Source organism: Ceratotherium simum, chromosome 35 (assembly GCF_057802395.1).
Source record: "Ceratotherium simum simum isolate JZ-2026a chromosome 35, ASM5780239v1, whole genome shotgun sequence".
NCBI lineage: Eukaryota > Metazoa > Chordata > Mammalia > Perissodactyla > Rhinocerotidae > Ceratotherium > Ceratotherium simum.
The window spans coordinates 21,837,291-22,096,805 of NC_141934.1; the positions used below are offsets into that span (position 1 = coordinate 21,837,291).

The 259,515-nt window shown below is 42.2% G+C and overlaps 3 protein-coding genes across 9 annotated transcripts in view; 2 read left to right on the forward strand and 1 right to left on the reverse strand.

Annotated features, from left to right (window-relative positions):
- The window catches only part of RPL6 (ribosomal protein L6), a 6,371-nt gene extending 2,020 nt beyond the window's left edge, over positions 1-4,351 (forward strand). The window contains exons 4-7 of the mRNA XM_087424191.1: positions 499-642; positions 1,406-1,454; positions 2,307-2,491; positions 2,970-4,351. Of these exons, the coding sequence (XP_087280317.1) occupies positions 499-642; positions 1,406-1,454; positions 2,307-2,491; positions 2,970-3,122 (531 nt within the window). The 3' untranslated portion in view covers positions 3,123-4,351. The remainder of the gene's footprint in view (positions 1-498; positions 643-1,405; positions 1,455-2,306; positions 2,492-2,969) is intronic.
- A 15,783-nt stretch (positions 4,352-20,134) lies between these two features.
- Positions 20,135-198,548, forward strand: HECTD4 (HECT domain E3 ubiquitin protein ligase 4). 7 transcript variants are annotated; one of them, XM_087424193.1, is made up of 76 exons: positions 20,135-20,434; positions 67,724-68,241; positions 71,710-71,799; positions 72,888-73,018; positions 75,345-75,453; positions 76,199-76,337; positions 79,064-79,234; positions 92,582-92,774; positions 95,937-96,095; positions 101,881-101,994; positions 102,718-102,858; positions 106,934-107,166; positions 107,541-107,686; positions 109,039-109,109; positions 110,051-110,156; positions 110,759-110,879; positions 111,562-111,690; positions 113,964-114,088; positions 115,644-115,797; positions 116,316-116,416; positions 118,272-118,470; positions 120,591-120,737; positions 122,105-122,209; positions 123,340-123,503; positions 124,085-124,318; positions 125,337-125,529; positions 125,727-125,831; positions 126,356-126,444; positions 126,838-127,013; positions 128,730-128,865; positions 128,964-129,105; positions 129,209-129,375; positions 131,503-131,649; positions 132,557-132,741; positions 133,097-133,250; positions 134,423-134,703; positions 134,933-135,122; positions 136,362-136,443; positions 137,401-137,603; positions 138,279-138,414; positions 139,236-139,418; positions 140,178-140,342; positions 140,735-140,904; positions 141,865-141,980; positions 148,863-148,966; positions 151,022-151,183; positions 151,299-151,447; positions 151,711-151,790; positions 153,803-153,966; positions 154,628-154,865; positions 155,675-155,811; positions 156,283-156,409; positions 160,239-160,376; positions 161,941-162,077; positions 164,081-164,241; positions 168,492-168,673; positions 169,837-170,042; positions 170,339-170,469; positions 170,777-170,982; positions 172,557-172,736; positions 174,967-176,270; positions 177,288-177,495; positions 180,087-180,310; positions 180,403-180,554; positions 181,930-182,036; positions 182,749-182,872; positions 185,770-185,960; positions 187,119-187,265; positions 187,915-188,034; positions 188,776-188,931; positions 190,633-190,736; positions 191,007-191,228; positions 193,550-193,716; positions 194,072-194,267; positions 194,854-195,076; positions 196,160-198,548. In XM_087424193.1, exons 1-76 carry the CDS (start codon positions 20,258-20,260, stop codon positions 196,294-196,296), a joined length of 13,281 nt encoding a protein of 4,426 aa, XP_087280319.1. In that variant the 5' UTR covers positions 20,135-20,257; the 3' UTR covers positions 196,297-198,548. The 7 variants fall into 7 exon arrangements, with proteins under 7 accessions (XP_087280319.1, XP_087280325.1, XP_087280326.1 ...); XM_087424194.1 differs by having other exon boundaries at positions 20,136-20,434; positions 181,933-182,036; XM_087424196.1 differs by having other exon boundaries at positions 20,136-20,434; positions 120,618-120,737.
- A 16,414-nt stretch (positions 198,549-214,962) lies between these two features.
- Positions 214,963-240,523, reverse strand: TRAFD1 (TRAF-type zinc finger domain containing 1). Its single transcript, XM_087424201.1, has 12 exons — positions 240,435-240,523; positions 237,843-237,908; positions 232,711-232,846; positions 232,547-232,600; positions 228,638-229,043; positions 227,778-227,984; positions 220,259-220,335; positions 218,572-218,802; positions 217,429-217,549; positions 216,407-216,737; positions 216,090-216,162; positions 214,963-215,860 (listed from the first exon to the last, which is right to left on the reverse strand). The coding sequence occupies exons 2-12, from the start codon at positions 237,887-237,889 to the stop codon at positions 215,801-215,803; spliced, it is 1,743 nt and encodes a 580-aa protein (XP_087280327.1). The 5' UTR covers positions 237,890-237,908; positions 240,435-240,523; the 3' UTR covers positions 214,963-215,800.
- Positions 240,524-259,515: the final 18,992 nt, after the last annotated feature.

A 259,515-nucleotide genomic window follows, 5' to 3' on the forward strand; every position in this document is an offset into this window, starting at 1 on the left:
ACAAGTTAATATGGAGGATGTGAACACGCTTAATTTGAAATGGAGAACAAGCCAGGCCTCCTCCATAACATGTGAGATGTATGTCAGACGTGTGTTTTTCTGGAGAAGTACAGTTCACAGTAGAGGTCAGGGACCCCAGAAAAGCTTGAGAATCGCTGCTGCATGGCAGTGTATAATGAAAGCTTGCCATGTAATCTCTAAAATTTGGTTTAATCCCAAGTTTGCAAAGGAGCCTTGCTTGACGCTTTCTGTCTTGGCTTGAACACACAGCTCCTTCAGTTAAGTGGATTCCATCCTAATGTTTTTGCATGTGAAGGATAAGCAGCGACATTGATCTTTTCCAAATTTAAAATCTACTTAGGAGAAATGAAAGTGCAATAGTGTAAATAAAGCGTTTCAAATAAGTAAAAAGGCTGTAGCAAGGGTTTCACTGACACAACAGGCTCTGCTAATCTGGTTAGCTTATTTAAATAAATTGGACCTATGGACTCTCTCCAGCCTAGGTATTATCCTACTGAAGACGTGCCTCGAAAGCTTTTGAGCCACGGCAAAAAACCCTTCAGCCAGCATGTGAGAAAACTGCGAGCTAGCATCACTCCTGGGACCATTCTGATCATCCTCACTGGGCGCCACAGAGGCAAGGTGAGCAGAGCGCCTCGGCTGGTGGAGCCTGACTTCAGGTGCCTGAAGTGTTTGGTCATACTCTGTTTGCAGTCTGGGTGGGATTTCTTTATTTACTGTTAACTGCCATTGTGGGGGAGAGGGGCAAGATGACCCATAACAGTACCAACACCTCAGTCACTAGCATAACATGTTTAGTCCATAATATATAATAATCTACCATTTTCTGCTGTTGGTAATATTACTTGTTAAAGATGGTTCAGATATCCCTGTATCCAGAAATACTGATATATTTGAGTTGCTTCCTTGGGATGGAATTGTTGAGTTAAAGGATATTAAGTTTTTTCTTTATTGTTGGAAGTAATGGCTGCTCATTTAAAAAAAAAACAAGCACACAGAAGTAGTCAAGTGTCACTTAAGCACCGGGGTATGTTCTAAGAAATGCGTTGTTAGACAGTTTTGTTGTTGTGCAAACATCATGGAGTGTGTTTACACAAACCTAGATGGTGTAGCCTACTACACACCTAGGCTCTGTGGTACTGATCTTATGGGACCACTGTCATATATGCAGATCCTGGTTGACCAAAACATTATGCAGTGCACGACTGTGTTGCTCATATTCTAGGGTCACCCCCGTGAGTAGTTTGGTATAGTTGCTTCCGGAACTGCTGTACATATACATACATAGAAATTTCCTTTACCTAATTTAGAAGCCTGTGATTTGGTTAATTTAGAAGTCGGTCTCTAATTGCACAAACATCTAGCATTTCTCTTTAATTCACAGAGGGTGGTTTTCCTGAAGCAGCTGAGCAGTGGCTTGCTACTTGTGACTGGTAAGAAAATCCTTGGCTTTTCTATTCTCTGAAACGGAAATGTTTTTAAATGCTTACAGTGTACACTTCTGCTCCCACGTACGTGGAAGTTTCAGTGTCATGAGATTCTGCACCCCATTTCATTGCCTTATGTATACGTGAGCTCTAAGGAAGCAGGTGTTGAAATTTTGTGTAACTGCCACTTAAAATGCAGAGTGTTTGGGGGCCGGCCCTGTGGTATAGGGGTTAAGTGCGCGCGCTCCGCTGCTGGCGGCCCGGGTTCGGATCCCGGGTGCGCACCGACACACCGCTTGTCAGGCCATGCTGTCGCGGGGTCCCACATAAAGTGGAGGAAGATGGGCACAGATGTTAGCCCAGGGCCAGTCTTTCTCAGCAAAAAAGAGGAGGATTGGCATGAATGTTAGCTCAGAGCTGATCTTACACACACATACACACACACACACACACACAAAAGCAGTGTTTGGCTACTAGCCCTAAGGAAGGTATGCTGCATAAGACATGTAATTGGTCTGCCATTCAGTACCAGGACGGAGTTCCTCAATGGTGAAAAGTGAACTCTTTGCTCCAGAAAGCAGTCCTCGGTTTAATTTTGTCATCAGGGACTTGTGGTTTTGAGCAACCTGTATCCATGACTAGGCTGTCTCCCAACCTGAGTGACTTGAGATTGAGGGGGAAAAAACCTTGGGCAAACTGAGATCTTGAAAAAGTCTTGATGCTGGCAGTAGGAAGCATGTTGGAATTTCTTGAGATCCAGAAATTAGAAATTCAGATCACTGGGTTTCTCCAAATCCAAACTCAGTTCTTAAATATTTGCTTCCCTGTTTCCTCACTAGATTGATTTTTTTTCCTTAGGACCTCTGGTCCTCAATAGAGTTCCTCTGCGTAGAACACACCAGAAATTTGTCATCGCCACCTCCACCAAAATTGATATCAGTGGTGTGAAAATCCCAAAACACCTGACTGATGCTTACTTCAAGAAGAAGAAGCTGCGTAAGCCCAGGCACCAGGAGGGTGAGATCTTCGACACGGAGAAGGAGGTAAGCTGCTATTTCTGTCTGCCTCTGATAGCTCTGGCCCCCCCCGACTTGGGAGTGAAGATAAATAAGGTTAAGAATTATTAAACAAAAAGAAGAAAAATAAATGTTGTAAATAATGAGGACTGTCTGGGGAAGAAGATTGTTCCAGATTCTGCTAAATGCAATAGTCTAATGGCAGCCGGCAGCTCAACTCAGAATCCTGAGGTTTCGGTGGAAGTCTATGAATTATTGCCACTGTTCCGTTGGGATCCTCCCGTATTTATCCTTGATGTGTATTAAAGTCAACAAAAGGGGGAGAGAGAGCTGCTATTTTTATTATATTAAAAACAGATCATATTTCACAGCCCTCCAAGGAAAGGATTGCCATAATTACCTTCTAAATATTCCTGGGATTGAGTCCTTGTGACATAGGATTCCTTAGTTGATGGTGGAGTTTGGTACTTGTGCCCTACTTGTAAATGATTTTCTCTTTCTTTAGAAATACGAGATTACAGAGCAGCGCAAAGTTGATCAGAAAGCTGTGGACTCACAAATTCTGCCAAAAATCAAAGCCGTTCCTCAGCTCCAGGGCTACCTCCGCTCTGTGTTCGCTCTCACAAATGGAGTTTATCCTCACAAACTGGTGTTCTGAATGTCTCACAAAGAACCTAATTAAATACTGATCCATCTCCTTTGTGTCTTTTTTATTCTTACCTGCCTGGAGGTGTGTGCCAGCTTAGTGATACCCTAGCTCTACTAGGAGGAGTGGGATTGGAGGGGAGTGGTGTCAGCTGTGGTGGAAGCTCCTCTTTGGCTTTGGATCAGCATTCTTAGCTTCCTTAGTGTCTGGTTTCTCAGCTTTTTCACCCAGCACCTACCAACAGAACATAGCGGCATTTCCCCAGTCATCATTGAACAAGTCAGTATGAAACTGGACAGGGATAAGAAAGCACTGTGGGCTCTTTAGGCCATAAACTTGCCTCCCTTGTGATGACTTAACGTCCATTCTCCCCTATCTGTGTAATTCTGAGTCCCTCCCCCACAATCATTGCTTTAGTCCCTTACATATCTAGTTTCTTAAAGCATACACAGCAAATCTGACTATAGTTGTTTACTCTCTCATTTAACCAAAATCTTCATGTACTGTACATATTTTTACACAGATGACAGTGTATTTTGATCATTCCATAGAAAATGTCTATCTTACTTGAGACATGGTATAGTATTCCGTTCTATGGATATTTGAGTTTCTGTCATTTGTAGTCATATACAGTAGTGTAGTAAGTAACTTCAAATGTGCATACAGATGAGCAAGTACCAGGTAAGAATTACACTTTGCTGAGTCGAAGGATTTACACATTTTCATTTTGGTAGGTGGTGCCAAGCTGCCCTCTATGGGAGTTGTACCAGTTTTATACTGAGGCACAAGAGTGCCCCTTCCTCACAGGTGCCCTAAACAACGGGTTATCAAACTTGGGTTTTTGGCAATAGATCCATGGAAAATGACTCTGATGTGGGTTTTTTAAGTTTGTACTGATAATTTACATTTGGTGAAATTCATGATTTTTCATGTGCAGTTCTGTGTCTACAGTTAGGTTAGCATCACCACCAAATTCCTCTGTGCTCTTAAAGTCAGCTCCCACTCCAGGCAATCTCTGATCAAATTTCTGTTCCTATTGTTTTGCCTTTTCCAGAACTTCATACAATATGCTTTCCTTAGCATAATATTTTGGAGATTTGTTCACGATTACCAGTAGTTTGTCAATTAGTATTCCATTGTATCAGTGTATCACTATCCTAAAATTCACACATTGAATGACATTTGGGTTATTTATAATTATTGGAGACCATGAATAAAGCCACTGTAAATATTCACATACAGGTTTTTGTGTGGGTGTATTTTGATTTCTCTTGGCTGAGAACACCTGTGGTAGGATTGCTGGGTTCTATGCTCAGTGCATGTTTAACTGTGAAAGCGATTGCCAGACTTTCCCATCTTGCAGCAACGTGGTGATTCCAGTTATTCCGCCTCCTCAGCACTTGACGTTTTCAGTTTTGACATCCATGCCAATCCTCCTCTTTTTTTGCTGAGGAAGACTGGCCCTGAGCCGACATCCGTGCCCATCCTCCTCTACTTTACGTGGGAGGCCGCCACAGCATGGCCTGACGAGCAGTGCCTCGGAGCGTGCCCGGGGTCCAAACCTGGGCCACCTGCAGCAGAGCTCGTGCGCTTAACTGCCACACCACAGGGCTGGCCCCTGATGTATTCTTGAGACAAATCCGAACGTCACTTCTGGCTGTGGCCCTTTAGTGGCTTCTTAGGTTCAATTCCAAAATGGTCATGGCCACGAGGCCCTCTGGCCCATTTCTGCAGCCTACTCCTTTCCACGCTGCCGTTGACCTTACTAAATTGCTTTTAGTTCCTGAGATTGGGCTGTTTTCCCTGCTTCGGAGCTTTTGCACATGCTGTGTGCTCCTTTGGACTGCCCTTCCCACCTATCCATTCATCTCCCCACCACGTGACTGGCCCCTACTGTGCTGACTAGATACAGTAGCAGTTTAACTCCCCAGGCATCTCACCCAAGGAGTGAGGCAACATTGCTCAGGCCATTGCAAGCTTCTGGTGCACCTGGCAGGTATTATTCATCATGATGATTGAAAGGTGAAGGGGGCTGGCCCTGTGGCATAGCAGTTAAGCGCGCGCGCTCCGCTGCTGGCGGCCTGGGTTCGGATCCCAGGCACGGGCCGACGCAGCGCCTGTCAGGCCGTGCTGTGGCGGCGTCCCACATAAAGTGGAGGAAGATGGGCACAGATGTTCACCCAGGGCCAGTCTTCCTCAGCAAAAAGAGGAGGATTGGCATGGATGTTAGCTCAGGGCTGATCTTCCTCACAAAAAAAAGGTGAGGTGGTGTGGTTTATCAGTGTCTGTAGGCTTAGAGATGGAGCTACCTTTGGAGTGTTGAAAAACAAAGTTTTTGTTTTTCCTGCAGATTCATTTTAGTTCTCAGGTATACGTGCAGGGACGTTCATTGCAGCACTGAAGGTTCTGTCAGTAGGGGTCAGTTAGTTTACATCCATACATTGGAGCAGAATGCAATAAAGAGTGAAGAAGCTGTGTGTGAGAACTGTCAGGAAGAGGGCTGGCCCCGTGGCTCAGCAGTTGAGTGCGCGCGCTCCGCTGCTGGTGGCCCGGGTTCGGATCCCGGGCGCGCACCGAGGCAACACTTCTCTGGCCATGCTGAGGCCGCGTCCCACATGCAGCAACTAGAAGGATGTGCAGCTATGACATACAACTATCTACTGGGGCTTTGGGGAGAAAACGGGAAAAAAAAGGAGGAGGATTGGCAATAGATGTTAGGTCAGAGCCAGTCTTCCTCAGCAAAGAGAGGAGGATTAGCACGGATGTTAGCTCAGGGCTGGTCTCCCTCAAAAAAAAAAAAAGAACTGTTAGGAAGAGACTTGCATGACAAGTTCCGGGGGAAAAAGCAAGTTGGAGACATAACCAGATGCGATACAAAGTCCTGGATTAGATCCCCATATGGACAAACCAACTATAAGGGATATTTTGGGATAATTAGGGAAATTTGAATGTGGACTGGCCACTAAGATGAAAACTTAAGTGAAAAAAGGTTACAAGATAAAATAATAGTACCTCATTTTGATTAAAACATGTAAGTGATAGATTGCAAAAATGGCCACAAGAAATCTTCCTATCCCTGTACATTGTGGTGGTTCTCAGAGTTTCTGGTCTCGGGCCATTTATGGTCTTAAATTACTAAAGTTATGAAAGAGCTTTCTGTTAATGTGGGTTATGTCCATTGATACTTACCATATATATTTTTTTCTATTTACGCATTGATTACATCATTTTCACCACCAAAATACTAATTATAATCCATCACCACACATGTGCGTAATCATCCCTTTCACCTTCCCCTCTGATAACCACCAATCCAATCTCTGTCTCCATGTGTGTGTTTGTTGTTGTTTTTATCTTCTACTTACGAATGAGATCATACAGTATTTGACCTTCTCCCTCTGACTTATTTCGCTTAGCATAATGCCCTCAATGTCCATCCATATTGTCACAAATGGGTGGATTTCATCATTTCTTATGGCTGAGTAGTATTCCATTGTGTGTATATACCACATCTTCTTCATCCATTCGTCCCTTCATGGGCACTTACTTTGCTTCCAAGTCTTGGCTATTGTGAATAACACTGCAATGAACACAGGGGTGCATGTATCTTTACACATTGGTGTTTTCATGTTCTTTGGATAAGTGATACTTACCATATTAAGACTAAGAAATTATTAAAGTGTTTATTTGAAAATGACAAACCATTCTGTGTTAATACATTTTTATGAAAAATATTTTCCAAAACAAAAATTTATGAGAAGAATGGCATTGTTTTGTTTTTGCAAATCTCTTAACATCTGGCTTAATAGAAGACAGCCGGCTTCTCATATTTGCTTCTACATTTGATCTGTTGCAGTATCACACGTTATGTACTACAGCCTCTGGAAGCTGCATTCTACACTCATGAGAGAAAGAGTGAAAAGACAGTGTTTTAGTGGTAGCATGACAAATCACTTTCACTTTACGGATTCACTTTAAGTGTCTCAGGGACACCAAGGATCCCTGGATCATACTTAGAACCACTGTGCTAGCTCCTTTGCAGTGCTCCAGAAGTGGAATCCATACCCCTACCTCGGAGATGTCTTCCTCTCCAGTCCACCTGGTTCCTACAGCTCTGGTGCATGTGTGTAGTGCTCAGGGCAGGCCTGCTCATCACTGACAATGCTGGAAACTCCATGCCTGAGGTCCTACTTCCTGACACTACCTGGAGTTAGTGCGGACCCCACAGGTTAAGGGCTCAGTCCCATAAGACTGCCCCCTGGGCTGGCCCTGTGGCTTGGTGGTTAAGTGCGCGCGCTGCAATGCTGGTGGCCCGGGTTCGGATCCCGGGTGCGCATCGAGGCACCACTTCTCCGTCCATCCTGAGGCCAAGTCCCACATACAGCAACTAGAAGGATGTGGAGCTATGACATACAACTATCTACTGGGGCTTTGGGGGGAAAAAATAAAATAAATAAAATCTTTAAAAAAAAAAAAAAAAAAGACTGCCCCCTAATTCAGACACCAATCACAAGTAGTGGATCCCCAGGTGACCCACACTTCTGTCTGATTTGGCTACAAATTGGAGGTTCCCACGATTCCCTCCTCAGGTTCTGTAATTTGCTATGACAACTCACAGAACTCAGGGAAACACTTTACTTATATTCGCAAGATTATTATAAAGGATTACAACTCAAGAAGAGCCAAATGGAAGAGATACATAGGGCAATGTAAAGGGGTTGGGGAGCACGAAGATTCCATGCCCTCTCCAGGCACACAACCTTCCCAGCACCTCGATGTGTCTACCAACCCAGAAGCCCATCAAATCTTGTTGTTCAAGAGTTTTTCAGGGGCTGGCCTGGTAGCACAGTGGTTAAGTGCGTGTGCTCCTCTGCGGCGGCCCAGGGTTCGCTGGTTCGGATGCCGGGCGCGCACCGACGCACCACTTGTCAAGCCATGCTGTGGCCGTGTCCCGTATAAAGTGGAGGAAGATGGGCACAGATGTTAGCCCAGGGCCAGCCTTCCTCAAAAAAAAAAAAAAAGTTGTTATGTTCTTGTGACACAGCCCCATCATTTAAAAAAAAAAAACCAGTTTTTATAGAGCTTAATCTCCAGCCTCCTCCTTCACCCGGACTTAAGTCTGTGGGTGGGGCTGAAAGTTCCAACCTTCTAATCACTTGATCTTTCTGGTGACTAACAGCATCCTGAGTCTATCGAGGGGTCCCACCTTAAGTCTCCCCATCAGCATAAACTCAGGTGTGATCAAAAGGAGCTCCTTATGAATAATAAAAGACACTCCTATCACTTGGGAGATTCCATGGGTTTTAGGAGCTCTGTGCCGGGAACTGGGGACAAAAACCAAATATATGTTTGTGTTATGCCTCATTTCCCATCTCAAGATCTTTGACTCCGTCACACCTGCCAAGTCCTTTTTGCAGTATAAAGTCACGTTCACTGGGGCCGGGGACTGGGACGTGGACATAGCCTGGGGCTATTACTCAGCCTACATCGCCTCCCGAGCTCTGGTTCCCAGGGTTTGCAGCGGGTCCTGCTCCTGTCCAGGGGACGCCCGCCCTTAGAGGCTCTAAGTGTTGGACAGATTTGGGGGCTGCTCTTCCACATGCTCAACATAAAGACAGTGGCGAAGTGCAACATACAAGTGCGGAGAGGTCCCGATGTCCTGCAAGCACAACACTGGAATTTCCTTGAGAGAAAGGGGCTGTGGAATGAATCATTCCAAAAATATTCCTTGAGTGCAGGTCCATTAGGAATGGTGTAGAGGTTAAGGTTACAGCTTTAGGGATTGGACGGACTCGGATTTGAATCCTGGCCTTACTGCTTATTCGTTCACCTTTCAGATAATCAATATAATAATTTTATTTATTTATTTATTTCCCCCCAAAGCCCCAGTAGATAGTTGTGTGTCATAGCTGCACATCCTTCTAGCTGCTGTATGTGGGACGCGGCCTCAGCATGGCTGGAGAAGCGGTGCATCGGGGCGCGCCCAGGATCCGAACCGGGCCGCCAGCAGTGGAGCGTGTGCACTTAACCGCTAAGCCATGGGCCGGCCCATAATCAATGTAATATTGATGGCGAATGCTATGGTCCTGTCTATGTGCCAAGCGGTTGAAGTATATATATATTTTTTAGACTTGTTTTATTGTGGTAAAATATTTATAACAAAATGTACCATTTAAAAAAACGTTAAGGGGCTGGTCCCATGGCGTAGCGGTTAAGTGTGCATGCTCCGCTGCTGGCAGCCCAGGTTCGGATCCCAGGCGCGCACTGATGCACCACTTGTCAAGCCATGCTGTGGTGGCGTCCCATATAAAGTGGAGGAAGATGGGCACGGATGTTAGCTCAGGGCCAGTCCTCCTCAGCAAAAAGAGGGAGGGAGATTGGCATGGATGTTAGCTCAGGGCTGCTCTTCCTCACAAAATAAAAATAATAAAAAATAAAAAATATTTAAAAATGTTAAGTGTACAGTTCAATGACGTTAAGTATATTCACATTGTGCAACCATCACCATCATCCCTCTCCAGAACTTTTTCATCATCCCAAACTGAAAGTCTGTCCCCACTAAACAATAACTCCTCTTCCCCTCTCCCCCCAGCCTCTGGTAACCTCTCTTCTACTTTGTCTCCGTGCATTTGACTATTCTGTGTACCTCCTGTAATAGAATCAAACAATATTTGTCCTTTTGTGTGTGGTTTATTTCACGTAGCATAATATCCTAAGGCTCATCCACGTTGTAGCATGTGTCAGAACTTCATTCCTTTTTGTGGCTGAATCATAGTCCACTGGATGGATATACCAATGGATTTGTTAATCCATTCAGCCTTGGTGCACATTTGGGTTGTCTCCACCTTTTGGCAACTGTGAATAAAGCTGCTATGAACACTGATATACAAATATCTGTTCAAATCTCTACTTTCAATTCTTTTGTGTATATACTAGAAATGGAATTGTTGGATCATATGGTAATTATATGTTTAATTTTTTGAGGAAGCACCATACTGTTTTCCACATTAAGGTGTATACTTTTAACTCCCTCAATACTTACTACCACCCTAGGAGGCATGTTCTATTACTTTCATCATCATTCCCATTTTACAGACGGGAAAAACTAAAGCACGAAGAGGTTAAGTGACTCCTCCAAATGGGATCTGACCCTGGATTATCTGGCCCCTGGGTCCATGCTCTTAACCATGCCCTCTATCACCTCTCAAATCGTTAAAACAGAACCTTGGTTCAATTAATCTCCCTACCTATGGACTTCCCTACAAAAAGATGACCTGGTGTTAATTAATTCATTCAATGATTCTTCAACTCCAGATTAAGCACTGACTATGTGCCAAGCATTGTGCTAGGCGCTGTGTATCTTACAGTCTAGCAAGGTAGACAGGCACCTAAATATTTATTAATTATTTAATTGCAATTAAGATAAATATACTAAGAAATGGTTACTGTGCAAACAGACTGAGAAACAGGAGGACTTGCGATGTTTGGTAGAGTCAGGGAAGTCCTCTGTGAAGGAGCTGAGACCTAGAGGATGAATAGGAGTTTGTCAAGCTGAACAGGTAGGGAAGTGCATCCCGGTCAGGGGGAACAGCAAGTGCAAAGGCCTAGAGGTAGGAACAATTGCATAATTGGTAAAGAAATTGAAAGAAGCTAGAGTGACTTTCTTAGATCAAGATGGGCACTGGCCTGGGGCCGGCCCAATGGTGCAAGCGGTTAAGTGCACGCGCTCCACTGCAGCGGCCCGGGGTTCGCCGGTTCGGATCCCGGGTGCGCACTGGTGCACCGCTTGTCAGGCCATGCTGTGGCGACGTCCCATATAAAGTGGAGGAAGATGGGCATGGATGTTAGCCCAGGGCCAGTCTTCCTCAGCAAAAACAGGAGGATTGGCAGATGTTAGCTCAGGGCTGATCTTCCTCACAAAAAAAAAAGATGGGCACTGGCCTGAGATGAGGTGAAGAAGATGAGGGATGGGAGCACAAGGAGCAGGCAGTGCATGCAAATGGTGGAACAGCGTGGTGAATTAATGTGGGAACTTTTTTTTTGCAAGGCATCTTCAAATTCACCCAGCACTAGGAGCCCGTATGAAGCAGCTACCTTGTTCTAAGCACCAGGCCAGGCACTAGGGACTTATGATTAACCATAAAAATCTCAGAGGCTGAAAATAACAAATATGTATGTCACCCCTCCAGGGTCTGTGGGTTGGCTCTGCTGCAAGGCTGAGATCTAGGGGTTCAGCTCCAAGCTGTGGGCTGGTGGCTCAGGCCTGCCACCTGTCTCATTTTGGGACCAGCAGCTCCCGGAGTCTGTGCTTTTCTTGACAGATTCGAAACTGCACAAGCACATTTATCCTCTGCTCACCTCACATCTGCTAGAATTCAATTGGCCAAAGCATGTCACATGGCCAAACCCAACCTCCATGGGGCAGGGACATATGTTCCACCTGCTCCAGTGGGAAGTTTGGGAAAGTCCCTGTGTTAGTCTCCTGAGGCTGCAGTAACAAAGTACCACAAACTGAGTGGCTTAAAAGAACAAATCCATTCTTTCATAGTTCAAGAGGCTGGAAGTCCAAAGTTAGGGTGTTGGCAGAGTCAATTCCTTCTGGAGGAGCTGAGGAAGAATCTATTCCATGCCTGTCTCTGAGCTTCTGGTGGTTGCTGGCATCCTTGGTGTTCCTTGGCTTGTAGATGTGTCACTCTAATCTCTGCCTCTGTCGTCACAAGGTCTTCTTCCCTCTGTGTCTCTGTGTCCAAATTTCTCTTTTCTCATGAGGACACCAGCGTTTGAACTAGGGCCCTCCCCATCCCGTATAACATCATTTTCACTTGATTACATCTGCAAAGGCTCTATTTTCAAATAAGGTCACATTCACAAGTTCTGGATGAACATGGATTTTGAGGGGATACTGTTCAACCCAGTCTAGTCATATAACAAAGGGCATGAATGTATAATATGAATAAAGGGAGAAAGTGGAGAAATTGAGAACACTCTTTCCAATCTACCACAGAACTACAGCAAAAGCTCAGAAAAGAGAATGGTGATAATACATATGCTGTGAACAATAAGTACTCTAGTGTGTTCAGTGGGTAGGGAGGGGTGAGGACTGTGAGAAGTGACACTCTAGCCCAAAAGAGCTTGATCCTGAGGATTTTATGGGGCCCCAGAGGAAATCAAGAGAGATCATTACAGCATATTAAAGCCAGGGAGTAACTTGATAATCATATTTGCATTTTAGAAAGATTAGTCTATATGGAGACTAATTTAGAGAGGAGGCCATAAAATATGCTAGTAAAGGGACAGTTGCAGGAATCTGATCAACGTATCGATTTTTTTTACTAATTAGAATCTTCAATATGGATTTTTATGAAAAAGAAACAAGCTGACATAAAAATAAGTAACTTCCAGGGTACAGCCTTAAATAATACTAAAATTGTGGGGGGGGAAACCCACTAATGTGACCCTGGAGTCCTAATGTTGCTTCAGATTTAATTCCTTCATGACAAGGATATTAAAAAGAAAATATCACAGGGCTGGCCCAGTGGCACAGTGGTTAAGTGCACGCACTCTGCTTCAGCGGCCCAGGGTTCACATGTTCAGATCCCAGGTGCGCACCGACGTACCACTTGTCAAGTCATGCTGTGGCGGCATCCCATATAAAGTAGAGGAAGATGGGCACAGATGTTAGCCCAGGGCCAATCCTCCTCAGCAAAAAGAGGAGGATTGGCATTGGATGTTAGCTCAGAGCTGATCTTCCTCACACACACAAAAATAAAATAAAATAATCCACCCGTATGCTCACCTCTTCACACAACTGTTTTCAAGTTATTAGGTGCACACGTATATATTTCCTATGAGTGTATGTAAACGTCTGTGTTCTGATTTTCTTCATAGACTATTATTTCATAAATTTTCTATATCATTGTCAAAGCTTCATAATTATCCCTTTTAATGGCTGCATATTGTTTTATTTTAAATGTACATCATTATAAATGAATAGCCTTATGAATACAACTGTTTTCTTTTTTTTTTTTTTCCTTGAGGAAGATTCACCCTGAGCTAACATCTGTTGCCAATCTTCCTCTATTTTGTACGTGGGTCATTACCATAGCATGGCCGCCGCTGAGTGGTGTAGGTCTGCACCCAGGAACCGAACTCGGGCCACGAAAGCGGACTGCACTGAACTCAACCACTAGGCCACGGGGCCGGCCCAGGATGAGATTTTATTTGAAGATAAGGTCTCTACAGAGCTGATAAGTTCAAATGAGGTCATTACAGTGGGCTCAAATCCAATATGACTGGTGTCCTTATAAGAAGAGGAAATTTGGACACAGACATGCATCCATGCATCGAGGGAAGACAATGTGACAACACATGGAGAGGACGGCCATCTAGAAGCCAAGGAGAGAGGCCAGGAATAGATCTTTCTTTCCCAGCCCTCAGAAGGAACCAACCCTGCTGACCTTGGCCTTCTGGCCTCCAGAGCTGTGAGACAATAACTTTCTGTTGTTTGGCCACTATTTGTGATACTTTGTTACGGCAGTCCTAGCTGACTAATACAATCTCCAGGCAGGTGCCCAGCCCTTAATCCTCATGGGCCCCCTCAGCCGAATGAATCCCCAAACCTTCTCAATTACCAAAACTATTCAGTCTATTCTGCTTCTTTTGTTGCTTTTAAATTTATCCATGTCACTCCATGCCACTAGCCCCTTACCTAAGCCCATGTTCAAGTTCACATCCGGATTCCTACAGCAGCTCCTTAAGTCTACAGTCTAAGCCATTCTCCACAAGGCAGCCAGAGCGATCTTTCTAAAATGCAGATCCAATCCTCTCGTTCCCATTCTCAAATTTCTCCACTGATTTCTCGCCACCCTTTGGGGAAAATTCTATTATCATAACTCACAAACCCCTTTCTGATCAGACCCCTGCTTTCCTCTGAAGCCTTATTTCTATCCAATCTACATCCCGACACCAGTCTCTGCCCTCCAACTCTTCAGCTAAAAAGTGCGATTTCTGGTACAGCTTTGGGGTTCCAAGGACTGGCTCCAGAACTAGCTTCCCTGGGTTCAGATCCCAGCTCTGCCTCTTCTTACCTGTGAGACCTTCACCCTCCGGTGCCTTTATGTCCCCATCTGTAAAATGGGATAACATAGTGCCCACCCCGTTGGGTTGTGGTTAAGTATGTGAAGAGCTGAGAGCATTCCTGGTATACAGTAAGTAACAAATATGAGCTATTATCATTCTGGTCTCTAATCTTTTTCTCTCTCTCACCTCTTGGATTTTGCACATGCTGTTCTGAAGGCCTGGAACATTCGTCTCTACTACTACCCTTCCCCCACCTGACTAACTTCAGTCATCCCTTTGGATCAGTTTCTCAGTCTCAGCACCATTGACATTTGGGGCTGGATAATTCTTTGTTGTGGCAGGGCTGTCCTGTGCATTGTAGAATGTTTAGCAGCATCCCTGGCCACTAGATAGATTCCAGTAGCACCTGACCCCCAAGTCATGATGATAAAAATCATTCCCAGACATGGCCAAATGTCCTCTGGTCGACAAAATCACCCCCAGTTGAGAACCACTGTTCTAGATCTCCTGGCCCCCCAAGCCTGACCCCAAATATGGATCAGTGCTTCTGCTCTGTACTCTCAGCCTCCCCCACAACAGACAGGACTTCTTGCACTGCAGCATAATGTCCTGATCACTTGTCTTCTCCCCCATTAGATTTTAAGCTTCTTGAGGATAGGAGCTATGGCTTAGTTATAAGAGCCTGGCAGAGATTAGGAACTTAATAACTCTTTGTTGGATGAAAATTTTCCATGGGTAAATTTCTAGGAGTGGAATGAGGGATCAAAAGGTATGGCCCCTGTATGACTTTTGGATATGTGTGGCCAAAGTGCTTGTCCAAAAGACCATGCTGAGTTTAAGTGCCACCAGCAGTTAATGAGGTGTTCGCACCAGAGCTTCACCATCCCTGGGTTGAAATGAAAAACTTGTTCAAATTAATAGGTGAAAAATGATGCCACATTTAATAACAGCTAACACTGTTGAGAGCTTCTTACATTCCAGGCATGGTGCTAATGGTCCTGCCCATATTAACTCATTTAATCCTCCCAAAAACCCTATGAGGTAGGTACCATTATGATCACCCCATTTTAAGATGGGAAAACTGCGGCACAGGTGTGTGGAATCACTTGTGTGAGGTAACGTCCAAAGGAGCTGGGAGCCAAACCCAGACAGTCCGAGATTCAAACACCACACACTGCATTTCATGTAAATGCTTTTCCTCGGTTACTAAGTTTCCTCGACCACCTTCACGTTCTTTTAGCTGTCTCTACACATCAGTTACCAGCATCAAACGCAACATTCTCAGGGAAGCGGTTGCTTTTCTCAGACCCAGTCCTTGGACTTCTCATCCTCTTTGGAATTACTTGGTCTAAGTCGCTTCCCTATCCTAAGCTCCACAAGGGAAGCTGCTTGTCTCCTAGAGAGTTGGACCCCCAAAGCTAACGCTTTGCCTGCGCAAAGTAGGTTCTTAGTGAATATTGAAGGAATGAAAACGTAGAGTGTCTGCTTTTCCTCTTGTGCAAACTCTACGATCGTATCTTCAGCCCACTTTTCCTTTGTGGGGGCTACCGTTTCTTATTCTAAGTTTTTGCCACAGGAAAGGGTTTGCAAATTTGCAAGTCAGAACTGGAAATCCTGGTGCAGCAAGGACTCTTGTGCCCACAAGGGGACGCTGCAGGACGTGGCATCTCTCGGAGTTCCGTGGTGCTGATTTCTCCAATGAGAACTGCATTTAATGCTGCTTCATCTTTGGGCTTTTCATCAATGCGGAGGCTTAACCCCTAGTTATGGTAATTCCAGAGAGCTCCAAGGAGAATTCTCTCTCTTCATTTTCAAATATCTCTTTCATCCGATTTCCTTTCCCTGCTACCTCATAGACCCACCCATCAGCTGAAATAATCTTCCTTGAAATTAAAGAAAAAAACAATAGGGCCTACCAGATGACTTGGAAAAAAGATTTTGAGTAGGTATGTGTGTTTCCTCTTTGAGCCCGTGATTAGTGAGATGGAAATAATCAATCTCCCCCACAGGTTCTGTCAGTGTCTGTGTGTGTCAATTTAGCAGATGTGTGCATGTTTTTTTTCCTTGGTGTTTTGAAAGGGCTTAAAAATTAACATGGCTGCTTTGTTTAAAGCTATTTCAAGCTCTATTAAGGCTTATCAAGGACCTCTTATCTTCACGCCACACTCACATTTTTGTGGACCTGGTAAGGATTACAGACTCATTTTAGACAGTCAGCTGGTGCACAAAAGCCTGCAGAAAAGAGAGATATTGCAAAATCCCAGAGGGGCCCCAGCTTGAGCCAAGGCCAGTGAACATCACATCAGCAGCTGGGGCAACAGGGAGATGGTCTCCATCAACAAGCTTGCTTTCTCTTGGGGAGATGCCTCCCAGGGGTAACTGACGTCCAACCTACCAAGAGCTATTCTTCCTGCTTTCTCATGCTTCTTCTTTGCATCTGACTTAGGGTTGCTCATCCAACACCTTCTCTTGCTCCTTTTCCCATCCCGATCCCCCATTCTTGAATAGAAGAGTGGAAAGAGCAATTCTGTAGCAAAGTCATAAACCACAAGCTTTTCTTTTCTATGATTCTATGAAGGGATGTTTCCTGCGTGCATGGTGTGTGCGTGTATGTGTGTTGTCTTGACTAAATGTGGATTCTCTGCCTCCAGGCTTCCAGCATAGAGTTCTTCTGACCAGGGACTTTCTTTGTCTTGCAGATCTGTTCTAGAAATTCCCTGTAAATGGTCTTTCTCCAGAGGGGGTTCTATAAATATTAATTCATCAGCTGCCTCGTCATGGTACAGTGGCAGCTGTGCAGTCCTATGACTAATTAATTACTGTTGCTAAAATATTAAATAACTATTCATTATGCAGTCTAAAGAGTTTAAGCCCTGGATATGTGCTGTTCTCATTAACTTGGGGGAAGGACAATAGTTCCTGGGCATCTTGATTCTTGATCTCTAAATATTAATAAGAGCAGGAGAATTTTTCTCTGAGCTACACAAGATGGTTTTTTAGATTTCAAAACCTGAGCATTCAAAAATTGTGATGTTGTCATTAGGTTTGGAAGTTGTGAGCAAAAGGAATGAAGGGATTTCTTTACAGCCAAAGTAAACAAGCTGGGATGGTAGAATCAGACAGACATGAGTTCAGATCTGAGCTTTGATGTTTACTGGCTGTAAGACACTGAGCAAAGCATCCCACTGAGCCTCGGTTTCCCAGCTGAAAGTGGGGGTAATGCTACATCTCTCAGAGGGTTGTCGTGAGGATTTATGAAATGGCCATTCTATCACATGTCTGTCATGTGGCAGGAATCGAGAAATATTGGTTGAATGAATAAGAGAATAGCCATCTCCCTGTGGACTACTTTCTATATATGTTAGAATAGCTGTCCAGCTCTTTGAGAGCAGGGAGTCAATTTTTCATGTATTGTTTCAGGGATTCAGATATATTGTATCTCCATTCTATATACCTCCCAGGATTTGACACCTACTAGGGGTTTAACAAATGCTTGTGGAATAAATATCATGAAAATGAAATTCACAGTCATTGTAAGGAGCATGAGATTGTTGTAACAGTGCAATGTATATGAATTATTTATTTGGGAGGGAGGCAGTGCAGGATGGAGCCAGCTATAGGTTCAAATCTCGATTCTGCCAATTCCTAGGCAGGTGCAAGTCACTTAATTCTGAGTCTCACTTCCTTGTAAAATGGGGCTATTAATGAATACTCTGAAGGGTGTCATGATGGATAAATGAATGGATGTATCTGACTCCTAAGTGCTCAATAGTTTTTTTTTTTTAATTTTTTGCTTTTTTCAAAAGTAACGTATCCTCTAGGAAGAAAACTTGGAAAACATTCCAAAGCACAAACCACAAATCCCCCAGTCACCTGTAAATGCACTGCTGAGATTCACCCAAATGTTAGCAGGAGTGACACCTTCCCTGTCTTTTATTTAATGCCTATAGTCATACACACATGTAATTTAAAAAGTGCAGTCATACTGTAAACACAATTTGAAAATTTCTTACTATTTTAGCCTGGTTTTATCCATGTAGTAATATATCATGACCATTCACTTGTATTAATATTCTTCATAAACATTATTCAGAATGGCTTCATAATATTCTATCTTATGGATATACCATGTTATAGTTAACCAATCTCATATTGTTGAACATTTAGACTGATTATAATTTTTCCTCTTGTAAACAATACTGAGTTGCACATCCCAAGTATACACGTCTTGACTATGGGTCTGATTATTTCCTTTGGACAATTTCCTCCAAGTTGAATTGCTAGATCAAAGGGTGTATGCACCTTAATGTTCTGCTTTCTTTCTTTCCTCCCTCCCTTCCTTCTTCCTTCCCTCCCTCCCTCCCTTCCTTCTTTTGTAAACTTGATTTTTTAGAGCAGTTTTAGGTTCACAGCAAAATTGAAGGGAAGGTACAGAGATTTCCCGGGTACTTCTTGCTCCCACACATGCATAGCCTCTCACGTTTGCAACATCCAACACCAGACAGATACATCTGTTACAACTGATGGACCTACACTGACACATCATTATAACCCAAAGTCCATAGTTTGCATTACCTTCACTCTTGTGTACGTTCTATGGGTTTGGACAGATGTGTAATGAATGACTTGTATCCATGATTATTGTATCATACAGAGCATTTTCATTGCCCTAAAATCCTCTGTGCTCTGCCTATTCATTGCCCTCTCCACCCAACCCCTGGCAACCACTGATCTTTTCATTGTCTCCACAGTTTTGCCTTTCCAGAATGTCATATAATTGGAATCATACAGTATGTAGCCTTTTCAGATAGGCCTCTTTCACTTAGTAATATGCCTTTTAGGTTCCTCCACGCCTTTTCATGGCTTGTTAGCTCATCTCCTTTTAGTGCCGAATAATATTCCATTGTCTGGACGTACCACAGTTTATTTATCCATTCACCTACTTTTAAGTTTTGGCAATTATGAATAAAGCTGCTATGAACAGCTGTGTGCAGGTTTTGTGTGGACATATATTTTCAACTCCTTTGGGTAAATGCCAAAGTGTGCTTTATTTTTAAGTATAAAAGCAATACAAAGATAATCTCACCTCAATCATTCCAGACCAGTCCCACTCTGTGCAGCAACTAACATTAACAATTTGATATGTATTCTTCCACACATTTTTCTCTACACATATAGTTCTTTCCTTTCTCGTTTTGATAAAAATGGGATGGCGTACATATTTTTAAGGTGTATGTCAATCATTGTTGAATATTGATGGAATATAACAATAGCTTTAACTGCCACTCAGGGAGCGCTTATTAAGTGCCAGACACTGGGCACCAAGCATTGTGACAGGTGCTTTATTTGCACCGGGTTTTGAGTGCTTATTGGGTACTAGTGTTTTTAGCAAATATGAAGCAGCTACTGTGCAGTTCTACCAAGTGCTTACGAACAGGTGTGCAGCCCCTACTCTGCCAGATTTTTGCATATATCTCATTTAAAGGTGAAATCAGGGAATGAACCTCCATACACCGCCCAGGGTGGGGGCTCTGGCCCAAGCGAGAAGTGCATACTTCAGTAGGGGGAGGAGGGGAGGCGGTGGCTTCTTCTTCAGGTGCACCGCAGACCCAGGGCGCCCCAGAAGGCCTAGGGGAAGAAGGGGCGGGGGAAGTCACTCGGAGGGCAAGACGGAGGGAAAGGCGGCGCCGACGTCCTGCAGACCTGGGTACCCCGACCCGCAGGGGGCGGGGCCAGGCGGGTGGGCGGGGCCTGTATTGTCCGCTCCGCGGGGCATGCCGGGAGCCCCGCCCCCAACATGGCGTCTCACTGACAGTTGGCTGCAGAGGGGCAGAGGCGGATCCTGGTCTTCAGGGCGGCGGCGGCGGCGGCGACGGCAGTGGCGGCGGGGCCGGGGTCTCCGGGGCCGGGGGTGGAGGGATGACGGCTCGGACCGCCTAGGGCGGAGCTGCACGGGCGCGGCGGCGAGCGGGGCGCGGCGGCCGCTGCCATGGACTGGTGATCGCGGCCGCTCCTCGCGCTCTCCCCGGCCGGGCGGCGCTCCTCACCGCAACCCCTCAGCCGGGGCCATGGGCTCGTCGGCGGCCGCGGCGGCGGCGGCGGCGGCGGCCGCGGACTCGGCGCAGTGGCTCTCGGTGAAGGAGGAGACCATCTTCCTGCACGACGGGCTGATCCGGGTCACCGACCTGGCCGAGCTGCCCAGCGAGATCCTCGGGGCCCCGGAGGCCGCCGACACCGACTTGGAGGTGAGCGAGGCTGCCCCCGGCCTCCGCCGTCGGGGTAGCCCGGCCGCCCCGCGTCCCCGGGGGCGAGCCCTGCCATCTCCGCCGCACCCCAGCCCGAGGCCCCCCGGCTGCCGGGCAGGTGTGTGTGGGCGCGGGCGGCAGGTGCGGAGCCGCGGCCGCAGGTCTGCAGCCCGCCCGCCTGCCTGCCTCCCTGCGGGGGCCTCTCGCCGCCGGGGATTTCATCTGTGGTTTCGTTTTGAACGTTCCGACACCGGCATTTTATTAGACTCTCCCCCGGCACGGCCTGCACGCCCCGGGAGCCGCCGCCGCCTCCCCGGACCCCCCTCCCCTCCCCCCCGGGCCCCGGACTCACCTCCCGGTCACACCCAGGTTGCTGAGCTTTGGGGACATTTTAATTTCAACGCTGTAATCCCCCCCTTTCGTTTCTCAGTTCTGTGTGGGTTTTTTCCTTAGTTGTTTGTTTTTTTCGGAGGAGGGTAGTGGCAGCTGCCGGTCCGTGATAGGCAATCCAGCAACTTCTCTGTGTCGTGCCTCGGATGGACACGGGGCCTTTGTCAGGGAAGCGGGGGTGTGGACACCGAGGGGGATGCTACAGCGGCCCTCCGGGCGCTCTCCGCCAAGGGTCATGGGCGCTTTAGGCCGCGAGGCCTGTTTGTGAGCTCAAGGGTCGCGGAGAAGCCCAGGTTTAGGAGCCGTGGCAGGTGCAAGAGCAAATCCTAGCAATGGTGCCGCTGGGTTTGGGGGCAGGAGGAAACCAAATAAGCTTGGTTGATGGGAACTTTCCACCGACTTCACTTGGTTTCGTGTTTGCCCAGAGGTGGGAATCCTGGCTGTATCGGTTCATCGAGGCCAGCCGATACTGGCACTGCTCCCCCTCCACCTGGTGGGATGACATTTTGATGTGTAGGTAGCATGGGGTGTCATGAAATTCTTATTGTCGCAGGGAGGACTCTCTGGGGTAGGGCGCAGAGAGGATGGCCTGTCTTCTGGCTATAAACGGAATGCGAGGAATCTTTTGTGTTTTGCGGTTTTGCATGCACTTTGGCTTTTCAGCACAAGAACATTTATAGAAATGGATTAAAACCCATTACTGTGTGTTTCTGGAAACGGCAAATCGGATCGCTTTGGCCGAGACCTTTGGACGTGCTTGAGATGCGAATACGTTCCGCTGTGTTTTTGTGTCTGGGTTTGAGGTTGAGGTTGCAGCAATCCCATTGTGAACTCTTAATTGACTTATTTTACAGTCTGGTCACCAGAAAAAGGAGGATACAAGTTGGTAGGGAATTCCTAACATGGAATCATAGTTTTATTATGTCTCATTTGGGCTTATTCTATAAAAAGCAAGGTGTGTCTGAGTGTCTTATCTGCTTGAAAACTCAAGGGGTGTTATGCTGTGATGGTGGAATCTTTTGATTTAATTGGCTCTGTTGTATGTGAAATGTGGGAAACGGATGCTCTTTGTTCCTCAGTGGCTAAGTTCACAGATCCAAAAATTTTATATATGTAATTTGTTTATCTTTAGGATTAAAAAATCGTAGCAGTAGTTAAAAATCCCTGAGCTATTAAGTTGGCTTTCCTAAGATGTTTATTGTATAAATGTATTGAATATTTGTCAGCTATTTCCACAGAAGAATGATTGTAAAAGAAAGAACCTCTGGCCTGGTAGATTTAAAAAAACTCTTTAAAAAGAAATTTATGATCTGACCTCTCAGAAACCAATATGTGTAGGAGTGATAAACATTTGTGACTGGCAGTAGTGAAGAACTTTTTTCATTTCGTTCCATATGGTAGTTATACAGGCTACATAGTATCAGGATAAATGGATAGCTAAGAATGTTTTTGTGGCTATTAGATTTGTGTTTGTGTAGGTGTATTCACATTTAATTATTTAATAATAATAGTATTGATCAAGTGTATCCTATGTGTCAGACATCATCTTATTAAATTCTCAAAAGGATCCTAGTAGCTAAATATTGTTACTCATTATAACAATTATAAATATTGCACCTGTGGTACAGATGAGACAAGTTGAGTGCAGAGCAGGTATGCTACTTGCTCAGGATCACACATAGTTAGAAAACAGAGACTGGACGTTAACCCAGGTCTGCTGATCTCAAACACTTCTGCTCCTAATCTTGATATTCTACTGCCTGCATGCATGTATGATACTCAGATTTGTAATTATTTTAAATTTAATAACTGGCCAAAGATAGGGTAATAAACAGATATCTTTATTTCCTTTCTAGTAACTTACTCTTTTTCATATTTGAGGAAGATTAGAGGTTCATCAACTTTTTTTTTTTTTGGTGAGGAAGATTGGCCCTGAGCTAACATCTGTTGCCAATCTTCCTCTTTTTGCTGAGGAAGATCAGCCCTGAGCTAACATCTGTGCCCGTCTTCCTCTGTTTTGTATGTGGTGTGCCACCACAGCATGGCTTGATGAGTGGTGCTTAGGTCTGCACCGGGGATCGAACCTGCGAACCCTGAGCCGCCAAAGCAGAGCCTGCGAACTTAACTACTATGCCACCAGGCCAGACCCTCATCAACTTTTTAAAAACTAACTTTTGAAATGCCACCACCCCTATGAAGTACACTCTTCCAAGCCTCTCCTTCCATTGAACATCTGGGTGAACAATGGCCATTTTTCGCATGATTTTATAGTTATATAGAATCTTTCAATTAACACTTTTGGATTATGAGAGATGAGACTCAAATTAAGCTGACTAATTTATGATTGGCAATCTTAATGCGTAAGACTGCACTAGCTGCGATAGAGTCACAGAATTTTAGAGCAGGAAGGGCCCTGAGAGATAATTGTTGCCATTGTTTTAGAGAGAAGTTGTCTGAGATCAGGAGAGGTTATGACGTGGTATCATAGCTAATCGTGGCAGGGCAGATCACTAGACCCTGGCTTTCCTGGCTTTGGAGTGTTCTTTTCCCTCTGTAAGTGCTGGTCACAGTTAAATGTCAATCTGAAAAAAGAACCCATCCTAAGAGGTACATCAGCATTGACTTAGCATTTTAATTTAAGCAAGAGCAGAGTATTTGAATTAAAAATTTTCTTCCCAGTGAATTCTAAACAGAAGGTTTTTGTTTTTAAATCAATAACTAGTGTTTAACCAACAAATTCATTTAACAAGTATTTGTGGAATTCAGAGATGAGCTGGGCCCACTGTCCTGGGTTTTGGGGTCATAGCAGGGGATGAAATAAAATCCTTGTCCTTAAAGACTTTTATTTTAGTGGGAGGATATAGACAATAACAAATAATCAAATATATGCTATATAGATAGTCAAATGATAGGTGCTGTGGAGAAGAGTATAGCTGGGTAGGGGGATGGAGAGTAATGGTGGGGAAGGACTCTGTTTTACATAGGGCAGCAGGAAAGGAAAGCCCAGGATGACATTTGAGCAGAGACCTGAGGAAGTGAGAGAGTGTACCATATGGCTACTGGGGAAAGCACATCCCAGACAGAGGACACCAAGAGCCAAGTCCCTGAGAGGGAAGCATCTTTAATTTGGAGCTCTGAGCCCAGTAAGCAAAGGGAGAGAGGAGAATGATAGGAGATGGGGGCGAGGGCTGCAGTTAAGTGGGGCCTTGTAGATAAGGACTTTGAATCTACTTTTTGTGAACTAAAAATGCAGAGGGAGCCTTTTTCTTGGCCTTTAAAATAGCTATCTGTATTTATTTTAATTTTATATTGTGACAGAAAGCAAAAATGTAGGAAATTACTATTACTATTATTATTATTATTATTTTGCTGAGGAAGATTGGCCCTGAGGTAACATCTGTGCCCATCTTCCTCTATTTTACATGTGGGACGCCTGCCACAGCATGGCTTGATAAGTGGTGGGTAGGTCGGCACCTGGGATCTGAACCTGTGAACCCCAGGGCGCCGAAGGGGAGCACGTGCACTTAACCATTCACACCACTGGGCTGGCCCCAAGAAATTATTATTATTTTTTTTATTTTTTTATTTTTTTGATTTATTTATTTTTTCCTCCAAAGCCCCAGTAGATAGTTGTATGTCATAGCTGCATAGCCTTCTAGTTGCTGTATGTGGGACGCGGCTTCAGCGTGGCCAGAGAAGCAGTACGTCAGTGCGCGCCCGGGATCCGAACCCTGGGCCGCCAGCAGCGGAGCGCGCACACTTAACCACTAAGCCACAGGGCGGCCCGCCAAGATATTTTTTACCCCATAGTTTAGATTAATTTTGAATCCAAGCATTTTGGTTTGTGTTTATCATTTTTCATTGTGTTTGTTTATAAGAACCCCCCCACCCCCATGCCATTCAGAGACTTGAACAGGAGCGTTTATGGCAGCTTTATTTGTGATTGCAAAAAACAATCAAAATGGCCATTGACAGGTGAATGGATAAACAAGTGTGGTATGTCCACCCAATGGAATACTACTCAACAATAAAAAGAAATGAGCTGTTGATACCGACAACATGGATTTATGCTGAGTGGAAGAACCCAGTCAAACAGGAGTACATACTGTAAGATTCCATTTATATGAAATTCTAGGAAATGCAAACTAATCTGTAATGACAGAAAGCAGATCAGTGGTTGCTTGGGATTGGAGGCAGGCAGGAAGGGATGGGAGAAGGGATTACGAAGGAGCATGAGGAAACTGTTGAGGTGATGGCTATGTTCCCCATTTTGATTGTGGTAATGGTTTCATGGTTGTATGTATACATATGTCAAAACACATAAATTTGTACACTTTAAATATGTGCAGTTTATTGTATGCCAATTATATCTCAATAAAACAAACAAAACCCACACAGGCTCAGAATGCTTTACTGATATCATTTAGGAAGTGAAAAAAGTCTCAGTAGGTTTTTTTGTTTGTTTTTTGCCTTGTAAGGGAAGGAGCATTTGGGTTTGGAGCTGATCAGCTGAAATAGTCAAGGCTTTCAATACATATGATACACTCAAGGGAAATCTTTGAGATGATATTTAGGTGTATAAGTGTTGACCTATTCTCCTAGGAGGATACTACCAGCTTGTTTATCCTTTGGTCAAAATTCTTTGGAAAATAGTTATGTACTTTTATAGAATTCTAAATTCTAGATTTAGAAGAGTTAATGAATAAATGAATAAACCACCTGTGTTCACCAGTAGAATTAATTACCGTGTAATTATTGAGCACTGGAATAAGAGTCACTGAATCTTGGCGCAGTGCTCTTTGAGCTTGGGCAAAACTCTCAGGCTCGGCAGGTTAATTGTGAAGTTAGAATGAAGTACGGGAGGACTGTGGAAAGCAGTATTGCCTAGAGGTTCAAGTCGTGTGAGGAGTCAGACTGGGATTGAATCTAGCTGTGCCTCTTGCTAGCCGTGTGACTTTGGGCAAGTTCCATACCTTTAGTAATCCCTGTTTTTTGCTACTGCGAGTTTGTCATCATTGTCACTACCTCTGCCTACCACCATGACAACAACAGCATCAGCATATTGCATGCCAGGCTCTGTGCTAAGCTCTTCCCACCCATTATCTCATTTAATCCTCACAAAAACCTTATGAGGTTGGTACTGTTGTTACTTTTATTGTACAAATGAGGAAACTGTGGCACAGAAGTGAAGTAACTTGACAAAGGTCATACGGTTAGTAGCAAAGCTGAGGCTACAATAGATCTGTCTGACTCCAGCCCAGGGTTCAGGCTCTAGAACCATTGTTAGACTGCCTCATGATCTGTAAGAGGGGGATGATAATAGGGTTAATGTAAGCATTAGATAAGGATGGATGTGATTATGTACTTACAGTGTATGAACTCTCTTCAGAAGGTGCTGTGTTGCTGGAAAGTTATTTTATGCATATTCAGTCAGCTACCCATTGTATTTGAAAGCGAAACTATCCCATCAACAGAAATTTTTTTTTTCTAGTAGTGGGTAGTGGAGATAGGTTTTTTTCTGTGTGTATGATCTCTCTGGAATTTTCTTCCTTCCCAGTTTGTTTGCATTATGGCTAGGCAGATGAGATTATAGATAATCTTCATTTCAGTTTTTCTCCAATTGTATGCCTAAGGTCTTGCTAAATAAATCAGTTAGGATTATTATGTGTGTTTCTGGCTTTCATATTGACTGTCACAAAATGCCATCTGTTGGCCAGGGCTGCTAGGTGGATTGCTAGGCACCTGTTCTTTCCTAAGTCCTGAGGTACCTGTGGTGATAACAATGAAAGGGCTGTCAATTCTTGCAAGTGCCCCCATGCTTTCTCCTCCCTTCCTCTCTTTCCGTCTCATTTTACAATGGTGGTTGTAGGTGAACACAAGGAATGTAGTCTGCTTTGTAAGATGTTCAGTCAATAGTTGTAGACAAATGTGAATAACAGCAGGTGATCAACCATGGGACAAAGGCATAGTTGCTTCAAAAGGAGAGAAGACTGCAGAAATTGTGTAACTATTACCTTGATCCTGCATTTTTAACACAGCTTATGTATCAAATTTTTTTAAACTACTATGTGAATACATTCTTATACCATCCCTAATCCTGGTCTCTGTCTAATCCCCACCTTGATTAAATTAGTGATATATTTTTTTTTGTTTTGGTATGTTCTTCAAGACCATTTTTGTTTATTTATTTATTTATTTATTTATTTTTTGAGGAAGATTGGCCCTGTGCTAACATCTGTTGCCAATATTCCTCTTTTTTTTTTCTTTCTCTTTTCTCCCCAAAGCCCCAGTTCATGGTTGTGTATCATAGTTGTAGAGTTATAGCTCTTCTATATGGGACGCCCCCTCAGCGTGGTTTGACGAGCGGTGAGTTGGTCTGCGCCCAGGATCCGAACTGGTGAACCCTGGGCTGCTGAAGCAGAACGTGCAAACTTAACTGCTATGCCACCAGGCTGGCCCCTTCAAGACCATTTTTGATTGCACATGTTTATGTGTGGGTGTATACATAACAGTTTTTATTATTTTTTCTTTTTTACATAAAAGATGTGATGCTAGACATATCTTTCTGTAACTTGCTTTTTAAAAAAACCTCAATGATATGTTTTGATCTATGTCTCCATTTATAGATCTACTGCGTTTTTTTTTAAGTGCTGCACAAGACTCCAGAAATGCCATAGTTTATTTAGTCATTCCCTAGTGATGGGTGTCTTAGTTTCCTGTTGCTATGCTAAGATTATCACAAATTTAGTAGTTTAAAACAACACAGATTTACTCGTACATTTCTGGAGATCGGAAGTCTGAAATGAGTCACATTGGGTTAAAGTCAGGTGTTGGCAGATCTGGTTCCTCCTGGAGGCTCTAGGGGAGAATCCTTTCCCTTGCCTGTTCCACAGCTTCTAGAGACCACCTGTATTTCTTGGCTTGTGGCTCCTTCCTCCACCGTCAAAGTGCACCACCTTAGTCTCTGATCTGTCATCACATTGTCTTCTCCTCTGACTCCTCCCGCATCCTTTTACAAGGACACTTGAGATTTCACTTAGGGCCCACCCAGATAATCCAGGGTAATCTCTCCATCTCAAGATCCTTAGTTGAATCACACCTGCAAAGTCCCTTTTGCCATCTAAGGTCAGATTCACAGGTTCCGGGCATTACGACATGGACATGTTGAGGGGGCCATTATTCAGCCTACCACGATGGGTATTTTGGTTGTTTTCAGCTTTTCACTATTAGAAACAATCCTTCATGCCTGTTTGTGCACATGTGGGAGTATTTCTCTAGAGCATTTGTCAAGGAGTAGAAATTGCTGGGTCATAGGTGACCATTTTAAACTTTAATAGATACTGCCAAATTGCTCCGCAAAGTGACTAGACCAATTCATACTCCCAAGTAACTGCTTGATATGACCTTTTTTCCTCATACCCTCATAGAGACCATTTTAGAACTCATGGATTTGCCTAAATTTATCATTTGCTTAAGCTAATGGCTTTTGCTCCAAAAGATGAGTCCAATAGATGTAACTGGGTATGTGGATGTGCATGCCAAACCATAGTCAGCCAAAAGAAGCTAGAGCTTTCTGTTAGTGCTGCCTAGCTGTTATCACTTCACTTCAGAGGACCTGTCTTGTGGCTTGATCTCCTTTGCCTGTACTCACTTTGGTCAGTAATCCAGTTAATGCAGACCATGGCCATATATAGGCAGGAGAGAGCAACAGCTTCTTATTCTGATGGTCTGGGGATGCTGCCAGAGGCTGGCAGAGCCAGGGAGCTGCCCAGTCTGGGAAGAGACATGCTGACCCCTGAAGCGTATTGAGAGAGCAGAGCAGTTGTTAGGCAGATGATTTGGACTCAGATTGTCTTAAATTTTCTCTCTTACGTGCCATTATGGGGAGTAATTCTACATTTTTTTGACCTATATGAAAAATAACTGATATTAAGTTGATTGTATTTTTATACTATGCAAAAGTTTCTTGATTATAAAAAAGTATTACATGGATGTTGTAGAAAGTAGAGAAAAGACCTGAAAGTGTAAGAGAGAAAAGAAATATCCTTTGATTGCCCCATCCAGAAATAGCCATATTAATTAATTATTTACTATTTTCTTCTTTAATTCATATTTTTATATATTATTATTATAAAATATAATAATACTATTATAATACTATATTATAATAATAATATAATATTATTAGGAAGCCAAAAGATTTTTAGTGTTTGGAGTGTTATTTTTTTTATATAGTTGGGTAAATTATAAATTTGTATAATTATTAAAGTGTGTTTCTGCAACCCATCACTATTGACAGTTTATAATTGAAAGAATTCTTGTAGTGCGATATGATTCCTCTCCCGATAATGTTGAATATTTGTGTGGAGCTTTGAGTTTATAGAGTGCTATTAAGCACAGTTGTAGAATAATTCAAGTTCCATGATGGGACACTTTGGAGTGGACACACTTGAATCCCTAGTGTTTCTACTGAAAGGTGCAGTTGGCTGAATTACTAGGTCATAGCACAGTGTGTAGCAACTTTAGATTAACAATAAGGAGATGCATAATTTGCAAACTGTTTTATGCAAATTGTAGGTTTGGTAATGCTAATAACTACAGATGCGTCATTCAAGTAGTGGTTTTATACCAACAAAATATTAACATTCAGCTTGCATTTGGAATGGATCTTTTCTTTGTTTACTGTATTTGCTTTGTGCTCTATAGTTCGCATTACTGATTTCAAATGAACAAAGTCTAATATGATAGATGTAGCTATTTATAGGACAGAACAGAAAATCTGGACCTCTTACCTCTATTGATATGTTTGCTTTTCTTACTCTTGAAATAAAATAATTAAGAAGGTTAAAGGAGAATCTTTGTCAACATATTTTCATCAAAACAGTGGTACATACTAGAAGAATTACCTTCTTTATTTCTTGATACTGATTTCTTCCTGATCATCCAGTTGTGGTGTAGCTGAAAGAAACTAACTACTGGTTTATTTAATCTAGAAAGGAACAAAATGGGTGGAAAGGTAAAAAAAAGAGGTAAAAAAAGGAACTTTGGAGGAAACATTTTTTGGATGAGCTTATAATAAAGAAAAGTTTCCTTTCCCTCGGGGGTTCTGAACTTGAATAGAATTCAGGGATCCATGGGATCCATGAATAGAATTCAGGGAGTCTGTGAACTGGGATGTGAAAAATTATATCTTTATAGACTCATATGTTTAGCTGAAATTCAGCATTTCCTTGGATTATGAATGTAGTCAACAAACCCTAGTACCTGTGCTTTTGTAACCAGTAGAGGTTATAGATGTTTTTATATCATATTATAGTTGTGGAACATATCTTGAAGTATTGTTTATGCACACCATCACTTAGATATTTTGGTAAATGTTAGATCTTGTTATTCAATGTGCTAATAAGAAGCTCCTCTACTCGTATCACAAGTTGTTTTTTTTTTTTTTTTGTGAGGAAGACTTGCCCTGAGCTAACATTCGATGCCTGTCCTCCTTTTGCTGAGGAAGACTGGCCCTGGGCTGACATCCATGCCCATCTTCCTCTACTTTATATGGGATGCCGCCACAGCATGGCTTGACAAGCGGTGCGTCGGTGCGCGCCCGGGATCCGAACCCGCGAACCCTGGGCTGCTGAAGCAGAGCGTGCGAACTTAACCGCTATGCCACTGGACTGGCCCCACAAGTTTCTTTCTAAAGTATTTTGGTAACTGTATTTTAGTATACCGTAGTTGGCTTCTTATAACCCCATGTATTTTATTTTATGCATTTAAAAATGTTATCTGAGAGGGTTGACAGGCTTCACCAAACTGTAGAGGGTTAGGGACCCCTGAGATAGACTCTCTTTCTGCCAGCATCTCTCCCTTTTCAGTCAAAGTTTGCTGAAGACCAGCATAGTTTGCAATTGTCTGAAATAAAAGTGACCACATTTTGGAAAGTTCTTAATATTTTCTGTGGTAGAAAATATTATCCTCCTACAAATTTTTCCATTACCTACTGACTGCAAGCTATTAGTTAGTAATAGTCTTCTTGGGTGATCTGTTTTTTGCCCATTTGCCAAACATGGTATCATTAACAAGGAAGCTGTTTTTTTAAAAAAAGAAAAGAAAGTGTCTGCTAAAAAGTGACAAGCAGTTCTTTCGAAATAGAACAGTTCTTTGTTCACCAAATATTTTAGGTTTTTCCCCATTGTCTGGGGAGAATGTTGGTCAACTGAAGCTATGTGAATAAAAATTCATTAACATACTTTATATTGATATCTTATACGGTAGTAATGAACCATTTTAAACAGGTGGCCTGAAGCAGTAACAGTTGCTGTCCCAGGAGAAACATTATTTTTAAAGTCTGAAATTCACTTTGCTTTCGTCTTCTCTATAGAGTACAATTATATGCTTGTGGTTTCTTTTATTGTTCAAATTGTCATTTTACATTTGTATTGTCATAGTTTAGCAGTTTTTCTTAAATAGCCTCTAGAACTGTGCTGTCCAGTCGATACCTGCCACCCACATGTGGCTAGTCAGAATTGAAATGTGCTAAAAGTGTAAAATAGACATCAGATTTTGAAGACTTCATGCAACAACAAAAAAAAGATGTAAAATATCTCACTAATAATATCTAAATTGATTAAATGTTGATATGATAATATTTTGCATATAATGGGTTAAGTAAAATATTAAATTAAAAAATACTAAAATTAATTTCATCTATTTCTTTTTACCTTTTTAATGTGGCTACTGGAAAGTGTTAAATTCCACATGTTTTTCACATATTTCTATTGGGCAGCATTTCTCTATGCAGAGGTCAGCAAATTGTAGCCCCCAGGGTCTTATGGGACATAGCCAGCCCATTCATCTACATATTGTCTGCCTTCATGCTACCACACAGAGTTGAATAGTTGTGACAGAGACCTATGGCCAGCAAGCCTTCCAGGGGCTTTCATATATACAGTTCTCTTTTTCTTCTTTTTCTTTTTTTGCTGAGGCAGATTCACCCTGAGCTAAGATCTGTGCCCGTCTTCCTCCGTTTTGCATGTGGGTCGCTGCCACAGCATGGCCGATGAGTGGTGTAGGTCCGCACCTGGGATCCAAACCCATGACCCCGGGCTGCTGAAGTGGAGTGCACGAACCCAACCATCAGGCCATGGGGCCGGCCCCTATGCTGTTTTCATTTTCTCCTTTCAGTGGCTCTATGAGGCAGTAGCGGAGATATTATTTTAGGAAAAAAGACTTAGAGAAGCAAAGTGATTTGTCCAAGGTTGTGTGATTAGTTAGCGCTGGGATTAGGACTCTAGTTCACTTCTTCTGAGTGATTTTCCCTGGTACCTCTGCTTTAGGTAGCACTTGATCTTGATAACCTGTTATCTCTGAGACAGTCGTGAATGGCAGCTATTTTAAATAAGAGCTACGGAGCCCAGCCTACACAAGGTTGTCAGAGTAATCTTCCTGAAACACAGTTATGTTACCTCCTTGCCCAGACTTCAGTGGCTTCCCATTTCCTGCAAAATAAAATCATAATTCAAGGTAGCTATGATTTGGCTCCAGTCTACCTTTCCAGTCATATCTCATTCTGCCCTAACACTGCCCCGCCCCATCCTGGTCTCTATATTTTACAAACTCATTTTCTACATTCTTTCCCACAATCTTGGCTCATGGGGTTCCGTTGCCCTGGGGAACCTCACCTCCACTTTTGGAACCCTGCTCTGTATCCCCCAAGATGCGGATCACATGCCACTCCTACATGAAATTTTCATGATGCCTACAGTTAGAAACAGTCACTCTCTTTTCTGTATTTCTATAGCACTGCCTTATATATATTAAAGTTATTTGTTTGCCTGCTTGATATCCCTTACTATATTATAAGCTCTTTGACAGCAACCACTTCATATTATACATCATTGAGTACCTACTAATATAGTAGGAGCTTGAACATTGGATGCTGATTGAACTGAATGTTAAAAGGGGCATTTAAAATGTGTGAAAGAGTGTGATTTAATGAATAATATCATGGGTTGAGGAAACAGGTGAGGAAAAATTCGTTAGTAGAGAATAAGAATAGGCAGTTGTTTTTGATGAATTAAAATAGTTCAGGTGAGACTAGGAATTTTAGTTGCAATTATACTTTGCGTTTTAGATAAGAGAGAACATATCCCAACAGCTGTAATAAATGTTGCTAATGTTGGAATGTGGATAAGCAGTATGGGATCAAGACCTTTGATTTTGTATAGAGCATAATGAATTTTGCCTAGAGAATAATGACTCCCTGAGAGATTTCTGAAAACAGCTAGATTAGAGGGAGTTAATTGAGAATACCTTGCTTTGAACATCATTCTAAAAATTGTAATGAATTTGAATGAATTTTTGTTTAACTTAGTTGTTCTGTGATTAGGTAGTAAACTTGAGTACAATTCTATTTTTTTTTTTTTTTGAGGAATATTGGCCCTGAGCTAACATCCATGCCCATCCTCCTCTATTTTTGGTATGTGGGATGTCACCACAGCATGGCTTGATGAGTGGTGTGTAGGTCCACACCCGGGATCTGAGCCTGCGAACCCCAGGCTGCCAAAGCGGAGCATGTGAACTTAACCACTGTGCCACCCGGCCGGCCCCCAATTCTCTTCATTTTGAACATTTCCATGTAAAAGATTTTTTTTTCAGGGTTTTCAGTGAAGTATGTCCATTTACCAGCTTTTATTTTATTTTATTTTTTTGTGTGAGGAAGATTAGCCCTCAGCTAACATCTGATGCCAATCTTCCTCTTTTTGCTGAGGAAGATTGGCCCTGGGCTAACATCTGTGCCCATCTTCCTCTACTTTATATGGGACGCCGCCACAGCATGGCCTGACAAGCGGTGCGTTGGTCCACGCCGGGGATCCAAATGTGCGAACCCCGGACCGCCAAAGCAGAGCACGTGAACTTAACCACTACACTACTGGGCCAGCCCCTACTAGTTTTTATTGAGTCGCAGTACGTTGAGGATTGGAACTGTCACAAAAGTCATATTATTGTATTGAGCATAATCTAGTTACTGATTAGCATAATAAGGCTATTAATCATAATTTACTTAAAACATTACAAAATGCTTAAAATTTAAAAAATTAAAATGTTAGAATTTTAGAAAATTTGTAAGGTGTAAAAAAAGTATAAAGAAGAAAATCATTCATAAATAAATACACATAATATTTTCATGTGTTTCCCTCCAGACATTTTTCTACGCCTGTACACTTAAACATAGACATATTTTAAGAAATCAAGAACATTATATGTATATTTTGTGTCTTGCCTTTTTCACTTAACATTGACGTTCTTTGGGTGGCATTTCTCCAAAACATTCAGTCATGTTGAGAATATAGTTTGTTATACCTGCATAGATATTAAGGCCTGCGTGGTATTTCCTCATATGGAAGTTCCATGATTTATTTACCCGGTCCTCTATTGTTGGATATTTAGTCAATCCCGTTGAAAAGTTTTAAAAATTAGAGAAATAGGGGGCCGGCCTGGTGGCATAGTGGTTAAGTTCGAGTGCTCAGCTTCGGCGGCGGCAGCCCAGGGTTCTCAGGTTGGGATCCTGGTGTGGACCGATGCACTGCTTGTCAAGCCATCCTGTGGTGGCGTCCCATTTAAAGTAGAGAAAGATAGGCACGGATGTTAGCCCAGGGCCAATCTTCCTCAGCAAAAAGAGGAGGATTGGTAATGGATGTTAGGTCAGGGCTAATCTTCCTCACACACACACACACACACACACACACACACACACAAATTAGAGAAATAGTTTTTATAAATAGTGAGATTTTTCTCTTTAAGTATGCTAAAACACACACATATGACCGTCTAGGTTTATTTACTGTAAGTCAGATGAGAGGCTTCAGAACTATGCTTTAATTGTATGATTGATAAGATTGTTTCATTGTTGTTTTTTTTCTTTTTTTGCTGAGGAACATTTGCCCTGAGCTAACATCCGCTGGCAATCTTCCTCTTTTTGTATGTGAGCTGCCACCACAGCATGGCCACTGACAGACGAGTGGTGTAGGTCCGTGCCTGGGAACCGAACCTGGGCCGCCGGAGCGGAGCATGCCGAACTTAACCACTAGGCCACTGGGGCTAGCCCTCATTGTTCATTTTTATATGCGTAATTAAGTTCATATTTCTGATCATGTACATAAATTATATGTGTAGTCTGTTGCTTCATGAGGTGCTTTATTTAATCAAAAATTTTAAGAAAGCAACACATGGTTCAAGATTCCAGCGGTTCAAAAGGGAATTCAAGGAAAAGTCTCCTTCCTAGCCTCCCCTCCCGTGCAGCAGCCAGTGTGACTAGCTGGTCAGTGACACCCCCCACCCCACTGGAAGTATTCAATGCACATACAAGCCGATGCATAGCAGATTCCTCTCTGACCCTAGCTCCTACTACGCCTCTCCTTCCCTTCTCTCCACTGCAGCCACCTTGGCCTCCTGGTGTTCATCATAACTCAGGCTGGCTGTTCCCAAAGGCCCCCCTCCTCAGAGCCTTTGCTCTTCCCTCGGGGTGAAATGAGCTTCCATAAGGCAACAGTCCACGCAGGTAGTAGAGGTGATATTTTTGAGAATATTAAAGTATCAAATACTTAGAAAGTTAGCATATTAGAAAACAAAAATAGCCATATTACCAAGGGCAGTTTTAGCTCTGTTAGCAGACCAGTGGGAAAGCTTTGAAATAACTAAAACAATGAATCTTTTCAAACAGATACGTCTAGTTATAGCACAGTTCCAGAGAATACAGACAGATAAGTACCATGGCAAAGGAGACAGAGGACTTTTTAGTTCAGAGATTCTCTGGTTGCAAGACTGTGTGGTAATTCCACAAAATTGGGGACATACAGTGTTGACTAGAACTAGAACAGTTCTCCCAAATTTTGATCCTACATATTCATCTTTCTCTAAATAGTTCTATTTGGTGCTGAAACGTCACCCTTCCTGCTTCTGGAGTTAAACAGGCACTTATGTGATAAACAAATATATATGTTGCACAGGACTGGTTTTTAAATGTGCATAAAATTATATTGTATGGCTCTTTCTTTGCCTGTTGTTTTAAAAATGAATGTTAATATATGGGGCTGTACAGAATATCGTGCCCTCTGGGATTTAAAGAAAGATGGTATACTGAGTCAGTGACAGATAAATAACCTGGAACTTCAAAATGCAGGAGTCTTTAGGGGATGTGTAGATACAGAGAGCAAGCCTAGTGGTTAAGCCTGTAGGCTTTGGCATTGACACATCTAGCCAACTTTTAGCCCAGCTCTGCCACTTGTCAGAACTTCTATTCCTTGGTTATGAAATGCCCTATTTCGAGGGTAAATGAGAAGACTAAGTGAGATAAATTGGATTAAGCCCCCAGAACAGCAACTGGCATATGGCATTTAATGAAAATATGTGTGGGAAAAACTTTGATATTGAAACATTATTCATTTCAAGTATTGGATCCCTGAAGTTTTTGTTGGCATGTTGCATTCTAAAATCATGTATTGTCATGAATGAATAGATATTATCCCTCAAGTTCTTTAAAACCTAGCAAACCAAGATCTTTGTCTTTATTCATATAGTTGAATAATGGTAGTGTCTCGATCTTGTCTTCAACAAGAGTGATATTGTTGGTTATTTTTGCTAGAGACATATAGGACCAAGTACCATTTATTTCTGCAGACTGAATTTAAAATATTTTTTACAGGGCCGGCCCAGTGGCGCAAGTGGTTAAGTGCGCGCTGCAGCAGCCTGCGGTTCGCAGGTTCGGATCCCGGGCGCGAACCGACGCACCGCTTGGCAAGCCATGCTGTGGCGGTGTCTCATATAAAGTAGAGGAAGATGGGCACGGATGTTAGCCTAGGGCCAGTCTTCCTCAGCAAAAAGAGGAAGATTGGCAGATGTTAGCTCAGGGCTGATCTTCCTCACACACAAAAAAATTTTTACAAAAGGGGTATTTTAATTATATATTTTATATGTTTTCTCTTATGTATTCTAATCTTTTCCCTTCTCCATAGGCTTAACCTCTCATTTTTTTTTCTGTGTTGGAGGTATAAGGTATTTAGTTCTTGAGAGTTGCCCCTCAGGAGAACTTTATTCATGGGATGATGGATGCTTTAAACAGAAAGTCTTTTGGAAAGTTTTTGAAGATGAAAAATTTGTGGATGGTAAAAATAGTATTTTGCTATTTTTGTATTTAAAACCTATACTGGGGCCGGCCCCGTGGCTTAGCGGTTAAGTGCGTGCGCTCTGCTGCTGGCAGCCCCGAGTTCGGATCCCGGGCGTGCACCGACGCACCGCTTCTCTGGCCACGCTGAGGCCGCGTCCCACATACAGCAACTAGAAGGATGTGCAGCTATGACATACAACTATCTACTGGAGTTTTGGGGGAAAAAATAAATAAATAAATAAAATTATAAAATAAATAAATAAAACCTATACTGGATACTTCCTAGAGTATGGAGGAAAAGAATCATTGCAACTTCTTGTCCATGTGATTTCATCCAAAGCAAAAGCCATCCCTATACTATCAATCAAGAAAAATCCATTGTTGTACCTATGTACATTCCTTACTCTTAATTCTCTTTGGGTTTTACAGTAGCACTTCTCAAAACTTTATATGCATACCAACCATCTGGGGATCTTGTTAAAATGTAGAGTCTGATTCAGTAGCTCTGGGGTGGGACCTGAGATTCTGAGTTTCTAACCAGCTCCCAGGTAATGCCAATGCTGCTGGTCCAGGGACCACACTTTGAGTACCAGTTCTTACACTACAGAATCTATAGCAGGCATTTGATGAGTAAGCTTCTTTCTTACCACATGGGCAGTGACACAATTTATTTCTTTTTTTTTTGGTGAGGAAGATTGGCCTTGAGCTAATATCTTTTTGCCAATCTTCCTCTTTTTGCTTGAGGAAGATTTTCACTGAGCTAACATCTGTGCCAGTCTTCCTCTATTTTGTATGTGGGACACCGCCATAGCATAGCCTGATGAGCAGTGTGGAGGTTCACCCCTGAGATCTGAACCCGTGAACCCTGGGCAGCCGAAGCGGAGCACGCAAACTTAATCACTATGCCACCCGGCTGGCCCCACAAATGATTTCTTTTTAGCAAATGTAGTTTTGGATCTGTGTCTCTTTTCTTATAGCTTTATAAGTTTTTCTGGCATTATTTATGACTGAGAAATTGATACCTCTAAATTTTTTTTACAGGTTTTGAATGAATCTTTTTGGTATCATCAGTAATAATTCAAAGTGTTAGTTTGAGTTTCTTTTCTCTGGTCACGAGTTGGTCATTTTTCCTATGGTCACAGACAGACATGCACATATATTTCCACCCCCTCATTAATATTCTGTCATTGGGATCATGTTATATGTGCTATTTGTACCTTACACTAAACAATTTGTTATAAAGATATTTTTCATATCAATATGTAAAATTTACATTATGCTTTTTAATAGGTTATATATAATATTTTATGATGAATCATGTTTTGTCTAACCAATCATATTATTTTATTCCTCTAAAAATAACCTTGTGAGATAGATGGTATAGGAATTATGTTTTAGAGATGAGAACACTGAGGCTTTTGCAGTTAGTAAAATGCACTTTAGTAGGTATTTATTGAGCTCTTGCTGGAAGCCTAGAATTGTATTAATGCCGTCAATACCATACATGAGCATTTTATAAGTAACGTAAAAGTAATATAATAAGGATTCTGAAATAGTGGATCTAGGAATCTTTTTTGAATGCTATTTAATGTTTTAATCTTTTTGATAGAAGACTTTTTTTTTTTTTTTACATATGACTCTTCTTTGCTAAACAGTGTTCTTAAGGATATTGTAAGCTTTTTCCGTGTCTTAGATTTAATTATTACTATGTCTGATTTTCCGAGACACATCTGTGAGAAGGCTGCCTTCCTGCCCTGAAAGCTCCCTGATAAATGCTGTTGTGCCTGCTGTTTCGTCCCTCTCACTTGGCTACATCTCCTCATTGTCAGTGTCTGCCTCCCGGTTAAATTCTTATTCCTTTTTCTCTGAGCTTCTTTTCCCCCCTTTTCATCACCTTTCCTCTTTTAGTCACTCCGCTGGTGTGTCGTTAGGCAATGAGGATTTTACTTACCAGTCAATCACATCTTCATCATTCAGAATCATAGAATTTGTGGGGCTGAAAAGGATCTTGAGATCATTTAATCCACCTTTTTTTCAGAAGACACGTTAGCCTTTTGTGGTCATTACTAAGAACTTGGAGGCTTTTAAAATTACTTTGGAAAATTAAATAGGTTGCATATAGAGCAGTGCTGCTCAAAGTGTGGTCCACGTACCATGAACTGCCTGTTACCCGTAATGACGAGAAATGTAGAAATTTAGAGTGAGCATTTAGAAACTTCGTAACAGTTGCTAGACTAATTTTATACCTATTGAACATAATAGTAAAACTTGAGACTTGTATTCTGTGTCTTTTCTTTATTTTTGTAGTAATTGATTTTTATTGTATTTTACAAAAGTTTTGTTCCTCAATGGATTGGAAAAAAACTGGTCCTTCTCTACAGATAGTTTGAGAAGCACTGATATATAATATCTAACACAGTGTTTGGCACATAATAGCTCTCAAAAACTGACAGCTTGCTTGTGTCTTAAAAGTTTGCATTTATTTTAGGTGTTGATGCTGGATATGTGATAGCAGATAAATGAAACATTATTTTATAGAAATGAGGTGATTAGAACTGGCACTGCTGGTTTTCAAATACAAGTAACTCACTTTTTTCCTTTTTACTCTTAGCCTATGCTTTGAAGAGAGGTTTACACATATTTGAATTACATATTTGCACTGATTCTTGGAGATACTTTATAACATTTAATGTGCTGCTATACCCTCAGCTCAGCAAGGTTCAAGGAACTTAAACTTTTTGGTAGCTATCCATATCCATAAACATTTGAATAGATCACGGCAGTATTTACATGTTATCTTCTTGGATAAGAGAAGGAACAGATCTAATGAGAAGCACTGGGGCATATGTCAGTTTTCTCATGTCAGTCAACTTTTGGAAAGTGCATAGTTGTAATATTATTTGGAATTCCCATTTTGATGCAATTTAGTGCCTCATGCAATGGCCCTTATAGTTTTAGCAATCCTTGGCTAGTCTTTAGAATTAAAGTAGTCTTGTCTTGATTTTTTAATTGAGCTTAGTTGACCCTTATATATGACATAGTAAATATAGACTATCAAAGGCTGTTAGCTTACCATGGTTAGCTTACCATGGTTTACAAGTTTGCGGGACATATTTTTCATACTACTCAAGATCATGAAATTGCCACTCCCTATTTAAGGATAAAGCAAGGTCAATGACTAAGCCAAGTGACTCTCCTTAAATGTAACCCCTTTAAAAATTCTGCTTATAGTCCAAGAATCCTTAGAAACAAGATCCCTTTGATTTATCAGATTTCATTTTGGCAAATTAAAAAAATTATTTGGATTTTAAGAAACCCGAAAAGATTTGTTTTTGCTTGGTAATACCATCCACCTCTATATGATACCATATACGTAATGTAATAGGATAAATCTTTATCCGTATAATGAAGTGAAATGACACATTCTCTTATTTTTTTAATCCCACTGGAACATCTTTAATCTTATGCTTATTTAAATATAGAATAAATATTTGGTCTGTAGGGCAGCATTCCTCTTTGTTTTGAGCCTCATTTTTATTTGTACAAGGCTCAAATTCTTAATGTCCATGGTGTTTGAAACTGAACTAGGATTTGAAATAACCAATATATACCATGGTTGAGAGTAGTTTTGAAGTGATGCCTCAAAATAATTTGTGATTTGAAGTGTTGCTTCCCGCTTTTAATAGGAGCATTTGAATAACACACCCAGGTTTTCCCCTTTTTCTGTCTCTTTTTGGAGCCAAGCTGAAGAACTTCAGAAAAAAGAACCACTATTATTAATCCTGTCGAGCGCATATTACATTTTGGCAAGTGGTGGCTGATGAGATTAAAATTACCCTTCACATTTTAAAAGTTATATTTCTGTCATATCATTAGCAAGCAGGTGGATCCTAGGGGGACAGGAAATGAACATTCTTTTAGCCTAAGTTTTCAAAGTCAAAGTTTGGGATTTATTTTGGGATTATGCTTTGACACATGAAAGGATCTGGTTGTCGTTTCTTAAAATAACTCAATTTATCTCTGGTTAGCAGTCATCGTCGAAACCCAAGGAAGAGCCACATTTTGGAAAATATGAAAGACATAAGAAACTGGAACTCTTTTAATGGTATAATATGTTTTCCTATGAGAGAGATCATAAGCACTATATAGTCTGTAGTTGGATTAATAATTTCAGAGCCTTTTTTCTCAGGTAGCATGTTTAGAATTTAGGGAAACAGTACAAGTTTGATGAAATATCCATTAGCCTAGAAAGGTACCTAGTAAGAATCTCTCACCTGTTCTTAAGTCGCCCCTTGACTGTAATGAAGCCATGTACTTGTCCTTGGAGCTGCAGAGTTGTCAAGATAACATTGCTGGAGAGGTCAGCATAGTTTTAACCTGGTAGTGGTGGCTACAAAGTCAGGAGGCTGTCCAGTCAGGTTCTTAGTCTTATGAAATCCTTCTGCTTGTTACCATAGAATTGTCATTCTGTTTTGATCTGGGCTAAGGCAAGGACTTCATCCTTGTCATGGATGTTTGCTAACAAGAAAAGAATGATGCTTCCAGCCTTTTGGCAACTATCTTGTAGGAATTCTGAAGTTTTCTTCATTGCAGACAAGGTCTCAACAGCAGCTGTTGAGTTTTTGAGGATCAATTAAAGTTATGCTCTATGTGTTTAAAACTCAGATTGATAGTTGAAAAAGTTTTTTTCCTTTGCCTCCTGTATTTTCAAGTGCCTAAATAGAGTAGAGAAAATTTTTGTTACATGGCTCTGTTATTTTATGGCCAAATCTCTGTGGGGCTTTGTGTATTTTAGTATAGATGACCTGAATGAAGTTCAGCTCTGCCTGGGTGCCTCTCCCTGCTTGTTGTCCCCCTCCATCCCTACCTTTTTATTTTCTCCCTTAGAAATGTTTTTAATAGCCATGAGGGAGGCTAGGTGATGCTAATGTTTTAATGACTTTTAAAGCCAGCTTCTCCAACTTACACTTATATCTTAGTGATTATGGCTAGTTTTTGTCTGTCTAGGATTTGAAATATTGGTAAGTAACCATGAAACCTTTTCTGAGAAATCTCTAGCTTCCTGTCCTGATAGGATTATATTGATGGTCATTTCCCTCTTGCTTTCTAAACTAAATTCATACACAATCCAGTTTATCTAAAAATAAACCTCCAGGGCCGGCCCTGTGGCTTGGTGGTTAAGTGCGCGCGCTGCGATGCTGGTGGCCCGGGTTCGGATCCCGGGTGCGCATCGAGGCACCACTTCTCCGTCCATCCTGAGGCCGAGTCCCACATGCAGCAACTAGAAGGATGTGCAGCTATGACATGCAGCTATCTACTGGGGCTTTGGGGGGAAAAAATAAAATAAATAAAATCTTTAAAAAAAAAAAAAATAAATAAAAAAAAAATAAACCTCCACACTGAACGTTAATATTAGTTACATTTTTAGGTATATAAAAGATGTGGTTCTAGTCAGAAAGCGCTTTTGTGCTTTTTCATATTATAGCCCAGTTTCTTTACCTCCAAAAGAGAAATGAAGTTTCAGTCTTCTGAGAAGGCAAGGAAAAATCCACAGTCTTATGATCAAACCAATTTGGTATTATAAACTAGAGAAATAGAGCTTTTTCCCTTCAAAAAAATCTCTGCTTTTGAAGTATTCGCTATAAGATTGAATAAAGCTTTTAGACCATAATAAGGAAAAGCAGAGCTCTTATGTAAAGAAACCTCATTTCACGAAGAAATAAAAGCAAAGCAAAGCAAAAGATTGTCTGGAGCAAATGGAAGAAGACAGGAGGCCTCAAAGCACGGGCAGAAGGGACAGCGCAGGCTCCCTGGCTTCTTTCGTACTATCATTGATTACTTTACATTCTTATTTGTCAAATTGTGCTCTTGGATATTAAGGAAAGACTTTGGCTGGTAGGTTAAGTTGCTCTAGCAAGGGACTATGAAAAAATTTTTGGTTCTTAGTATTTGATTTCAAGATGTTAAATGTTCTCAAAGTGTGTTTGTTTTTCTCCCCTCTCTTTGCTGATAACTCATCCTGTTCAGATTTCACACCACAATCCAAAAAGTGGAACTTTGAATGTATTTTTTATAATTAAAGTGCGTCTAAGTGAATTGTGTTTTGAGAATTTTTTAAACTTACCTCGGAGGAATGGAGGAGAGATGGATGTTCTTGCTCCAAATCATAATTTGGCAGCTCAGAGATTTCTGATGGTTTTTAAGCGTTTCCTCTCGTACTTTCTTCAGAGTCTCTCGTTGTTATTCTGTCTTACATATTTGAATGGCTGCAGGTAAATAGTAGAGAGAAACAAGAAGTAAAAGTCCAGCTTGAATATAACCTTACCGTATGGTGTAGTTTCTGTGCCTATAGAAACTGTATATCTCTTTACCGTGTAAAAACAAAAATAACATCCTCAGCAACTTCACTGAGGTAAAGTGAAGTTTTGGGGCAAAGTCTACCTCAAAAAGACTGTTTACAAGCTTTTCCTTTTCTACGTAATCTAATATTCAGTGGCAGTAATTCACTCATCTAACATAGTAAATTTTTTCTTTGGTTGTTTCTGTTCCAGACCTCCTATTCTCAGGCTTTTCCATTACTTAGGAGGGTGATGGTGAATAATATGTTTAAATAGTTGATTTAAACTCTTAGGCTAGCAAGGGTTGCACCTAGTGATCTTATTTTGGGTTATTCTTTTTCCTTTTTCTATGTCTTTTTTTCTTGTGTGTGAGTAAGATCAGCCCTGAGCTAACATCCATGCCAATCCTCATCTTTTTGCTGGCGAAGAGTGGCCCTGGGCTAACATCCATGCCCATCTTCCTCCACTTTATGTGGGACGCTGCCCCAGCATGGCCTGACAAGTGGTGCGTCGGTGCGCGCCCGGGATCTGAACCTGGGCCGCCAGCAGCGCAGCGCGCGCACTTAACTGCTACGCCGTGGGGCCGGCCCCTATGTCTTTACTTTTAAAGGACCTAATATGACCAAAACTAAACAGATGTTTTATGTTTATTGATGATTTTCCTGTCTCCAAGTCATATTGAAACTATGACACATACCCTGATATATTTTAAGAGATAGGCGTTCTGTAAAATAAAAACCAAAAAGCTTCTTAATGGAAAGTTCTCAATTGCCCCATAACTGCATGGGCATTTGTGAATGAGAGCTTCTCAGCCTTCTTACTACCCACAGTGTGGTATGTTTGCTGAATATTTGTTAAATTGAACTAAAGCACCAATATGTGAGAGAGAATGGGCATGCTAGGCACGTACCTCATTTATTCACATTTCTGAGAGGTAGCTAGGTGTGGGTCATTCTGTCTTTGTTTTAAAGACTAGGAAACTGGGGAACAGAAAGATTAGTGACTGACATACCTTGGGTTGGAATTTTTGCCTCTTAAACACACCGGGCAGTATTTTCTCTGTTAAGCTACGTTACTAAGTAGGTACATATGATGTCCTTGGTAATGAAATCTTTCTTACGCATTGGCACAATTTAAATCAGGCAACGTAGCATAAAAAGTATGTCAAGATATGCTGTTATGAGCTTCCATGATTTATGTGTAGCTTTATAGGGGGAAAAAACCAACTAAACACACTAAATTAAAACCTTTCACTTTTACCCCCTTGCCTAGAGATTTCTGTTTATTGAAGTATGAGAGTCATTTGTATCTATCCAGCCACTACAAATAGTTTATAGACAGAGGTTGAAATCTCCAGAGTTGTCTTTGTTGGGGTACTTGCTTAAATAGGCCTCTTTCCCAAACCATTCATGTAGTTTTTTATTAGAAGATGATTTAAATTGGTTACCTAGAGAAGATATCCATGGTGTTGTGAGCCGTATTCTGAGATAGCAGGAGGGCCAGCTGTGCTTCCTTATCTGTGTCCTGGCAGACACTAAACAAACCCCACCCTGGCGTATTTGGTGAGAGGCGATAGTGTCAGAGCTGATGAGCCCTGTCCCCTTCGTGCCCTGGGGACCTCTGTTCTTATAGTAAACTTGTGTTACTTTGGAAGCAAGAGATTTGAATTCCTTGTAAACACTAATAAAGTGAGTCAGGAGGGGTGTGCAAGGGCTGGTTACTCGATGCATCTACACAGAAAGCTGGGTTCCGATTGTTCAGATCTGCAAGATATAGAAAATAAACCGATTACCCAACTGAACTGATGGCTAGAATAATGAAACAGGGGTGGCCGGTGAATGAAGGTGGTGATTTATGCTGCCATTCACAGTCAGTTGGGTTTCTGACACAGAATTGTGCTTGCTAAGTCTTATGGAGACTAAAAGGCCCTTCCTTAATGTAGGTAGATTGAACCACAACTTAGTATTTGATTCTGATTGACTGAGCTAGCCACATTAGCCAAAAGAGTTGACCCAGCCCTCTCACCAAAGGATCTTTTTTTTTTTCCTCCCCAAAGGCCCAGTGCATGGTTGTATATCCTAGTTGTAAGTCCTTCTAGTTCTGTGTGAACCACCACCACAGCATGGCAACTGACAGACAAGTGGTGTGGTTCCGTGACCAGGAAACGAACCCAGGCTGCCAAAGCAGTGAGAGCACTGAACTTTAACCACTAGGCTATCAGGGCTGGCTTCATCAAAAGATCTAATAACCAGGAGGTATGATGTGTGTATGATGCCAAAAGTATTGGCATCATAAATCAGAGCAGACTGTATGTGGAGAGTGAAAATTGAGGGTGTGTCCTCATGACAGCCTTAAGCTTTTTAAATTGGATTATTTTTTCTTGTGAAATAGTCTTATTCACTTGAGGGACTGTAAAGATGTTTGTTTCTTTTCTTTTTTCTTTTTAAAGCATTTGTTATTCAAACTTCTTTTCTGAAATTATTTTATTGAGGTCATATTGGTTTATAACATTGTGTAAATTTCAGGTGTACATTGTTATATATCAGTTTCTGTATAGACTGCATCTTGTTCACCACCAATAGTCTACTGTTTATCCATCACCATACATATGTGCCCCTCTACCCCTTTCGCCCTCTCCCCACTCCATTCCCCTCTGGTAACCACTAATCTGTTCTCCTTATCCATGTGTAAGGTGTTTGATTCTTTTGAAGCCTAGAAAAATGAATTCATCCAAGAACACTAGAGCATAAAGTTTATTAGATAAAAATATACTGAGAGATTGGAGAGGGTCTCTTTTATTTCATTGGCTCTCTATCCTTAATAAAGTAAAACAGAATAGGCACTTTAAACCTCTAAGAAGCAAATTCTGGAATTTGCATTAGACTGCTTAGAAGCATAAGAGAATATGACAGTTCTCTCCAAATCAGTGAAACCAAAGCAAGAAAAGTTACACAAAATAATATTCTTTCTAATAACATATGCTGTTTCCTCAGAAACGATTATTACCTTCCTCCTTTTAGCGTGTTGTGAGAATGGCATGTTTATTTTGGGTTTTGAGTCTAAGAAGACATTTCATACCAAAATAAAAAGTGCTGTATTTTTATTACCAATAGCTTTTCCAAAAATATATATAATAATTTTCAGAAATAGAAAATTATTCAAGGTATTCCCAATATACTCTGTTGCTTTTCTAGAATTAAGTAGGATTCTTTAATCAAATTCGTTTTTCTCCTTTGCCCTCAGCCCTTGCCAAAAATAAAATCCTCCTACACTTGCTTGCCCATTTTTACTCCATAACACTACAGGCACTGTTTCTAGGAAAAGGTTAAAATTAAGAATAATGTATTTCCTGCTGACCACCGTGTTTGTACTGCCACAGCTGAATTCTGGGCCAATTTTTTTTGCCATCTGTTCTCAGCATGGATAAGTCGAGATGCATATAATGAGAGAGAAGCGAAACTCGATGTTTCATCTGACTTCTTCCCCCAGAAGCATGGCTCATCCTTGCCAATTAGACTCTTCACTGGAGAATAACTTGACATGGAAATATCATGCACAGATTTTTAAAATATTGATTTTGGGGTATTTCCTTCTAAGCTTCTCTATGTATAATTTTTTAAAAACTAGTAAAAATGTTTTATTTTTTTGTAGCCTGCTTTATTTACATAATGTTATATTTTAAGTATTTTTCCCGGATGTTATATCTGCCCCCACCCCCAAATTTGTGCTTATTGTACAAAGGCAATTTGTGCTTATTGTTCACAACTTGGAAAATAAAGGTAAGATAAAAATAAGAAAAAAAGAGGGAAAAATCAACCATAATTCCTCTACTGTTAAGATTTTTAACCTGTTCTTTTCTCCCTCCCCCCCATATAAATACACAGTATGTATATACACACATACATTTATTTATTTATTTATTTTTTTGTGAGGAAGATCAGCCCTGAGCTAACATCCATGCTAATCCTCCTTGTTTTTTGCTGAGGAAGACCGGCTCTGCGCTAACATCTATTGCCAATCCTCCTCCTTTTTTCCCCCCAAAGCCCCAGTAGATAGTTGTATGTCATAGTTGCACATCCTTCTAGTTGCTGTATGTGGGACGCGGCCTCAGCATGGCCGGAGAAGTGGTGCGTCGGTGCGCGCCCGGGATCCGAACCCGGGCCGCCAACAGCGGAGTGCGCGCACTTAACCGCTAAGCCACGGGGCCGGCCCACACATACATTTATATATAAAACATATACATGCACATTTGAAAAAGAAGATTATGCTCTACGTAACTTTTTAGTTAATACAAGTTTTAAGTTTTTATCCATAGTTCTGTTTGATACAACATTCAGGAGCATCATAAAACCTATTTCAAGGACACTACTAGACTCTGCTTGATGAGGCTTATTTCTCTCAAACATAAAATTGATCAGTTCCTTAACTCTTGCTTTAGAGGTTGCTTACAAAAATGGAAAGGTGCTAGGGTCACCCAGATAAAATATATGGTCTTCCTAATGCATCCTCTTGTAGAACATTTCTTTGTTACTCTAATTTATTTCTTAATATCAAAGTAATCGTAACTTGTCTCTGTGCTGCAGTGATTTGAATACATAAAAAATAAAAAAAGTTTTTCTACCTACATTTAGAATGCTTGGTGTTTAAAAACGTTCAACCTTTATGTTGACTGTGCTCCACCATTTTATCTCTACGGTCTGTCCAAACTAAGAAGTGAACTGTTTCTGCTCAAACCTGGGGCAAGGACTTGGCAGAGCCAGTGAGGTGACAGCCTGAAAAAGCTCAAATAGGGAATTCTGTATATTGTCCTATTACACGTCATCCATATAAATGGAATGTGTTTATAGTTCATATGGCAAGCAATTGGCATGAGAACAAACACAGCTTGGGACAACATACTGTCCTTATGTTCTAAATCAGCAATTCTTAACACCTGCTGCAGGGCCCCCTCCTTCTGCCCTGAGCATCCCTGAAACCACAGTGACTCGGTGGAGTGTGATGTATCTCAGCTATGTTGGAATAGGAGGAAGGTTGTGAATCAGACCTCCAAGTTCTATCCATTAGGGATCTTGGGCGGGCCCCATGGCTTAGTGATTAAGTGCGTGCGCTCCGCTGCTGGCGGCTGGGGTTTGGATCCCAGGCGCGCACCGCCGCACCGCTTCTCCGGCCATGCTGAGGCCGCGTCCCACATACAAAAGCTAGAAGGATGTGCAACTATGACGTACAACTATCTACTGGGGCTTTGGGGGAAAAATAAATAAAATTATCCATTAGGGATCTGATGTTATTCCTAATATCAATATGCGTATCGATTGTTAGTGGTAGGTGATTGAAGTGTGAGTAAATTCCTCATTTTACCTGGCTTTGTATTTCAATCACTAGGTTATTCCCAATCCTGGAGTTTCTTTTTTCAAATAATCTACTTGACAGTTGCCAACTCATTTATTGTCAGAGATTTTTTTCAGCTTTATTGAAGTATAATTGACAAGAGATTTTTAAATTCAACATTTGTCCCCCCATGAAATATATAAATATATATTTTATATAATAAATGTATATATATTTATGGAAAACGAAACTGAATTATGAAGAATTTGGGCCCGCAGGTATTGCAAACTATTGTCAGAAGGCAAAATTCAACCCACAGATAGATTTTGTTTGGCGTGCAGAAGTTTTTCAAAAATACTTGAATTCGAATGCCTTAAGGAGGGACTTAACATTCTCCACTTTGCCGTAGACCTCACCATTGTCTGTGTGTATATATATATATATGAAATATGAATCCAAATAATTGATAACCTGTTTCTACTAGGAAATCTCTTATTTAGGCATATGAAATTCCATATCTCCTTTTCTCCTGTTTTCGAAAGTAAGAGCAACCGAGTAGGGCGGTTACTGAACACGTTTCCCAGCTCCTTTCTCCTTTCCCAACAACTGAGTTCATGGTTGGGGGAAATAAGCCACCGGTGACTCTCAGAGGAATTGTGGAGGCTGTTGAAATTTAGGAACTATGGCAGCCTCAATACAAAAGCTTCATCTCCTGCTTCGTGTTATAAAGTGGTCATTTCTCTCTCTCTGGAAACCAATAGATTGTCTTGGTTTTGTTTTGTTTTGTTTTTTGGAGAATGCAGTATCTGGCCTTTAAACAGTTCATCCGAGTAATGAGAGCCCATTTGTATGCCAATTTGTATGCAGTAAATAGGCTTTACCCTAACCAAAAAGTTTGGGTGGCAGTAGAAGGTGGACAAGTCATACCTGATAATTACTGGGATGCCTATTAAATATACCGATTCCCAGGACCTCGGATGGCAGGTGAAGTGGGCAGTATGTTTTTCTAACTAGTGCTCAAGGTGATTCTGAGCATGTGTGGGAAACAACTGGTGGTATGGTTCGGAATGTGGGCTCCGAGCTAAGAGACTGCCTTTTAATCCCACTTCACCACTTACTGGTGAAGTGACCTTGGCCGTTGGCTTTCCTGCCTTCTAGACCGGCAGTTTTCTTATTTGTAAATTGAGCACAGCACTGCGGCTTACCTGCGTCATGCCGTGGTCTTCCAGATGAAGGACCATAGTGAACGGGAGCTTCTTAGCCCGGTTTCTGGCACATAAATATTTGATAAAGGTAGCTCCCTCACTACCAGGCTTCCTGTGAGCTCTTGAACTTACAGCTTTCTAGAGCCTTCAGGAAAGAGTATTTACTTTCTATTCTTTCTAAAATAACTTCTCAGAAAAGTAATACATGTTCTCTGGAGAAAATTTGAACAAGCAAAAGGAGGAAAAATATAAATTATTTGTCCTCCATTATTTCATGATTTTACTTCCAGTCTGTGTAGACAAATGTTATGTGATTAATATATAGTTAGTAATTTTCTTTTGTAAAATACTTAATTGTCCTCGAATTGCTTATTTTGCTATTTACCTTTGTGTTTTTTATATTATTAAGGTTTTGGTTGGTTAGTTTTTGTTTGTTCTTATAGATAAGGTTTAGAGTCTTTACTATTTTTGCATTGTTTCATTGTTGCTGATGTTTTTTTTTCTTCTTCTTTTTTATTTTTTTGGTGAGGAAGATTAGCCCTGAGTTAACATCTGTTGCTAACCCTCCTCTTTTTGCTGAGGAAGATTGGCCCTGGGCTAACATCCGTACCCATCTTCCTCTACTATATATGTAGGACGCCTGCCACAGCATGGCTTGATAAGCAGTGTGTAGGTCCACACCCAGGATCCGAACCTGTGCACCCCAGGCTGCTGAAGCGGAGTGTGCGAACTTAACCGCTACACCACCGGGCTGGCGCTCCTGATGTTTTTCTTAAGCCAAAAATTTTGTATGCAATAGGAAAAACTCAAGATAGTCCAGAGACCTATTGCTATTTTTGTTTCCAGTCTCCTCTCCTTTCTAATAGTACCTACATACCTCTGCTATGTTGAACTTCTTATGAACTCTGAGTTAAGCTAGTTTTGGAATTTGTATTATTATTATTTTTTTGATGAGGAAGATTTGCCCTGAGCTAACATCTTTGCCAGTCTTCTTCTATCTTGTATGTGGGTCGCCACCACAGCATGACTGACAAGTGGTGTAGGTCTGCACCCAGGATCCCAACCCGCGAACCCAGACTGCTGAAGCCGAGCGCGCTGAACTTAACCACTATGCCGTGGGGCTGGCCCCTGGAATTTGTAATTTTGAACAGAGATATTGCTGGCTTGTTTAGTTTCTTACAGTGTGGCTGTTTACCAGGCTGTGTTTTTTATGCTTAACACTCATCCAAGTTGTTTCCGAAACCACAGGACTAGTTATAACACCCCTGCAGTTTTGGTTGACAGCTTTAGTTATTTCACTAAAACACGACATTATAGGATATTTCTGTGGCTGTTGTTGGTTTTTCTCCTTAAAGCCATTAAGAATTGGAAATGCTTCTGGAGTTAAAATATTAACTTTTCCCAAAAGTGACAGTTCTGAGTAAATGGAAATCAACATTTATTACTAAAAATTGTTAGGTGATCTACAAACTTGCCTCAGGAGTCCTTGTGGAGGGGTATTCAAAATACGCGTTCAGCCCTATTCAAGTCCCATTCCATTGTCCCCCTGCCACAGTTGGCTCCTCCAAGCATGTTCATCTCAACTCTTAGCTTGTTTAGTCACAAAGCCTGAAGATGCTACCTATAGAAGATATATAGTATTGTCTTTTTTTAAACATCAGTGTTGTTATATGCATGTTTTTGCCACTTGTTTTTTTCTACTAAATATATCTTAGAGCAAGAATTAATCAAAAATCTCACAGAAGCCACTTCTGGCTGTTGAAATTAATAATGCACTAGGTCTTTTTTCAGTCTTGTAGAATATTTTCATGTGTTCATCCTGTATCATTTCTAGGCAAGGACTTTTATATAACTCAGAAGTGATAGCAAAGGCAGAATCAAGAGGGGGAACTTTATGTATTTTGCTTTAATAATTGATAAAACTCTTAGAAATTTGAAGTCATAGGTTCCGAATAAAGGCCATAAAAAGTGGATTTTTTCTTATGTTTTTCTGATCATGGGACAGGACCAGTAGCTCAGCAATGAACCCTACGTATTTCAGATATCGAAAGTGAAGCTATAGGTTATGAGCCAATTTAGGCTTTCTAATGTCCAAATGAGAGGAAAATGGGTGAGCAAACCTTTGGGGTTGATAGTCATATGTAATTATTTTGGGTGAGCAATGTTGGACATGTGTTAATTTCACCAGAAAGTTTTACGTATAGATGTAAATCCATTTTAGCCAAATTTCTGGATTTGTCCCTGATTTGCTAAGATAGGAGTTGACTATCTAAGTATCTAATATGGTTAAGCTTTGTGTTACCTTTTTAGTGGTTTATCCTTACGCTCTTTGCTCCCTCGCCCACAACAACATATTAAGTCTTTGCTCTAAAAGGTGCATTTTTAATTTTAGCTAGTTGGTTAGTTTTTCTGAACATTTGTTCTTTGCAGACTGAGGGAGACAGATGGATTTGAATTCTAAAGTGAGTCTTTTGATTTAGTAGAAGAAATAACCAGTAAAGTGATAGACGAGGTTTCCAGGCATTTTTAATTAGTCAGGCACAGCTGTGAGCAGGAATTTACGAGAAGGGAAAGATTCAGCAGCATAAAAGATGCAGCATGTCTCCTGTTTCTTGGAGATACTTAGGTCAGCCATGGTCATCGGTAATTTTTATTAAGTGGTCACTGTGCATATTGATGTTCTTGCCTAACATAGCCAAACAGTTACAGGCCACGGGTTTAGAATTAATGTCTCTGATCTTATAATCAAAGTACGGATGACACTGATTTCAGCTTTCTTGTTCATGTTGGAAGCTGACAGCTTGACTAGAGGAAGATGAGATCAGGAGTCTCAAATAGAAGTGCTGACCTGGGAGTGCTTTTGGAAGTGGTGCTTCACTGTATCTATTGTTCCTTGTTTTGTTTTGTTTGGGGAGGCATGTATGTGCACTATCAGGTAGCATTTTTAGTCATTTGCTCATGTAATAAATATTTATTGAGCATCTATTATGTACCAGGTTCTCTGGTGCTTGGGATACCTCAGTGAACAAAATAGACAAGGTTGTAATGTATATTGACAGAATTTGAAATAAATTTGAAAAACATTAAAAAAATTAACTAATGTTATTGAGGGCTTTACTACATGCCGGGTACTGTGCTCTGTGCCTTATTTTAGGAGAAACAATTAGAAACATATTGAGATTTTAGTGAGAGGATAGAATGATCTTGAGGAGTTCTTGAGGAGTTTGCAGTCTATCAGAATCCTTCTGCTATGTAGTGTCTATCTGTAAAACTTGTATTTTAATTGAGCATATGATTAGAATCCCTCCTGTGCACGATTCTGAGGATTGACACATCTTGCAGAGTGGGACTTTCTATATCCCTTATGGGAAATTGCGTTGTCACACTTCATGTCAGATGGCAGTAGTTAGGCTTATTGCATGCACTCCATCAGCCAAGGTTTCTCAACCTAGGCCAGATGATTCTGTTGTGGGAGCTTCCCTGTGCCTTGTAGGATGTTTAGCAGCATCTCTGGCCTCTACCAGAGGCACTCCTATACTTCTGACAACCAAAAATGTTTTTAGGCATTGCCAAATGTCCCCTGGGAGGCAGTCTCTGCCTACTCCCCCACCCCACTGCCATTAAGGGTCTCTGCTCTAGGTGTTAGTCTTCCTGGACAGCCAGCAGCTCTTTCCAGAGGCAGAGCCAACTATACATCACCTAGAGCTTAGCTTGTGCATCAGCTCATGCTGTTCCTAAAAATGTGAAGCGCTTGAGCTGTTCGCAGCTTATTCTGGGAGTACTTTTCATTATACAATGATGGCATCTCTAGAGAAACCACTAAGTGCTTATCAGCAGTGGGCATAGTAATCTTGGTCTGCTTTTCAGGGCTGGAATAATAATAGGAATCACAACATTTTTATTATTAAATATATCATATATTCAAAAAGTATGTGTGTGTAAGATATATATATTTTGGGCAGAACTTTTATATTTATATAATTTATATAATTTATATATAAATATATATAAATTATATAAATAAAATTATATAAATTTATATAAATAAATTTATATTTATATATTATATATTCTATGAACCCACTGCCCAGTTAAGAAATGGGTCCTCAGTACCTTTAAAGGCCCCTGTGTGCTCTACAATCCAACCCTCTCTCTCTCCCACGTAGGAAACCACTATCCTGAATTTTGTGTTTTTCTTTTGCTTTTCTTTATTGTTTTGTCATATTATTCATACAACCCTAAACACTGTAGAGCTTAGTTTTGTGTGTTTTAAGACCTTATTATAGAAATGTAGTATGCCATGTGTAGTTTTTTGTGACTTGCTTTTTTTCTTGGCTCCACATGTCTTATATGATTCTTCCATGTTGATGTGTGTAGCTATACTTTATTTTCACTGCTGCTCAATTTCGATTATATGATTACATCACAGTGTATCCATTCTCTTGTTGATGGATATTTGAGTTGTTTCCATTTTTTTTGTTATTGTTAACAATGTTGCTCTGAATATTCTTGTACTTGTCATCTGGTGTTGATGCACAAGCGTTTGTGTAGGGAATTACCTAGGAGTGGATTGCTGGATTGTAGGCTATATGCGTGTACATACATGGGGGCCTGAGTGATGGCCCCCAAAGATACCAAGTCCTAATCCCTGGAACCTATAAATGTTACCTTTTATGGAAAGAGGCTCTTTGCAGATGTGATAAATGAAGGATGTTGAAATGGGGAGATTATCCTAGATTATCAGGTGGGCCCCAAGTGCATCACAGGAGTCGGTAGTAGAGGGGAGGCAGAGGGGAGGAGGAGAAGGCCTTGTGATCACAGAGGCGGAGACTGAGGTGCTATGGCCACAGCTAAGGAACGCCAGCAGCCACCAGAAGGTGGAAGAGCCAGGAGATGGACTCTCTCCTGGAGCCTCTGGAGGGAGTGTGGCCCTGCCTGCACCTTGAATTTGGCGCAGTGACACTGATTTTGGACTTCTGGCCTCCAGAACTGTGAGAGAATAAGTATATGTTGTTTTAAGCCACTAAATTTGTGGTGATTTGTTATAGCAGCCACAGGAAACGAAGACAATGCATTTTCAGTTTAACTGGATAACGCCGATTGTTTTCTAAGGTGTTTGTACTAATTTATATTTCCACCAGAAGTGTCTAAGAATTCCTATTGTTTGCCAGTCTTGTCAGCATTTCGTACTTTTGCATTTTACCAATAGGAGATTTTACTAAGCAATTCCATAAAACCTAGTACAAATTTTGAAAAATATAGCTCAGAATGTAAAAACAAACAAACAAAAAATGAGTACACTATAATGAGAAGGGAAAAAAATATATATATATTTTTTAATTTTATTTATTTATTTATTTTCCCCCAAAGCCCCAGTAGATAGTTTTATGTCATAGCTGCACATCCTTCTAGTTGCTGTATGTGGGACGCGGCCTCAGCATGGCCGGAGAAGCAGTGCGTCGGTGCGCGCCTGGGATCCGAACCCGGGCCGCCAGCAGCGGAGTGCGCGCACTTAACCGCTAAGCCACAGGGCCAGCCCGAGAAGGGAAAAATATTGATATTGAATACTGTAATAATGAAGTTGAGGTGCTTGTTTAAATTTATAATATGCTGTAGCTAATGTGATACACCTGTTACTTCTCTTGCCTCATCCCCCAACCACTAAACTTAATATTTTCTGCACACACTCTTTCTTCTCTAGAAAATAATCCAGTGATTCTTTGGTACTCATTAGGTGAGTTGGCATGCTCTTTAGTTTCTGTTTGGTTTATTTCTATTTTTACTCTCTCCCATCTTATAAAATCTTTTTGGCTAAATATAGATCAGTGAAATAGTATTTTGGGGGGAGGGGCAGTAACTATAACCTATCTGCTCAATAAGATAGTGTATTTGTGCATATATTTTGAGGAAACAGATGTTAGTCATCAATCCCAGAAAACGTATTCCACTCTTGTCTCATGAAGTATATTATTTGATGATAAACATACTGTTCATACTAACAATAACTGTGCCTTAGAGGTGAATTGTATTTGACGCTTAAAAAAATAATTTTAAAATGTATTTTCTCATTTGATTAGTTTGTTTCTTCTCTTGTGTTCCTTAAGGGTAAACATTTAAGCAAATATATTTGCTTAATGAGGAAACTGGATTAATAATAGTTGTTTGTAAACAGTTTTGAGAGTCCCAAGAAGAAGTTTCTATTAGCAAAATTAAGTGGCAAATTGAGGTGATTTAGCTAAACCTGTTTTAAAAGACTGCTTGTCTTAATAGAGTCCTAGCATTGGAAGAAGAAATCCTGTGTTCATTTACAGTACAAGAACTGTAATAAAGGGCCACCCAGTTTCTTCTTGATTATGGCCAGTGATGGGGCTCTCACAACCTCTCAATATACCCTGTTTTGGTTTTGACAAGCTTTTTTTTAAAAAAACTTTTTTTAATAAAAAGTTTGGAAAATTGCAAAAAACATAAAAGTAGACAGAATTGCATAATAAACCCATATGTACCCATCACAACTTCAACAATTTTCAGCTCATGGCCAATCTTGTTTCAGCTATACCGCCACCTACTTCTGTCTTTCCCATATTATTCCCATATTATTTTCAAGTAAATCCATGACATCATATGACTTTATCCATAAATATTTCAATATGTATCTTAAAGATAAGGACTCCTTTAAAAAACATAACCACAATAGTGTTTCTTACCTTTAAAAATTAACGATTCTTTAATATAATTAAATATGCAGGCAGTGTTCAAATTTCCAATTGTCTTATAATTGTGCTAATATTTTTAAAAGGTTATTTGAATCAGGATCTAAATAAGATGCACACACTAAGATTAGTTGATGTCTTTTAAACTCTCTCCATCTCTTTTATTTTTTTTGCTGCCTTACAGTTTATTTGTTGAGGAAACTTGGTTCTTTGTCCTGTTGAGTTTCCCATAGTCTGGATTATGCTTATGGCACTCCTTGGTATAATTGAACGTGTTTTTTCTATCCTCTTTCCCGTAAATTCACATTTGAATCTAGACCACGGTTTAATCAGATTTAAATTTGATTTTTTTTTTTATGGCAAGACTGCTTCATGGGTGGTGGCACATAATGACTGCTTTTTTTGTGATATTTGCAGCTGCTAAAATTCAGTGCCTTGGTATATTAAATTGAGATTGCAAAATGGTGATAGTCTGTTTTTCCTTCATTTATTAGTCAGAATGCTTCTATAGAGAGATTTTCTTTCACCAACTGTTTGCTTACTTGGGTATGTAGTTCCTATGAGAAAGGTAGGATAAATGTTTGAATCTTTCCCTGTATTAACCAATTTTCAAAATAATGAGTTGGTTTGCCAACATCCTCTACTGGTGATTTTTCTTTTTTGTAATATCATTATAAGCTTATAGATTTAAACATATTTGATGTGTTTCTGTCCATTGAAGTTATTGTCCTTATTGATTTGGCAAAATCATTGTTACTCAAAATGGACTATTCTTTTTCCAAAGAAGATATACAAATGACCAATAAGCCCATAAAAAGATGCTCAACATCATTAGCCATCAGGGAAATGCAAATCAAAACCACGAGTTACCACTTCACGCTCACTTGGATGACTCCAATCAAAAGACAGATCATAACAAGTGGTAGCAAGATGTGGAGAAATTGAAATCTTTATACATCGCTAGTGGGAGTGTAAAATGGTGCAGCCACTTTGGAAAGGAGTTTAGCAGTTCCTCCAAAGGGTAGACATAGAGTTACCATATGACTCAGCAGTTTCCCTTGTAGTAAATAACCCAAGAGGGATGAAAACATAAGTCCACACAAAAACTTGTACATGAATGTTCATAGCAGTGTTATAATAGCCAAAAAGTGGAAACAACTCAAATGTCCATCAACCGATCAGTGGATAAATAAGATGCGGTATATCTGTAAAATGGAATATTCTTCAGCAATAAAAAGGAACGAAGTACTGATACATGCTACAACATGGACGAATCTTGAAAACGTTATGCTAACTGAAAGAGGGCAGTCACAAAATACCACATATATTATGATTCCATTTATATTAAATATAAAGAATAGGTAAATCTATATACAGTAGATTAGTGATTACCTAGGGCTGAGAGATTTGGGGGAAATTGGGGAGTGACTGCTAGTGGGTACAGAGTTTCTTTTGGAGGTGATGAAAGCATTCTCAAGTTGTGGTAATGACTGCACAACTCTGTGAATATACTAAAAGCCATTGCGGGGCTGGCCGGGTGGTGTAGTGGTTAAGTTCGCGCGCTGCGCTTTGGCGGCCTGGGGTTCGTGGGTTCGGATCCCGGGTGTGGACCTACGCGCTGCTCATCAGGCCGTGCTGTGGCAGTGTCCCACATACAAAAAATAGAGGAATGGCTGGCCCCGTGGCTTAGCAGTTAAGTGATCATGCTCCGCTGCTGGTGGCCTGGGTTCGGATCCCAGGCACGTCCCGACGCACCGCTTCTCCGGCCATGCTGAGGCCACGTCCCACGTACAGCAACTAGAAGCATGTGCAGCTATGACATACAACTATCTACTGGGGCTTTGGAGGAAAAATAAATAAATAAATAAAATTATTAAAAAAAAAAAAGAATAGAGGACGATTTGCATAGCTGTTATCTCAGGGACAATCTTGCTCAAGCAAAAAGAGGAGGGTTGACAACAAATGTTAGCTCAGGGGCGATCTTCCTCACCAAAAAAAAAATAATAATAAAAAAATAAAGGCCATTGAATTTGTACACTTTAAGTGGATGAATTTTATGGTGTGTGAATTATATTAAAATAAACCTTTTATAAAAATTATATTATTTTTTAGAAAAAGGACTACCCAGAATCACCCAGAGCCTGCTTTAAATGCAGATTCCAGGGCACATCCTAGACTTCTTGAAACAGTCTTTATAAGTGGATCCCAAGACCCTTTTTTTTTTTTTAAAGTAAATACATCCAGGAATTCTGATATATGCTGTTTGAATTATTATCAAAGTCCTTTGTTATGCTGTGTATCCCAGTAACTTCCTGTTTCTGCTTCTGGAGCAATAGAGAGTAAGTCATTCTCTTCCACATGACAGCCCTTCAGTCTTATGAAGCCAGCTCCCCCTTCCAATTCATCTCTTTTGTAGGCCATGCGTCCCTAGTTCCTTAACCATTTCTCATGTGACATGATTGCCAGATTAGTCAAATCACCCTCTTCTGGACATATACTAGTCTGTTAATTACTTCTTAAAATGAGGTACTCTGGACTGAACAGGATATTCCAGTTATAGTTTGACCATTGCAGAATATAGATGAGATTATTACCTCCCTTGCTCCTGACACTGAAATTCTACTAATGCATTTTAAGATTGTATTAGCATTTTTTAAACAGTGTTGGCTCAAATGAAGCATGTGTTTAATTCAGACCTCCTTTACTCCACCCCCAACACTCCCAGCTTTTGTCTAATCGGGTATTCTTTCTTATAGGGTTATCTGGAAAAATTCCCTTTCTTGGGAATATGGTCCAAAGTAAGGAAGTGTCTTTAATGTCCTAACAATTGTTGAGCAGTTTCATCATTTTCAGAGCACTCCCTGTACATTATTTCCTTTGATTTTAACAACTGTGTAAAATAGAGGCAGGTGTTACCCTCATCTTATAGATATAGAAACACAGACTGAGAAAGTTGAAGTAAAATGCCTAAGGGGAAGCAGTTCTTTGCAGAGGCTGGGCAAGAACCCAGTTCCCCTAACTCAGTGGCTTGCAATCTTGGCTGCGTATTGCATTCACCTGTGGAGTTAAGGAAAAAAAACAACAGGGGCTGGCCTGGTGGCAGCCCAGCATAGTGGTTAAGTTTGCACACTCTGCTTCGGTGGCCCAGGGTTCGTGGGTTCGAATCCTGGGCACGGACCTACACCACGTCAAGCCATATGTGGTGGCATCCCACATATAACGTAGAGGAAGATGGGCACAGATGTTAGCTCAGGGCCAATCTTTCTCAGAAACAACAACAACTCTAGGTCGCATTCCTAGATATTCTGAGTTAATCTGACTGGGGTGGGACCCACTCCACTCATTAACATTGTTTAAAAGCTCTCAAAGCAATTCTAATGTTCGAGGGTTGAGAACAGCTGCCCTAACTCATATTCTGGGAGGAGTCCCCCCGTCGCATGTATTTTCTTGATCTGATTAAAAAGCTCTTATGTGGGAGAGGAAGAATTATTTTCCATTGCTCCAAAAGGCAGAATTATAATTAGTCCAGGTGAGGGAAGATTACTCAGATGAATAGTAGGAACCAGATGTACGTCCTAAGAGAATTATTCTTGGAACTTATGTATCTTTTCATTCATTAATTTATCAAACATTTATGTGCCAGACACTGTGCTAAGCTCTGGTGATAAGTATGAATAAGACATGGTTTTCCCCTTTTAGAGCTCATGGCTGAAAGTGGGGACAGACTATAAATAAACCACATTATAGTAGAGTGTGGTGTGTGTTACACATATTGGGAGCTGTATAATTTCCTTCTTTAATTTGTTATATTTTTGTATTTTAAAATTGTCAATAGTGATTTTCTTACTAAAATGTATTTATGCTAAGCATTTGATGAATATATCACACTATGGTAGTCTTTAAGTATGTAATTCAAGCAATTGCAAAGTCAGTCTTTGCGTAGATATCTGTTTTCTTTAAATACTCCTAATAATAAATTTATGATAGTGTTCAAATCATTTTGAGGAGTTCATTCCTACATCTTTCTCGAAGTTTTATTCTGTTGATTACTAAGCATAGGAAGATGATGTGTTTTGCTTCTGTCAAGATTTTGTGTTGGTGAAAAAATGGTTTTGTAACATGGAAAAATTTTTAGATATGGATTTGATGCCTTGGATCAACTTCCAAGAGTTACTCTATACACCACTCACTACATTTCCTTTATGGACATCATTTATTAAAAATGAATCATTGGTACATTTTTCAGCAGACACATTTTTCCTTATACTTTGTAGCTGACCCTCTGATGGAGAGAAAGAGAGAGAGAAAGGAAATCAGTTTCTCAAATTTGTTGGTGGTGGAGCAGAGCTGAGTTTTGAAAGATAGGTAGGATTTAGACTGCGTGGTGTGGACATTCAGGCACCATTAGCAGGGAGATTGAAACATAGAACCCTGGTCATGGGAACATGACAAAAGATGAAAACTTTTGGCAGGGGCCAGGACAAGATGGAACTTGTATGCAAAAAGAATTTGAACAGCAATTTCTTAAATGTGGGAGTCCTTACAGTTCTAACAATCCTGCAGTCAACAGCAGTTGTATGAAGATCTGGGAAAAATTCACCATGTGCTGGAGAAAGTTTTACAGAGCTGAGCCAAAGCTCATTAATCTTGTAACAAGTCAGGGTTCATTCTCAGTTTTGGCACCAAGCTAGGGGCTAAAACTCATGAATTAAAGTGTAAAACTTAATCGTGGTTATCAGTTAAGTTAAAGACCCTTTTTAAAAATAGGAGATGTTGAAAGACAGTTTGAATGAACACGTATTTCCCAGATTGGATAAGGTCATGCAGCTTCAGGGTCTAATTTAATTGATCAATGACCCACTCTTGATTTAGGCTTTTGTGTTAGAGATAGAATTCCATCTTTCCATTTATGATTCATTTACTTGTTCACATGAAATCTTTCTGATCTTCTTTGAATTGCCATGTGAATTGCATATTCTTCATATTATGAAAAATGGTAGGAAAATCTGTAGAAGGGTTTAAAATTCCACTCCAACATTTAAGAAGCTTTCAGTATTCTATAGCCTTTACTGAAAAGTTTTGTATTGGGGTTGCAAGTCTGGCCAGTTGATCTGCTTTGAAATAATCAGGTATAAATTCCTTTTATGCTGACCGGTTCATATAATGAATTGAATCTGTTACTGTACCATACTAGGGAGGATAGTAATTCATCTGTTTGGAGCTTGAGTGATCCTGAGTTTTAAATATTATATCTTTTTGGAAAGTGAAAAGTTTTGTTGTTCATTGATAGTTCCCAACATCTGCGGTGGTCTTCCCTGTCCCACCACCCAGTATTCCCTCCTAACCAGGAATATAACCAGCCCTACATTAAGATAATCTGCTGCCAAAGTACAACAGATGGAACTAGTGAATTGATTTAAGGAAAGCATTTCCTATGGTACTTGTGATGATTCTTTTTCAGATAGGTCCCCCAAATTTTAAATATATCAATTGTGTCACCATGAGTTTGACTACCAGTTATTTAAAGATAGTGTTTGCTGTTGAAAAATATCAGCTCTAGTTAGGACTGCTTTCTTAAATATAAACTATTTAACTTGTCATTACTCTGTTTCTTTCTTTCTTTCTTTCTTTTTTTTTTTTGCTGAGGAAGATTCGCCCTTAGCACCCATGCCAATCTTCCTCTATTTTGTTTGTGGGTCGCCACCACAGCATGGCCACTGACAGGTGGTGTAGGTCCATACCTGGGAACCAAACCCAGGGTGCTGAAGTGGGAGCATCCTGAACCCAACCACCAGGCCACAGGGCTGGCCCCCTGCTTTGTTGTTTTTTTTTAAAAGATTTATTTATTTATTTATTTTTCCCCCCAATGCCCCAGTAGATAGTTGTATGTCATAGCTGCGCATCCTTCTAGTTGCTGTATGTGGGACGTGGCCCCAGCATGGCCAGAGAAGCAGTGCGTCGGTGCGCGCCTGGGATCCGAACCCAGGCTGCCAGCAGCGGAGCGCGTGCACTTAACCGCTAAGCCACGGGGCCGGCCCTGTTTTTTTTTTTTTAATAGAGAAAAAAACTCATGTTTCTATTACCACAAATGCTAATGACATTTCAAAATTGAGCAAGCATGGTTTACATAGTCCTAATTATAGGGCATATACAATTTTTGTACTGCTTTTTATTGTTGTGTGGTTTTAATTATTTTTTTAGTTATTGCAAATTATTCCATTGTGATATAGTTTAATTGAACATTTCTCTTTTGGACATTGAGACTGCTTTCACTTTTTCCACTATAATAAATAAGACTGCAGTGAACGTCTCTGTGCATTTCTTATTTCTGGAATATTTCTTTAGGATAAATTCTTAGAAACGAGATTACTTTGTATTTCTTTCAGAAGTAGGCGTTAATATATCTTTAGCTTCTTTCCTGACTCTTTCAGAGAATTATATCTCTGCTATTCTGAACAGCAAAGTAGATGGAAATTGATATTTACATTTAGGAGAATACAGTAGTTCCTGCCCTAATCTTGACTTTTCTGCTAATTATTAGTCTAGTTAACTTCCTTCTATGTATATATACTCTACTACTTCAAAAGCCTTTATATGCTTATTCTCACTACTGTATTTACTTGAAATGCATGTTGGTGTTTCATATTTCACATCATAGCTGGAAGGTATACGCTCTGCATTTTCCCAGATGGAAAATGGAAATAAATTGGCTAAAATGATATGGTCCTCTACAACCGTTCTTATGTCAAATATTGGAGTTTTGTCCAAAGCCAGATTTGGCTAGCAAAGAATATTTTGCATACATTCTGTTAGCTTTCCAGAATGATTCTTGTTGTTTTAGCTTAAAAACACATGTGCCATGTGTGATAAAAAATTAAGGCTGCGAGTTACTTTAAAAGTCACTCCCTTGATTGGGGCGACTTCAGCATTATCACCAAAGTACAGTTAATAACCCTTCCTTCTGATTAAGGATGTCAGGGATCTTCCCTTTTCCTGAAATAGCTTTTCTCCTTTTTAAAGAAAAAAATATTAATTTTCTAATGACATTTTGGTCTTTTATCTTCTTGGTCAAGAGTAGTTACTGAGAACAGTGGTTTTATATGAGGATCTGAGACGAATCATTTAATATTCATAAGTACCAGAATAGATCCTCCATAGCTAACTTACTAAAACCCAAAGAGATATGATGTCTTTATAAAATGATTTTAGGCCATGACCTTCAAACTTTCAAATTCTAAAAAACAGCAGCATAGCGGACAGTTCTTAGTTTTCATGAGGGACCATTGAAATGGATAATGCTGAGTAGTCTAATGGATTTCTGAAAGCATAATGGCTTTAGATACTGTTAAATCAATAAACACACAGTCACTTAAGTGTGTATATTATATAATAGTTGGTTAATTATATTATAACTCAAATCCTTTTAGAATATTTGTCTTTCAAGTGGAATGCTAAAAATACAACTGAAGTGCTTATAAAAATAGAATCATCAGAAAAATGCAGAGGTATATGATGTAGTTTTTTCCAGCTAATCTTAATATTTGGAGTGAGCTACAGATTCTGTTATACACATCATTTTATGAACCATGAAATATCATACTTCAGAATCACTTATGTTTGAGATTGATAATAAAAATAAATAGTTGGGTTTAATGTTACTGAGTTGATCTTCGATTCTTGAGTCCAATAAAAGCCTGTATTGAATTTTTTATTAGTTGCTTCATATAACATAAGTAGCTGATCAATGTACCATAAGTAAAAAATGTATATATGTGTTTTATATCAAAGAATTATATTGGGTGAAAATCACGAAATCAATATTGGAAAGCTTTTAAAAATGCAACAAAATTGCTTATTTGTTTAGATGTTCATAATTGAGATGATCAAATTTAAAATTTTGTGATTTTTTTTCACAACATTAAAAAACATCTCAATAATCTTTGGTTGTTGATTGTAATGGTGGAGGCTGGTTACTGATATTTTTCGGCGGAGACCCTAAAAAGAAAAAAAGCAATCTAGTTTCCTTGGGTATAATTACAGCTTCAAGGTAGGTGGTTGCCCTTGAAATGTGATCATTTTTAAGGAACTTGAGTTACTTTATCTGCTGCCATGTGAAAAATAATCAAAAGGGTAATTTGGGGCCGGCCCCGTGGCTTAGTGGTTAAGTGTGCGCGCTCTGCTGCTGGCGGCCCGGGTTCAGATCCCGGGTGCGCACTGACGCACTGCTTCTCCGGCCATGCTGAGGCCGTGTCCCACATACAGCAACTAGAAGGATGTGCAGCTATGACTTACAACTATCTACTGGGGCTTTGGGGGAATAAATAAATAAATAAATAAAATTACAAAAGGGTAATTTGTGTTTGATGAATCCAGACAAAAGGGTAGGAGAATACAGTTTTATATGAGTTGATGGTGAAGGACATTTAATCAGTCATTATTTGTTTGATGCTCTTGTATTAAAAACTAAGTAAAAATGTCCCTACTTCTTATTTTTAATAATATGACTTGCAGTATAGCTCTACCCAATGATACCTAGTTAAATACAACTATTGCCTCTTGGAATTTTTTTCTCTTTTATTTTAAAATTATCATACAGTAAAATTGACCTCATTTTGGCTATACAGTTCTATGAATTTTAACACACATATAGATTCATGTAACCACCACCACAATCAGGATACAGAAGTTTCTTTGCCCCCCACACTCCCTCCTGCTATCCTTATGTAGTGACATGCTGCCTGTACCCCTAACCTCTGGCAACGACTGATCTGTTCTTCATCACTATAGTTTTATTTTTTTCCAGAAAGTAATGGAATCATACGGATGCAATCTTTTGAAATTGGCTTCTTTCATTCAACAAAATGCCATTGAGATTTATTGAACTTGTGTGTATCAGTAGTTCATTTCTTTTTATTGCTAAGTTGTTGGTTGAAATTTTATGGCATTTGGATGTTATTTCTGATCTGACAGGCTGGCACTGAGTTTGAATTGGTTACTTTTTTTTTTTTTAACTATGAACATTTTTTTCAAATCAGTTAAATGAGGCACATATGTAGTTAATTTTTTTGTGGGTGTGTGAGGAAGATTAGCCCTGAGCTAACATCCGATGCCAGTCCTCCTCTTTTTTTGTTGAGGAAGATTGTCCCTGGACTAACATCTGTGCCATCTTCCTCTACTTTGTATGGGACGCCGCCACAGCATGGCTTGACAAGCGGTGCATCGGTCCGCGCCCGGGATCCGAACCTGCGAACCCCGGGCCGCTGAAGCGGAGTGCTTGAACTTAACTGCTACGCCACCGGCCGGCCCCTGTAGTTAATTTTTTGAATTGGAATTTGTTGTGTTCAAACTGAACATTTTTTCAGTTCAGTTCAGTGACTTGCATGTGTAGCTAAGCAAGGCAGTTATAGTGTTTACATTGCTCTGGAAGTTCTTGTTTTATTGGGCTAACAGTTTTTAATGGCAAAATTTGAGGTAGAAGAAAGTATTTTGCAGGTGTGTGAGAGAAGTAAAGTGAACTATGACCTGTTTAAACGTCAGTGCCAGGGCTGGCCCCGTGGCTTAGCAGTTAAGTGCGCACACTCTGCTGCTGGCGGCCCGGGTTCGAATCCCGGGTGTGCACGGATGCACCGCTTCTCCAGCCATGCTGAGGCCACGTCCCACATACAGCAACTAGAAGGATGTGCAGCTATGAGATACAACTATCTACTGGGGCTTTGGGGGGGAAAAATAAATAAATAAATAAAATTATAAATGTCAGTGCCAGCGACTTGAAAGAATTTTCTTTGCTTTTATTCCAAGCCTCTTCCCAGCCTCACTTTCTGATCTACTGAGAACCAGACACCTCTGGCGCCTGTTAATGTTTTAATGTGCTTGCTCCTAGAGTGTCCTCCTTTATTTGTCGGTTACAATAGTCTGTTCTTTTTCACCTAGTCAAATTTATGTGCAAAATAGTCTTTTCATTTTAACTGAGTCAAATTTATATGCGTAAACTCTTTGCATCTAAGTTTAGTTTGGTTCTTTATCTTGGGAGCTGGTTCCTTTCTTAGTTGATTGAGGATTTCATGGGTTTATTATTCATCCAGCTCCTGAAAATCTAGAGGAGGCTTCTTGATAATTGGTTTGGCCAGAAAATAGTGGTGATTCCTCTATCAGTATGAACTGGATAAATCTGTACCATGTCACCATTTGAAATAATAGATTCACAGTAGTAAGAGTAGAGTGTTCTTCAAAATCAAAGAACAATAAGCAATCATTTATTAGTAGGTATATTAGGTTTTGAAGGTTAAATTTTGGTCTATTTTCACTGACAATCCACCTGGTAATAGAAGTTAGACACATTTGTAACTCAAGAGCACTTAAGGGCCGGCCCCGTGGCTTAGCGGTTAAGTGCTCACAGTTAAGTGCGCTCGCTCCACTGCTGGCGGCCAGGGTTCGGATCCCGGACGCACACCGAGGCACTGCTGCTGAGGCCGTGTCCCACATACAGCAACTAGAAGGATGTGCAGCTATGACATACAACTATCTACTGGGGCTTTGGGGGAAAAAAATAAATAAAATTATTTAAAAAAAAGAGCACTTAGAAATTTATACCTCAATTTTCTAAAATAAGTTACTCGAATTAATTTCTGACTTCCACACTTAACTATTTTCTTTTATGATTTGGGTTCTTTCAATTAGGTCTAATTCCAATTTTAATAGGATCATTAGCAGAATTGCCAGGAAAAAATCTCCATCAGGGGCCGGCCCCATAACATAGTGGTTAAGTTTGACATGCTCCACTTCGGTGGCCCAGGTTTGCAGATTTGGATCCTGAGTGTGGACCTATACCACTCCTCAGCTATGCTGTGGGGGCAACTCACATACAAAATAGAGGTAGATTGGCACAGATGTTAGCTCAGGGTAAATCTTCCTCAAGCAAAAAAAGAGGAAGATTGGCAACAGATGTTATCTCAGGGCAAATCTTCCTCAGCAAAAACAAACAAAATTCTCCATCAGCAAATAACAGGCTTTACAGCACATGTTTTCATATTGGTCATAATTAAAATAATTTTTGCAGTGGACCATTTTTAGATACCATTGGATATGTTTGCTTCCATAGATGAAAGCAACGGGTGAAAGCAATACCATACCAACCTCTTCTCTGTTGTTTTTACCTTTAGATTTTAACATTTGAGACCAAGAACCCGACAGAATTAGCAGAACGTTTGCGGTCTGTTTGTGGGAATCAGAGCAATGCCTATGCCCGCCTGCTGGAATACCGCCTGAATGCCTTGCGAGGACTGTGGAATGCCCAGCGCCAGCTGGCCTTGGAAGAACAGCATGAAAGGGAAAGTTCAGGTGATGAAGAAACTTTGGCTCTGCTCAAACGCCAGGGCTTGTTGCAGCAACCTGAGCAAGCTCCCTTCACATCACGGATGGGGCTCCTGCTGGTCTTCCCCCTTATTCAGTCCCAGAGTAGAACAGACCCCTCTCTCTGTAACATAACTGCTGAGGTGCTATTGAACTGCCTTCGCGACTGCCAGCCTTTGAGCTTGACCAAGGAGCCTGTTGACTGTCTCAATGGAATTGAAACTTTGCTGTGCTCTTGGCTAGAGGACACTTCTGACACGGGCCAACACATCCCACATAAGCAAAAAGAAAATGCTGCTGCTGCTCTGGTGGCTTTGGCATGTGCCAGGTAAGGAAAATCAGATGTACCACTTAGTGACCTTGTGATTGCTGCTGCCTGGGTTGGGTGAGTGAATGAGAGGGCAGGCATATCTGAGGGGAGTCTTAACATTCAGAAGTCCTTCTTTGTTTTCAGTATTGAATTGCACAGCCTTGACTGTGCATAAGATGCTTTCAGCAAAACTTGGCACCAGAAGCCTGAACTGGAACCCAAGTTCAAGTTTTCACTTTCTGCTCTACTGTGATAACAGCCTAAACAGCTTAAAATGGAGAGTCAACCCTTGCCATTATCTACTCACCCATTAGATGAGTGAATGTTTTACATCAGGTAGTTAGTTAGTGGAGGATGTTATATCTGTATTTCTCTTGGAAGGATGATCAAAAAATTTGTAGAGCTTTTAACGTTTTTCATGCGTGTCTATAAGGAGTGCATCAGCAAGTTAGTGGATTATTACTCACCTGCACTCAGTCATACAGACTTGGTCACAAATTATATTTCTGGACCCTGATGTGTGCCTCCATCAATTTAATTGAAAGATCTCTCTGTGTATGTCAAGATTTAATAGTGTGCTGTCCTTCATTGATGTTATTGATTCACTCTCAGTAGGAAATGTTTTTGGAGTTACTTTTCCTGGAGATTTCTACGTTCTCCTACCCAGTAACCTGCCTGATCACTGGCATGTATTTGTGAGAAAAAAGGTTTACTACTCTTGCTTTCCTCTAAGCTAGTTGTCTAGAGACCAATTAGGATCATGGTCTGACAGATTAGTGATGGGTTAGTGACCCCTCCTTTCAGAATTTTTTCTTTGATTGAGTTCTTCATATTTTTAGCAGAGCATATGTGGAAAAATTCTTCTTGAAAGATTATGAAGTTCTTAGCTAATAAGGCTTCTTTTCCTATTTTTGTGGTTTCATAGTTGACCTTCAAGTGGTTGAATCTCAAGCTGTTTTTAAGGCAAAGTGGCACCAGTATTTATTGTCAATTTCTTTGCCCTGAGCAGACTGTTATAATCTGATCCCTGAGGACTGTAGTTGATAGTGAAAATCCTGATATGTGCTTAATTCTGGAGACATTGTTGGGTGGGACTGAAATAAATTTCCCTGTAGAGGCTTTATATTGGATTTATTTATTTATTTTTTTGCACATGCAAAAGAAAATTTTGAGCCCTAAATAGATTTGTTATTAATGCAAAATTTTGAGAAAATTTGCTTTTAGATAGGACTATCTTTAGACAGATTTAGGATGTTAGGAATAATCATCAACTCTTTAGTTTTAAACATTTTAAGTTATTGAACATGGGATCATAAAACTCACTTTTTTATTATGTGCCCAAATTCAGTATGAACCACACATGGTTATTGAAATTGCGTCATGTTCTTGAGATTCCAAATTCCGTTCAGCAGAAATGTTGAAATGAATATTTTATTTTCTTCTTCTTGGGTGTTTTTTTTCAGGTGGTTCCTATATTCTATCGCTAATATTATCACCTTGTTCTGAACTTTATTTACCTCACAAGTCACATACTTTTCAGTGTTACATCATCCCCTTTAATGAAGTTATTAGGGGCATATTATTGAACTTTTGAGATTGATGCTCTCAAAGACAAAAGAACTTTTCCAAAAAAATTGTTATGAAGATATTCATTCATTCAATTAACTAATGTTGATCGAATATCTCTGATGTGCCAGGAACCTTGCTAGGTCTTAGGGATATAGTGATTCATGGTCTCTAACCTTAGAGTTGGATGGACTCAGGGTGATTCATTTTGCAAATAATTATTGCTCACTTACCATATGTAAAGTGCTCTTCTAGGCAGTGGGGATACAGCAGTGAGCAAGGTAGATGGTCCCTAAAATTGCAAAGTTTACAAGAGAGTGAGAGAGGCAGACAGCTAGCGCAAATACATGTCTAAGATAATTTCCGAGAGGGATATTCACTATAAGAAGACAAACCAGAGTATTTTGATGGAGAATGACTAAGTGGTGGTGGGGACAGCATTAGCTAGAGATCCCAGGGAGGGCCTTGCTGAAGAGGTGACGTTTGAACTGAGGCCTGGATGATGAGAAAGAGCCAGCCACACAGAAGAGTTCCAGGCACAAGGAGCAGCAAGTGGCACAACTCTGATGCTCTTTCTGTGCTTGGGGTGGCTGAGGAACAGCAAAGTGAGCAGGGTAGTGGGAATGCAGTGGTGGGAGAAGAGGGGCAGGAGATGAGGTTGGCAGGGCCCAGATCATGTAGGGGCTTAGGAGCCATGGGAGGAGTTTAAATTTTACTCTTAAAATCTGATTGAGTCTGGCAGGTAATAATACTTTATAGTTGGCTTAATGGTTTTAAACTCTCCAGTGTGCTTTCGCTTCTTTATTTCAACCTCACTGTACTCCAAGGAGGTATCCCTGTTGGACAGATGAAGAAGCAAAAATCCATAGGCATTAGGTGACAAGACTGAGACGGTGCAGCTGGTGAGAGGCAGAGCCAGGTTTCAGAGGCTGTGTGTCCTGACTCCAAACTTGTGCTTTTATACTCTGTCTGCTGCCTCCCTGCCTTATACCACTCTTTGGTTTTGATTCTTTGAACACCAGAGATAGTGAAAGGGGCAATTAAGAGGAGGACTCTAGCTGTACTCAGTCCACCATTAGGTATTCCATTTCTTTTGGGGTTTAGGCATATGATACCTAGCAATTAAAACCTTGGCTAAGAGAATAAGGAAGCGATCTGAAGTCAGCCTATCTGATACAGGTGATCATTTAGTTCAGGAAATGTTCTTGTGGTGATTTGTACTTGGGATCTGTCCAGGTAAGTCTGGTGCATCTTAAAAGCACCTTCTTTTAGCTCCTGCTGACCATATTACAGACTTCTCAGAGCCTCAAGCCTTGGGAACCAAAAGGACATGGGACAGTGGTGAGCTCTAGGAGTATTACAACCACATACTTCACAGCAGGGGAAGCAGAAGGAACACCTCTCAGCACAAAGTATTAATTATTTGAATGTATTCCCTTCAGTCATATATAATGTGATGAGGTTTGATGAGATGTTATGTAAAATAGATGAACTTAACACAGATATTAAAAAAATTAAGTCTGGGCATACTGTTAGACTTTAAATATAACCTCTTCCTGTGAAATCTCTCACTAGACTAGAGAATGGCTTGATTGGATACAAGCATAATAGCTGCATGTTCTTTGTGCTTGAGCCTTATGTTTTGAACTTTTGTGTTAAGGGAAAATCATTAACCTTTCCAAATGCAAGGAGAACATCATAACTGGCATGGTGCCACTTACATAGTAACTTTTCGTATGAGCTGGTGGTAATAGGTAAGAATCAAGTACATTTTGTACAACACATCTAGTGATGGGCAGAAGCAGATAGACACATTTTGGAACCTTCCCATGTGGTTAATAAAATCAGCATTAACAATCTTATTATTTAACTTTTCAATTTTGATGATTTTCTGTTCACCCCTTTTATTTTTATTTTTAGGGGATCATTGAAAACTTTTGTCCATACAGTCCATCTATTACAGAAACAGACTGATCTAGGGTCCCTGCCTGTAGCTGATGTACTGTATAGGTAAGTTGTCACTTTGGATCCTTACCCTCTTCTATACAAGGGGGATTTGTGCAGAAAGGCTCTTTTAATAAGTAGATTGCTAAACTCTTATCAATTAATGATTCATATGTTTTTCTTTTTGCTGAGGAAGATTTGCCCTGAGCTAACATCTGTGCTGATCTTCCTCTTATTTTGTATGTGGGTTGCCGCTACAACATGGCTGATGAGCGGTGTAGGTCCGCTCCCGGGATCCAAACCTGTGAACCTGGGCCGCTGAAGCTGAGTGCGCCAAACTTTACCACTGCGCCATATGGCCAGCCCTCGTATTTTTAAATAAATATATTATCATTCATTTTCTTAAGTAAGATTTTGTATGTCTCATCTTTCCTTCTTTGAAAGTGTTCCTAGGGGCTGGCCGGTGGCACAGCGTTTAAGCGCGTGTGCTCCGTTTTGGTGGCCTGGGGTTCGCAGGTTTGGATCCCAGGCACACACTGACACACCGCTTGCCAAGCCGTGCTGTGGCGGCGTCCCATATAAAGTAGAGGAAGATGGGCAGGGATGTTAGCCCAGGGGCCGATCTTCTTCAGCAAAAAGAGGAGGGTTGGCATCGAACGTTAGCTCAGGGCTGATCTTCCTCACAAAAAAAAAAGAAAAGAAAAGAAAGTGTTCCTAGAGCATGTTATTTTTCATTTTTTATTTTTGTCAGTTTTTAAAAAATGTGATAGCTTGTAATGGATTCTTATTGTAGATCTTGAGATGATAATATGTTAAGGTATAGAGAAGAAAGTGAAAATCATTCATAATCTCATTACCCAAAGATAACCATTCCTAATATTTTGGTGTCTGTGCTTCCTAGTTGATATCCCCCCCACACGTATATATAAAATATATACATTTTACACGCAGTTGTAATTTTATTATATAACATTTCTATAAGCACTGCTTTGTAATTTTTTAATTTAAAAATATATTGAAAATATCTTTTCAGATGTATAATATTTGTGTAAAACTATTTTAGTTTTCTCCTCTTTGAAATGGTGGGTACTTTTATTTTCTTGCTGAGATGGTTAGTCTCAGTGTCTTTGTGATTCTCCATCTCTCCTTTTTAGGCTGTTGCTTTTGGAAGGGGGACCTGGATCCCCTTCCTGTTTGCTTGGTGGCAAACACATAGTATCATGGGGGTATGAAGACATGTTGCCTGCACCAGATAGCAACACTGGCTCCAGTTCTGAAAGTAAAGGTAATGTAAGGGTTTTGGTGCTGTGATTGAAATTAAGATGTAAAAAGAATGGTGTTAGATCATTGTGGCAAACGATTTAGATATAACTCTGGGTTCCTTTTAATTAAGAGCTCAAAGTTCCTTTACAGTGTGTTCATTGTCTCCTTTATCAGTAAAAGTGTAAAAGGTGATACTCAGTGAGGTAAGAAAATGGATAGGTTTTACTCTTGTAGGGAAAAGGTATCATCCATACACTCCTGCCAAGGAAGCATGAATTACTTAAATTGGTTCATGGGTATTTGGGCATGGGAGCCTTAAGTTGAATTTTTTTTCTCCGCGAATAGAGTATCAGGTCTTGCCGCCTGATACTATTTCTTCTAGTAATTGATTGTGTGTGTGTTGATGAACCCTCCCATCCTAAAAGCAAAAAATGAGATTGTTCAAGAGAGCATGAATTGTTAAGTATCTCAATTGTTGAGTATCTCCTTTAAACAACGTGGGCTGGATTAAATGTTTTTATACAGTTTCACAAGTATTACATATCAGTTTATTCTGTGATCTCAGTGAAAATGGCAAGCAAGAAGCCTGCAATACCCAAGAAGTTCGTAAACATTATAGGCTCAAAGTTACATCTTCATACAAAACCAAAGCCCCTTTCTTTCTTCTCTCCCTTTACTCCTTTTAGTCTCTCCCTTGGAGTAGTTTCTTTCTGAGGATGATGGTATTAAGCTGATCTGTTGCTTTTCACCCTTTTGAACCTTTGATTTTGCTTCTAGCTATAGGATATTTTTCTTATAATAATTTTAAAAATAATCTTACTTTTAATTTGGAAACATTTAACATATACAGAAGTTGAGAGAAGACTGTAATAACCCTATATGCTCATCACTCAGCTTCACAAGTATCAACTCCGGGCCGGTCTTGTTTGTTGTTTAGTCTGTCCCGTACTCAGAAGGCCTCGGGCCTTAATCTAAAGTGTTTGAATAAATGTATATTTATAAGTTAAAATTTTTAAGTTATGAAATTAATATTTTAAAAACAATTACCCACTTTAACTGATTCTTTTTTGAGGAACTGGCCCCAGTTCAGATTAGTAGATTGAATTTTTAAGATAACAGCATACTCAGTACCAATTTGAGTGCTGTGACATTGGGTTTCTTCCAGCTAGTGGGACAAGTAGTAGACAAACTCTACTTTAACATAGTGAGTAGAATGATTATGAAAATAAACCGTGAGGTGCCGGCCTGGTGGCGCAACCAGTTAAGTGCGTGCGCTCCGCTGCGGCGGCCCGGGGTTCGCTGGTTCGGATCCCGGGCGTGCACCGATGCACTGCTTGGCAAGCCATGCTGTGGCGGCATCCCATATAAAGTGGAGGAAGATGGGCACGGATGTTAGCCCAGGGCCAGTCTTCCTCAGCCAAAAAAAGAGGAGGATTGGCAAATGTTAGCACAGGGCTGATCTCACAAAAAAAAATATGATAAAAAAAATAATAAAGAGTTTGTTAAATAAATAAATAAATAAAGCATGAAAGTTTTATCCCTGAGCTGTCTTTTTAAGACAAATTCTTTAGAATATAAGTTAGTAAACCATTTACTATCAAAGAGAGAGATACTGTTTATTTTAGCTTGGGGAAGATATAGCTAAGGGGAAACATAATTGCTGTTTTTAAATAGAAGAGATATTATACTTTTGTGCTGTATGGCTCCAGAAACTAAAATAAGGATCTCTGGATAGAAAATCTACAGAAGCAAATTTTCATTCAACGTATATCATTAGTATATCAACATAATGTGATTTGCCATTTATGGAGAATTGGCTTTGTACCAGAGAGCAATATGGGTGTATTACCTGTGTAATCTCATTTAACCATCACAGTGACTCTTGAAGGACATATTATCATCCTAATCTTTCAGATGAAGAATCTAAATTTCATAACGGTCCAAGATCACCTATAAGTGCCCCAGGCTCTTAAAAGCTCACACCTTTCTTTGTACAAAATCATTAGTGAAAATATTCTACTCTTAGTCATTTTAGATTCAAATTGGGAATGTGTAAACTTGACTCAGTATTTTTGCTATTCAAAAAAAGAAAGAAAAAAACATTTGGCTGGCTGAACCAGTCCTCCTGCTACTAACTATCTGCTCCTTTTCCCTGATCTTGGTCCCTGATCCCACATGCATTTGGGGCTTTGAGCCATCTTCCCTGGAAATCACATTGAAGCACTTAGTTTAGTAGTGAGAGATTATCTTTCATTCAACTTCCTAATGGCTTTTTCATTAGAGAAAGCACGTTTATAATTTCATTAGGAAAAGCATGTGTATGATTTACCTGTGAAAAACGATTTCAGATGCTGACTTGGGACGCTGTCTCACGGCGGATGGTCTTTACCTCTATACTACTAACTCAGTTGGAAGAGGACTAAGCAAATTGGGGTCTGGATTACATGGTACTCTCAGGTCAGTTGCATGGAACTTGCTGAATTATTTGGCTGGAATGTTTTCCTCCTTACATTAATGGCTGCGAAGAGGACCCCTGGGGGTGCATGCTGACTCCCCATAGTCTTGACTAGTAACTAAATAAGTGTAACGAATTCACATGATTGTTGACTTATTGCCACTTCCCCCCTCTCATTCTGCTAACACATTTCAGTTTTGTTTTGACTCTGAAGAGTTTGGTAGCCCTAAGGTCGTTGTTTCTAGCCAGAAATTCCTTTATGAATATGATTTCTATAACAATATCAATGACTTCTCCATGTTGATGAATGGACATTTTTCTAGCTCTGTCTTTTTGTACTTGGATTTGACATTGGATTGGCAGTGATTTTCAGCTGGGATATAAGAGCTATGAATTGTTGCCAAAAGAAACCACATGTTTTTTTTTTGCCTCCGCAAAGCCTCAGTGCGTGGTTATATATCCTAGTTGTAAATCCTTCTGGTTCTTCAAGAAACCACATTTTGAGATCCTTATATGTATTTAATTAGACCTTTTCCTCCTCTCTAATTCGTAGTGGAAAATTAATATTTGCCATAGATTGTCAGTCCCAAAGTTAATGTAATATATTCATTCTCCTTCAGATGTTTTGCATACTTAGTCATTTTTTAAAATTAGGTGGAAAATGTTGTTTATGCCTGTTGCAGCTCATTGTGGGTTTTCAGACACAGCCTGGTGACTCAGCCTGTATACCTTATTTTTTCCCCATAGAGGTTTTGTGTATTGCCGGAACGAGGAGCTGGAGCCAGGGTGGATTGCTTTTGGCAGCGGCAGTCTTCTCCACCGGCCTGTTTCTTTTGATAATAAACCTCACTCCCTTTTCCAGGTCATTGACCAGAATACCCTTCAGGTAAGCATAAAACCAAGGCATTGTCTTTTATGTTTTGGAGACAGTAAGGGAAGTTTCTGACATCAGAAGTAATAATAATACCACTGATGTATTTTGCTGCCAGAGTAGCATCCTTTTAATTGTCATCATTTGGGCATTCTGTTTTTTCTCTAAGGCATACTGTTTTTTCTCTAATGTCTTAGAGTTTTCCCGCATGAGCTGAGTGAATGTGCTCTCTAAGAGTTTCTAAGGCCAATAATAAACTTTTTATTGTGATTAGAAAAAAATTCGAGAGAGTCAAAAATAGTATAAATACTTGCTGTTTTTTTGTTAACCAGATCTATTTTGGGAATGCATCCTTTCCCTATTCAATTTGTTCTAAAGAGACTTTCTGTGGGGATGGGAGCTTTGAAATGAGTTTAGATAAAATCGTTGTGTGTTAGGTATTAAGAGCTCATCTTTAGTGCTCTCCTAGCGCTATGTCACAGCACTTCCTACGTTATACTGAAATTACCTTCTCTTATATCTGACTTCTTCCCCTAGAAGAACCACCTTTAGGTCTGGATCCTGTCTTACTCATCCTTGTGTCTCTAGAAGGTAGCACAGTGCCTAACATTTGATTGATGAGAATAATAATAGTAACTACCATTTATCTGTGTCTCTCTGTGTGAGGCCTGGCCTCAGAAATTTGCATATATTTCCTTTCCCTATGTGTGAGGTATAACTATGGCAGTTTTCATCTTACAGATAAAGCAACTGGTGCTAGGCACATTGTAAGCACTCAATAAGTGTTCATTGTTGAAGGGAGGAATGCAGCTCTGAAAGGTTAAGTCGCTTGCCCAAGGCCACATAGGCAATAATAGCTGCATGAGGACTTAAACCCATGGTTCTCAGCTCTAGAGTTTGAACTCTTTACAATATAATTTTGTGCCTTTCAACGAAAGTTAAACTGAACCGTTAGAGTTACCATCTGTGGAGTGAGTGCCCTGAGAGTAGTCACATCTAGGACTTAAGTGGGATGTTAACATCTCTTTTTGTCTGTCACTCAACTGTCCCTTTCCTGGAGAACGGGGATGAGTCTTGTTCATCGCTATATCTCCACAGCACATAGTAGGTGCTCAGTAAATGTTGGATGGATAAAATGAATGAATTAACAAATAGGTGCCCAATCGACTTCATTTCTTATTACTAATGCAGATAGATGAGAATATCTCCTATATTTATTTGAAATAGAGTTATAAGCCTGGGTGTTAAACAGATGTTAAATCTTGGAAAATGGTTTACATTTGAAATGTCAATTTACATTGTCCAAGAAAGCAGTGCTGTCACTAACTACATATGTGCACTGGAGTGATTTGGGGGTAGCTTAGGCCAATCAGTAGCTGTCAGCTCTCTAAATTTCCTGGCAGTACAAGTTCAAAGTGTGACTACAGCAACTAAATGAGTTTTTACTTTTAAGCGAGACAAAACAAGTCTGGAAAAAAGTTCATATGAAATGAGTTCAAGGGTCAAAAGTAACCTTAGGAGAACTAGTGACTCACCAAAAGGAATGGAGTAATTGAAGATCGTTCTTACTGTTCCCTGAAGGCATCTGACCTTCTCTAATTATTTTTATTTTGAGATTTTCAGTTCTGCTCCTGCTCCTGGATTTTTAAAAAAAACCTAGTCAGCAGTTTTCTTGGTTCTCATTTTCTCTCATTTTAAGTGCTTTTCTCTGGCAGTAAAAATTAGTATGTAACTACACATTTAATGTGAAATGATGTAAAGCTTACTCATTATGCTGAAACTGAAGGATGTTTAGTATTAGAAACACGTGCCGTCATGTCTAATGTAGGAACTGGTGTTTGTCTTTTTTGTCTGAGGGACTTGGTGCGTTTCAGTAAGCCCTCATGTGCTAAGTTAGGATCTTGCCTGTGCCTTCATTTGTTTTGTTTTCTTTTTTACTTCTTTCTCCTTTCTCCTTCTCTCTCTTCTCTGCTTTCCCTCTTATCTTCCTTTTAACCTCTCTCTTTTTTCTCTCCTTCCATATTTATTAAATAACTTTGAGTTAGGCTCTGAATTAGGTGCTGGGGATATAAAGATGAGTAAGATATAATTCCTGTTCTTTAAATATAATTAATAGTCTTAAATTCATTTACTAAGGAAATTTCAAAAAGTACTATTTCTCTAAAACTTTGTTTTTAATAAGTGTTTGATAAAACACACATGCATAGCAAATTCAAAGTGTTGAGTAAATACTTTTTCCTATTAAAATGTAATTTGAGGGGCTGGCCCCGTGGTGTAGTAGTTAGGTTCAGCATGCTCTGCTTCGGCAGCCTGGGTTGGCAGGTTCGGATCCCAGGTGTGGACCTACAACACTTGTCAGCCATGCTGTGGCAGTGACCCACATACAAAATAGAAGATTGGCACAGATGTTAGCTCAGGGCTAATCTTCCTCAAGCAAAAAAAAAACAGGAAGATTGCAACAGATGTTAGCTTAGGGCGAATCTTCCTCAGCCAAAAAAAAAAAAAAGTAATTTGAATTAATCTCAGGAATCTTTCTATCTGTGGCATGGCTCATTATATGAACTTTTATATTTTTGTCGTGTAATTTTCATATATTGTTCTTAGAGATAAATGTTAGTTTTATTTTGACCAGGAAGCCTACTGAACTCTCATCTTGGACTTAATAGCATTAACGATGAACTGATAGAGTTAATCAGAATTTGTATGTCACATAAATGAAGTTTTCCTCCTTTTGTGTCCAGGTGTGCCAGATGGTGTCAATGCCAGCCAATCACCTCCCTGTTGGCAGTACTATGAGCACTGTGCACCTTTCTTCAGATGGTACTTACTTCTATTGGATCTGGTCACCTGCCAGTCTGAATGAGAAAACACCTAAGGGGCATTCTGTCTTCATGGACATTTTTGAACTTGTGGTAAGTTTCACTTTTTCATTTTGTGTCTTTGCAGAGACATTTCTATTTCCTTTGTTTTTATATTGGTTTACAAAGGACCTAAGAAACTTGGAGTATGTACAGTGTGTTCACTCTTGCCTCGAAATCGATTTTTCTCTTGGATGTCTTTGAAGGTTTCTTTGTTTGGAGTTGTATGACACAAATAAAGCCAAGCCTTCTGAAGGTTACTCTGGCAACAGAGTGGAGATAACAATAGCTAATGTGTGGACAGTGGATTTTTTAAGTAAAAATGCTTATGGGGCTTGTTGGGAATTTGGAACTAAATTGCAGTAGCAAGATTGGTTCTGTAGATAGATATTGAGGTGAGAGATGACAGTTAAAATTGTGAGAAGCCATTCATTCATTAGATATTAGCTGAATGCCTCCCGAGAGCCAGGCAGTGTTGTATCTAGGTGGTGGGAATACAGTGATGGGCAAGGCGGGCAGGATCTTTGCTCAAATGGAGCTTGTGTTCTGGCTGGTGGGTGGGTTGGGATCATGGTGCTGTTGGAGAGACAAAAAATTAACCATAAACAAGTGAGCAGATAAGTGGACAAGGTAATTTTAGGTAGTGAAGGAAAAGTAGTAGTTAACCAGATGAAGAAGTTGGGGAATAAGGGAGGAAAGAACATTCTAGGAAGAAGAGACTAAAAGTGCAAAGTCTCTATGGCAGGAGTGAGCACGCGTGTTTTAGGAAATGACAGTGGGCCAGAGTGGCTGGAATGCAGAGAGAAAGAGAGCTTGGGGCGGGAAGAGACTGGGAGCCATGGTAGTCTAGAGCTGCACTGTCCAGCGCAGTAGCCAGCAGCCACGTGCGGCTAAGTTAATCAGAATTAAATAAAATTAAAACTTTAGTTGCTTAGTCACATTAGCCACATTTCAATTAGCCGCATTAGCCAGTGTGGCTGGCTAGTGGCTACTGTATTGAACATCAAACACGTAGAACGTTTCCATCATTGAAGCAAGTTGTATTGGACAGAGCTGGTCTAGAGAAGATTTGGTGAGACTTGTAGCAGAAAATATTGCCCCAAGCCAGGTCTGTGTCAAAAGTTTTTTTCATGATGTAATTTACATATTCCTTCTGGGAAGAAATTAGCATTCCTGAAGGAAAAAAAACTGAAGCAATTTTCTAATAAATTTTAATGGGGTTAAAACTTGTTCTGGGAAACCAATCACCCGTCCCACCAGCTGACTGTCAGTGAGGAGTCTAGTGACCTTTCACCGTACGTTCTTTGCTTTTTCTATCTAGTTTCTCAGTATTCTCTACTCATTATCTTTTCTTGTGAAATGTTCCAGCCAGAGTGAATCTTTGAATTGATCTGCTAGAGATTGTACTAGAACATGTGTTCATAATTAAACTGTCAGAAAAGCCTTTTTTTTGTTTATTTGTTTTTAAACAGACTTTGCCAGCTGTGTAAAGGATTGAGGTCTTTATCCTAAGAATAATTAGAAAACATTGAAGAATCCTTCGTTTCCCTGATATGCTTTTGTTAAATTAAAAGAAAAAATTGTATCAAAGAAATTCGTGCACATGGATTAAAACTTTAGGTAGCATATCCAGGCTTGTAATGAAAAGTGAGAAGCCCTTGCCCCATCCCCTGGCATGCTCCTTATAGGCGGTTACTCTAGTGGTTTCAGCTTTTCATTCTTCTGGTGGTTACCTTTTATAATTTTATTTATTTATTTATTTTTCCCCCAAAGCCCCAGTACATAGTTGTATGTCATAGCTGCACATCCTTCTGGTTGCTGTATGTGGGACGCGGCCTCAGCATGGCCGGAGAAGTGGTGCGTCGGTGCCCGCCCGGGATCCGAACCCCAGGCCGCCAGCAGCGGAGCGCGCGCACTTAACCGCTAAGCCACGGGGCCGGCCCTTGTGGTTACCTTTTATCTCTAAGTAAAAGGCTTATATTGCTGTTTCTTGATTTGATTCCTGAACTCTATATATTGTGTGTTGATTTTTTTTTTTGCTGTAATAGATGAGGATTTGGCTCAATTCCTCCTCTTTCTTTCTTTCTTTCTCCTAATGTGTTTATTTCATTCATTTTAATTCCTCTTTTGGGTATCTTTGTCACTTATAGTTAAACCTTTCTTGTTTCTCAGCTCTAGGCAGTATCTCTTGTTCCCCCTACTTTAGAAGATGCAGATAGTAGTGTCCCTTCCTCCTTCAGTGTGGGGAAAGCCGAAACTAGAAGTATATGTTCAGAGGAATCCCAAGAAGAAGAGAGATGGGTTCACTCCCACCCAACCTTTAGAGAGTCTTGGGAACTGGAGGCAGCTGGTGTGGTGCAGAGCCATTGAGAGACAGGGGTTTGCAAGTTTATAAAAGGAGCTGTCGTACCCCTTCCTGGTGCACGTAACATTTGTGCTCAGATGCCAGCTGCCCAGGCAAAAGACTAGACATTTGTTTTCTGAAGAAACTACATGACCCTGGAAAAAAGACCTTGATATACTGACATTGGGGTTCATCTAAGGAAAAGGCTTGCTGCCCAGGTGAATTGCCCACAAGTGGTATCTTCCAGTAAGCAAGCCTCAGCCATGTGCACAGCATTCCTGATTACTGCAGAAGTTTTAAAAAAGAGCAGATACAAAAAAAAAACCTCCAGCAAAAAAAAACTCAAAACTTTGGAGAGGCATGTATGTAGAAGGGAGGGAAATAGATTAGAAAAGGTTGGGCCGGCCCCGTGGCTTGGTGGTTAAGTGAGCGCGCTCCACTGCTGGCGGCCCGGGTTCGGATCCCGGGCGCGCACCGACGCGCTGCTTCTCCGGCCATGCTGAGGCCGCGTCCCACATACAGCAACTAGAAGGATGTGCAGCTATGACATACAACTATCTACTGGGGCTTTGGGGGGAAAAAATAAATAAATAAAATCTTAAAAAAAAAAAAAATTAGAAAAGGTTGGCAAAACACTGATATTTATTGAAGCCAGGTGATGTGCACATGGGGTGCTCATTATGCTATTCTCTCTTTTGTGTACATTTAAAAATTACGCTGGGCCGGCCCCGTGGCTTAGTGGTTAAGGAGCACGCTCCACTGCTGGCGGCCTGGGTTCGGATCCCGGGCTCACACCGATACGCCGCTTCTCCGGCCATGCTGAGGCCACGTCCCACATACAGCAACTAGAAGGATGTGCAGCTATGACACACAACTATCTACTGGGGCTTTGGGGGGAAAAAATAAATAAATAAAAATCTAAAAAAAAATAAATAAATAAAACTAGTTTTAATTTGTAAAAAAAAAAAAAATTACCCTAATAAAAAGCTTTAAAAACTAAAAAAAAAAAAGCAGACGACCAAGGATCTCTAGACAAATGAGGAAAGCCTCCAATTTGAAAATTAAAAATAAGTAATAAAAGTAGCATAAAACTTTATAAGACACTAACTACTCTGTGAGATATGAGAAGATAATGCATTCATAAAACAGAACCGATGTCAAAAAAAGAACAATCAGAGGATGAGAAAGAGCTCCTGGTAATTAAAACTACAATTGTCAAAATTTTTAAATTTTTAAAAGGGTTAAAGATAAGAAGAAATCTCCCAGAAAGTAGGACAAATAGATAAACAACAGTAAATATGGGAGATAAGATAAAAGACCTAGAGGAGTAATCCATCCAAAGTCTTACTAATAGGAGTTCCAAAAACAGAACAGAGAAAATAGAGAAGAGGACACAATCAAAGAAACAATAGAAGAAAAATGTCAGACTGAAGGACACGGGTGTCCAGATTCAAAGGTTTCTGGCACAGTGAGTGAAAAATGCCCACACTGTGGCACGTCATCCTGAAATTTCAGATTCTTAGGAATAAAGACAGGATTTTAAAGCTTTCAGAAATAAAATAAAATGGTGTACAAACAACGAGGAATTAGAAAAGCACCAGGCTATTCAGTGGCATTGCTTGATGCAAAAATGGAGCAGTGCTTTCAAAATTCTGAGGGAAATTGATTTCCAACCCAGAAGTCAGTATTCAACCGAACTATCAATCAAGTGTAAAGACAACATAAGGATATTTTTAGACATGCAATCAAAAGCTCATACCTGCCCTGGAGGAAATAGAACAACTAAAATAGCCTTTGCCAGTGGCATGAAATAAAAAGTTGGTGGGGGAAGGGGGAAGGAGTCTGCTCTATATTAAAAGAACCACCTTTGAATCATTTTTGGAGTCTGAATCAAACAAACCAACTGTTAAAAAAAAAAAAAACATTTTGGAGACAATTTGAAATTTGAATATAAAATGAGTATTAGATGAAACCAAAGGGTTATTCTTAATTTTGTTGTTAAGTTATGATAACAGCATTGCGGTTTTATGAGAAAATGTCATTTTTAGAGATGTATAGTGAAGTATTCAGAAGTGGAATTAACTTGATGTCTGGGATACACTTTAAAAGGCTTGAGTAAAAAAGATGCAGATAGGTTAAACAGGTATGGCAATATCTGGATAATAGTTGAATCTGGGTGATGATTATATGGAGGTTCATTATACTATTCTCTGTTTTTGCATATGTTTGAAATTTTTCATCATTAAAAAAATTTTAGGGGCTGATCCTGTGGCTTAGCGGTTAAGTGCGTGCAATCCGCTACTGGCGGCCCAGGTTCGGATCCTGTGCCCGCACCGACGCACCGCTTCTCTGGCCATGCTGAGGTGGCGTCCCACGTACAGCAACTAAGAAGGATGTGCAACTATGACATACAACTATCTACTGGGGCTTTGGGGGGAAAAGAAAAAAAGAGGAGGATTGGCAATAGATGTTAGCTCAGAGCTGGTCTTCCTCAGCAAAAAGAGGAGGATTAGGATGGATGTTAGCTCAGGGCTGATCTTCCTCACAAAAAAAAAAAAAATTTTTTAAGCATCACCGGCTACGAGGTTAGCAGCTTCTAAAATGCTGATTTGGGAAGCTAAACGTACATATCTGGCTTACTGCCTATGCTGCTTTCACAGAATGGAACACTGTGTAGCCATTAAAAAGTATGAGGCAGATTTGCATAGACTGAAGTAGATTAATTTCCAAGTTTTATTGTTTAGTACAAAAAGCTAGGTTCAGAAAACTGTGCGTATTCACTCCCTGCTGTGTAATAAAAGTTGGGGTAGAAAGGCGGACTCTTGCTGCAATTGTCCTCCTACATTGTTAACTGCTTTCCTCTCTCAATGGATCATTCACCACAGTGTATAAATACGTCGAGGATATCCGGTCTTAAAAAACAAAAACATACTCGCCTCCACTCCCCCATTTTTGGCTCCCCTTTACAGCAATACTGTTGACAGGGTTTATTCTTATGGGTTTTTTTTTTTTTTTTGAGGAAGATTGGCCCTGAGCTAACATCTGTTGCCAATCTTCCTCGTTTTTTTCTTTTTTCTCCCCAAAGCCCCAGTACATAGTTGTATATCCTAGTTGTAGGTCCTTCTAGTTCTTTTATGTGGGACACCACCTCAGCATGGCTTGATGAGCGGTGAGTAGGTCCACGCCCAGGATCCAAGCTGGCAAACCCTGGGCCTCCAAAGTGGAACTCTCGAACTTAACCACTAGGCCACCAGACCGGTCCCCAATTCCTACTGTTTCTATGTTTTTTCCTTCCATTCTCTCTTGAGCCCACTCTAGTCAGTCTTGTAGTCTCACCACCAAAACAGCTCTTCCCGAAGTTTACCAGGGACTTCCGTGTTACTAAATTCAGGGTCAGCTCAGTCTTCTCTTTACTTGACCTTTTATCAATATTTAACATGGTTTATCACTCCCTCATTCTTGAAACTGTTTTCACTTGCCTTGTGGGACACCCTGTAGGACTTCTCCTGTCACTAGTTGTTCCTGCCCAGCCTCGTCTTCCCTGCCTCTCAACAATCACATGCGCCAGGACCAGTTTCTAGGACCCCCTCTTTCTGATCTCTCTGCTCTTACTCCTTCGTTGATCTCATCCTGTGTAACAGCTTTAAACACCTCTGTATACTGATGATGCTCACATTTTCTTCTCAGCCAAAACCTGTCCCCGGAACTGTAGATGGGTATTGATGTGGGTGTTTCTTTGTATATGCACAGAATATGAGACTTTTCCAGTTGGAAGTCTGATAGTCGCCTCAAGCTAAATATGCCCCCAACCAAACTTCTGATTTTACCCCAGACTTGCTCCTCTTGCAAGCTTTCCCATTTCAGTTAATGGCATCTGTGTCCTTCCAGTGTTAGCCGGAAACCTTTGGTGTCACTCTTGATTCCTCTTTTTTTCCTTCCCAAATTCCATGTCCAGTCGGCAAATGCTGCCTGCTCTACCTTCAAAATATATCCCAAATCCCGTTACCTGTATAAAGGTACTACGTGATTTGGGGCCCCTCTTCAACTCTCACTCTCTGCACCTGCCCTCACGCCACTTGAGCCACAGCCAGCTGCCTTGCTGACACGCAGACACACCAGATGTGCTCCCACCTCGGCCTGTGTGCTGGGACTTCGTCCCGTAGATAACCACGTGGCTTTTTCTCTCACTTTTTTTTTAAGTCTCTGCTCAAGTATCACCTCATCAGAAAGACCTTTCTGACCATTCTGTGTAAAATATTTTATATAAAATAAAATCCTGTCCCTCCTTATCCCTTTTGCCCTGCTTTATTTTTCTTCATAACACATATTGCTACCCATTTATTTGCATATTTATTGACTGTCTCCCTTGCCTAGAGTGTCAACTCCAGGAGGGCAGAGATTTTGGTCTCTTTTGTTGACTGCTGTGTCCCCAGCTCCTAGAACAATGTCTGGCACACAGTAGGTGCTTCCTAAATATTTGTTGGATGAATGAAAACATTACAAGAAACTGACAGCATTGGTTGCCTCTGGGGAGGAGAAGTGGTGGGGCAAGACTTGCTTTCCACCATTCATCTTTTTATACATTTAAAAAGTTTTAAAATGGGCTTAAAAAATTAACTAAAAAAATACATAAATTTTTATAAAAAGAAGAACTTGGTTAACAGCGTTGAATTCTGCTGAGAAGTCAAGATTGAGACTGAGAGAGGTCTTTTGAATGGAGAGTACGGAGGCCATTGGTGGCAGCCTTAGCAAGAGCTGTTGTGGGGGAGAGGGACAGGTAGAGACAGACACAGTTGCCTGAGGAGTAAGGTGGAGAGGATACGACGGAGTAGAATAGATAATTCTTTCCGTCTTGAGAAAAGGAGAGAAATTGCAGAGAGGTAGTGGAGTAGACTGTGGGGACACTGAAGTATTTTTAACTCTGTTTATTAAAATTTAAATTATTCAATAGATAAAATCACTTGCTTCAAAATTCACAAATTATAGGGCTTAGCCATAGCCCTCTGGTAAACTGCCTGGGCCAAACTAGACAAAAAAGTTTATCTGTAAAATGAGGGCTTTAGCTAAGATGATTCAAAGGGTTCTAGCCCTGGAATTCTTTTTTTCCCTCCAGCTTTATTGAGGTATAACTGACAGGTGAAATTGTTTATTTTTAAGGTGTACAGCATGATGATTTGACATATGTATATATTATGAAATGATTACCACAATCAAGTCAGTTAACACATCCATCACCTCATGTGGTTACCATATTTGTGTGTGTGTGTTGAGAACGTTTAAGATCTACTCTCAGCAGATTTCAAGTATACAATTTATTGTTAATTATATTATTATTAACTATAATCACAATGCTGTACATTAGATCCCCAGAACTTATTCATCTTCTAACTGAAAGTTTGTACCCTTCGACCAACATCTCCCCATCTCCCCTACCCTGTAGCCTCTGGCAACCACCATTCTACTCTCTGTTTTTATGAGTTCAACTTTATCATCCACATATAAGTGAGATCATACAGTATTTGATCATAAGATCATACAGACTTATTTCACTTAGTATAATGCCCTCAAGGTTCATTCATGTTGTCAACAAATGGCAGGATTTCCTTCTTTTTTATGGCTGAATACTGAAATCCTTTACTTTGCTGATTCATGATAAATTTTGGTTTCTAAATAGTGTAAATATTTGGAGAGGTGGCTGCGACCATTTCCTGTAGGGCCTTGCAAGGTGTTTGGATTTTATTCCTTGTGACATGGGAAGCTCTTAGAGAGTTTTGAGCAGGATCTGGTTTTAAAAGTTCATTGTAGCTTTTGGTTCAAGAATAGACTAAAGTAAGATTTAAAAATCCTAAAAGAGACTGAACAACTATAGAAGAGATCATATGTTAGTTTTTTTTGTTGGTGAGGAAGATTGGCCCTGAGCTAATGTCTATGCCCATTTTCCTCTATTTTATACGTGGGACACCTGCCACAGCATGGCTTCATACGAGGTACGTAGGTCCCCGACTGGGATCCGAACCTGTGAACTCTGGGCTGCTGAAGTGGAATGTGTGAACTTAACCACTACGCTACTGGGCTGGCCCCCATATGTTAGTTTTATAATCAGAAAAGAATTAAATATTAAAAACATTTTTGGAACCTTGAACACCACCAGTGTTTTTCCATTGTGTCATTTTTCGTGAAACAATCAGCTGAGTTTGATCTGTAAAGTAGGCCTCTTGGTACCTAGGATTGAGGGAAAACTAAAGGATTGAAGGATGGCGAAAATGAATAGGTAATCAGAGTAGGATCCAACTGGCTATACTTGTCTCTCAAAATGATTTCTTATTAACTCAGAATAGAATTAGATAACTAGCCATTATATGAGGTAGACTATAGAAATACAATTAGGATTATGATGTAAAGAAGTGGAATGTAGAGAATACTCTCCCTAACTAACTTAAATTATTATTAATATAAAACAACCTCTAACACTTGGATCACAGAATGTCTCTGACTTTTGGGGTATTTCAGTTATCCACTGCTGCTCAGCAAACCACCCCAAAACTAAGTAACTTCAAGCAATAGTGATTTATAGGTTGACTGGGCTCAGCTAGATGGTTCTTCTTCTCTACATGGTAAAGCTGAAGTCACACTGGCAACTTCATTAATCTTGGAGCTTGGCTGGGGCCGGAGCATTCAAGATGATCTCTCATCTTCCAGAGTCTCTCTCCATTTGACCTCAGTAATCTAGGCTGAACCTCTTGACAGCGTGGAGGCTGCTTTTCAGATGGGAGCTTTTCAAAAGGACAAGCGCTTATCAAGCCTCTGCTTGCATCATGCTTTCTAACGGCCAAGCCCAGAGTCAGTGTGGGAGGGGACTAAATGAGGGCATGAATACCGGGATGTGTCATTCTCTGGGGCCGCTATTGTAACAGTCTACCACTTGAAGTCACAGGCATTTTGAAGCTCTAAGATGCTTACAATTCTGGCCTTTTAAGACTACAGGATAGCTGAGGCTTGGAATCTTCCTTCCTGATTTGGTTACTTCTATACTCGACACTTCTCTGCTTGAGAATCTTCTTTAACTCTTTTCTACCTTTTCAGAGCACAGTTTTTACATCTCACTTCTGTTTTGTTCTGAGAGTTCTTCCTGATCCCATGTGCTCTCTATAAACTGCTATTTAGATAGATTCAGTGACAGTCTTACTGCTATTTTATCCTTTTTATGTCCCTTGCCAAACATATGGTCATTATAGTAATGGACATACTAGGTCCCTTTCCCTCCTTCTCCCTACAGGTTATCACTTCCTTTAAATTATGATCCGGATGACTAAGATGCCCTTCATACATCCAGTATTAATCCAGTACCAACTATGTTGCATTGTCTGGGTAGCAGGGTAACAAGCCTTTGTTTTCAAGGAGCTTACATTACAGTGGGGGAGTTAGACAATGAGAAAGTAAACAACAAGAACAAAATAATTTCAGCTAGTGATAAATGCTGGGGAGAAAATAAAGCAGGATAATGTGATAGAGAGTGAATGGGGTGGAGGAGGGGAGCTGCTTTAGTTTGGCTGGCAGAAAGGGCCTTTCTAAGGACGGACATTTGAGCCAAGATCTGAATGATAAGCAGCCATCCATCCTGACAGATAGAGTGACCAACTATCCCAGTTTGCCTGAGACTGAGAGATTTCTTGGGACATGGGACTTTCAGTGCTAAAACCAGGACAGTCCTGGGCAAACTGGCATGGTTGTAAAGTCCAGGAAGGGGGAACAGCAAGTACAAGGCCCAGAGTTAGGAGGAAGCTTGGTGTTCGGGGGAGTGACAGAAGGCCACTGCGGCCGAAAGCGTGGTGTGAATGGTGAGCAGAGGCAGGCGAGGCTGGGAGTTTAGCGGACGCTGGACCACATGGGCCTTATCAGTAGTTTGGATTTTAGTATAAGTGTGTTGCAAAGTCACTACAACATTTCAAACAGGGAAGGACATGGTTTTCTTTACATTTGTAAGTGATCGTTGGCTGGTGTGTGGAGAGGAAAGCTACGGGTGCCCAGGTGGAAACGGGAGACCAGTTAAGAGGCGAGCTCCGTCATAAGGCTTGAGATGATGGTGGCTGGGGCCAGGGAGGTAGCCAGGAGGGAAGCTTCTTGTCACTACTGACTCTGTGCTGCTTCTTACTCCTCTCGGGCTCTTCTCCTCCTTTCTAAATCTGTAGCTTTTTAATCCTGAAGAGCTTCTTTTGCTAAGTATAGCAGTTCGTAGATTTACCACTGTGTGCAAACCTCAATCCTCCTTGCTTCCCTCAGGTGCTTTATCTGGTTTTCTTTTCAGTATTTTCAAAGTACTTGAACACAATAATATAGTTTTTGGTTCTTTTTTAGTTATCCATTGTTTTTCTCATAGGGCCATATTGGGTAATACTTTTGAATGCCAAGCTTAAAGTGATTGATTTTTGTCTTGGATGCCTTTGAAGGGTTGTATTTAGAGTTGTGCAGCATAAATAGAGCTATGTTTGGTAAAGGTTAATCTTGCAGGAGGGTGGGGGTAAAACGATGTGGTAAGATGTGGATGTGTTAAATTTTAGGTGACAGTAGGCTATTCAAGTTGAAATGCCAAGGAGTGGGAGGCAGTTAGAAAAGTGGGACTAGATCTCAATAGCAAGGATGGGTCTGTATATAGAAACGTGGGAGTTGCCGCGGAGAGGTGGGATTGGGCGAGGGCATTGATTTGTTTATTCAGCGAGGCATCCCGTATTTACTGCGTGCTTCCTAAGTGCTGGGAATGTTATGGTGAACAAGGTGGGCAGGATCCCTGCTCTTGGGGAGTTGGCATTCAGTCGCGGTAGGGGAGATAGAAGGGCAAACAATAATTGAATTAATGAGTAAGATAATTTCAGAGAGTGGTGAGAGCTGTGCCGATAACAAAACAGGATGATGTACTCTGGCTTGGAGGGGCTGTGGAGGAGATTCTTCTTTAGATTGGTAATCAGGGAAGGCCTCTTTGAGGAGATGACATTCTACCTGAGACCTGAATGATGGGAACGAGCCAGCCACGGGAAGATCTAGGGACAGTGTGTTCCAGGCAGAGGTCTTAGACACCAGAGGCTAGGTCTAATCCTAGGTAAACTCCCATTTAAGTCAGTGGAGATGCGGAACAAGCGAATAAGAGAGAGCAAGGAGGGCAAAGACTGGGTTGGCTTTGCTCAGTAGCAGAGTGCCTTACACATAGGAAAGTGTTCATGTTAAAAATAAACAAACCAGGATTGTGTTCTCCCACCAAGACTGAGGAAGGAGAACTCCAAGGCAACCATGGCACGACCTATACAGAAGTTGAGGAAAAGGTCAATGGTTTTGGTTTTAGGTTACTTGTGGACCATCAAGAATGTCTACTTGTTAGAGAGTGCTGAGTTAAGTAACTGCAAAGGGTTGAGAAGCAGGGGCAAGGAAATAGAAACAGCATTTTTGGGATCTCTAAGAAATCCTTTCCCTTATTGTCTGTGAATGTGTCATAAATGTCTCCCCCACTATGTGCAGCCCCCTCTGGGAATCTTTCCTGGCTATGCTCCTGAATTCACTTGCTTTCTCTTGCCTCTTCTCTCTTACCAACCTTTCACTTTGGACTCCTTCTTTGCTTTTATTTGCTTCTGTAAGCCTTGCCACTTTGCACTCCTGTTCCCTCTTTCTCTGTACCCGACAGGTGCAGGCCAGTCCTGCCCATCTTTGCTGGTGGCAGTAGTTTCTGAGACTCCAGCCAGATCCAGGAGCCCGGGTCTGGAAGGGGGCAGTGGGCTGCAGAGGCTGCATGAGATATATTTGAGACATTTGACAATGAGTGGAAGTGGAGAAAAGGGATGGTATTTCAATGGGCCACCAAGGTTTTGTTTAAGATCTTGGAGACCTGTGAATATTTGAAATCAAGGAGAAGGAAGTCAATAGAGAGGGAGACGTTGACGATGAAAGGGCAGAAGGGACTTAATTAAGGGAGCAGTTAGAGAGGAGGCAAAAGTGGAAGAGTTAACCTTAAATAACAAGAGGTGAAGTGCTTCTTCCTCTGAACTAAGAGGAAAGGAAGAATGAATGAGGCTGAATACAAAGATTCTTGAGTTGGAAGAAAGATGACTGGGGGGCCGGCCCCGTGGCTTAGCGGTTAAGTGCGTGCTCTCCGCTGCCGGTGGCCCGGGTTCGGATCCCGGGTGCGCACCGAGGCACCACTCCTCCAGCCATGCTGAGGCCGCATCCCACATACAGCAACTAGAAGGATGTGCAGCTATGACAGACAACTATGTACTGGGGCTTTGGGGGAAAAATAAATAAATAAAATCTTTAAAAAAAAAAAAAAAAAAAAAGAAAGATGACTGGGAGCAGCTTACAGTGAGTGGTCTGGATCTTTTTAGCAATAAAGAAAGCCAGGTGGTCTGCTTAAAGTCAAACTCAAAATTGGTGAAGGAATTTTGGAATCCTTCAGAGATACTCCAGAGATTTTGCTGGGGAATAATCAAGTGATGAATGAAGAACTGCCGAGCACCAAAAGGATCCAGTTGAAGCTAGGATGTATTTTTAGCAGACAAAGTCTACCTTTCTCCGGGATTCTTCTGCCAATACCCAAGCGGCTGGGGCTAATGTTAACTGCTGTTAATACAGAGTTTGGATTTTAGCCACTAATTATATTTCAAGAAGACATTATCCTCATAGTAGTACTTAATAGTAAATCAAAAACTGATTGATTTGTTTTCCTCTCATCTTACTTGTACCTGTCAGAAGCTTGTAATTACTGAGAGCTGCCTGTGGAATTCAATATAAAGAATTTTAATCAACAGCTTTTCGTAGAACATAATAAACTTGGCTCATTACTTTTAGAATCTGGGCTATTATGAAAAATGAAAACTCTCAAACTTAGCATAGCCTTTCTCTTGTTCTCAGTAGTTTCTACAGTGTACTTAAGGTTTGAGATATACATCTACTTAGGTGCGGTTTTTGAAATATTTTTGAACAACCGGATCACAATAATACAATTCTCAAGTAGAAATTTGCTGACTAAATGGAAACGGATATCACTTAAGGACCTCTTTTTCTTGAAATATTAGGTCGAAAATGGTGTATTTGTAGCCAGTCCACTTCAGGAACGCACAATTCTAATGAGAAAAGAGGGCGAGTCTGCAAAAAGCATTAATGAGATGCTTCTGAGCAGACTTTCACGCTACAGAGCCTCCCCATCCGCAACGCTGGCTGCCCTTACTGGCTCCACCATCTCCAACACACTGAAAGAGGACCAAGCAGGTATGCTACTCTTTGCTTACCATAACTGTTTACCTTGTATAGCTCCACTCAGCTATCTTTTTTTAAGACTTAATTTTTTTTAGAGCAGTTTTAGGTTCACAGCAAAATTGAGAGGAAAGTACAGAGATTTCCCATAGCCCTCCTGCCCCCACACGTGCATAGCCTGTCCCATTATCAACATCCCCCACCAGATGGTACATTCGTTACAGTGATGAACCTGCATTGACATGTCATCACCCAAAGTCCATAGTTTACCTTAGGGTTCACTCTTGGTGTTCTGCATTCTATGGTTTTGGGCAAATGCATAATGACAGGTATCCATCATTATAGTATCATACAGAGTAGTTTCACTGCCCTAAAAATCCTATGGTGCTCCACCTGTTCATCCCTCCCCTCTCCCCACCTCCTTGCCACCTCTGATCTTTTTATTGTCTTCAGAGTTTTGTCTTTCTCAGAATGTCATATAGTTGGAATCATGCAGTATGTAGCCTTTTCAGATTGGCTTTCTTTCACTTAATTATCTGCATTTAAGTTTCCTCCATGTCTTTTCAGGGCTTGATACGTTCAGCTTGTAATTAGTGAGAGCTGCCTGTGGATTCAGGCAATACTTTTTATTGAGCACTTACAGTGTGCCATACAAAGCACTTTGCTTTACATACTTCACCTTTTTATCTCCTTCCAGTCGTTGTCCATTTTTTTTATTCCAAGTTAACACATGTTGTTGGCTATGGACATGAATTGGCATGAATCTGTAATAATTTAAAATAACTCTGTCTTTAACTGTAAATACCTTATCATTACTGGCAGTATAAATTAATTGATTTCATGTTTAGCATATGCTTTATGAATGTAAAAAGCTCATATTTAGCATCATCTTCACTAAATGCAATCTTGACCACGCAAGTAAGAGACAAACCTTCCACAATAGAGATTGCTTTTTTTAAAATTTATCATTTAGTGTTTGTGCTTTAATATTTTAAAGTAAGTAATACATTTACAGAGTTTGAAAACAATAAAAAAGGTATATGCAGAGAATCTTACTCCTACATCTTGGTGTGTTCTGTATTTTGTCCCCACCTGCGCCCTATAGGTAATTATATTTATTAGTTTTTATTTATCTTTACAGAGTTTCTTTATGCAAATAAAATTAAAGACAAATTTGTGCCTTCTTATTTTCCTCCTTTTCTTAATAAAAGGTTACACACTAAATACACTGTTCTGCACTTTCACAGCAGGAGTTCTTAATTGGGTTAAGCATTTGAGAGGTTCATAAACATGCTCCCCCAAAGTTTTAAATAACATCTTATGTATCATCATAATTTTCATCAGATTTTCAAGGTCATCTATGACCCAAAAAAGGTTAAGAATTATTCTTCAAGAGTTTACAGATTATATACCAACTACATAAATTTATAACAAATCATGAACTGTAGTAAAAGATAAGGCTAGAAAAAGATGCCATATATAGAAAAATGCATCTGAATTAATATGTTTAATTAATTTAGTGCAATTTTATGCTTTAATCCTTTATATATTAAAATGTTAGGAAGAGAAAATATTTGTGATTAATTCATTATGAGACTATTGAAGTAAATACTTATTAGTCCATGTTAGAGTTTAAGGATAGTATTTGATTTCCACAGGTCTCTATTGTATTAAATGTAAGTGGGGAAATTATTAATAGTTGTTATAACTTGGGTATGTGGATAATTTGAGTTATAGGAAATACGTTGTAAAGGATAGTCCTTTTTACCTAAATAAACATTTTCCTGACAAGCTGAAGGCTTGATCTGGGTTCGTCCCTTGGGAGAAGATTGAATCCTACCCTGAACAACAGGAATACTAAAGGAATGTTTGTTGGATGAGAAAATATGGGCTAAATCAAAAAGAGAACTTAGAAGGCAAGAGCATACTTAGAATTCTGTGAAAACTGGTATCTGTGTGCTAAACATATAATCTCATTGTTCTTTTATGTACATTTTCTATGTATTCATTTAACATGATGTTGCTACATAATAGTTTACCAGTTACAGGCTAAGTGAACTTTTGACAATTAATTCAACGTTCAGAGGGCCTAGAAATTTTTATTCAGTGATAAATTAATACCTATTATCATGTTAATGAGAGTATGTCTGTTAAAAACATCTTGATGATAATGTTATGCTCACAAAATTGCTAATTTTCTACTCAGTGCCCCTTTTGGGTTTCTTACCAATGAAAATTATGCTCCTGAATTATGTCCTGAATGAAGAATATACTTGTTGGGGGCTTGGAACTTTAAAAAATGGAGCTTTTTAGAAGCACAAACATTCAAAACAAGTATCAGACAGATTAGATTTCATTTTTCTCATTTTTCTAATTGAAACCATCTGAAGACAATTTTATGTCTATCTGGGCAGTTATGTTTTATACCCCGACAACTTCCTAGGTAAAGCACTCGGTTGACTTTCCATTATCAGTCCTAGCTAGGATAATATGTAGAAAATCCTTAAATTCACTCTGCGTTTTCAGATCTGCCAGTAAGTAAGGGAGATTAAAGTACATTTTATACCTCTTGATTAGAAACAGTAATCATTTTCTTAATGATAGTTTATGTCATTGACCCTAAAAAATAAATATATAAATATAACAGGTTATCATAAATCATGCAGGTATAATATTATTTAGTGATAGATATCGTGAAAGGTTTTATTAACTTGTTATAGATTGAAATTTCTGTCTGATTCCATGTTCAGAGCTGTTTGTAATGAATGTAATATCACAAAGCTATTAAGAATTTATTCTGTATAAAATGAAAGATCTCTATTAGAGCACAGTTTCCTAGAGGAAACACGAACAGTAGGATTCTTCTTTTATTTTGAGATTTGGTCCATGTACCAATTCATTCTTTTGAAAGAAGTTTTAGAGACATAATGGCATATTGAATATTGGGAACATATTTGAGAAATGTTCAGATTATGTAAGAGGAGGCCTGGGGTCAGGCTATGGAGCCAGAAGATCATTATTTTTTTCTTAGCTTATTACTTCTTGCTCTGTTGTCCAAATCCGGGCATATCCTATTTTGAATTTGGGGCCCCCCTCGTTATACTCAAATCTGTTTTGATAATCACATTAATCTGTGTGTCAAATATTTCTACTCACCATTTTCATTCCTTTCACCAGCAAATACTAGCTGTGGACTACCTCTGAAAATGCTTCGGAAGACACCCATATATACCTGTGGCACGTACTTGGTGATGCTGGTCCCACCTCCAGGGGGATCAGGCAGCTCTGCTACCCGCTCTCTTTTTGGTGGAACAAGTGGTTTGTCATCTTTAAAAAGTAAGTGAATTTTATTTGTGACACTTTTCCTGATTTGTCTCCAACTTCGAAATTTAAGGCTTTTTTATTAATGATTTTAAACTTGCTCTGTTAAACAGTAGTTTGCAATAGATCTCTGATAACAACAAAAAACTATTATCAATATAGTTACAGGCTAGAAGGAATTAAAAATATAATTTTAGTAGATATAACAGTATACTTTTGAAAACTATTGTCTAATAAAATTACTAGAAATAATAATGAGTTCAGGAAAATTTTAGGAAATAATCTTTTGCCACATTATTTACTGATGATTTAGCAAGAGCTCTACCCACCATGATAGAATTCCAAAGCTACTAAAATAAGTATGTGAAACACCTCCATTTTAAGACATACATTTGAAAAATGTTAAGTGGAAAATGTATAATACAAAATAATATATAGAAAAATTAATGTTAAGTGTACATATATTTTTATAGAAGAAGGAGACACACTATAGTTATTAAATCAGTGTAATTTTGGCTTCAGAATGGGCAAATAGTTAAATGGAATAAAATATAGAATAAAAAAATGTTCCTGGGCCGGCCCCGTGGCTTAGCGGTTAAGTGGATGCGCTCCGCTACTGGCGGCCCGGGTTTGGATCCCGGGTGCGCACCAACGCACTGCTTCTCCGGCCATGCTGAGGCCACATCCCACATACAGCAACTAGAAGGATGTGCAGCTATGACATACAAATATCTACTGGGGCTTTGGGGGGAAAAAAAAAGGAGGAGGATTGGCAATAGATGTTAGCTCAGAGCTGGTCTTCCTCAGCAAAAAGAGGAAGATTAGCATGGATGTTAGCTCAGGGCTGATCTTCCTCACACGCAAAAAAATAAAAAATAAAAAAAATGTTCCTTTCACATTGCTATTTTCTAGTGTTCTTACCTTAAGGACATCATTTAACCCCTCTGAGCCTTAATTTTCCCACTTGTAAAAAAATAAAAGGATAATAGTATTTCACACTATTGTTTGGTGATCGTATGCACTAAAGTTTTATGTTAGAGTATTTCTAAAAAACCAAAATGAAAAAACCCAATGTTCTTTTTATATAGGGTAACAATTTTTTTTGCATTCATTTTTGCCTTGAAATTTGTTTAGGCGCATAAAATTAAAGTGTTCTAAAATAAGTTTACTTGTTTTTATTTCCCAATGTTTCATATTCTGTCTTCTTAAAATAATTTGTTAATAGTAATTCCATTAAAGGATTATATTTCACGTTTAGATTTTTAGAAAAGCATTTCTTACTCTAACTTGTGCTTGCAGATGTAAATTTGACCTCAGCAGTTTTTTATTTTTTTAATAATTTTATTTATCTATTTTTTTCCCGCAAAGCCCCAGTAGATAGTTGTATGTCACAGTTGCACATCCTTCTAGTTGCTGTATGTGGGACTCGGCCTCAGCATGGCCGGAGAAGCGGTGCGTCGTTGCGCGCCCGGGATCCGAACCCGGGCCACCAGCAGCGGAGCGCGCGCACTTAACTGCTAAGCCACCGCTAAGCCACGGGGCCGGCCCCAGACCTCAGCAGTTTAAACAAAATCATTTATCTAATATCAACTTAGCCTGTAGGCCATTTCAAGTAGTTGCATGTGTTTGGGGTTTAGATATTTATAACCACTCCAAAACTCTTTTTACCTTTAAAATCAAATTGGTTGGACTTTTTCTCAACAACTTGTTTTCTCTAATGGTTCATGTGAACAGGAGGTCCCCTTTAGCCCTTGGGTAAATGATGTAAATTTACCATTAGTCTCTTTGTTTTTAGGAATGGCTTTATTGAGATATAACTTTCATACCATAAATTTCACCCCCTTAAAGTATACAGTTCAGTATTTTTAAGTATATTCACAGAGTTGTGCAACCATCACCACTGTCTAATTCTAGAAAATTTCCATCACTCCAAAAAGAAACCCCAAACCCATTAGTAGTCACTCGCCGTTTTTCCCCTCACCCCAGCCCCTGGCATCCACCAGTCTACTTTCTGTCTCTATGGATTTACCTATTCTGGACTTTTCATTTATAAGGAACTATACATTATATGCCCATTTGTGCCTGGCTTTTTTTTTATTATTATTTTTTTAATTTTGTTGAGGTCATATTGGTTTATAACACTGTATAATTTCGGGTGTACATTATTATATATCAATTTCTGTGTAGACTGCGTCATGCTTACCACCAATAGTCTAGTTTTGTTTTTGTTTTGTTTTGTTTTGTTTTTTGCTGAGGAAGATTAGCCCTGAGCTAACATCTGTGCCAGTCTTCCTTTATTTTGTATGTGGGTTGCTACCACGGCTTCGCTGACTAGTGGTGTAGGTCCATGCCCAGGATCCGAACCCGGGCTACCAAAGCAGGCATGCTGAACTTAACCACTATGCCACGGGCCTGGCCCCCTGTCTAAAGTTTTTATTTATCGCCATACATATGTGCCCCTTTACCCTTTTTGCCTATGCCTTCCCCTTCCCCTCTGGTAACCACAAATCTGTTCTCTTTATCTATGTGTTTGTTTATCTTCCACATGTGAGTGAAATCATACAGTGTTTGTCTTTCTCTGTCTGGCTTATTTTGCTTAACATAATACCCTCAAGGTCCTTCCATGTTGTTACAAATGGGATGATTTTATCTTTTTTATGGCTGAGTAGTATTCCATTGTGTGTGTGTGTGTATGTGTGTGTGTGTGTGTGTGTGTGTATGTGTATACACACCATGTCTTCTTTATCCATTCTTCTGTTGATGAGCACTTGGGTTGCTTCCATGTCTTGGGTATTGTGAATAATGCTGCAGTGAACAGAGGAGTGCATAGATCTTTTTGTATTGTTGATTTCATGTTCTTTGGATAGATACCTGTAGTGGGATAGCTGGATCATATGGTGTTTCTATTTTTAATTTTTTGAAGAATCTCCATACTGTTTTCCATAGTAGCTGCACCAGTTTGCATTCCCATCAGCAGTATATGAGGATTTCCTTTTCTCCACATCCTCTCCAACACTTATTTCTCATCTTGTTAATTATAGCCATTCTGATGAGTGAGGGGTGATATCTCATTGTAGTTTTGATTTGTATTTCCCTAATAATTAGTGATGTTGAACATCTTTTCATGTGCCTGTTGGCACATGAAATCTTCTGTATATCTTCTTTGGAGAAATGTCTGTTCATATCCTCTGCCCATTTTTTGATTGGGTTGTTTGTCTTTTCATTGTTGAGTTGTATGAGTTCTTTATATATTTTGGAAATTAGTGCCTTGTTGGATATGTGATTTTTGCAAATATTTTTTCCCAGTTGGTGTGTTGTGTTTCCTTTTTGTTGATGATTTCCTTTGCCTTGCAGAAGCTTTTAGTATGATGTAGTCCCATTTTGTTTCCCTTGCCTGAGTAGACATGGTATTTGAAAAGATGCTTCCAAGACCAATGTCAAAGAGTGTACTGCCTGTATTTTCTTCTAAGAGTTTTATGGTTTCAGGTCTTATGTTCAAGTCTTTAATCCATTTTGAGTTAATTTTTGTGTATGGTGTAAGATAATGGTCTACTTTCATTCTTTTGCATGTGGCTATCCAGTTTTCCCTGTGATTGGCTTTTTTTTTTTTTTGCTTAGCTTAATGTTTTCAAGGTTCATTCATGTTGTAGCATGCATTATTACTTTATTCCTTTTTATGGCTGAATCACATTCCGTTGTATGGATATACTTCATTTTGTTTATCTGTTCATCAATTGGTGGACATTTGGGTTGTTTCTACTTTTTGGCTATTTTGAATAATGCTGCTGTGAACATTCTTGTGCAAGTTATTGTATGGACATGTTTTCATTTCTCATAGGTTTATATGTAGGAATAGAATTCTGGGTCGTATGGTAACTATATGTTTACTCTTTAGAGGGATTGCCAAACTGTTTTCCAAAGTGGCTACACCATTTTACATTCTCATCAGCAATGTATAATGGTTCCAGTTTCTCTACATCCTCACTGACATTTCTTATTGTCTGTTTTCTTTTGTTATAGCCATCCTAGTGGTCTAAAGTGGTATCTCATTGTGGTTTTGATTTGCGTTTCCCTAATGACTGATGATGACGAACATCTTTTCATGTGCTTGTTGGCCATTTGTGTATCTTCTTTGGAGAAATATCTATTCAAATCCTTTGTCAATTTTTAAATTGGGTTTTTTTTTTTTATTGACCATTAGTCTTATTTAACTCTTTTTTTTAGTCTCCCTGACATGGCTTTTTTACTTAATTGAAATTGGCCCCATTTGATTAAAGCAGGCCTTCACTGTGTCATTTTTTCATGAGGATATAGCTTACACAGTAATTCTATTTTAGACCAACAAATCAGTAAATGCTTAAATTCCTTTTGTGTCCTGTTCATATTGGTCACTGTGGGGACTACTCAGTAAGTGGAAGAAGTGGTGCTTGCTTTCAGGAGCTCCGAGTCTGGATGGGAGAAATGATGTAGGTGCATGAAACAACTAGAAAATGATATATGATGCTGCATCACTGCCTGAACCTTGTGGAACATTTGCTCTAAGTGCCGCAGAATCAGAGAAAGAAAAGGTCATTGTGGAATGGGTGGAAGGGAGAGACTGCATGAGGTCCTGAGTTTAAGTCATGAAAAATGATTCTTATTCATATAAGCAGCCAAGTGAGGGAAGGCATATGCAGGGTAAACACAATGAAAAAGAGATTTGGGGAAGGTCATTCTGTTGCTGTGCAGGATGGAACAGTAGAAAATAGAAAAGAAACAGAGTATAGGGCCGGCCCAGTGGCTTAGCGGTTAAGTGCACGCGCTCCGCTGCTGGCGGCCCGGGTTCGGATCCCGGGCGTGCACCGACGCACCGCTTCTCCGGCCATGCTGAGGCCGCGTCCCACATACAGCAACTAGAAGGATGTGCAGCTATGACATACAACTATCTGCTGGGGCTTTGGGGGAAAAAATAAATAAATAAAATCTTTAAAAAAAAAAAAAAAGAAACAGAGTATAGTTTAGATTATAGCTCAAGTCAGGCATGATGAGCATCTGGACTTCTAGAGTGATGGGAGTTAAAAAAAAAAAGCTTGAGAGGCGGTGCTAGAATTTCATGTTTGAAAGTGGGGAAGAAAAGAATAATATCAATAATAGCATCTAGCACATAAGTCCTGGTGTGGATCTTTGACGTATTTTAACTCACTTAATCTTCACGATAACTGTATAAGGCAGGTACTTTTGTTATCTCCACTTTACACATGAGGAAACTGAGAGGTTCAGTAAATTTCCCAGAGTCACATAGAAGTGGTAGCTGGAATTCAAACCCAGAAACCTAAAGCCCATGCTTGTCATCGTTATACTATCCTGTAGTTAAGGCAAAAGGCCAAAGTGTCCCCAAGTTTTAGAGCTAATGCTTGGAAGGACAGCACCTGAGCTGTGTTAGAGAGTCCACTAACATTTATTGAGCATCAATTATGTGTAAAGTATTTCTTGTAAATGTTGTCACCTTGTGATGTTAATGATCATAACCCCTCTTGCAGTTACCCTTTTGATAGTCTATATTGAAAAAACCTTTATGCAAAAGTTGCCATTTTAAAAACACTTTCAAAAATATGGTTCACTATTTAGGAAGATATTTTGTGACAGTTTTCTTTTTGTGGTCTTATGTGTATATCCTGTCTCCTCATTGTTCCACCAATGGACAACAAAAAAAGGTGTGATTTTTCTGAAAGTCTTGTTAAGAGCCTAAAGTTTAGGCTTTGAAAAGTAGACTGACCATCATCTTAAGGCCTGTTAAACAGCTTAATGTTTGTTTCCATAGTCCTCGCCTCTAGCTTGGTGTATAATATTTCGGATGGTCAGTTCACAAGTCGTGCCGATCTCATAGATGCTGCTGGAAGCTCGCTGGGGCGTGGTGCTCTTGTTCCAGGATTAGGTAAGAAATAAATGTCCTCATTTCCTTGGAAAATTCGAGGTTTTAGCAATTTCTCTTAAAAAAATCTTGCCAATTCCCTGTGGTATTCTAGTTTCCTTGAAAGAAAGAATTTTTTTATGCTACTGTTTAATATAAGAAATTGCCATATGTGAAATTCCTCTGCATAAATTGCTATTGAGGCTAATGTCCACTGGGCTGTGTGATGATACCTATAACAAATTCTTCTAAAAATTAATGCCATAAAAAGGTTTATTTCCTGTGGTGAATTGGTATCCTTATTGTTAGAAAGTGAGCATTATGTAACATACTGGATTTTCTCTTTGCCTGAGCTCCTAGGAAACTCATATCTAAGTTTTGGGCTCAGTTACTAAGGCTTCTATTGTGTGTTAATGTTAATTAGTCCTATTGTACCTGGGTTTTAATGTAAGCCACTTCAATCCCTTTTGGAATTAAAAGGTCACATATAAGTCAGTTACTAAGAACTATCTATTCCATGAGACTTACTCCATTCTCACATAGGAGTTAAGCCAAGTAGACATTGAGTCTTGCGTTCTTGCTGAGTCGCAGTCTAGTGCTTTACCAGGTGGATATGTGGGAGTGGAGACGTGGCTTGCCAGCGCTGGGGAGAGTCCCTGCTCTTCCATTCTGTAGCAGTGCTTATGAGAAGTGTGTATCCAGGCAGGTGACGACGTGACAGGTGAATAAAGGATGCTCTTCTTTCAGGCGCCTGTTATGATACGGTGAACAATATGCTGTGGACGTGCTCAAATGACTATATTGATCAGTGGTGTAATCCTGGGAATCAGGCCTTCCATTATGTCTGTCAGAGACTTGGAGTCAGCCACATCATCACTGAGCCCAAAGGTGAGGTGCACTCATAGTCTTGCAGGAAGAGATTTCCCCCCATGAAACAGGAGCGAGTCCAGCAACATTAGTAAGGGGGAGCATAGCTCAAGCAACAAAATGTGTCGACAAGTCTTCCTTCTGTGAATTTAGAAACCCAAAATCCTTGTTATCTGATTGGTTTATGATTAAGTAAATAGTATGTAAATAAGTAGAACTTTTGAGGTAGTTCATATATTTTTTTAAAGGAAAATTGTTATGTCCCTTCTGAAATTGTCAGAACTCTAGTGCAAAAATTGATTCTTTATTTGTACTTGGTGTGGGATTATGTGCTGTTAACAATGTTTTACATTGATAACAATTTATTTATACACAAACTTATAATTAGATAGAATTATCAATAAAGGACCTTTATGTTTCTTAATATTAAGTTAATATTTACTGGGCCGGCCCCGTGGCTTAGCGGTTAAGTGCGTGCTCTCCGCTGCCGGCGGCCCGGGTTCGGATCCCGGGTGCGCACCGAGGCACCGCTCCTCCAGCCATGCTGAGGCCGCATCCCACATACAGCAACTAGAAGGATGTGCAGCTGTGACAGACAACTATGTACTGGGGCTTTGGGGGAAAAATAAATAAATAAAAAAAAAAAAATCTTTAAAAAAGTTAATATTTACTTAAAATCTCATGGCTTCAAAGTCAACTATAGTGGTATGGAGGAGTGAGTAGCTCAGCAAATCCTCTCCTTGTAAAGCAATGATAAAACAGACAAAATTATCAAAAACAACTATTTCTAGGCTCTGGAAATTGACCAAAGGCATACACCAAATTGAGATGTGGGTACTCATAAAAAACCACTGAACTTTGGGTAAGAACAGTGGAAGTCTATGATGTTCTTAGCTGAGGGAGCGCCTATCTCCTATCTCAAGCTCAGTCAGTGCAGTAATTCTACCGGGGGGGGCAGGTCGTATGAACTGCCAGAGGAGACTGACTTGGTTTGGAGCAGAGCATGGAAGAAACTCATGCCCAGCAGCAATGTCAGTAACAGTAATAGTCTTGGTGGCAAACAAACAGAGAGGACCAGGGGCTTGGCATGAGAAAGCTATAGAGGGCCTTGATAAGCTCCCCACACATCTGCCTAGCAGCCGGAGAGGGCTCAAGCTGTTCACACAGGCCTGGCTGAATGTGAGCCTGCATACACATGCAGAGATATGAGAGGACTCTGCAGAAAGTGAAAACCAGGACAGAGTTTAGAACTGCCTGAACTTGGATGTGCTCTCCCCAAAACAAACAGATCCATCCAGGTGGAAGTCTTACTGGCTCAAGGTGTTTGAGTACAACCTCTGACTCAGGCGAGGTGGCCCCTAGAAAGGCAAGCTTAAAAATAAAAACAAGAATAATAAAAATAAACAAATGAAAAAAAGTAAAAAGTAAAATACAAACAAGAATTTTAAAAAACAAACTGAGCAGACAAATCAGTAGCTACACACTGCAGGTGAAGCTCAGACGTGAGACTGAGCGGATGACGACTGTAAAGCAGCCTTTAGAAGTGGATTCAGAGACTACAGGAAGCCACGTTTAAAAGAGTAAAGGAAAGTATGATGACTATGACTAGACAAATAGAGAATTTTAACAAATGAATTATTTTTAAAAAAAGAACCAATTGGAAATTCTGGGTTTGAAAAGTTCAGTGAGTGAAGAGGAAAAATCCTTAGAATGGCTCAGCAGCAGATTTGAGATGGTGAGAGAAATAATCAACAAGCGTGGACATAGATGGAGAGAGTTGTCCTGTCTGAAGAAGAGAAAAAGATACTTTTGAGGAGTGCTGGTCAGGTAATTTTTAGAAGGTTTTTCAGTTCAGGTTCATCTGATGGTTTTTGTTTTGAACTGAGGTTATAAATTTTGGGGAAAAATACCATAGAGGTGAAGTGCTTTTCTCGTTACATCATATCACAGGGTACAACATCAACATGACTTATTACTAGTGATGTTAAAACTGATCTTTTGGTTTAAATGCCAACTTTCTTCTATGTGAAGTTATTACTTTTCCCTTTCAATACTCTGTTTGTTAGAAACAAGTCTTTAAGCCCACAGTCATGGGAAGGGAAATTAAGCTCCACCTCCTGGAAGGAAAAGCATCAGAGAGTTTGTGGACATATCTTAATACCACAGTAATTAATAGATATTTTGGGGGAGGTGATACTTTGAAGCTATGCAGGTATCTATTCAGATTTTCTATTTCTTGAGTTAGTTTCGGTAATTTATGTCTTTCTAGAAGTTTGTGCATTTCGTGTAAGTTTTCTTATTTGTTGGCATAAAGTTGCTCGTAGTATTTCCTTATAATTGGTTTAGTTATTATGGAGTCAATAGTAATTTCTCTGCTTTCATTCCTGATTTTGGTATTTGTGTAAATTTACTAAAAATCATTGAATTGTGTGGTTAGAATGGGTAAATTTTATGATATGTAAATTATAACTTGATAAAGCTGTAAAAAAAAAAAAACAGCAAAAAGAAGAAAAGAAAGTCAACTGTATATAAGTGACTCCTTGATTATTATCTCCACGCCTCTTGCCTGAACTTCGGACTGTGTATTTGCCTCCACTTGGATATCTAATAGGCATCTTCAACTTAACATGTCAAAAACAAACTCCCTATTTATCCCCCTCTCCAAATCTATACCTTCTGAGTCCCCCGTATTCCAGTATATGGATCTCTATGCTTTCATATGTTCAGACCAAAAAATTGGAGTTATCTATGACTCTCTTCCTCTCACACTCCACATCCAAATGGACATTAGCAAATCCTGTCAGCTCCCCCCTTCAAAACGTATCCCAAATCCGACCCCTTGCCATGACCTATGCCGCTACAACTCTAGTCTAGGCCGTCGTCATCTTCACCAGGATTTTGTAGTAGCCCCCTCACTGGGCTTCCTGCTTCCTCCGCAGTTGCCCTCCTCCACATCTCCACACAGCAGCCAGAGCCTTTTACAATCTCAGTAGTCAGATCTGCCACTCCTCCACTCAGACATCTCCACTGGCTTCCGATCTAACTCAGGGTAAAAATGAAAGACCTCATTTATTTAGGTAGGTCCCAAAGCTATCTTTCAAAAAGTCTTTGGTGAAGGTGAACGCTACTAACCTGAATTCTATTGTTGTAAGACCAAGGACTCAAAAGGCACAGAAGAGAGTGGGACCCAGCCTGACCTTAGGGTTAGTACGCAGTTGAAAAGTTTAGTTTTGGCAAAGTTTACTTTCTCTTCGGTTGTCTGTGAATCCTCTCCTCATAGTTCCCAGTGCCTACAATCCTTTGGCAACTCTAAGGTTCCCCTACCCGGGCCTGTCTCTTCAAGATTACCTACTTTCCTGTTCCTTTTAGGCAGTTCGTTTTAGCTGGCTTAAGGAAAAAAAGCAATTTTTTTTTTGGTACTTTGCCTTTTAGATGATTTTTACCTCCATTCCCTGAATGCCTGTAAGCATCCATGAGGCATTTATTATTGTATGAGGAGGCTTGTCAGCCCTCACAAGGTTGAACTGATGGCTGTCCAGCTGTGGTGATTAAATGAGATAAAGATGTTGATGTGCTACAGGAGGAGATATTGCTGGACTGGGGCGGGGGTGCAGTTCTACCATAGAGGAGCCGTAGAAGATGGAGAGATTTTACCAGAATGGTTACCAGCACGGGCTCTGAGTTGAGACGGCCTGAGTTCAAATCCCAGCTCTTCCACTTAGTAGCTGCGTGACCTAGAGTGAGTTACTTAATCTCTCTGACTCCTGATTTACTCCTTTACAAAACAGGGCTAAAATAGTCTAAGTTTATAATGACATCGTAAGGTAATGCCTATAAAGCATTCAACCCATTGTCCGGTACATAGAAAGGACTCAGTAAGTGGTAGTTACTTACGCTCTAAAAAAATGGAAATTCCCGAGTGTTTTCACCCCAGCACTCTGTGGCAGGGAAAAGAGTTCTCTCGCAGCAGTGAAAGCGATTAGAGCCAAAATACTCTCTTCTAGTGTGCATGCACCTTTTATAAGTCAGAGATCTGTTCCTTGGGGACCACCCACAGAGATGTCTTTCCTCACTGAGTTTCCTTTTCATCTTCTAGAAGAGGCTATAACCACGAATGAGGTTATAAACCAATTATTGCACCACGTTGGTGCGATGTGCATACACCAACTCAATCTCCTTGCTACCAATCCTAATCTTCCAATCACAAGTGTCTTGGGCAAGCAGCATCCGATTGAAGCACACCATCTTAGCAGTATTTGTGACATTATGGAGAAGGCCATGGTTAATGGAGATACCTGTATTATACGCTGCATTCTCGTTGTCTTTCAGGTAAATACACTGTTTTGAGATAAATATTAGAGAAAAAGAAACACAGACCTTGGCTTCAGCCAGCTAATTTCTACTAGAAGAAAAATTTAATAACATTCCTGTTTTGCATCGTAACCACATTCTAATTCTGTCATGAGAATTATCATCATTTTCATTGCACTGCAGTTAATGGAGTATTGCTGTATGTAGCTCATGGCAATTAATATATGTAAAATATTTACTATACTTATACTGTTATACAATAGAAGAGATTGTGGTTAAAAATCCACCTGGGTATCTATTCATAAGAATATCTACCATGTACTTTCTTCATAGGGATAATTTTATCTCCGGTGGAGTTAGCATTTTTAGATATGCCCCTTATGTTTCTGTAGGTGGTGTTTAAATTTTTCTTCAGCCCACAAACTGAAAGAAATCGAGACATCATTCGACGATCGGGATTGCTTCTTTGGCAGTTGTTGATGGCACCAAAAGATCAAATTTGCCCTGAAATTCAGAAGGAAGTCTGCCTTGCTATCAGGTAATCAGCAAATGATTTTCTTAGTGCTTTCTGCAAAATGCTCCTCCTGCATTGCCTTGTAATCTTCCCTGCAAACTAGTAGCATAGATGTCTCTTACCCCATCCATCCCACAGTTAGGACTTGTGCATAGAGGATAATTCAACTGGAGAGGGGTTCGTGTCCCCACTCCCAGAGGACCCAAGCCATCTGTGTACCTGCATGCCTCATCTCACCTTTTGGATCTGGAAAAAAAACCTTTAATTGGATATTTTGGTGGTTTGCAAGCAGATATTCTTCTCATTTGGGAGACAGCGTGGCAAGGTGGTTAAGAAGCAGGCTTCGGCAGCAGGCACCCCTGGGTTCCAGTCTTGGCCTCTTACCGGCTGTGACCTTGGTTTGAGGCTTCCATTTCTTCAGTTATAAAATGCGCATAAAAATAGTACTCACTTCATATGTTTGAGATTTTCATCAGTAATAAGGCCTGATGAAAAGTAAGTGCTCAACATGTTAGCCTTTTTAAATCGGCTTAAAACTTGTTAGATAAGAGGGCAGAATTTATGGGCCATTTTCTATTTATTGTCATTTAATTTATCAGTATATTTTTTTAATGCAATGAAATTTTATCAGGAATATAGCCATAATGTGACCAAGTATAATTTAGTGACCAAGACAGGACTGAGTGCTTGGTCTGGGAGAACCGTATGACGGGGTGAGCGTAGAGGTAGGGAGATTTTTGTCCTTCCATAATAGATTATGCCTAGGGTTCCTTTCTGTTGAGAGTATTAAGGTGATAATTAAAATCTAGTGCCATGAGGAAACCTCTGGGGGTGATAGTGTGTTCACTATCTTGATTGTGGTGATGCTTTCATGAGTGTACACATATGTCAAGACTTATCAAATTGTACACTTTAAATGTGTGCATTTTATTGTATGTTAAGCCGTATATAAAAAAGGAAAAAATTCTGGTGTCATTTGCAATACTGTTCTTCCTCCCCTTTTGGAAAAGCTGAGAATTAGAAATTGCCCTTCTCAAATGATTTTTTGCAAACAGCCTGCATATATGGCTGGCTTGACTACACTGGCTTTTTACAGCTCAATTCTCTTTAACCAGTTCTGCATCTAGACTCAGGTAAGTTATCATTTTGGTAATTCACAGATATAAGAAGGAGAGGAGACAGCTTTTATCAGGGAGGTGATTAGACTGTATCACAACAGTGAATTTAGGTTTAACTGCTTTTTTAGTGATGAAACTCACCTCAGAATTTTATGTAATCAAAGTGGCATCTTTAATAAAAATAAAAGTTTAAATATTTAGAGTTTGGATTTTCTAGAACATTTGCTTAAAAGCTTTTTGACTTTCCTGTCATTTCAGCTCTGGTTTAAACATCTTGTATCCAGGTGAAACTGAGATCAATAACTTACTTAAGCTGGTCTTAACAGAAGGTGAGAATTATCCTTTAATTATTCTTGAGCAACCATCCTTTTTTTGTCCCTCAGGAAACACCTAGATATTAAGATAATAGATTTTTCTTTGTATTTGTCAGTCCGTGTTATTTGTAAAGTGTGTCTGCGTCTATGCCAACATCGCAACTAGAGTGAAAGCAGAGTCATGGGTATAAGTCTTCAAGCTTTGGAATCGCTTTCCTGTCCCCACGGCCAGCATAGTGTGCCTGATTGTGGGTGTTCGAAGATGTTAAACATAATGACTTCTTGGTGATTTCTAAGCCAACGTTTTTTTTTTCACACATTGAAACCCAACTTTTAAAGTTAGACTACACAACAACAACAACAAAATTCACCATGTCAAAGGCACTCTGCGTTTATAAGCAACATTAATTTAAGGAATTAGAAATCACCCTTTATGATCAAGAGGGTAACTACACTTAAATCAGGATGTTTTGGTTAAAAAAAAGTCTGATTGGGGGCCAGCCCCGTGGCTTAGCGGTTAAGTGCGTGCACTCCGCTACTGGCGGCCCAGGTTTGGATCCCTCGCACACCGACACACCGCTTGTCCAGCCATGCTGAGGCTGTGTCCCACATACAGCAACTAGAAGGATGTGCAACTATGACATACAGCTATCTACTGGGGCTTTGGGGGAAAAAAAAAAGGAGGAGGATTGGCAGTAGATGTTAGCTCAGAGCTGGTCTTCCTCAGCAAAAAGAGGAGGATTGGCATGGATGTTAGCTCAGGGCTGATCTTCCTCACAAAAAAAAAAAAAAGTCTGATTGGTTGTGATGTAGCTTTGCTACTGTTGCTTATATAAGTACGTATGCCTGGTGCCCCTAGATTGTTGACAGTCTGCTTGTTTAAAAACTTATTTTGATAGCATCCGTTTTCTAAGTGTAATTACCAGGGTAGTATACGGAGCTTTCTTCTGTGTTAGGAGAGAGAAACAGTGGCCTCGCCCAGCTTCGGGATGTGATCCTAACCAATTTAGCTGAACAACTTCAGAACAACCGATTTGGCAGCGAGGAGGATGATCATTACAGGTGACACCAGTTGTATTATTCACTGCTAGCTTTTTCTTTGTGTTCTTTGAAGTAATTAATTTACATTTAAATGTGTTTTATCAACTTTAGTCTCCTATAATATCTAATATGATAATTAGCATATTAAGTCTAAACTGTGGATCAATTGAAAGATAATAAATCCCACAGTTGCCCTGAGAAATGGTAATAGCACGTTTCAGTTTTATTAGTAAAGTAACTTGGGCCTGAAGAATGGATACTTAGCAGAAATAATGGATAGAGCTTATTTAAGAAATCTTGGTGGAGGGCGTCCTGCAAACTGCTGGTCTGTGAGAGAGGGTGAGGGCATGGTTAGAGCTGGTGAGGGGAGGAAGGGGTGGGGTTGCTTTTCTTTGCTATTTGTAAAATACTTGGACTAGGTGCTTGGGTACCGTTTGTTTCTGTAAGTTTGGTTTAGATAATACAAGTAGTTGTTAGCAACATTACTGAGTAAGATGATTTGCTTACAGAACCAGTCAATTTTGTATCTCCTATTTGTCATCTTGTACCAATTGTATAAAATTTATCCTTTTATTAAGAAACCATCAATATCTTATTGTTACATTTTTTCCTGCATTTTAAAGACTAAATGATGAGCTTTTACACTACATTCTGAAGATTGTTGTACGAGAATCCTGTATCTTAATCACCAAGTGCCAAACTGTCTCTAAAGATGATTTTCAAAAACTCCTTTCAACTGTGCCTGTAAGTAAAAATGTGTTTAATGAAAGCAAAATTATATTAAATGTCCCTGTTTTCACTTTACTATGTTGAGAGGTGTGTGTATACACACACTTTACAAGGATAGTCTTAATTGATGAAAGTTGATGGGTGACTGTGCTTGTCCTAGAAATGTAGAGCTAGACAAATCCACTTGAAATACTTTCTCCAAAGACTTTATTCCTCCTGCTTAAATGCCTAGATGAAATAAATTGTTGGACTGAATTTGGATGTTTTCATTTTGCTTAAAATAGTGAGGATCTTCCCCCTATTAATTTTTCATTTAGCATTGTTTTTTAAACCATCAGTGCTTTACGGAGACTGATAAGAACCAGAAGATTGTTTTAAGGGTTTGGGTAGAGTCTTCTCTAATGGAGATGTGTGTGAGGGAAAGAGGGTGGGGAAGACTTATTAAGATGTAAAAATTGAAGTAAGTATCTGAGTGATTAGTGAGAATTATGTAGCAGAAGGCAGAAAGTTATGGTAAATGTGTCAGGTTATGTATCAAAAGCCATGTGGAAATAAGTCACCAGAGAAACTAACTTGGTCTGTTTTCCATACTTTCTCTTTTGCTTCCCTTGTTGAAATCTTTTAAAAACATGAGGATTACATGACCCCTTCTTTCAGTCTGGTTTAGGTCATTTAAATGCCCTTATTTGTGTTAAAGGCTGCATCCGCCTGCTTGCGCTATCTGATGGCAGTCCAGAACCACCTTCTCAGTAACACTATTTTGATTAAACCTGATGAGAATGATGACAGTGACAACTCCTTGCAGGGAGAGACATTGAAGGTACAGGTAAACACCAAGCTTTATTCTAACGATGCTTTCTACCCAGTGTGTAAAGCACAGCTTAACTGGCTAAATTTCTGTGTGTTATGATGTCAGATTTCACCATGTGGCTTATATTTTTGTGAGAGGTAATATTAGGTCACTCATTTCATAGAGTTTTATGTCATTGCACATTGGTTACCGTGTTTGTGACACTCTCATAATGTGTCATCCATGTGCTCCTGTCAATCTTTCTGTGCCTTTGTTTATTTTCATCTTTTTTTAAGCGACTACAAAATATGGCACTTACAAGTGATCTCATTTGCACCTGAAAGTTATAGATATATAGATAGATAGGTAAATAAATCTGGGAGCATAGCATTTTAAACAATTTTGATGTTTTGGCCGGTTGATTCTATTCTCTTGATTCAAATAACTTTAAAAAGGTGATAATTTTCTTAGAATCTTTATATTGAATAATTTACTTTCTAAACCTCTAGTCCATTTTCTGTAATTATTTTTAAGTTATCTTCTGTATAAACTCAGTTTGTTCCCACGTGGCAATTTATAGCAATCCAAAGTTTTTTTATAGCAGTGGTTGTTATAATTTTGACAGATGCTCCAGGTTGTTGTTTGCGTTGTTCTTCAGAATTTCATCTTTGTGGGAGAATTAGAGAAATCAATAAGAACTTGATTCTTCCTTAAAATGTTGACTGAAACACACTGAAAAATTAACCAAGGAAGCCATAGTTAAAGATAAAAATCATTACAGTTTGCCCTCTTTTTACTCCTTTATACATATATGCTATATAAATCATACACCTGCTAGTTCATATTTATGAGTTTATCTCATTATATAATCAGTTTTTAAGCAGGCAAAAGTGCGTGAATTAATCATTTAAATGGCTGATACTATTTATTAACTTCTCTTGTCTTAGCTTCCTATTCAGTACAAAGGGATGATAGCACTTCCCATGTATGGTTGCTGTGAGGACTAGAGAGAGACGAGACCTGTAAATACCTGGCACTGTGCTCTCCAAGGCTTGCAGTCAGTAGGTGACAGCTGGTGGGATTACTGTGACTGAAACCATGATTCATGTCCTCAAGTCCATTCAGAACTCTTTTTCTCTTAGTGATAAAAATATCTTGATACCAAAAAAGACCCCAGAAAATTCCAACAATGCAAACCAGTGTTTTCTATTTGAAAGGCTAAATTTTATAAATTCTTAATTAACCCATGGAAAGAAATACTCTTGGTAAAGATAGAATATGCTAGATTGTCTTATATTTCTGGGAAAAATAAAAAACACAGATTTCACCTAAAAGGTTAGTTTGGTTGTATTTTTTTAACAGAAAATAATTGTAAACTAAACATTTCTGTAGTCTTAACTAGCGTTTTTTTTTGTTGTTTTTTTGTTTTTTTTTGTGAGGGAGATCAGCCCTGAGCTAACATCCGTGCTAATCCTCCTCTTTTTGCTGAGGAAGACTGGCTCTGAGCTAACATCTACTGCCAATCCTCCTCCTTTTTTTCTTCCCCAAAGCCCCAGTAGATAGTTGTATGTGATAGTTGCACATCCTTCTAGTTGCTGTATGTGGGACGCGGCCTCAGCATGGCCGGAGAAGTGGTGCGTCGGTGCGTGCCCGGGATCCGAACCTGGTCCGCCAGGAGCGGAGCGCGCACACTTAACCACTAAGCCACCGGGCCGACCCTTAACTAGTGTTTCTTAATGCATTATTTAGTATTTGTACTCCCATGAACTCTCTAATAGTTATTTTTAATGTTTAATAGCCTGTAACTGCCTGCTACTTTAACTGAATTTTTTAACTTGCCTGTTTTCAAGTGTAATAATTTAAAACATTAAGTAAAAAGGTCACTTGTACTGTTTCAGAATGTTGTGTTTTTGTCTCATTTTATTCACCACCTATACATGCACCTTTACTGTTCTGTTTTTCTCTTCAGCTATCCTCATCCCACCCAAGGCAATCTTCCACCTGGACAGTTTCTGGGCTGGCCACTGGGAGCTCTCCTGTGCTGGCGGGGATGGGAGAAATGCCTTTTCTCCTAGGGACTCGGTGTGCTCCCCGTGAAATACTGCGTATTTCTGTCAGCACTCCATGCTTTAGCCTCCCAAATCAAATTGCTACTTGTAATCCTAGCGGAACTTACTGCTTTGGGCTTATTCTGGCCACCTCATTATTTAATTTGGAAATACATCATTAAATACATCATTTTATGTTGTCATTGTGAGTGTCTGTTCATCACAAAGCTTAAAAATAATATTATGATATCTTCTACCTAGGAGCTAAAGGTCAGTATTTTGGCTCTTGCCACCCAAATCCTGACTGGATGTGATGAAGTGTTGGAAATGCTACAGCAGGTCACAACTGCCCTCATAAATAGTGACATAGCTGACCGTGAACAGAGGTGAGGAAATGGATTGTGAACTGTGTGACCTGCTGCCCTTCAGGAAGAAGAATTTGCTTATGAAAGCGAAATCTTTTAGAACATCAAATGTTCATTGAATATAGAGGGATTTTTGTGAGAATAGATTGAAACAGCAGATGTTTCAAAACCAAGTGCAATCAAACTCTTTAATGGTGCTTTTAGGCGAGATTGGGCTAACAGCCATCATCTAAGGGTAGCAAGGCTGTGATGGACAGCATCCTCTCTGACGTTTGGGTCTTCCACCATCCTCACTCTCAAATTGGCCTTTCCTTCAGTTATCCAGCTCAGTACCACGTACACTTAGTTTCCTCATGATAAGTGCTTTAGGGAGGTAGCAGTGACTTAGTGATACAGATAATTAACTGCCATGCAGAAGATGACACTGACGTGATATCTCAAGATTTTACTGTAATTTTACTTCTCCGTGTACAGGTGTGACCTATACACAGGGTGGACTTCTCTTTCCCAGTAATAAAGCTCTTTCTCAGTCCTCTCCTTTAACATTTCTGCTATGGTTTGCTGTTGGACATGAGTTCCATACTGTGTTTGTTGATGATTTTCGTGTTAGAGAGGCTGATCTAATCCATCCTGCAGTGTAATTTTCCCTCCAGTAACCCTGTCTGTCCTCGGGTCCCTATTTCTTGACTACTCCCAGAAAGTAGGTGGGCAGGTGGGAACTGAGAACAGTATAATCCAGATGGCCACTGCACTGGGGCTTGTTTAGACGTGTAGGGTCTGTTGCTGGCACATGGTGCAGATCTGCCCTGGGGAGGAGATACAGTCTGAGAGCCTGGGAGACGTGAGGTCTATTTCTGGTTCCAACCCCAATATCCTAAGTAGTCTTAGAGAATTTACATAACCCACATCTTTCTTTGTCCAAATCACATACATTAATTCTTGTAGCAGAGGATTGGGATATTAAGAATGTGGTTTCAAGTAGTCATTTCACAGTATGTACATAATTCAAATCATTGTGGTGTACACCTTCAATTTATACAATGTTATTTGTCAATTATATCTCAATGTTAAAACAGGGGGGAAAAGATGTGATTTTAAAGACAAAAGTCTGCCTGCCTCTGTACCTCACCTGAGTCACTTTCCCTAGGCCAGAAGTGGCTGTCACTGCTGTGGGCCGGGGAATCAGTGTTGTGGCCATTCACTTCCTCCCTAGCCAAGACTCAGTGCAGCAGCCGAGAGCCAAGGGAGCTTTGTAGGTCGTAACTACCTAGTCTAGCCGTTTGCATTTTAGAACCCATTTATACAGCACTTCAAAGGTGCTATGAAATGCACCATGTAAACTCTTTTTGGCAAAATCACAGGTTGAAGGTGAAATCTATTGCTAGATTTCTGTTCTCTCCTCTTCCCTGAGTGGTGGAAGGTGGGAAATTTGTGGACCGAGTTGCTGTAACTATAAGTGCTTAGCTAGTTCAAGGAGGTGCAGTTTAAGAGGATTTGTCAGATAAAGATGACGTTAGTCGCTTCTTCACATGATTAGGAATTGCTTAAGCTGTGTGTTTTCTTAAACTTTTTATAGGTTAAAAGGCTTGGAACAAGTTACTAAGGCTACTATGCTTGGTCACCTTCTTCCAGTGTTATTGACCTCCCTGATGCACCCGAATTTACAGACTCTGACCATGGCCGACGCGCTGATGCCTCAGCTAGTGCAGCTGGTGCTCTATACCAGTCAGGTACGATCCTGGGCGCGCCTGAGTGAACTGCCCTTCGGCCAGCCCGCTTCACACTGCGGCTGTGTGCGTTCACTGAAGGCAGGGTAAACGTAAGCATGTCTTTCAGAAGCCAAGGGAAATAACAATGAAGTGAGGAAAAATATTGTGTCATAAAAATAAACTGAAATAGTAAAGGAAAACGTTTTTTGTTTGACTAAATTACTTACTGCAATCTTTTTAGCAAGTGTTCATTGCCAGTCAGCTGTAAAAATGCTAATCTACAGTGCTATTGAGATCCTGCCAGTGTATTTAGTCTCCTGAGTCCTTGCTGGCTATTAGTAACTAATATAAATGATATGTTCCATTCCAGCGTTAAATAAAATGTTAAGTTGTCTAAGTAGCAAAGCATTTCTTAGTGAAGGAGGGCAGACAAGGATTGTAAAAAGATGATTTAAGTGAGAATTCTAAGTTTGGCTCTGGTACCATCTGGATAACCGACAGTAAGCACTTTAAGACATGATGATGGTTTTGTGTTTCAGACGGCTTTGCTGCTTAAAACGCAGTGTCCAGTTTTTGCTGAGGTGGGCTGTTCCCCATGTGGTACATCAGACCAGAAGGGCAGGCCGTTCCCCGATGAGAGGTGAGGGATGCTGCTTCCTTTCAGGAACCCCTGTCTTGTTTTCTTCTGGTGAAAGCCTGGTACTCCTTTACAATGATTTTTAGTAAGGATTGTGTAACTGGGGAAAGAAAGAGACTTTAGGGCCAAAATTTTACAGATAATTATAGAATTGCTTTGTAAATTTATAGGAACAGGTTAAAATAAATTTCCCCACAGATCAAGAGATGAGTTCAAAATTGACAAATTCTTATATACTAATGATGGGGATATAAAATATTATGACTTTGACAGTTTGACATTTTCTTGAAAAGTTAAAATACACCTACCATATAACCCCTCTATTCCACTTCTAGGTATTTACACAAGAGAAAGGAAAGCATAAATTCTTACAAAAACTTGTATATGAAGGTTCATAGCAGCTTCAGTTAGAGTAGTCCAAAACAAGAAACAACCCACATGCCCATCAGCAGGTGAAGGAATTCACGTTGTGGTCTATCCATACAACGGAATCCTACTCAGCAATAAAAAGGAATGGACTACTGATAGATGCAAAAACATGGATAAGTCTTAGAACACTTACGCTGAGAGAGAGAAGCCAGATCCCCTAAAAAAGTATATACTGTATAATTCTATTTATGTAAAACTCTAGAATGCAAACTAATTTCTGGTGACAGAAAGCAAAGAAGTGATCATCTGAATTACCAAGAGGAAGGGGAAAACTTCACGGATCTATACATATGGCCAAACATACCAAGTTATACACTTTAAATGTGTGCAGTTTACAATATGTCAATCACATCTCACTAAAGCTGTCTTTAAAACCATTGATCAGAAAGGAAGGACTTCCCAGGTTCTCTAGAGCAGTGTGCTCTCCAATTGAGCTTTGTGCAGTGACGAAAATTTGTATCTGTGTTGTCCAGTACTGTTGTCCATAGCCACATGCTGTTATTGAGCACTTGCATTGTGGCTAATATGACGAAGGGACTGAATTTTAAGTTGTATTTTATTTAGATTCAATTTATTTTATTTATTTTTTTAATAATTTTATTTATTTTTTTTCCCCCCAAAGCCCCAGTAGATAGTTGTATGTCATAGTTGCACATCCTTCTAGTTGTTGCATGTGGGACGTGGCCTCAGCATGGCCGGAGAAGTGGTGCGTCAGTGCGCGCCTGGGATCGAACCCGGGCCGCCAGCAGCGGAGTGCGCGCACTCAACCGCCAAGCCACGGGGCCGGCCCCTAGATTCAATTTAAATGGCAACATTTGACTAAGTGGTTAAACATATTGGACAGCACAGAGCAGAAAGAGTATAAGAGAATTCCACGACAGCTGTGTTTAGGTTATAGGACTTTGTATTCCACAACCTTGGGCTGTGAAGTCCTTGAGAGTTCAATTACAGTAGATAAGAGGACTTCAAAGGCACTTTTCTTTACTAAAAATTACAGACTTATGGAGTTTTCAAAAATTGACATTTAGATACCAACAAAAAGAACCTTTACAGGATGCTAATCCTGTGGGATTGGGAAAGTGGTCCATCTTAAAGGTCTTTTACAATATCTTTTTTTTTCCTGAGTAACTTTAAGTGAGAGTTGATGAGGTCCTCTTCTGGATATGAATTGGGCTTCCCCCTTGAAAAAGAGGGAAAAAATGCAAATATATTGTCTAAAAACAAAAAGAAAAAAGAACCTTAAATATAGGAATTCTTTTAATGTTTCTGGTCGCCACTGATATCAAGCATTTAAAAGCCACAGTGTCGTCCTACTACGTGCTGTGGAAAATTAAAGTGAAATTTGTTAACATTTTGTATTTTACTGTGAATCCCCTTTCTTTTTCCTTTCCTTGCTAAGCTAAATCACTTTCTCTTTGTCTGGTTTTAGAATGCTGGAAGAGAAGGAAGAGCCAGGCTTTCTCACTGGTTTGAAGATTCCTGCTCCGTGGGCTGCCGGGAAGACTGTGGAAACAGTCCACCCTGTCAGAGACAACTATAAATTTAAAGAAACTGTCCATATCCCAGGAGCTCGCTGCCTGTATCTTAGATTTGATAGCAGATGCTCTTCACAATATGACTATGACAAAGTAAGCAAGAACTGGTTTAGTATGGGTTCCACCTCTAATAAGCTGATTTCGTAGATGCTTCTTATTTTTCTTTGCTGCTGGTCACCATTCTTGACTTATTTCTGTCTGAAGATATCTCTTAGGAGAACTTTCCTAAGATAATGCCTTGAAGGGTAGTGATTGGGGATTTGAAAGAGCCAGCACCTCTGCGGTCTAAGAACAGTGTTTTCATGACATGTTGAAAGTGGACTTTTGTAAGCTTTCAAAAGTTTAGATATGAGTCAAAGGAAATTTTCCTTTCCATTCTGCTTGCCTCTTGCCTTCTCTCTGTGCTTGGAATTCCTGTAGATGTGTGTGTCCATTCATTTGGAAAGGTCTTACTGCCCAGTTCTTGGGGTGTCTCATGTATCTTTTAGGAGAAGGTGACCTTTGAGGAGGGTGTCAGATGTGCTAGGTTCTGGTTTGTATTTATTTAAATTATTTGTTCTTCTTTGCCATTACCTCAGGGCCCACATAGATTTTGAGAAAGTGTGGTTTCCAACCTAGTGCCCCAATAATTATAAGTAAAAGGAAACATTTTAGGGGTTGAAGTATTTTCTTCTGTTTATAATTGTTGTATTGTAAACCATCATGTTGAACTTAGGAGGAAAGGCTAATGAAATTGTGACATGTAACATATGGAAAAACAACTGACAGATTATCTAAGTGCTTTGTACATACACGGGACTGTTTGTATGTAGATTGTTATCTATCTGTTGTCTCTCTGAACTGTGTAAGGGCAAGTCGTCTTAAATCCCATCCGAGGAGATTTTTAGGTTAAAAATAAAGGACTTCTTAACTGTATTTACTATGAGACAATGAAACACATTATGGGGCAAATTATAGAATCCTCTTCCCCATTATCTTTTAGGATAGGGAAGATTTCAAGATACCCAAAGGGGTTTAAAAGGGGTTTAAAACTTGCCCCCAAAACTCACCTTAGCTGGAAGCAAGAGAATTTGTAAGATGGTCTTTGGTGGGCCTTTCAAAAAATATATCTCCTAGCACAGTCTAACCCGCTTCATAGCTCCTGGCATTAGCTATCCCCATTTCCTAGATTGGAGTGAAATGACTACTTAAAATGGGAATGGAAGAGGATGGCATTTTAGTTGGTATCGTTTTGTTTCTCCTTTAAAAACCAGTAATTTGCATCTTCTGATGTACGCTAACCTACACCTGCAGTAGACGTTAGTGTCAAAGGTGGAGGCACAGGGAGGTTTACTACATGGATAAAAGTAACGTTTACTTTTCCAGTGGTCCCTGGCTGGTGTCAGCAAAAAGTCCAAAAGGGTAAGAAATCACAAAATGATAAGTGTCGAGGGCTAAAAGTTCAGCTTTTGGATCTGAGCTGAGTTCTCTTATGCAGTCAGAGGCAGTCAGAGTGTACATTAGAAGACAGGACTTGGTATTTACAGAAGCCAGAGCTTATCTTCCTCTGAAATTATTTGAATGCCAGATGACCTCTAAATGTTTCTCCTGCATATTAGAAGGTTGGTTAATTGGATATAAATGAATAGCCTTTATTGAGGAAAAGTATGGATACATGAAAACTGAGCTTAAAAAAAGCAGCCCCCTTTCTGGCCCAAATTTGTGTCATTTTCTGTGTACACCATTAAGCAACATTCTAAGAATAGATGGCTTATTTCCAATTTGTTGCATTTTTAAAAATCCTCATTCATTGAGGTTTTTTTTGTTTTGCTTTTATTTTGTTGTTCTGTTAGATATAATCATCTTTCCATCTGTTTTGCTCACTTTATTAATTTTGGGGAGGACTTAAGGGGGCAAACTGTACCTGTTATTAATGAGTTATATATCATTACTAAGGATTAAAATAGCTATTTAAAATATATATGTATAATAGCTGAGTATAACTATTTTAATGTGAGGTCCCCAAGCCAATGAAATTGTGGTAATATTTGTTATTATTCTGTGGCTGCCCTGTAAATACCAATGGCTGATTGCATCTGAACTAGTATCCTAAAAGATCAGGAAATAGTAGTTATATTATAATGACACCAGTGCCTGGTTATAAATGTATTTTTAAACAAACATTTTTTGCAGACTTTTTATTTGTAGATGTTGTTTTTGTTTTTCTTTTACAGTCTAACAGTATATTTTCTGTTTTGAAGTTGGTGATATACGCGGGGCCTAACACAAACAGTAGGAAGGTTGCTGAGTATGGAGGCAATACACTGGGATATGGCAGCCGTAGTGTCTTAGGAACTGGTTGGCCAAAAGACTTGGTGAAGGTATGGTATCCAGTCCCATTCACTTCCTAGAAAAGAAAAATGAACTTATATTCCTCACGGTCCCAAGTATTAACTATAATTCCAGAAAAAATTTTCCATGGGGGCTTTTGTTGAGGTGGGACTACTTTGCCAGGGCTGTAAACTCACTACTTCGTTCAGAATGACCCCCCTTTCCCTTGTAGGGCCTCAGACCCCTGTCTGCTCCAGAACTTCTGTCCGTTCCACAGGTTACTCCACAGACAATGGTTGTCACGGCACTTCCTTCCCTGTCCGTTAAAAGGAGTATTAGTTCTTTCAGCTTCCTTCTTCTAGAACCACAGGGCCACTGCAGTTTAAAAATGTTGAATTGATGTTTTTAAATGAATTTGGGCCTTTGGAGCAAAAATGACGATCTATCTTCAAACTGATGAGGTTTCAGCCATGCTTTGTAATTTGGGCCCTTGAACTACAACATAACCTAGAACATGAATATGAACTGAAATGCCCACTAAAACCCAAAAACCTCTCCAAAGTCTGTTGCCAGAGCCTTTACCTCCGTTATGTATGTTACGTACTCTCTTTATTTCAGCCCTAGACAGCAAGATACCTCCTGGAGTATAGTCTGGATGTATCCATATCCAGATCAGTGCAACAGTTTTAGTTGTTCTCCAATTTCCTGCATCTTGTTTCTTACTCATGGTATTGGTTCCACAATACAGAACAAGGTCTTCCAGCACTTTCTTTGTGTTCCTCAAGATATTGGCCGTTTGCCTGCCTTATTGGCACAAATGAGTGGTGAAGTGGCGAGGGGGAGGGCAGAAAGAATAGGAATCTGAGGAATTTATTGAAGTTATGCTCAAGATTTGATTAATCTTTACTCTGATCCTGCTATTGGGCAGTCGTGGCCCATTTCACAGATGCCTCATCCCAAAAGCTGCCTGGTCAGGAGAGACACCTGAAAGGTGGGTGTCCAAATGAGAGGGAATGGAATTTGAATCAAAAAAACCAGTCAGGGGGCCGGCGCGGTGGCATAGTGGTTAAGTTCGCGTGCTCCGCTTCGGTGGCCCGGGGTTAGTGGGTTCGGATCCCAGGCGCAGACCTACGCACCACTCATCAAGCCATGCTGTGGCGGCATTCCACATACAAAGTAGAGGACGATGGGCGTGGATGTTAGCTCAGGGCCAGTCTTTCTCAGCAAAAGGAGGAAGATTGACAATAGACGTTAGCTCAGGGCCAATCTTCCTCACCAAAAAAAAAAAAAAAAGCAAGTGAGAAAAGGAGTGAAATATTGCTGTGGTCCTTTTGAAAGTAAATATCTGAAATTCATTGCTGTCTTGAAAATTGTTTGTCTTGTCTTTAAAGTGAATTTTCCCCCCTTAAATTTTAAGGTGGAAGGAGATACAGTCACCTTCTCCTTTGAAATGAGAAGTGGCCGTGAACACAACACTCCTGATAAAGCTATGTGGGGCTTTGCTTGCACGGTTCGAGCTCAGGTACTTGAATCTAACCACTGCTGTGGGCATAATGTACTCTCTCCTATGTGCCTCGGTTACATAAATCATATTTGCCTTGGAAACAGGGCAAAACATGTGCTACTGTTTCATCCATCTCTTCCATTTGGCATTTGGCAGTAGTAGACTACTAATAGTAAGTAGTAGTTTTATTCCATAAAACTGGCTATGACCTAAAATCGATTCAGCAGCACAGAAAGAATCTATTGCTAGTGGCTCTGTCTTCAAAGCCTAGAGAGGTGATCTGCCTCCAGCATCTTTCCATAGGGGGAGGAAGACTCGGACACCTAATAGAAGTAAGCACTTGGATTCTGAGTTTTAGGAGTAGTGGGATCAGATTATTTTCATTCTATTCCCAGAGGCTCTTCTTGCTAGTCTAGGTCCATCTCTGCTTAATTACTCGTGTTATGTACTCTGTATATTGGTTTTAATCTACTCCTTTGTGCAGTGCCAAACAGTTTCCCTCCAGGAGTCTATGTAAATAAATTCTTTTCCCACTTGGAGAAAAAAAAGGGAGAGAGAGTAGTAGGAGTTCTACTGACCCCTCGAGTTGCCTGATTTGTAAAATGTATTTTAGACTTGGAGGTTGCTTAAGTTTAACCAGGCCTGACACTGTGTAGAGTGGAATTATCTGCTAGAGTGTAAGCTCCGTGAGGGCAAGGATCTTTGTTTTGTTCTCTGCTGTATCTCAGGACCCAGAACAGTGGCTGGTACACAGTAGGCACTCCATAAATATTTGTTGAATGAATTCAGTGTAATCTGGTTCAAGCACAGGATGGAGGTGACAAAACAAAATAGTGATTTATACCCAGATAGGCACAGCAGAGAGGAAGCTATCCAAAGGATCTTGCATGTGATTTGTGCTGCTTCTACTATGGAGTCTTATTGGCTCTTTTCTCTCCAGAATTGTGTTGAGACTTCACTTTGTGGTCATTCCAGTGCCACCATCTATCTACTCATGGTGTTGGGTGCTGTCCCTGTGTCTCATAGCAATGACGCTGGATGCTGCTCTGTGAGCCCCTGTTGGGGGACAGTGCAGTGTGGTGCAGCGCAGGTGGAAGTGCTCCACTGAGTACGCTGACCAGTGTGGTTTGCCCTTGTCTGCATTGTAGGAGTCTTCGGAGGATGTGTCGGGAGGCTTGCCCTTTCTGGTAGACCTGGCTTTAGGTCTGTCTGTGTTAGCTTGTTCCATGTTAAGAATCCTGTACAATGGACCAGAAATTACCAAAGAAGAAGAAGCCTGTCAGGAGCTATTGCGGTCCAAACTTTTACAAAGGTAACAAAAGGCTCAAATTGGGCTGGTTTTGCTCACAAAGGAAAGAGGACTTCATGTGGAAAACTGCTTTTAGTACATTTCCTGGCTGATAGTGTCTACTTACTGACAGTCCCATGGGTGTCATTGTGTCTAAGAAATAAGATCAAAATTACACCAAAGTGCCTTCTGGCCCTTACTTTACTAAATTTAAAATTATGGTTGAACTGCATAAGCTTTTCTCCAACCCAAATATTGTATAATTAAATTAAAGGATGCCCAAAAGGATGGGTAGATGGGCAATAAAGCAAACATAGCAAAATGTTTATTCTAGACTCTAGGTCCTGGGTATATGGGTGTTAACCATGTAATTCTTTCAACTTTTCTATATATTTACAAGTTTTCATAAAACAATGTTGGGGACGAAGTAGATTCCCAAACATGCAGTTTCAGATAATGCTCACTTTTCTTTAGCCTCTGAAGAAGGTTTGATGAATAAATACTTAACATATAATGTGATCCTTCATATGTTTGATATATCTGCAAACTTTAAATAGCTTTCCAGATAGAAGAGGAAGTGAAGAACCCCTTTTCTGTCTGTTCAGGTGCCAGTGGCAGGTGGAGGCCAATGGTGTGATCTCCCCTGCCCTTACTCCGAGCCCATCTCCACTGCCTCTGACCATCGAGGAAGACAGAGAATTCACCTACCCATCTGACGTCCTTGTGCCTCCCGTTGGAAACTACTTTGACCTGCCCCGGATCAGGCTGCCTCCAGGAATCATGATAAAGCTCAGGGAAATTTCTGGGCGTGCTAGACCTCAATTTAGGCCAAGCATAAAGTATGTTGTTATATAGCATTTTATTTTTCCTAATGAAAAAAAATGTTTAAACAGTTGAAGGAGTGTATTTCTTCTCATCGTCTAGCAAATGAAACTTTAATTTTATTTAATGAATGTTAACCAAGTACTCTCGGGAGTACCCCAGGTGCTATTCCAGGTCAGCGGATCTCAACGGGTGGGCCTCCAGTCAGCAGCGTTAGCATCACCTGGGAACTTCGTAGTTCTTGGGCCCCATGTCTCACCTACTGAATCAGACCCTCTGAGGATGAGGCCCAGTAATATGTGTTTTGACAAGTTTTCCGTATGATTCTGATGTGTACTAAAGTTATACAAGTTCTAAGTTTTTCTCAGGTGGTTTGACCTTCTGCTAGTACTCATCAACTTTGGTTTCCGTAGAATCGAGAGACATTTCTTTATTTTTCATACCTAGAGAGATGGTGAGGGGTCTTTAATCTAGAACGTGAAGTCTTGCAGTTATGAATGTCTTTGTGGTATTCTTGCTTAAAGTCTGTTTTGCAGGCCTCTGCTCTGCCTACTGAGGCAAGATTGGCCATTTCAGAGAGAAAAATTTAAGGAATATATGAAATTTAAAATGAAAAAATACAGAAGCACCATTGTTTTCAGCCCAGCATCCATGCGCATAACATACCACAAGCCATAATGCTACATAAAATTACTTGGCAGATAAATGGTGCCAAAGATGTTTTTTTTAGCCCTCGACCTATTCCAGCCCTAGTATGAGTCTAGCTCAAAATATACAAATCATAGAAAATGAAGTCTCTTTAATTTTGATTTCAGCTTTATCAGCCAATGTCAGTGTTATCAGTTAAATATATTAAATTATTGCCAGCCTAATATGAGAGCCATCATAATGTTCATGCCTCTTTATTGTAATAAAAAAGATATGGTGAATATTTAATATATTTAAATCAAAGCCTATGTGCTTCAACCTGTAAAATATAGCATTGATAAGTTGAGAGCATGGCATATACCTGACTAGTTTCCATTGTAATGACAGAGAAGTAATTCAGCCAGACGTGATGGAGGAAATGGTGGTATCATGTGTTATTAAGCACTTGAACTTGGTTGATGCACTGCAGTCCCTAATAAATTTCCAGTATCAAGAAGAACATGCTGAGGAATATGATTTATTGTGTAAAATTATGGGAGAGACCTTTAAGAAACTCAATGCCATGGAGAGACAGCTGCAGGTAAGGAAAAGCTAAAACATCTAGATTTCTCTTATAACTGTTGGAAATAATTTCTGTCCTAGAAATTTAATGAAGTTTAAAAAGTGATCTGAATTAAAAAAAAATTATTACGACTAAAATTTCTGAATTTACAGATTACGCTTGTTTTTATTTTGCATCCATTTTCACATTGTTTTGTATTTTAATGTATCTATTAGAGTGTTGCAGAATTGGAACAGAAATGGCAAAGTGAGGTTGATGATGCCATGCAGGGAAAACTGGAGAACAACATGCCTTTCTTCTATGATTACCATTTTAATGAGGTAAGCAAGTTGTATGATTTGTAATTGGGGCATTGCTATTTATAGTGCAAAGGTGTATATTGTGTGTGTGTGTGTGTGTGTGTGTGTGTGTGTAGAGATAAAATAATGTCACTTCTTAAAATGTTGCACACCCCAAAATGTACCCATTCTTTAAAAAGAGTTAAACAAAATTGGTTAGATCAACATGTCAATAATACAAATAATAAATTATTCATTAAGTTGTTTTTTAACTGATTAATAGTTTTATAAAGAAGTTATCATCATTATCAAATTTTACTTTCAAGCTTTAAAAAACAAAAGGCAGAGACATGAAAAAAGCACTGAAGAATCCCCAGAAAGTTGTCAATGCCATTTTTAATCATTAAAATATAAAATAATAACTTACAAATGTGCTTCTGGCATAGAAATATGGGCCAAAGGTGGTTTTTTTTCCCCAGAAATTTTCTCCTCCTTTTAACATGTACAGTAAAACTCAATTTTTGCAGATACCGCATACAATCTTTTCTTGATTTTTCCTTCTTTAGAACAAAATGAAAGAACTAGAACTTTTGTGTTCAATGAAGGAAGTCTCCTTTGATGGAAATGATCTTGAAAACATGGTCCTATCACTGAGGTTAGTGATGTTAATAACTATATAAAGCTAATTTATTACCTTGATGCTCAAAACAAAATGTGAAGATCTAGTCTCTTAATAGATATTTTAAAAAATATTGTACATTCACTAAATATTTTAAGATTTGGAACGAACTCATTTGGTAATTTGGAAACTTTGATTTTAACCTTCAAAAGTTAGCATATGAGCATTTGAAACTGGGCAAAAGGAACTAAAACTGGCCACAGTTTATAACACTGCTCCCTCAGATGGGGCGGTGGGGGGAGAGGAGCAATATTTATCAGATGACTTTTGCTTTGTTTCCCCTCTATCCTCTCATATCCTTTGTAACTAAAAAACTTTGGTTTTGGTAAACTAGAGAACGACTAAATGCACATCAGCCTTTCTTTATAGGGAGAAGTTCGTACAAGAAGTGAATTCTCTTATTCAGAAACCCTCACACCCACTGGCTAAAACGAAGACGTTAGTGAAGAGTTTAATGAACCGAGCCGAGCTGTTGCTGCACGTTACCATTGCGGCCCAGTCCGGCCTCACAAGAAGCATCTCGGGGACCCCTGCAGAAACACCGGGTACTGCTCAAACCAGCCCTGCACAGACTCTGTGCTAGTCTGTTCATAAAATATACGTTAGCCACTTAAAAAAATCTCTCTTGTGTACTCTTAGAAAGGAGAAAAAAAGGAAATTTCAACAATTTTTATTTTGCCTTTTACTTTTTCCAGCCAAGAAATACTTTTTATTGAATTCCTGTCGTGTTTTGTGAGTCAACTGAGCATCAGGGGTACCTCCTTGCCTGCCTCGTTCCATTTTTCTTGGGAGCATCTGAGGAGCCCAGTGACATGTATCTTTATAATCCAGTGCCCCTTAGTTTATGGTTTGTCATTCTCATAGTAACATTTAATTAAATAGTCAACATTGTGAATCTGGTAACACATCATATTTTCCTCTTTACTTGCAGCTGAGTTTCCATTTCATCTTTAGTAATTGGAATAGTGGAAGCTTCTAGCATGAATTTCCACTATTAATTTTTTTCTTGGTCACCTTTTAATTGTTAGCCTGAAAATGCATTTCTCAGGGAAACCAGTGAGTCTTATTTAAGCCGGATCTACAACACTCGGCATAGCCCATAATAACAAGTGTTAATTCTTACCCTGAGAGATCAAGTTGAATAAACATGTTCTTAAATGAAGGACTCCATGTTATCTGGTCCCCATACCCAATGGACACTATCGAGCAAGTGAACTTGTTTTCATCCCAGCTGATCGCCCAGGGCTCCTCTCACTTGGGAGAGAAGTCTAGGATGACTCCCAGGTTTCTGACCCTAGTAATAGGATCTCATTCCTTGAGAACATCAGGGGAAGTGTGCCGAGTGTGTGGTGTGACCACAGACCAAGATGGTCTGCTACACCACATCCCTGGCCATGTTAGCCTGTGATTAATTAAAGGTCCCATATAAAGACTTAGCCACTCAGTAAGGCTGGTGATGCATTCCAAAAGGCTCTTGGCATCAGCGATGATGAACCAGTAGTTTCCTGAGAGATAACAACATTTTCAAAAATTACAATTTTTTTAGATTGAAGCTGTCTGACCATTCTTAAGACAGATTCAAAATGACCTCCTCTGCTGTCTTAACATCTTTTTTTCTTAGCTGATCTTTACATATAGTTTTGTCGTCTTATATTGAAGTATTCTTTTATAAAACAACTATTTCCCTGAATAGAGTTAAGGAGTATATCTTTTAGGAAGGGCTGGTCAGATTCTAGCTCAGATGTGGTATGTACTCACACCAACTACAATCAAAGCAGCAGTGTCACCAAATGGCAATGTCAGCTAAATAAATCTAGGATTAAAGAGGGAACAAAGACCATCTCTGAAAAAAATGGATCTGGATTTATTTGAATTAAGAAACTTTTGCTTCCAGAAATTACTTTCTCTGTCCTCTCTTGGTTTTTATAATGCTTATATTAAAGTGAACATTGATTCACTTAATTTCATAGTTTATGAAATTAAATGAATTTTTCTGCCTTTCTTTGGAAACGCAATTTAACAAAAACATTTTAGTTTTTCAGCTAAAATAATTTTTAACCTAATATTTAGGTTAAAAAAATTGGCCTAATAATCATCAGTATGCTGTGCTAGCGGCTTTGGTGGCTTTCGTAGGTAGTATCTCATAGGAAGCAAAGATACTCTTAGACTGTTTGGTAGTTCCATGTTATGTTTAGCTGTTGCTGCTCTCCTTATGAGTTGGAGAGCGGATATGTCAACCTTTTTCTTTCTTTCTGTTCCAGCTTGTAAATCAGCTTCTGAAACAAAGGTGATATCTCACGCTGTGCGGCAGCCTGTTTTCCTTCGCAGCATGTCGGCTCCTTCTGACCTGGAAATGATTGGTAATGAAGATTTGGAATTTACTAGAGCAAATCAGAGGTAAGTGGCTAATGGTCAAGGTTGGATTCCCACAAGCGGCTGAATGCATTCATCAAAACACACTCCCTGAGCGGCCTTCTCATTGTGTTTTCCCGGAGGCGGCGCCATGTGACCAGCCACCGCAGCAGCTCCTTTACGCTTCTGCAGTCATTGGCCGTGGAGGACAGCAGGGACAAGCCCACCTACAGCGTCCTGCTGGGGCAGCTGTTTGCTTTCATCGGCACCAACCCGGACCAAGCTGTACGTCATGTTTTGCTGACTACAGATGACTAGCACCTGACAGCGTGAGGGCTCCTGTGACAGTTAGCAGGAGTCAGGTGTGCTTCCTTCTCGTGCGTTTCAGGTGTCCAGCAGCAGCTTTCTTTTGGCCGCGCAGACAAGGTGGCGGCGGGGAAACACGCGCAAGCAGGCCCTGGTGCACATGCGGGAACTGCTGACGGCTGCCGTGCGGGTCGGGGGAGTGACGCATCTTGTGGGTCCAGTGACTATGGTCCTTCAGGGGGGACCCAGGTCGGTTGTTCCTATTAGTTTATACTGTCCTGTCTAGAATAGGCAAAAGCCATTCCAAAATTATTCTTGGGGCCAAATCATAGACAGTGGTATTTGCTAATGTTTTCCCCTAAAATATTACATTTCTATTTTTATAAAAGTGGTATGTGAGTTTATAAAAAAAATCCAGCATATATAACAGAGAGTAATAGTGTTTTACTCACCTTCCCCTCCTAAATTCCACTTTGTTCATTAAGAGCTTGTTGTGTCAACTGCACATATATATAAATAGCTATTTAATTCTCTTTGTACACATAAGTGTGTATGTGTGTGATTTTAACTTAATTCAGATTATATTATACATGCCTTAGTGTAATCAAAGTTGTTTTGCTCAATATATCTTGGATATCTCTATTTTCTCATGTCAATATATACAGATCTGCTTTATAGTTTTTAAGAACTTCATGGCCCTCTATTGTATAGATGGCTGTGTTTTATTTTATTCAACTGATCCCCTATTGGTGGGCATACAGGTTCTTTCTCTCTCTCTCTCTCTTTCCTTCCTTCCTTCTTTCTGTTTTGTTTTGTTGTTTCATTAACAAAAGTACTGTAGTCAACATCCTTATACCTATATTTTTGTATACTTTTGTGCTTATTTTTACTGGATCAATTTCTAAAAACATAATTGTAGATACTAACTTTGAGGAAAGTTTTATAACTTATTTGTGAGTTTTTCTATACCAGTTCCCTACGGGGCTTCAGAGATCTTCAGAGAGAAATAGAGAAGGCATTTCTCTGTAAGTCCTGGACAAGAACTACTGGAGACTGCTTGTGCCTCTTGGCAACTCTTTGAGGAATTCTGGCCAACAAGCAGAGGGCAGTGGCTGGAGGGCAATGTGTTAACTAAAAGCTAACGTAAATATCTTGAGAAATTTCTACGTTAATCAAGAGAGACCAGGTTATTCTTTGGAAACAACTCCAAAATCTCAGTAGCTTAAAAAAAAAATTTTTGGTTCCTGCTCATGTCCGTCACAGGTAATCACAAAGAACCCAGGATAGAGAAGGAGACCGCCATCTTGAAAGCTGTCAGTCCCCTTGTCAGAGCTCTAGCTCATTGGCCAGACTAGTCACATGCCCACCCAACCACAGGGGTGCCCAGAAGGCATAGTGAGTAACACTAATGACTGCCACAGCCTACTTCCAGAATAATTTCTCCATAACACTAGCAGCACTATTCCTTTTTCCCTCAGTTATTAATGTCGTGTCAAACATTTGGAAAAAATACGGAAAATCCCATAGTATAAAATAAAAATCGCCTGTAAATCCAGCATCTTAAGATAAAACCTATTAACATTTTACTTTATTCATCCTGTCTTTATTCTAACCACAGATGTCTCCTCTAATGTTTTTAGTGGTTGTATAGCACTGCATCATATTCCTGACCCTTTAGTAAGCCAATTCCGTATTTTTAAACCTTAGGTTTTATTTATTTATTTTTGCTGTTATTAACAATATTATGTTGCATATCTTTGGAGATAAATCTGGATAGTTCCAGTTCTCAACTAATATTAATTGCTATAGAATCTACCTCGAGTTGTGTTTTTACATTGGAAAGGTCTTATTTCATATCAACTGGATTTTCACACTCTGGTAATAATCGGAGTGTGAACTTGAAAAGGACACTTAGCTAATCTATTTGGGCCTTGGTTTTCTCGTTAGTACAACTGCATATACAGTATTCAATGCTGCATGGGACATTGTAGACATGTCTCAAATAAATGGTTTCATTATTAAATAAGTTTTGGAAATGTTGGATACCATTCTCTTCCTATTAGAGGTACTGTGGACTCTAACCTTATGAGGCTCCGAGTGGCCCTGCAGTAGGGAACCCTGCCTAACTTTACCTAACCTGGGGTTTCCTAGGCTTTTCTTAGTGTGGGCATTGTTTTTGAGGCACGTTTTGAAATCCTGCCCAGTAGTCTTCTGTGGTCCTGCAGTTTTGGAAACGCTGATGATCTCCAAGATCCCTTCAGTTGTAGATTCATCTAGACATCCTTTGGTTTCTCAGAAGAATTCTCGTGCTCCCCTGTTCACTATCACTGTTCTTGATGTAGTTCAGGAAGTCTGAGCTTTGGTTCTGTTTCATAGAATTGAAGAACTAACCTGTGGTGGGATGGTGGAGCAGGTCCAGGAAGCCTTCGGCGAGACCATGACCTCTGTCGTGTCTTTGTGTGCTCGTTACCCTATTGCGTGTGCAAATAGCATCGGCCTCTTGTGTACCATACCTTACACCAGGTAAGCAAGGAAATGCTTTTGATTGTATATAAGTTACACCGCAATGTATGTGATTAAATAAAAATATTTTTTAATTTAAAAAATCGGATTTTTTTCCTTTGATTATTTAGCGACACTATCACTCTGATTCAAATAAACTTGCCTCCTGACAGACACCTAAAGTTGCTATGTAAATTCCTGTGTTGAGTTCCTACGTAATCAGAAGTGGCCATTAAGGATTATATTATATTGTCAGAATGGGGAGGTTTGAAGGAAAGAAAAAGGTCCCTAGGAAATTACCTACGTATTTGGTAAAAGTTGTTTGCATATGCACAGTTATTGCCTGTCTTAGTCATTTGATTAATAGTTTGATGACATCAAGCACTCATGAAGTCATTCTTTGAATCCCCTTATGGTAAAATATATAATTTTTTTCTACTGTGGCAACCTTGAGTTGATTCCATCGATTTTTTTTTATTTTATTTTATTTATTTATTTTTCCCCCAAAGCCCCAGTAGATAGCTGTATGTCATAGTTGCACATCCTTCTAGTTGCAGTATGTGGGACGCGGCCTCAGCATGGCCGGAGAAGCGGTGCGTCAGTGCGCGCCCGGGATCCGAACCCGGGCCACCAGTAGCGGAGCGCGCGCACTCAACCACTAAGCCACGGGGCCGGCCCAGATTCCATCGATTTTTAATTTGCCGTTCTGTAGGAACAAACCAGAACGTGAAGTTCCTTATTTATGAGGGAAATCCTCATTCTGAAAAAATATTTCTGTGTTCATTTATACATGGTAGTATCCTAAGTTGTAGACAGAGAACTATACTGACATGTTTTGTGCCCTTTTGATAACCTGAATCTTAAGTGAGAGGTTCCTGAGGGCTGGTCAATTCTGTTTATTCCGTACAAACCTTTCTGCCTGGCCCAGGAGTGAAGAGAAGTGCCTGGTACGCAGTGGCCTCGTTCAGCTCATGGATCGACTGTGTAGCTTGAGCAGTCAGACCGAGTCTAGCTCCAGTGAGAAACAAACCAAGAAGCAGAAGGTGGCCACCATGGCCTGGGCGGCCTTCCAGGTGCTTGCCAACCGCTGTGTTGAGTGGGAAAAAGAAGAAGGTAAGAACTAGGATTCCTTTCTAGAACTCATTGATTTCTTTTATTGATGTGTTTATTTATGAAGTATTTGTGCTGGGTAGGAGAAAGAAAGGCTATATTAAATTACATAATCAGATGGATTTAATCAATTATTGATTTCATGAGAGCCTCTTTATCAGCATGGTTCTATGAAAATTTATAGCTACACTGTGACATTAAATGATATCCTAACCTGGAGGACATGATGCTAAGTGAAATAAGCCAGACACGGAAAGACAAATACCATATGATCTCTTAATACAGGGGGGCCGAGAGGGAGGACTCACCATGGCTTCCTTAGTTTTTCACTGTGCTTTTTCTTTCTTTAACTCTGAAGGTGGCTCCACAGAGGCTGTGCACTCAGGTCTGGCCCGTCAGGTGTCCAGCCTTCTCACCAACCATCTTGCCCGAGCGACTGAGTGCTGTGGCAACCAGGCTGCTGGGAACGATGCTCTCCAGGACGTCCTTAGTCTTCTCAATGATCTCTCGAGGTATGGAAGGCCCAGCTGGAGCTGTGGGAGGAGGTGGCTTTCCTCTTGAATGATTGAGGTCCCTTTGGGTGGTGGTTGTCTTTTGAAACATCTAAATTACTAGGCCATTCTGATGTGCTCCTGCCTTGAGAAAAATAGTAGAGAATAAAGTCATTGAAAAATAGTTTTTACTTTCAAAATGTGAGGATTATTTAGGTGACTATATCATAAAATAATATGTTATCATTTGCTTTAATTCTTTGCTGGCAACCAGCTGCTAGCCTTTCAAGTTGATGCAGTTGCATTCAATAACCAAAAATCCTTACCCTCATTATAGCGAGATTAAAGAGGAATCAGTCAGGACCTGTGAGTAACTTGCTTTCTCGTGCTGTGTTTATAAAAGAAGATCTTCTGTGGAGGTTTAATACCATCACGTGTGAGCCATGAGGCCCACAGAAGCTTGTCCCCAGAAAGCTGCTCGTTCTTTGGCGTCTGCTGGACTGTGTGTTTTCTTCTTAGTGAAATGTAGCAGGTTCAGCTGTGGCAGATGCCAGACTGTTGAGCCCTGTCCACACTGTATGGTACCTTAGGTCTTCAAGCACTCCTTAAAAAGCGGTAAAAGACTAAACTGAAAAGCGCCTAGTTTGATTTCTAAGTCTTGGTGCTCAGTGAATCATGCTGAACTATAGGATCTCAATTAAGTATCAGGGATCAGAAAATATTCAAAAATCTCTCTTTTTAGGGGCCAGCTCCATGGTGTAGTGGTTAAGTTCAGTGTGCTCTGCTTCGGCGGCCCAGGTTCACGGGTTCCGATCCCGGGTGCAGACCTACACCACTCGTCAGCCATGCTGTGGCAACAACTCACATACAAAAAAAGAAAAAAAAAAAGAGGAAGATTGGCACAGATGTTAGCTCAGGGCTAATCTTCTGCAGCAAAAATAAATAAATAAAATAAAACAATAAAATAAAAATAAAATCTTTCTTTTTAAGTATTATTGGTCAATTGTGAGCATTCATGAGATATTTACAAAACATCTTAATTCTCCTTCATAGAAATGTAGTGCCAAATCCATGGCTTCTTCATGCAATCTAAAGTCATCAGTTTGTTTAACCTCGTTTAGGGAGCTCTTGCTTCTGAATTTCTATAGATCAACATTCCCGGCATTGTGTACCTTTTCTTGCTTCTTTTCCAGGAGTCACATAGGTAAAGCCATCCTGAGCCAGCCAGCTTGTGTGTCCAAACTGCTCTCCCTGCTGCTTGACCAACGCCCATCTCCAAAGCTGGTCCTTATCATTCTTCAGCTATGCCGGGCGGCACTCCCACTGATGAGCGTAGAAGACTGTGGAAACGTGGAGCTCCCGCCGTGGAGCTACTCTGTTCCCTCCCTCAACAGTGAGCAGGAAGATCCCAGTGATCCAGCATCCAAGATTGCCTCATTGCTCTTAGCAAAGCTGGCGGATTACGTGGTCCCAGGTGAGCAGCTCCTGGACGAGAGAATGGCACTGAGGTGCCCACTTCTTGTGGATGGTCAGACTGAGCTCTCACTCGTCCACAACTGCAGCTGTGCTTCCTGTAATAAAAGAGAGAGAGAAGGGAGAAGGGACCGAGGGGGAGGGAAGGAGGAAGAGAGATTCCAAAACCAGTGTTTTCCCTATACAGGGAGCTGCACAAACAACATTGCAATTTTTCTGTTTGCTTAAAGGATGTCAGACAGTTCTTTCTCCAACCGCTTCCGAACCTGATACCACGTTGACAAAAACCAGTCCCAAGAGTTCCTTAAAAGGAGATAAAGATCCTGGAGAAGAGAGTGAAGCAGTGGATGGCAAGCTCTCTATCTTTATCCATAAGCGGGAAGACCAGTCATCCCATGAAGTCCTCCAGCCGTTACTAAGGTGACTGATGATTATAGTAGCCGCATGTCTTCAAGTACTAACCATGTCGCAGGCACTGTGCCGAGTAAGCCCCTTACGTATATTAACTGTCTCAGCCCTCCTAACAACCCTGAGAGGTACTCACTGTTACTGTCATCCCTGTGATACACATGAAGAAACTGAGGCAGAGCTGAAACGCAGATGCAGGCGTCTGACCACAGAACCCAAGCTGTTAACCACAGCTCGGTACTGTCTCTCCACACTCAACAGAGAGCGAAAGCCCTGTTGAGATGTATTGTTTGTGTTTGGTGGAGAGTCGACAATGTGACCTGTACTTTGAGAAGAAATAATGCAGCTTGGTTTTCAGTTATTGGCATCCTCAGCCATTAGTAAATTTAAGGATACCATTGACTGTGAGATGGAGAAAGAAGAGAAACTTTTTTAAAGCTTTAATTCATTGAAATATGAATGGTATGATTGCTCCATAAGGAAGTAAAAATATAATTATTGTCCAAAGATTGCAGACCTCCAGGGCGCTGTTAGTGTGATCCAGGACAACAAGAAGGCCTGCCACAGAGCACAAGGGAGTTTAGAGCAGGTGTTCATGTCTCAGTTGGGAAAGTTCTCTCTTCAAGTGAATGATTTGATGATGGTGTCATCCTCGTAATTGGGTCCCTTGTCTGCCATTATGGTAACTGAAAGCACTAATGGGCTCCTGGCGTAAACTAAGCAGGGTCAGCGCAGGTCAGTGCTTAGAAGAAGAAATTGCCAAGAGACATTCTTGGGCATTGCAAAACATTATAGTGTAAATTTGGTGAAAGATTTTCTGGAGAGCCAGGTTTAGGAGGCAGAGGAAGCTGAATTATTAGGAAGATCCTGTCCTTCACACCAAGGCATCACCCATGCTGTTGTTCAAGTCTCCTGTCTTCGGGATTTAGATCACTTACTGAGTGCCTCCTGTATGCCTGGCCTTCACTTTATTATAGGTTCAGATTCTTGATTGTGTTCAGCTCTTTAGTTTGTACATGATTTTCACGTAGGTTTTTAATTATCATTACAGCTCTAAAACAGCTGTTGTTTTGATCCCTAAAAATGCTATAAATCATTTCTTTTTTGAAAAATTGAGTCTTACTGTGGATTTTAAAAGCCTATTGTAGCATATAGTGGTGGCCTGACTGTTAACTGGGTTGCCTCACGCCACGCAGCCCGCACCTTGACCTGCCTGTAAGATCGTCGCCTCTTTCTGCCTTCCCCTTTTAGTAGCTCAGAAGGACGGCCCTTCCGACTTGGTACTGGTGCCAACATGGAGAAAGTTGTGAAAATGGATCGAGACATGACCAAGGTAACTCTTAATATGGAGAAACCTGCTCTGACAAGACCCACAATTAAAGAACATTTGCCATGCTTCAGTGTTTCAGGAGAAATTAAAAAAAAAAAAAAATTTAAGTTCCCATAAAGAGGCAGGGTGGGAAATTGAAGTCAGTGGCCCAGCTGAGGCCATTTTCAAGCGAACTAGTCAAAATTAGTTTGTCATTAGTGTTAAAATGTAAAAGAGAACTCTTGGTTTTGACCTAGGAATTTTTTCTTAGCTCTCTTAAGAAAGTTTTCCAGCCTAAAAATAAAAGTGAGCATAGGTAAAAAGTTAAAAGAATAATAATAGATAATAAGAAATAAAAACAAGTAGCCCATAAAAATATGCCCAGGCTCACAAATTACACAATAACTAAAGGACAGGAATAAAAACATAGTAATATATCGTTTTTCACCTGTTAAACAGATGAAATTAAGAAAGACTACCTTGACTCATTATTGCCAAGGTAAAGGTAAATAGGCTCTCAAGTCTCCAGATACAAGCATGCTCTTCATAGTTCTGTTGTTAAAAAACAAAATAGAATCCATGTATCCATCAGTAGGGGATTGGTTAAAGAAATTTACATTCATGTAATGAAATACTGTACAACTATAAAAAATAATCAGGTAGATCTATATATACAGACATGGAAACACATTCTCGATATTTTGATAACTGATAAAAATAAATTGAAAAACCGTGTGTGTAGTGTAATCTATGATTATGCATGTCAGAATTTGCATGCCAAAAAATCTAGAGGACCAACAATTGTCTGACTGGGTGAGGACATGGGATGTTTATGGAAATTTAACTTTCTACATATAATACTTTACTATTTGAATTTTTTAAATGAGCCTGGATTGCTTTGGTAATTGGGGGAAACAGGTCAAAAGTATAGTGCTGAGAAGAGTGAAATGAATATCATGAATGTCTTCAAACTGAACTCAGGGTGGCTGCTGTGAAGTGATTACAGAAGAGGCTGCAGCTGCTCTTCGGAAAGCAACCAAGTGGGCCCAGTCAGGCCTCATCGTCAGCATCGGGCCACCTATAGAATCGGTCAGCCCAGAGACTGTGAGTGGACTGTCCACAGGTGACAAAAAGAAAACTGCCCAGACCTCCATTTGCCGAGAGAGGAACTCGGAACTTGCAAGGTAAAGCCTTTCACAGGGTAGAACCTGGCCACGCTCCTCTCAAGTTTACTTTGTAATGAGTTTGGCTTTAGGGTTTTAATTTTATATCATCCCCTTGACCTCTGGAAATGAGGGCTTCAGATACTCATCTGAGGTTGTGATAGACAAATAGGGAGGCACTCGTGGCTGAGTGGACGTCTACAGCTGGAGGATTTTTTCTTCTGAGAAAAGCTACCACCAGGAACACCAGCCACAGTTCTTTTGACTATTAGTAAACTCTGGTTTTGCTGCCTTTACTTCTTCCAGACAATGCTTGTCACCATCCCAACCGTACACAGAAACTTCTTTCTAGGAGTAGAAAGGATGCATGAGTGTTGCCTCTGGGAGGTTTGTGTAAAGTGTCCTGTGCTTACAAGCCAGGAGTAGAGGTAGCAGTGTCTTTCCTTGATCCTGATGGCTTACGCAATCACAAGTGTGAGGTCCATTGTTTCAGAGGATTCTTCAGTTACCAGAAAGAATGTGAGAGAAGTGAATTCTTCCTAATGATAATTTAGCTACTCTTTTTCTCAGTCAACAAAATCCACTTTTTCATGTATAAGTAGAAAATGTTTCTATCTGATGCTAACCTTACAAGCCACTTCTCTGCGTTCTTAACCATCACTGGGCAGCAACAGTTTTCCCTGTTGACACTTGCAGGACCGACCCTGTCCGACCCTTCATCAGTGGGCATGTGGCAAACAGCATGGCCGCAGAAGTCATCGCTTTGCTTCATAGCTTGCTAATGGCGCCTGAATCAAATGCCGCTCAAATATGGACCACAACGGCAGAGAAGGTTAGTACAGCGTTACTGCCTAACTGAGGAAGCGAGAAGGAGGGGTGAGTGTTCTGTTGTAGCACTTGAACCATGCTTAGCAAGGGACATTTTAGTCAAGAGAGATTTCCCAAATTGGCAAGATATACTTAACTGTTTTTCCCCTGGAATTTGCTTTTTTCAGTAGTTTCAACTCTGTTAACCCACATCTCCTGTTGCTGCTGGTTCTAATTTTGCAGAAGACAGGACAGGATTCTCAGAGAAAGAATGGCATTCCTTGTTTCTCCTTGCTTGTGTCTGATAGGTAGTGACATTAGGAAATCACGCAGCCTGGGTTTATTGGATTTGCTAAGTGTACTTAACAGAGTCTAAGGCGGCCTCTGCGTGACTTACCCTCCCTGCATGCTCTGTTAGTCATTCATCATTACAAACAATAGTCCAGTTTCCTGAAAACTTGAAATCTGTGATCAGTTCCCCTTTTCCCATAGTCATTCTCAAGTGAGCTCCTTATAACATGTCCTAAAGGTAATTGCGTGTTGAGATGTAGGCAGTATGCTCTGATGGTTTTCCTTCAGATAAATTTTTGCTTTATTTTAGGGGGTTTACTAACACAGTGTTTGATTCTGCCATATTTTCAGGTTGTATATTTCTAGTTCTGTCTAATTACATAAGGCAAACATGGCAAGAATGTCAGTGACCATACTTGATAGTTATTTCATCCCTCCCATAACCAGAGTTCCTGCAGTATATGGGACCAGGCACTGTTGTAGACACTTCATCACCTTTAGGAGCAAATGACCAAAGCTTTAACTCCTGCTACATGGGCTGCTGCTTATATTTAGGTTCTGTCTCGTGCATTGATGTACATTCCGCAATTGGGGAAATATGCAGAAAGCATTCTGGAAAATGGCAGCAGTAGTGGCAGAAAACTCGCCAAACTTCAGAGAATCGCCCGCCAGGCCGTTGCTGCACTGTGTGCACTTGGAGGCTTCAAAGAGACAATCAAGATAGGGTCTGAGGTTCAGGTAACCAGCCACCATTTCCCCAAGTCATTGTTTTCCCCTGTGTATTGGCATTCATTGATTAATTCATCATCTGTAAGACAAGTATCATCCACCCAGCTGGACAAAAATCCTTGTCCCTCAGAGAAAGACAAAGTGAAACACCGTATGATTTCACTCATATGTGGAAGATAAACGAACACATGGATAAGGAGAACAGATTAGTGGTTACTAGAGAGGGAGGGGGTTGGGGAGGGTGAAAGGGGTAAAGGGGCACATATGTATGGTGATGGATCAAAACTAGACTATTGGTGGTGAGCAGGATGCAGTCTATACAGAAACTGATATATAATAATGTACACCTGAGATGACACAATGTTATAAACCAATATGACCTCAATAAAAAAAATCCCTGTTCCTTCAAGCTAAATAAGGACTCTGAGAAACTCATGAATTCTAATCCACACTGTGTGGCAGATTATTCACATATTAGTACAATACTGTATAATGTTAACTACAATATTTATGTCCTACGGTGTGATTAATATTGCCAATGTTTTAGAATTGAAAGTTTGAGATTATATCATATTGTGATCACCTTGACATAATATTTTAGGACCTATTATTTTAACTCATGTTCAGGGCTTGGTGTCTGTGTTATAATAAGCTATTACTGTAATGCCAATAATGACAGCTGTAAATTTACTCTTCCCACTTGTCGCATCAGATAATTGCTTACGCCATCAGAGCTGGTAGCCAGTGCTAATCCATCTGTGTCTCTAGGTTTTAGGTAGAGGAATATCAGGAAGCATCGGAGTAGTGGCTTCTATCAATGAACAGGAAGGTATAGCTACAGTCAGATTCCCACCCATAGACTGTAAAAAGACTTCGCAAGCATCAGACACATTGACTATTCCATTGTCTAGACTTTGTGTTCCAAGATCAGAGGTAAGGTGATTTTTAAATGTATCAAAATGTCACTGCAAATGGTAATTGTACTGTAATGAATAATATACACATGCACAGTAAGAAGTACAAATACTTAGTTATCTTAAATTTTACTAGTGTTGTATATTTATATATTGAGCATAATTATTTAATAGTAACATATGTGTGAAACTTTTCACCTAAATGACAACATTCGTTTCTTTGGTTTGGAATATTCCACAGTGTATTGTATTTTTAATTGCTTTGGTCTAGTTTGTAATTTTCTATATGGTGATTTTATTTTTCTGACTGAAAATTTGAGAATTAACTCCAGATAATGATAACACCCTTATTTCTTATAAACTAACTACTTGAATTTAACTTTTTGCCACGCCCCACCCCATCGCCATCAGGCATTGCCTCTTCATAAACTGTCCATTACTGAGAAGGTAGTACAGGCAGTCCAGTCCATGTTGCTTCCTCAGGAGGGAAGTCTCTCTATTCATACCTCACTTCCTGCAACAGGAGATGGGTCAGCTCCTGTGATGGCAGTCGTTCGGCTCCTGGCTGAAATAAGAACAAGGTGAGCATCCTCCAAAGATCCCTTAGCGTACTCAGGTGGTGCAGGCCACAGAGGCAGGGGTCCTTGGTGGGCCCCTCCACTCCGGGCTTAGTGGATCCACAGAGTGAAGTTCATGCCAAGCTGAGTAACAGAAACCATTCTCTTGTGCTGTGTTTACTACAATTTTTGTTGCATTCCCCAATTTTTGCAATTTTTAGTGCATTCTCCAATTTCTGCACTTTGAAGTAAAGTTTAGCTATTCTCCTAAGAAAATAAATGAACAGTCAAAATAAATGAACAATCAAAATGTGATCTATGGAATGCATACTGATTTGCTTTGGTAAAAGAACTTTATTTTATCACAGGAATTCCTCTGCCACTTGGCCTTTTCTAAATGGTTCAGGCCGCATTAATACATATCTGTTTCATCACTTTCCAAGCTAATGATGGGAAAATTAGGGCATGCTTGCAAGTGTTGGTGTTGGAAAGAAAAGCAGTCCTTTCCTGCAAATGCATTTATTTACCGTTAAACAACAGTAACAAGTTTCTCTTTTGACAATGGGACTTCTCAGAAAGTTCTAATAGTATTTTGAATCAAGTGAGAGAGATCAGCGTACAGATTTTCCAAGCATTTGGAGCCCTTTTGTTCCCAAAACACTAATACTGCCCATGGAGCACAGTTTAGGAAAAGTTTTTAAGAGACAATGCTGATTTCTCACCTGGCACTTTGCATCTCTGTTTAGTGGAGATGGCAGCCATTTTTCCCTTTTCTGATTGTCTGTGTAGTGTCAGCAGTTACTCTGGGAAAAGAGAAGTTATTTATATGTTTGCAATCCAGCTCAGAAAAAAAGCAAGAGGAATGGGGAATTTGAACCTTGTTGTAAATTAGGGGACAAAATTGATTGAAATGTTTTTCACAGTTGACTTTTTAGAGAATGAACATTGATGACTTTGAAATATTGTAAATCTTTTAACATTAAGAGCATGCCTGGTCATGGCCCAGCTTTTAGAAGACAGCTTATTTTGTGAAGAATTCATACAACAGTGTCCAGCAGCTGTTGAAGTTCTTAACCTGGTAGCCCAGGAATGCAGTGCTGGTAAGTACCTGTTCCTTTCCTTACTACCCGATTTTATTGGGTTTCGTCGGCACATTTACAGTTTGATGATGGAATGTAAACAGTTTTCATACGCACTCGTGTCAAACAGCTGAGCTCTACAGACAAAACTTATCACAACTCACTTTCATCCCAGATCTAGAAATATAATAAAAAGTTTTCAGTATATAATATACCAAGTAGGAAATCAGCGTTTTTCAGTTTAACTTGAGGACTGTGTCAGAGGGTTTTCTTTTCTCCATTCATATTAGTTCATTGCCTTTACTTCCCTGTTAGAACTATTTGTGAGCTGTCCTTAGGACTGCAGATACTTTCTGGCTATTGTCATTGGCTGCATTTGGATTCAGAGTCGAGAGTTTGCACTAGTGTCCATCCGTGTGTGTGTGTGTTTATGGAAAAGTTTAAACAAATACAAAAATAGGGACACTGGTATATTGAACCCTCATGTTTCCATCATCCAGCTTCAACAGTTGTTAACTCAAACTCATAGCCAATCCTGTTTCATCTGTGCTATATCCTCCTGGATTATTTTTAAGCAAATTTTTAGACAATATTTTATCCATAAATGTTTTCATATGTATCTCTAAAAAAAGTGAAGACTCTTAAAAAAAAATAACCACAATACCATTACCACATCTGAAAAATTAACCGGAATTCTCTTTTTTTTTTTTTTTTTTCTTGTGAGGAAGGTCAGCCCTGAGCTAACATCCGTGCTAATCCTCCTCTTTTTTGCTGAGGAAGACCTGCTCTGAGCTAACATCTATTGCCAATCCTCCTCCTTTTTTTTCCCCCCAAAGCCCCAGTAGATAGTTGTATGTCATAGTTGCACATCCTTCTAGTTGCTGCATGTGGGATGCAGCCCCAGCATGGCCGGAGAAGCAGTGCACCGGTGCACGCCCAGGATCCGAACCCGGGCCGCCAGCAGCAGAGCGAGCACACTTAACTGCTAAGCCACGGGGCCGGCCCAAACTGGAATTCTTTAATATTATTAACTGTCTAGTCAGTGTTCAACTTTCTAATTTTCTCGTAAAGTCATAATTGTTTTTACATTTGTTTATTTGAAACAGTATCCAAATAAAGTTTATACATTGTAATTCATTGCTATGTCTTTTAAATTTCTTTTAAAATATAGATTCCCCTCAGTGTTTTTTTTCCCCTTGCAATTTCTTTGTTGAAGAGTTTCACACAGTCTGGATTTTGCTGATTGTATCCCCGTGGTATCATTTAATGTGTCCTTTTGTCCTCATGTTTCCTGCAAGTTGATAGTTGGCCTGGATGTTTTTAAGTGAAAATTTATGCTTAGTCCCCAAGGATATAATTGGACCCTATATGAAATTGTTCACAGATTAGCATTCTTCCAATGCTCTAGTACTAGCATTTTCATAAACTATATGGAAGAAATGAATATCTTTAACTTTCATAATGGTTTTAGTTTTATCCTTTTTTTTTGCTCATTTTTATTTGTATTCTTTACTATTTTTCATGTCGTTTGCTTTTTCAGTAACTGTCTAATCTCATTTTTATCCTTTTTCACATGGTAGTGATTTCTGTTGCTTTGTTTTTGCTTTTTAGTTTGTCTTCGTTCTTATCTGTTTTACTTATCAGATCTCCTTCCTCTAATAAGGGTAGTGCTGTGGAGCCAGTAGCTGTTAATACACATCAAAGAGACCCCAAGAACAGAGAAAAAAGGAAAAAAGGAGTTGCTAGGCTTCTTGGGTGAAATTCCTCGTGACTCCATTTTTGCCCGTAATTTAGTTTTGTCTTGTGGTCGGTCCTTAGTTCCCTGCTTCTCCTTTTTAGTATTCTTGGCTTAGGCTGCATTCTAAGACGCATTTGGCTGATTTTAGCAAGTATATAACTTGCTGAATTAATCACTTGCTTTTCTGTAGGACTCTTTCTGGGTATCTTCTTTTATACATTTTATAGAGAAAAGGGGTCTTATTCTGTGAAATTAACTTTGGTACTTAATGTGTAAGCTACAAATTGTAATAATTTAGAGCAGTGGTCTCAAATGGCTTTACTAATAACTCACCTAACCCATTTTTCCTAGTGCAAAAGAACTCTGTGTTAATAAAGAGTTGGACAGAAACATGTGGGAAGTGCTTATTAATTGCTACAAAAGTAAGACTGTGAGCTTATACATATTGATTTATATTCTAAAATAGTGTCCTATGTCAAGTTCAACAGCCCTTAATAATTCACTTATTAGGTTACCAGAAAGAGCTCTGAGGTTTAAAGTAAATATTAAAATTTGCTGACTCCTCAGTCATCTACCTGTAACAAACAAACAAACGAACAAAAAACCCTACATCTGGGTTACTTTGCAACAACAGTGAATTCTTATAGCCAACAAGGGAGTCATAGACTATGCTTAGAAGAAATGGTGTTTAATAAATGAGATTCGAGGTGGTGGATAGAGGAGAAAGAGTTCTTTGGTTTTTATTTTTTAATGTATTAAGATTTTTTATTTCATATGTGAAAACGTCATATGAAATTTACAGGCATTAATATATTGATTCTCTAAAATGAAAAAAAAATTTCAATGAGTTCCTTCTATTATTTTACTTCATCTGGGATGAATTAAGTGGCGTACTTGGCCATCGTAACGTTAATTCACTCATATCTAAATTTCGTAGCTTCTCTAATCCAAGGAAAAGAGTACCTTATTCCATTTGGTTTAGGAAGATAAGCACTACAGAGCTTTTTCCCATCAAGAAATATGCCTGAGAAGTTAACTGGATCCCTTGGTTGAAATAGCATAGGAAGCAGATTGTGAAACTGAGGAAAAGGCGTGTAGACACCAAAAGAGTTCTCCACTTTACTTTACACTCTTACAGAAGCCAGAATCTCCCAGGTTCAGCTGTTTCCTCTTCTTCCTACTTCCTAAATGTACACATTCCCCGAGCCAGAGGCTCTCAGACTTCAAAAGTTCCTAAGAGTCCCTGGGAAGCAAATTAAAAATGCTTTCCAAGCTCCACCCAAAAGTCAGAATCGAAAGTTGAGGGTGGGCCTGGAAAGTTGTGACGCAAGTGGCCCTCAGACCTCAAGAAACTGCTCAGAGTTTTGCCCTGACCCCGCTTCTCTGCCTGTCTGCCCTCCCCCGTGCTTTCTTGGCTTCTGCTGTGGGCAGTCCTCCCCTTGAGATCCAGGCCTGGCGGCTATTTCTCTTAGAACCCCCTCCCCCGCCAGGCTCATGAATATACCACATTTAAAACTACAGTCATTTTTCACTCTGGAATAAGCTCTCCTTTCCAGCTTCCCTGTTTTAGATAATACTCAGACTATTTTTGACACTCAAATACTGAGTCAAATATGATACCCCCTCCCTGTCCTTCCACATCCAGCCAGTTGCCATATCTGATTCTTCCTTTGAAATGCTCCTGAAATTTGTCCCTCTCCTGCTCTTTTCCACTACCAACTCCTTAAGTCAGGTGCTTTTTATCTCGTGTTTAGACATCTGCATTATTCTCTGAACTTTTCCTTCTTGCATCTTGTCATCGCAGTTACCTTCCTGAAGCTACGACTTGAGTGGCTGATTGTCGGGAGTGTGGAGCTTTCACTGAGAGGCTGGCTTTCCTAAGCGTAGCTACTACTGTGAAGTTGTCATTTACAGATTGGAATGAGTTTACAGCCAGTTCTGGCGGTTACTTCTTCTTATGGCCAAAGTACAATCAATCTTTTCTTTCTTTCTTTCTTTTTCTTTTTGGTTAGGAAGATTGGCCCTGTGCGAATCTTCCTCTGTTTTGTATGTGGGACGCCACCACAGCATGGCTTGATGAGCGGTGTGTAGGTCTGCACCCAGGAGCCAAACCTGCGAACCCCGGGCCGCCAAAGTGGAGCGTGAGAACTTAACCACTATGCCACCGGACCAGCCCCCAGTCTTTTCTTTCTTGAGTTAAAAGTATAGGAGCTTTTTATGCTCACACTAGATACTATAAAATCTCTTACATTAAGCCTCCCTCGAGACAAATATGCCTCAACTCTGCCAAATTGCACCCCCCCCCCCAAGAATTGCTTTTCCCTTACTATTTGGATTGATTCCACCTGTCTGCAGTGAAGTATCTCATGACACTTGTTACTGGTTGATTATAAGGATATCGTTGCAGATATTATTCATCATATCTCAGAATAACTAATCATTTAAACAAAAATAATTACAAAGTGTTTATTAAAAATAGCTGGGCTCTTTATGACTAGTTAGTTTACGTTTATGTAATGGGCTCCATGAATCCTGAAACTGAATAGTTTCCCTCTTTGATTTGTCTATTGCAAAGCACAGATCTGGACTTGTGCCCCCCAGGTGTAAATAAAGGACACTGGACACACAGCTCATGGCCTGGCCTCCCTCTTGCCTCCACTTTGACTCTCTGTTAAATTTCCTCATCTTTCCTGTCACCTTCTCATCCCTATCATTGGGTTGTATTAGGTGTCTAGGTGTCTATAGTTATGGTCTAAGTCAATATGTCTTTCTTGGTACTGCCCAAAATAAACTCTCTGCTTTACTTTTATTAGACTACATTTATTCTTCCTAAGATATCTTTTTCTTTTAAATTGAGGTATTATTCACATACCATATAATTTACCTGTACAACTCAGGGCCGGCCCCATGGCTTAGCGGTTAAGCGTGCTTGCTCTGCTGCTGGTGGCCTGGGTTCGGATCCCGGGCGCGCACCGACGCACCACTTCTCCGGCAGTGCTGAGGCCGCGTCCCACATACAGCAACTAGAGGGATGTGCAGCTATGACATACAACAATCTACTGGGGCTTTGGGGGGAAAACAAATAAATAAATAAAATCTTTAAAAAAAAAATAATAAAGTGTACAACTCAGTGGGTTTTAATATATTCACAGAGTTGTGCAGCCATCACCACCAGCTAATTCCAGAATGTTTCTCCCTCCCCCAAAAAAGAAAAACTCTGTGTCTATTAAGCATTCACTCCCCATTATCCCCCTCCCTCCAGCTCCTCAGCCACCAATCTACTTTCTGTCTATGGGTTTGCCTGTTCTGGACGTTTCATATAAATGTAATCATACAGTATGTGGCCTTTTGTGTCTGGTTTCTTTCACTTAGCATCATGTTTTCAAGGTTCATCCATGTGGTAGCATGAATCAGTAGTTCATTACTTTTTATGACTGAATACCATTCCGTTGTATGGATGGACCACATTTTGTTTAGTGATCAATTTATAAATATTTGTGTTGTTTCTGCTTTTTGGCTATTATGAATAATGCTGCTGTAAACATTCATTTACAGGTTTTTATGTGGACATAACGTTTTCAGTTCTGTTGGGTATATATAGGAGGGAATAACTGGGTCTTATGGTAATTCTATGTTTAACTTTTGAGGAACTGCTTCCTTTTTTGAGGAACTGTTTTCCAAAGTGGCTGCACCATTTTACATTCCCGTGAGCAATGTGTGAGGGCCCCAGTTACCCCACACCCTAACCAACACGGGTATTGTCCGTCTTTTTTTTTTTTTTTTTTTTAATTTATTTTTCCCCCAAAGCCCCAGTAGATAGTTGTATGTCATAGCTGCACATCCTTCTAGTTGCTGTATGTGGGACACGGCCTCAGCATGGCCAGAGAAGCGGTGCGTCGGTGCACGCCTGGGATCTGAACCCCAGGCCGCCAGCAGCAGAGCGCGCGCACTTAACTGCTAAGCCACGGGGCCAGCCCCTCAAAAGTGTCCTTTGAAACACAAAAGTTTTTCATGTTGATAAAATCCAGTTTATCTAATCTTCTTTCATTGCTTGTGCTTTTGGTGTCACATCTAAGAAACCATTGCCTAATCTAAAGTCAGGAAGACTTACACCTTTATTTTCTTCTAAGAGTTTTATAGTTTTAGCTATAGCTTTTTTTAGGTTTTATATCTATTTTGAACTAATTTTTGTGTGTCATGTATGGTACTCCTGAGACATCTGACTCGACTGTTCTCATAGTGCCAAGCCACCCAGAATTCCCTTCCATCTCTCCTTATAGAAATCCTGTCTTTTCTTAGATCTGATTTAATGCTGTTGCCATTAGACCTTTCTGGATCCTGGAATGAAGTCATCGCTTACTCATCTGTGCCTGTGTCTGTGCCTTATATCACATAATAACATACTAGAGCCTTGTACTGTGTTCTTTGTTGTATATGTGTATGCATGTACACATCTTTTATCTCTCCTCCCAGCTCATATATCTTAGTATTCCCCAACATCTAGCGCTGTGCCTTGCTCATAGCAGATGTTCAATAGGTATTAGACTTTTAAAAAATCAATTTAGAGGGGCCAGCCTGGTGACGCAAGCGGTTAAGTGCGAGCGCTCCGCTGCGGCGACCTGGGGTTTGCTGGTTTGGATCCCGGGCGTGCACAGATGCATGCCTTGGCAAGCCATGCTGTGACGGTGTCCCATATAAAGTGGAGGAAGAAGGGCACGGATGTTAGCACAGGGCCAGTCTTCCTCAGCAAAAAAGGAAGAAGATTGGCAGATGTTAGCACAGGGCTGATCTTCCTCACACACAAAAAAAAATCAATTTAGATGGTAAGAATAATAGCCTTCATTTATTAGATGATAATAATAGCTTTCATTTATTGAGTGTTTGCCCTGTGCCAGGGGCTTGGCTAAAGACTCTACTTGTGTCATTTATCTCATCTTCACAACCACCCTGTGAGGTGCAGGTACTATTGTTCCCCCATATTGGAAGTGAGGTGGTAAATACTGGGTAATGGAGCCAAATTCTGAATTCAGGCAGCCCCACTCCAGAGCCCAGAGCTTGACCGCCTTGCTGTGCTGCTGAGCTACATGTAGTAGCTCCCTCCAAAAGAGTTGGAGCCCTCTTGGGAGTTGTAGGACTTTTTATGCATTCAGTGTATCCCCTTCCAGGAGAGCGACTAGCAGTTGTGGAGGTGCAGTGTGAACGGCTGAGGATGCTCTACCGGGACTGCGCTCGGCCCCCACCACCTCCACTGCAGGCCGACCGGAGACAGGTGAGCCCTCTGCAGCGCACCACACCTCCTGCCCGTCTGCAGCATGCAACACTGGAGAATGCCGAGCGACACATTAATAACATTCAGATTGAGCATTGGCAAAGCCATTTGGAGGTGTGCGCTCTGCAGTGACATGCTGTCGTCTTTGAATGTCAAAGCACATTGATTTGACATTCTGAATGTTGAAAGCTTACAGCAGAGGAGCAGAACTCATTAATTTGTAAATAATTTCTATGTTATCAATAACAGAAAAAGAAACTTTTTCAGAATTTTAGATCTATAGCCTATCTCACAATAATAAGTATATATAGAGAGAGAATAAGAGAGTGATTAAAAAGGAAAAGTGGCAAAATGTTAAAAATTGGTACATCTATGAATGTTCTTAGCAGCACTATTCATAATAGCTGAAAAGTGGAAACAACCTAAATGTCCATCAACTGAGGAATGACTGCATAAAATGGGGTATATCCATGTAATGGAATATTATTCAGCCTTAAAAAGTAATGAAGTAAAGGGGCTGGCCCCGTGGCCTAGTGTTTGGCGCACTCTGCTTTGGTGGCCCAGGTTTGGTTCCTGGGAGTGGACCTACCCCACTCATTAGCAGCCATGCTGTGGTAGCAACCCAAATACAAAATAGAGGAAGATTGGCACAGATGTTAGCTCAGGGCGAATCTTCCTCAGCAAAAAAAAAAAAACGTAATGAAGTAGTAATACATGCTACAATATGGATAAACCTTGAAATTATGCTAAAGGAAAGAAGCCAGTCACAAAAGACCACGTATGTATGATTCCACTTATGTGAAATGTCCGGAACAGGCAAATCCATAGAGACAGAAAGCAGATTGGTGTTACCAGGGGCTGAGGGAGAGAGGGATGGGGATTGACTACTAATGGGTAGGACAAAATGTTCTAAAATTAGATTGGGGTGATGGTTGCACAACTCTGTGAATATACTAAAAACCATTGAATACTACACTTTAAATGGATGACTTGTATATTATGTGAATTATATTTCAAAGAAAAATCAGTGCATCTAGGTAAGAGTATACAAAAATTGCTGTATTCTTGCCATTTTTCTGTAGGTTTGAAATTGTTTCAAAATAAAAAGTTAAAAATATGTAAAAGAAAAAAATGTCACCTGAAATCTCAACGTCTCCAGTTACCATTGTCAACATATTAATATGATGTATTAGCTATATTTTCTTTTAACAAAAATGGATTTCAGCTCTCCGTACTGTTTTGTTACCTAGCTTTTACCCCTCCATAGGTGCTGAGTACCTTTCTGTGTCAGCCAATGGAAACTTCATAGTGCAGCATGTACTGTGCCTCAGTTTGCCAACTCAGGCTTTTCTTGTTGCACATCTACATGGTCTCCAGTTCTTACCCTGACAGTGATCCAGACATCCTTAGAGCTAATCTTTACATGTGTCTGTCAGTTCTTTCTTTAGATTTTTTTATTTTGATCTAATTTTATGATTAGATTTATTAAAACTTATGAAAGTGAAAAAAATGAGGCAATGCACCTGAAAAAATAAAAAGGAAGTGTAACCATATTACTCTTTCTTAGCTTTGAGCTGAATATTAAGTCATAGCAATGTAAATTCTGATTACTGATTAAACTAAAATCTGTTCTGTAACTACCCTGGGAGTTTGAGGGGGTGAGGGACTGTATGTGTATATATTTGTAAAGAGGAATAGATATGTGGGAATTTTCAAACCTCGTTTGTCATAATAGAGGATAAATGATGTCTTAAAGGGATATTACAAATAGCATTATAAGCACAGAAGGAAAAATATAGAGGTAAGTATCAGAATTAACAATTAAAAGAGTTAAAGTCATTGTTTCTACAGAGCAGGACTTGGCATAGGAAAAGAGACTGCCTTTTTTTAAATAAAGAAAAGTTTCCTTTGGGGAAAAAATATGCTTTTTTAAAAAAAAGGTATATATATACCTATATTATAATACCATTAGATAAAAATTATTTTTCTTCTTTGAGAGAGTAAAGGAATTTGTGTTTGCAATTCTATTGAGTGAGGGTTTTTTTCCCATTGTAGCCCAAAGAGATCACTTGGAGCCCCTCCAGAGTGTTTCCGCCTGTACGAGCCTGCATGTTCTCATCACACCTTACTTCTGTCACCTTCCTGGCTGACCCCAGTGCTGGGGGCGGTCTGCCCCGGGGCACATTTATCTATGCCACCTCACCACTGCCAGTTCAGGTGAGAAATCACATGACACACTGTCTGTTGCCTCTTTCCTTCAAACTTGACAGAAAAAGCAAGCTTAAGGGCCCAAGTTGAGCCCTCTGATTGCCCACTTCTGGTGTTTCTTCAGGCCCCATCTTTTTACTGGGAAATTGAAATTGTTTCCTATGGAGATACTGATGACGACACTGGACCAATAGTTTCCTTTGGCTTTGCTACAGAAGCAGAGAAACGAGATGGGGCTTGGACTAATCCAGTGGGCACTTGTCTTTTCCATAAGTAAGTGGCTACTATCGCTGTTATTTTAAAAAAAAATGTAGTGGGTGTGAATGTTTTAATACTAAAGTAATATCGTTATAATCTCTACCCCCAAAAATGTATAAAATACCAGTTGGAAATATATTCATGTTTAGGGAAAGAGAACAGCTCTTAGGATTTTTCTTCTAATTACTCCCATGCTACTGAAACCCCTCCGCCTGTTCACTACTTGATTGCCTCTGGCCGATGAGCCTTGTCTTTGACGTCCCTTGGTTTTTTCATAGCAACGGCCGAGCTGTGCACTACAATGGCTCCAGTTTATTACAGTGGAAGAGTGTTCGCTTGGACGTGACTCTCTCTCCTGGTGAGTGCAGTGGGAGCTTTTTTTACCCTGTGTATTTCTGTTGTTCCCAGGTGTTATTTTAAGAGGTTAAAATTAAATAAACTTAGCACTGGAAATGAGCAATTTGTCTTTTAGTGAAAACCAAGTACTTGTCGTTGCTGTCCCCTAGTTTACACCAAACCTCATTTTGTGAGGCCATTATCAATTAGAGCCTCCATTTGATAACTTAGGAGTCACATTTACTTGAATTCCTCCATCATTAGAAAAATCTGAGATTTTGCTTCTCTCTGAAGTTTGGTCTTTCATCAGCTTTTCGCTGATGAGCAGATAAATTGCTTCGAAAAAAGAGAACTCTACCACTAGCCATGAGGCACTCACGAAATGCATTGTCGCTAGGTACATGCTGTGGACTGTGCTCTCGGTAGCCTAAACATCTGGTCCAGCTTCAACAAAATTCTTTCTAGATGTTTCAGTCGCGTAGATAGTCAATTCAATTAAAACAAAAAAAAAACCCTCCTTCTTTTTCCTCCCCTTTCTGTAACCTTCATATAAGTAACTCGATATGTATAGTGGATGAATTGGGATCAGTCCTACCTGCTCCAGCAGTAGCAACAAAATAAAGGCATTGTCCTCTTGACATTAGAAGCGGCCAAACACATTGGCTACTTATTTTCAGACAGTACATCTTAACATCATCTCTGATAAAACTGAAATTGTTGCATGTAATAGATGATCCAGGATGCTTAGATGGGGCACACTAAGTCACTCCATTTAATAGATAATCCCTTATAACTGTCTGGGGGTAATTTTACCATCACTATTCTCTATAGGGAACTGCTTATTAAATTGCACTTTTCCAGGGAGCGTAGTGTTTTCAGTTGTGGTCAAGTTGTGACTTGGAAATAATGTCCTGGCAAAGTTATTTCTCTCTTACTTTATGGAGCAGAATTCGGACATCTCAGCTGAGTACTTGCTTAAGTGCTTTAAGCACAAAGCGGGGTGGGGGAGGGCAGAGGAACCATAGTCAGGGTTTTTATTTGTTTATTGCTATCATTTGTTGTTTTGTTTGATCCCCCTTTGGTTTTTCAAAAACTTTTGGACTGGACCTCAGGTACACATGCTCCCCTCTTCTTAATGTGTCTGTGTGGGAATTGGGAACTCACTTTTTAAAACAACAGAATCTCAACCTCTGTACCAACACTTCCGGTGTCCATTCATCAGCAGGTACTCGTTGAACCATGACAAGTCCGCAGCCACTGGGAAGCCCATGCTAGTGGTATCTATAGCGTATGAGACTCTGAGATCAAGAATCACAGAGCTTCATGCACTTATTCGGGAGTTTACAACAATAGATATATGCTAGCAGCTTGCCTGAGCAGCCCATATAAGAGCGCTGATGTACTGGACATGTTCCTCTTGGTCTCTGCGTTCTCTCTCAGTATCTAGTCGCCTCATCAGAAAGCAGCTTGACTTATATTATCTTAGCTTCTTACAAAAATGCCTTAAATATGTATAAGATTTAATGGTGTACCTTTAGTTTACATTGTGGGTTGAGTTTTAAATTATATTTTTAAGACCACTTCTAAATCTTCCACATACTTACTGAGAAAATACTACCTTTTTACCTTTATGCCATAAGTAATCCTCCATGTGTCAAAAGAGAGAAACTTATATTTCTCTATTTAAAAAATCATACCCAGGCTTTTCCCTTTTTGTCTTGGCTGCCAGGAAAATAAAGGCTAAATTTAATGTGTAATTGTGGTAACTAACTTAACTCAGACACTAGGCGTTTTTCTTCTTCTAAGTAGTTTCTGAGTTCTGTTTTTAAAATTATTGATTTCTATTGAGTTACGTTATATTTACTTAAATACAACAAGTTACTTTATGACTTTGTCAGATGTAACTGGTGGCATAAATACATAAAAACAAAGATAGCCAATTGCAACCCTGTGACACTGGTTGCAATTTGGAAGTTTATTTAATAGTCAATAAGAGGGGAAAAGAAAGTGTTTCCTTCCTGTTCTCTGCCCTAGGTGATGTGGCAGGAATTGGCTGGGAGAGAACCGAGGGAACTCCGCCTCCTCCAGGGCAGCCAGCCAAGGGCCGCGTGTACTTCACATACTGTGGGCAGCGCCTCTCTCCGTATCTCGAAGACGTCTCTGGTGGGATGTGGCCTGTGGTTCACATTCAGAAAAAGGCAGGTTATCTTGTTGGGAAGGAAAACAAATTCTCCTTAGTAATTTGGATGATGCTCACCCACATTGGGAGGGGCGGTCTACTTTACTGAGTCCACCGACTCAAATGCTAAGCTCATCCAGAAGCACTCTCACAGACACACCCAGAAATATATTTAATCTGGCACCCCATAGCCAGTCAAGCTGACACATGAAATTAACCATCACAGTATGATTGAAAATCATAGACGTTATGGAAGCAACTACTAAGCAAATCTGATCATGTCTCCATTACCCTGAAGAAGTGGTGTTTGAGCCAGGTCTAGAATATAACTGGTCTTTACTAGGAAAATCGGAGGAAAGAATGTTCCAGGTGAGGGATAGCATATGCAGTGGCCTCAGGTAGAAAGGAACAGGGTTGGAAACAAGAAGGGTCACTGTGGGTGAGCAGCACAGAGCATGAGAGTGGGAGGTGAGCGGCGGGTGGGCAGGGCTGGCTCATGCAGAGCTCCGTGCAGCCTGTGCTACAGGTACACCAGCCCCTCTGCCCGGTTTCACATGCTGCCCCATAGCCGGGGCCGTTCTTCTGGTTTGATGTTTAGTGAAGTTCACCTCAGGGTGTTAAAAATAAATAAGTAAATAAACCGAAGTCCTTTCAGATCCTTTATTTGGTCTCCTTCCCAGAACACGAAGACTCGAGCTAACTTTGGCTCCCGCCCGTTTGCCTATGCCGAAGGGCAGGCCCACCGCAACGCCGCCGACCTGTGCACTGACCTGGCAGAAGAGATCAGTGCTAACTTTGAGGCGCTGCCCTTTGCCATGGCATCTGACAGTGACAATGATGCTGGCACCAGTATTGCGTCAGACCCGGGCACTCATGGACCACCATGCCGGATTGCTGCTGTGGCCACTGCTCAACAACGTAAGCTACCTCCTCCCAGGGCCCCACTGCTTCCTGGGAATGCGAATGCTGTTATTTTCAGAAATCCCTTTAAACTTGGGCACGCTCGAGTGCCCATTGGGAATGGGGTAACAGGCCTGATGAAAGAAAATGGGGAGCAGGAGGAAGCATGGCAGACTGAGAAATGCACTCCCCGCATACGGGAAGCCTGCCGCTACTCAGTGCCAGTGGAATTTTGCCACAAGGAAATGCATGCCTGAAAGACTGCCTACCTTTGATAAGACAGCTGAAAACCCCAGAATTTTTTATGAAATCTCCTAATTTTAAAATGTTAATCATTGTTTAAATTTTAGCGTTAAAATTGAGCTCATCAGAGTGATAAAATGCTCATTGTGGAGTCCAGGTAGTGGATGTATTGATGTGCACTAAAAAAGCTTTCCTGATTATTTGAACAATTTCATAATCAAATTGAATCTTTTTTTTTTTTAATAAAACCGAGCTTCCTGAACTAGAGTTATCTGCAGGCCACGTTCCGCCCTTGGGATCCTGGTTTGCAACATTTGTTTTAAGAGTCTGTTTAATTCTTTCTCATGATGAAGAACTTTCCAAATTCTTCTCTGAGTTGAAGGAATTACACCCATAAAAACTGTAGAATTCAGAGTAATTATAGATGATTAGTTGTTCCTTGGCTCTGAGCCTTAAAATCCCTCCAAGTACTAGGAGTCTCTCTATCATGCAAATTAAGAGAGTCTGATTTGTCAAGAGTGAGAATTGCATGATTTTTCGGCCTACTCTTGCTTCGAAATCACTGTCATTGTGCTTTGTTACAGAATATGACAGTGACACTTCCTGTCGTTACAAAGTAGAGCTCAGCTATGAGAATTTCATCACCTCCGGCCCAGACCCCCACCCACCTCCCATTGCAGATGATGAAAGTGATGACGATGATGATGATGACATCCCACAGGTAAGAGACCCGCAGCGTCCACTTAGCTCCCTGGTGACCAGCACAAACCATGAGGAATGATTTTGGTCTGAGTGTGCAAGGCTGGAGTTGTTTCCACTTTCAGTTATGTCACTGTGCTTGAACAGTGACTCTGGAGTGTTCATTTTCTAACCCACACATCAATAGCAATATCTGTTGGGCTCTTTTGCCCGGTACTGAGCAGAGTGTTGGAGAAATGAAGAACTTTGATAGTAATTCAGCAGTAAAGTTGGGGATCATGTTAAGTGCTTATATGGCTTTAGAGGGAAAGGAAGAGTTTGCCCCAGCTCAGCTGTTGCCTCCCCTGGCATCTGAGGGTATATTAAGTTGGTGGTCCACATGGTGTGTTTCTACTACTGGTGTTCGCATGGGGTGAGAGCTGTAAGTTTGGGAAGGACTCATGCCTGAGTAAGGAGTTGTTTCTCTGTTCATAAGTCTGCCTTCTCCTTCCAGGAGGACCACTATGCCCTGCTGGTGAAAGCATGGGAGACCAAGGTTTTTCCTACTATCCGAAGACGCTTCCGCAATGAAGCAGAGCGGAAATCGGGCCTGGACCAGATAAAGGGCGCTTTACAGCTAGGTCAGGTGCTTTATGTTTTCCTAAGGAGCTCCCATCATGACCTGAAGAGATTTGTTTAGATGAAACACAGGGTGTAAATCAGGAAAGAGGGGCTCATCTAAGGTTGGGCCAGACCTAACAGTGTCTTCCTCCTGTGCCTGTATTGAACTCCTCGGTCTTTTGCTTTCATTGCCAGACTTTTCTTTGCATGTTAGTTTAACTCAGAGTTTTGAGTTGATGGGCTGCTGAAATGAAGCTGGAATGGTTATACTGGGAAGTTGGATGGCCTGGTGGTTAAATCATTGGGGCTCTGAAGTCACAGCTGTGCTGTCTACAGTTGTGTGACCTTGGGAAAGTTACTTAACCTTTTTGGGCTTTCCTCACCTTTAAAATGGAATCAGTAATGGTAACCACCTCGTGGATATGAGAAATAAATGAGTTAATATAGATAAAGCTGCTAAGAACAGTGCCTAGCACATAGTAAGCATTCATTTAATATAGTTCTAAATGTCACAGTGATAATGATGGTGAGATTTTTCTCCCACTGGCCACGGTTTCTTCAGCAAAGAATAATGCAACGTTTGACCCCAGACAGTGGATTGTTAGTGAGTCTTAAGTGCAAATAGCTTATTTCTGTTTTAAGGCTTTTCCTTATCTTATGAAATACCGGCTTTTTTGAGACACAGAAATGCCTTTTCTCAACATTGTGGCAGTCAGAGATGGTATAAGAAGTTTAGTTTTTGTCCCTGTGTCAGCAGTCTTTCTCCTCTTTTAACTTTTGTTGTGACTGATACTAGGACCAAATAAAGAGAAAAGCTGCCAAAAGACCTTTATTTCTTGGCCACCTTATATGCTGAGTCCCAGATATACAGTGATGGATGAGTAATTCCTTGTTCTCATATTGGTGCCAGGACTAATCAGTATATATATATATACATACACACACATACGTATATATGGCGTTTTTTAACTTTATTTTTTTCATTTCATGCTTTCTATCCCCAAAACTAAGACCTGTAAGAGTGGAATGATCTCATTTATACTTAACCTTTGGGAGTATCCACACATCCTATGACATGATGTGATTGCTTCCTGCTCCTATCAGAGCCCTGTTTCAGCTGCTGACCCAAATTCCAGGGCAGATAATTAATATTCTTCTCTTCTCTTCTCTCTTAAGAGTTTCAGGCAGAGGGAGCAACATGAGGAAGATCTTCGGGTGGGAATGAACGTGGGTGTTGGGGGAACAGCAGTAAGGCAAAGCCAGTGTAGCTGAAGAGGAGAGGGTGAGGAGCAGCAGGAAATGAGTGAGAGGGAGCGGGGAGAAGCGTCGGGCTCAGCAAGCGCTGTGGATTTTATTCTTTGTAAGATGGGAAGCCTTTGGGAGGTTTTAAGCAAAGGGGCAACATAATCTGATATAGTAGATCCTAGAGATAAAAAGATAAGTTGTTCCTCTCCATTTAATTTCAACATCTGAAAGAAAATGCCCTTTTTGTGTTACATCAGACTGCAGAACTGATCTTGTTTTCAGACGGCTTTCACTTAATAAAGGTAGTGTCAGATTCATTACTGCTGGCCTTGAAGTGGCAGTCAACGCACTGGTTTGCAGAGTTAGCAGGGCTCTGTTTCATTTGCTTTTATTCAGTCATTCGATTCATACAGTCAGCAACACCTCCCAGGTGTCAGGCCTGTGCTAGGGAATAAGGAATCTTCTGTGAACAAGACAGAATGGTCCCTGCTCTCAGAGTTTCCCTCCTAGCGGGTCACAGATAATGAAACAGCAAACTGCACTGTGGTGAGGGCTGTGCCGCATGTGGGTCCAGAGGCCACAGTGTGTGTAACCAGGGTAGCCCAATCTAACGTGGCTTCTCTAACAATGTGGTTTAAGCTGACACTGGGCTGACTTGGCAAGAGCAGGGGTAAGTTTAGAAATATGAAGCACTTTGTGATCAGGGAGACTGATGCTGCTTACTGCTTTGGGAGAGAGTAAGAAAGGGGGAAGAGACTTTACAGTATAGAGATGGAAAGCTTTTGTACGTGATCTTTAGTTGCCATGCCTTTATTTTTACCTAGGTTCTGCTTAAATTAGGATTTCTTTCTTTTCTTTTACCCTTTGGTCCAAGAGCCATCCTGAATGTCTGTGGCCAAGTGTGCCTTCTCCTCCTCTGCTCCCAGTTCAGAGGAAGAAAAGTGTAGACAGCACATGGAAAATTTGATTATCCAAAGGTGGCCTGTGGACCAGAGCTGGACCGATGACTCTTGGCCTCGTAACTCACCCGGAAGTGCCTACGGCCCCTGACACACGTCTTGCCAAGGCATTCTCTTGGGATCCATCCATGTGGCCATGGCCAGTCATCTGAACTGTATTAATTTAGACATAAAACATTTACCTTTCAAATACAATCTCTTTCAATATAGTGGTGGCAAAGGCTCAAAGGATGATAGGGAGATGATTCATGGTGCCCGAGGGACCACCTCTTGTGAGGGTAGATCAGCCTCCTGTGGTTGGGTCCCCCAAGGAAGGTTAATGAAACTATCCCTATGCTGTGGGTGGTTTAATTTGGCATTTTCCCCGTGTTCCCGGATTCCTACTTAGTAGACAGCAGAGTATTTTTTTTTTCTCCTCCTCACTATTCCTTTGGAAAATGTTGTAAGGATTATTTTTCCATAATCTTCTTTTTTGTGTGTGTGAGGAAGATCGGCCCTGAGCTAACATCTGCCAATCCTCCTCTTTTTTTGCTGAGGAAGACTGGCCCTGGGCTAACATCCGTGCCCATCTTCCTCCACTTTATATGGGACGCCGCCACAGCATGGCTTGCCAAGCAGTGCGTCAGTGCACGCCCGGGATCCGAACCAGCGAACCCCGGGCCGCCGCAGCGGAGCGCACGCATTTAACCGCTTGTGCCGCCAGGCTGGCCCCTTCCATAATCTTCTAATATCCCGCCACATTTCTTGTTTATTCTGACACTTCTTTCTCTAAGCATCCTTCTCTAATTGCACCCCCCTTCTAAACTGTGCTCAGAAAATTGCTGTGCCTTTTCATTACAGCAAGGCCGGCAAATAAAGGAATGGCAGATAAATGTGGTAGAGATAAGCCTTGTTGAAAAGCAGATGCTGTCAGCACCCGTTTTTTTACCCACAACTCCCTGAGCAATGTGGGATCTCAGGCGGCGGCAGCCACTGGGGCCGTGGTGCCTCACCTCTTTGCATTCCCCACAAGGCTCTTTCCTTCAAGGCTTTGGACATTTATTTATTTGGTTTATTAATTAATAGTGGCCGTTGCTATGGAACATGATGTGTTCTTCTTCTTGGAAGGAAGAACAGAGCAATTTTCAGTACAGGATAGAAGAAGTTGATGTACATCTCCATCGCTCTTAAATAAGGAACATGTAAAAATAAAACACAATACAAAAAACGTATAAACTCAGAAAGGGACGTTACCATCACTTTCTTCTTACTCTCCATTTGTTCTATAGTTTGTTCTTTTGACTTGGCTAAAATGAAGTGACTACATAACAATGTACTGTCACTTTTAACCATTCTGTGTTGATGAATACTTTCACTATTTCCATTTTTTAGTTATATTTCCCAGCAGTGCTGCAAGGAGTGTTCTTGTTACATACTCCTGCTTGTGTTTCTGTGGGAGAGAGTTGAGAGATTCCTACATGTAGGGCATTGAGTACTTTAAACTTGGTAGACACTGCATAATGACCTTCCCCAAAAGGCTATATACTCCCACAAACGGTGTTTGAAAGATTCCCCTATCTCTTCATTCTAGATATTAGCCCATGTCGTGGTTGATGTGAAGATTGTGTACTCTTTGGGTAGTTACCGGTGCTGTTATATTTTTTAGGCATGGTGGATATTGCCCGACAGACAGTTGAATTCCTCTACGAGGAGAACGGTGGCATCCCAAGAGACCTTTATCTTCCCACCATTGAAGACATTAAAGATGAAGCAAACAAGTTCACAATTGATAAAGTTCGAAAAGGTTTTGCTTTTCCTCTTACTTCATTTGTGAAACTTGCTATGAAATGAGAAATTGAGTTTTCCCAAGCATGAGTTTGAGCCAAGCAGCTACTGGCTCTCCTAGGGTGACTCTCCCTACTCTGAGTGATGTGCCTCTTCCAGGATCTCCCGTGTGAGGCCCTAAAGCTGCCTGGTGGGAGTACAAGTAGACCCTTGTCTGGCCTCTGGTGGCCTCCTGCACATTCCCGTAACTCACTAGCGTGAGCAGGGTGACACAGGGCACTAGTACAGACAGAGAAGTGGGACATGAGTGGAGGATTCCAGATAGGCCTCTCAGGCTTAGTCCTGGCTGCTGAGCCAGTAAACCATATGTGGTTGTACTGTGCTTTTTAGAATTTTAATAGAATGTGTTTATTCTTTTGACTAAAAATCTATCGCATATTTTGAGGAAATGAAAATACAGAAAAGCACGAAAAAGAATTTAAAACCATTCATTATTAGACCTTCACAACGATATCAGAATATCATGGGCAGGGGCAGGAATACATATTCACTTTTTTTTTTTTGAGATATAATTCACATACCATAACATTCACCCTTTTAAAGTATACAATTCAGCAGTTTTTAATATGTTTACAAAGTTGTGCAACCATCAACCATTGCCTGTAATTCCAGAACATTTTCACCTCTCAAAAAGAAATTTTGTACCCTCACCACTCCCCATTTCTCCCTTTGTTTAGCCCCTGGCTACTGTTAATCTACTTTCTGTCTATAGATTTGTCTGTTCTGGACATTTCATATAAATGGGATAATAGAACATGTGGTTCTTTTGTGTCTGGCCTCTTTCCTGTAGCATAATTTTTCAAGAGTCATCCGTGTTGTAGCACATGTTGGTACTTCGTTCCTTTTTATAGCAAAATAATATTCCATTGTATGGATAATACCCCATTTTGTTTATCCATTTATCAATTGATGGGCACTTGGGTTGTTTCTGCCTTTTGACTATTATGAATAATGCTGCTATGAACATTTGTGTACAAGTGTTTGTGTGGACATGTGTTTTCATTTCTGTGTTTCTCTTGGGTATATATGTAAGAGTGGAATTGCTGAGTCATATGGTAACTTTGTTTAACTTTTTGAAGAACTGCCAGATTGTTTTTCAAAGCGATTGCACCATTTTACATTCCTGCCAGCAGAGTATGAGGGTTCCAATTTTTCCACATCCTTACCAACACTTACTATTGTCTGTCTTTTTGATTATAGCCGTCCTAGTGGGTGTGAAGTGGTATCTCATCGTGCCTTCGACTTGCATTTCCCTGATGACTAACGATGTTGAACATCTTTTCATGTGTATCTTTTCATTTCTCTTTGGAGAAATGTTTATTCAAATCCTTTGTCCATTTTTCAGTTGGCTTATTTGTCTTTTTATTGTTGAATTGTGAGAGTTCTTACAACATTTTGTTGTGTTATGTTCCAGACTGAGCTGTGTTCCTTTTTGGTTTAACTAAACTGAGGGTATTGTTAAATGCTATAGAGCTATTTTGGTACTTGGCTCCTGAAAAAACTTCTCCCTCTACCCTCCTCAGGTCTCACAGTAGTAACCCGCTCTCCGGACAGCAATAACGTAGCCAGCAGTACTGTTGGAACCGCTCTGCCAAAATTTGCCATCCGAGGGATGCTGAAAACCTTTGGGCTTCATGGAGTCGTCTTAGATGTTGATTCAGTAAGTGAATAGCCTTTTATATGCACTGAGACTTTCATGCCCAGACTCCAGGCATCTTAAAAAGTGATTATACAGCTGGATTACTCTTTAAATTAGGGATGAAGAAACCAAACTAAGTGCCGTCATGCCAAATGACTTGCCTGAGGTTTTCTCATGGGCCCAGAGCAGGGCTATGATAGATAGAAGCTCTTAACTCTTAGTGCTGTCAGCCCCTTCAGACCACGCTGCCCCTGCCATTATTTTCTGTCAGCCATGTTCAAACTGTCCCTATGTTGTATCTACCCGAGTTCCAAGGGAAAATTCTCTCGTCCTTGATGAGTGGATGATCTATCATTGTCATTATTGTCATACAGACTCAGATCAAAGAAATAGTTTTGTGATTTTGATCACATTATCTCACTGGTTCTCTCAGCCTCAGTTTCCCTGTATGTAAAATGATTGTATTCAACTGGATGAGCAGTTTTCTTCTTCATTTTGCAGAGGCCTCTCATGGGGCTCAGCACAGATTTGGGGCGGGGCGGGGGAGAAGGAACAGAAGAGAGTGAGTGAGGGCAAAGCTGAGGCTTTCTTTGAAAACAGGGTCCTATTTGAAAGCCGTGACTTCATGATTCTAAGGGTGCATGCACGTGCTTGTATTTAAGAAGTTTCCCCTACGGGAAAAATGGGTGAAATAACATACAGCTCAAGCCTAGGAGTCTCTGATTAAGAAGTGTCTATCACCACATTGATAAGCTTTGGTATCTATCTGGAGAGAGATACAGATAATGTTGAGTACCATTACTGGGTTTTTTTTAATTATTTGTTTATTTATTTATTTTTTCCCCCCAAAGCCCCAGTAGATAATTGTATGTCATAGCTGCACATCCTTCTAGTTGCTGTATGTGGGACGCGGCCTCAGCATGGCCGGAGAAGCGGTGCGTCGGTGCGCGCCCGGGATCCGAACTCCGGGCCGCCAGTAGCGGAGTGAGCGCACTTAACCACTAAGCCACGGGGCCGGCCCCCATTACTCGTTTGAAATTGAAAGTTTTACAACTTCAACTGACTCTATTTTGCCAGAACCTTATTATTAAATTTTTAAAAGAGGTTATTGACTGGTGGTTTACTTAACATGACCTTTCAACTAGAAAATTCCATCAGTAATACTGTTAATTTCCCAGTGCCTTCTGGTACAAACTTCTGAGTTCTGGTTATCAGGAAGTATATAAGTGACAATAGTTTTCAGCAATGGAAATGTGTGAAAGTAAAAATTAGAAAAATAGAAATTTTGTTTAAGTAATAATTCTGTTATTTCTCAGGTAGTTTGATTCCCTTTGCTTTGATAATAATCCCTAAATAAAAATTACATTGGTTTTTGAATCCAGAATACATATGCATGAGCTTATTTTTTATTTTCCTGGCAATAAATCAGACCTGTCAGACAGATTCCCTGTCTTTACAGAAGTATTAACATAAAAACAATGAACATAAATTTTGCCTGGCAACAATGTGTGTTGAACTGTTACTGAAATATAGCACTATTCTCTTTAAATTTCTAACTCATGATTACATGGAAGTTCTTTAATTTATCATACCAATTAAAATTTGCCAACTGGAATGAAAAAACTAAACACATTATCAATACTAACCAAATGTCTTTGAACTTCAGACTCGGTCAGTGACATGAAACTAGCATTTATTGCTATAAAACTTTAGTGTGTTTTAAAACTCGGGAAAATGGGGCCGGCCCCGTGGCTTAGCGGTTGGGTGCGCGCGCTCCGCTGCTGGCGGCCCGGGTTCGGATCCCGGGCGAGCACCGACGCACTGCTTCTCCGGCCGTGCTGAGGCCGCGTCCCACATACAGCAGCTGGAATGGATGTGCAGCTATGACATACAACTATCTACTGGGGCCTTGGGGGAAAAATAAATAAATAAAATCTTTAAAAAAAAAAAAATAAATAAATAAATAAAACTCGGGAAAGAAGTCAGTGCTCAAAAAACAAAGACATTTCCTGTTACTATTGTAGGTAAATGAATTGGTGCAAGTAGAAACATACCTCCGAAGTGAAGGTGTGCTGGTCCGATACTGGTATCCTATTGATATGTTGGAAAGGCCCCCAGCAGGCTACCGAAGGACTGCCGCCAATGGGCTGGTCACACTGGACAATGCCAACCTTCAAATTCACAGGTACAATTGAGCCCTTCTTTCTAGTGGGTCACAGAAGTCCACTTCGTATGTTTTACCACACGTGCCATTCATTGTTGACGAGAAGGCTTTTCCTTCAAAGCTAACAGAGAGAGAGAAGGCAGCCAGTAAAGATAACAGCAAAATTGCAGGAATTGGGAAGAAAAGCTGTGGGATCCAGTATCACCTGGCGTATGCCAGGCACTCTGCTGTGAGTTGGGGGGATTGAGGGGTGGCTGGAGATGTGAAGAATGTGGGAAGGTTATAAAGAGTAAAGCAAGTCAAGATGAGGTGCAGTCTGTACAGAAGTTGGAAAATAATGCTGTACACCTGAAATTTATATAATGCTATCAACCATGTGACCTCAATAAAAAAAAGAAACAAAAGAAAACTTGGATAATTGTTGAAACCAGATCATAGGTGCATGGAGTTTGTTATATCATTCTCTGCATTTTTGTATATGTTGGAAAATTTCCATACAGAGAAATGCTTTTAAAAAGTCACATTTGACCTAAATCCATAAAATAAGTGAAATGGGTAGGAATAAAAAGAGATAACTAAGAGGATGCCCATGCACTGTGTGAGCAGCCAGCTCATTTCTCTGTTAAGCTTACGAGATTCCTTGAGTGCCTCTGTTAAGCTTTGTGCCTAGCACTGTGTGGGGTCTCTAAGGGAACATGTGCCTGCCCTCAGTGGGTTAAAACCTAATGATCTGGCAAGATTACTTCACATGCACCTGTGAATTGTTTCTTTCCATCTTAAAAATTCTAGCATCGTTTCAGAGGAAAATATAATAAATGGAGTTCTCTGATAAAGGTTTCCATAAACAATTTTTCATGCTATTCATCCATTAGCATCACAGTTTCTCATTATATTGTCAGTTTTGAACCAACTTGAGTATATCTCCAGCTTAGTCGTCTCACTGAAACTCTAGAAACATATCCCACTGCCTCCTTGCCATCACCACTCAGATATTGCATTCCCCTATTTGGGTGGTGTGAAGTTCAACTTGACAGTCAAATTCACAAGACTAAAATAGGCCATACTTGACATTAGGTTCACTTAAAAAGATACAGGATGGGAAGCATGGTGTGCCACAGGGCCATGTCATGTGTGTTTTTTCAGCAGGAATCATCATAGTTGTCCACACAGAAGTTCAGGGACTATTCTCTGACCCCACCCACACCAGTGACAACCCAAGCGTGAGGGATAGGCTTCACATGGCAGTGTCTGCATGGTGGCTGAGCAGCCCCATGTCCCAAATAGAAGCCCGTATCTCTTGTAACAACTCCACAGACATAGCTTCTAGGGATTCCAGCAAGAGGTATGCGCAGTTACAGGAACCACTATACTCCAGGAAGCCTCGAAGCTGAGGCTTCCCACTGAGAACGTTCTTTCCACCTTCCTAGTCCAGATGTAGCTTGCCAGTTGGGGGTCATTTTGACCATAAGCAATGTGCCTGGTACTGTTGATACTCTACTTGTGTCAGGTTTTCAGAAGAATGGAGCTGAAAACAAGCTAACCAAAGTCGATCCTTACGTAGACGAGGAAAGAGTGTTGTTGACTCTTTACTCACAGATAACCTAAGAGGCACCTAAAATGTGGCATGTGAAGTAGAATCTGGATTTTCCCCAAAGCCCCTCCTTCACTGGTCTTTCCATGTCTGTCAGGGGTGCCACGAGTCATCCTTTTTCCTTGTTATCTCACGTAACCTTTCAGCAAGTCCTGTTGACTCTTCTTCCAGAATGCACCCCCAGTCTGTCTGCTTCTCTCCAGTTCCGCCACCACCACGCTAGTCTAGGCCTCAGCTCTCTTTTCGTGCCACAACAAAGGGATCTTTTAGAAACATAGATCACTCATCTTTCTCCTCTAATTCAAACCTTCCCATGACTTTCCATTTCCTTTGGAGTAGAATCCAAACCCTTAACCTGGCTCACCCTGCGTCAGCCTCCGAGTCTGCTTCTCCAGCGTACTCTCCCTCAGCAGTGCTGGCCTTTCTGTTTCGCTCACACACCAGGCTTCTTTCCTCCTCAGTGTCTCTGTGTATGCTGTTCCCTCTGCCTGGAATGCTTTGCCCAGAAGTTTGCATGGCTGTCTCATTCTTGTCATTCAGATCTCAATGAGTGTCACCTTTCCGAAAAGGCCTTGCCTCACCGTCTAATCTAAGTAAGCACGCAGTCACATGTTATAATACTGTATTTTCTCTTCCAGGACCTGGTATTTTTACTTGTTGTTTTTTTTAAATTTGTTTATTGTGTGTCTCCTCCCTCTAGAATGTAAGCTTCCTAAAAGCAGAGACTTTGTCTGATTCTTTGCTACAGCCTCCAGTGCCTGATCTGGGCTCTGGCTCGCATTGTAAACTCAAAATATTTGTTGAAAAGAATCCCCAAACATGTACGCTTGAATATCAGCATGATACTATTAAAAGCTCTTAAAGCTTTATTTAATGACTTTTACTCATATTTTTAGCAAATGTCTCTGATAGATGAAACCTATTGACTGCTGACTAACAAGTGAGAGAAAAGGCAAGAAAGTGCTTTGTAGGATTACAGTCAGGCTACAGATGTAGGACGTTTATTCTCAGTATTAATGCAGTGATCTCGGTATTGGGAGAGATATGAAACATGCCATACAGATTTGTTTGATCAATAAAGTGACTGGATTTCAGGTCCTAGTACGGATTTTCATCAGAGGTATACACTGTCTAAAGCACTGCATGGGTTTGAGAGAGAATTTAGAAAAACAAAGGGGTGGAGGCCTCATCAGCAGTGGCTGCAGAGGCATCAGCGTCTGCAGAGTCACAGCAGAGGCACCCAACCCAAACCGTCTCCTTCCAGCCTTATCCTGGCAACTTCAGCCTTTGAAGTCTGAGGAGAGGGCTGTGGGGAGTCTGTACGGGCTTTCAGCTTTCACACTCAGCGTCATCTGTTTTCTGTCCTGGTCCTGTGAGCTGTGCCAGTGCAGTCAACGCATGGGCTTCCGAGGAGGCAGGAAAAAGGTGGAGTTGGCTTGTTTCAAATTCTGACAGAAGAATATTACAAACTGGTGGAGATGAGAAAGAAGCCACCTAACATTCAGCATCTTAGCTGTTTTCTTGTTTATCTTCACTTCATAGCCATACAGATTCGTCAAGTGTTATATGTTGGGTTGTTGTTTCTTTAGTTGCCATTATGCCCAAATCTGAGTTATGATGGAGTAGCATTAAATTTAATTCCAGTCAGTAGGCAATTATCAGATGACCCCTGTTGGTTCAGAGTGGGTTAGGGACCTAGACTTTATAGAAACAGGGCTGCTGTGGAAAAAGAAACTGCTTCTAAAGCTGCTTCTAACTTGCCTTTTTAGTTAAGTGCTTAATACCAGGAGAATTTTTAATTATGGTGATTAGCTAATAAAATACAGGGAGCCTCCCCTATGCTTAGTATTAGCTAGATTAGATTCTTTATCAAGAGATGTAATTTTAAATGAGGCCTGCTTCATCACTAATGAGCTGTTATTCAAGTTGAATGCCAACTGCTTCATAAATTCATCACATAAAAAGTGCTCACGGTGAGTTTTTTATAATAGCTTTATTGAGATAAAATTCACATACCATACAATTCACCAGTTTAAAGTATACAAGTCAGTGGTTTTTAGTATATTCATAAAGTTGTACAACCATCACCACAATCAATTTTAGAACATTTTCATCACCCCAAAAAGAAACCCATACCCATTAGTAGTCAGTTCCCATTCTCCCGTCCCCTAGCTCAACCACCATTCTTTTATCTCTATGGATTTGCTTAATTCTGGACAATCTGTATAAATGGAATCATACTATGTGGCTCTTTGTGTCTCGCTTTTTTTTTTTTTTGCATGGCATAATGTCTTCATCCATGTTGTAGCATGTATCAGTAATTCATTCCTTCTTATTGCTGAATAATATTCCATTATATAGATTTACCATTCATCAGTTTATGGGCATTTGGGTTGTTTCCACTTCTTGGCTACTATGAACAATACTGCTATGAACAGACGTGTAAGTTTTTGTGTGAACGTGTATTTTCGTTTCTTTTTCCACAGTGATTTTTGCATTGAGAAAATCCAAACCTAGCTAACTGTGGTTTTTTGTTTAAAGCACAACTGATTCACTTGGAGTACAGAACCTGGGGCCAGAAGCACAGCCTGAGATGTGTCCTTTCCTTTCAGAAGCCTGCAGCTTGGTCCTGTGTGGGGCGTAAATGCTCAGTGCGTCTCCCCTGCCTTTTCCCTTGCAGAGAGCTGCTACGATGTGAGGCTTCGCTGGCCAGGCTGTACTGCCGCATGGCCCTGCTCAATATCTTCGCCCCCAAACTGCCTCACTTGTTTACCCGCCTCTTCCACATCCCTGCCATCCGGGACATTACCCTGGAGCACCTGCAGCTGCTGTCCAATCAGCTCCTTGCTCCTCCCCTCCCAGGTAAAACTTGGCTTTGCTACCATCACTGCAGAAACCAGCCCCAGCTGGGAGGTGTGCTTAGCGTATCGTTCTCCACGTGAGGGGAGGAGAAATTCGAGCGCAGTACCTTTAGATTAGTGTGGACAGACCGCACTAAGAGCTGTGATTGTCTTGGCAGTGCTGTCTCCCTCTTTGAAAAATGTATCACTCACTTTAGTCATTAATCTTTTAAGCATTCATTGAGCTTCTCAAACTAATTGTGGATCAAGGAAAACTAAGTGTTATTTGTGAAATCTAGTCACTATACTGCTGCCACAGACATTTCCGGGCATGGTAAAGAAGGGGAAGTGTTCCTGCCATCAGACTCCTTCAGAGCAGACCAGATTGATTCATTGTGACTTCAGGCGGAGCTGTTCCAGTGCGCCACCTTTTGTGCGTCTGCTAACCTTGAGGTCCCTGGGGTGAGGGCCACCTGCTCCCCTGGTGAAAGCTAAGTGATGAATCTGCTCTCGGCCCAGTCAAAGACTGAGGGCCCCTTCTGTCTTCCTCGGGCACCTTGGCCTCTAGCCTGCTCCCCTTGACCTCCCAGCAGCTAAGATGGGAGCAAGAGGTGAGACAGCAGGTGGCTCTCTAAGCGTCGAGGGCGTCTCACAGCCGTGGGGCCCCAGCCAGTGCCGGTGTGCTGCATCTCCACTGGCCCGCCTCAGTGCCCGGGTCCACCGGCCCAGCCCAGGAACTTAGAGGCTCTGAAACATGCCTGGAAAGCATTAAAGTGCTTGTGCAGGAAGCTCTGTCGTAATGACCTGATACTTGCTTTATAAACTGCACCCTGAGCCACCCTAGTGGTTCCTGGTGCAGCTCAGGGTGGGCCAGGGCAGCCAGATAGGTCAGGCTCTGGGAACCCCTGAATCCGAGCAGCTCCACTTCTATCTGCTCGATAGACCTGGGCCTCCACTTAAGATTTTATTTTAGGAAACAGTTTTGTTGCTTAAAAGAAAGCCAAAATTTAAAGACCACTGATCTTCTAAATCCCCTCGTGCAGGATCTATCTGTTATCCAAGACATTATGTCCAGGCTGACCCCTCCCAATGTCTGGACAGGTCGTTCATTGTTTGTTACTTAGGATCTCACAGCCATTGGCTGCTGTGCTTCTGGTAAACTTATGTTTTCTTTCCTGTCCCCAGACGGCACCATCAGCTCCAGCTCAATCCTCCTGGCACAGTCTCTGCAGCATTGCATCCATTCCCAGAACTGCGCAGCCACCGACCTCTTCTACCAGGGCAACTCGCAGACAGTGAGGGAGTGGCTTAACGTGGCCATCACACGGTCTCTGCACCAGGGCGAGGAGAGCCTTTTGGAGCTGACGAGACAGATCTGCTCTTTCTTGCAGGTGAAAGTCTAAAGCTTTCATGTCCCTGAACTGGGCTAACAGTTTTGGCTGGAAGTCTTAGTGGCTTGCGAAAAATGACTCTTTCTTCCTGATGCTTCCCTCCTTGTTGGTCTCCTTTTCTTTGAAGCTCTTCTGCCTTGTCCCATCTGTAGTGTCCTTCCTCCCAGAGGACTTGCTTGTCCTCCTGAACCTATGACAGCATATTCGTGGGCTCTGTCCTTCGCCTGGGAGCTGGGAAGATGAAATGCTCTCCTGTGTTTAGCCTGTGGCTTTCCTTGTTAAATGTCTCTTTGCAGACAGCACCAGAGCAGTTCCCCTCCGAAGAGTTTCCAATTTCCGAGTCCAAAGTCAATATGGATGTTAATTTCCCCGGGGCGGCTTTTGTCGTTGTATCTTGCAAAGAAAGTCAGTCTGGATTCCGCAAAGAGTAAGTTGCGTGTTCTCCAGAACATGGTGATGGGGAGAGAAAAGTAAAACAGATTCTGGTGAAATTGACAGAAGAAAAACTCAAATTGTTTTTATTCTTTAATGCATACTATATTTGAAAATAATTTACAGTTCTTCTCATATTTCCATGTTTTAGAAATTAGTCTTTATAAAGACTGACCTTCTAAAATGTGGTGGAAGTAACTTACATATGCCCAGTTCTCACCCTCCTTCTCATGACAAAGCATCTATTGACTCTCCCTTGTATGCGTGGCTGGACTCTCCTCACGCTCATCCCTCCTCCTCAGCTCCTCTCTGTACAAGGCGCCATGGGCACGCGTGCTCGTGTACGGGCTTGGCCACAAAGTGAAGCGAAATGGCCAGCTAAACCTCATCGAGGCCGTCTGTTACCCGCGGGATGCATCTCCGGCCAACACCGGGCTCACGCCTCCTCCCACCACCAACCAGTACCCTTCTGTGATCCTCTCCACGGACAAGGTCCACATCAAACTGGGTAAGACTCCGAGTTAACTCATGGTAATAAGAATAGCTTGAAGTCATTCTCTGCTTTCCTTCTTTTTGAAGATAGAAAGGATTTGGTTCCTTGCTGTGTTCCAGTTTCCTATTGGTAAAGAACAGGACTGCTGGGGGCAGTGTATTTTGGAGACAGTAGATTAAAAGGGCTCCCCTTCCTGCCTGGAGAAGGCCTGGTAGACACTGCCTAGACCACATGGGGATTTCCTTTCCTTCCACAAGTGTGTGCTGGGATACCCGCTCTTCAGAATGACCTGAACAGCACAGTCTCATCATTTAACTGTCGAAATCCCAGTTCCCTTTCCTCGAGTTCTTGTTAAAACCGAATTCTCTCATGTATCCTGTGGCTCCCGGGGGCACAGGCCACAGTGAGCGTCTACTCCCCATCTAGGTGGTAAACAGCCTAGTGGCCGGGCTGCCAGGCTCAATGGGGCTTGTCTCCCTGGCATCCTTTCTTAAACCTTGGCGGTTTTCAATTTAGAGGAGGGCTCCGTCTCTAATCCTGGAGCTATCGCTGACTTTGTGTACCAGGGCCAGCTGACTGTTTCTGAGTAAACACACAGAGGAAAGGAAAACCAGTCACAGACTCCCACTACCCTTCCTTGGTGTGTTTGAGAAGAACAGATGGACACATGTTTGCTAGAGACAATTATGAACTGGGTTTGAAGTCAAAAACTGGGCCTCGGCCTCCCCATTGCTCCTGTCCCAGAGACACTGCATCTTTAGGGAATGAAATGAAAGGAGATTTCTTAAGTGATTTGGTCATTGCCAAACAACTTTATGATCTTTTTTTATTAGGGTCTATTTTTTCGTAGTATTTTGCCTATACTAGCTGTTTTAAACTTTATAATTAAAAAACAGAGGATCTCTGTCTTACCTGTCATTCCCCAATTACCACTGTGTAAACATTCACCCCAAAGTGCAGGCCAGTCAACATGGTTCCTCCTGTCTTGTCCAAAGACCTCTAACCCCCTCCCTGGTTTATGTCTGACCAGGGCTTGCAGTGAGGGGTTGGGGAGTCTCAGGGCCTTTTCCTCTCCCTGTAGGCAGCTTTGGGTCACATTCAGGCCATAGCAGTGACGGAAGGTAATAAAAGAGAACCAAAGCCCAAGGTCCTGGTAGCACCTGGTCTGGGGGACCCCTTGCTGGTCCACTCTGTAAACCCAATATAAGTGTAATGCTCTTGTGGGATTATAGCCACGCCAAAGGGCTGATTAGTTTTTTACCAAGTTGGGAATATTCCAGTGAAGCGTCTTTTAAAGTCTGACTTACTATTTCCCTGCTGGGTCATCAGGCTGGTTGATGTCTAACTGGCTGAGGAATGTTTCTCCTTCCCTATTCCTGTCGCTGCCCTTTGTCCCGCTGTCACACCAGCAAGTGGACTCCTTGGAGGGATGTCCGCTGACTCCTTCTGCGCCTGCAGCTGACTGTCTGGAGTGTCGAGAGGTCGCTCCAGCAGATGAGTGGGTGGGCTTTCGGACCCTGTTTCTCCACATGCACCTGGCAGGTCTTTTGCTGCCAGTCGTGAGCTTTCCTCCTGGGTGCTTCTTCTAGGGGTGTCTCCACCTCCTGGAGCCGTGCTGGTGTTACATTCTCTGCCCCTGGAATTCCCACTGGCTATGGCCTTTGCGGAGCAGCTGCTGTCCTGGAAGTCGGAGGATGGCGAAGGGAAGTCGGAAGATGAGCCTGACACCCTCCCGACGTCTGTCCTCCTGCAAGTGGTGGAGCTGCTGGGTGAGGCTTCCCTTCCCTCCTGGCCGGGGCCTGGGCAGCAGTCTCGGTGCCTGAGGAAGGAGCTGGTCACAGGGGCTAGGGAGCAGCCGCAGGTAGCCCAGGCGCTGATAGCTTCTTGTCGGGTTGCTGTCGTGTGAAGTGGGCTTGGGGAATTGAGTGTAAGCTATAGCCTAGACTTTCAAATGATTTGCAGGGTATTTCCATTATTTTGAGGGGTGGCAACTAACCATGAAAATAAGATTAATTTTATCATCTTTACTTTAAAACATAAATATATGCCCTTATTATAACTTTGTAGGTGAAAGGTGGCATGGAAGTGAACGATGTTACAAAATCAAACATGACTTCGTAGCACCTGAAAGGTTAAAAAGGGGTTGCATTTTGGCAAAACTCATGGAATGGTAAATTTAAGAGTTGTGTGCTTACCATATGTAAATTTACCTCGAATTTCTAAATAAATTTTCAACTTTAATTAATGATATGTCTACTTAAGTGTTTAGGGATAAAACATACTGATGTCTGCAACTCATTTTGAAATAATCAAAAACTGAGATGAGTTTAAAGATGAATAGAGGATAGATAGACAGACGTGTAAGAAAGATACAGCCAACTGTTAACCGTAGAATCCAGGCGGTGGGCATATTGGTATTTACTGTGTAAGTAGTTCAACTTTTGTGTATTTTTTTAATTTTTTCATAGTAAAATATTGGGGAAAAAGTGTTGCAAACTCCAATGCCCTCAGGGGTCAGACAGATGCTGTAAATGAGAGAAGTAAAAGAAGAAAGTGGGCTGGGTACTTCAGTGACCTGGAGAGCAGCCAGTGAGCCCTGCTCCTCAATGCTGCATGAGAATGTGGCCCTAGTCTTGCCAGGTGTTTTTACGTTCTATTTCAAGAAAAACCATAAATCTAGATATTGATGTGAATTTCCCAATTTTTAAATGCTGACAACTAAATTGAATTCTTTAAAACAAACTGGGCAAGGGGTGGGGGTGGTGAGCCGGGAACCACTGTGAGAACAAGGTGGCTCTCAGCTCATGGGCCTCTAATGCCCTTTTGGTGGAGAGTTCTCTCCCAGGCCTCCTCTTACATAAATGGCAAATGGCAGAGGAAGGACAGTGGAGGAGGGAACGTGAGCATCCAAGGGCTTGGCTCTGGACCCCTCTGGCACTTGTCCTCTGTGAATGGCTCCATGAGCACCCATGTCCCATGAGTTTATTTCTGATTAGAATTATCAAGCAGTGTCACCCCTGAGAGCAGGCAGCTTAGTTCCCTCTTTTGTAGGTGCTGGGCTTAATCAGAGATTCTCAGTAAGTCAGGCAGACCCGGCCCTTGGGCCTCCCTGTCCGTAACATGACTGTGTGAACAGAAGATACACCCCTGGCATGAAGGGGACGCTGGTGCAGGTGTGGGGTCCATCTTGTTGTTCTAGACAGTATTTCGAAACTTCAGTCGTTCTCATGCCCCCCATGTCTGATTTCTACCATGTATACGTATCATGCCTATCAGCATTTATTTACTTGTTTTTATGACAATCAACTCCTTTCTCCTTTTTTTAAACTTTAATTTTAAAGGAAACTTTATGTTGCTACTTTAAATGGACAGTTAGTCTCCCTTGCCATAACTAGAAGATAACTGTAAGAAGATAAATAGTTATGAAATTCTGGCTGAATGCTGTTGCCTGTGAAAGGCTCTGGGTCTATGGCCCAGTCTCTGTTAAGAATATGCCAGCCCCATGGTAAGGCTTTCTTGGTGACAAAATCAGGACTAAAAGAGGAGTTCAAAAGGAATAACTGTTCAGTGTGTCTTTCTGTGCTAGCTGGTAAAATTGGCCTGTATGCCCCCAACAGTAAGCATCCCATGGTCCGGGAAACACTGTTCTAGTGACCTGACACTGACTTACTTGATACCCTTATAATGAAGAAAATAATGATTTTGTGGCCCAAGCTATGGAAGCAGGCTGCCATGCCATCACCCGGCACAGTGGTTAAGGCCGTAGACTCTGGGGCCAGCCTGCCCGGCTCTCCCTCTGGTAGCTGTGTGGCCTTGGGCAAGTCCTTCAGCTGTCTGAGCCTCTTTTTCTTCACCTGTGAGGTGGGGCTGAGTACTGTAGTGCCTGTCTCACAGTGTCGCCCTGAGGGTTGAATCCGTTAAAGCGCTTAGGACAGTGCCTGGCGCATGGTAAGTGCTGTGTGAGTGACTGTTGCTATTACTGTTTTATGTCTGCCTCAGGAAACTTCCTGTGGACCACGGACATGGCGGCCTGCGTGAAGGAGCTCGTTTTCCATCTCCTGGCGGAGCTGCTGCGCACAGTGCACACCCTGGAGCAGAGGAAGCACCCTGCTGGCCTGTCCTCCTCCATCGCCCTCCAGCTGAACCCCTGCCTGGCCATGCTGATGGCCCTGCAGTCGGAGCTGCATAAGCTATACGACGAGGAGACCCAGAGCTGGGTCTCGGGTGGTGCCTGCGGAGGCTCGGGAGCAGCAGCTGGTGACCAGGGCAGGTTCTCTACGTATTTTCATGCCCTCATGGAAGGTTGCCTGGCAGTGGCCGAAGTGACTCTGCCTACCAACATGAGTGTCACAGCCAGCGGGGTGACCTCAACTACCACCCCAAACCTCAGTGACTCGTCCTCCTCCTCCTCGTCCTCCCCAGGACAGACACCCCAGAGCCCCAGCCTCCTGTCCAAGAGGAAAAAAGTCAAGATGAAGCGTGAAAAGGCCTCCTCCTCCGGGAAGCGCCAGTCCTCCCGCTCAGTGGACTCAGACTCCGCCATGCTCAGCATCGGGGGCAGCAAGCCCGAGGACATGCTGTGGTTCCACCGAGCCCTCACCTTGCTCATCATCCTCCGGCACCTCACCAGGAAGGACCCGCAGGGGCTGGGCGTGACGAGTGACGCCATTGCCGACGCCTGCCAGGCCCTGGTCGGCCCCACGGCCCACAGCCGCTTGCTGGTGATCTCCGGAATCCCCACCCACCTGGATGAGGGCGTCGTCAGAGGGGCTATCCGCAAGGCTTGCAATGCCCACGGCGGGGTCTTCAAAGACGAGATCTACATTCCCCTGCAGGACGAAGACCCCAAGAAGCCGAAAGACAAGGCTGAGGGCGGTGAAGGGAAAGCCGAGCCGGAGAAGACCCTGGGCTTCCCCAGCACGGACAGTTTGGAGGTCAGCACGTCCAGCAGCCTGACCCCCGCCATGAGCGTCAGCGCATCTGCTTCCACCAGCCAGGCGTCCATCTGCAGCTCCCAGGGCATCTCGCAGGCAGTCAGTGACCTCTCTGTGGAGCCGCTGCCCTCAGGCCTCGAGCTGCCCATCCCTCCTGGCTTGTTGGAGCCCCACGTGGTGTCCAGCCAAGAGAGCCTGGACGTTTCCCTGTGCAGCACTGGCAGTCTGGGCAGCCTGGGGAGCCTGGGGGAGCCCCTGGACAATGCAGAGACGGCCTCGGTGTCGGACGTGGGCTCCATGTACACAGTCACGTCCCTGGACAGCCAGCCCCTCGCAGCGCGCCCCATCAAAGGCTTCGCAGTCGTGGAGGTAACCGTGCTCACGGCTTGGCAACCACTAAAATCTTGAGCAACTTGAGTCCCCCAAGCCTCTTTAAACTTTCCATTATTATTTCCAAGGGATTAACTGATAGGTGACGTTGGAGCCCTTAGGGGCTGCCTGAGGCAGCCCTTGGAAACAGCAATGATTTATCATGTTGATTTTTTATGTTTGAGGTCACATCTCTAAGAGTGCTATCAAGTCTGATGTCATGAAGCCAGTGCAGTTCATTGCTGAGTACGGGAGGGAGGTGGAGTGGCTCGAGGGGCTGATGGATGGGCTTTATCAAGTGCGTTCCAACTCAGGCCCAGCTGCTATATTTTTGAATGGCCTTAGGTTGTTTTAAATGCTGCCCTCAGCAGGAGGGATCTTCACTGAGCAGTGTGAGAACAGACTCTTACCATTCTGTTCCAGGTGATTCTGAGTTTCAGATGGTGCATGTGTTGCTGGGTCCCATTTCCACTTCAAGATCCCATCTGTTTCTTGGGCCTGTTTGTTTAGAAATCGCACATCCTGTGTCTTCCTGCACCTTTGTGTAACGGGAGTCAGGCTCGGAGTAAAAACTCTTCTCCCCTTTACTGGATGTGGAGAGGAGGGCTCTGTGAAGAGAACTCGCGTTGCCTTGCTCTCCCCAGTGGGCTCTGAAAGGAGAGCTCCAGGATCCAGTGGCTGATGTCCTTCCTAGAATCACTTCTTTACTTTATCTGCCTTCTTCCTGGGGACTTTCTCAGAGCCGAGCATGGATTTTAGCCTGCTGGGCATCGGGGTAAACCCTCAGACCTGTCCAGGGTTTAGTGACGAGGTTTCCAGTTGAGTTGTTCCCCTCCAGGTTACTGCCGTTGGCACGCGGGAGAGACTCTACCAGGAAGGCCAGCTCCCCTGAGTTGGGCAGTGCTCACAACACTCTAGACCAGGAGAGGGTTTCAGGGAAAGGCAGGAAGGGAAAAAAGTCATTCCTGTTGAATTGGTCACTCTCTCAAATCCCGACCCTTTTCTTTGTTCACACAGATAAGATCCCGAGCCAAAATTGAGAAAATTCGAGCAAGTTTATTTAACAATAATGACTTGATTGGTTTGTCAAGTTTGGATGGTGAAGATGAATTAATGGAAATGTCAACGGAAGAGATTCTCACTGTATCTGTAGTAAATCAGAGTTTGTTCGATACTCAGGGGAGCCCAGGGTTAGAAGATTATTTCAATGATAAGTCAATTAAAGGTAGGTTATGGATTTTTTTGTAATTAATAGACTTTTTTTATTGAGCAGTTTTAAATTTACAGAAAAAATTGAGCAAAAATGATCTCCCCCCTCTATGCCCAATTTCCCCTATTTTTAACATCTTAACTTGAAAAGGAACTCTGGGGGCACTCCTGGGGGTTGCAGACTTAATAAATGATTCAGGGGGGTTGGGGAGATGGGACAGGAGGTTCATTGCTTGGCTAAGGGAAGATGCATTGTGTGCATCTTCATATGATGTAGAGAGAACACTTCTACCGTCTCCCAGCTGTCCGGGCTCCCAAGGCCATGGGGCTGCTCCTGCCACAGGCCCGCTGTGTCCAGCCAGTCAAGAGACCACCAGGAATGGCTGTGCCACAGCCCGCTTCAGGCTTGAATGTGGGCTTGCATTCAAGTCATATTTTTCCTTTTGTCTGGCCAGGCTTCCCCTTGTTCAAGTTCAGGGGTATTTATTTTGTTCTGTCCTGTGGAGCTAGAACATACCAAGTACGTTGCTGGTAGTCATTTGGTCATATGGTTGAGGGCAGCAAATGCCTCACCCATGAAAACTAATTCTTGGGGAAGAGGCAGTTCTAGCTCCTTTTTCACAAAGTCCCACTTTGTCATTCTGGCGGCTCTTATGTAGGGGACCCTGTCGGGTTCCCCACTTCTTCTGTGCGATACCCAAGTGTTCATCCAGGACCCAGGCTCTCCCAAGGCCCCAGAGCTGACTCTCGCAGGAGGCTCTCACCTAAAACCAGGCTGCACTTCAGAAGCGGCAGCAATTTTTCTTTTTTTTTTTTTTATAATTACAGTTCTTTGTGTTGTCACTTTTATTTTGTACTAGTCTTTCTCAAAATTTTTAATCCATTTCCTTTGTTCTAATTCGTTAGTGTTTGAAATTTCTTAATAGAGTTGTTTTGTTTTATGTTGTTCGAGTACAAAAATGTAATATGGAGTATGGGTTTTGTTAGTTCAAATTTTTCTGCCCCAATCATGAAATTTTGAAATGTTCCCCCAGGGCTGAGACCAGAGTAAGGTAAGTAAGGCCTTGGGCACAAAATGTAATGGGGCTCCAAGAAACTCAGTAATCTAGGTAATTTTTTTAATGCAACATGTATAAAAGTCAAAATTAATGCAAAATATCCATGATGAACAAAATACTAAAATTTTAAATGAAGACAGGATCAGTATTACTGACTTTTCCCTTTGTGTCAGGTTTTGATATGGCTTAGCACAGTACTATTAATATTTTGCTCATCATGGGTTTTTTTGTATTTATTTTGATTTTTTTTTTATTCTGCATTAAAATATATATCTTGATCACGAGTGTTTGGGGAATCTTGCGCTGAGGGGACCGCCTCACTCTCCCCACCTTGGTCTCGGCCCTGCTCCCTTATTAGTGTGTGTTTTGCCCCCTCTGCTCTCAGCTGCCCATATGGGGATGACTAGTGTAGGATCAGGGGAAAAACAGAGGTCTTTTTGTGCCGTAATTAATGCCTTAGCAGTCTTTCATACGTTGAATCTGAATTTAGTTCTAATTCCCGGTTTTGTCATAGTGAAACCCTCCACATGAGGTACTCGGTCTTTTGGTAACGTTTGCCACGTTAAACTGCTACGCGAGCTTTGCTTGAGATTCTTTAAGTTGTGGTTCTGCTGAGTTAGCTTCTAGGTCTGGCCACCTCCTCCGCACGCCTGTCCACACCCCGTCTGCCCAGAGGCCTGTGAGGCCTTTGTGCTCTGCTCCCCACAGCTGAGCCTAACCTGGTGGTGGCTCTTGTGAGTCACATCCCCAGAGAGAAATGACAAGGAGAACAGAGCGGGAAGGAGGAGGGAGTGATGAGTGAGTCAGGACAGCTTCAAGTCAGGGTCCTGGGCCAGGAGAAGCATGCAGATGGGTTCCTACTGGTCCCTTAGGAAAGGTGGGAGCACCTTCTGGAGCACTTGTTTGGGGACCAAAAAAATGTGTTTTTTCTTGTGCTCTTGGACAATTTTCTTATATCTGAGAAAACTTTCTTTTTCCATCTGCTTGTGCCAGTTTTGAAACATGTTTTCTAATAATGTAATAACTTGTTTGACAACCTGTACTTGGCACTAAAAATACTTGCAGTCTCTATATCCTTTTGTTCCTTTGAGACTATAGGCAGAAACATGTTGTTTCAGTTAAGGTGGGTCAAACTACCACAATAAATAAACCCAAGAGTCCAGTGGCTCAGATCCACAGAAGGTTTATTTCCTGCACATGTGAGTCCAGGGTGAGTGCTGAGGTCTGCCATCCCTGGGGGCTTGTCATCTCCATGCAGTCAATGGAGGACATGAGTGCAGAAGAAAGCAGACTGGCCCAGGAGAGGCTTACATCCCACGTCACAGGGCCACACCTTACAGCAAAGAAGGCTGGGCATATAACTGAGGTGTGTGCCCAAAAAGGGGACACCAGGTTTTGGTGGACAGCTCATCATTGCTACTAAATGTCTGTTACCCACTTCCAAAAATAAGTTGTTCATGAAAAATAAACAAATAAAATGCTGCAAGGCTTATCCTCACGTAGCATGTTTATGGCAGAATTGTTTTGCCCTCCTTCCATTCTGTGACAGGTGAGAAGCTGGTGCCAGGGGCCAGAGAGGTGCTGACGGAGATATTTAAGAGCTGTGTCCATTCAGAGCAGATGCTGAGCCTGACACCGGCAAAGCCTATCAAAGTGTCTGACATTTATCTTAGCAAAGAGCAGATTAACTCCCAGACGCCAGGCAACCTCCTCCACCTCTTCTTCACCAATGTCCGGCCTCCAAAAAAGGTGCTGGAGGACCAGCTCACCCAGGTAGCTGCCCCATCCCCACTGTGCCTGTGCTGGGCCTCAGGTGCACCTCGGGGTGAGCCTGAGCACCCCTCTCCCCCTTTGGTGCCCCACAGATCCTGAGGAAGTACGGGGTGCCGAAGCCCAAGTTTGATAAGAGCAAGTACAGCAAAGCCGGGAAGGAGCAGCACCCGGTGAAGGTGGTGAGCACCAAGCGGCCCATCACCAAGCCCCCTGCCAAGGACAAGACCGTGCTCAACAACGTCAGGTGGGCGTCCAAGGGTCTCGGAAGACGGGCCAGCCAGGGAAGTGCAGGAGCCACCTCCCAGCAGGCTTCCTGGGAGGCTGTCGGCGCCTCTGGGGAGCCAGACATCCTAGCTCTTCTCTGCTTTGTTGCTGGAGTCCTTTCGGTCCTCAGCTTCGTCAACTGAAAGAGAACGTTTCATTTTCTCTGCAAGTATCGTAAAATCTAGACCGTGCAGGCTGGAAAGCAGACCAGTTTGAATGAATAAAACATCTAAAATGTACAGAATTGTTAAAAAGTTCTGACTTCTTTTAACCACAAAAATAATGCATAGTTATTATAGAAAAACTATAAAATGCACACTTGCATATTGAAAAAAGCTTCATTACCCCATACATAGCAACTACTTTTAACATTTAAGTGCATCACCTTTTATTTACATATATGTATTATTTTCTTAAATTTTAAATGGTTAAAATAGTACAAAATTCAAAAGCATGTGCAGTGAAAAGCTAGTCCTCTTCCCCTCCATCCTCAAGTCTCCTGGTTCCCTTCCCTGCGACTGCCAGTGTTACCTGTGTAGCCTTCCAGAACTCTTCTGTGTACACACAAGCAAACATATACACACCCGAATGTCAGGAACTCTACACAATGCCTGTACCTTGCTGTTTCTGTTTACTACTAACCTTGGAGGTGATTCCATATCAGCACACAAAGAATTTCCCCATTCCTTTTTTTTGTAATAGCTATGTAATATTCCATGTGTAATATACATACATATTTAATAGAATTTTCTTTAGATACAGGCTTATGACTCTCAAGTACTTATAGTTGAGACTCTGATAGCAAAGTGTTACCTAGAGTCTCTAGTCTCTAGAGGAATTGTTCAAATGATCAGAAAAATAAGGTGTCTTTTTATTAATTAATTATATATAATGATGCTTTTACATCAGTACCATCCAATAGAACTTGCTGTGATGTTGGAAATCTGTACTGTTTTCTGTTTGTGCTGTTCAGTACAGTAGCCACTGGCACATGTGGCTACTGAGCACTTGAAATGTGGCATGTGCAACCAAGGAACAGAATCTGTCATTTTATTTTAATTAATTGTAACTTAAGTTGCTACATCTGGCTAGTGGCTACTTCTTGGACAGTACAGCTGTAAAGTATATAGAAAGAATGTTTGCAAAGTGTCTCTTCGAGGTTTTTCACACTTTAAAGCATCGGTTTATTCAGTAAATTTCCCAACCAGAACAAAGCTGATCCTGAGCCCAGCCCTGTCTGACCCGTGAGCCATCATGGGGGAAGATGAGCTCATGCCTGTGTGGGGCTCTGCGTCTCCTCCATCAGGAGGAGGTGGGCATGTGAGGAATTCTGATTCCAATGCTTTGGTCTACAGCAGGACTGCCTTAAGTGAGAAAAAGCCAACTGTGAAGCCAAAGTCACCGGAAAAGAGCAAACCAGATGAAAAGGACCCAGAAAAGTCACCCACCAAAAAACAAGAAGGTGAATGAGCAGCTTGGGCCTGAGCCGGGTGCAGGGCTGCTTTCGTGCTGGAGACGCGCGGCCCACCCTGGGGACCAGCCTCTTTGCTTTTGCCTGACCACTGGGCTCCCTTGGGTTCCGGTTCAGGCCAGCCAGCATTGCGAGAGATGTTGGGAAGACAGACCCGGCCAATGCCAGTTGTTGCCCCACGATGCCGTCTTTGATGACCATGAACCAGGGAGGTCAAAATAGCAGCTCCAAAAATAACCATACACCCAAGGGGAGGAATAGATGATTGTGACTGAAAGTAAAGATCTCAAAATCTGCTTAGACATTTTCTTCCAGAAGGCGCTTACCTGGGGCATTAGAACTTTAGCATCGTAAAGGCCCCAGCAGAGGTGGAGAAACTATTCTCATTGTCACGAGCATGGCTTAGTCAGTCAGGATGTTTCTGAGATTAGAGAAAGAAGGGCCTGTGGGAAAGCACTGCACCGCTTGATCCCCAGCCTGGTGATGTGAGGCTGCGGCTCAGAGACCCCGTAAGGTCAGGGGTTGTGTGTGTACTGGGCAGTGGGTAGAGATGGCCAGGTAACAGACACTGGAGTGGCGGGAGACAAAAGGGGGACTAGATGGATTGGGCCCTGAAAGAGAGGATGCGGCCAGAGCATGTTGTGAGGCCCCGCTGTGCACAGTTCTTACCAAATTTCTAACACTGCGAACTCTTTTCCATCAGTCCCTGAGGAAAAGTATCTGACTTTGGAAGGATTTCACAAGTTTGTTATTGACCGAGCCAAGCAAGACATCCGTAGTGTCTGGAGGGCGATTTTATCCTGTGGTTATGATCTTCATTTTGAGAGGTAAGAGGTGGTCCCTCAACTCAGTTGATACCTTGTGTAAAAACTATTTGCAACTGCTGCATGCATCCCCAAGAAAATACTTCCTGGAGAGCCCTTCTGTCTGCCGTGTTTTTAATGCCTACTGAGTTAATTTCTGATTTTTCATAATTGTTAAAGTGGGTTTTCTAACCCGTTTGAAAAGAAACCCTGTTCTAAACAACAGAAATCCATTTTCTCACGGTTCTGGAGGCTGGAAGTCCAAGACCAAGGTGTCAGCAGGGTGGTTTCTCCTGAGGCCTCTCCTTGGCTTGCAGTCACCTTCTCACTGTATCCTTTCCTCTGTGCACCTGCATCACTGGTCTCTCTGTCTTCGTATAAGGACGCCAGTTCTCTTGGATTAGGGACCAACCCTTACGACTTCATTTAACCTTAATATGTCCTTAAAGACCGCACCTCCAAGTATGGTCACATGGGGGTTAGGGCTTCAACGTTGGAATTGGAGGTGGGCGGCACATGTCAGTCCAACAGGGACGATCTCTTATTCCAAAGAACCTGTTTTCCTTGGAGTCACACTTTCTCTCCGAGTCTCCATTGCCCTCTCCCCTTCACAGGCAGGAGCACAGCAAGGTCACTGCTCCCCAAGTCTCCGGGGCCAAACAAATATGGTGTCTCCTTTCTAGCTGCAGGTGAATCCAGGCAGGGAAGATGTTTGCAAACCAGAAGAACTCTCCCTGCCCTCTCCCTCTGGCTCTCTCAGACACAGGCCTACACACCCCCACCCACAGCAAGATGTACTGGGCATTGGAGAAAGAATGGCTGGCAGAAGCAGGCTTTTTATTTTTTGTTTTTTTGCTGAGGAAGATTGGCCCTGGGCTAATATCTGTGCCCACTTGCCTCTACTTTTATATGTGGGATGCTTGCCACGGCATGGCTTGATAAGTGGTATGTGGATCCGTGCCCAGGATCTGAACCTGTGAACTGCAGGCCGTTGAAGCTGAGTGCACGAACTTAACCACTACACCACCAGGCTAGCCCCAGAAGCAGGCTTTTTAAAAATCCGTTTTCAGGGGCCGGCCCTGTGGCGCGAGTGGTTAAGTGTGTGCGCTCTGCTGCGGCGACCCAGGGTTCACTGGTTCGGATCCCGGGCACGCACCGACGCACCGCTTGTCAGGCCATGCTGTGGCGGCGTCCCATATAAAGTGGAGGAAGATCGGCATGGATGTTAGCCCAGGGCCAGTCTCCCTCAACAAAAAAAAAAAAAAAAAAGAGGAGGATTGGCAGATGTTAGCTCAGGGCTGATCTTCCTCAAAAAAAAAAAAAAAATCTGTTTTCAGCGCTGAGAAATTGTTTGCTGCTAGGCGCCAGCATTTTGTACCTTCATTGAAGGCTCAGAGTCAATCCCCAGTGGCCTTGACATCACGGTGGCAGGGATGAGCTTTCTGACTTGTTTTAGAAGCCAGTAAGAGAGATGACTTTGGAGGTTTTGTTGAAAAGTAGAATCACCTCTTTTGAACTAGAAACTGCGTTCTAAGTAGGAAGGGAACAAATTGGACTAGGAACTCATTGCGGAGTGACCCGTTTCTAACAGCTAGGAGGGCTCGTTCCTGTGTTGTGGGGCCATGGTGGTGCCCTGACACAGCTTCCCCCCTCACCACAGCTGGTCTAAGGGCGGCCAAAGGCATCTGCCTGGATCAGCAGCCTGGAAGGGGCTGTAAGGGGACCCTCCCAGCAGCGGGGATCCCCTTCTGAAGGAGGCGAGGTCTCTCTCAGCACCTCTGTCCTGGGTGGGACAGAAGTGGCCTGTGATGAGGAGAGGCCTGATGCCACGTCTACCACCTCCCCAAGACGGGCTCTGCCCACGTGACGTGCTGTGTGTGGCAGGTGGCCCACGTGAGGGGCCGTGGGCTCTGGAACTAGGGGCACCTATCCACCCGCCTGCCTGCCTGCCTGCCTGCCTTGGGTTAATAGCTTACTGTTTGTGAAATAAGGACGTGTACACTTAGTAAAATCCTCATGCCATCTACACAGACACGGGAGAGTCCCTGTGACTCTGTGGCCGGGGCAATCACTCTGATGTCTCAGTAGACGTTTTCTGGGGGTGGGTTTTCAGTGCTATAGAAGAGGGGTCAGACAGGACATACTGTTCTACCATCTGCTTTTTTTCGTTTTTCCGCATCATCTGATGTTACTCCAGCAGACGATTTTAGTGGCTGCCTAGCTGTCCATTATCAGGACGTAGTGTCGTTTGTTCGGCGGAGCCCCTAGCAGTGGACTCAGCTCGTGTCTGCTTCTGCTGTAGGAAAGCAGCCCTGCAGTGGTGTCCTCACAGACACCTTTGCCGGTGCGGATAGCTCTAGAGGCCACCCTCGGATGGGATCGCTGGGTCAAGGGTCCTGGCTTCAGTGACACCAGCAGCTGGTACTCACTGTGCCCTTGGACTGTGCCGGGCGCCATGCTGTGTGCTCCACTGGCGTCCTCATGACAGCGCGTGAGACTGTGCTGTTGCCGGCTCTGTTTTATAGGTGAAGAAACAGGCTCAGAAAGTGCGCGTGCTCTGTGGCCCGGGTCACCGTGGGTAGCCTGGATTTCACCACGGGCCTCCAGAGCCCAGGTTCCTTGACCATCACGCCCTCCTGTCCACGTGCCCAAGGGAGGCACGTGTGGATGCGGGTTGCCAAAGGCACCAGAAAGGTTGCGCCGTCCCCACCCCCTGCAGCCTGCTCAGCTTCTTCTGAAAGGAGCTTTTCCCCTCACGCTGAGTGGGCCCTCTGCAGTCGGCACCTTGGCTGAGCACCAGAAACAACCTGGGAGGCAAGGCTGCCTTACAGATGTCCTCCTGGGGCTGGGACGTGGCTCTGGAGGAATCCAGCAGTCTCCCCAGCGGCCCTGCCCACCTTGCCTTTCCCGCCCACCCCCAGGTGTGCCTGCATCGATGTCCGACATGCGCACAAGGCCTCGAGGAAGTGGACCCTGGAGATGGACGTGGCGCTCGTGCAGTACATCAACCGGCTGTGCCGCCACCTTGCCATCACACCCGCGCGGCTCCATCCCCACGAGGTCTATCTGGACCCTGCAGATGCCGCCGACCCCAGAGTGGCCTGTCTCTTGAGTATGTGGCCCCTGGGGTGTGCCTTTCAGGGACTGTCCCCTGCACTGCCCTGGGGGGGTGTCCCCCATGACGGTACAGGGGTGTGTAGAAGGACTGGATGCCCTTTACGCGTCCATTGAACAAATCCTTAGGAACACCTGCTGTGAAAAAGAGGGAGAGAAAGAGAAGAAGCTGTGACTGTGGCCAAATTAAAGTTTGTGAGGCCTTATTATGTGCTTGTTGCAACCAAGCCATGCAGCAGGTACAGGAGGGCAGTGGCTGGGAGGCAATGGCCCACTGTCACACCCAGGTCCCTGCTAGAGGCCACACGGATGCCAGGCTGGCGTCGGGAGCAAGGGGGTCAGAGTGGTCTGATAGCGTGCATTAGAGGCATTATCCTTAATGACAAGAGAGCAACGTGTTTTTATTAAAAGCTAAGAATATACAAAAAAATAATGCACACAAAAAATGGACATTGTCCATAAATCCACCCCTGGAAAGGGGCCCATCATGACACGTTGGCAGATGGGCCCTGGGCTTGTGTCTCTGCCTGTCCGTGTGTCCACGGGCTGCTGCTCAGCCTGCTCACCCTCCCTCAGCCATGTGTCCACCTGCCCTTGCTCTCCTCTGGCTACTGCAGAGGTCAACGCGGGCAAGAAATTGTCCTGACGACATCAGTCCCTCCCAGCTGGAGAGGAGACAGATGTGAGGACAAACAGGTCAAAGTCAGTGTGCCAGTGTCGCAATTTCCTGGATTTGATATGATGTCACACTGGGGGAAGCTGGGTGAAAGGTATGCAGGACTCTACATTATTTGTGCAATTTCCTGTAAGTCTGTGATTACTTCAAAATTAAAAGTTAAAAATAATGCAGTATGCAGCCCTGGCATGGCCCCAAAGGTGGGCTGGGGGTACCCTTGGATTCCTTGAGAGCGAGGGGCCCCCGCCTGGCCAGCCTGGGCCTCGCCCTCAGCACAGGCTCAGGCAGATTGGGGGCCCACTGGTGAGCAGCATCTCGGGGTCCCAGGGGTAAAATCCACTGCAGGAGCCTCCTGGTTCACTTGAAATGCCCCCCTCCCAGTGCCCTCCCCAGTGACAGGGGCCACCTGAGTTTGTTCACAAATAGAGTGTCAGCCTCCCTCAGCTGAGCCCCGGCCTGACTGCCGCTCGTGCCCTGCAGACGTGCCCATCGAGAGCCTGCGCCTGCGCTTCGCCCTGCTGCAGTCCCTGAACACCACGCTGGAGACCTTCTTCCTGCCCCTGGTGGAGCTGCGCCAGACGCCCATGTACACTCACGGCATCGCGGCCCTCCTGAAGGAGGCCAAAGGTGAGTGCCCGTGCCCGCCAGGGCGGAGCCCACGGGCAGTCTCCAGGCCACTGCCTGGCCCCAGGCTGCTGCCCAGGATGCCCCCATCTTACATGGAACACGCAAGTCTCCTCTGGAGCAGCAGTTCCACCCGAGCACAGTTACTGTAATTATCCTCTGAAAAAATTGAATTTACTAAAAATTGTCAGGTTATTTAGAAATATATAAAGTTAAAGCTCTGACTCACTATCTGCCCCCACATCCCTATGTCCTAAAGATGACCATTGTTAACAGATGAGTATCTGTCCTTCCAGGCTTTTCTATTCACACAAAAATAAATGCACATACACACAATTTTTTGTCTTTTTTTTTAAATCAAAAATGGGTATCACATCATGCATTCTGTTCTGAACTCCGTTTCTATTTAAGAGTCTGCTGCAGAGATCACAGTGTCGCACACTTGGAGCCACCGTGCCATACAGCCCGTGGTGGGGCCCAGGGTTTGTCCGTAGCCTTTCGCTGTGACAGACACTTGGGTGGTTTTTAGTTTTTGCTGTGGCAAAGCCTCCGTGTTCTTATGTGTTTGGGTTTGTATTTCTGCAAGCTAGATGTCTCCTGGGCGTGACGAAGCAGCCTCATCCCAGCCTCTGTCCCACATTCCTCCCTTCAGGGCTGATCTTCTATGATACAAAGGTGACTGTCATGAATCGGGTGCTGAACGCCACCGTGCAGAGGACAGCTGACCACGCAGCGCCTGAGATCACTTTGGACCCACTGGAAATTGTGGGAGGTAAGATTAGCTGCACAGACCGGAAAATGCAAAATAGCAGTGCTTAAACAAACAAGTTGCTTTATCACACAAAAAGAAGCCTCTAGAAGAAGGGAGTCCAGGGCCGCTTTGGCAGTTCCTTATTTGTCTGGCTGCTTCTGCCATTCTGCTCTAGCGTCCCGGTGCGTGGCTTCCACCTTCAAGGTCACCTCCTGAGCTGCATTCCAGGCAGCAGGAGGAAGGGGGAGACGTGGAAGGAGCTCGCCGCTCCGTGGAGCCAGCGCCTTGCTTTTACATTTCGTTGGAGAAGTCAGCACGTGGCCACACGTGACTGCAAGGGAGGCTGGGAAATGTAGACTTTGTTCTGGCTGGCCATGGACCTGCTCAAGTTGGGGTTCTGACCCCAAAGAAGAGAGGATAATGGATGTTGGGGAGGCAGCCAGGAGTCCCTGTCACAGCGTGTAGACAGACGGGCTAACATCGTGAAGGACACCAGCCCGAGGGCATGAGAGAAGAGCCAGTCGGAGGGATGAGGGGGCCCGCCACTGAGGGAACAGGGGAAGCGCGCTCCCCGGGGGAACCACACAGCTAAGGCGTGAAGATTCTGAGATGTTCCAAGAGCAGAGAGAAGGCAAGGTGGCTGGACAAGGGGGCAGGGCGAGGTCCGAGAAGCGGGGAAAGGCCTGGCAAGGCGTCTGTCCTGTGGTGGAAGGGCCGACACGGCCACTGGGAAGGCTCTTCTCAGCTCCTCTCTCTTTCCAGGGGAGATCAGAGCTTCTGAAAACTCCTACTTCTGCCAGGCGGCCAGGCAGCTGGCCTCAGTGCCATCCTCTCAGCTTTGTGTCAAACTAGCCAGTGGCGGAGACCCCACCTATGCCTTCAACATCCGCTTCACTGGGGAGGAGGTCCACGGCACCAGTAAGTGGCAGCCCCCTCCAGGCTCTCCGTCCAGCCAGTTCAGCGGGGAGGCTGTGTTTAGGATGTAAAAATTCCCCAGGTTATTTTTAGCCTAAACTGCCCGAGATCTCCCCCAGTAGCAAGAATGAAAGCCACATCCTTGTTACCCTGCTCTGTGGAAGGCAGGACTGTGCCCAGAGTGACCATCCCATCCAGGCTCTCCACACCCAGCCCCCACAGACCTGCCCCTGTCCCGGGGGGGAACTGGTGCCTGCCACTGGCCTGGGACTTGAGCCCAGCGCTGTCCAGACGTGGAGAGCGCTCCTCTCATGGGTGCTGGGGCACTCTTCCTGCTGAGTGGACCCGGAGACGCCCTTAGTGCGAGTGGCCTTCTTCCCAGGAGGAGCCCCTGGCAGAGGGGCTGGCTGGGCTAAAAGCTCGTGTGTGCCCCTGAGAGGGCACTGGGGAGCCTTGATGAATAACATGGCACCTTGTGTCATTTCACTCTGTGGGGATGAGGAACAGCAGAAAAGGCTCCCTCATGGCCCTTTCAGTCATGTTAAGCCTGAGACATTCAGGAAGTGTCTCCCACTTGGGATGGGAGAAGAAATGCAGTTCTCCTTCGGCGGGGCACACTGGGAGGGAAAGGCTGTCCCTGGGGCAGCTCCATGTCCATTCCCACTCTGATCGTGGGGGCACTGGTCCAGCAGCAGCCCCCCCGACAGCCAGCACTGCGGCATCATTCTCTGGGCACACCTCCCAGGGTCTCTGAGAACAGCTCCTGTTCACCCAGAGCTCAGAATGTGCCCGGCCCACGCTCAACGCCTCACACTCCTCGTAGCACCGAAACGTTGCAAGATACCAGCATTGTCCCCATTTACAGTGGGGAAGCTGGGACACCACCAACTCAGGTAGCTTCCCGAGGTCGGGCAGCTCGCTGGGGTTCAAACCCAGGTCTGTCCGACTCCAAGCGCAGCCCTTGGCCTCGGCGGCTTCATCAGGCGGGCGTCTCCTGCTTCTCCGCGGAGGCTGAGCGAGGGCCAGGCCTGATGTCTGTCCCCAGGCAGGCCCTCCACGTGGCTCTGACCAAGCAGTGTGCGTGCACAGCTGTCCTCAGAGCTTCCTGACCTTGGGGCGCTGACAGGGGCCACACAGGGAAGGGCAGAGGAGACCCGGCCCGGAGAGGGGTTTTGCACGAAAGCCAGAGGCGCGTTGGAACGGCAGCAGAGGAGAGGGATGACGGCGGTTACCCCTCGCGTGTCTCCACACGCTCGTCCATTCGCTGAACCACCCCTAAGCCCCTGGGCCTCGGAGGGAGGCGGCGCCTAGAGGAGCATGTGGCCCTGCTCTCGGCACGGCCCGGGGAGGCAGACGTGGATCGGATAAGCCCGCACGTCAGTGTAAGCTCGTGGCTGTGAGAGGTGCCCCGCGTGGGGGTCTGCACTGATCTTGTTGAATCCTGGAGACTAGCCCGTGAGGCCGGTCCAGTACTGTCCCCATGTGAAGAATCGAGGGACTGAGGCTGGCTCAGAGGTGAGGGGATTTCCCGGCGTGGCATGGCAGGAGCAGACCTCAGGTCTCCCGGTCCTCAGGCGAGTTTCCTCTCCACTCTGCCGCGGCCAGTCAGGCTGGCCAGTGAGCCGACGTTCCGGGTGGGGCCAGGCCCGCGGGCAGGTAGGCCAGCGGGGTCCCGGTGCTGACGGGCCTCCATCTGTCCCGCAGGCGGCTCTTTCCGCCACTTCCTGTGGCAGGTGTGTAAGGAGCTGCAGAGCTCCTCGCTCTCCCTCCTCCTGCTGTGCCCCAGCTCGGCGGTCAACAAGAACAAGGTAAGGGCCTGAGGCCTGGGTGCTGAGGCCCGCTGCCCCAGCCGTCCAGTGCCCGAGGGGCGATGGCCTGGGGTCATGGGTGCGTGTCCTCCTCAGCTCTGCGCCCTCCTGGTCTGGGGAGACCGGCCTTTGCTGCACTGGCTGGGCAAACTCTGGGACAGGGGCGTGACCTCGTGGGGCTTCCCTCCTGCCTGCCGTGGGCACGGTGGCCTGGGGCACAGGGAGGAGTAGAGGCGGAGCTCGTCACCTCACCTCGGCCTCCCCCTCCAGGGCAAGTACATCCTAACCCCCAGCCCCATCACCTACGGGGAGGAGCAGCTGCTGCACTTCCTGGGGCAGCTGCTGGGAATTGCGATTCGAGCAGACGTTCCTCTTCCCCTGGACCTCCTGCCCTCCTTCTGGAAGACGCTAGTTGGGGAGCCCCTGGACCCTGATCAAGACCTGCAGGAAGCAGACATACTCACCTACAATTACGTCAAGAAATTCGAGAGTGTAAGTGAACTCTCGAGTGAACATTTATTCCGGGGGCAGCGGGGTCCTGGAGCAGCGCCCCTGCTCCGCCTCCGTGGCCTGCTCTCTGCTTAGGCCCCGTACCGTGGGAGACCCGAGCTCCCCAACCAAACACTGAGTGGAATTTCCCAAAGAACGTTCGGCGGTGTAAACCATCTCTGCTAGCAAGGCTTGCTTCACGGGAACACAAGCCTCTGGCTTCCCTCCCTGCTGACAGCAGCCGACTGCGCTGACCTGACCAGCCCTGCTGGGCCTCCTAAGGACAAGGGTGAAGGGTTCCTGGCAGTTGAAGGAACAGCGGTGTTGGGGTGGGAACTTAAAAGTGAAACCTTTTAAGAGCTCTGCTGCAGAGCCTCAGGAGGAGCCCCGAAGGTCAACTCTTGGGGATGGCCTGAGATTGGTTGGGAATAGAGCTCTTTCTCCCTCTCCCTGTGCTTGGGGACACACAACGACAGGGAGACCACAGCAGTGGCTGACCCTCCCTCTCCACACAGACCAGCCGCCCAGAGGGGGATGTGGTCAGTGCTCGAGCTGCCAGCTGGGCCTGTGGGAGCTGCTCAGATCTGCCCATTGGCTCAACAATCGCTGAGGCCCGCCACGGCCAGGCTCTGGCTCACATCCCGTCCTCAGGGGGCTCCCAGGCTGCTCTTGGTTTATGTGAGGCTCCGTGCTCGAGGCCTATATTCGGAAATCCTTACACCAAGGCCTGGTGAGAGGTGAGGCCCAGAGAGGTGAGCTGGCCGGGAGCAGAGCCTCCACTGGAGCCCAGTCTGTTCAGCTGGGAAGACTGTGTTTTTCCACACCACATGCTCTCAGGTTAGAGACTGTCCCGGCAGAGTGTGGAGGTGGCTCTGATCCGGCCCTCCACCTTGAGGCCAGCCGCCTCTGCTCATAGGAGAGTGGACTTTGTGTCTGAGGCCTGGCCGAGGCTGCTCTCCACGGGGACCTCAGCTGAAAGAGGTGTCCGCTGAGTCTGCCTCCACTGGCATAAAACTCGGTGGGCCTGGTTGCCAGACTCTCCATGGTCGTCCCCTTAGCTACCACTTGAGGGCAGCCAGCGCAAGGGAGCAGCAAAGCCAAACCAGAGATGACGAGGAATCGTCTAAAGGGTCAGGGCAGTGCCTATGGGCTGGGATTTGAGTGCCTGCCAAGCCCTGCTCTGAGAAGTCCTCCCGGGGCTGTGGGTGGCAGCAAGGGCCTGGGGCAGTCAGGGGATGTGAGGCAGTGTCCAGGCAGGGCTTCTGTCTGAAGGGGATGGACAGGGCCACTGAGGTGGGGCACAGGGGAGGGACATGAAGCAGGAAGCAATGCTCTGAACTTCTGTCAGGGGTGCCTGCAGCCTTCACCAGCCTTCACCAGCCTTCACCGTGGTGGGGAGGTTGCTGCTAAGGACACAGTCTAGGCTCGGACCCTAACTCCCATCTTCACCATCCCAGAGCTGCAGGCTTATTCTCCTCTGGGTCATATCCTGTTATCTCCTTGGTAACATCAGTGTCTTTTGGACCCTAATTTTGGTGTGCCAAATGGTGGAGGGGGTAGCCCATATATTTCCACAGATGGAATTAAGTCAGGACTCTCTGGTAGCAAGTGACAAAAATCGCAGCTCAAACCAGCTTAGGAAATTTTTTTTAAAAAATTATTTGCTCTTAAAGCTAAAAGTGGGGCCAGCCCCGTGGCCTAGTGGTTAAGTTCAGCACGCTCTGCTTCAGCAGCCTGGATTCAGTTCCTGGGCATGAACCTACACCACTCGTCGGCGACCATGCTTTGGCAGCAGCCCACATACAAAATAGAGGAAAGATTGGCACAGACGTTAGCTCAGGGCAGATCTTCCTCAAGTGAAAAAAGGAAGACTGGCAATAGATGTTAGCTCAGGGTGAATCTTCCTCAGCAAAAAAAATATATATAAACTGAAAGTACAGATATAGATTTGGCTTCAGGCAGGGCTGAATCCAGGTGCTCAAATGATGTCATCAATAATTGGTCTCAAGATGGCCCCCAGCAGTACAAGATGTACCATCTTACAGTCACGTCCACACCACCAAAAGAGGGCTCCTGCTTCCAAACGGTACCAGGAAAAGCCCTTCAATTTGGGTCTCGTTAGCCAGGCCTGGCTCCCATGCCAATCCCTGAACTGATGACAAGCTCTAATTAGCCGGGTCTGTGCCTGTGCCCATCCGTAATAGCCAAGGGTGTCCCACCCAGACAGTGCCTGGTGTTTGCCCAAGTAGAGACAGGGGTTGCATTTTCCAGGGGGCCTTGGGAGCGGGGCAGGCAGTTAGCCTCAGTCAGCCTCTGCCCTCCAGATCAACGACGAGACCGAGCTGGAGGCCCTGTGCGCTGAGATCGCCTCCCAGCACCTGGCCACCGAGAGCCCTGACAGTCCCAACAAGCCGTGCTGCCGGTTCACCTACCTGACCATGACGGGCGAGGAGGTGGAGCTATGCAGCCGCGGCCGGCACATCCCCGTGGCGTGAGTGTGTGCGCGTGTGGGGTGGGGCTCACCAAACTGGCCAGCCGGGCTATGGCAGCGCCACCTGGACTTGGGCCACAGCGCGAGGGCCTGGGTCAGGTGACGGGTGGGTTTCACCAGTGGGACGGCGTGAGGCAGGACGCTGGACACCAGGAAAAGTGGTGGAATGCCTTCAGCAGGGGGACCTTGTTAGAAAACACGCAGAGGCAGGAGAGGGCTTCCCTGAGCTGCCGGGACGGGGCACTGCTGGGAACTAGCCTGGATCTCTGCCTGAGTGGACGTGGCCCCCAGACCCAGGAGCAGCCCCGTCAGCCTCCTCGGCTGCTCCCTCACCTGTGCCCCCTCGCCCCCACAGATGGGAGAACAAGGACATCTACGCGGCTGCCATCCGGAGCCTGCGGCTGCGGGAGCTACAGAACATCGAGTGCGTGACGGCGGTGCGGGCGGGCCTGGGCGCCATCATCCCCCTGCAGCTGCTCACCACGCTCAGCCCGCTGGAGATGGAGCTGCGGACCTGCGGCCTCCCCTACATCAACCTCGAGTTCCTGAAGGTCGGTGGCCCGGGGCCGGGCTGGGCTGGCAGGCAGTGCCAGCAGTGGCTTGTTAGAGTACTTCTGTGTCCCAGCACTCTTGTGCTCATCCGCAGCTCACAGCCAGTAATCTGAAGCTAAGGTGAAGGCCCTTGCCCGAGGGCACACAGCCAGTAGGTGGCAGAGTCAGACTTCCCACCCAGATCGCCTGCCTCCAGAGCCCATGTCTTAAGCCACCAGCCTGAGGTGAAGACCATTCTCGCCAGCTTCCTGCAGGATGGGCCCTGCATCCCAGGGTTGCTTCTTGCCAGCTGGGAGACCTTGCCCAAGTGACTTCACCTCTAGTGGGCACGGTGACAGGACCTGCCCAGTGGAGTCAGGGGGTGACATACATAGAGCCCCTGCGGCCAGGCCTGGCGCACAGGCCGCAGTCACATCAGCAGGCGCTGCTACAACGACCTCTGTGGTTACTGTCACCGTGGTAATCTCCCTGTGTCCTGTGGCTATCATTTGCCTGCTGCACCCTGCCCCGGATTGGACCCGGCCTGGGGAGGCCCTGGGTTAGCAGCAGCCCCCTGGCTCACTTCTGGGGACCTTTCTTCCCCAGGCTCACACCATGTACCAGGTGGGGCTGATGGAGACAGACCAGCACATCGAGTTCTTCTGGGGGGCGCTGGAGATGTTCGCCCAGGAGGAGCTGTGCAAGTTCATCAAGTTTGCCTGCAACCAGGAACGCATCCCGTTCACCTGCCCCTGCAAAGACGGGGGCCCCGACACAGCCCATGTGCCCCCGTACCCCATGAAGATCGCCCCCCCAGATGGCACAGCAGGTACTCCCTCCCTGCTCATGTTCAAGTGGGGGGACACAGGCCCTTCCCTCAGTTTGGAGCAGGGGCTGCTGGGTCCTACACGGGGGAAGGAGAACAATGGACAGGACCCCAGACACCAAAGCTCAAGTATAAGTGAGGGAAGGGCCCCTGGCGGGGGGTCACGTGCCTACCAAGCCCGACCTTCACCAAGTGGCAGTACAGGCCCAATGTTGGCATATCTTCTGAGGTTTTTGTTTTTGTTTTTGTTTTTGCTGAGGAAGATTTGCCCTGAGCTAACGTCTGTTGCCAACTGTCCTCTTTTGGTATGTGAGCTGCCACCACAGCATGGCCACTGGCAGACAAGTGGTATAGGTCTGCACCCAGGCACTGATCCCGGGCTGCCGAAGCAGAGTGCTCCCACCTTCACCACTGGACCACTGGGGCTGGCCCTCTTCTGATGTTTTAAAAAGCTAAAAGTCAGGGCCAGCCTGTTGGCATAGCAGTTAAGTCTATGCACTCTGCTTCAGTGGCCTGGGGTTTTTGGGTTCGGATCCCGGGCACAGACCTAAACCACTCATCAAGCCATGCTGTGGCGGCGTCCCACATACAAAATAGAGGAAGGTGGGCACAGATGTTAGCTCAGCAACAATCTTCCTCAAGCAAAAAGAGGAAGATTGACGATGGATGTTAGCTCAGGGCTGATCTTCCTCACCAAAACAAACAAACAAATTAAATAAATAAATAAATAAAAAGCTAAAAATCCAGAAATGTTTTAATCTTCCCACTTTTAAATCAGAAAAGTAATTCAATTAAAAAATCAAAACAAAACCCTTTGCTGGCCAAACAAACTTGTCTGCAACAAGATTCCCTCCCAGGTCAGCAGTTTGGTGCCTGTGCTGTACGGCGGTTACGTTTCTGTCCTTTTCTCCTCCAGAATCTTCTCTTGCCCTACCCCAGGCTACTAGGCCGTCATCCCCCTCCTGATGGGCCTCAGGGTTAGCTTACAGCTGCCCAAAGAGGCAAACCTGGAGGCGGAGAGGCCAGCCAGGCCTCCCCGAGATCCTCGGACAGCGCTCTAACGCTGGCCCGATGTTTTTCCTGTAGGTTCTCCAGACTCTCGCTACATCCGCGTGGAGACCTGCATGTTCATGATCAAGCTTCCCCAGTACTCCTCTCTGGAAATCATGCTGGACAAACTTCGTTGTGCCATTCACTACCGTGAAGATCCCCTAAGTGGCTGAGGGGAGGGAGCCCCAGAGTTAGGCTGTCACCGAGGCACCACTCTGCCAGTTTGAGAAGCCTGCTGCTGCGGGCATGTCCCTCCGGGCCCTGTGTGAGGAGTTGGCGACGTTCTCCTTTTCCAAACTTTTGTCTGCATTCCAGGGCCTCCTGGAAGACTTCACCTTGTGTATGTGTGCATTTTGTGATGGGTTGGTTCTCTTGCTGCCTGTCTGTGGTATGTTTGTAGGATAGTTTGGTTCTCAGACAGTTTGTGTCTCATTTGATCTTCCTGGACGTTGTCCTCCACAGCCACCGGATTCTGATGCCGTGTGGCCCCAGTTGGTTCCAGATCACAGAACCACCCAGCAGGAAGCTGGTGGTGAGATGCCCTTGGCCACACAGAGCGTCCTGTTCTTTCTGCAGAGCATCTCCGCAAACAAGCCAGTGGCCAGCCCTGCCCCTCCTGCCTCGAGCTGGAGTTTCTCCTGGACTCGGCTCCTGCAGGCCTCCTTCCATCTTGAAGTGGTTGGGCCAGTTACCCAGACGCGGGGGACACACAGAGGGAGCTCTATGTGTTAATCTTCTGGCTTTAGAACCTTGTTGATGGTCTGGGTTTTTCTGAAGAAAAGCCCGCAGTGGTTCCCCTGTCCCTTCTCAGCCAGACACCCCTCTGCTCTGTCTCTTCTGGGCCCCTGGTCTGACAGTTTCCCACTGAGTGCTCCCTGGGAGCAGGAGACCAGAGGGTTCATTCCTGACCTTAGTTCATGGAAGCAGGCCGGGTGCGTCCCAGCTCCGGGAGCTGAGAGGACACGCGGAGTGGGAGGGACACTGCTCGAGTCGGGCCTTCTTCTGAGACTGGTTGGACAGGAAAGCACATGACTCAAGCCTGCCCCTCTGGCACTCAGAAACAGCCCTTCCTCGTGGCAGTGTTTGTGACATGAGGAACAGAGGAAAGGGCCACACATCCATTTTAGAAAGAGCTGACTGAGGTGCTCTGTTCAATTCGGGGTCTACGTCAGTGACTAAGACCTTCAAGTCCAGGTGGACACACCAGGGGCTCTTTCTGCCCCTCCGGCCGGGCCTGCCCAGCACCCTCCCCTTGCCGCCCCATGTAAGTGTGTGTGCCAGGGCTGAGCTGCTCCAGGCTCACCCCCTGCCCCAGTGCATTTGTGCCCCCAGTAGGTCTTTGTCCAGTGGGACTTTGTTCGAGAGCAGCATATGCCATCTTGTTGGACACTGTCATTTTGGGCCTTGCCAGTTCTCACAGAATTGCATCACTGTATTTATTGTATAATATTGTGAATACTGGACGTTCTGAGTGAGTGCTGTCTAGAAGGCTTTGGAGTGTGAATGCGGGTGAGAAGGAGGATGTGCTCCTCCTTTCTCTGCTGTGGCCCTGGCCTGTTGGAAAGATGTGTGGATTGTAGAGCTAGAGCCATTAGCATCCATCTCCTCCCTACTATCTTAGGAAATGCGTTAAGGACCATTACAGAAAAGATTCCCCGACCTAAGGAAAAGGCAAACCTGGATTAATTGTTCCAGTTGCATCAGTTACATTTGATGCAGGATCAGTCATGTCTGGAGGTGAGTGCCTGCAAGCGGTTTCCCTGCTTGGAAGGAATTTGGTCGGTCGCTGCCTCCCAGGGGGGCCACAGCCTTCTTGACTAGGGGTCACACCAGGATGTAGTCCTGACACCAAGGATCCTCTTATTTCATTTCTGCATAATGAAAGAGCCTTTGGATTTATTAGAAGTGGTTTTTCCTCCCTGTATTTTTAAATTCTTGGTCCCCTCCGATCCTTCCCATCCCTTGAATGGACTCAGAATTCTGTCAGCTACCTCCCTAGGAGGGTTTTGGGAAGCTTCTGTTGGCCCATCACTTGATGAGATCATAGCTGTGAGTAAGATATCTGCTGCTAACACGACTGCTTCTCCCAGAGAGCACATTGAGGTCCAGACAGATCCAAACCTTGGCCCTAAAAAATGTGTGCTGTAAAGTTACTTGATGTATATTTATTATAATTATTTATGGTTGCTCATTTAACAAACTTTTCATTCAATTTGATGCTATTTACACCATTGCTGTGTAAAGGAAGCTCACTACAGGAAAAAAGTCACACCAATAAATAACCTTCATCTAATTTTGATTTACCTTAAGAGTTGTGTGATCATCTGCTCTTGCTGAGAAGAGTCAAAGGCTGACATGCTTGGATGGCTCTGATACTTAAGTGCCGCCAAGTGGCTAGGAATTAAAGTGTTTCTAATTATCATGGTCTCTTTGCACTTGATGTGATTCTTACTCCATTATGCTCATAAACTACCCATTCCCCCCACTCGACCCCTTGCTTGTGAAAACCTGTGGTTTTCATATAGAAAGTATGATTGAAGGGCTGGAAATCCAAGGTAAAAGCTTAACCGAACCCCGTATGTTCTGCCCACTTCTTCTCCTGAGCCAGTCTGTACTCTTGTGCCAATGTGAGGATTTTCCTCAAGTGGATTGTTGCCCTGGAAGAATATGGGCCATTCTTAGACCACATATCCTCCTTTGGGAGTGGGCAGTGGATTTAAAACTACTTTGTGCAAAAAGGAGATGCAGGGAAGAGGTGAAGACTTAGCTCAGCACTACTTTCCAAGATCGCTGCTCTGCCCTCTTCTCGCACAGCTGTCCTGGCCCAGGAGTCTGTGGTCTGTCCAGTCTCCTTGACTTGCTTATCACCTCCTCCTGCTCCACAAAGTCCTCACCCAGACCCACTTAACTCTCATTCTCTGGACTCCACCTTTTTTGTACTTAATAAATGCTAGCTTTTAGTGGCAGTATCCTATGTATGTCTTGATTATAGGAAGAACAAGAACCCTCTCGGATGAGGTACAAGCAACTGTCTTTTCTTCTGTCTGTTGCTTCAGAGTGCTAGAAACAGGGAGCAAAACCAACCACTCACAGCAAAGAGAAGACCTCTGTTAGACATGAGAAGCTAGGGAGTGAGATTCTTCAGCTCTCTGCCCAGTGAGCACAGCAAAGATTCTCCTGCTGTCCAGGCTGGCTGAGGCCATCTCCTTTTTTGAGAGTTGCCTCTTAAAAAAATAAGTATATTCATGCTGCCTCCAGGAAACACATCTCAGCTCTAAAGACAAACACAGGCTCAGAGTGAAAGGATGGAAGACAATACTCCAAGCTAATGGCAAAAAAAAGAAAGCAGGTGTTGCCATACCTATATCAGACAAACTTGACTTCAAGATAAAACAGGTAATGAGAGACAAAGAGAGGCAGTATATAATGATGAAAGGGACACTCCACCAACAAGACATATCACTTATAAATATATATGCACCCAATACAGGAGCACCAAGGTACATAAAGCAACTATTAACAAACTTAAAAGGAGATATTAACAACAACACAATAATAGTAGGGGATCTTAACACCCCAGTCACATCAATGGACAGATCATCCAGACAGAACATCAATAAGGAAATAATGGACCTAAATGAAAAACTAGATGAGATGGACTTAATAGACATATACAGAGCACTCCATCCAAACACAGCAGATTACACATTCTTCTCAAGCGTGCATGGAACATTCTCAAGAATAGACTATATGTTGGGAAACAAGGTGCACTTACATAAATTTAAGAAGATTGAAATCATAACAAGCATCTTTTCAGACCATACTGCCATGAAGTTAGAAATCAACTACAAGGAAAAAACCAGGAAAGTGACAAAGCTGTGGACACTCAACAACATGTTACTAAACAACCAATGGATCATTGATGAAATTAAAGGAGAAATCAAAGCATATCTGGAGACAAATGAAAATGAAAATACACTGTACCAACTCATACGGGATGCAGCAAAAGTGGTCCTGAGAGGGAAACTCATAGCAATACAGGCCCACCTTAACAAACAAGAAAAAGCCCAAATAAGCAACCTCAAACTACGCCTAACAGAATTAGAAAAAGAAAAAAAAAAAAAAAAAAAGCCTAAAGTCAGCAGAAGGAGGTAAATAATAAAAATCAGAGCAGAAAAAAATGAAATTGAAATTAAAAAAACAGTAGAAAGGATCAATGAAACAAAGAAGTGGTTCTTTGAAAAGATAAACAAAATTGACAAACCCTTAGCCAGACTCACCAAGAAAAAAGAGAGAAGGCTCAAACAAAATTAGAAGTGAAAAGGGAGAAATTCCAACAGCACAGAAATACAAAAGACTATAAGAGAATACTATGAAAAACTATATGCCAACAAAGTGGAAAATCTAGAAGAAATGGATAAATTCTTAGACTCATAACAACCTCCCAAAACTGAATCAAGAAGAAATAGAGAACCTGAATAGACCAATCACAAGTAAAGAGATTGAAACAGTAGTCAAAAACCTCCCAAAAAATGAAAGTCCAGGACCAGATGGCTTCTCTAGAGAATTTTACCAAACATTCAAAGAAGACTTAATACCTATCCTTCTCAAACTATTCCAAAAAACAGAGGACGATGGAAAACTTCCCAACACATTCTGTGAGGCCAACATCACCCTGATACCAAAGCCTGGCAAAGACAATACTAAGAAGGAATACTACAGACCAATATCCCTGATGAATATAGATGCAAAATCCTCAACAAAATATTGGCAAACCGAATACAGCAATACATTAAAAAGATCATACACCATGATCAAATGGGATTTATACCAGGGACACAGGGATGGTTCAACATCCACAAATCAATCCATGTAATACACCACATTAACAAAACGAGGAATAAAAACCATATGATCAGCTCAATGGATGCAGAGAAGGCTTTTGACAAGATCCAACATCAATTTATGATAAAAACTCTCAACAAAATGGGTATAGAAGGAAAGTACCTTAACGTAATAAAGGCCATATATGACAAACCCACAGCCAACATCATACTCAATGGCGAAAAACTGAAAGCCATCCCTCTGAAAACAGGGACAAGACAAGGGTGCCCACTCTTGCCACTCTTATTCAACACAGTACTGGAGGTTCTGGCCAGAGCAATCAGGCAAGAAAAAGGAATAAAAGGAATCCAAATAGGCAATGAAGGAATGAAACTCTCACTGTTTGCAGATGACATGATCTTATATATAGAAAATCCTAAAGAATCCATTGGAAAACTATTAGAAATAATCAACAACTACAGCCAAGTGGCAGGGTACAAAATCAACTTACAGAAATCAGTTGCATTTCTGTATACCAACAATGAACTAACAGAAAGAGAACTCAAGAAGACAATCCCATTTATAATTGCAACAAAAAGAATAAAATATCTAGGAGTAAATTTAACCAAGGAAGCGAAAGACCTATACAATGAACACTATAAGACATTACTGAGTGAAATCAATGATGACATAAAGAAATGGAAAAAGATTCCATGCACTTGGATTGGAAGAATAAACATTGTTAAAATGTCCACAATACGTAAAACAATCTACAGATTCAATGCAATCCCAATCAGAATCCCAAGGACATTCTTCACAGAAATAGAACAAAGAATACTAGCATCCATATGGGGCAACAAAAGACCCCGTATAGCTAAAGCAATCCTGAAAAATAAGAACAAGGCTGGAGGAATCACAATCCCTGACTTCAAAACATACTACAAGGCGATAGTAATTAAAACAGCATGGTACTGGTACAAAAACAGACACACAGATCAATGGAACAGAATTGAAAGTCCCAAAATAAAATATCTATGGGCAGCTAATCTTTGACAAAGGAGCTAAGGACATACAGTGGAGAAAGGAAAGTCTCTTCAATAAATGATGCTGGGAAGACTGGACAGCCACTTGCAAAAGAATGAAAGTAGACCACCTTCTTTCACCCTCCACAAAAATTAACTCAAAATGGATCAAAGACCTGAAGGTGAGACCTGAAACTATAAAACTCCTGGAGGAAGATATAGGTAGTACACTATTCATCATCAGCCATAAAGGGATCTTTTTGAATTCCATGTCTACTCAGACAAGGGAAACAAAAGAAAAAATAAACAAGTGGGACTTCATCAGATTAAAGAGCTTCTACAAGGCAAATGAAACCAGGATCAAAATGAAGAGGGAACCCACCAGCTGGGAAAAAATATTTGCAAACCATATATCTGACAAGGGATTAATCTCCATAATATGTAAAGAACTCACACAACTGAATAACAAAAAAACAAAAAATGGATGGAGAAAATGAACAGACACTTCTCCAAAGAAGATATACAGATGGCCAATAGGCACATGAAAAGATGCTCAACATCACTAATCATCAGGGAAATGCAAATGAAAACCACACTAAGATATCATCTTACACCCGTTAGAATGGCTATAATCACCAAGACAAAAAGCAACAAATGCTGGGGAGGCTGTGGAGAAATGAGAACCCTAATCCACTGCTGGTGGGAATACAAACTGGGGCAGCCTCTATGGAAAACAGGGTGGAGATTCCTCAAAAAATTAAAAATAGAAATACCATATGATCCAGCTATCCCACTACTGAGTATCTACCTAACAAACCTGAAATCAACAATCCAAAGAGGCTTATGCACCCCTATGTTCATTGCAGCATTATTCCGTATAGCCAAGACGTGGAAGCAACCCAAGTGTCCCTCAACTGATGATTGGATAAAGAAGCTGTGGTATATATATACCATGGAATACTACTCAGCCATAAAAAAAGACAAAATCGTCCCATTTGCAACAACATGGATGGACCTGGAGGGTATTATGTTAAGTGAAATAAGCCAGAAAGAGAAAGACAAACAGTGCGTGATTTCACTCATATATGGAGGATAAACCAACACACGGACAGATAGAACAGTTTGGTGGGTACCAGGGGGTGGGGGGTGGGCACAAGGGGTGGAGGGATGCACTTACATGGTGACTGATAAACAATAATGTACAATAAAAATTTCACAATAAAATATATTCAAAATTGCATCATCCAATATCAAGAAGATATTCATCCTCATTAGTCATCAGGGAAATGCAAATTAAGATCACAATGAGATATACTACACCACCACCAAAAGGACTAGAAAGACAATACCATGGCTGAGGAAGATGTGGAACCAACAAAATTCTCATACACTGCTGTGGGGAATGTAACCTACAACAACTCTGGAAAACTGGTACTATCTACTACACATCCGCTGTGACCAGCAGTTCCACTCCTGGGTGTAAATCCAACAAATACATACACAGTTTCACCAAAAGACATGAACAAGAATGCTCACAGCAGCAACAGTAGTAACAGCCAAAACTAGAAACCAAGTTGAAGGTCCCTCAGCAGTAGAATAGATTATGGCACACAATAGAATACTGTACAGGAAGGAAAACAAACTGCAGCCTCATGCAACAATATGGGTGACTCATAAACACAATGATCAGCAAAGCAAGCCGGATGTAAAAGAGTATTTAAAGGCATGAGTTCATTTAAATAATGTTGAAAACAGTCAAAAATAATAGTGATAAAATGTTGAGATGGTGGTTATTTTGGGCCGGGGGAGGGGGAGTGACTGGGAGGAGCATGAGGGGTGTTCTGGTGTCTCGGTAATCATCTGTTTTTTTATTTGGGTGGTGGTGACAGTTATGTGTTCACACTGAGCTGGATGCGTCCATGCACTTTTCTGTAGGGATGTTGTACTGTGTGGATGGTTTCTTAACAATAAAAGTACACCAAAATGAGGAAATCAAATAAAAGCACACATCCCATCTTCATGGAACCAAAAGAAGTCTGTCGTTGCAATCCACAGTTTCTGGGAGAGGGCAGCTGATGGAAGAGTGATAAATGACCCAGCAGGAGCACACTCGGTCAGTAGGCTTATGTGCACCTCCCTTAAGAAATAGCACATTGTAAAGAGACGGAAGTGGAGGCCCCATGTGTCAGGGGAAAACAAGGACTGGAAATTCGTGTAAGAAGGAGAAGTTCAAGTCCCCACCACCCTGCAGAAGGCCAGAAGTTATGTTCTGGAGAAACAACTGAGAAGCTCATGACTCCAGCCCACCCTAGGTTTCTACAGCAGGCTGGAGGACCGTTCTCTGAACTAACCCAGAGGAAAGTCTACAGCTACTGGCACCTGGGACTCTCAAGTGAAAATGCCAGCTGATTGCCCAGTTGAAGAGAGCTTCTCATCACCTTTAGTGTCCCACTCTTAAATATACACAGACACGCAAGAAACAACAGAGGTTTGCGGAAAAGACTACCACATAAAATACCAAAACAAAAATAGACAACTCCCAGGAAATAGGCAATACAGAACAAGATATCCAAGAAATAACTATGGCATAAAATATAAAAGAAAAAGTATTGCATCAATTAAGTAAGGGGGGAAAAAGACTATGAGAGAGGATAAAAGACAATGGTATTGGAAATTTATATCAGAAATAAATTTAATATAAGAATGAAAGGATAGGGCTGGCCCCATGGCTTAGCAGTTAAGTGCACGTGCTCCGCTGCTGGCAGCCCGGGGTTCGGATCCCAGGTGCGCATTGACGCACCGCTTCTCCGGCCATGCTGAGGCTGCGTCCCATGTACAGCAACTAGAAGGATGTGCAGCTATGATATACAACTATCTACTGGGGCTTCGGTGGAAAAATAAATAAATAAAATTAAAAAAAAAAAAAGAATGAAAGGATAAAGTTGAGGAAATCTCCCATAAAGTAGGGCAAAAAGGCAGAAAATATGAGAGAAAATTAAAAAATGATCTGTTGAAGAGGGTCAACATCCAACTATAATTGGAATTCTGCAAAGAAGAGAGAAAACAGAAGAGAAAGTACCAAAATGATAACAAGAAAATTATGAAAAACTCAAGAGCACGTGAGTTTCCAGGCAGAAAGAGCTCACTAAATGTCAGGCTCTTCGAATGGAAAAATAATCCACACCAACATACAACATGGGGAAATTTCAAAATAGCAGGGACACATCCTAAAAAGCTTCAAGGGAAAAAATTAGTTACATGCAAATCAGAATGGCGTCAGACTTTATAACAATCTAGGAAGTAAAAGTAATGCTTTCAGGACACTTCTAATTCTAGCCAACATAGAGGAACAGAAACCAGACTTACCTCCCCCTTGAAATGACTAAAAAAACCTGACAAATGTATGGTTCTCAAGACACTGGACATCAGGCAATGAAGGTGAGAGATCTCAGAGAAGAACAACAGACGTGCTAGGCCCTACCACTGCCTCGGCTTATGATGTGGATAGTTTTCAGACAGCAGCAAAGGGAGGAGAGCCCCACAGTCTCCCTGAGTTGAGAAAACAAGGCACCTAAGGAGACCAAGGCAGCTGGTCTGCAGGGCAGAGTACCAGAGAGGAAAGAGCCGCACAGAGAGAGAACTCTGCGGCTGCTAAAGAGTCCCACTCAGGTATTCAGCTGAGTGTTGATAAGCTCATACATGTAAGGAAACTGCCAGAGCCTGGGGAAGAACCAGCCAAGAGGATTAGAGCTAGCAAAGAACAGGAAATAGTTCCTGTTCCTACTAGCCAGTGTGGAAAACTTTCTAACTTACAGAGCATTGGTTTTGCCTTAGTAGTGGAGCAAAATTAGCCCTAGACTAATCACTGCCCAGGTCTGACCTAATAAAGCTTAAAAGTCTGATTCAGGGGCCGGCCCTGTGGCGTAGTGGTTAAGTGCACGCGCTCTGCTGCTGGTGGCCTGGGTTCGGATCCCGGGTGTGCACCGATGCACCCCTTGTCAGGCCATGCTGTGGCGGCATCCCATATAAGTGGAGGAAGATGGGCACAGATGTTAGCCCAGGGCCAGTCTTCCTCAGCAAAAAGGAGGATTGGCATGGATGTTAGCTCAGGGCTGATCTTCCTCACACACAAAAAATGTCTGATTCAGAAGGATCAAACTGTTTCCAAGTAACCAGTTTGATCAACAAAGCTCAAGAATATTTATAGGAATACAAAAATACCCAGCACCCAAGTAGCTAAAATTCAGAATCATTGAACATATTAAGTAGAGACATAGAAACTATAAAAATAACCCAAATTGAGCTTCTAGAGATGAAAATTACAATGTCTGACATGAAAACTACACTGGATGGACTAACAACAGATTAGACTACAGAATATTTAGTGAACTTGAAGGCATATAAAAGAAACTATCCATCTGAACATAGAAAAAAGAATCCACAAAAGTGAAAAGAGCGTCAATAAGCTATGGGACAACTTTATGTGGCCTAATATATGTGTAAATATAATCTCCCAAAGAAGACAAAAATAGAGAAACAGAAATAACCATCTGCATAATGGCTGAAATTTTTTCCAAATTTGGTTGAAAACTATAAACTCAAAGGTACAAGACATCTAATGAACCTAAAGCACAAGAAACAAAGAGATAGGCGGTGGTGATGGTTGCAGAACAATGTGAATGTTTTTAATGCCACAGAACTGTACAAAGGTACATCACAATCAAATTGCTTGAAAGCAGTGATGAAGAGAATATCTTAAAAAGACCTCCCCAAAGACACATTATGTACAGAGCAACAAAGTCTACAAATGGTAGGTTTTTCATTGGAACAAATGCAAGGAGACAGTACAGCAACATATTTAAAATACAGTCATGTGTCACTTAACAACAGGGATACGTTCTGAGAAATGCATCGTTAGGTGATTTCGTCCTTGTATGAACATCGTAGTGTACTTACACAGACCTAGGCTATATAGTACTAATCTTATGGGACCAACGTCTTATATGTGGCCTGTCATTGACCAAAATGTCATTATGCGGCACCTGACTGTACTGGGGTAAAAACCTATCAACCTAGAATTCTACACTTGGCAAAAATATCTTTCAAATAATGAAGGAAGGAGAGAATAGGCAAGTACCTAGACTCAGAAATCAGATTAGAGGTTGGGGAGTGAGTACTTAATAATCGGTTATGGGGTTTCCTTTTGAGATGGAAAATCCTGGAACTAGATAGTGGTAACAGTTGCACAACATTGTGAATGTACTTAGTGCCACCTAATTGTACACTTAAAAATAATTAAACTGTTAAATTTCACGTTAGATATATATTACCACAATTTTTTTTAAGTGAAGGAGAAATAAAGACCTTATCAGACACACAAAAGCTGAAAGAATTCATCAAGAGCTGACCTGCACTACAACCAAGTTAAAGGGAGTTCCTCAAGCAGAAGGAAAATGATACTAGATGGAAATCTGAATCTGCAGAAAGAAATAAAAAGCAACAAAATAGTAACTATATGGGTAAATATAAAAGACATTTTTCTTATTTAAATCTCTTTAAAAGATGACTATTTAAATAAAACAACAGTGTATTGGGGATTTATAACAAATGCAGAAATAAATGTATGACAATAGCACAAAGGCTAGGAGAAGACAAATGGAATATGCTGTTGTAATACCAAACATGAAGTGGTATAATATTACTTTGAAGGTAGACTATGATAAGTTAAAAGTGTGTACTATAAACCCTAAAACAACTACTTAAATTATACAATAAGTAGTTATAACTAATAATCCAACAAAGGAGATAAAATGGAATCATTAAAAGTATTCAAAAGAAAGCAGAAACAGAGAAAAAAGGAAACAGAACACATGAGGCAGAGACAAATGGCAAAACTATATATAAATATATATATTTTTTTGTGTGAGGAAGATCAGCCCTGAGCTAACAGCCATGCCAATCCTCCTCTTTTTGCTGAGGAAGACCAGCCCTGAGCTAACATCTATTGCCAATCCTCCTCCTTTTTTTTCCCCCCGTTTTGTCCCCAAAGACCCAGTAGATAGTTGTATGTCATAGCTGCACATCCTTACAGTTGCTGTATGTGTGACACCGCCTCAGCATGGCCAGACAAGCAGTGCGTTGGTGCGTGCCCGGGATCCCAACCCGGGCCACCAGTAGCGGAGTGTGCGCACTTAACCACTAAGCCATGGGGCCGGCCCCCTAAAATGATATATTTAAACCCAACTACATCAATAGTTACATTAAATGTAAATGGTCTACACACCCAATTAGAAGACAGAGATTGTCAGGTTGTTCCAAAACAAAAGACAAAAAAAAAAACCCAACTATATGCTGCCTCTGAGAAACCCACTTTAAATATATAGATATAAATAGGATAAAAGTAAAAGGATGGAAAAATATGTACTATGCTAACACTAACCAGAGGAAAGCTAAGGAATGCTAACAATTATTAATTAATATTGCTATGTTCATATCAAACTATATTGCAGAGCAAATATTACAAAGAATACAGAAGGTGATTTCATAATAATAAAGAGGCCAATTAAATAAGAGCATAACTCATAAGTGTTTATATATCTGATAACAGGGCTTCAAAATAATGAAAAACATTATAGAATTATGAGAAAAAACAGACAATCCTCGATTATAATAAGAGATTTCAAACAGCCCCTCAATAATTGATAGGACAAGTAAACAGAAAATCAGTAAGGATATAAAAGCTTGAACAACACTATCAACCAGTTTGACCTACCTGCCATTTATATAGCACTCTATGCAACCAAAATAGAGTGCACATTGTTTTCGAGTGCATACAGAACATTTATAGCCTGGAGAATATTCTAGAGATAAAACAAGTCTCAATAAATTTAAAAAGATTCAAGTCATACAAAGTATGTTCTCTGAGCACAGTGAAATTAAATAAGAAATCAATAACAAAAACAAATCTGGAAAATATTCAAATACTTGGAAACTAAATTACACATTAATAAATAGCCCATAGGTCAAAGAAGATATCAAAGTATTGTGAACTGAATGAAATGAAAAGATACATCAAAGTTTGTGAGATACAGCTAAAGCAGTTCTTGGAGGAAAATTTATAGCACTAAACACTTTTATTAGATAAGAAGAAAGATCTCAAATCAGTGATCTCAGCTTTGACCTTAAACTAGAAAAAGAAAAAATTAAGCTCAAAGTAAGTAGAAGAAAGGGAATAATAAAGAAAGATCAGAATGGAAAGCAATGACGTGGAAGCAGAAAAACAGCAAAGAAAATCAATGGAACCAAAGTTGGTTTTTTTTAATAGTTTTTTTGTGTGTGTGCGTGAGGGAGATTGGCCCTGCGCTAACATCTGTTGCCAATCTTCCTCTTTTTCTTTTTTCCCCCAAAGCCCCAGTACATAGTTTTGTATCATAGTTGTAGAGTTGTAGCTCTTCTTTACAGGATGCCTCCTCAGCATGGCTTGATGAGCGCTGAGTAGTTCCACGCCCAGGATCCGATCCGGTGAACCCCGGGCTGCTGAAGTGGAATGCACAAACTTAACTGCTGTGCTACCGGGTTGTCCCCCAAAATTGATTTTGTGTGTGTGTGTGTGTGAGAAGAAAATAGGCCCTGAGCTAACATCCATGCCAATCCTCCTCTTTTTGCTAAGGAAGACTGGCCCTGGGCTAACATCTGTGCCCATCTTCCTCCACTTTATATGGGATGCCACCACAGCATGGCCTGAGAAACGGTGCCTCAGTGCGTGCCTGGGATCCAAACCCGGGCCGCCAGCAGCAGAGTGCACACACTTAACCACTACGCCACAGGGCTGGCCCCCAAAATTGATTGTTTTAAGATCAATAAAATTGATAAATCTCTAACGTAGGGGTTGCCAGGCTATGGCTCATAATCCAGCTGCCTGTTTTTGTAAATAAAGTGGGGTTTTTTGAGGTTTTTTTTTTTGTTTTTTTGTGAGGAAGATCAGCCCTGAGCTAACATCCATGCCAATCCTCTTCTTTTTGCTGAGGAAGACTGGCCCTGAGCTAACACTCATGCCCATCTTCCTCTACTTTATATGGGATGCTGCCACAGCATGGCCTGACAAGCGGTGCCTCAGTGCATGCCGGGGATCCGAACCCAGGCTGCCAGCAGCGGAGCGCATGCACTTAACCACTATGCCATGGGGCCAGCCCCTGTAAATAAAGTTTTATTGGAAGTCTCATCCATTCATTTGTGTGTTGTCCATGGCTGTGTTCACTCTATAACAGCATTGTTGATTAGCTGCAATAGAGACCGTATGGCCTGCAAAGCCTTAAATATTTTACTGTATTTGGCCTTTAATAAAGAAAAAGTTTAGGGATCCTGGTCTAGCCAAACAGATAAGGAAAAGAGAACAGACACAAATTATCAACATCAGAAATGAGAGAGCTGGCATCACTACAGATTTTACAGATATTTTAAAAATAATAAGGGATGGGGCCGGCCCTGTGGCTTGGTGGTTAAGTGCGCGCGTTGCAATGCTGGCGGCCCGGGTTCGGATCCCGGGTGCGCATCGAGGCGCCACTTCTCCGTCCATCCTGAGGCCGAGTCCCACATGCCGCAACTAGAAGGATGTGCAGCTATGACATACAACTATCTGCTGGGGCTTTGGGGGGAAAAAATAAAATAAATAAAATCTTTAAAAAAAAAATAAAAAAAAAAATAAAATAAATAAAATAAAAATAATAAGGGAATATCATGAACACCTTTATGCCAATAAATTAAAAAAAAACTTATTGAAATGGACAAACTGCTTGAAAGACACAAACCACCAAAGCTCACTCAAGACGAAATAGATAACCTGAATAGCACTATAGCTGTTAAAACTGATAAAGGGTATCATATTTATTCATGGATGAGATTTGGTAGTTTGTGGTTTTCAAGGAATTGGTCTATTTCTCCCAGTCCCTTTTAAGGGCTCATCTGATTAGGTAAGGCCCACTCAGGATAATCTCCCATGTTACTAACTCACCCGATTGACTTAGACTTTACTTACACCTGCAAAAATCCCTTCAGCTTTGTCATATAACTTAACCTAATAATGAGAGTGAAATCCATTATATTCATAGTCCTGTCCACACTCAAGGGGAATGAATTATATAGAGCATGTACACCAGGAGGCAGGAATCCTCGGGACCAACTTAGAATTCTGCTTACCACAAATAAGGAAACACAGATTTCTCCACTGCAACATGATTTTCATTCATAAGATATTGGAAACAACATACATAAGAGCAGGTGAATAAACCGTAGTACATCCACACAATGCAGTGATTTGTAATTGAGGTATAATTCACATATATACAACTCAGTGATTTTGAAAATATACTATTAAGTGAGAAAAGCAAAGTTCAAGAGTATTTATAGTAGGCTACTTCTGGTATAAGAAGAGGAAATTTAAAAATACACATGTATTTGGTTATTTTGGCAAAAAGAAACAGGAATGTTTTGGAAAAAGAAAAAAACAATAAAAATAAAACAAACTGAGGAGACTGGTTGTCCACAGACAGTGGATAGAAACAAGGTAAAAAAGATGGAGATGTTGAGTGGGGATGGAAGGTATCAGGGCTAATGACACTTCTGAGTATACTTTTTGTAATTTTAACTTGGAACCGTATTAATATTCTGTATACTGTAAAATACAATCAACAAGTCTAGGTGGAAAAGAAGACCCTAAGATGGAATATAAACAAAAACAAGTTAACATAAATGTATTTCAAATGAGTAACCTAGTCACATTGAAGGAAGAAAACTAACATGTTATTTTGACTACGTACCCTCATAATAAAGTCAAAAAGCTGTAAACAAATATTTAACTCCTTAGTTAAATGAGATTACTTTCTCTGCAGCAGTAAGGTTTACCAATTTTGAAACTACTTTCTCTGTATTTTAGGATTAAGCAAAAGAGTAAATATATTGAGAATAATGGGAGCCAGATTTCTCATTGTTGAAGGCAAAGGACAGAAAAAACCCTGTGGTGGTGGACTGAAATTGGATGTATTGGTATGAACTCCTGGTGGTATATACAGATATAAAAATATGTATGTATATAACACACATACATAATACGTATATACACACATATATAACATATTTCCTAGCTCTACTGAGAGGCCCTACAAGCAATAGTCCCCTGCCCCTCCAGAGTAACAAGGTACACACCAAGCGCCCAGATCTTGGTTTCTAAATACTGTTCTCCCCAAAAGGATCCAGGATTTCTGGGCAAAATGACCAACTCTAGGGCTGAGGCAGGAAAAATACAAAATGAACCTGGAATATCTCATGCCAGAAAGTAAGGATGTGCTCAAGGAATAGCTGGGCATGCTAAAAAGACACAGGAACCAATTAGCCAAATCTGGCCATCAAAATAAATACAGGCATGTTATGCCACATAACAGGGATGTGTTCTGAGAAATGCGTCGTCAGGCGATTTCATCATCATGTGAACATCACAGAGTGCACTTACACAAACCTAGATGGTTAGCCTACTTACACATAGACTATATGGCACTAATCTTATGGGACCTCTGTCATATATGCGGTTGGCCATTGACCAAAACGTCGTTAGGCGGTGTCTGCCTGCATATTTGAGCATCGAAATAAATGACAGAGATGGATTATAAAAAATTGAATAAGAATCCATTTTGATATACATGAATAAACGGGGGAGAAAGAATAGCTCTTCCTTAACGTAGAATGCCAACTAAAATGTAGAGGGAATGATGGAGTTAGAAAATCACCATTTGACTTGTAATAATTCAGGCAAGAATCATCACGGACGCTAAGAGTAGTCAGTGAAGGTTTGATGAGGAACAGGATATTTATAGTCTCAAAATATCTCCCCACAAAATACTAATTAAAAAGGGAAAAATAGTAACTTTACAGTGGCAAAACGTGGCAGACTGTCTTAACCAAGTGATCAAAGTTATTACCAACAATGGGACAAACGGACACCATGTGGCCATGCATCAGATGATGCCCTGAGAAGGAGACAACATCCTTTCCAGTATTCCTACCAACACCGCATAGCCCGAATCTAATTGGAAGAAAACATCAAACAAACCCAAATTAAGGAACATTCTACAAGATAACTGGCATATACTCCTGACAAGTGTAAGGTCACTGAAAACGAAGAAATGTGAGGAATTGTCCCAGATTAAACAAGGCTAAAGAGACATAATAACTAAATGCAACACATAATCTTGGACCAGTGAAAAATGTTTTTTTACTATAAGGTCATTATTGGAACAAATTTGGTACTGGGAAAATTTGAATAAGGTTTGTAAATCAGATAATAGTATTGTATCGATGTTAATTTCCTGATTATTGTACTGTGGTTAAATTAAAAGAGTCTCCTGGGGCCGGCCCCATGTAAGTGTGCACGCTCCACTACTGGCGGCCCAGGTTCAGATCCCTGGCGCACACCAATGCACCGCTTGTCCATGCACCGCTTGTCCGGCCATGCTGAGGCGGCGTCCCACCTACAGCAACTAGAAGGATGTGCAACTATGACATACAACTATCTACTGGGGCTTTGGGGAGAAAAAGGGAAAAAAAGGAGGAGGATTGGCAATAGCTGTTACCTCAGAGCCAGTCTTCCTCAGCAAAAAGAGGAGGAGTGGCATGGATGTTAGCTCAGGGCTGATCTTCCTCACAAAAAATAAATAAATAAATAAAAGAATGTCCTTGTTCTTAGGAAATACATGCTGAAGCACCTGGGGTTAAGGGACACCATGTCTGCAACTCCCTCTCAAATAGTTCAGGAAAAAAATTATGGATAGAATGCTGAAGCAAATTAAAAACAGCAATTCTGTCAAATGCCACGATTTGGAAATATGGCAGTGAATTCAAGAAACAGCTTAAAAAACAAAGCAGTCAGCTTTTGGGAGATAATTTTGGGAGAAGAAAAGAGGACAAGGAATTATTTCTTAAGTCTTTTAGCTGTACCTTTTAGTTGCATACATTTAAAAAAATATTTCAAAAAGTATATCCATTATAAAACATTTAGAAACTATATGTTACTAAAAAAAAAAGTAAAAAAAAAAAAAGCCCACTGCTATTTTACTCAATGTCTAATCCAACCAAAGGGAGGGGAAAAAAGTTGTATTTTCTATCAGGTCTATCTCCACCCCACAGAAATGAAAGTTGTGGGCAACGTGACTATTCTCTGCCCTAGCTGGGAGAGGATCCTTCCCCCACCTCCTTCAAGTCCCAGGGAGATCTGAATGATGCCCGAAGCAGTGCAAGTCTCTGTCCTTCTGGCTTCTTTTTCACCTGAGACATGAAGGTCTTTGTGAGTTAAATGACTGCTGGTGATTTTTATTGAGGTTTAACTGACATACAATAAATTGTGTAACCCTACAGTTTATAGTCTTCTTCTGGTCCAGCTTCTTTCTCTAGCATAATTCAGACCCCGATTTGAGTCCTGGCTCTGCCATGAATTAGCTGCATAACCTTATGCAAGTCATTCCTTTCCACCTATGAGATGGGGCAATTCTTCCCACCTTTCCCACCCCCACTAGGCTACTGGGAAAAAAACAAATGAGCTCCAAATGATCTAAGATGCCAGATGGTCCTGTGCGAACTGTGAGGCGCTGAGGGATAATGGATAATTCTGCTAAGGTTCAACTACTTTCAGGATTCAGGCTTTTGAGCAATCTGCTTTTCTCTATTCAGTCAGAGGCAGCCCCTAACCCCAACCCAAATCATCACCAGGGCTGCAGCAAGCTGTAAGTTTCCTCAAACTCCAATATAAGAGAAAACTATACATACTCTGAATGTCTGGTATTCTCTTAGACGGCGCTCACGCTGGATCTGCTAGGGTTCTAGAAAGCACAGAGAAAGCCTAGTCCTGCTCACCTTCCCCTAGACCTCAGAGCTGACTCCAGCCCACCCTGGCCTCCTTGAGGTCTCCATGGAGCGCACAGGAGAAGGAACCACAAGACTCAGCTGAACTCCAAGTAAAAACTTTATTTCTATTACAAGGATGTTAATAATTATAATAATAACAGTAAAATAAAAAAGAGGGGGAGGGGGCTCTTGGTTTTCAGAGCAAGCCACGGAGGTCACAGGCTCCATCCTGATCAGGGCAGAGCCCAGCATGGCCCTGGCAGGGAAAGGGAGCCCCCGGCCTTCTCCATCAGAAGCCAGTGAAGACAAAGGAGCCACACTCTCCACCAGAAACAGAAGGCAGTGAAGCCAAACGCCAAAGAAGCAGATTAAATCAAAGCCCCAAGTCCACTCACCTCTAGCTCAACTCATCTCAAAAACCCTGTTCCTAACATAGATTGCAACTTTCTTGAAGGCTTTATAGGAGCTCCTCCACACACCCCAGAGGCCCAAATTCTAGAGTGGGGGGAGACAGTACACAGGAGAGGTTACCCAAAAGTTTCCAAATTTAGGCCCCCACAGGGAAAAGAAGCACTTCACTGGTGAGGGTACCAGAAACTCTCTCCTCTTTCCACCAGGACCACACAGCACCAAGAAGTAGTGGTGACAGTATGTCAAAAGATGGAGCCCTGGTGGGCTGAGAGACCATAACGTGTATTTCTGTGCTGCCAAAAGGCAGCAGCTAAAGCTGAAATGTTTCTCAACAGCCTCCCTGCTAACCCTCCCTCAAACCCTCAAACTCCCACAGCACAGTCTCAAAAGACACAGAATGGCCATAACCTAGAAAGAGCAAAAATCTGTAATGTCTTCCCTGCCAGAGAGCCTGAGAGGCGGGGCCCGCGCTGTGGCAAGTGCTGCCGTGCAGAGAAGATGGAACCAACATGCAGGTTCTCTGCAGACACCATTACTCCTCCTCCTCTTCCTCCTCTGCATCCCCAGCTCCCTGCTGCTTGGGAGTTTTTGCCTGTTGAACAATAGAATACAAAGTTTATGTAGAAAGTGAAAAAGCAGTACTCCTCCCTTAGAGCCCTGAAAATGTCAAGCCTGTATAGAAAACTCCTCATCAAAAGCCAAAAGAACAGTCCTTTAGCCACATCAGCCTGATGCCCAGCTCCTCCCCTGACTTCAAGAACCACCCAGCCCCATCCACTTCTGAGTCCTCACTGTGCATTAGAGGCTGGATCCCCGGTTACCTTTGCAGTTCTGCTGCGGTAGCTGGTGGTTGTGGGGGTGACCCGGGAGTTCCTGCCATCTTCACTCCTACCACTGAAAGAGAAGGATTGGAAACTAGTTCCTGAGATGCTCCTGAGCAAAAGTCAGAAAATTCAGAGAGAACAGAAACAGCTGGAACCAGACACAAGCAGCTGCTAGGAGACAAAACAAATGAACAAAAACACTCCCACAGACAGCAAAAGAACATTTTGGAATCAGGCCACAACACAAGCAAAGTCCACACTCCCATGTTCTCCTGAGCTACTCATTCCCAAGGCCCACTCCGACTGACTCTTACCTTGCTCCATATCTCCCTGAAGACCCACGGGGGAAAGAGGGCACAAGGTTTTCTGGATAGAGATTTCGAGTGGGGTGAATCACTGGGACGTGCCCAGTGGCCACGGCCCCATCATGGCTGTTTCGATTCCGCCCCTGGCTGTCTAGGTTGTTGAGCTTCAGTACTCGAGGCGGGCTGGGCTGGCACCCAGGCCTGGGGCCTGATGCGGATGTTGACAGTCGGTTAGAGGTAGCTGTCATATTGTTAATGGGTCTGCTGGGGGGAAGCGGGTAGGTGGGCCAGTTAGCTGTTTCCTGCTTGATATCATCCATGTAACCAGAGGACAGGTCTCCTGAGAAGAGAAAAGAGAACTAGCTTTAGGGAAAAGCCTGCTCTTGCTGTTAGTGCTGGATTCGGAGCAGGAACAAAAAGATTCTGGGTAGAAGACAACTGCCTCACCCCTAATGGCTGCTGAAACTCATGTCTCCAGGACGGGGCTGGGAACACTTTGTCCACATCACACACTTATCACCTGAGTCCTCAAATACAGCCTCCTAACATTCAACAATGATGTGCAAGCAAACCTTGAAAAATAATCTCTAATTGGCTTTGTAGTGGCTGGGTTTCAAAAACAGCTTACTTGCCTAGTCATGAGGCTCTTAAATAATAATAATACTAATAAGTTTGAGTACCCTAAGCATATTTCAACTAGAATTGGGGGCCTAGGGCAGCCACAGTAAGGTCTGAAAATTATCTCCAAATAATCCACTAAGTGCATAGAAAGGAGACCCCAGCTGAAAAAGCACTGACTACTAAGCATGTCTCATGGCTGTCCCCGAAGCCATTACCCTACAAAGCTACACTCAGGACAGCTCGGTCTAACACAGGACTACAACTAGCCACAAGGAAGTCCCCAGTGAGATCCTACCGTGCTTGGTAATTTGGGATTCAGGTAACCCTCGTGTTAGAGTAGCAGATGAGAAGTGTTAAGCAGGCCTGAGCCAGGAGCAGACCTGCGGCCTTGGCTCAGCCCTGGTTAATACCCTGGTGTCTGATACGCCTCTTGGGCAGCTCTGGCGAGGTCTCTCGAGGCTGGAAATCCTGTCTAGGAATCCTCTCCGTCACATGGTTGTTTGCTGTGGCTGGGCGTTGGTCACATTGGTCCTAACAAAAAAAACTAGAATTAGTACCTCTGGACTGATTCATTCCCAGGAGGGAGCAGTGGGAAGAAAGAAAGGAACAACAGGTTGGATAAACACACCTTATCTCGGTGTGGGGGATGACTTTGACACCACTGAGAGGAAGGGCCTGGGACTAAAAAGAAGCACATCTGGAATGGAGCGATCATTCACATTAGCACCCAAGGCACTAACAGCAGCACTCTCTGATTTGTGGAGGGATGAAGGGTTGGTCTTAGAGCTCAGAAAATCATGTCTGTACTTTGACCATAGAGTATTTATATGGTTGCTTATTTCATAGTCTCCCCTAGGAGACAACAAGCAGTCACTTATCTACTGCTTGATCCAGAAGCAGAAGTCTTTATTACAGAAATGAAATGTGTGGTGTTCTAGCAACAGCTTTATGGCACCAACTACAGAAATGACCCTGAAAATACCTGCAGTGTTAGCTCCCCATAACAAACACGATTGGGCACAAAATGTATTTTCCTCTAACAGTTTGGAATCCTAGACTGCAAAAGCTGAAAAAGGACTTCCGATTGTCTAGTCTAACTCCTTCATTTACAGATGTCCACAGTGAGGGGACAGGACCTACCCAGGGTCAACCGTAAGGGCAAAGCCAGAACTAGACCCCCAGGTCTCCTGGAATGCAACACTCAAATGCTACCACAACAGGAAGAACCCACCCAGCCGAAAGTAGAGTGCATCAGTGACCTCAGGAAATCTCTCAACTAAACCCTCTGACAAGCCTCCATGCCTGCTTAAATGGAGTCCTGGCTCCTTGGGCCTCAGCTAGTGACATGAGGGTTTTAGTTGGCAGAAGGCAGAGAAAGGATGAAGGCCTGAAGTACTGTATACCTCACACAGCTCACAAAACAGGGCACGGCCAGTACAGGCCAGGTATGCATGCAACTTAAAGGCTAAAGAAGCGTTCTCAGCTCCAGCCTCTGGTTCATTCACAGAGCATCAACGTGGAGCGAAGCAGATGGGTCCTCTAGGGACTCTTACCTGGTGATGGAATAGCACCTCCTCTTCTAGCTGTACCCCGCAAAATTCACAGGGGATGATGATGCTGTCCTCCACATGGGGTGAATGGCTCAAGCGCATCAAAGAGTCTAACTGGTTACTTGCAGCCTGCTGCAGATATTTCTGGAAGATGCTATCAGGGTCTTCCACCCCTTTGGGGGAAGTGCTACCCATATTGAGTGGAGGTAAGGCACATGAAGGGTTACAGCTTGTCTGTCTCAAAAAACATAGGTTAAAAAAAAAAGCATAGGTTAGGAAAAAACTACATTCCTAAAACAACATTTTCTAGAAGTCATAAAATTTTAATAATTCTTTTAATGTCAGGGAGAGGAACTAAAAAGGGTTAGGGGAATGCAGATGGAACATATTACTTTTATTTTAAACATTTCTGTGCTGTTTTAATTTTATTTTACTGTCTTCATGTGATTGTTCTTTTTAAATTAATTTGAAAAGATTTTTCCCATAGCCATACAGTAAGAGAGGCCCAAATATTCTTGGTTATCCCTATTAATGGATTTTCTAATGTTGCTCCCAAACCAAAAGCTACATGTATTCACACACTGTATTATTCCACTTATGGGGAGAATGTATGTTCCACCCAGAGCACAGGAACAACTTAATAGTTATGGAAATGCCAGACTAAGCCAAACCAAATCAGAGAGAGCAAGAGCGTTGACAGAAAAGTGGTTCCCTCCACTAGGTAATTCTCAAACACAAAGGCTATTCTCTAGTCATTCCTAAATGGTTCAAGAACTGTCAATCATTCAAAAAACATCAGACACTTTTCACATACCAGGTATTGAGAGATTCAGAAACCAGGAAAACCCAGAACCTGTCCTCAAGGAACTCAGCCTAGTGATGTAGACCAACAGAGGATTAGGAGACCACATCCCAGGGTGATAGGCTAAAAGAGAAGTGGGCACAGGACTTTCGGGGAGCACATAGGTGAGACCTCCGACCTAGCCTTCACAGTGTCCCTCAGGATGGGTTCCTCAAAGTCATATCTGAACGAAGTCTACAAGTAAAGGGTCTACGTTGTTGGGTGTGTTGACGAGGCAGGAGTGGAAGGCCACACACCTTCACGCCAGAAAAAGTAAAGTGCAAAAAAGACCCCTGACCCTTCCAGGGAACTGCAAGCACTTCAGTACGGCTCCGATAAATCAAAATGTGGCATGAGGTCAGCCCCGTGGCTTAGCAGTTAAGTGTGTGCGCTCCGCTACTGGCGGCCTGGGTTTGGATCCCGGGCGCGCACCGACGCACCGCTTCTCCAGCCATGCTGAGGCCGTGTCCCACGTACAGCAACTAGAAGGATGTGCAGCTACGACATACAACTACCTACTGGGGCTTTGGGGAGAAAAAGGGGAAAAAAAAAGAAAAAAAAAAAAAACAGAATGTGGCATGAGAGGAGACCAGATGGTCAGTAGACACTAGTCACCACGGCTTGGAGGGAGCAACTGGGGCTGCCGAAATAAACATTACTTTTTCCAAGAGGGAACAAGGCTGAGTTCTCATACCCATATGTCAGTCACACCATGGGAAAAAGCACAGTTGCCACTCCTACCACAGGCATTGTATTAAAATAGTTTTCTCAAGACCTCACGTGGCCTGCAACACCAACTATGGCCTGCACACATTCCTACTGAAAGCCCTCAAGTAATTCACAACACACCTGATGGTCAATCAGCAGTTCCTCTGGGTAGAGCTCCTCACAAAATTCACAAGGCAACATGGTGTCATCAGCTGCACCTAGGTATCAGGCCACACAGTCAGACTCAAAATGAACAAAAACAAGCTTGATTCAGTCTTTTATCCTCCTTGTGGGGTTTCATATAAATTTTGACTTCCTTTGACATTTCTTAGATGTAGCAATTTGTGGGGCTGTAAATCCTCAAAGGGAAACCATCTAAGAGACAAACCCTAAGCAAAAAACTTCCACTATGGAAACAGATTTACTTGTCGCCATTTCCTGAGTAGCAGTCAAGTAGTAGCTTACCTACTGCTCTAATTAAGGAAGAAATTTAAATGTGTAATAACTAGGCACTAATCTAAGAGCATTCTGTGCATTATTTCAATTCTCAAAAAAACTTATGAAGTAGATCCTACATATTCTCATTTTACAGATGAGGAAATTGAGGCTCATATGTTACTAGCAGACAAATATCAGAAAATACCCTCCTAGTACAAAATACCAAAAACAATGCTGAAGAAAAGCAATTTGAATAAATAAATATAAGAGCAATTTTTTTTTTTTTTTTTTTTGGTGAGGAAGATCAGCCCTGAGCTAACATCTGTTGCCAATCCTCCTCTTTTTGCTGAGGAAGACTGGCCCTGGGCTAACATCCGTGCCCATCTTCCTCCACTTTATATGGGATGCTGCCACAGCACGGCTTGACAAGCGGTGCGTCAGTGCGCACCCGGGATCCGAACCCCAGGCCGCTGCAGTGGAGCGCTCGCATTTAACCGCTACACCACTGGGCCGGCCTAATAAGAGCAATTTTAAACCCAGGATTCCCAAAACACAACAGCCTTAGTAAGACTGCTGAACAAACAGAAGGTGAACAATGAGAGGAGGTAACGAAATTTGCCTAACTAGGTTGTGGCTCTGAATAGAGGAGAGAAAAGTCTCTATTAAGGATCAGTAACTATGGGCCGGCCCGTGGCTTAGCGGTTGAGTGCGCATACTCCCCTACTGGTGGCCCGGGTTCGGATCCCGGGCGCGCACCAACGCACCGCTTGTCCGGCCATGCTGAGGCCGCATCCCACGTACAGCAACTAGAAGGATGTGCAGCTATGACATACAACTACCTACTGGGGCTTTGGGGGAAAAATAAATAAATAAAATTATATAAAAAAAAAAAACAAACAAAAAAACGGGGCCGGCCCGGTGGCGCAAGTGGTTAAGTGCGCGCGCTCCGCTGCGGCGGCCCGGGGTTCGCTGGTTCGGATCCCGGGCGCACACCGACGCACTGCTTGGCAAGCCATGCTGTGGCGGCGTCCCATATAAAGTGGAGGAAGATGGGCACAGATGTTAGCCCAGGGCCGTCTTCCTCAGCAAAAGAAGAGGATTGGCGGATGTTAGCACAGGGCTGATCTCTTCACAAAAAAAAAACAAAAAAAACAAAAAAAAAAAGGATCAGTAACTAGAGTTTGGCCTTTACATGGGTTTAAGTCCAGAATCTACATTTATGTTTTTTTATAAATTCACATTTATGATTTTAAAAAGCTCAAGCCAAAAATTCAATTTAAAATTATCCCAGTCTGTAGTATCCCTTTGCACCTGCTGGAAGCATATATAAATACTGTCAGAAGAACACACCAGAAAACTTAATGTTAAAACACACACATATACACACACACACACACAAACACACAAGAGGAAGGCAGCAAGCCATCATGAGTGAGAGTTGGTAGAAACAACAAATAGCAAAAAATAGATTTTAGATATATTTTTAGACACAATAGAAAAATAAATATATTTAACATGTTTAAAGATATGTTAAAAGGGGAATTGGACTATGACTACCTAAAATATAAAAGATTATTTTAAAATGATGAGGCATACTGAAGAAAAAAGAATCAAATAGAACAAATGAAAAATATATAATCATTGAAGTGAAAACCTCAATGAACATATTAAACAATACATTAGAAAGAAGACAGATAAGAAATTACCCAGAGTGCAGCACAGAGGAGAAAGAAATGGAAAATTTAAGCTAAGAAACGTGGAGGAGGGCCGGCCCTGTGGCTTAGCGGTTAAGTGTGTGCGCTCCGCTACTGGCGGCCCGGGTTCGGATCCCGGGCATGTACCGACGCACCGCTTCTCCGGCCAGGCTGAGGCTGCGTCCTACATACACCAACTAGAAGGATGTGCAACTATGACATACAACTATCTACTGGGGCTTTGGGGAAAAAATAAATAAATAAAATTAAAAAAAAAAAAGAACACTTTAAAAAAAAAAGAAACGTGGAGGATAGAGTGAAGTCTAACACACCTAAATGGGATTCAAGGCCCGGCCCCGTGGCTTAGCGGTTAAGTGTGCACGCTCCACTACTGGCGGCCCGGGGTTCAGATCCCGGGCGCACACCGACGCACGGTTTCTCCGGCAATGCTGAGGCCACTTCCCACATACAGCAACTAGAAGGATGTGCAACTATGACGTACAACTATCTACTGGAGCTTTGGGAAAAAAAAAAGGAGGAGGATTGGCAATAGATGTTAGCTCAGATCCGGTCTTCCTCAGCAAAAAGAGGAGGATTAGCATGGATGTTAGCTCAGAGCTGATCTTCCTCACAAAAATAAATAAATAAATAAATAAATAAATGGAATTCAAGGAGAGACTACAGAGAATGGAAGATAGGCAATAATCAAAGAAACAACAGATGACAATTTTCCATATAGATAAAAAACACTAAATTTATGAATCAGGAAGGTCAGCAAATCCCAAGAAATTGAAGGCCAGAGAAATCATCAGGAAACTGCAGAAAGACAAAAAGACCTTAAAATGAGCCAGACAGAAAAGACAGAGTACCTAGAGAGAAATAACAATTAACACTAACAGATGACTTCTCTATAGCCAACAAAAGAAGCCAAGAAATAAAATATCTTCAAAGAACTAAGACAAAATAACTGGCAATATAGAATTGTATGACTAGAGAAACCATGAAGACAAAATAAAGATATTTTAGATAAACCAAAATAGAGAATTTACAGTCAACAGACACTTTCAATAGAATTTCTAAAGAATGAACTCAGGAAGATATTTATCCTAGAAGGAAGTTCTGAGAAAACAAGGAAGAATGGGTAAGCAAAGAAAATGGTAAACACATAGTAAATAAAATGATAAATACAATGAGTATAAAACAAGAAATGTCTTTATCATGGTGTTAAAAAAAAAAAAACAAGAGACAACATTAACACACAAGTGGCATTTAAGTCATAATGGGATGATCCAAATTCTTTTTTTTTTTTTTTGTGAGGAAGATCAGCCCTGAGTTAACATCCAATGCCAATCCTCCTTTTTTTTGCTGAGGAAGGCTAGCCCTGAGCTAACATCCGTGCCGATCTTCCTCCACTTTATGTGGGATGCTGCCACAGCATGGCCTGACAGGCGCTGCGTCGGTGCGAGCCCGGGATCTGAACCCCAGCCGCCAACAGCCGAGCACGAGCACCAGCACGCATGCACATGCGCTTAACCGCTATGCCATGGGGCCGGCCCCAGGGATGATCCAAATTCTAAGGGTATTGTATTAATTGGGAGAAGTGTGATGAGGCTGATTAAATTTAGTCTTTGTTAAGTAATATGTTGAAATTTCCAGGGCAACTGCTACAAGAATAGAGACAGAGAATATAAATTCCAAACCAGTAGAGATGAAAAACAGAATGAAACAAGCAAACAAACAAAAGTCAATAAAGCAATCTAAGAAATGACAAAGAAAGGAGAAAATAAAAGAAACTACACTGAATCCAGAGTCTTCATTTGTCATTACTACGCTATTATAATTTTACTTTCTTCAGCACCAATCTAAAAATGCTCTGATGAAAGTCAAGTCAGAAAGGTTGATAAGGAGACCCACATTAAAAGATGCTGCTGGGGCCGGCCCCGTGGCTTAGCGGTTAAGTGCGCGCGCTCTGCTGTTGGCGGCCCGGGTTCGGATCCCGGGCGAGCACCGACACACCGCTTCTCCGGCCATGCTGAGGCCGCGTCCCACATACAGCAACTAGAAGGATGTGCAACTACGACATACAACTATCTACTGGGGCTTTGGGGGAAAAATAAATAAATAAAATCTTTAAAAAAAAAAAAAAGATGCTGCTCAGTGTTTGGCAAACACTTTCTTTGGGACTAAGGCATTTTTCTAAGGGAAAGAAGCAGCAACTATCAGGTGAAAAAACAGAATGGATCAAAGGTAACAAAAGAGAGAACCTGAATATCAACGTCCCATAAAGGGTCGTCAACCCTAGAAATGGAAAAGACTCCAAAGCCAAACACTGAGAAGCCTTGATCTACTCCCCAAAATTCAGGAAGTCTCCCTAATAACACCAGCTTTTAAACAGTCCCATTGTATTATACATTCACATCTTTTTATATACGAAGAATATAAGGCTACCTAAGAACCTGCTGAGAAAATGGTGACCTCTGCAGAGAACCAGGAGACTGTTAGTAGTGGGTGAGGAGGAGATTCACGTTTCCTTTTACGTTTTTTCCTCTTAATTTTTTTTTATGATTTTTATCTGTTTTTTCTTTAACATCTTTATTGGGATATAATTCACATACCATACAATTCACCCATTTAACGTGTATACCATCTTTTTATTACATATGCAAATTATCTATTTTTAAAAACCCTCTACATACAAAAAGCATTCTTTTTAAGGAAGAAAATACAGCCTGAAACAGTGGTTTTTTGACCTGTGGAGACATAACCCTCTACAGAGCCATAGACTCATCTTATCCAGTCTTTGAATTTACATGTTAACCAACCACTGTCTAGAATAGATAGTAGAAATAAAACATTTCATATATATATTTACTACTTTTCAAATTAGTATAATTTATTATAATTAAGAAAACACAAATTTTTTTTTTTTTTTTGTGAGGGAGATCAGCCCTGAGCTAACATCCACGCCAATCCTTCTCTTTTTGCTGAGGAAGATTGGCCCTGAGCTAACATCCGTGCTGAGCTTCCTCCACTTTATGTGGGACACCGCCACAGCATGGCCTGACAAGCATGCATTGGTGCGCGCCTGGGATCCGAACCTGGGCAGCCAGCAGCGGAGCACACGCCCTTAACCACTACGCCATGGGGCCGGCACCCAGTACAAAAATTTTTAAACAGGAAAAATACATCATCACCTATCCAAGTTTCTATTTACACGCCACCATTTACCTCCTTTAACCAGGCCACATAAGATCCAAACTTCAGTGTTTGGGTCCAGGACCAATTCCTATTTTATCTAAATCAACAAAATGTTAAGAGTTAATCCTACTGTGCAGGGGCGGGCCCCGTGGCTTAGCAGATAAGTGCGCGCGCTCCACTACTGGCGGCCAGGGTTCGGATCCCGGGCGTGCACCGACACACCGCATGTCAGGCCATGCTGAGGCCGCGTCCCACATACAGCAACTAGAAGGATGTGCAACTATGACATACAACTATCTACTGGGGCTTTGGGGGAAAAAAAAAAGGAGGAGGATTGACAATAGATGTTAGCTCAAAGCTGGTCTTCCTCAGCAAAAAGAGGAGGCTTAGCACGGATGTTAGCTCAGGGCTGATCTTCCTCACAAAAAAAAAAAAAAAATCCTACTGTTCATATAGTGGCATGAAGAAAAATCATGGCTGAGAGCTGCTTAATTTTCAGGTCCCTCACATCTCTTACAACTTGAGCGTTTTATTTATTTATTTATGTATTTATTTTTTAATTTTTATTCATTTTTTTTTTCCCCCAAAGCCCCAGGAGATAGTTGTATGTCACAGCTGCACATCCTTCTAGTTGTTGTATGTGGGACGCGGCCTCAGCATGGCTGGAGAAGCGGTGTGTCGGCGCACGCCCAGGATCCGAACCCGGGCCGCCAGTAGCGGAGTGCAGGCACTTAACCACTAAGCCACGGGGTCGGCCCATGGAGCGTTTTATTTATTTATTTTTTATTTTTTTAAAGATTTTATTTATTTATTTTTCCCCCAAAGCCCCAGTACATAGTTGTCTGTCATAGCTGCACATCCTTCTAGTTGCTGTATGTGGGATGCGGCCTCAGCATGGCTGGAGGAGTGGTGCCTCGGTGCGCACCCGGGATCCGAACCCGGGCCGCCGGCAGCAGAGAGCACGCACTTAACCGCTAAGCCACGGGGCCGGCCCCAGCATGGAGCGTTTTAAATATGACATGCATCCCTCAAACATACTGTTCTCTAAACAAAGACTCAAAGGGTGGTTCACTGCTCACAATCCAACTTTTATTTTTAAAAATTTAGTTTTAATCCATGAGTTCAATAATACTAAAGAAAGAATTATTTTTAAATGGGGGCAAGGAGGGAAGCAAAGTTCTTTATAGAAGAATGACAACTAATAAATATAGGACAAAGAACAGAAACAGAAAAATCATCATTTTACAATTGCCATAGTAATACTTGATTCAAGCAAGAAACATCAATGAATACTAAAACTGCTAGATAAAAGATTGTGTGAATATCCTATTCCCCAACAATCTCAAAATAACATCCTGCATCTAGCTATTATAAAAGGAAAAAAGCTACCTACATAAGGGAGAAAATCTGACAGACCCCACTTTAATGAACAACAGGACAAACTGACATCTTGAGGACACAGCCTCACCAATGCAGCATTCCAGCCAAAACTGTAACCTGAATCTAAACATGGGAAAACAATCAGACAAATCTAAACTGAGAAAGAAATAGTCTGCAAAACAACTGGCCTGGACTCTTCAAAAGTGCCAACGTCCTAAAAGAAAAAAAAAAGAGGATGGGGAACTAAACTAAAGGAACCCAGGGGCCCACCTGGTGGTGCAGTGGTTAAGTGTGCGCGCTCCGCTTCAGGAGCCCGGGGTTCACTGGTTCGGATCCCGGGCGCGCACCAACGCACTGCTCGTCAAGCCATGCTGTGGCGGCGTCCCATATAAAGTAGAGGAAGACAGGCATGGATGTTAGCCCAGGGCCAATCTTCCTCAGCAAAAAAGAGGAGGATTGGCATTGGATGTTAACTCAGGGCTGATCTTCCTCACAAAAAAAAGGAACCCAAAAAGATCTAAACACAATGCATAATCCTGGATAAAGTTCTAAAGGACATTAAGTACAAGTAGAGAACTTATGTTAAATTTCCTGATAGTGCTATTTGTATCGTGTTTACTCAGGAGAATGCCCCTGTTCTTAAGAGATACATGCTGATGTATTTAGGTATAAAATGTTATGTCTGCAACTTACTCTCAAATGGTTCAGGGGGGAAAATACATATATAAAGATAAATGGAAAATACTAAAATTGGTGATATAGAAGAGGGGTATATAGATATTCACTGTATGATTCTGACCATTTTTAAAAATAAAAAGTTGGCAAAAGCAAAGGAACAAACAAAAAAGGCAAATTAACCCATGAAAAACTTACAATTTTATATAAATTGTATAGTGTAAGACTTCAAAAAACTGTAGAGACAGAGGCTACTGCAGAATAAACAAACCTACTCTTTATGTCATTCAGAATATTGGGATCTTCACGGGACTGGTCTGCCTCACATACGGTCCTCCAGAAGTCCTGCTCTGCCACACTGGGGGCCTGGCCTTCATTTTGCAGACTTAGGGCCAACATGAAGTCCAAGTTTGCACTGTCTTCACCACCCTCTTTGGGGGGCTGTCGGCTTCTATTCCTTTCCTGCCTTTCTTGTTCTTCCACTGGAAAAAAAACAACCAGTACTCAAAATACATTAGAGATGTTGCCACCCCTCAGCTCAAGACCATGCCTAGCAAATATTGAAGGCTGACAGGCATCTGTGCAGGAACAAAAGCAGCCCAGCCCTCCAGTTCTCATAAGACTCCAAATATTAAGTCCGCCATGATAAAAGGCTCCATTATTATTCTAATTGTTTTATTAATAAGCAGTATTATTGGGCTGTAACTATGAGACAGGCACTGTCCTAGACATTTGACACACATTTTCTGCATCATAGCAGAATGGTTTAAAGCATGGAGTCAGACTGCCTGAATTAAAATCCCAGCTCTACTACTTACCTACCCTCATAAGACTGTTGTGAGAACTAAATGAGTTAATACACGTAAAGCACTTTGCAAATGCCTGAAGCACACAGGGTAGACTCAGTAAATGTTAGCTATTAACAGCATTGTCGTCATCATCAACCCTAACTGTAATCCAATAGCAAAGAGGTTCTGTCACTCCCATCTACAGGAAAGTCAGGTATTCTTCCTAAGGTTACCTAGCTACAGTCAGGTTTATATATAATTAAAAACTATTTGGCCCCAAAGCCCTGTTCCCATTTTCCCTGAGATTTTGATATCATTCCAGTTTTCTAATCCCAAACACAACTCACATAGATTATTCTGAATTGGAAATTGGGCTGTCATGTTCCTTTGGTTGGTAGTCCTACTATGGAAAAGGTCTGATTCAAAGGCTCTCAGGGACCTTCGGGGTAGCCTCATGGGTGGGTCCAGAGCCTCAATTTGTCTGAGGAGTTGGGATGCAATCCAGATTCCATCTTGACCCCAAGACTCATCATATGCATTAGGAGGCATGGCAACCTCATCTCTTTTTTCCTCCTCATCTCTCCCACAAACTTCAGGGTGAGTCTTCAGATCTTTCACCAGGACATTGCGCCCACAACTGCCACATAACTCTGTCCGGGCACCACAGTAATCTTCATGGTCCTTCAGTTTAAGAACAGAAAGTTCCAAATCACAGTGCTGGCAAAGGGCAAGCCGTAGAGGACACTCGGTCTCCTGCAACACAGAGTAATGAGGCAGTTACTATGCGGATCTAAGAGAGGCCATGTTTTAGTCCAGGGCAAAGAAAGCAGAAAGTAGACTTCAACATTTTCTTCCAACCCTAGCTTCACCTGCCATGCTTCTTTATGTATTTAAGAGTCACAGCTTCCCTCTTTGTCCCTGTCACCAGGTTCTACAAAAAGAAGGAAACTCTTAGAAGGAATTTACTCACTTAGCCACCCTATTATCATTTTGTGCACACATTACAAAGTAACCCAAAATCTTTGCCCAGGGCCAAATAGCAAAAGCATAACAATTCAGATATGTTTGCCAAAGCTCCACCAGCCCAATTTCCCGTTACTCCTCCAATTTGTCTTACGTACTTGGTAATGAGGAAAAGAGACTGCCCTTTGGAAAGACACTGATTTTTCTAATCTGATATACATTCTATATACATTTGTATATAGCACTGGCTTTAAATTGACCAAATAAGCCAGCAATCACCAATGAAGAGGACCCCAAGAGTGCAAATGTACTCAGTGGACAAAGGACAAAACTTTTATACTTAATTTGAAATTGTCACTAAAGTACTAAAAATTAAAAAGATATAAAATAATATGTTACTATGATATACACATTTCAAAACTTGGGAACTTAAGATCAGAACTTTAACATAACATCATTTAAAAACATACTTTATAACCACTGTGCCAAAGAGCAAAAATTTCTTTTCATGCAGATTAAACCCAAGTTCTATTCTAAATGCTACTTCAAACATTTTTAGCATTGTTTGTATATGCGTGGACTATCTCTTGTAGAAAACACAAGAAACTGATAAAGAGAGCCTAGGAACAGAGGTGGAAGAGAGACAATTTTTACATATATGCTTTTGTGGGTTTAAAACTATATACCGTGTAGCTATTATACCACTTCAGAAAGATTTTTCTTCAAGTTTTATTAGAAAAATGCCACTGATTTAAGTTACGCAACAGCAAAAGAGCAAATAATTGCTGGCACATACCAGATAATATAGTAAGTACTTTGTTAACAACCCTAAAAAGTGCTAGTAACTCACCAGAACAGCAAATAAAGTTTAAATTTTGGGGTGGGAGGCCAGCCCCGTGGCGTAGCAGTTAAGTGCGCGTGCTCCACTGCTGGCGGCCCGAGTTCAGATCCCGGGCGCACCGAGGCACTGCTTGTCAGGCCATGCTGTAGCGGCGTCCCATGTAAAGTGGAGGAAGATGGGCATAGATGTTAGCTCAGGGCCAGTATTCCTCAGCAAAAAGAGGAGGATTGGCATGGATGTTAGCTCAGGGCTGATCTTCCTCACAAAAAAAAAAAATTTTTTTTTAATTAAATTTTTTTTTTAAGGAGAATTTTTTAAAACTCTTTAGTTAATCTCTGGTCTACAACTGTCATAGTCTGACTTGCAGGAATGTTAGGAAATACTTTGTACTTGTACTTTTATAATGATTGATGTATTACCAAGTGAGTCCCAGATATAACTGGGAGAGAAGCTAGAAGAGGGGGCAATTGATTAGAGGTTGTTTTATGCAGCAGGTAGATGTCAGAGCCAGAGAAATACTCACCATCATTACTAATCTGACCTCAGTGATAACCCCACCACCTTGCTGGTGAGGCCTAGTAAAACAGAAGCCAGATGCTTAGAAAAAATAATGAAAGTAAGAGTGCTCAAGTATTAATGAGACGTTTATCTCTGAGCTATGGGGTTATGAGTGGTTCTTGTTTTCTTTTTACATTTTCCAAATTTTCTACACTGAATACAAATTATCTTTTTTTTTTTGTGAGCAAGATCGGCCCTGAGCTAACGTCTGCCAATCCTCCTCTTTTTGCTGAGGAAGACTGGCCCTGGGCTAACATCCATGCCCATCTTCCTCCACTTCATATGGGACACCGCCACAGCATGGCTTGACAAGCGGTACATCAGTCCACACCCGGGATCCGAACCAGCGAACCCCGGGCCATCGCAGCAGAGTGCGCACACTTAACTGCTTACGCCACCAGGCTGGCCCCCAAATTATCTTTTAAAATTATAAGTTATTAGCTTTTTTAGGTACATAGAATGAAATGCACAAATCTTTTTTTTTTTTTGAGGAAGATCAGCCCTGAGCTAACATCCATGTCAATCTTCCTCTTTTTTCTGAGGAAGACCAGCCCTGAGCTAACATCTATTGCCAATCCTCCTCCTTTTTTTTTTTCCCCCCTTTTTCTCCCCAAAGCCCCAGTAGGTAGTTGTATGTCATAGTTGCACATCCTGCTAGTTGCTGTATGTGGGATGCCGCCTCAGCACGGCCCGACAAGCGGTGCATCGGTGTGTGCCCGGGATCTGAACCCGGGCCGCCAGTAGCGGAGCCCACGCACTTAACCGCTAAGCCACGGGGCTGGCCCCTGAAATGCACAAATCTTAAGTGCATATCTTGATGAATTTTTACACACATATACACACTCCTGTTTCACCACCAACTAAATAGTTGTTGGGATCTTTTAACTGATGAATTAATATGCTCATTCAAGGGGGCTGGCCCCATGGCTTAGCGGTTAAGTGAGCACGCTCTGCTATTGGCAGCCCGGGTTCAGATCCCGGGCACGCACCGATGCACTGCTTGTCTGGCCATGCTGAGGCGGCATCCCACATACAGCAACTAGAAGGATGTGCAACTATGACATACAACTATCTACTGGGGCTTTGGGGAGAAAAAGGGGGGGAAACAAAAAAGGAGGAGGATTGGCAACAGATGTTAGCTCAGGGCCGGTCTTCCTCACAAAAAAATAAAAAGAAAGAAAGAAACACTGGGCTGGCCCCGTGGCTTAGCGGTTGGGTGCGCGCACTCTGCTGCTGGCAGCCCGGGTTCGGATCCCAGGCACACACCGACGTACCACTTCTCCGGCCATGCTGAGGCTGCATCCCACATACAGCAACTAGAAGGATGTGCAGCTATGACATACAACTATCTACTGGGGCTTTGGGGGAAAAATTAATTAATTGATTAAATTAAAAAAAAAATGCTCATTCAAAAAAAAAGTATGCTCATTTGACTATGGCCAGTTTTATCTCAACTAGGGACCAAATGTTCTCTCTCACCAAATGCTCTCTGAAGAATTTCTTTGGGTGTAAACAGCATGTTATCCAAGTGATCAAGAAGTCAAAACGAAATTACAAGATGTAAGGCAGGCTGTGTGCTGAAGAGGTCATCCCACACTGACTACACAAGGCTTGGCTTAGCACTCAGTGAGGCTGCCAATAACCAAACCCCAGCAGAAATGATAGACCCAGTTCCAAAGGTAAAGGCTCTGAGGCCTGAGCATGGGGCACAACAGCCCTGCAGCCGAATCTGGCAGCAGTCAAAGTGTCAAATAGGCTTTGAGAGGCAGTGTGCATGGAGCTGGTAGAGAACAAAAACTCAACCAGACTGGCTTCTGCTCTGCACGTGGCTCTATAATCTCAGTAGCACTGGCTCCATGGTAACTCACTCCCTTCACAGTACAGGGAAACTAACCTCGTGCTTCTTTAACTGCCTCTTCTCCAACTTCTTATTACATTTGCAGGTTACCTAGGGTAAGAAGTAAGAACATAAATTGGCTTTGTGACAACATGCTCACTTGCTATTGCACAATAGCAAGTATAACACACTTATGAACATTTGAGTACTTGGTGGTTCACCTGACAGTGTTCCGTAGCCATGTGAGTCTCCATGTCAGATTTGGGAAATGGTTCCTTGCAGACAGGACACACACCAATGTTCCTTCGACAGTGGAGCTCATGGATGGTAAAGTTAAACACAGGAATTTCTTTTTTGCTATAGAAATAGATCACAAAAAAAGGAAAGCATTACTGACAGACCTATGCACAGTAGTATCACATGGAAATCTGTTCTGTCCAATCTTTAGTCTCCATTCTTTCTCTTTAATGAATATCTAGTCTATAAGCTCTTATGATTGCTACTACCCTTGCTTTTCAAGAACTCTTGGAAGTTTTGAGTCTTCTGTGCAACACTCTGAGTCATCAGTGCTATGCACTACCTCTGAAAGCTCAGCCTCATCTTCTAGACGTCAGAGCTAATCACAACCAACGCCATGAAGTCAGACGCTGAGAAGTGAGCTAGGCTTTTCCAAAACCGTCCATGCCCCAAAGCACAATGACACACCTCAGGATTACAAAAAAAGCCTACCATTTATTTTCACTCTCAGTCCAAGGTAGGTTTAAGCTCATTAGATTTATTCCACTAAAGTCAAACCAAAAAGAGCAGATGCCAGCTTTGGGATAGTCAGTAGGGAAGAAGAAATTGCCTCCTTTATGTCCCACATGCCTTTCAAAGCAGGGTGAATCCTAGTTAGGAATATGCTCTCTGGCTGGGTTGGTATAAACTTCACTGCAGAACCATACAAAAATTAAGTCTTGACCTCTTCCCCCAGTCTTGTCTCCTCACTCACTTTTTGCCATTCTCCTTTAGTTTAAGGGATCCAATTAAAGATCATATCTAGGTTATAGAAAAGAAAGGAGGAAAACGACAATCTTAAGTGAAAGAGTGAGACCATTTAAATTTAACAAGAGTGTACATACACTCACACTAAGGGCACAGAGTGTTCAAAGGCCTTACTTTTTACTCATTTGGATATGACCACTGGAAAAGTTCAATTTCACAGTCTAGTTAAAGACTGCATTGAAAGAATGTGCCTCAAAGTATGTCACCTAGAATAAAATTTCAGAAAAATACTGAATAGGATAAATATAGATAGTTATATAGCTAATCTTTAATATTTTATTTTGTCCCTGAAGCTGAATACTATTAGAACCCTCTCCCACACTAAGTTGTAGATAGCTTATTCCTCTTTTATAGTTTTAATCTTCATACACAGACTACAAAACACTTCAAAGCAGGATCACTGACATGCCTCCAGCTATAGTCATACTCCCAATCTGAAAGACCAAGACACCAAATAAATGTAAATTCATTTTCATCCAATGGTAGAACTATCAAGGCAGCTCTCATAGCAAAACTGGAAGGTAACACAGAACAATCAACTCTGAGAGATGGGAAGAAAACGCAATGGATAAGGAAGGAAACTAGCAATGTCTTGACAGATTTAACTTCTCCTATTTCTTCAAAATCCCTAGCTTTCTAAGGAAACCACTGATTTTAAATTAATTCAGTTTAAGATTTTTTTTAACTGTAGAATATTAAGATATATAGTAGAAGGAGCCATAAATCAAAGTTATCATCTAAACCTATTAAATTAACAAAAATTAAAATTAATAAATCCCACTATTAAGGATGTTGTGAAACTAGCATTCCAAAACATCACGAGTAGTAGTGTAAATTGCTTAAAAATAGCCTGAAAATGTGTTTCTACAACCATAAAATTATACATTCTTTAATCCAGTATCCCACGCTTGGGATGATGAAGATTTTCATTAGTGTTATAAAATGGTAAAAAAATGAAAATCATTAAAATATTTAAACAATAAGGAAACAGCTAAGTTAAATACAGTACACCAACAAAGTAAAAGAAGCAGAGCTATATCATGATTATAAATCATATGCGCACAAATGCCACAAAAAATTAAAGCCAGCAATTACTGCTTGGGATGCTGAGATTCTGGGTTCTTTTTTCATAATTTTGACAATAATTCTCTTTTAACAGCAAAAAAAAGAAAAAAGATCAAGAAAATAAATGTTTATAGTTTTTATTTTACAGGGCTATTCAGGATAACCTATTGACATAGAGCATTTTATATACACAAGGCAACTAAAATTTCAGAATTATAACAAAAAATATTAAGGATCACATAATCATAACATGAAGCAAGAATCAAAAGCAGCTGTCAGGGGCCGGCCCCGTGGCTTAGCGGTTAAGTGCGCGTGCTCTGCTGCTGGCGGCCCTGGTTCGGATCCCGGGTGCGCACCGACACACCACTTCTCCGGCCATGCTGAGGCCGCGTCCCACATACAGCAACTAGAAGGATGTGCAGCTGTGACATACAACTATCTACTGGGGCTTTGGGGGGAAAAAAATAAATAAATAAAATCTTAAAAAAAAAAAAAAAAAACAAAAGCAGCTGTCGGGAAGACCACAAAGCATTTACTATTACACATTTTCACCTCTTAGGAAACCATGAAAGAAAAGGAAAAATATTTGCAACAATTACATGAAACAGTTGCCTGCTGATTTTCTTTTTAAATTTAACTGCCAAGATAGTCCCACCAAACATTTCAATCAGACAAAATACCAATATACTTGCTTCCTACCTACAGATACAATCAAGATGTGTTAAGTGAGATAAATGAGAATATAATTCCATATCTAAATAAAACTGCTAAAAGCCCCAAGGAAGAACTAGCAAGTTAAAGATGAAATTTCATTTTAGATAGAAATGACTGAAAGTCAAGCCAAGGCTTCCAGAAAAATTTTCAGTAGCCTTCCAAATGTTAAACACAGTAAGCCAGAAATCAGTTCTTTACTACATGCAAAAATAAAAGGTTGAACCTTCTAACATTGAAGCTTCTGTTCCCTAAACAGAACTCTCCCCCTAATCAGTGATAGCATAAGAAAAGAGATAATATGCAAAAACATCTTCAATCACAACAAACTATTCTTTTTACTGGCCCAGTGGGTCTAATCACAGCTCACATTTTGAAGAGTACCTTAACTTTTCTTAGGGAACAATAGGAATATGGCTCTAAAGACAAAAATTTAAAACCTGGAATTTAAACAGGGTTACTTAGATGGAAGGTCTGTGAAAGTTTAGTCAGTCTTCCATGTTAATCTGCTTTTTTCTTTAAATAAATTGCTTTGGCTCTGAATAACTTTGTTTTCATTAGCGTTCCATTAACTTATCCTTTTTTTAACTCCTTTAGCATTGTTATTTATATATTTTCCTAGGATTTATTTATTTATTTTTAAGAGATTTATTTATTTATTTATTTTTCGTGAGGAAGATCAGCCCTGAGCTATCCGTGCTAATCCTCCTCTCTTTGCTGAGGAAGACCAGCTCTGAGCTAACATCTATTGCCAATCCTCCTTTTTTTTTTTTCCCCAAAGCCCCAGTAGATAGGTGTATGGCATAGTTGCACATCCTTCTAGCTGCTGTATGTGGGACGTGGCCTCAGCATGGCCGGAGCAGCGGTGCGTCCGTGCACGCCCAGGATCCGAACCCCGGGCTGCCAGTAGCGGAGCACGCGCACTTAACCACTAAGCCACCGGGCCGGCCCCTGTCCTAGGATTTAGATTCCTTCAAATTGGAGTGCACTGATAAAATAAGAAAAATCTTGGGCCGGCCCTGTGGCTTGGTGGTTAAGTGCGCGCGCTGCGATGCTGGCGGCCCGGGTTTGGATCCCGGGTGCGCATCGAGGCACCGCTTCTCCGTTCATCCTGAGGCCGAGTCCCACATGCAGCAGCTAGAAGGATGTGCAGCTACGACACACAACTATCCACTGGGGCTTTGGGGGGAAAAATAAAATAAATAAAATCTTTAAAAAAAAAAAAAAAAAAAAAAAAAAAAAAAAGAAAAATCTTAACTGACGCTAAACCCAGTATGTCTGTTTTCTTATAAAATCATAATGATTTTTTTTGTGGTTACTTGTATCATTGATTACTTTGTATTAGCAATAGTACATATAAAACCCAAGCAAAGCTATAATAGTTTTTAAAATGGCAGAAAGTGATAGTGGCAAAGTAGGAAAAAATATCCTATAAGGCAAGATACCCTCACAGAAATGAAACCTTAATTCCATGCAGCAGGGAAAGAATATTGTAGCCAGCAGATGCTCTGATTATATCCTAATCCTGCCCAAAGGCTGAGCAGAAAGAAGGCAATAAAAAAAGAAAAATTGTTATCTGGCTTGAACCTTTCACCAATCTGCATCAAACTATTTTCCTTATTCAACAACTCTTTCCTTCTACCGCAGTTTGGTAAGTTAAACATAGGAGACAGTTCTGCTTTGCTTTTTTTCTTTTGTTTTCAGTAAGAGCACTTGTATATCACTAAAATACCAAGTTCCTGAGAAATCCCAACCAGGAATCAGCTGATTAGCTGCACTCCTAAGTTTCATTTCAGCAAGAAAGAGTTGCTCTTTCTTGTCACTCACGTAGGTTAAAAACACCAAAATAGAAAGCTTAACATTCAAGACTGCGCCCAGCCTTCACTAACAGTTCTGGAATCACAAAATGATAATGATTAAGCTGGACTGCTGGAAGACTTTGACTTTTTTTTTTAAAGCACTGGAACATTCCTTCAGCAAAATCCTTTATGAAAACAGTTGAGCTGCCCTGGTTGAACTGCTCTCTCACTACTAGATGTAGAGCCAAGCTCACTTAACCTTGTTCCCAAAGACAGCCACTGTAGCCACTCAGGGAAATCTTTGCAACACACTTTGAAAAACACCGATCTAGTCCAAATATTTTATTATATTTTTAGTATCTTTTTAAAAACATATGATATTTTTCAGAAAGACAAAAAATAAATTCCCTTATTTATAGGTCAGAAAAGTGAGGCTCCAAAGCAGTCAAGTGACTTGCAAAAAGTCATTAACTAATTAAAGGCAGGAACCAGAGCCCCAACTCCCAGCTTTATCCCATCACTCTAGTCACTACTCAATGCTACCTAAACCAACTATCTTGCCAGATTACTAAAACAGGCAATTTTATCCAAATTGTTAAAAGGGCTTTAGTCCCACATATTTGCATGACATATTATATGGCTCCAATTTTAACCTGCCAATAAATAATCAAACACTTTACACAGAAGCTAGCTTGTCCTCATTCCAATAACATTTCTTAGATGTAATTTCTCACCAGTTGTCACACAGTCGAGTGTCCTGGTCATCTAGAAATTCAGCCATCTTGAGCTCTTCCTGAAAACTACAAAGGAAGAAGTGTGAACTTTCAATTTCATTTCTGCTTTAAGCATGACATGGAAAACACACAAACAAAAAATAGTGCACAGAAAATGTCACCAAAACTAGTGTGTTAAAGCATTTTATTTAATACCCAACACACTTGGGTTTTACTTTCTATCACTTTTTAATTTTCATTTTAAAATCATTTGACATGCCCAAACAAGCACAAAGAACTGCCATATACCCCTCACCCAATACATCATAAACAACCAAAGTAAAATTATCAAATGTAGGAAACTAATACAATACTAGTAACTAAGCTATAGATCTTATTCAAATTTCAGAAATCATCCCACTAATACCCTTTTTCTGGTTCAGGATCCAATCCAGGGTCACATATTGCATTTAGTTGTTATTTCTCTTCAACCTTCTTTAATCTGGCATATTTTTTCAGCCTTTCTTCATCTTTCACAACCTTGTTAAGTGTACTGGCTAGTTATTTTGTAGAATGTCCTTCAATTTGGGTTTGTCTGATGTTTTTTCATGATTAATACATTTTTGGCAAGAACACCATAGAAGTGATGCTGTGCTCATCTTGGTGCATTATGTCAGAAAGCACATGATGTCAGCAGTCTTATTTTTACAGGTGATGTTAACTTTGGTCCCTTAGTTGAGACGGCGCCTGCCAGATTTCTCCACTGTCAAGTTTTTCCTTCTTTTTAAGCAAGATGTCAGTGCTGAAAGCAGACCACTGGCAACTTTATTACCAATATTTACTTTAGATTATTTCTTCCCCCCCCAAGCCCCAGTAGATAGTTGTATGTCATAGTTGCATGTCATAGCTGCACATCCTTCTAGTTGCTGTATGTGGGACGCCGCCTCAGCATGGCCAGAGAAGCGGTGCGTCGGTGCGCGCCCGGGATCCGAACCCGGGCCGCCAGCATCGGAGCGCACGCACTTAACCACCAAGCCACGGGGCCGGCCCTAGATTATTTCTTTATAGGGCTCTTTTTAACGGTTTTGACATTTCCAAACTAACTCACTTTTCAAAAAAAGTATTCATTCATTTGACATGTTAATTAAGATCCTGTGTGCCAGAAACCGTGCCCCGGCAGTTTCTTTACAAATTAAAGAAACAAGCGTGTCATCTAATAGATGTAGTACACAGAAAACAAGCAAAGAAATAGATATACCTTAAGGTGAGTATTCTGACGGAAAAGTACATAGACAGAGTGGAGCGAATCTACTTTAGATAAAGGTGGTGAGGGAAGAACTTTCTGAGACGACATTTAAACTAAGACCTGAAGTGCCAAGAGCCAGCCATGTAAAGAAGACAGAAGATGGAAGTGGGGAAAACCCATTCAGACAGGGGCCTAGAAGGCAATCAAAGAGAAAGCAAAGGTAGATGTGGAAGAGCATACTGGAAAGCGGCAACGACTCGCGAAGGGCCGATCCCGTAGCACAGAGCGGATACTGCACTATACTCCACGCTCATGGCTCAACCACAGAAGGGTCTGACGTGACTCAAGATCTCCACTCGGATGTGAAACGCCAGCTAGGGATGGAAGCACCTAGCTATGCAAAGAGAGCCCGCTTCCCAGGGCTGTCCGGCTGACTCCCGGTGCCACCCACTCCAGCCAGAGCCTCCCACGAGGGAGGCGCCCCGTTTTCTAGCTGCAGGGGACGGGGGGTGGCATGCAGCGCTCGGGGTCCGCCCCTTTGAGGGTCCAGTTCCGGTTCTGCCACTCAGTACACGTGTGATTTAACCTCCCTGGGCCTCCAATTCCCCACGCCGACAACTGGCCACCCTTCCAAGGGTCACAGCGAGGAGTCAAGGGGCGAAGGCAAGCCTTCAACCTCGGAGGAGCCCCTCTCCGGGACTTCGGGGGCCGCCGCTCTACCCGAAAGGGCGGGGCTCGCACCTCGGGGTCCAGCCCCCGGAGGCCGTCTCCAACCGCCCCTCCCGGCGAAGTGGGGAGGGCGGGGAGCGGGAGCGCAGCGGCACCGGCTTCGCCAACAACGGCAGTAACGCTTCCCGTGCGCTTACTGACGGCTCAACGCCTCACACGGACAATCTCCTCGTCCAGGCCACACGCCCAGGAGGAGAAAGTCACTGTCCCCATTTGAGAGACCGCGAAAGCGGAAGTCCAGGGAGACAGTGGCCGCCCCACGGCTGGTCGGTGGGGACTCGAACCGGGCCCGTCGACCCACAGCCCGCCCCAGGCCCCCGCGACCCCCACGCCGGCAGCTCGAGGCCGGGCCGGGGCGCGGTGCCCACCGCGGCGCTCCGGACGACGCCCGCTTCCAGCCGCCCGGGCCAAGGCCGGGAGGGGCGGCGCCGCCGGGAGTCGCGGCTCCGGTCCCCTGAAGACAGGGCGCGGCCTCCCCACCGGCCTGAGGGGACTCCGCGACGCGGGCATCCTTCCCCTGACGACCGCGACCCCCGGCCCAGAGCCCCTCGCCCACACGCCCCGCCCGCGGGATGCCGGCCGCCGCCCGAGCTGGAGGCCGCCGGAGACCCCCAGGCGCCGGCCGCCGCTGCACTCACCAGGGACGAGAAGAAGGACGTCGAGCACACCAGCCAGGCACGGACAACCAGCCTGCTCAATCGGCCCCGAACACTGAACAACGGTCCCCACAGCCGCCTCACCACTTCCGACCATCTCGGAGGAGCGCGCCCATTGGCCACGGGCGGCCCCGGCTGTCGGCCATTGGATAGCACCGTTGTCGCTCCCAGGGCCCCGCCTTCTGCGCGCGGATTGGCTCCCCAGAGCTCCACGGGGGCGTGTCCCTGGAAGTCCCAGCCCTTGCGCATCTGTAAAGAGGGGTAGAGAGACTTGAGTTGTGAGCCTGGTTCTGGGCCCAGCAACTGCCCCTAACACAGGCTAATAATATTTTCATGAATAATACTGTACAAACATTACTAATACCCCTAAAATATTAAGATAATTAATAGCATTTGTTCTCTTGTCATGAGCCATTAGTACTCATTAGTCATTCTTGTTGCTGTTATATTGCCCTCAGTGCAAGACACCTGCAAGGCTCTGCTCATGTTTGAGCGCTTTGCTTTTTGCAGTGGAAGAGCGAGCCCCTCAGATGCAGGTTGGAGTCCCAGTTCCCGCACTTGCTGCCTATAAGGATTCTCTGAACTCCTCTTCCCTCATGAGTTAAAAAAACAGAATAAATATTTAAATATAACCAAGAACATATTATTTACAATACAGCAATTTAAAATCATAATTTTACCACAGATTATAATTTAAAAATGTTCATGATACAGTGCTAAGCAGGAAAAACAGATCACAAAGCATTATTTATTTGTAACAGAATAGAATATTTATTTTATTTTATTTTTTTGTGTGTAAGGAAGATCAGCTCTGAGCTAACATCTGATACCAATCCTCCTCTTTTTGCTGAGGAACATTGGTCCTGGGCTGACATCCGTGCCCATCTTCCTCTACTTCATATGGGAGGTTGCCACAGTATGGCTTAACAAGCGATGCATTGGTGCACGCCCGGGATCCGAACCTGTGAACCCTTTGGCCGCCAGAGCGAAGCACACACACTTAACCACTGCGCCACCGGGCCAGCCGTAGAATATTTAGTTTAAATATGCAGTATATTCTGGGTGATTCCAAAGATATAAAGTTCAAAAACAGACAAAATTAATCTAAGGTGAAAGAAGTCGGAATGGTTCCATTTGGAGGGTATGGAATGCAAGGGAATATGAGAAAGATTTCCAAGTCCTGGAAATGTTCTATATCTCGATCTGCAAAGTGGTAAACACAGATGTATTAATCATTAAATAGCCACTAAGCTGTACACTTAAATTTTCTTTTTTTTAATTTTATTTATTTATTTATTTCCCCCCAAAGCCCCAGTAGATAGTTGTATGTCATAGCTGCACATCCTTCTAGTTGCTGTATGTGGCACGCGGCCTCAGCATGGCCGGAGAAGCGGTGCGTCGGTGTGCACCCGGGATCCGGACCGGGCCTCCAGCAGCAGAGCGCGTGCACCTAACCGCTAAACCATGGGGCCGGCCCTAAGCTGTAGACTTAAGATTTAAACACTTTACATTGTATGTTAAAGAGAACATACCATTCAATGTTGTTCTGCACCTTGACCTTTTTTTGTAATACTACATAATCTGTCGTGGATTAATAATCTATCCATTATTAGCACATCTATCTAGAGCATTGTCATTCTTTTTCAATAGTAATTCCATTGTATGAATGTACTGAAGCTGGGTTCTTGAGGGTTACTGTAAATATTCAATAAGATTACCTTTCGACTCTTTTATAAAAAGAAGTTAATCTTGTCAATTTGCTGTTTTCTTGTGTAACCTGAGGGGTGACTCAAGGGTCACAAGGATTTTTTTTTTTTTTTTTTTTTTGGTGAGGAAGATCAGCCCTGAGCTAACATCCATGCCAATCCTCCTCTTTTTACTGAGGAAGACTGGCCCTGAGCTAATATCCACGCCCATCTCCCTCCACTTTATGTGGGATGCCACCACAGCATGGCCTGACAAGCAGTGTGTCTGTGCGTGCCCAGGATCCAAACCCAGGCCACCAGCAGTGGAGTGCGCGCACTTACCCTCTACGCCATGGGGCCAGCCCAAGGGTCACAAGGATTTATGAGCTGGTTCTACAGAAGAAAAAGAATGCCTTCAAGGATCACCAGATAACCAGCCCCCAGCTGCCACTGACACCTAGAAGTCAGATTGCCCAAGGTGCTTATTGGGAGTGAAAGAAATACAGATTACCACTTTGTTTCTCTGCAATTCCTCCTGCCAACCCTTTAGCTCTATAAAATACCCTGCTTTCTTCTCTAGTTAAGGCAGATTTGAGAGAACCTATCCTCCTGCCTTCTCGTTTTGGCCAATTTGAATAAAATTTTCTCCATCTCCAAGCACCGATGTCTCAATAATTGGCTTACTGTGCATCAGGCACAGGAATTTGAGATTAAGAGGTTCAGTATCAGTACCATGATTTATTCAACTAGTTCCCTGTTGATAGACATTTTGGCTATAAAGTGTTATTTTTGAATACAGCGTAACCAATACCTGAAGTCCAAACTACTTCAGCACCAGCCCCGTTGATCTGTTCAGCAAAGGTATAGAGCACACCCTATGTGACAGGCCCTAGGTAAGACTCTGGAGCTTCGATAGCAAACAACAGAACCAGCTCCTGCCTTCCCAGAGCTTACCAGGGAGACAGGCACAATGGTAATGACAATGAGTGTGATACGTGCCATGGTATAATAAAGAATATATCTGGTTTTGATCCCTGATTCCTGGCACAGAGCTTCAAAAAAACCTTGGCATTTCCTGAGTGATAGGACTGTCTTTGTTATGCTAATGAGGTGACTCAAGGTGGGACCCTAGGTAGCTTCAGAATGGTGGGCTGGTCACCAGAAAGACCAAGCAAGTGATTAGTGGATTGGATCTTTCCACCTCTGGGGAGGGGAGGGGTCTGCATATTGAGCTCAATCACGTGAGCAATGATTTAATTAATCAAGCCCAAGGTAATAAAACCCCAGTAAAAACTCTGGGCACCTAGGCTCCAGGGAGCTTCCTGGTTGGTGAACATATTGATGTGTCAGGAGCACGATGCCCTGACTCTACAGGAAGAAGGCACAAAAGCTCTGCATTGCCCCTCAGACTACACCCTATGTGTCTTCATTGGCTGTTCCTGATCTGTATCTTTTATAATAAAACTGTAATTGTAAGCATAGGACTCTCCTGAGTTCTGTGGGTCATTTTTTTTTTGTGAGGAAGATCAGCCCTGAGCTAACATCCATGCCAATCCTCCTCTTTTTGCTGAGGAAGACTGGCCCTGGGCTAACATCTGTGCCCATCTTCCTCTACTTTATATGAGACACTGCCACAGCATGGCCTGACAAGCGGTGCATCAGCGCATGCCCGGGAACCAAACCGGGGCTGCCAGCAGCAGAGCGCGCACACTTAACCACTACGCCATGGCCCTCTGTGGGTCATTTGAGTGAATTATCAAACCTAAAGGAGTCATGGGAACCCTGAATTTATAGCCTGGGTTGGCCTGGGGACCCCCAAAGTGTGGCTGGCAATTGAAGTGAGAGCAGTGTTGTTGGGAACTACTAGGATCTGTTTTTTACTCACCGTAATTCACTTCTGGCAATAAATATGTAGAGATTTTCCTCACACCAACAACCAGTCTTCCAACTCTTCAGCCTTTAGCTGGGTATCCTATAATTTAATTCAATTCTGACACTAACTATCAGAGGAGTTAGCATCAGATCCCACAAGTTAAGGGCTCAGTCCCACAAGACTGCTCCCTCTTCCCCCACTTCAGATGCCAGTCACAAGTCCAATTTGTCACCTGTGCTTCTGACTAATCGGCTATAAATTGAACACAACCCCCTGTTCAGGTTTAATAATTTGCTATAATGGCTCACAGAACTCAAGGAAACACTTTACTCACATTTACTGGTTTACTGTAAAGGGCATTATAAAGGATACAGATGAACAGCCAGATAAAGAGGTACATAGGGCGAGGTCTGGAAGGGTCCTGAGCCCAGGAGCTTCTGTCCCATTGGAGTTAGAATGTGCCTCCCTCCTGACACATGGATGTGTTCACCAACCCAGCAACTCTCCAAATTCCATAGTTTAGGGGTTTTTATCAATTATGCACAGGCATGATAGATTAAATCATTGGCCGTTGATGATTAACTCAATCTCCAGTCCCTCTCCCCTCTCCAGAGCTGGGGGGTGGAGTGGAGTTGAAAGTTCCAACACTTTAATCACATGGTTGATCCCTCTGGCAACCAGCACCCATCCTGAAGCTGTCTAGGGGCCTACCAAGAGTCACCTTATTAGCATAAACTCAGGTATGGTTGAAAGGAGCTTATAATGAATAACAAGAGACATTTCTCTCATCCCTAATACTTAGGGAATCTCAAGGGTTTTAGAAGCTCTTGGGCCAGGAACTAGGACAAAGACCAAACATTTATTTTTTGTTATACCATCATATCATAGGGACTGAGCCCTTAAACCTGTGGAGTCAGGTGCTAACGCCAGGTGGTTAGCATCAGAATTGAATATGTACACCCAGCCTGGGGGTGAAACTGATTAGGTGCTTTAATGGAAAAGCCCAGTAAGGGTATTAGACCATGCAACCCACAGAGAAAGTCCACAAAGTCTTTGGATCCCAACAATTAATTAGATGAAGTCTCTGCCTGCAGTGAATTTAGGTTATTTGTGAACAGGTTTCTGAATTTTGAAACAGATTTCCCATAGCAGTAGTGTTACAGTAGTGATTCCAGTCTCAAGCCGACCCACAAAATGTTATTCAACTTATAACAAAACTTTCCAGCAATCCTGTGAACTAAACACAATCCTTTCAACAAAAATTTCTTTTCACTAAATCAGCCAGGGTTGGGTTTTGTGTATTGTAATTAATAATCTTGTCTCATAAAAAAAGCATTATAAGAACTTGAATCTCTGAGAATATATCTCCTTCCCCCACCCACATATCCTGCAGCCACAGCAACAGAAAGGGAGTAATTTTTCCCCTCCTTAAAACTGTTATGCCTTTTCACCAAGCAACTTGACCAACAAACTTCTAGGAAGCCAACTTGTATATAGGAATACTCAGGCTGTGTAATTACATGGCTGTCTATTACTGTTTTCAGGAATGGAAAATAGCAACAAATGGTCCCTCAAAAGGAGACCAGTTAAATAAATGATACTTCAATGGAACCACACAAAAAGTAAAAACAATCAAGTGTGGAAAGATACATAAAATATATTGTTTTATGAAAAAGAAAGTTGAAAAGCCAAATCTATCATTAGGATTCTATATTTGTAAATATAATATTAATAAATAATATTAGTGACATTAAACGACATAACGGGGCCAGCCCGGTAGCGTAGCGGTTAAGGGTGCTAGCTCTGCTTTGGCAGCCCGGGGTTGGTAGGTTCGGATCCCAGGCGCGCACCAACGCATCGCTTGTTAAGCCATGCTGTGGTGGTGTCCCATATAAAGTAGAGGAAAATGGGCACAGATGTTAGCCCAGGGCCAATCTTCCTCAGCAAAAAAGAGGAGGACTGGCATCAGATGTTAGCTCAGGGCTGATCTTCCTCACACACACAAAAAAAAGACTTAATAATATGTGTTAGAATAGTCTTAGAAATAAACTGGAGGAATAATCGATTCCCAGTGATGGCCTCTGAAAGGTTGGGTTTACAAGGACTTTCACTTCTTACATTAAATAATTTTCCAAGTAGGTTATTTTTGTAAGCAGGAAAAGAAAAGTCCATATTTTTCTCTCTGCTCCTGACTTGCACACAATGTATTGATGAGAGAATAACAAGCCAGATTTTTAGACTTGCTGACTGCTTTGTATGCCTTATTGGTTGAATGATCTATGGCATAATATATTTTTTCTTTTTTACTCTATTTTTTCAATTTTATTGAAGCATAATTTACAAACAATAAAAGCACTCATTTTAAGTTCACAGGACAATGTGTTTTGACATATGTAACTGTTAACTATAATCAAGATATGGACTATTTTGATCATTCATCAATCCCCACCCCTCACCTAGCCCCTGGCAGTCCCTAATATGCTTTACTGCCAAGTGGAGTTTCATTTAGATGGAACCATACAGTATTTCTACTTCTGTGTCAGGTTTCTTTCACTCAGCATGATGTTTTTGAGCATAATCTGTGCTATTGATCATACCAATAATTGATTCCCTTTTATTGCCTAGGAGCGTTCCATCATATAGATATACAACAATTTTGTTGATGGACATTAGAAATGATTTCAGTTTTTGGCTAATATGGATAAAGCTGCTATGAACATTCTGTTCGTGTCTTTTGGGGAGACATATTTTTTATTTCTTTTGGATAAAAACTGATTAGTGGAATTGCTGGATCACGGTAAGCCTATGTTTTAATTTTACAAGAAACTGCCAAACTGTTTTCCGAAGTGTATCTTTTAACATTCCCACCAGCAACGTATGAGAAGTTGTTCCCAGTACTTGCCAACTTGGTATAAACATATTTTGAATAAATAAACAGAATAGCGGTCCTGTCTCCTGGCAAGAACTAACTTTCTTCCCTTGCATGGCTGACCAGAAGTTCTTCTGATTTCAGAGTTTACAGTGGGAGACATCATCGTCCAGGGTAACAAGGAATAAAGTGGAAATAATGACAAGCTCAAACTTCACTTAACTCCCTGGGGTGCCTTATTTTCACTGGCTTATGTCCAGCAGCAGAAATAAAAACAGTGTACCAACATTTTATTTCTGACCAGAAGAGGCAGGTAGGGTGTGGTGATTAAAGCAGCAGTAGGAAGGATCTGGGTTAGACTCGAGGAAGACCTGCTTCCCGGTTTAGTAGGAGATGATCTGTAACAGAGGATTAGATGCAGTTCCCCTTAGGCAGTGTTTTTCCACCTACAGTTTAAGAAACAACCCCCCCCAACCCCTTACACCACAATCATCTGAGGTGGTGTTAAAAATTTAAATTTCTGGTCCTGACAACACCCTCATCCCTCACACCTGCAAACGCAGCCCAGATATCCTGAATCTGAATTTTGGGGAGCTTGGACTGAACTTCCCATCCTGGCTCCGGCAGATTCAGCATTGACGGGAGTGGAATTTTGATAAAGCCCGGGGGATAGGTGTTGCCTTATCCTTCCCTGTTCGGCCAAACTCTGGTCCCTGCCAGGATGGGGGAGGGGAATCCTCCCTTCTAGCCAAAGCTATCACTACCAAGTCCGAGAAGCCAGTATGGGCCTCACCACCTCCCCAATGCTCCCCTGCAGCCCCCTTCCGCCCCCCACCCCCACATCACACACACACGCATAGTCCTCTGCTCCCTCAGCCTCAGCCGCTGCTCAAAGCTAGGGATTTTCCCTAGCTGAACGCAGCTTTCCTTGTGTCTCCAGCCGCCAACCCCTTCCCTTCCTCCCACGTTTACTTCCCAGCAGCTGCCTGGAGTCACATATTCCTGGCCCGATGCCTAGCACGGACTCTGACACATGCAAGGCACTGAATTCATACTTGCAGAATTACATCAAGGTGCTCTTAACGGTATTTCTGGTTTGTAGTCGTTCATGGTTTTCTTTACGTGCTCCTTCATAATAAACATTAAAAGGTAGTTTAACTTTTGTTTGGCCAAAGCCAAATCTGTTTTCATCGAATTGGATTCTATTTTACTCTCTGGCATCCTATCCTTTGCACTTCCCCCAGCTCTTCCCCAGTTGCGTTGGTCCCTGGTGGTCCACCCCCCCACCCCCCCCACCGTGGTTGATCTTCCTGGCACTTTTCGATGCAGCAAGGGGCAACTCTAGCAACGAGTGAGTCGTCCCAAATACCTTCTCTCTCTTCACTCATCTTCTCAAATACCTTTGGAGGAAGAGACTGTTATTATTTTGTTTGGCTTTAATTTGCATTGGGCTATAATGCACACGATAAAGTGCATAAATCTTAAGTGTATCATGCAATGCATTTTTTATAACAGTTTTATTGAGATATAATTCACATAGACAATTCACCCATTTAAAGTATTTTGTTGTTTTTAGCATATTCACAGAGTTGTGTCAGGGTGGGGAAAATCCCATCTTCCCTTCTTGTGTTCCTATGGCTGGACTAATAATAAAAATGACACAAGACCAGATTAACAGGAGAAAAACCCAGTTTAATATGTACATATGGAGATCATAGAGAAATGATGCTCAGAGAGTAAACAAAGAAGGCAGTATATATATCTTTTATCTAAAGAAACAATAAATTTCTGAGGAATGACAGGACAAACCAACTTAGATTTGAGGTATGTAAATAGGGAGGAATTTAAGCAGAGTTTAGGCTTGAGGTAGTAAGTTAGCAAGGTTTCTTTATGCTGGCTTCTAAGCCTTGAATTCCCTAGCTCTAGTGATGAGGATGCAGGGAGAGAGAGCACCTTTCACAGGGGAAATTCATTTCCTGCTTTCAGGAGGAACAGAGACAGGAGGGTCAGAATGCCCCTTTTACTTCTCAAGTAACTTTATTTTTATTTTTTTTCAAGTAACTTTAATTCAAAATAATCAATATGCTGTTGTGGGATATTTTAGGGCAGCCTGCCCTGGGCCCCAACATGCGCAGCCATCACCACAATCTAATTCTAAAAGATTTGCGCCATCCCAAAAAGAACCTTTGAGCTCATGAATAGTCATTCCCTATTCCTCCCTTATCTCCATTCCTGGCTTGGCAACCATTAATCTACTTTCTATCTCCATGGATTTGCCTATTCTGGACATTTCATATGAATGGAATCATATAATATGTGGTCTTTTGTGCCTGGCTTCTTTCACTTAACATATGTTTTCAAGGTTCATCCATGCTGTAGGATGTATCAGTACTTTATTTCTTTTTATGGCTGAATGATATTCTATTATAATGGATATACCACATTTTGTTTACCCATTCATTCTAAAATGAATATTATCCATTGATTCATCAGTCAATGGATATTTGGGTTTGTTATGGGCTGAACTGTGTTCTCCAAAAATTCATATGTTGAAGTCCTAACCCCTAGTACCTCAGAATGTGACTGTATTTGGAGATAGGGTCTTTAAAGAGGTAATTAAGTAAAATGAGGTCAGTAGGGTGAGCTCTTAGCCGATATGACTGGTGTCCTCAGAACAAGAGGAAATTAGGACACAGACACACAGAGAGAAGACCACGTGAAGATACAGGGAGCACACAGCCATCCACAAGCCAATGAGAGAGGCCTCAGATGAAACCAACTCTGCCAACACCTTGGTCTCAGACTTCTGGCTTCCGGAACTGTGAGGATAAATTTCTGTTCTTTAAGCCAGCCAGTCTGTGGTGCTTTGTTATGGCAGTCCTAGCAGACTCATAAAAGGTTGTTTCCACCTTTTGTCTATTATGAATAATGCTGCTATGAACATTTGTACACAAGTTTTTGTGTAGACATATGTTTTTATTTTGCTAGGAGAAATTCAACCTAGGAGTGAAGTTTGCATAATGACTTTTTTACATATGTATACACATGTTACCACCACCCAGATCAAGAAATAGAACAATTTCCAGCACCAGAAAGTTCTTTTAGGCTCCTTCCCTATCTGTCCAACCCCATAGGGTAACCAGTCTTCTGACTTCTATTATTTAAGAACAGTTTTTGCCTGTTCCTGAACATCATGTAAATAGAATGATAGATTATATACTTTTTTGTGTCTGACTTCTTGCATGCAATATATATTTTGTGTGAGTGTGTGAGGAAGATTAGCCCTGAGCTAACATCTAATGCCAATCCTCCTCTTTTTGCTGAGGAAGACTGGTCCTGGGCTAACATCCATGCCCATCTTCCGCTACTTTATATGGGATGCTGCCACAGCATGGCTTGACAAGCTGTGCATCAGTCCACCCCTGGGATCTGAACCTACGAACCTTGGGCTGCTGAAGCGGAGCGTGCGAACTTAACTGCTATGCCACTGGGCTGGCCCCCTCATGCAATATTTTGATTGTTATATTCACCCATGTTCTTGCATGTAGCTTAGTCTGTTAGTTTTCATTGCTGTGTAGTATTCGAAATAAATTGTGAGTATATCACAATTTATTAACCCATTCTAGTGTTGGTGAACATTTGTCTTGTTTCTATTTCAACCAAAAATGAATATTCTCGTTCTTGGTTAGATATGACATTCATTTCTGTTAGGTGTACACCCAAGAGTGGAATTGCTGGGCCGGGCTGTAGGGTATACATTTATTTAGCTTTTGGTTATTAAAAGTTCCAGCCACTCATGTGTATATAGATATCTCTAGCTCTCATGAGGTGGTGATTCTCAAGTATTTACAGTTAGCCCTGGATTTTTTTTCCTACTAGCCTATTAATTTCCAGCTACAAGTTTTGGGGTTCCATCTTCTTCTAATATTTTTCAGTGACTCCAGGGGGTAACTCAGGCATGAACCCATTAGCTGGCTATCTGATGATTACACAGAGGAGCTTAGACAATTGACAAGCTGGGAAGGGGAAATAGCACCCCTGCCAGGGAGTAGGGCAGGAGGTAGTAATGCCAGCCCTGATATCAGTTCCTCTACATCCGTGGACCACGGACATGGCGGCCTGCTGGGTTTAATGTATTCATCTATCACTGGAGAAATACTTGTGAAAACACTGCTAGAAACCAGCTTCCTAATGAAGTGCCAGGCCCTGAAATATGCTGTGGGTGTGTCCTCAGGTTCTGAAATGTTTACATTATTTTGTTGATTCTTTATCTTTGTTTTGTTTTTTGCTGAGGAAGATTAGCCCCAGGCTAACATCCATTATGACCCCTATTTTGTATGTGGGACGCCTGCCACAGCACAACTTAATAAGCAGTGTGTAGGTCCGTGCCTGGGATCCGAACCTGCAAACCCCGGGCTCCTGGGGCGGAGGGTGTGAACTTAACCACGCAACAGGCTGGCCCTATTTTGTCAATTCTGAAGCTGAAGGCTAGGAACTCAGCTTAACAGCTGGGGACTCATACATATTCATAAGGAATAACGGAGACTGGACCAGGTCCTCAGAGCATCCTCGGAAATTTTCACTGGTTACTAGGCAGGGTTCCTGGGAGCTACAGCTTCCTTTTCTTGGTGGCTTCCTCATCCCTCAGATGCTTGCACAGAGCACTTCTAGTGTCCAGAGGAGAAGACTTTTTAGAATCACTTGCATCGTAGTCTGATTTTCCAGAAAAGCTCTCAGATCTTCTCACCTTCAGACCACCTAAGAAAGTACTCCCCATTTCCCAGGGGGAAGAACCTTAATGCTTAATCAGTGCTCTTCAGGGGGTAGTTTGAGGGCTGGCAGGATTAGCATCATTTGCGATGGGAGAAAGCTTGTTAAAATGTAGATGCCCAGGCCCATTTTGCACCTACTGGATGAAATTTCTGTGGTGGGGCCCCAGAATATTCATTTTAGAAGTTTGTGGGTGATTCTTGTACTTAATGAAGTTGGAGAACCCTCTGGCTTAAATGATTAATTAAAGGAAAATTAACAACAGACACATTCTGGGGCTGGCCCAGTAGCGCAGCGGTTAAGTGTACGCACTCCGCTTGGGCGGCCTGGGGTTCACAGGTTCAGATCCCGGGTGCGCACTGACGCGCTGCTTGTCAAGCCATGATGTGATGGTGTCCAATATAAAAAAAGTAGAGGAAGATGGGGACAGATGTTAGCTCAGGGCCAATCTTCCTCAGCAAAAAAGAAGAGGATTGGCACCGGATGTTAGCTCAGGGCTGATCTTCCTCACAAAAAAAACAAAACAAAACCAAAAACAACAGACACATTCTTGAAAAAATATCTGTCCCACCTACCTGCTTCCACCAAATTGAAAATCTTGCATTTCTACCCACTCACCACTGTCCCTGTCAGGACTTCGAAAACACTGTTTCTTTATGCTATATCCTGCCTGACTTCCCTCATCCTTCAAGTCTTGGCTTCGATTTCACATATTCCAAGAAGCCTTCCCAGAATTCTGGGTAAGGTGGCCCTCCTCTGGCCCCCACTGCCTCTTGTGATTACCCCAGAGCCCCTAGAAGGCTGCAGTATTATTGCCTGAGTAGGCATCTGTCTGTCCCATTAAACTGAGCCAGCTCCTGGAAGGCCGTGCTGATGTTTTTTTCGTGGGCATGTCTGGCACCTAGCATAGGTTGGGGCACTTAGTAGACACTCAATAAATGTTGAATAAAGAATTATCTATTATGATTGTGCTTTTTGTGGCCATTTAAGAAAGCTTTGCCTTGGCCGGCCCTGTGGCTTGGTGGTTAAGTGCGCGCACTGCAATGCTGGTGGCCCGGGTTCGGATCCCGGGTGCGCATAGAGGCACCACTTCTCCGTCCATCCTGAGGCCGAGTCCCACATACAGCAACTAGAAGGACGTGCAGCTATGACGTACAACTATCTACTGGGGCTTTGGGGGGAAAAAATTAAATAAATAAAATCTTTAAAAAAAAAAAAAAGAAAGCTTTGCCTATCCCAAGGTCACAACGATACTCTTCTATGTTTTCTTCTAGAAGCCTTATTGTTTTACTTTTTACATTTAGGTCTATGACTCATCTTGAATTAATATATGTGTATGGTGTGAGGTAGGGGTAAAGGGCTTTTTATTTTTTAAGAGGTACCCTATTGCTCCATTTACTGGGGGAAAATTTTTTCTTCCATTGAATTGCACTTGGGCCATATAAATCCAGTGACCATACACTTAGGAGTCTATTTCTGGATTCTCTTCTAATCTATTTGTCTGTCTTATGCCAATACCACATTGTCTTAATGACTGTCGCTTTATGGTAAGTCTTGAAATCTGGTAATGTAAGTCTTCCTACTTTTGTCCTGTTTTTCAATATTATCGTGGCTAATATAGGTCATTCATATTTGCATATAAATTTTAGACTCACTTTGTGAATTTCCTGACTGGTTTTAATCTGTTATCTCTTGTGCTTTATCTTACCAGAGAACAGACACAGTACTACTTTCTAGAGGCTCCTTCATTCTAAATCAAGGGCCACTTTCTTGGCATCCAGCAGCCAAATGCAGCTGACAAGGCTCTCCCCAGAGTTCAGCAGCTCAGAGGCTGTATAGAGAAAGTCCAGACTCAGAACACAGAATCCAGCCAGCTCTGCAGATTGCTTTTCTGCGGCTCCCAGCTTTGACCTACCCTTGAAAGGAGCCTGTAAACTGTTCCATGACTAGACAGAAATGCATATGGAAATTTAATATACGATAAAGGTGGCATTGTGTGCTTTGTGAAAAAGATAGATTATTCAATAAATAGGGTTTGGAGCAACTGGAAAAGATAAAATAAAATTGGACCTCTACCTCATCATTCACACTGAAATAACTTCCAAATAGATCAAAGATTTAAACGTTAAAAAGGAAACCATAAAAACACCAGGAGAATTCATAAAGTAATTTTAAAACAATGTTAGAGTGGGGAAAGGCTGCAAAACATAAAATATTTCTTCATTGCGAAAAAACTCCATATCCCAAAAGTCAAAAGGCAAATAATACATTGGAAAAAATATTTGGAACATCTATTTATGGCATAAGGCTAATTTCCTTAATATATAAACGGTGATTATAAATTAATAAGTAGGGGCCAGTCTGGTGGCATAATGGTTAAGTTCATGTGCTCCCCTTTGGTGGCCCCGGGTTTGCGGGTTTGGATCCTGGGCGCGGACCTAGGCACTGCTTATCGAGCCATGCTGTGGCAGGCGTCATATATAAAATAGAGGAAGATAAGCACAGATGTTAGCCCAGGGCGAATCTTCCTCGGCAAAAAGAGGAGGATTGGCAACAGATGTTAGCTCAGCGCTAATCTTCCTCACCAAAAAAAAAAATAAATAAATAATAAGAAAAGACTAACAACCTGAAAAAAATGGTCAAAGGACATGACCAGATTGATGAAAAAAAATAAATTACTAATTGGTCTCTTTTTTGTGTGTGTGAGGAAGATCAGCCCTGAGCTAACATCCATGCCAATCCTCCTCTTTTTGCTGAGGAAGACTGGCCCTGAGCTAACATCTGTTCCCATCTTCCTCCACTTTATGTGGGATGCCGCCACAGCATGGCCTGACAAGCGGTGCCTCGGTGCGCGCCCAGGATCCGAACCCGGGCCACCAGCGGCAGAGCTCGCGCACCTAACCGCTACCTGGCCCCACTAATTGGTCTAATTAGATGAAAATATGCTAAATATCATTCATAACTTGAGAAACATTGAATTAGAATTATTCTGAGATATCATTTTTCACTATGAGATTGTCAGAGATAGAAAAGTTTGAGAGAACACTGTGTTGGCAAGGGAAACTGGCATTTTTATGCACTGGTTGTGAGAGTGCAAACTGGTACAACCTTTGTGAGGTGCAATTAGGGAATATTTATCCAAATATTAGGTTAAAAAAAGCAACTTACAAAATCATGTGAATAGTATGATAACATTTATGGAAATTTTAAAGGAAACAAAACTATCATATATTGTTTATGGATACATACATATGTAATAAAAATATTAAAACATGGAAGGAAGAATACTTGCCAATAGCAAAATAGCGGTTATCTCTGGAGAGGCAGGGAGGTGGGGAGATGAAGAAATGTATATGCAATATTAAGTCTATGCTTGCAAAATGTTAACATTTTTTAGATCTGTGTGATATGTATATGCAAGTATTATTTTCATTATTTTACAGATTTTGAAACATTTCATAATTTTTTAAATTAACAAATATGGCTTACAGAGGGATATTATTAGGGTGATGGAAATATTCTAGAATTGGACTACTGTAATGGTTGCACAACTCCGTAAAATGTGCTTAAAAATCCTTGAATTGTGCACTTAAAACGGGTGAATTTTATGATATGTAAATAAATACCCCAATAAAGTTGAGTGTAAAAATTATAAATATATATCTTACAAAAATTTCATATTTGCTTTGCTTTATTTTAAACAATAGCAATTAAAATGAAATCTATTCTTTCTGATTTGAAAGTAGCCTGGGCAATTTGGCATTCATATGCCACCTGGTGGACAGAATTGGAAGTGCTGGCGTGGACAAAGGCTGCACAGCACGGATTGAGATCTAGAAGGGGGGACAGCAGACCCATCCTCTCCTTTTCTTTTTTCTTTCTTATTTTTTTTTGTGAGGAAGATCAGCCCTGAGCTGACATCCATGCCAATCCTCCTCTTTTTTTGCTGAGGAAGACTGGCCCTGAGCTAACATCCGTGCCTATCTTCCTCTACTTTATGTGGGACGCTGCCACAGCATGGCCTGACAAGCAGTGCATTGGTGTGCGTCTGGGATCCGAACCTGGGCCGCCAGCAGCGGAGCGCGTGCACTTAACTGCTACGCCATGGGGCCGGACCCCCATTCCTCTCTTTTTCTGATGGGGAAAATAAGGCCCAGGATCACATGGTGAATTATCCGCCAAACCAAGACTGTAAGCCGGGTTTTCCCAACTCTTAGCTCTGGGTTCTGTGTTTCTCTGCCTTGATCTCTGTCTACCTTTAATTCTGTACCTAGTTTGTACTTTAAGTGCTGTGGGAGGGGCCGGCCCCGTGGCTTAGCGGTCAAGTGCGCGCGCTCTGCTACTGGCGGCCTGGGTTCGGATCCCAGGTGTGCGCCAATGCACCGCTTCTCCGGCCATGCTGAGGCCGCGTCCCACATGCAGCAACTAGAAGGATGTGCAACTATGACATACAACTATCTACTGGGGCTTTGGGGGGGTAAAAAAAAGGAGGAGCATTGGCAATAGATGTTAGCTCAGAGCCGGTCTTCCTCAGCAAAAAGAGGAGGATTAGCACAGATGTTAGCTCAGGGCTGATCTTCCTCACAAAATAAATAAATAAATAAAAATAATAAAAATAAAATAAGTGCTGTGGGAGCTTCCAAGATATTACTCCTACCAGGGGACTTGTCAGACTTGGGTAAAATTCCTTTGTTGGTGTCCTGAAGTATCAGGAAGTGATTTCTGCAGTTTGAAGAGATGAGAATAATAATACTAACATTAAAGATAATAATAGTACATGATGTTGTTGAGCGCTTTCTTTCTGGCTGCTCTTCTACATGTACCATAGCATTTATTCCTCACATCAACCCTAGGAGGTAGGTCCTTTTGTTATCATAATTTTACAAATGCAGAAACTGAGGCTCGGAGATGTTCACTTGCTTAGGATCATGCAGTTGACAAATGTCAGAGCCCAGATTTGGACCCAAGTCTATTTGATTTCAGAGCCAGAGTTTCTGTTTATTCTACTGTCAAAAGTGCAGGAAATCAACCACGAAAAGTATGAAATACGTCACTGTTCTGTTTATTCTGTGAAGGATCAGGATTAGATGTTGGAACATATCCATCAAGATGGAAAAGAAAAGTCATTGGGTGGACACACCCACAAGCAGCATGTTCAAGTAATGCAGTCCCCGCCCTGTGTCACCCAGCTACTCAGGCACAATGAACCCATGTGCCTCACTGCCCTTGAGCGAGAGGGTTTCTCACCAGAACAAATCTGCCACCAAATAGGACAGGAATGAAGGGTGGACGCCCTTGTCCTAAGTCAAGAAAATGGAAACCACATTTAATGAGTACCTGCCCTATGCCAAGCATTTCCTCATCATGTCAGCTCTGATAGATCTGAGTTCTGAATCGTACAGCAAGAAGGAGGGGCTTTTGGCTCTCTTGGGGGTCATTTCATTTGTTACTTGAAATGTTTCAGGCCCCCCAATTGGTGTGAGAGCTGCCTCCCAGGGGGCAGGTAAGGACAGGCCCGGAGACAGGTCACTGCTTCAGCCTTAGGCTCTGAGGACAAGGGAGGAACAGGAAAAGAGAAAGGCCAATTCATTCTACTTGGATGCCAAACAGGCTTTCAGGGTGGAGGGAAATGTATTCCACCAAGAACAGTGACTGAAGGATCTAGAGGCCTCTGTTAGGTAGGTCCATAGAGCTCTGGCCCTGCCAAGTTCAGGGAACAGGGTGCCGAACTTGTCAGCGTTCCTCTGGAGCCAGGCCAACAAATGTAACCTGAGAAAGTAGTTGAGTAACCACAGTCCTGGCCAGGAGCCTCCAATGTGCCCCTTTTGGAAGGTGCTGTATTTTTCCATTCTGGGAAATTCTTTAAACTGAGGGGACTTACTAGCTCTTCTATTTTCGCCAAAGATGAACTCCAGGTCTCCTCCCTCCCCTTTGCAAGCCCAACCTCAGCACGGTCATACCTGGCCACATCATCTCTGGGTGATCCTGGGGGCCGCTTACCTGAGGCTCCTGACCTTCATTCTTGCTGGTTAGCATGATTTCAGAAACATGGAGTTCTCTCTGGGATACGGTTGCCAGATCAGCAAATAAAAACACAGGACACCTAGTTAAATGCAAATTTCAGATAAATTGTTCTAATATAAGTGTGTCCCAAATATCGCATTGTATTTTACCTGACAACTCTACCCTGGGAGTATTTAAATGTCTTCCATTATCCTACAGCAGAGGTTGACAAAAGGCCTTTTGCTGTAAAGGGCCAGATAGTAAATATTTCAGCCTTTTGGGCCACTGCTCAACTCTGCTGCTGTGGCACCAAAGCGGCCACAGACAGTGCATAAATGGGCATGGCTGTGTTCCATAAAATTTTACTTATGGACACTGACCTTTGAATTTTATATAATTTTCACATGTCATGAAATCTTCTTCTTCTTTTGATTTTTTCCCAACCATTTAAAAATATAAAAACCATCCTTTTTTTGTGTGTATGAGGAAGAGAAGCCCTGAGCTAACATCCATGCTAATCCTCCTCTTCTTTTCCCCAAAGCCCCAGTAGATAGTTGTATGTCATAGCTGCACATCCTTCTAGTCGCTGTATGTGGGACGCGGCCTCAGCATGGCGGGAGAAGCGGTGCCTCGGTGGGCCACCAGGATCCGACCCCGGGCCGCCAGTAGCGGAGCGTGAGCACTTAACCACTAAGCCACGGGGCCGGCCCCTAAAAACCATTCTTAGCTCACTGGCTGTACAAAAACAGGCAGTAAGTTCAATTTGGCCCATGAGTCATATTTTGCCCACCTATGAACTAAAGCAGAAGAATCAAACTTTTGTCTGAATCCAAATCACCCGAGGATTTGTAAAAATACAAATTGCTGGGCTTCCCTGCCAGAGTTTCCGATTCAGTAGGTCTGAGGTGGTGCCTAAAAATATGCATTTCTTTTTCTTTTTGTGAGGAAGCTCAGCCCTGAGCTAACATCCATGCTAATCCTCCTCTTTTTGCTGAGGAAGACCGGCTCTGAGCTAACATCTATTGCCAATCCTCCTCCTTTTTTTTCCCCCAAAGCCCCAGTAGATAGTTGTGTGTCATAGCTGCACATCCTTCTAGTTGCTGTATGTGGGACGCGGCCTCAGCCGAAGAAGCAGTGCGTCCGTGCGCGCCTGGCGCCAGTAGTGGAGCTCTAGCACCTAACCGCTAAGCCACGGGGCGGGCCCTAAAAATATGCATTTCTAACAAGTTCCCAAGTGAAGCTGATGTTGCTGATTAGGGGCTACACTTGGAGAACCATCAACCTAGAAAACTACTTCCACCTAACACCAACTTCTCTATCTGGGGTATTTTAAAGCCACCTCAGCCTTAGGAATGATTTTCTGTGAAGATTACAGATTATATCCTCGTTAGAGGGTATAATAAGAATTATATTCTCAACAAGAATTTCTCTGTGTACTTGCTACTGGAATTTTCTCTTCTGGCTGGTCTCGGGACAGAATTGGGATGAGAGTTTCTATTGAATTTGGTTTAAAAAAAAATAGCGCCCCCAATTATTAAAAATGATGCATTTAAAAATATTTTATTTTGGAATAATGTTAGATTTATAGAAAAGTTGAAAAGAGGCTAGAGCAAGTTTCCACATATTCCTTACCCAGTTTCCCTTAATGTTAACATCTTACATTTTCATGGTACATTCGTCAAAATAAGAAACCAATATTAGCACATTACTATCAACTAGACTCTAGACTCTATTTGAATTTCAACTGTTTTGCACTAATGTCCTTCTTCTGTCCCAGGATCCCAGCCAGCATATCACACTATATTTAGTTGTCCTGTCTCTTTAGGCTTCTCTGGTTTGTAACAGTTTCTCATTGTTTCACAA

Excerpts from the sequence above, each read along its gene's own strand:
- HECTD4 (XM_087424193.1), top strand. The coding sequence starts at position 20,258 with ATGGGCTCGTCGGCGGCCGCGGCGGCGGCGGCGGCGGCGGCCGCGGAC. Across the intron at positions 137,604-138,278 it reads AGGAACTCGGAACTTGCAAG|GACCGACCCTGTCCGACCCT; the intron begins GTAAAGCCTTTC and ends TGACACTTGCAG. Across the intron at positions 188,932-190,632 it reads GGAGGAGGTCCACGGCACCA|GCGGCTCTTTCCGCCACTTC; the intron begins GTAAGTGGCAGC and ends TCTGTCCCGCAG.
- TRAFD1 (XM_087424201.1), bottom strand. The coding sequence starts at position 237,889 with ATGGCTGAATTTCTAGATGACCAGGACACTCGACTGTGTGACAACTG. Across the intron at positions 217,550-218,571 it reads AGGTGCTATTCCATCACCAG|GACCAATGTGACCAACGCCC; the intron begins GTAAGAGTCCCT and ends TTTTTTTGTTAG. Across the intron at positions 216,163-216,406 it reads TCAGGGAGATATGGAGCAAG|TGGTAGGAGTGAAGATGGCA; the intron begins GTAAGAGTCAGT and ends CTTCTCTTTCAG.